Raw genomic sequence first — 287273 nt, 5'->3', positions numbered from 1 at the left:
ACCCTCCCCACTCTGTCTGTAGCTTCTCTCTCTCTCTCTCCCTCCTTTTCTTCCTCACTCCCTCCCTTTGCAATATAATATACATAAAGTCAGTCCAGACAGGGACTTGACACCTCTTTGCTCAGGAAATCCCCACGGTGAGGGGAGAATGAATTGCACCTGGTCCAGGATAATCTTTCACAGAATTAGGATGGAAGCATGTTCATGGGAAAACACAAGTAAAACAAATAAACAAAAAGACCTCAATCTCCTTTCAAAACATGCTTCATGAAGATTATCCCCAAGATCAACATCTCGATCCAATTAAAATTGATCCTAAAGTTGCCTCCAAAGTGTCCTCTGTGACTCCCTTTATGTTTGTTCAGTTTCAGATACAAAGTCTTATACCCATGGCAGAAAGGGTGAGAAAACCCCACTTTCTTGGCAAGTCAAGTCCTAAGAAATAGACTTGGAGGTAAGAAAGTTTACATTGGAAGAATCAGAAAAATTGGGAAGCAAGAAAGGAAAGGTATGTATGTATATATGATATATAATATGTGATATATGATATGTGATATGTTACTTAAGGTGTACTCAACCCTCTGCTGCGACTGCGTTTCCATGTGGCTCTCCCACCCATCGCATAACCCATGTTGTCTGTGATCCAGGGAGTCCAAGGGACTCTCCAAAGGCCAAAGGGGCAATAAAAGGCAGTTTTACGGTATGTATCTATTGATTTTAGGGCCAGTCTATTCTGTGTCTGGGATGGACCTCAGATCTGGAAATTGGGGGGTGGGCGGCAGGAAAAGGAGGTTTGACTTGAAGGAACAGCAGGACGTGCCTGCTGCTGCCTCTTTGTGACAGAAGGAAGAGGGATTCTCCCTACAGACAGGCCTCTGGGATCTCTTTCCTTCACTTTGTCCCCTTTAGCAGCCCCTGGCCTGTCAGTCTGTAGGGGATATGTCAGCCAGCAATCCAGGAAAAACAAAACTGGAGCCTTGCCCCCAAACACTCTGCAGGACAGGTCCCCCAGACGTCAGCAGTCCCGCAGGAATCTGCTTGTTCAGGTCGGTCATAAACAGCAACAGCCTGCTCTGCCATGTGATTCAAGAGCAGGGCTCACATTTTGTGGAAAGTTGGAGGAGGTGATCATTCACGGGAACTCTGGCTTTGACCAGGCCAAGGCTACGGAGAGCATCTCTTCCCAAGATTACATGGATGTCTCTTACTTTCATTCGCATCCTGTCTTTGGTCTGTGGGTTAAAGGAAGGTTGGAACCAGTAGAAGCCTCCTACAGGAAGCCTTTCTCTTCTTTGGGGTTTAAAGGATTGCTGACCCCACCAAAAACAGATGATTCAGGGCTGTCTCCAACCTTCCCATGGAGGCAAAGGAAATGGAAAGTCTCCATAGACCTCGGAATATGGGGTCTGAAAGGAGGGAGGTCATGGCCCCACCTTGGTCACTCTTGGACATCGTGATCCAGGTCCAGCCAGCACCAAGCATGCACTCCTGTAAATGGGTGGCGGGTGACTGTGCACGCAGGAGCGATGCTGCGAAAACGTGTGCTCGCCTCAGCAGTTTCCAAGGTCACGGCTACTGCTTTTGCGACTGTTTATCTAACCCAACATTTCCCCATCCATCTTTCCCTGTGGTTCGTTAATGGGTATCACGCAGAGAGAAAGGAGGTTTCTGGGGTGAGATGAGGTTGAGCAAAAGCTGAATTAAGAAAATTAATTAGGTTTCCTTAACTGAAAGATTGAATAAGGGGGACATCACAGAATGAGGGGAAGGAGCATGGAGAGTGGACACCCCCAGGCTGCTGAGGTTCCTAATGGCCAGGGCAGGAGGGAGATGCTGGGCTCTAACTGCTACTGCTTCTGTTTCCTGGGGTGCCTTTGCCCCAGCCCCTTCTTCTGAGTTGTGTATCATTGTGGATTAGATTTGGCTGCAAATAACAAGACCCTGTAATAGGATGTACAGGGTGGGGTAAAAGAAGGTTTACAGTTGTTTGCATGGACAATAATATCATAATAACACAAGAATAAACTCATTTTATGTATTCAAAGCTGTAAACCTACCTTTGCCTCACCCTGTATTTTTCTCTCACATTAAAATAAATGGGAGGCGGGGGGGGGGGGCAGTTCAAGGCTGGTAGGGCAGAGACATGGTATCAGGGGCCCAGTTTTCATCTAGTGTAGCAGATATCACTGCCAAAATTAAACTTTTCCCCCTCTAATCTAAGAGACAGGTGGCACAGAGTCACCTTTGTCACCCTCAAAAGGTTGACTTCTCTTCAAGGCGGGGAAGTTCTTTGTGCGAAAGTCCCCCTCCCAACACCACTGAAACATTATAAGCCAGCCCCTGGGTGGGTGGGCACTGGGCTTTTGTGTCTGAGGGCAGGAGGGTCCTCAGGATTTGAGCCTCCCCTTAAGCCCCTTTCTGACCCTAGTTGCAGCCCCCAGTTGGTGCTGATAAACAGAAAAAGGAAAGGATGTGTGGCCTGCCCTGTGCAGTAGCCAGAACAGAGGACTCAGCCCGTTCACATCTCAAGATACTCACCAGGGCACCTGGTCCCCACTTAGCACAGCTTCACCCGCCACCCTAGTCTCGTATAGTCATTGGATGGGTCAGGGCATGACCGGTTTGTACTCCAGAGATGACACTCTGGCTATATGGGGACCAGAGGTAATCAGGTGTCCTCTGTATTCCTGAGATGACCCACCAAGACCAAGCCACCAAGTCAGTGTTGCCCTCACTCCACTGCTCACAGCCAGGGGTGCCTCACAATAGTATCTCTGGGCATTATGTGACTTAGGGAACAGGAACTGAGCTCCTCATGCTGGTGATGGGCTGGTGCACACCAGAGAGGCTTCAGTTGGGGGAAAGGAGGACTCTGGATACCCCTGTGCAAGGTTATTTCTTTAATTATTATTCCTCTGTTTCTGTTGTATAATAGACAACCCCTAACACTTAGTGGCTTAAAACTTAGTGGCTCAGAATCCTCATGATTTATTATTGCTTACAATTCTGTGGAGTGGCAATCTGAAGGCTTCTTCTGCAGCACTTTTAATATCTTAACCTAAGTATTTTTTTTTAAATGTTTTAAATCACTCATTTGCATGGCTGCGATCACCCGACAGCTCTCCTGGGACTGGCAGGTCCAGGGTGGCTCACTGACACGCCTGGCAATGGTGCTGGCTGTTGGCTGGGTGCCTCGATTGTCTTTCACACCCTCTCACCCTCCAGTAGGCTACACAGAGCCTCTTCACGACGTGCTGGGCTCGGGGTTCAAGGGCTAAAGTGGAAGCTACAAGGCCTAGGCTTAGAAGCCACAGAATGCCACTTCCACCGCATTCGGTTGGCCAAAGCAAATCACAAGGCCGGCCTCGACCCAAGGGGTGGGAAACAGGCTCTATCTCTTGATAGAAGTGTCAGGGTCACATTGCAGGGGGTGAAGACACAGAGGCATGACTGCGTGGGGGCCATTTTTAATAATCTATCACACTCCCCTTTGAGAAATTCTATTATCTGCAGAAGAATAATAGACCCTAGGTCTTTCTTCCACAATTCTTATCTATCTATTATACCTTAATCTGGCTTTATATTCTCTGGGTTCCAGAAGAATGTATCAAGAGCATATTATATACAGTTTACTCATTCGATTTTCTATGGTGTCCACTCCGACTTTCACTGGCTCTCTTACCTTTTTATTCAGCAATTATGCTTTTCATTTGAAAACAAGTTTGTATTATTTCAGACCAAGTCTTTATATAAGTGCAACGTCTTCCTGAATGTACCTGAAAAATGCAAATTAGAATTTTATCAAAGTTTCCTTCAATTTCTTGCAAATCTAATTCCTCTGATAGAGGCTCTCTCTTTTTTTTTAAACTATTGAATCTCTTCATATCTGATGATCTTTCTCTTTGTTCATCTCAACAGATGGGGAAGTAAGTTTTGTTCAGAATTGAGAGCCGAGGTGGGTTTGATCGCAGACTGTGTGACTCTTCAGTTAAATCTTTAAGTTCCAGATAAGCTAAGAAGGAAAAAAATTGGATTTGCTGTCTATTTACCTTTCCCAGGGTAGAGTTGCCATGGGATTTGAGAGGAACAGTCAGAAGGAGCCACATAGCACCAAATCTTTTATGATTTGTGGGGCCTGGAATACAGGCTTCCTGACTTGCACACCGGCCCTCGCTGGAGGCTGGGGACGGGCTCTCCCCTTTGCTGAGCGGCTGGGCCATGGCCCAACACTCAGTCCTGGCCCCCGCTGACCGCCAGAGGTGCCAGCAGGGTTGGGATGTCAACTCCTCTCCTTTGACGTAGCCTTTCCTCTCCTGGAGAACTTGTCACTGAGTTTGAGGAGGTCAGGGAGACACTTACAGGGCCCTTACTCTTCAGATGAGATTTTGTTTTCTCACAGCTCTGCCCGCTCCAGTTAGCCTCCCCTTTTTATACTTCGTCTCACATAAATGTCTCAGACTCCGGCAAGCGCCAGCTCTGTCAACGGTCGTCCATCATACAGGCTGCTCCCTATTTTACTTCCCTTTGGCCGATGTAATGGGGGTTTGGAGGGTGAGGAAAGGAGTGGGGAGCTCCACCGTGGCTCAGGTGGCCCTCTTGTTCCCCTTGGAGACAGGAAACCGGGGCTGGGTCCCAGGCGGGGTGCAGAATTAGAGCTGTAAGTGCTCCCTTCCCACCTGAGAGGCTCAAAGCCTCCATGAAAGTGAACGAGACAAAATCCACTCAATTCTCACAGAGGAAGTCCGCAGGTAAGCTTATAGTGCAAATTGCCCCCCAAAAGTAATAACCCTCAACGAATGAGGCAGGGAACACAACAAATGCAGAATTAGTCCAGCAAGTGCTTCGGATGATTGAACATCTGATTAAGGTCATAAAGTATTTAATAATAATAAAAGACATTAAAAATACTGAAGACAAATAAAACAAAACAGTATAGATGAGTTAGATGTTTAAAAGAATCGAGTGGGACTTTTAGACCTTAAAATATATTCTTGGCAAATTTAAAACTCAGTGGATAGACTATTAAGCACTGTGAGGAGAAGCAGGGAAATGGTCAATAAATCGGAGGCTACTACCCTGAATGCAATACTGTCAATTAAAGAGACTGAAACTGTCAAATAGAAGTTGAGAAGACAGAATGAGTAGTTTCAACACACTTTTAATAGGCACGTTGTAAGGTTAGAGCTGAGAGGCATTGGCAGAGGCACTGTTAGGAGCATGGCTAAGAATATTTGATAAGTGATCAAAGACATGAAACCTCAAAGTAATGACTTGAGAATATTCAAGAATTGATGAAAAGCAAAAATTGTCAGATTCAGTAAGCACAACCAGGACCCAACAAGAGTCTTTAAAATCCTAAATATATCAGAGTGAAACTACAGAAGACCAAAGACAAGGAGAAGATCTTTAAAGAGACTTCTTGGAAATGACAAGTAAAGGACATCAGACTTCTCAGCGGCACTAATAAAACCCACAAGACAATGAAAAGTAATTACCACCCTAGAATTCTGTGACTCACTCTTCCACTCAAACAAAAAAATTTAAACTAAAACTAATTAGAATTTAAGAGCAGTTGAAATAAAATCATTTTTCAGACAAATGCTTAGAGAGTTTACCACCAACAGACACTTTCTGAAAGATATATGCTATGATATACTCTAGGAAAAAGGCTCACACTCAGAAAGAAAAAATAAGATGTAAGGAACCATGTGGAGGAAAGAAATAGTAAACACAGTTAAATCTAAATATGTATTGAATGTATAAAATACTACTAAAATCTGAAAGATACAAAAATAAGGTGTGAACTAAAATACTGGACAATAACAAGGTAGGCGAGGTATGATAAATTCAAGGTGTGCTAAAGTCCTGAATTTTAGGGGAAGAAAGTGTAGATAGTAATTAACTTGATACTATCCAATATGCATATTTAAGAAAATCAAAAGTAAGCAATAAACAGAAACAGGATGTATCATCTCTTAATGAGTGGAGGGGAAACATGTAATAAAAAAAGATTCGATTATGTTAGATGGGCCAGGTACAGAAGCCCAGGAACAGAAACTAGGGTACAGAAACTCACCAGAGCAGGAAGCCTCGATGCCTAGCAAGGGGTGAAACTGGGAAAAGAGGAACTTTGTCCCCAGGGTAATCTATCCTCTCCTCCAGTGGTTTAGACAGCCCCCCCCCCCCCCCAAGCATTTCCTCCCTAAAGATAAGATCTAGGCCTCAGTTATATTTCAGCTCCAGGCCCAGATAAGCAGGGAAACACAACAAGTGGCCCCTGGCTGCCTCAGGACCAGACACACTGACTAATGACCCGCCCTGGCACCAACCAATCAGTGGAGACCAGGACCCTGAAAGGGCACACCTGGGAGGCTGATGAATAGTCTATTAAAACCCTCCCCTGAGAACTCCCCTAAGATTTCTGCCTGAAAGAAAGAGATAAATATGCTCAGGACAAAGGACCTTGTGTGCCCTCCCCTTCCAATATGAAAGGTTAATGGTCGGTGTTGTGCGGGCAGGCTAAATAGCCATCTCAGACGGGTGAATAAAGAAAAATTAAATTTATTAAAAGAGGGTGGAGATATCCAAAGGGAAGGGCTACACAGCACTGAGCCAAAGGGTACTGGGTCCATGGTGTCAGCAAAAATACACTTAGGACAGTGAAACAAGGAAGAACATAGAAAAAGGAATAGGAGAGCCCAGGCTGGGCTGCTTTGACTCACTGAGAAGTCAGAGAGAAGGGCCTTGGAGACAGGTTCAGGGGGTAAGCCCAGGACGAGCTGCTGCTGCCCATTGCTCCCCTGGTTGCAAGTCTCCTGGGGTCTCCTCGGACAGACGGAAATGGCGCTGTTGGCTCTCCTGGTGGGGAGCATGCACTGGGTCCTTGGTCCTGAGCGTATTTGTCTCTTTCTTGCAGGGAATCTTAGGGGAGTTCTCAGGGGAGGGTTTTAATAGACTATTCATCAGCCTCCCAGGTGTGCCCTTTCAGGGTCCTGGTCTCCACTGATTGGTCAGTGCCAGGGCGGGGGGTCATTAGTCAAGGTGTCTGGTCCTGAGGCAGCCACAGAGCTACTTGTCTGGTTTCCCTGCTTATCTGGGCCTGGAGCTGAAATACAACTGAGGCCTAGATATTATCTTCAGGGAGGAAATGCTCAGGGGTTCTAAACCTCAATATGCTAGAGGAGGGTAGATTACCCTGGGGACAAGGTTCTTATTTCCTAGTTTCACCCCTTGCTAGGCATCCACGGCTTCCTGCTCTGGTGAGTTTCTGTACCCTAGTTTCTGTACCTGGCCCATCTAACAAGATTACACTAACAGAAGGCAAAAAAGCAAGAAAAAGCAAAAATAAATAAATAAATAAATAAATAAATAAATAAAGCACTCAATAGATAAATAAATAAATCCAAGAAAATTGATAGTAACAACTATGTAAATAGACCAAAGTCTCTGATGAAAGAATAAAAATTCTCAGATTAAAATTCTTATCAAAAGCTCTATGCTATATATTCTAGGCAAATATTGACCAAAACAAAAGTGGTATAGATATTTAGACAAATATTTGTTAGTGCCAAAAGGATTGTTAAGGATAAAGATGGTCATTTCATGATAAAAGGAAACAAAACATAAGAAATATATAAAGTCTCAAGTTACATAAAAACTCTAAGGCAGGGGTAAGTTTGGTGAATTAAAGGGACAGAAAGATGGCCAGTGTGGCTCCAAACTGCCCAATCCAAGGGCATCTTCTCCTCTCTCTATAACCTCTCTCATTGTCATCCATCCACTGTCACCTACAAGCAAGGACTTACTTCCAAGAGCCCTTCCCTAGACCGTATGCTGGCCATCTCCAGCAGGGTCCCAGGCGCCTCACACCCAACATGCCCAAAGCTATCCTCCTCACCCTCCCCCTCCTCCACAAATACACTCTTCTTCCTGTGGTCCAAGTCTGTGTGGCGCTGTCATAATCAACGTATCACCCAAGCAGAAAACTAGGAGCCTTCAAGTGGACCATAGCCCAGTGTCCACAGGTCTTTGCACGGCAAGTCAACACTGCAAGCCAAATGGTGTTTGGAAGAAGGCTTGGAGGATAGGAATCAGCAAGAAGAGTTAGAGTATATTCTCTTACATTTTTGTAATTTTTCTAATTATAAATAATCCAAATAAAAAGAAGTGGGTATAGTAAATCTTAAGTCACTCAAGATCCCAGTTCCTCAAAGGCAATCACTGTAAGAATGTGCACCCTATTAAATGCATACAAGCTATAGGTATATCAATATTTACATTTTAGATGTTTACATAATTGTGACTATGTTGTATATATTGTCCAGTTTGTTGCTTTGATCACTTAATATATTTCGATGTCTTTTCATATTAATTCTTTTTTAACATGTGCATAATATTTCATTTTATGACTATACCTTAACTCATTTAACAAATCTAATGGATATAGAAAATGTTCTAAATTTCCCCCTTGAAGAAGCAACTGCAGTGAGCCACTTTGGATGTGTATCTTTGTGCATCTGAGTGAGAAAATATGCAGAATAAATTTCTAGAAGTGGGATGTCTGGGTCAATGGGTATTCGCATTTTAATCTTTGATGGATGCTGCCAGACTGCTTTTAAACTGCTTTCTCAATTTACCCCCTTGCCAGTGGGTATATATTTTCCTACCAGCTCACTAGCATTAAGCATTATCAATCTTTAAATGTTTTGCCAATCTGATAGGTGAAAATATATTTTTGTTGTTTTAATCTAGTTTGAGCACTGTGTTCCTCTATCTCTTGTTAAATGGATTTCTAGTTCAAGTCTTCTGCACATTCATTATTGGGTTGTTTTCTTTTTTACTGAGTCGTAGAAAGTTCTCTATCCGTTCACACTATTAACCTTTAGTGTGTAATAAATGTTGAAAATGTTTTTTCCTCAATTTGTCATTTGTACTTTAGTTTTATTTATGATGTCTTTTGCCACACAGAAATTTTAAATATTTATGCAGTTAAACCTTTTCTCTCGTGATTTCTGGCCTTATTTTTTTCACCACGTGGTTTTTAATGATCTGTTAATGATTTTACTCTCTAGTTAATCACGGCTTCCTCCAGGGCAGAGGCTGCCTCTTCTGAAGGTCTGCAAGATCCCCAGCCAGAAATCACTCACCTCCTCAGCCTTGGCTATGATAAGTGCTCAATAAATAAACACGCTTTAAAATTTTATTGAATCGACAGAGTTCAGTGTGCTATAAAGCAAGCAAGCAGAGAAAATTTAATTCTAAGACGGAGGACGAGGGGAATGCTCTAAGGTAAGTCAGCCTGCAAAATAAAAATGCACGGTGAGTCAGAAAGCCTGATTTCAATCAGTAGGGGGAATAAGCTCAGGGTTAAATTCGGCTGGCAATAAAAAATTATTAAAAAGATCATGAGAAATAGGTTCTACATTTGTTTCATGTTAAAAGCTGTCTTATCACAGACTTATCTGCTTTCAGAATCAGAGTTTAATATGGAAGACTCAGAGTTCAATATGAAAACAGTCATGGCTTAATACAAAAAGTCAGAATTTCATGTAAAAATAAAGCGTGGGGAGCCCCGATGATCACCATATGTCACATGATGACCCACTTTAACGCGGTAACCACCCTGTGCCTGTTGCAGGACACGTGGGAGGAGGGAAGACAGGCCCTCCCGAGAGCCGCACACCCTCGCCCCCAAATGCTCTCGCCGTTTATGCCCTTACTGCTGCCTCATAGCACGGGGAGCCCCATGACTCTGCGGAAGCCCCTTGGCCTCAGTTCGGCTCCTTTAAAACCAAGGGGTCACTGGGTGATCTTGGCTGCAGCTGCTAGGCCGACAGAGGTCAGGGGGCCTGAGAGCCTTCCTGTGAAATGATTTCCAGGGCCCTGCCTTGGTGGGGTTCCCTTGCGATTCGATCGGAGGTGTGAAGGCAAACCCATCACAGCTGTTACCAGCTGTTCCGTGAGGCCGCTCTGGGAGCCCCCGAGAGTGACAACACCGATGTCTGTATGAGTTAAATTAAATTCCAGGGTTGGGTGTGAAGCTGGAACGGGCCCTGATGTGTTTATCTCTCTGCTGCTGGGCTCCTGAGGGGCCTACCGCTCAGCTGAGATAGGAGGGAAGGGGAATGGAGTGGAAGGGGCAGTCTTCTCTCTTTTATTATGTCTGGTTTATAATCATTTTATTATATAAACCATACCCTGGTCACTTCCTAAAAAGACTCAAGATAATTTATTAATTCGCTTGAATAACAGGTACTCTCTGCCCACTCTCTGCCAGACCCTACAGTGGAGATAAAAATGGGGGAAAATGAATCCCGTGTCTTCCGTGGCATTATAGAGGCGCTGGGTGTACAAGGGCTCTGAGGACACAGGGGAGGGAGTCAGCAGCCTTGAGGGTCCAGAGGTGAGCCTGGTGGGGAAGACAGAGGGGAAAGGAAGTGACAATTACTTGAGTGTCTTCTAAGAGGCAATGTGTCATACTGATGAAGAGCAGGAGCTTTGGAGACAGATAAGACCGGGTCCAACTTCTCTCAGCCTCAGTTTCCTAGTATGCAAAGTGCGATAACAGAACTTTCCTTATTGAGTTGTTGGGGAGATGGAATGAAGAATGCCTCGAAAGCACTGAGCGTGCCGTCCAGCAAGTAGCAAGTGCACAATGCGTGGTCACTATTACAATGATCGCGCACTCGATCACCGAGAGGGGCCTTATCATCAAAGATTGCATTGTATTCATTTTACAGATGAGGAAACAAAGGCTCAGAGAGCTTATATCATTTCCCAAGGCTACACAGCTTGGACGGGGCAGAAGCAATATTCTAACTTCAGAGCCCATTTTCTTTCCACTGCTCCGATGCCTCTGAAGGAAGTTTCCCCAGAAGACCTGGTATGGGAGTTGAGTGACAAAGAATGAAAAGAAGTTCCTCTGTGGAGGTGAGGCCCAGTGAGAATGCCAGGCAGAGGGAACAGCATGTGCTAGAGCACAGAGGCAGAGATGGAATGAGGTCTGGGGTGGGGGTGGGGGAGAAGCTCGGGAGGCTCTGGGTTTCTGAAGTTTCTTTTGGCAGAGATGGATGAGGCAGAGGCCGTGGAGGTAGACCAGGTGGGGGACTCCGTGATTCCAACTTGTTCTCTGCTCACCTTGAAGTTGAAACCGCACAACAAACAGGAATTAGAACTACCTTCGTCCCATCTTCTGGGGACTGCCTGATGGCCCTGTGAGTCCCTGGTTCCCATTTGACCAATATTATGTTCATTGCTGGAGCCTCCCTGAGTTTCTTTCTCTGCTATGGTTTCCCCCCAAACCCAAGAGATTTTGTGTGTGTTAGTGGGTGCTTTGTTTTTAAATCAACCGCAGAGAGAATCAAGATAAAGAGGGAAATCTCTCACACCCTGACCTCAAACCACTCACCAGGGTTTGCTGTAGGGGCTCCAGATTAGATAAGATCTGAGTAGCATTAGGCTCTGGCTCCGGAGGAGGAATTTCCTAGCCTGATTGGAAAGATAGCCAAATTCAACATTACCGTCAAGCTGAACTTCAAGTGGGTCAGGGCTTCCATCAGCGGCAGTACCAAGGGGTAGAGGAGGGTTTTAGCACCCTCGGCATCTCCACCAGCCTGTCCCCATTCTTTGGTGGCCGTTCAGTTTTTATAAATTGAGTACAAGTATTTTTTTTGTTAGGTAAAATCATTTGTGGTAGCCAGAATTCTAGGATGACCCTCAATGATCCTCACCCTTGTAAAATCCCCTCATCTTTGAGTGTGGGTAGAGCCTATAAATGCAGTATCACTCCTGTGATTATGTTATATTATACGGCAAAAGGGACATTTTGCTGGGTGGTCCTGACTTCAGCAGGTTATCCCTTTAAAGGCAGAGCATTTTCTCTGGGTGGTCACAGAAGAAACCAGTGAGACCTGCCCCCGCTGGCCTGGAAGAAAGCAGGCTGCTGTGCTGTGAACTGCCAACCCGCAGAGGCGACCTCCAGTTGCTGACAGGGGTCTCCAGCTGACAGCGAGAGAGAAAACAGGGATCTCAGTCTTACAACCTCAAAGAGTCTAATTTGGCCAACAACCTGAACGAGCTGGAAGTGAATCCTTCCCCCAGAGCCTCCAGCAAGGAATGCAGCCTGGCTGACCCTGAGCAGGGAGCCCAGCCCTGCTGTGTATGCTCAGACGTCTGACCTACAGAGCTGTTTGCCAATAAATAGGTCTTGCTTTGAGCTGATAAATTTGCCGCAATTTGTTACATAGCAATAGAAAACTAATACAATGATTCTCATACGGATATAAAAAGAACATGTCGATTGTTGTACTTAACTCATTAATTAATGGGGGATCCATAAGCTGTAACAACCCTTTAGAAAAATGAGCCACAGAACTGCACATGTGGGCGTTCAGGAGTTTTGAAATGGATACAAAAGTAGTCAGTATCCACAAGCAAAAATCATTGCCATTCCAATGGGCAAATTAATTTGCGCTTCTATGGACAGGAATCAACACATTATCAGTTTTCTACAATTAATAAAGCTGTAAGTGGCTCTAAAACAATGAAAGGAGCAGATAACCTGTAAGAAAGGGTTATCTAAAAGGATCAGCTAAGAATTATCTAGAAGTTACTAGAAGGACTTCCAATAATTTTTATTGCGCAGTTTAAAAGACTTTCACAGTTTTTCCTTGTAAGTGGAAATGAAGCTTCAAGATAGACCACCACTGCCACATCCCTCACCCACAGCATTGCCACCACTAAACCCTGTCACATAGGGATTGTGGAGTGGCCACCGGCTGGCATTCAGTGAGGCCAAGGGCTGGAGGGGCTCAACCTCACCTTGGCGGTTTACATCCTTTCACGTCTGTTACCTGGCTCAGGATCTGTCTTCTCACAATACCCCTCTGGATAAAGAGAAACAGGTAACAGTTACCCCCATCATGTTGCTAAGGAAAGTGAACCCAGAGGAGGGGGAACGAGCCCAGGGTCACTCAGGGAATCAATGGCAGGTACAACTCTGGATCCCCTCCCTCCTCATTCAGGGCTTCTTTCCACACCCCTGCTCAGGTGGGCGAACCTTCTGTTCCCCGTCTTCTTCTCTCCTATGTGGTAGGCTGGTCTCCCCTCCACACTGAAGGGGTTATAGATCCTGACTTGGGGACTAGCTAAGGCCTCAGATGCCCCATGTGTGTCCTGTCTGCAGACTGCCATCCCAGGCCTCTGCAGAGCCTCCCAGACCCAGCACCCCCAACCCCCAACGCCCCCTTTGTGCACTGAACACACTCACGCCAGTCTTCTTTTCTTTTGCTCCAGCAGCCTGATAGCCCCAGAACAGCGCCCAGACAGGACTTGCCCAAACCTGCTGTTCCAGGGCCACCTGCTCTGCCTCCCGGGCTGCCCACCCTGGCCACCCGCCTCTGTTGGCTTCCCACTGGCACACGGGCTGGGAAGTCATCTGGGAGGCCAGGCATGCCAGTCTGCCGGAGCCTCTCCCCAAACCCTCCTCCTGACCAGTGCCAACTGCTAGTGTGGGACAAGCCACGGATGCCAGGTCGGGCAGCTGGCTGGCAAACTGGCCACCTGCTCGACTCACAGAGTGTAAAGTTTTTGTCTTGCTTTGCCTTTTGAGTCCTGGAGCTGAGACTCAGCTGAGAGGTTTTGGAGAGAGGCTAGTGCAGCCCTGCCCTGTCCAGGCACCGTCACTGAAGCCCAGAGAGGAGCGAGGCCCTGTGAGGGCTGTGCTCGCCGCCTGGGGGCCTGGGGCTACATTGGCTCTGCCAGGTCAAGCAGCGGTTTAGTCCTGAGCGCCCTAATGGTCTGCTCCGTGGGGACCCCTGTGGGTGCAGATCCCCGGGGAGTGGGTGCAGGCTGATCGAGGCTTTGGATTTGCTGAAGAGGCAGAATGGCTGGAGAATCTGAGTTTGGAACCAAGTGTCAGCTCAGCTGTGTGACATCAGTGCCTGGGTTTCCTCACTCCGTGTCCCCTTCCCTGTCCCTGTGGCTCATGCTCCAGTTCCGTGAAGGAACCACCTGCTGTTTCCCAACCTTCTTCCGCCTCCCCGAGCCCTCCGAGCCCTCGGTCCTCCTGGCCCTGCCGCCTGAGCTGCCCTCTCCCGGCCCCTGCTTGTTCAAGGTTCGGGACATGCTCCTGCGGATCTCTGCTCCCCTCCTGAGTGTGTTCACCGTGGAGCTGCCCTGCCGCTTTCTGCACCCTCTTTTCAGGACCCGGCACCCGGTTCCTCTCTGCATTCCCTGTCTACCTGCCCTTGGCCTGCGCGCCCCTCGGGGACAGCGGCCTCGCCTTCTCTGCCCATCGCTGCCGCCTGGGCAAGGCCGGGCGCTCCTTCGGGGTCTGTGAAACGTTTGCTGAGTGTGGGCTGCACTCAGGAAACAAAGGGCGCAAATATCTTCAGTAAGGTTTACTAAGGCTTTCGAAAGCATCAAATGTATGTAATTATGGAGAAACATATGGAAATAATACAACTAAACTTAGAAATTTACCTTGGTTAAAAATATCATAATATAGAAATGAACTTAAAGGCTGTTTAATGAGTCACTGATCTTAAAATGGAATCTCGTTTTTAAACATTTTAAGTACATCCTGTTTATTGAAATTGTAATAACTTTTTTAAAAGGACCAGATGCTTTGGGCAATTCTTGAGCAGGAATATTTTTGAAATTTGTTAAACCTTTTTTTCAAAGAGAGAGAAAGAAAGAAGGGAAAAAAGAAGGGAGGAAGGAAAGAAGGGGGGAGGGAGGGGAGAGGGGAAGGGAGGGAAGAGGGGAGGGGAGAGGGGGAGGAAAGGGAAGGGGGAAGGGAGGGAAGGGGGAGGGGAGGGAGGGAGGGAGGGAGGGAGGGAGGGAGGGAGGGAGGGAGGGAGGGAGGGAGGGAGGGAGGGAGGGAGGAAGGAAAAAGTTGTCAGAAACAGCCCTCTGATTTCCTCCGTGGGGCTCGTCATACTCATCAGGCCACGGGGCAGTCGGTGCCACCTGCCTGTGTCTTAGCTCCTTCATCAACTCCGGAGCTGGGCGCTGTAATGAGAGGAGTGCTGGGTGTTGGCAAAGGGTCACTGAGTTATCTTTCAATTACCCTGAACCCAGCAGTGGAGAGAAAGCTTTCTCTTTTCGGTTGTCAGCAGGGAGAGAAGTCTGGGACGCGTGCTCGGCGGGCTTTTGATGCCAGGCTGGTCTGCAGCCTCTGGGTACCGACAGGCGAAGCCGAGTCTCTTCCATCTCGAAGCCTCTGTTTCCAAAACGAGGGTGCTGGGCCCGATGAGTCCAAGCTCACTTGCCACTTTCATGGGCTGTGACCCCGCCTCAGGCAGCTGATTGTGAAAAAGCAGAAAGATCACGTCAGGGCTGGAGAACGGCCCAGTGCCCAGGCTCTCTAAGCGACACTTTCCTCTCTCACAACTTCCCCAAAGCTACAGGGCTGGACGACTGGGCCAGCTGCTGGGGACCTCCGAGTACCCCGTCCACAGTTTGGACCCTTTTTGTTCTTCATGCCTGGAAATTATTCAGCTTATCTATGACCTGTCAGCATGTTCCTCACATCTCAAACCAGCTGTTGGAAAGTGAAATGGTTGGACCCAAGCAACTGGGAGGAGTTGTTTACTTTAATGCTGGCGATCCAAGAAACGCACACGACTCCTTTTGTGGGTTATAGCAAAATGTCTCTGCAGGTCTTTGTTATTTCTAATTATAAAGTAGCTTAATAGCGTTTGTGAAGCAAAGGGTGGGTAGTGTGGCCAGAAGCCCGGGAATTACGTTGCAGCACAGCTGGAAGAGGCTAGGATGCTTCTGCCTGAGTATGGGAGTGTTGCAGCTGATGGGCCAGCGAGCCAGGATCCACAGACCCGAGCTTTGAGAATGGCTGTGGGCGGTGCCCCCTCACAGCCCGTGGCTGATTCACAGCCCTCGGCCTCTTGCCTGGGTTTCTGCTCACCTACACCTCACCTCCCCTGTCCTGGGCACTAGTTTTTTGTGAGTGAGCTTGGACGAAGCATGCTAAGTGGGACTGTGACCAACAAGGGTAAGGTTCTCCTGAAAAGCCCTAGGCTCCGGGTGGGTGCCTCACTGCACCCACTGTTTTGCTGCAGGAGTGGGGGCAAGAGAAGCCGGGAGGATGGCTGTGACTCACCCGAATGCACAGGTTGGTGGAGCAGATCAGAGAAACCCCCTGTGACCAGGACTGGTGCCTCTGGACTGGTGAACCACAGGTGTGGCCACTCTCAGCCAGGCAGGGGCAGTGGCCAAGCTGGGTGACAGTGCTCACGGAGAAGCTGGTGGAGCAGGAAGGGAAGGGGAGGGGACAGAGGGGTTGTGATTTGGGGGAAGAGGGTCATTTCTTGGTAGACCTAGGTGACGTGGAAGCTATGGCAAACAGGAAAGAGAGGAAGAAACGTGCCGTCCTTGAGCAGAAAAGCTCAGGTGGCTCTCCCACTCCCACTCCCCAAGGGCAGGGATGAGAAGGGAGAGGGGAGAGAGTTCAGGAAGGCTCCAGAAGGAGGGCTTAGCAGTGCCCATGCCCAGGACCCACCTAGGATTTTCCAGAGGGGCTTTGCGGAGACTCCTTGTGCATCTCCGTGCCCTGGATCCCACAGAGACGACTGGGGATGGAACAGGAGGAGGGGTGGGTCAATGGCACCCACACGAGCTGCCGCCTCTTGCTTGGAGAGGCTCCAGAAGGACTTAGACCAGAGATGCTGCAGGGTGTTTCCTGACCTGGCTGGCCATGGGGAACAGCAAGCAGAGGACAGGAAAACAAATCTTCCAGAACTCATGGAAGTGCATCAGATGGGCAGCACCCACTTCACATCCACAACTCTTGCCACAGAGGGCCTGGGAGACAGGCTCTTACGGGGTCCAATCTCTCCCACTGGAAGGAGGGCTCCATAGTGTTCGCTGAGTGAGCCACTCCACGGGCTGCTCCAGGGAAGTTTGGGGAGGCATGGAAAGCTCTAGGAGTTCACGCACAGAGAAGTGAGGCCACAATGACTAGGGTCCTGTCTGAGAGCACATGGCAATCAGAGGAAAGGTGAGGAAGCCCTGACAGCCAGGGCTGCCTTCCCAGGTGCAGGGCACAAAAGCTCCCAGCTGCTTGGAGAAAGAAATGTGCTCTGCTCGTCAAGTGGGAGGTGGAGAGCATTAGAGGGAAATGGGGAATTTCACTCCAAATGCAGTTGAGATCATATCTTGGCTTTGTTCCCCACGAATGCACAGTTATTTGTATTTCAGCATAAAATTCTAACTCCGGGGACCTGGTTAACAAAGGCAGTGCTCAACGCATTCCCCCAGAGGCCAGCCAGATGGAAAGCCCAACGGAATTTCACTTTGAAGTGTTCTGTGTCATCTGACTCATTTGCAAAAGAAATGAGCTTTATGGGATGTTCAAATGTTTCCAGACATAAGCAGTTGCCCCCAAGCGAGAATAAAGTTATAATCTCTCCTTCACCTTGTGCACACACAGGCGGGCACGGATGTACACAGGCTGTTAGAACCAAAATCTGCCTCCTCCCCCCGGCTCTGCAGGGGGCAGGCGGGAGGAGGAATCAAAATAAAACACCTCGGATCTAGAAATGATAGATTTGTTTTTCCCCCACTTTGACAGTGGAGTCAGAACAGCTGTATGGCTGGTCTAATGCATTACACATTCGTCACTAGGATGATGCAAAATAGGTGACTAGATATGCCCAGTGGTACAACCTCAACGGCTCTGGGGTGTCGGGATGGACGGGCATACAGATAGAGTTGGGTTCTAATCTTAGCCCTGCTGATTTCCAGCTGTCTGACCCTAGATAGTAACTTCTGCCCCAAGCCTCAGTTTCCTTTTCTGTAAACTAAGCATAAAAATGTTGATCTCACAGTGTGGTCATGAGGAAAGTGTGAAAGGGCTACCGAAACCACAAATGCATGCACACACATGAAGATCCCCCCTCGACAAACCTGGTGATCCCATCACCCCAGGCTACCTTGCCAGCCCTTGAGCACAAGGAGTAATTTCCCAGTTGTGCCTCACGTGTTCCCTCTGCTTAGAAAGCCTTCCCCACCTATTTCCCCCCATCCTTCCCGATGGCTACTGTCATCCTTCTTGAGGGGTGGGGGCCGAGCGGACACTGCCCACTGCTGGTCTGGGAGGTGGAAGGTGATGCGGAGGCCTGGTTCTCTTCAGTTCTCACTAACTCAGCCTCTCAGGCATCCGGTACATTAGCACTGAAAGGGCCTCAAGGATCACCCAGTCCAACTGCTCACTGATGTCATAGAAAAATGAGGTCCTGAGACACCAAGGTGCCAGGCACTTCAGCAGGGTGGGTTGAGGAGCTCTGGGGCAGCCAGGCCACTTGGCAGTGCCCACGCTGGCAGTTCTTGGGCCTCTTCCGTTTTTCTCCTGGCGTTGATCAGTGTTCTCCAGAAAAACAGAACCAATAGGATAAATATTATGGAGACTGGCAAGACTGAAATCCTGGCTTTTGTTTGTTTTTGTTTTTTCTCTTGCCTGTTTAAGCCTGGTAAAGACCCCACAGCCACCACTGTGGAACCCCAGGTGTGCCACTTGTGCAGGTGGCATTAGGCTTTGGCTGCTGCTGCTGACCCTAGAAACTCAGTGTTGCCACTGTCTGTGTCCAGAAGTGTTCAAGGCTCCTACTTCATCTCAGTAGATCCCGTCCAAGGCAGCTGCATCAACTCTGAGCCCAGGCCCTAGTGGCAAAGGAGGCTGGAAAAGCGGGTGTTACGCACACTCAATGCCAAACACATGAAGGGGGTTCAGACACTGAGCAGCCAAAGAAAAACGTCTATCACACTGGGCTATGTCAGGCCATGAAGGAAGCCCAAAAATGTTCCAGAAAGTTGGACGTGTACAGGCTACTTTCTCTTATCATAATCTAATAAACCAGAGCTGTTTTGTTGAACAGGCTAGATTCAATAGGCTACAAGCAGAAAAGAAGTTTATTCTTTCTCCCTCTCGTCCCTTCAAATTGGTTCTGTATAGGTTATTTTTTCTCCAATCCTTAGATTAAATCTCAGGTGTGTCCCACAATGTTTCCTTTCACATTTGGATAAAACAAACCAAAAAAAACCTCCACCTTTAGTGACAAAAACGGTCTTGTCTTTTTCAGTAATTTTCCCTAGCCGGTTTGGCTCAGTGGTTCAATTGAAATGTACCCTATCTTCCATTAAAGCTTCTCCCTTCCCTTGTTCTGGCCAGTTGGGACTGGGAAGCCAGCAGTGGAGGAGGTGGCACGGGCGCCTCTGTCCCACTTCTCCTAACTCTGCTCCTCCTGGCCTCTCAGTCTATGGCTCCTGACCCCCTCAGGTGGGGGCCAGAGGCAGCCAGTGTCAGGGCTATGGCCCAGTCTGATGTGGCTGGTACTGCTTGAGTCGCCGTTGGTGTTCTATGGACTTCGTGGCATTTTTGTGGTTTCACAGAGATCTCCCCAACTGGGACCCTGCAATTATAATCTCCAGGACAAAATACAGCTCGTCTCTGGACGGCAGCTTCCATCTCCAACTGACTCCAATCCTGAGCCCTGGGCTAGCTAGTGGTCTGTTTCCCTCACATTATCTTTGTTGGGTCCATCAACCCTCTAAGGGAACTTTTGGGCCAAAGTCCTTTTTAAGATGGCCCCAGGTCAAGTCTCCTCCGCTTGGCCAACAGCAGGTCCATGAGAAAATGCATGGCCCCGTCTGTTGGTAGAAGTGCAACTCATTCCCAATGCAGCCTTTTTCCTTCCTGCCCTCGCAGGTGGACAGCCTCAGCCTTATGCCTTTGAATCTTCCAGGTGTCAGGCTGGCTTCAGACTCTGGGGGACGCATGTGGGGATGAGGGGGGAGCATTCAGAGGCCCCTCCAGGCGAGGGAAGGGTAGATGCCTCCCACAACCTTCTCAGAGAAATGTTCTCTCCCAGGCTGTTAACTCTCAACCCTTTTATATACTCGAGGTGCCTGTTGGGTGAAGGTGGCAAAACTCAGTTTCCAGATGCTTCCTTTGCGAGACCTATAGAGATGGTCCGGCTTCTCCCTTCAGAACGTGAGGGTTTTTATTCCCAAACTCTGGAACTTCAGCCAAACTGAGAGGGAGTCCCTATTCCAAAGGATTTATCTTAGTAATAAAATGTTAAATAGGAAAAAAGGATGGAAGTTAAAATATATTCCATACAAAGAAATAAGAAAATGAAAATATTATATATTAACGCTACTTGACAGTTAATGTTGTCCTTGGAGAAAATTTATAGTGTATTTTTAAAAGAAGCTATAAGTTAGTCATCTAATCATTTAACTCAAAAAGTTAGGGGGAAAAAACCAACAAAATAAATCTGTGGAAAAAAAGAGAAAGTAATGAAGATTAAAACAAAAATGAACACATTCAATAACAAAAATCTTGTATTTGTAAAACCAAGAGCAATTTCTTCAAAAGTCCAATAAATTATACACACTTCAGAAAAAGGTAATCAAAATAAAAAGGAAAAACAGAAAATATGGCATTAAAATAGAGGGACCTGGAGAGTATTATGCTAAGCGAAATAAGCCAGCCAGAGAAAGACAAACATCACGTGATCTCACTTATATGTGGAATCTAGTGAACAAAGTAAACTGACGAACAAAATGGAACCAGAAGCATAGAGACATGGAACAGAGCGGAGGGTGCCAGAGGGCAGTGGGGGAGAATCAGCTAAAGAACATATATGCTTACCCCGAGGACACCGACAGTGTGACCAAGGCCCAGAGAGGGGAGGTGGCGGTGGATGCAAGTGCGCAAAGGGGGTAGAAACTGGGGGACAGCTGCAATAGTGTCAACATTAAAAATTTTAATAAAATTAAATGAATAGAGAAAGATGATAGAACCAAAGGTACTGACGAGATTTTTATAGTTATAAGAGGACACTATGTATATCTCTATACCAAATATCTTTAACATTGGGGGAAATGGATAATCTTGTTAGAAAATACAAATTGGTGAAATTAACTGAATAAAGAAAATAAGAAACTATGGAAGAAAACCACACAATTATTGAAGAACCATTACCAAATAAGGCAAAGAGGTACACTGCTTTATGAGCAAATTTCTCTAAACCTTCAAGCAACAAAGAATTTCCATGCCATTTAAACAGTTCCAGACCAAAAAAAATATGGAAATCTTTTCAATTCCTTCTATAAACCCAGCATATCCCTGATTACCGAGCCTAACAGAGATGTCAGATAGAGTATGCTTGCCTACAGACTTTTTAAAATTCCAAATAAAGCAATAGCAAATAAAATTCAGAAGCACATTAAAATAGTATGTCATGTCAAATAAGGTTTATTTCAAGAAGTCTAGAATATTTTGTACAGTAGTATCTGGCTATTAGTATTTTACAGGAACCATAGTTCTTGGTGACTACATATGCATATTTTGGGTGTGTGACTTTTTTGTAAACTAAGTGGCATTTGAACGTTACAATCATTTTTAGAGTTATGGTAATCAATGTGAAAATCATGTTTTTTCAAATCTGTTCTGAGCCTATAGTGTTTGCTTTGTGAAGACATGTGTATTGTATATATTCTGTATAGTCATGTTGTACTGAAATATTAGCTTGTTTGATATAAGAAAAATATGTATCGAGTACCTGTTTGCTAGGTTGGTTGTTTAATCTTTTTAAAAAACGTTTAAACTTAAAAAAATCTTTAAACTGGCCTTTATTACATGGCCACAAGTAAAGTTACAGTTAGCAGGGATGGGCAGGGAAAAACTAGTTTTGAGTGTCTTTGAATGGAGACATAAGACTAAGATATGGTTTTGTTTTTTCTCATTAAAATATCTTAATGTTTTATAGAGTAGAGAAAAGAAAGACTAGAAAGGTTTGATGCAAGCCTATTGATATGATCCATTACATTCATAGGTTAAACGAGAAATACGATTATCTTGAAAATGCAACAAAAGAACACAATTCAACCTCTCTTCCAAATTTAAAATACTCTTAGTAAACCCGGGATAGAAAGAGATTTCCTTCACTGAAATGAATCTCTCTCTGCTACCGATGGCCCACATCACGCTCCACGTGAAAGGCGCCACTGTGGCAGGAAGGGGACACGAGTGCCTGTGACCCCACCCTCACTTCAGAGGACAGGGATGGACTGTTAAACAAGGAGCAGGACTAGCACGGAGAAGGAACCAAAGGTGTTATTTGCAGATGATATCATTTTTAGCTTGAAAATCCAAAGGCATCAACTCAAAAACGATGCTAGAAAGAATGTGAATAATCAGGAAGTTGGTCAGTTACCACATAAAAAAGCAAAAACCAATCAGGTTCAATACAGTAGCAATAACATGGGGGGATCCAGAGGATAAAAGGTCCCCCTTTCACAATAGTAGCAGAAATATGAGGGACCCAGAAATTAATATAACAAGAAGTGTACGGGATTTACATGACAAAAGCTGTAACGCTTTGCTGCGAGATGTAAAGGCAATTTGAGCAAGTGGGAAAATGTATCTATGGCCCTTGTCTGTAGCCACACAGGCTGAAGGCTCCGCAACCCCAACATGAATGGCGCCCCCTGGAGTTGTGTGATGTGGTGGCCTGGGACATATCGTGTTCCGGTTAGAAAATTTCAGTAATAAGAAGTTATCAATTTCCCAAAATGAATTTGTAAGTTTAATAAAATATCAGTCGAAATCTAGCAGGATACTTGAGAACTTGGAAAAATTACTTTGAAGTTCATAAATGTACAAGGATAGCACAGAACATTTTAAAAAGAAATAGTAAATAAAAAAACTTACACTGCTAGGCATTAAAACATATTATATGGTAGCAATAAAGAAAATAGGGATGTACAGGTAAAGAAATTTGGTACACTCAGCTCAATGAAACACAGTCCATAAACAGACACAAATTTAGGTGCAAATTTAGTATATGATAAAGGTAACTATTCAAATATATATGTTGGGGGTCAAGGGGGAATGTATTATGTTATGAGTGGTGTCAGGACTATTATTAGCTAACCATTTAGAAAATAAGAATAACATTTTTAAATAGCATAGACCCCAAATTTTTTCATTTATAGACAAGATCTAAATGGAAAACAAGAAACAAGAAAATATGAGTGGATATTATATTTTCCTGGGGTAGTTTAGCACTTTTATTTTGGACATTATTTTTATTTGTTTAGGCATGGACAAATCATCAGTCGTTGTTGCTTGTGTTAAGGAAAAACACACAAAACTCCTAAATATTCCTAATCCATAATTTTCCATACAAATGGAGCAAAAGCCTCATTGAAGCCCTCATGAATGAGCAAATTATAAAGGGAAACATAACTTTGTTTTAGAGGGTCCTGCAGAACTTTTCAAACATCTGTTTCATTGAGGAATAATTGACATACAATAAAATGTAGCCGTTTTACTTGCATATTTTTAATGGAAGTCTTTCTTGTGATATTGTAGATTCGAATGTAGCTGTAAGAAATACTGCAGAGAAATCTCGTGTACCCTTTACCCCGTTTCCTCCAATGGCAGCGTTTTGTAGGCCACAGTACAATATCGCAACCTAGATACGGACACTGATGGCATCCCCTGGTCCTATTCAGGTTTCCCCATTTTTACGTGTCCTGGTTTGTACGTGTGTATTTAGTTTTATACAAGGTCATGCCATGTGTAGGCTGGGGTACCAACCACCACAGTCAGGATACTGAGCGGCTCTGTCACCACAGAGATCCCTCCTGTCGCCCTCTTATGACCACACCCATATCAACACACACAGACACACACAATTTCGTAAGTTTTCACCTAGGTACAGAGTTATGTAGTCATCTCAAAAATTTTGATAGAAAACATTTCCATCACCCCAGAAAGTTCTCTCCTGCCTCTTTGCAGTCAGTTCCCTCCCCTCGCTCCTTGCCCTGAGCAAGCACGGATCCGTTTTTAAGGTAGTTTTCCTTTTTAGAGAACTTCATATACATGTCATCAACATAATGTTTTTGAGATTTACCCGTGTTATTGCAGGTATCAGTTCATTCCTTTTATTGCTGAGTAGCAGCCCATCAGATGAATACGTCGCGTGTTTTTTTATCCCTTCCTCAGCCCATAGACATTTGGGTTGTTTCCAGCTCTTTATTATTTTGAACAAAGCTCTGAATGTTCGAGTCTTCATGTAAGTATGTTTTCATTTCTCTTGGGTGGGTATCTAAGGGTGTGATTACTGGGTCATATGGCAAGCATATGTTTCATTTTGGAGAGTTTCTAAAGCTATAGCTTCAAATTCACTGATTTTTCCTTCTTCAAAGTCTAATCTGTTATTAATACCACCCAATGTCTTTTTTTACTTCTGATATTACATGTCCCATTTCTAGAAATTCCATTTGGATCTAAACCTTTCAAAACTTTCATTTCTCTCTTCATCGTGGTCACATTTTCCTCTACCTTCTCAAACATATGGCACATAATAGCTGTTTTAATGTTCTGTGCTAAAGCCATCAACTCTATCATTTTTTGGTTTGTTTCTAGCGATTAGTGTTTCTGTCTGGTGATAGGCCATATTTTCCCAGTTCTTTGCTTGCTTTGAAATTTTTTATTGGATGGTGGGCATTGTAAATTTTGTATTGTCAATTGCTGAATTTTGTAGCATTCCTTTAAATACCATTGGGTTTCATTCTGGAGCACAAATCACCTGGATCCTTTCAAGATTCGGAGTGTGCAGGCTTTAGTCTAGGGTTAATTTGGCCTCACTCTTAAGGCAATACCCTTCTGAGAACCCTGCTCAATGCCTCATGTGTAAGGAGGGGTCTTTCCACTCTGGTTGGTGGGAACATGAAGAATTCCAGCCCCTGTACATGAGCTCCAGGGACTATTCTGCCTAGTCCTTGGCTGGAAACAGATATCTTTGCTTAGGACTTTAAAGCATAAATGAAACTGTAAATAAAAAGAGTGACAGGTTTGACAACAGAAAAAATTTAAGTCTCTCTCTTTGGTTTTCTCTTAAATGCACTTCGTTTCAGCTGTTGTTTCTCATTGATTTGAGTGCCAGTTGGTAGAGGGAGATTATCAGTGGGCCGTGGGTCTGGAGCCAGCTCTGCCTCTCACTGTGTGACCAGAGGGGAATTTCTCTCTGGGCTTCAGTCTTCTGATCTGGAAAAGAGGGGGCTGGCTAACGTGGCTCTAAGGCATTTCCAGCCCTAACCCCCTGCCCCTTGGCCAGTAGCACCAGTTTCTTCCTCATCTCTTTGCCTCCATGCTGAGTCTCTCAGGACTCCAGCTCCACTTCTAAGCAGCCTTCTTATTCCTATTTCCCTTTTTAAATATAATTTAGTTTTTATTTGATTTATGGACTCGGTCCCAGTCACTGAACTTCATTCGGCTTGGGCGGCTTATTGATTTTCAATAACGGTGGAGCAGAATAAAGAGATGACAGCAGCACTTGGCTGCAGACCCAGGGCCGGCCGAGAGAGGCAGGAATTAATCATCTCTGGGGCCATCACTCAGGCTGTCCCCGGCAGGACAGTGGCCCCGGGAGCTCAGCCAGCCTGAATGGCCCAGCAAGCCACACAACGATACCATGAGCTACAGGCGGCCCCACCTGGGCTCCAGCTCCAGCATCATCGGACGCGAGTCAGTTTCCCACGCGGCTTCCTCACCCCTGAAGAGGCGGCTCCGACAGAGCTTCCAAGGCTAGCTAGAGGGAGGCTGCGCCACTTGGGCCAACAGGGAGGAGGAGATGACCGTGTGTAAAGGTGCAGGCATTAAATAAATTAACGCAAAGATAAATAGGTGATGAAAGGTGCAGGGGTGCAGGGGTGCAGGGGTGCAGGGGTGCTGGTATGCTTGTTGATTTCAGCCTGGCTCCTCTTGGCTTTCTTTTGCCTCCGGACCTTTGCATATGCTGCTCTCTGCACAATGTTCCAGCCTTCTCTTTGCCTGACCAAGTCTTGCTTTCTCTTCAGGGTTCAGTTTAATTGCCGCCTCTTCTGGGAAGCCTTTCCCGATTCCCCTCATCCCACCCCACCCCACCCCACCCCACCCTTGCTTAGGTGCCCCACCCCATGCTCCCCCAGGTGACTGTGCTGACTCTGGTAGGGCATCCATCACACTGTATTACAACAGTTACAGCAACGATGTAATCGCTCATCGTTACAGCTATAACAATGGTCTGTGTTTTTAATTCTATCTCCGACCTAACTCCCAGCTCTCCGAGAGCAGGGGCTGTGCCTGCTCTATTCCTGGAATACAAGAGATAATAAGTATTTACTGAATGAATGAAAACATAGCTGAGAAGAATGATTTTCAAAGTTCCTTAGTGACTCAAAGAATATTTACTGACAGTCAATTATATACTTATATTGTGGGTAGATATTGAAGTGCATTAATTCCTTTATTTAATCCTCTCTACAAACCCTTAATTGCATGTGTGGTAAAACACTTGGAGATGTGAGGCGACCAGTCCAAGGTCACACAGCAAGGATCTGGCCATGACCTTGGGTCTCCTAATTCCTAACTCAATGGGTCTCTTCTCTTCCAAGGACTCCTCAGTTTTCCCCTCTGTATGATGAGTGGGTTGAACCAGACCAGTGGTTCTTAATCTCTGAGAACTGATGAAAGCGATGAACTGTAACCCCAGGGAAATGCACACATGCACTGAAAGAATTACACACAATTTCATAGGTTCACGGACCCTCGTAAAGCAGCCCCCGAGCTCACTGATCATGAAGGCCCCTCCAGCTCTCACAGGCCCTGCGTGGTCTATGATTCACCCACTGACATCGGTTTTATGAAGTGGCCAAATTCTTCCATTCATTTTTCAAAGCCTTAACCTCACCTCTCCTCCCCAGCCTGGCTGGCAGCAGCTCCTCCCTGCTGTGAGACCCCATTAGCCCCAAACCCCAGGGCCCTGCCAGGCTGCAGCCGTCACACAGAGCGCTGGTCCTGATTTATTCTCCATGGTGTCTCGCTGGATGAGAAGTTGTACGTAACAGCAGGACTCAGCCTGACAGAAGAAATGGCCAAGTTCAATCCTTAACAAATAAAACCAGCGCTGCTCAGTAATTCCCATGGTTCATGAAAAATGTGATTTTCTTGCTGCAGCAAATGCGGAGGGCAGGACATGCACAGACTCCCACTTTGGTCTATGGAAGAAACTGTAACAATATAAATCAGTGAGATAGATAACCCTCTCCTGGGTTCATTATCTGGGCAGGCCAGAGCTAATGGGTTTGTTTTTTAATTCCTCTGTCATCAGCCACCCTTCCCCCTCAAGGATGGCTGCACTTGTCTGAAGCCTACTGGGAACACTGTGGCAAAGAACATCCAGCTTCCAGAGATAATGCCAGTTACTTCAGGATCTTGAATGCCAGGCCAGGAATTTTACCTTCCAGGCCTGTGAGTCTTAGCCAGGGGCACCCAGCATGGGGCAGAGCCCTGGTGAAGCTGCTGGTGAGGGTGATGGGACGGAGAGTCATGTCAGAACCATCATTCGGGGTGTGGGTGAGGGTTCATCAGGACTGAGAGAGATGGGGGTGCAAATGGGGTGCAAACGGGGAGCTGTGGGGAGAAGCCTGATTCGGGCAGGTAAGGGTCCCTCTTGCTCCTTACCCCGCCTCTTGTTCCCACAGCGGGGGTGGCAGCCTGCGCACTAAACCTGTACTTGGCTAGGACACTGCCGCCCTGCTCGAGGGAGTGTCTGGAAGATGGGAGTGGAAGCTGTTGGGGGGAGTGGAGTTTCTTTGAAGACTCTTCTTGGGGCCCTCATGCCCTCCTCCATGTTTTCCTCCTTCCTGTCTAGAATGCAGATGGGGTGGCTGGCGCAACCGCTGCCTTCATGCAACCAGAAGGGAAAGGCCAAGAGAACCTTCTGAAATGCTTAGCTGCCGAATCAATGCTAGACACTGCCTGCTTCTGGACTCTCTGTGTGAGAAAAATCCCTGCAGGTGGATGGATAAGTCTGGAGCTCTGGAGCATCAGGGTTACATACGTGGGGGTGATGGAAGCCATGGGGGTGGGTGAGGTGACTCAGGGAATAGACAGAAAAATGATAGATGATTGATTGATAGATAGATAGATGATGATAGATAGATGATAGATAGATAGATAGATAGATAGATATAGATAGATAGATAGATAGATAGATAGATAGATAGATAGATAGATAGATAGATGATAGATAGATAGATGATAGATAGACAGATGATAGATGATAGATAGATGATAGATAGATAGATAGATAGATAGATAGATAGATAGAGATAGATAGATAGATGATAGATAGATAGATGATAGATGATAGATAGATAGATAGATAGATAGATAGATAGATAGATAGATAGATAGATAGATAGATAGGGATAGATGATAGATAGATGATTGATAGATAGATAGATAGATAGATAGATAGATAGATAGATAGATAGATAGATAGATAGATAGATAGATAGATAGATAGATAGGGATAGATGATAGATAGATGATAGATAGATAGATAGATAGATAGATAGATAGATAGATAGATAGATAGATAGATAGATAGGGATAGATGATAGATAGATGATAGATAGATGATAGATAGATAGATAGATAGATAGATAGATAGATAGATGATAGATAGATAGATAGATAGATAGATAGATAGATAGATAGATAGATATAGATCGATCGTTCTGGAGAACACCAACCTTCAAGGAATAGGAACAGGCTGGGGGAAAGGTAACTGCAGAGAGGAAACAGTCAGAGAGAGGGGGGCTACACCTGGAGAGTGTGGGGTCCTGGGAACCAAGGAAGGACAGGGACTCTGGAAGTGGTGACTGGTCAGTAGTACACATGACAGAGGGCCGGTGGCCTGCACTAGGGAAGGGTCTTTGTTGGGGCTCCTGACAAGGGCAGAAGAGACAGCACTGACGACTCCATCCTGAAATGTCAATGCCAGTCTGCGTGAGGACCCCACTGTGCCCTCCAGACCCTTCCTGTAGGGTTGTGGGCACCTCAGAGACTGGCGTCTCCTAAGAGTCCGTACAGAAAACACCACCATGGAAAGGGAATGCGTCCTTCCTTGACACCATGACCAGGAGATATTTTGGCCATGTGTACTGCGCACAAGCTTCCTCCCTGTTCCCAGCCTGTTTTCAGACGTGCTTGTCGATCTTGTTAGATATGGTGCCTCTTTGCTTAAAGGGCATGTGGCTGGGCATCCGGCACCAGCTCTGTCTCATGCTCTGTGGACCTCGGGCAGCTCACGTGCTCTATGGACCTCGGGCAACTCACTCGCCAAGCTAAAGGCAGAGCAGAGGCTAGAGCTCAGGCTTTTCCATTCCAAATTTATCAGGCCTCAAAACCCACGCACGGAACATTTCCCAGGTTTGGCTTTTAACAAAAGCATTGGAGGTTGGCATGCTGCCCACGTTTTGCTGGCTTGCGGTGGGTACCAGGATATTTTTCGCAAATTGGGTACTCCATCATGTAGAAAAACAGATCTTTTTAGGGGGTAAAACATCTGGAGTTACATAGCATAAAAAGAGACTAAAGACCAGGTTACACACTCAACACACAGCTCTCTGGATTTTAATGATGCTCAAAGATTCGAATGTTCAGCAAATCTGTTTGCTGTTGTTCTGACTTTCACTGTTTCCCTGGGGAGCTGCCGCTCATTTTGTTTTCTTTCTTTCTTACTTTTGTGTGTGTGTGTGTGTGTGTGTGTGTGTGTCTTGTTTAACCCACTAGGATTCCTAGAGATAGAAGTATCTCCCAGAGCTTGACTGAACTTCCCAGGAAAGCTCCAGGTCTCACAGATTCTAAGTCACAAAAATATGCTTCTAAAAATAGAGATTGCCTGGCAAGAACACAGGTCTTGGCCCACTCAACCCAGCCCCACAGGCAGCCTTTGTCTTGATACCAGGCCAGAAGGTCTCTGGAAAGAGCAGCCCACATTGAAGAGTATTTGGGGACTTCTGCTCAATGGCCTAACTGCAGTCAGGAAATCCAGCAATGAGTAGAAGACTGGGCACAGAACAGGGACATGATAAAGGGGGAGTTCTGCAAGGCTCTGAAAGCTTGGGCAGAGTTTGCCCAGAGATTTACAAAGTGCTGGTCTTGTAGTCAAAACCCAAACTCCATTTTCAACTCACCACTGATTGTCTGGATGCCCTTAGCAAGCTCCTTCCCATTTCTGGGCTTCAGTTTTCACGTCTATAAAATAGGGGTGGTAAATTCCAGCACCCTCCTCCTTCCAGAATTGCTGTTGAAAGCTGTACAGCACCTGAAGTTATAGGGGGAACCAGCCCTTTACCTTATCTCATCACAGAACTGAGCCTCTGAAACCCAAATGTGGAAGGGAGATGCCTGGCTTTCTTCAGCTGCAGAGACTGCAGCTGATGGCCTGTGTTTGGTGTGATTAAATAAGCCAAAGTGAGAAGAGATTCTGTGGTGGGCTTGTGTCCAGAGTTACAGAAATTGACCTCATCTTGACAGTCACCCAGTAAGTCATCTCAGGTGCTTGTGTGTGCACGCGGACAAACCAGTCTTTTGTGTTTAGAAAACACCGTGTCCCTTGGGAACTTCTGAACCTTGGATGTGAGTGCGCTCATGTGTGCACATGTATGTGTCCATGAATTTGCAGCTGTGGGGCTGAGCATTACAGATCTATGTGCATGTTTATGCATGCATGAGTGCATGCTATATGGGTGTGCATTTGTGTATATGTGTTTGTGTGTCCACACACATGTGCACTTGTGTGTTTGTGTGTGTGTGCATGTGTGTATATCTTCACCCTCTCTCACAAAGAGGAGAATTTGTCCAGTTGTGCCAGGGCCAGGGAATGATTTAATAAGCCCTGGGTCTCCTTGGCCAACTTGCTGAGCTATGGAAATGGCAAAGCCCTTCCAAACCAGCAAGACAGATACGTTCATTTTCAGGTTTTGCCGCCAGTCGGTATTTCTGGGAATGGCTAATGTCTCAGAGAGGCAGCATTTGCATCCAGCAGTGTCAGAGTGGCTGTGGGATTCATGGCGAGGGGGTAATTTAAGAGAGCTATTTGGAAACATCTACCACTTTCCAATAACGCTTGAAAAATTGCCTCTCCTGAGAAATTTCAAGAGGGTCCTAGAACAGTGATGGAGGAGGCTGGGGAAATGCAGATTCCTCTTGTCTGAGCAGCAAGGCTGCAGGTGGCAAGAAAACCTGCCAGTGCAGATACCTCCAGGCAGACTGGCTGCATTGATTGCGCTGTTGCCCCCCCCCCCCCGTGCACGTGCTCAGCTCCCTGCACCTCCTGGGTTACCCCCCAACATCTATCTGATGAAATTAGTATTTGAAATACAATAAAGTGATTAGTTCACTTGACTGTGACAAACATATTTAATCTTGACCGATCGATAGTGTCGGAAGACCAGTGCCATTAGTTAAATTATCCCTTGGACTCGGAGAGGCAAGCGGCCTAACTGAAGAAGGCAGACTCTCAAGGCCTCCTTTCAGCCCAGGCACTTCCAGTGTTGTGGGTTCGAAGGGCTCTGATTCGAAGTTTAGCCTTAACCTGCTTTCTCTCTAGCCACCACCGCCTGGACCCACTCTGGGCCTCAGTTTCCCCATCTTCCATTACAGTGCAGAGATGAAGAGGAGAGACTCTAGAGCTATGCACAGTTCAAATCAGCACCACTGACCAGCTGACCACAGGCAAGCACTTAATGTCTCTGCGCCTCGCTTTCTTTATCTGTAAAGTGGGGATGCTGATGCCAGCATCTGGGTCCTTGGGAGGGGCAGGGAAAGAGGCCTGGCTTGGGTTCCCCTCCTTGCCCTAAAGGGCCCCAATTTGACCATTTTAGCTCCTTCCCTCTCTCAGCCTCAGTCTCCCCATCGGTAAAGGAGGAAGTGAGATGGGTCGACTGTAGAGGCTCCTGCAACCCTGGTGTTCCATGAGCCTGGGAGCTTGACATCCTTGTGATACACATGGGAGTTACGAGAAGTGAGCCGGGCAGCAAGGCTAAGCGATCTCATAGCGGCAAAGACTTGGAAGCGGGAACCGGTGCCCTATGTTTGGAGAACACCATGGCTGGAAATAAGCAGCTGAGACCGGAATGAGAGGCAGAGGCCAGAATGAGGAAGATTGTATTTTGGTGATGGGGAACCAGAGAGGGGTTCTAGGCAGGGAGCAGTCAGATCAGACTTGAATTTTATAAAGATTATTCTGGCTACAGAGGGGGGATTGACAGCAGGGGGGAAACCAAAGTCAAGGACAGCAACAAGGAGGCTGCTGTGGAAATTCTGATAAGATGAGGCCTGGGCTAAGATACTGGCGGGGATAGAGTCTCAGGGGTGGGAGGCTGGTGCCAGCACCTGGGTAGAGGATGGGAAGGAAAGGAACCGGCCCAGACAGCTCCCGGGACTCTGTTTGCGTGACTGGGTAGAGCAGGGGCCTTAACTAAGAGAGGCATCTCATCCTTTCTTCAGGATGGCCACGGTCTCAGGGCCGCCGGGGGCTGCCCACATGCATGCTCACATGCCACTGTCCCCACAGGGCCTGCTGCCCCACTCCAGACCTGGCTGTGGCTCCCCCGAGGGAGAGAACACCACTGCTCAGCACTGAGGCCCACGAGGCCTCTGAGGGGAGTAAAATGTATGCTCTCCAGAGCTGATGGTGGTGGAGGGAAATCCACCTGTTTCCAATTACTCTGTGGGTCAGGCTGATAAAACCTGGGATTGAAGGTCATTTCCAATGAATAAAATGTGTCAGGGTGTTATTAAGGAACAGCAATGCCCTGACAAACACTTTCTCTGGGGAAGCCCAGGGTGAGAGGGACTCAGCCCCCAACCCTGGTCTGGTTCCCCAAGCTGTCTGATTTGCAGAACTCAATGGAAAGGACTGCAGGGGTCACCTGAGCTAGATCCCTCCCTTCAATCCATTTGACCAGAAAGAGGACATCAGGGTGGTCAAACCACAAACTTTGGGGTCTCATAGCCCTGGTTTCGAAGTCCCAGCTCTACCACTGACCAGCTAGGAGACCTCAGCAGGTTCTCAGGATTGCCCAGCAACATTACCCTCTTCACAGAACCAGAGGGAAGCCTGAAACCTTTGCTGTTTTCATCATTGGGGCCTCTCCTGGACATCTGTAAACTCAGAGCTCCCACCCTAACAGGGATCCACCTGCAGGAGGGGAAGAGCAATTAACACCTTTCCATTCCCTGGGGGACTGGCTCTGCCCCCTGCCAATTACTGTATCAGGACCCACCTGCTCTTGAAAGGGGTGACCAATTATCAGGAATAAGTGTGAAGGCGAGGCTGCAGCCCAGAGCCTCATTACCTGCCCCTATCCGCTGGAGGGAGGAGAGTCCTGTCCCTGCTCACACCAAGGGAGCCCACTCCGCACTGTCACTGGGAGAGGCAGAGGCTTGTGCGTTTTAGTTTTTTAAAAATTACACATGCATTGTTTCTGGCAGATAATGTGTTTAGATATTTGCCTGTGTTTTCTTCTGTCTCTTCCCTCCGGGTTCCGAGAAGAGCCCAACCTTTGCTCCCTCTTGCCGCCAGGGGAGCTGCTTGCAGGCATCAGTTCCTTCTTGACCTTTGTTTTCGGAAAACCTGAGCTGCTTGAGGGGGTTGTCAAGGGAGGAAGGGAGAGAGGAGCTGGCCTGTGAGAGGGGAATGGGCCCAGGCCTGACCCACCTCAGGGGGAATGGCCTGGTGCTCACGGGAGGCTGAGCTCTGCCGCAGGCAGCTGGCAGTGACGGGGCCAGTGGAGACAGCCGTTCTCCCCCTCTCCCTGCATCTTGGGGGGCCAGGGAGGTGAGGTGCTCCCTCACTCCCCTAATTGCCTGAACCCGAATGTCCCAGCATCCTGGCAGGGTGGGGAAGGGGTGGAGGCTGAGGCTGAGGCTGGGTTAGAGAAAGAAACACCTTAGGAACTGAATCTCGAAAGCCTGCCTCAGGAAGGAACTTGCAGCGCTGATTCAGGCTTTTGAAAGAAGACCCAGCGTAAGAATAGGCCGTCCAGGGCTCCAGCCTGGGTGACTGGTGCCTACGGGAAAATAACCAGAGAGAATTCACAAGCGTTCACAGTGGTTTTCTCTGGGTGAGGAATTATGGGTGATTGCTATTCTGTTCTTTTTGTAACAGATCTTTTATAAATGTTCTCAATAGGATGTTTTACTTCGGTAATAAGATAAATAATAGGATTCATGTTACCCACCCCCCCCTTCCACTTCAGGGCACTCATTACCTGCAGGCTGAAGGTAAAACCCTTTAGCATAGTTTTCGAGGGTTTCCTGCTCCCCGAATCCACCCCCTCTCTTTATGCCATGGTGCCCTCCTGTGCTCTGCCTCCCCTCTCCCGACCTGGCCATTTGTCCTTCAAGACTCAGCTCTGAAATGCCCCCCTCCTCATCTGCTTCTGCCATGGCCCTAGGACGCCCCGCTGCAGTGCCAGTCTCCATTTTCCATCCCCCCAGACAGCCTCAGAGTGCCACAGGGCCGGGCCCAAGTCTGATCAGTCTCCACCCACAGCCCCCGGCTCAGGCCCGGGCACACAGGCAGTGCTCATGAAATGCTTGCCCAGTGAACTGTGGAGGAGCTGGGGTCCCTTCCTCTTTGCACACAGGCTCTTTCTGTCCTCAGGGATGAGGTAAGCGGTGCCTCCCAACACATGCCCACAGATGGTAGCATCAGAGTGGGGACACACGGCAGGCCACCTCATCTCTGGGGTATTGTCACGCCTGATGCTCCCTGCGCTGATGGGCAGATGGTGGTGGGCAGCCCCACGAGCCTGGCTGCGATGGCCTGCAGCAGATTCTCCAGGTTCCTCAGAGAGGGCTGGCCGCTGTCACCAACCCCTTAGCAGGCAAGTCAGTTCCAAGGCACTCAGCTTCCCACGCTCAGCTTTCCTTCCTTTTGAATCCCATCCCTGCACACCTGGTGTACCCCAGGTGGGTGGGTCTAGGGGTGAGGGGGCCCATGGTGCATGCCACACAGAGTCACCCAAAACAGCCTGAAAAGAACTAGAAGTGCAAGGAGCTCCTCCCACCCAGAGCACACCTCTTCTCAACAGTGGCCCAGTCCCTCGACCTCTTCTGTACATGGCCCTATGGGGAGACAATTCTCCATGGATTTCTCATGTTTCTGCACATCTTATGAACAGGGGCACTGACAGCTATCATTCCAGACTCTCTTTTCATGGATGTTTGTACAGGGAACAGCCTTGGAAGCAAGAGATCATTTCTTTACAGGACGCGTTTCTTGTCCAGTGAAATGAAGATGATGTCTTCCTCTGGGATGAAGATAGGTTTGCTTGTAGGCCACTGGGTTACCTAAACTTGGGGTTCGTCAGTTTTGTCACATACCCATTATGCATGCAACATCCACCTGGGCTGCTATGATCACCCCCATGGGACCTGGGAGCAAGGGGAACTGATGCAGGCATGAAGCTCAGGCTGCTTGCTACACCACAGCTCATGAAGACTTTTGTCTCTCACTCAGGAGTCTCCTGTCTTCTGCCAGCATCCATGTAACTGTGGCAGGCTAGCTTGCAAGCAGGGCAAAACCTCGGACCCATCACAATTTTTGGCAGGACTAAATTCAAAAGAATTATTGAATTTTATAAAATCAATCTCCAGTTTTCCTGAAGTTTTATAAAACCAAGAATGGGCATGGAATTTGTTGAACAGCTACTGGGTGTCCACCCATTATGTACATTACCTCACAGCATCATCCCCACAGCCCTGCAAAGTATGTGATGATTTTACAGATGAGGAAACTGGGGCTCAGAGAGGTGAGGCATCTCGCCCAAGTTAGACTGACTCAGAAGCCCAATCTATTCCCACTCTGCCCTGGTGCCTCTCTCTCAGATCCCAGCAGAGCAGAGAGCTCAAAGCAGCCATGGAAGCCCACTCGGTGGCAGGAATCTGGGAAGCAGTATGTGTTTCTGTAGCAACCAGCTCCTTCGGGTCCACATTAATGCAACAAGCCTCAACCCTGACCCTGAGGTCCCTAGGCTGCAGTCTTGGGGGTCATCCCCAGGGAAGCATTCTGCTGGCCTCTCCTTGATGGAATCAATTTGGAGGACATCAATTCGGGGAGCCACTGGAGTTGAGAAGTGGTGGAACATGTATATACTCCTGAAATGGCTGGACATTGCCATGACGAAGTCAAGCATCAAATACACGTGGAAGACCTGGCGTGTGCCAGATTGTTCCAGGTACAACGCATTGAGCAGTAAAGAAGATAGAAACAGTCTCTGCTCTTTATAGTACTTCATTTTTTAAAAATGAATGTATAATTTAGTAAGAGCTGGTGATAAGTGCTACTAGCAATAACAAACAAAGCAAAAATAACAATAAAACAAAACAGGGTTAGGGCATAGACAATGAAGACGGGGTGGTGGTCAAGAGAAGTTTCTCTAAAGAGAGGTTTGAGCTGACATCTGACAGAAAGAGGACATAAGCCAGATAAACATGTAGGGGAAGAGTGTTCCGCACAGAGGAGACAGCAAGTGCAAGGGCCCTGGGGCAGAAGTGTGCAAGTATGTTCGAGGGGCATTGAGATGGCTGGGTGGCTAAAGGGGGGTGAGCAAGAGTGAGCCTGGTAGGAGATGAGGTTGGACTGGGTAAGACGAGAAGAGCATAAGCCAGTGACGCCTTCCCTGGTGAGATAACATATCTAAAGCATGATGTCCTGTACTCAGTGGTGGCCACTATCATTATCATGGCTTTATGACTGTGTAATCTCAGTGTCTTCTCCTCACTGCCCCCATTCCTGCACCACTAGAACTGGATGCTGCCGCTACAGCGACTTTGGGCCTAGGAGCTGGGGCACCGGTGGGGTGGAGGGTTGAGCCTCTACCAGTAATTACTGCTCCCGGGAAGCCCTCTTGGCTCAGCTCCACACTCAGCATGGAGAAGACGACAGCCACTTGTCAGAAGCCTCCCAGAGAGACCACCTGGAAATGAGAGCAGCCCAGACTGGGGAGCCATGCTGAAGGGGGAAGGGCGTGCAGGCCCCTTTGTCATTAGGCAGCCGGAGCTGGAGGGATCGCTCTGGTTTAAATTAAGGATTTAATGAGATGAGGCCAAATTAGATGCAATTAAAAAGACACTTTAGAGCTGGCAGACGACCAAGAGAGGCAGTAATGACTTTCCTAGAAGGGAATCCCACAGGCTGGGGGTGGGGGGACCAAGAAGGCTTGGTTTCCTACTTTTGGAAAGATGCAGGGTGGGGGATGGGAGAGTAAAACAGCATCGATCACTGACAATGCTGGTGCCCAGTGAGGCCTGGATGGCCCTTGGGATGTCAGCCCAAGAAGGTCCCTGAGAGATGGCCTGGGCTTATGGTTTCCAAATTGAAATTTTTGGAGCCCCCAAGGATCCAAAGAAGACCTTCAGTAACTTCACCAAGTATTGTCTAAATATGTGTTTTTAATTATCTTAAATCTTGAAGCAAAAATGCTTTACATACTCCCAAATTACAGCCCATGGGCACTTGCTCATGTGCCGCAAAGACCTTGGCATAAAGCTGCTGCGGTGGGTCTGGGCCTCTGGATCCTGAGAGGACACACCGCTGCGCCCGTGCTGCCCACCTTGGACATGCATTCACATGTCACTCGGTCCTGTGCGCCCGCTCCTGGGTGTCTTGTGTGTGGCCTCAAATGTCCGGCACCATTAGAGGCCTGCACCCGACACCACAGAAGGGCTGGGCAATAGCGGGTAAGTGGGTAAATGCGCCAGAAGTTTTGATGCCATAATATCAGGAAAACCCTTTTTTACTGCTCGGTGTTAGTTTGGGCCCTTCTTGTCTGACTTCCAATGGGCTCGGCTTGGCAATGTAGGATCCCACTGTTACCCTGCTTAAAATTCTAGGAAATGTGTTTAGAATCAAACTGAATCCTTAAAACTCGGACTTAACATGCAAAACAAAATAAATTTGACTATTCAGAAAGTTTGAGTGAGGAGCTGTCAGAGACAGGTGCTGAGGCGTGTCATTTTCTTAAATGACAACCCTGAACATCCTTCGAGCTACATTGGAAACATATTTTTCTGCCAAACAATGAATATTTAAACTAAGAAACCTAGTCATCATCTTCCTCCAAGTTTAATACTCACTGTGTAAGGAATGGGAGCAGGGCCTAGGCATTATTAATAATTCAACCCTGAAACAAAATAATGGCCTAGGATCCTTCTTGAAGTTCCCGGATCTGTTTAATTGGAGAATTCTGAGATGGGAAGTTAAGTGTTTTGAAAATCCATTGCCATTTGCAACTACTTTTCAGGGCGGATCAGGATTTTAATAATGCAGTGAAGCCAAATCTAAATACTGAAATAAATTGGATATCGGTGCTGATGCTGGATTGCAACTATTATTTATAATGCCCACTTTCAAATTATTTGGGTCACTCTCATTATTGTCGTCGGTTGACTTTGTAGGAAGTAGTGCTCATACACTTAAACGGAAACAGTTGTAATAATGTCACTCTTGTCAGAAGCGGTTGGAAACGGCCAACTTGGTCCCACCCTGTGGCGGTGCATCCGGGAAACAGACCCCAGAGAGGGACAGGGGCTTGCTCGTTCAGGACCAGAGTCAGCGCCAGGGCTGGGCCTAGAAGCCGGATCCCCTGGCTCCAGCTGGAAAGGGGGGGCAGGACCCTGTCTCCTGCCCCTGCCTGGGCCCGGGATGGGGGGTGGGGGTGCAGGGCTCCCTCTCCCGTCCGTCCCCTGTCCCCTCCACGCAGTGCTGGACGGTGACTAAGTTCCCGCCTTCAAAATCCTGGGGCTGATCAGAGCAGCGGTTTCAATCCCTTCTCCGTGGAGCCATCGTGTCCCATGGGGGAGCCTGGTGGCCCACTGTGGGAGGAACAGGGGCTGGGCACTCCAAACAAAGGCAGTGAGCGGGATGCCGCAGCACAGTGCGTGGCACAGCGGGCGGACACGGGTTCAAAGCCCACCTCCCTGCCTTACCGAGTGTAAACTGCCTGCCGAGGAGGGTGCTGTGAGAATCCAGGGAATTCACCATGTAAGGCACGCAGAAAGTAGCCGATAACTCGTAGCCATTATTCTCTGTTTTATAATAAGAAATTGATGTAAGGTGTCCTTTTTCAAAAGGATTTGGCTGCTAAGGAAGGTAGGGCAAAAACTGGCTTAGGACAAATTTAAAACATTTGACCCTGGCCTGTGTTTCTTCAGCCTTTTCCCAGCCTCTTCAAACGCCCATGTGCCAGCCAGTGGCCCATCTTCTCACTGTGCCCCCACCGGGCGTGCCCGCCCGCACAGGCCTCCCAGCCTTTGCTCACGCCGCCCCGTTTGCCTCAAGACCACCGCTTCCCAGAAGCAGCAACTCCAGAATTTCTACAGGAAGACTTCAGGGCAACGCTGTATTTGGGGGAAAGAGGGAAGATGGTACTAGGAGGCTTGTCTGGAGGCTGTGTTTTTGCACAACGTGCTCACTGTTTTTACTTAGACTGTGTGTTTATTTAGGGTGGCTTTGTGGGCTGATGGAAATCATAGGGGAGCTAAAACGTCTCCAGCCCCCTGGAATGCAGTTCTGCTTCTCCCAGGTGCTCCTAGCACAGGGCTTGTCCTGGTCTTGTGGCAGAGCTGGTGTTTGGGCCCCACATTCTCCTGCTGTGTCCCTCCCCTGCCCTCTGCCCTCCACTTTGGGCTCTCCCCTCGCCAGCCAGGAGGGATGACTAGTTCGTAAGTCCCCTAAAAACAGTCACCAGCACCCAGAACAAATATTCAAGCTCATGCACTCCAACTCCCCCAGCTCAGTTCACAGGTGGGAAAACTGAGGCAGTAAAGGGTAAGGACCTTGCCTCGGCTGATATTAGATGTTCAAAACACCTTATGTTTGGAGCCAGGTGGAGAGGTGTGCTATGAGACCAGAAGTCAATAATAGTTGGACCAATAAATCAAGCAGTGGATAGTAAAATACAACAAACCCCAGAATCCATTGAACTAATCAATAACACCTGATTGCCTAATGCAAACTGCAAATACCAAATACTGATTACCAAATCCTCAAGCCAGTAGACAATTGTCTAATGCAGTGGTTTTCAAACTCTACCAGGAATCAGAGTCACCTGCAGGGCTTGTAAAAGCCCAGAATGTTGGGCTCAACCTCCAAAGCCTCTGTGTGTCGGTGGGGGGGAAGGGTGGGGGCTGGGAATGAATATGCATTTCTTTTTTTTTTTTTTAATATATCTTTATTGATTTCAGAGAGAGGAAAGGAGGGGGAGAGAGAGAGATAGAAACATCAATGATGAGAGAGTCATTGATCAAGCCCACAACCCGGGCATGTGCCCTGACTGGGAATCGAACCCCGATCGCCTGGATCCCAGGTCGATGCTCAACTGCTGAGCCACGCCCGGCCGGGCTGAATATGCATTTCTAACAAGTCCCAGGTAATGATGATACTGCTGGCCTGGGGACCACACTCTGAGAACCACTGATCTAATGTTTCATCTTCTCCAACCTAAAGCCCACTGGGTGGCTGGTGGCTGCCACAGAGGGACTCAAGATTTCATTGGAAACTAAAGTATGGTGGTTCCACAATCTCACATCCCCATCACCAATGGTACCTACTTAAAACAAGTCTGGGTAGCCCTCCTTTCATCCCAGAACCCAGCCTACCGCATCATATTGAACTGCACCATTTCTGGTCTGTCTCCCCCTTGGCAGAGGAGTCCCTCCCAGGTAGGAATTGGGCCTTGTTCCTCTTCAGATTCCAGAGCCTGGAACAGGGCCTGAGATCCAGGATTAAGGAGCATTCGCTGACCGAGATTTGACACTCATAGAAGCACAGGGATGTCCTCAAGCTCACACAGGTGGTCAGTGATGGAACTGGGGCCAGAACACCTGGCTCCCTACTCTGAACCCAAATTCCAGGGACCTGTTCTGGCTCATGCCCTTCCCCAGCACCCTGAATGAAGCCTGATATGGGTAAATGCTGTGGAATTAATGACCTTCATCATAACGATGGGTTAAGAGGGCCCCTCCAGCCTCCTAGCCTGCTCTTTGCCACCACTCACCAACTTGCTCTATTCTCTCAGCCAACAGGCTCCAAAGCCAAATGGATAGCCCTGCAGTGACCACACCCAGGGGGGCAGTACATTTGTGGAAAAAGCACCCTCTTGGTCAGAAACAGATTAGGTGGGGCCAGGGAAAAGGGCACAAACCTGGCGGGTTCCTCCATGCCGGGCTCTACAAAATTGTCCCTATCACCTGTTTCACTGAGCTGCTAACAACTCTAGGTCAGAAGAAAAAATTTAAAACTAGGTAGTTTGCTTATCTATTATTAAAAAAAAAAAAAAAAGTAGTATTATTAAAAAATACATACAATACTACTCATGATTCTGTGGGTTGGCTGAGCCCAGCTGGGTGATTCTTCTACCTCCTGTGGCACCAGCTGAGGTTATCCACTTGGCTGCACTCAGCTGATGGTCAGACTGGGCTGCAAATTCCGGGAAGACTCAGTCGGGTGTCCTCCACAGGGCCTCTCCACAGGGCGAGTTTGGGCTTCCTCACCACATGGTGGTCTCAGAGTAACTGGACTTCTTACATGACAACTGGATTCCAAGAGGGAGAGAGGAAGCTTCTCGTCCTCTTAAGCCTGGGTTTGGAAGTCTCAAAACATCACTCCTGCCATATTCATTGGTCGAAGTAAATCACAAGGTCCAGTCCAGATTCAAGGGGAGGGAAAACAGAATACCTCCTGGTGTTCAGAGCAGCACACACATACAAGCAAGGAAAGGATTCATGGAAACTATCCGCTTCACTGGGGGAGATATTAGAAACATTTTTCAGCTCAGGACGTCCCCAGGAATGTGTGCAGCACATACAGCTGTGGAAACTTCTGAACTTATGTAACTCATAGATGTGGAGGTGGGGGGTCCAAAACTAAAGAGGTCTTCAAGGTCAGCTACAACAATCTGAGTGCAAAACGAAAGGACCCTGGCCTGGGAGATAGGATTTCTGGGTCCTCCCACAGCCTTGGCCCTAATTTGATGTGAGAAGCTAAGTGAGACCCTGCCTCTCTCTGAGCCACCAATCAATCTACTTCTGCCCATGGGTCATCTGTCCATAACCCTCCATCAGAACTTTGCTATTGCCCTTTGCTATTTTCTAGACTCCTTAAGGGCAAGGGTCTCTCTTCTCCTCTGGTTTCCATAGCTTAACAGCCCCTTGCCCATGGATTTATATCCAGGAAACTCAGTATTACTGAATTTAGACCAATGTTGGACTGTTTTTAAAAGATTCTTGAGAACTACAGCTAAAATACAGAGCAAATCACTGGAACTGAATGCCAGAGAGGGCTGCGAAGTTGTTCTTAGTTTATGCTCCTATTATACAGATTAATATACTGAGGTAGCCTGGTGTGGAGAGAAGAGCAGGGTTATAGAGAATTGATTTAGCCAAGCTCCTTCTTCCTTCTGGGAGCCCTGCCAGTCTTCTCCCCAATGTCGCACTCACTAGGCTCAGGTCTAGCCCAGACGTCTCTGGGTGCTCAGAAATTCCAGCCCCCTGTGAGGCCACCGGTGCCCAGAGCCTTCTCATTCAGACTTTGCAATAGTAGGGACAATCCCAGGAAGAAACTAGGGAAGCAGGGCACCTCTGGGGATGGGGCTTCCTCTTAATCCTTTAGGACCCAGTGCTTGTCTGTGGAGATGCTGGAAAGGTAGGAGGAGCCCCCCATATCATAGGAGGAGCCCCCCATATCACCCTTCCCAGTGTTCGGCACTCATTCCATTGGTTGGCTATGATGGTAACAGAACACTTTACATTGGAATGTCCCCTCAGACCTCAGCTGTTAAGCATCTCTGATTAACTCACACTTCTCTGCTCCCCAAACATAACCTACACTCTGCAGCTGCTTCTCCTTGGCTCATGCAGTTCCCTCTGCCAGGAATGCCATCACCCCATCTAACCCCGACTTACTGCTCATTCTTCCAGGCCCAGCTCAAGTGCTCCCTCCTCCAAGAAGCCCTACCCTACCCCCTCCTCCCCACGTTGGCAGAGATATTTCCCATCCTTAAGCCCTCACCGCACTTTGCCTTCCCCTCGCAAGGCTCTGAACACGCTGCCTTAGTTATAGCAGGATTGCTGGGGAGAGGCAGCTCAGCTGTGGGGCTGCCCCCAGAGTTCCTACGTCAGCCCCTGTCCTAGGTGCTGGGGACTCAGCAGGAGTCTGAGACAGGATTCATGTGCAAGTGATTTATTAAGAAGGAGATCCCACGGGATGCTCTGGAGTATAAGTCACACCTCAGAGTTGTCCTGTTCTAAAACTGGGGAGCTGGGCTCCACACTCCTGCACCTGCAAGTCATTAGCTAAGGAGAAGCTGAGTTCCCAGTCACTGCAGTCTGTCTGCGATGGTGGGAAGTTGCCAGTAGCCTGGGGCATGCCGCTGAAGAAGAGTCACAGGTGTAGACCACTGGAAGCAAAAGAACGCAGGAGGCAGGGAGGAGAGGGGGCGCAGAACCAGCAAAAGGCCTCTGATGGAGCCCCACCGCCCCCAGCATCCACCTCAGCGATGCACCGTCCCTGATTCAAAGAGCTCAACGAGGGGAAAACGTATATGCCAACAGGCGAATTCAGATTCACAGGCGATCTGAGGTAGCTAAGTGTCTCCACTTTTCTGAAGATCGCCGGCCAAATGGGGAGTTATAAGCCAGGCGCTGAAGCATGCACCCGGGGGCGCTGAGCTTGCAGTGTCAGCCTGATCGGCATCTCCCACTCCCCACCCCCAAGTTGGGCTGCTGTCTGCGCTGTTGCCGGCATGGTTAAGACAACTCAGGAATCACAGGCTCGGCTCTCCACAGACTAATTGCAAACTCAGGATATCAAATTGGACTGATTTCCCCAAGGACACGGACATGTTTTCATAATTCTGACGGTCCCCTTTCATCCTACAGCCCTGAAAGAGCCCTGTTGTTAATCAAGCCCTTTCCTTTGCAAACCTAGACCCCCACCTTTGGTTTGGGGGTAAAGGAGGTAGGGATGGGGCAGGAACAGGGGCCAGGGCCCTGAGAGGGCTGCCTCTAGGTGACAAAATCAAGACTCTGTGAAGAGGGGGCTCTGTCTCTGCAGTTGATCTGGAACCCGATCCTAATGCTGTGGAAAGCTCATGGGCTGCCAAAGCTCAAGGACCCTCAGTCTCCAAGCTTCCATAATACCGTGCCCCTCTAACCCCCACTTTGCAAGAAGGGACCACCAAGTTCCCCGGGGAAGGAAGGCAGAAGCAATTCTGCCCTAGTCCCCAGATATACCTTCCAAGTAAGAGGCCACCTGAAAAAGCATCTGTAACTGAAGAGAATCCCAGATGCACTGGCCCAGCCACACCTTCAGAGCATGAGGCCTGAAAGGGACCCAGTGCAAATGTCCTGCCATCAGAAACTGGGTGGTCTCACAGCAATGCTCGTCCAGCCTGAGCTTGGACCCGCCCAGCCACGGCGAGCTCACTGCCTCCCGGGCAGCCCCTCCTGTCTTTGGACAGCTCTGTTACAAAAGTCTCCCTCCTACTGCCCCAAACTGTTGCCGCCCCACTTTCTCACTGCCTCTGGGGCTCCACAAGAGGATGCCAACAATAGCAACCACAACCATGGCTGCACCTTACTCCTTAGAAAAGATTTCTATTAGCCGGTCCCAATTCAACTTCTACCTTATGGACCCTCAGTAGTAACAGACCAGATCCCTCCCTGCTGTGCTGGCCATGGTACCTCCTCCTTCACTGTGGCTCTCGTTCCTCATGAGAACACTGTCCAACATGCACAGTAAGGAGCCCGTCAGTCCATTTAACAGCAGCGGCCAACAGAAGGGCCGGGATTTGCTCAAGATCCCAGAGCTCAGCTGGATCCCATTTTCCCTTGAAGAAGGCTTGGGGTTCGGTCTCTGTGGCTGTGGCCCTCATTCGCTCATCTAGCAGGCGTCCCAGTGCTTCCCTCTAGGGCCCATCCTACCTTGCCAGCCCCCTAATTGGGGTGACATTGAAACGTGTGTCTGGCTCCTGTGGCTGTGATATTTAAATTATCCGAGGCCCACATGGGAGGGTGGGGAGGTGGCTACAGGGCTCTGAGCACCCAGGATCCTGAGTCTGTGCGTATCCCGTCTCCTTCCTCTGCCTGCCTGCCTGCAGTCATGTGGGCCCCACTGGTTAAATTCCACATGGGGAGCTCCGGCTCTGATGTCTGACCTTCAAATATAGGGCAGCTCTGGCGGCGGGAGGCAGCTGGGAGCTTCCTCGGAACGCCAGCTGACTGATTTTTTCATTCACTCGGCCAGTTGGTGAGTGAATTAAGTGATGCAGCCAGAATGAGCAGCTACAGGCTTCACTTTGCCGGCCTTAGCATCTTCCTCGGAACTCCTTTTAGATGGATGGACGGGGTGGTTTGGGACTTGAGGTGAACTGGGTTTACACCCCAATTTAGCTCAGCAGCTTGGTTGTATTGCTTCGGACAGGTCCCTCTCTCGACAAATGACGAGGACAGATACGGAGATGATAAGCGGGTGGCCTGAGGGCTGCATGTCCCATGGCCATGCTTTATTTAACAAGCGCACCCCTCTGCAGGGGTATGTATTTATTTTGAATGTGTCTGGATGGGAAGTGCGTGTTTCGGTTTGGCCCAGCCTCCAGCATTCCCTGTTTTCCCACACCTGGGCCCTTTTGGCACGAGTCTGGCCTCCGAAGGCATTTGAGTTTGCAACCCTGTGCTGGCGGAATCATTTTCTGTTGACAGGGTAATAAGAGTGAAGACAATAACAGCCACACGTGTTTCGTGCTTTCGGTTTAACCAAACCACTCTCCACCCACTGAAGTATTTGGCTTGATGCTGGAGTCTCTGTGAATTTCACAGTCTCAGTTTCCTTCTTTTTCCATCCACATGGAACCGTGGCGAGGATCTAGCTGACGTCTATGGTAGGGATTAAGTTTATTATTCTCAAATCTGCTGGCCAGAGTCATTGCATTTCAGAGATGAAAGCTAAATTCACCTTAGTGGATGATTGCTTTGTTTTGGGAAAACACACCAATGGGCCTTTGTTTTCTAAAGGCAAGGCCTGGGACTTGGTTTGGGGGAGTGGGAGACAGTGGTGGAGGTTGTGATGGATGAGTGGAAACAAAATTGCTCTACATAATACAGTAAAATTAGGTCATACTTGGGTAGAGAATTTATGAAGTTAACTGATTCCAGATTTCTTGAAAGCTCAAAAAACAAGATTGGGGAGGGGGGGGTCCTTAAGTCATGGGAGAGAAGTAACAAGAAAAGGCTTTTGTCCCCAAGCAGGAGTGAACTTGAGCAGCATGGACCAAGGGAGACACAGTCAATCAATCACTCTTCAAAATATTATAGTTTCTTTGACAGTAATACTATTTTTTTTATAATTAAAAATCTTAGATTGACAAGTGTTAACACACTAGAACGGGAGTCACCCAAATACAGCCTGTGAGTCGTTCCTGTACTACCTGCAAGCAAAAATGGTGTTTATATTTTTAAATAGTTGGAAAAATCAAAAGAATATTTTGTGACATGTGACAATGATATAAAATTCAAATTTGTGCCATAGAGAGCCACACCCACTTGTTACACACTGTTTACAGCTGCTTTCACACTACGATGGCAGATCCAGTGGTTGTGACAGACCGTGTATGGTGCTCCCCCATTTACCATCACCTGTGTCAGTGGGCACAGTGCCCTTGAAGGAGGCCTGGGGGCATCCTCACCATGAAAACTTGCTGTCGTGCTTTGGGATCGTTCCTCCTGGGGACCAGCCTCCGCTTCAGTCCCGGGTTCCAGTACGGCGACTGCCTCTGCGAGCTGAGGAGGAAGCAGAGCACGCCTTGTCCCTAGGCCGCCCTCCGGGCCCCTGCCTCTTCACTCTCCTCTCCTCCTGACTGTAGACGTTAAGGACCTCCTCCCTTATCACACTCAGCATGTCCCAGACCAGGTCATGCTGGGCTTGAACCCTGGCTATCAACCTGGCAGCCAGCTGAGGACGTGGAGGCAGCTCCTGAAGGGAGGGCTCCTGTCTCCTTGGGGGATCAGGAGCTGGGGGGAATGCAAGTTTTCCCCTGAAAGAAAAAAATGCCAGCTCCTATGTCAGAGGAGTGAGCCACCTCTGTAACTCTAGCAGGTCATGGGATCAGCAGAGTCAAAAATTCTTGGAGACACCACCCAGAAGTCTCCACCTATGTTTCCAGGTTTCCCTAGCCAAGACCCAGAGCATAACAGACCTACCTTGGCTGAGCATTTAAATATCTATGGTCCTCGGCAACTCTATCATGTCCCGAGTGGGCTGTTCTTGCAAAGATAAGAATTTCTTTGTAATCTACCAAAAAGAGCTCTGGCTCTCACATTTTATTTGTTAACTGCCCCCAGTTTCTCCTACCGCTGGGGTGGGGACATGACCCCTCAGTAAAACCAGCCAATTCCACTGTCCTTGTTGGCACTATTTTCTCTCTGTTCTTCAAACGCAGGAATCACTATACCAAGGGGACATTTCCCCAGGTCACCGCCTGTGAAGCCTTCACCCACTGGGCCATCACCTTGTGCTGAGAACTATCAGCGCCCCACATTCCACTTGGGACAGCGCCTTTCTTGAAACAGCCGGCCCGCGAGTGAGCCAGGCCCCGCACCCCACCACCTTACAGCCTGTTTCTCATATCCCACCTCGGCTGGAGTCCTCCGAGCAGCAGACACCAGGGGAGGGTCGGACAGACGGATGGACGTGAGATTTGTTAGGAGAAACATGGGTGCAGGGCAAAGGCGGGGATGGAGCAGAGAAGAGGCAGAGGCTCCAGACAATGGTGCGGGTCTGACTCCTGTGGAAGGAGGGAAAGAAAGACTGACAGCAAGCAGGAGTGCCAGACGCCAGCGCCCGTCTCAGGCCTTGGCCAAGCGAAGGCCAGAGCGGCCCGTGGTGAGCAGGAAGCGCCAGCACCCGTCCCCTGGCTGTGCTCTGCCCTGGGGAAGGGTGGCCTCAGCATGATGTTGGGGTGGATTCAAAGGTGAGATGACGGAGGCTGTCAGTCAACTGTGTCCCCTCAGAGTTTGCTTAAAGGAACCTCCCTGGCCATCGCAACATCTCCGTTGGTTTATCCCACCTTCAATACAATGCCACGAAGATTAATTTAGTTTACCGCCCATAGCGCCAGGCAAAGGAATCAGATGAAATCCAATTGGGCAATTATTTTAAATTTTATTATAAGAGGTGTCCCTGTCAGAAAGGAAAAATGGGAAAAGAATAATTCAGTTAGGTGTTGAACAAAGCGATTCACTGGATGAAACGAGGTGCAGGGGTAAGGGAGGGGTGTTGCAGACTCATCTCAGATAAATGATTTTAGGTGATGGTATGACTTCCACGTAAGGGGCCTGGGTTATGAGTTCAACTGCATTTCAATAATATGGGCTTGGGATTCCCTGATGTCACGTTGAGAAGTACCTGAGAGGAACCACCCAGGATAATTATACTTTTCAGTCTCCAGTGCCAGCCACCACCTCTGGGGCAAGAAGCAACTGCTGCCCTCTGAGATAGTAACTAGAGCGTGGCCATGAATGTGGGACCAGGCACCTCCACTCGCATGAAATGAGGGCGGACCTCAGTTCACTTAGGATGAGAAAATCATTCCCTTAGTGAAAAGGGGTCTTTTTAGCCCCTGGAGGGTATAAATTAAATACAGAAATAATGAAGCCAATTAAACCCATAATATTAATGTTTGTATTAAGTTTAGGAATGATCTGTACAGAGCTGATATTTGCAGGATTTGTGATGTGTTAAGAGAATTTGGCAAATCTGTGATTACATTGTAAATATATAATTGAGTAATTGAGTTTAGACTTGTGATTTTAAATTAAAAGTTGTAAGAGAATTTGATTAGTTTTATAAACAGTATTAGAATGCTTCTGAGAACTTGAGATTCACCATACCTATAATTTTTATTTATTAAATTTACAAGAGTAATTTAAGTGCTTGGAAAGTAAAAACTTGTTAGGCCAGGCACGTGAAGTGCTCTGAACGAAAACAGGATGCATCCAATTTATAAATACACTTCAAAGTGCTTAAAGAAAGCTAATAAATTGTAAATGACACTGTTTAAGGGAATTTGGATTTACAATTAGGCTAATAAAATTTGAAATTAAATTTAGAGGCTTAATTTGTTACCTTTTTCTACACCAAAAAAATTCTTCTCAGTCATCAAGAACTCCCTCTGACACTCATGTCTAAAAAGGAATCCACCATGGTTCTCCATCCCAAACGTTGGTTCCAGAAGGTAAAGAGCATTGACATACATGCAGGTGTCCAGGGGAGGGTCCTGGGGGCACCTTGGCCCTCCTTTTCCTCCTCTGTACATCTAAATAGTTTCCTGTTAATAACACCCCGTCATGTCATAAGATTTGCCCTCCTGTCTCCTCCCCTCCTGCCCCTTGGCAAGCCTCCCCCCTCCCCCAGGTTACCCATCCGCCTTGTGGGGGCCTACCTGCCTCTGGTCTTCTCTCCTCTTTCTTTTCTTCTGTTATGAGAACTGCAAAGACACTGCTAAGATTAGAGGGGAGCCCCAGCCTGCCTGGCTCTGGCTGCCTTTTTACATCTGCTGCCCTCCTGGCAGCCTCAGAAGTCTGTGGAGAGACATTCGCTAAGCACCTTGCCCCTGGGTAGCAGATGGTCCTTCCAAACTTCTGAGTCACAGCATCCTGCCTAGAATGGCAGTGTCATCTCCATGAGCCCAGTTACTAGAGACTTACTGTTGGTAGTCACTGGCCAGGAGTGTGTGTTAAGAAAGGGGCAGCCTCCTCTCTCTGCCCACCTGCTTCTCCTGCTATGCCTCTGATTTGGTGTGGAGGCCCTGATGAGGCTGAAGGTGACAGCAGCCACCTCTGGGCCTTCCCCTTGCTGATCACTGTCCTCCAAGGGTCGCATCACCTGACCTAACTCTGAACTCTTGGAAGGCAGAGCCCCATCTCTGCCATTTCTGTCCCCTTTAAGGCAGAAACGGGCATTGATGGGACGCCAAGGGAGCAAGGTAAGGACCCTACCTTTTGTAGCAAGAGCATGGGAACAGGAGCACAGGTCCAGCTCCACTGTGGGCTTCCTGCGTGAGCCAGAGCAAATCATCACCCTCTCCGGGCCTGGTTTCCCCTGGCCCCTTATAAAGTGTTAGAGACCCTTTCACCCAGCAAAGCCACTTCTAGGTGTTTGTCTGAGGAATACACTCTTCCATGTGCCCAAAGAGGTACAAGTAAGAATAGCAACCTTGCTAGCAACAATGAACAGTGTTAGTCTAAGTGCCAATCAATGGAAGAATCCTTGAATAAATTACAGTACACACATATAGGCTGTGTCAATCCAGGTCCAGTCAAGAAACAGAATTTACACCAGTTATTTCCCCCCACAACATTCTGTTATGGAAAATTTCAAACACACAGGAAAATTGAAAAAATGGTAAAGCGAACACCTATATACCCACCAAAATGAACATTTGGCCTTAGTTGCTTTATCATATATCTATCCATGTATCCATCTGTTTATTCATCTTATTTTGGGGATGCATTGCAAAATAAGGTACAGACAGCAATATGCTTTACCCAGAAACACTTCAACATGTATATCATTAACTAGAGTTCCATATTTGCTTACAGTTCTTTTTTAAGGTAAATTTTCATATAATCGAATACACTACTATTCAATGGGCTTTGCCAAATTGATCCACCTGCGTGATCCAAACCCCCATCAAAATACAGACATTACTTCCACACCAGAACCTTCCCTCATGACCTTTCTCTGCCTCCACCTCCACCTGCAAATACTGCTCTGATTTTTTTCCACCAGAACTTAGTTTTGTCTGCTCTGGAACATCACAGAAGTTGAGTCATCCTGTGGCGACACGTCTTTCAGCCAGCCCCAGTGTCTTCCAGGTCCACCACGTTGCATGTGTTAGCAGTTTGTTCTCTTTTTGCTGAGTACCTCACATTACATGGATGTGCCACCATCTGCTTGTCCATTCTCATGAGGATGGACATTTGGGATGTTTCTAGTTTTTGTCTATTTGTGAATAAAGCCGCTGTACAATTTTTTAAAGCAATTCTTTCTGAGGTCATGTTTTCATTTGTATTGGGTAAATACCTAACTCTGGACTTGCTGGTTTATAAGGCAGGTTAATGTTTAGAGTTATAAGAAAGACCCAGCATGGCCCATGCCCAGACCCTACCATGACCTGGCCCATGTCCTCTGCCATCCTTTGTCCCATGGAGCCTGCTGGTGCCATCACCCTCCCTTCCTGGTGAGTTCTCTCTCAGGGGCCCCCTCCCCATTCATTCTCGTCATCTGGCCTTGGTCAGGACCTCTCTAAGCCACCAGCTATGCTTCGGTCATTGTAATCCTCATCAGAAAGGGCTGAAGTCTCCATGCCTTTTGTTCCAGGAGCCCCTGTTTTCTTGTAAATGTTCCTTTCTCTGCCCAGGAACCTCTAGGTTCCCCACACCAATTAATGGGATCAAAATTGGGCAATAACATTGGCCTCTGAGCTGATTCTAGGCCCTGAGTGAGCCCAAATATTCCACAAGATCTGAACATCCATGGCCACCAGCCTGCGTTCTTCTTGGGCCCATTCAGTGCCTGGGGAAGGGCTGTGAGGCAGGGGTTAGACAGCTGGAGTCCCTGTGGCCTGGTCCCAAGCCCCTGGCCTGTCCAGGCGTGACACCTCCCATCTCCCCATGATGTCTGCAATGGGCCACCAAGGAGTCACCTGTACTCTCAGCCTTCACCCAAACATATTATAGTATCGTTTAGAGTGCTATAGAGTGTTTAGAGCTTATAGACTCCACTATATAAAGGTTAAGAGTGTAGACACCAAGCACAGACACCCAGGTTCCAGTCCTGACTCTGTCTCTCTCCAGGCATTTCTCGTTGCTTCTATAACGAGGGAATCCCAAATACATTGTAAAATAGAGAGGATCCTCTGCTGTCTCTGGCTGCTTCTGCCCCTCTGCTGAGCCCCTTCTCTGCTAGACAACCTGAGCCTCACAGCCTGGGTGAGATACCTGAGCCTCAGATTCCTCTTCTGTATAGAGCCACACAAACGGCAGGTGGTGGGACTGTCACAGCTTGGGGAAGCCAGGGGAGCCCAAGTAAATGAAAGCCTCTCTCCCACCTAGGGCAGCCCCCTGGCTCTTGAATTTGTGCCTAATTCACAGCCATCACCCACACAGTCCTCACCATAGCCTTGGGAGGGAGGACGGCCACACAGGAATTATTAACCCCCTTTACAGAGGAGGAAATTAAGGCAGACAGCAGGAAGTCAACCTGCCACATCCCCAGGTGGGGAGCCTGGGTTGCTGACTCTGTTCTTGTCCAGCTGTTTAGCATATTAATTCACCGTGTGCTCTCACCTGCAGAGAAGGGGGGGCGAGCTTGGTGGCTAAAATCCCAGGATCAGAGCCAGACCACCTGGATCCTGATCCTGACTGGCATCTAATAGGGCAAGTTACCTAACCTCTTTATGCCATGGTTCCCTCATCTGTAAATGAGTACTCTGAGAAGACTTATACTGTCAATAATAAAGCATTATTATTATTACGCACTGTGAGAATGAAATGAGTGACCACAGGTGAAACAGAATGACACCTAGCACATAACAGGTGTGTCCTAAACAATAGCTGTTATTGTAAGGATCCCTCTTAGTCTAGAGGGCAGGACCTGTGTCCCTGTATCCAGTTCCTCTCTGTAACCACCCTCCCACCCCCCACCCCATAGCTGATCCAAGTCTGCAAGTTGCTCAGGGACTGTTAGCTGAATGAGTGAGTGTTAGCATTTAGGTCACTGGAAGCCTTGTGTCCAGCGAATGCAGAACTTGAGAAGAGGTGAGTCTGGGTGGCACATACTAGAGCTATGCCAGTACATCCCAAACCCCTTCCCGGTTGCCCTGAACCCTGGCGGGGTGAGCTGCAGCCCCCGCAGAGCTGTGGTTTCCCACAGAAATCCCTCTCTTTGTTAAGGCTTTGTCTCCAAAGTCAGACCTTCTCAGCCAGGACACTCTGCTGCTAATGATGTCCGTGGAGACAGTTGAGGCTGCGATGCACGGCCTCGCCCCAGGAGCCGCCCTGGGAGAGAGCTTAGCCAGAGGCACTGCAGCCTGGAGTGGAGCCAGGCTGGCGAGCACATGCCCAGTCCTGAGTCAGGGCTGGAGGAGCCTTTGTAGATGCCGGCCACAGCCGCCTCTCCTCCTGTGGAGAGGGGGGCAGGCCCACAGGCTCCTGTCTCGTGGGGTCAGGGCAGAGCCAGGCCTGGAATCTAGAGCTGTTGACCTCTCTCTCTCTCTCTCTCTCTCTCTCTCTCTCTCTCTCTCTCTCTCTCTCTCACACACACACACACACACACACACACACACACACACACACATGGGTCTCACACTTGAGTGAGCATCAGAATGGCCTGAGAGTTTGCATTTTAACAAATTCCCAGATGATGCTAATGATGCTGGTTAGGAATCACACTTTGAAACCATTGTTTTAGGAAATGACCTGAACCTAGGAATGGGGACTGGAACCCAAGAACATTTAGGTCACATATCCTCAAGTTTGCCCTTGAGATATCCTAAGACCTCTGGGCCTCAATTTCTCACCTTGTACAATTAGAGATTGGACCACTAGGGGCCTCTCCCCAATACACTGTGCATGTTCCTTTCTTTGCACAATGGCTCCTTCTGGCCACAATACCTGCCCCTTCCTTCTCAGTTGAGTGCCTCTGCCTCTCCAACTAAGCATAGCTCAGAGTTGTCTCTCCTCCCTGCACCTCCCACTACCACCTCCTTGAACGTGAGGTTTCAGCTCAGAGTTTACTTCCTACAGGGAGCCTTCCTGACTACCTCCTCCCAAGTCCAGGTTAGGGACGCTGCAGTCACTTGGACTTCTCCACCTCCTCCTGTCCTTTACACAGGATACTGTCATTGTCTAAATGTTTGTCTGATCCCCAGCTAGATTGTGACAGCCCTGTAGGCACTCTGCATGTTTAGCTCCAATCCCCAGTAGGTGATCACCAAGTCTGCGCCTTAAGGTAGAATGAATGACAGCGGGAAGTTGTGATCAACAGACCTCACTGCTAATTCTGGCTCCAAGTTTGGGACCTTTACCAATCTGATTCAACTCAATGTTTAGAACGGAAGTGAAGCATGAAGAAAACCTCATTAATTTATGTTTCTTCCCTCCTGACATTAACCTCGATTATCTCACTGCTGGAGGAACACGGTTTCCTGCATGGCTAAAGATCAGCCGAGTTACAGGCCCAGGTGGATCTTGACCACAGCCTCTCCCCGTGCAGCACAGTTTACACGGCACTTTCCCACCTGCTGGGAGGATGGCAGGGCGGGAATTATGGCCATCACTCGAGAATAGTAACTGCCCGAGGGCAGGCATCTTGTCTGTTTTGTTCACTAAGGTTTCGTCGGCACCTGGTTGGCACCAATAAATACTTGTTCAGTGAAGGGATCTTACCTTACAGATAAAGGAAAGGGTTACTCAGGAGGGCTGAGTGGTTCTCCAGGTTCCCAGAGCTGGAGTGTCAGAACTGAGGGGTCTCGACCTCCTGTGCAAGGCCCCTTCTCACCGTCCTGGGCCTGCAATGTCTATCCCAGTGCAGAAATTATCCTCCCCAATGTGCCAACCTTTTATGCCCCTCTGCTCACATATATCTCTTTGAAGGCTGGGGTGATGGTGCCCAACATCCACGCCTTGCATAGGGCCTGGGTGCACATCTCCCACAGCCCAGTGTCTTCTCTGCCTTCGCCTCTGTTGGCTTGCCAATCTGTAGGCATCGCTGAGTGGGCCCAGTCACAATTCGCTGTTCTCTATATCCGAGCAGAGTCATAGTTTCCCCTCCCTTTGTAGGCGTAGAGAAAAATGGTCTCCTCATCCCATCCCAATCCAGCCCTCCTCTCTGCATCTGACAGGGATACTTAGGGCTCAAAGAGAAGAGCAAAGAGAGGCCAAAGCAGGCATTTCACGCAGGGACAGTGGTGGCCGCAACACAGCAAATGATGGGGGAACCACACACATGCACAGAGAAGTCAACGACCAACTCCTGATTGCATTTTCTAGTTTCTTTTATCACTGGCTGTAACAGGACAGCTAATGGGCCATAAGACTTTAGTCTTAGCTTCACCACTGACTTAAGTGTGTGACCTTGAGTAGGTCGCCCATGCCACCCAGAACATTCAGGAAGAGCTGCCCGCCTTTAAAAACTGGAAATAAGCAATAGCAGTAACTACCATTCTTTTGTACTCACAGTTTCCAAAGCACTCTCAAATACATCATTGCATTTAGCCTTCAGAGCAGGTCTATGTGCCTATTTTACAAAGAGCAGTAGACAGAGGGGTTAAAGACTTGCCTTTGGTCAATCACACTGGCATTACGAGGTAGGGCAGGGGCTTGAATCTGTTTCCTAACAAAAACCTTAGTTTTTTCTCTCTTTGTTTCCAGTCAATTGACTTCAACAAGCATTTTTCTGATCACATTCTGCACCAAGGCCAATGGACAGTCCAACAAATCAAAGCAACAATGCCTGCCCTCTAGAAGCCCAGAGTCCAGTGGCAGAGTCACACGTGTACTTTATAAACATCGCCAGGGGGAAGAAGAGGAGGTGACTCTGTAGGTGGGTGGATAATGCTTCATGACAGGGCTGGCATTTAACTGCCCTGGAAGTGAGTAGAGCCTTAGCAGAAAAGAGAGAGGGTGGAAGAGGTAGAGACATGACACCGCCAAACGCCCAGAGTCTGCAGAGGGGTGGGATGCAGGGTCCCAAGTGTTCAAAGATACAGAGAAGCCCGGCTGGTGTGGCTCAGCAGTTGGGCATCAACCTATGATCCAGGAGATCGCGGTTTGATTCCCGGTCAGGCCACATGCCCGAGTTTTGGGCTCAATCCCCAGTGGGGGGCGTGCAGGAGGCAGCTGATCAATGACTCTCTCATCATTGATGTTTCTATCTCTCTCTCTCCCTCTCCCTTCCTCTCTCTGAAATCAATAAAGATATACTTAAAAAAAAAAAAATACAGAGAAGACAAGGCTGGAGAGCAGCTGACCCAGGGCAGAAAGGGCCAGGGTCACAGACTAAAGAGTGACTTCTCTGTGCATGTGTGTGGTTCCCCCATCATTTGCTGAGGTGCAGCCGCCACTGTCCCTGCGTGAAATGCCTGCTTTGGCCTCTCTTTGCTCTTCTCTTTGAGCCCTAAGTATCCCTGTCAGATGCAGAGCTGAGGGCTGGATTGGGATGGGTGAGGAGAACATTTTTCATAAACTTTGAAAGGCTTTATGTACTGTCCACCAGCTCAGATCTACTTTAAAAACTAACTAAAATAATAACCTTCTTGCTATAAATGCTCCTTATAGAAATAGAGACAAGCAAAGGAAAGAAAAGAAAAATCACCTTTAATCACATTGCACAGAGGTAAGCAATGTTTTCTATGAATATAAACATTTTTCTAGAATGTCACTGTATAGTTAATGTTCCTTTGTAGTATTTTCCCCCCACTTACTATTTCGTGAACAGCTTCCATGTCATTCAATAAATTCTTCTTCAACAGTGGTTCTAATTTTTGGAGGGGTCAGGGACCCCTGTGAAGATCTGCTGGAAGCACAGACCCTCCCCCAAGAAAATGCACATTCCCAAATACATGCCAGTCGTGTTGCCAAGTAGAAATGCAGGCCCAGGGGCACCAGGTCTTTGGATGTTTCCAACGAGCTGGAAACCCATTTCTTATATGAAATCCTCTGTTTTTTAAAGGCTGACTGCTAACTTGAAATATTAAAAAATGAAAACACGGAGGGAACCAAACAAAGTTGTCAGAGGCCTCAGCCTGCTCTAGGGCAGCCGGTTTATAACTTCTGGGCAAGGCCAAGGTCTCAGGTGTTTAACGCTTATGATCAGACCCAACTCATGCTTCCAACTGCGACTTGCCTTCTTACACAGCCAACCCTGCTCTTCAATTCCCACTTCCACGCCTCGGTCCATGCCACCTCCATACATGAAGCGCCTGCCCCGTGCCCACCCCCGCCACCACATTGTCCAAATCCCACCAGGATCTTTCCAGGGCTTTACCAGTCTGCACCTTGAACCCCTGTCACGCTCTCTCTGTGACTAGCTATTTGTGGCCCCATCTCCAGTCCTCTGCTCCGCTGGGAACTCTGGGGACAGTGCCATTTGATTCATCTCTGTGCCCCGCCCCAGTGCAGGACCCCCGGTAGTGAGCCCAGAGCGGGGGCTCAGACAGCACTGGCGGGGGAGGGGCCGGCAGCGCGCTCCCGGGGCGAGTGCCCAGCGCCGTCCTCACTGGAGCAGAAGGAAGCGTCATTACAGCCCGGCTCCAGCAACCTGCCAGGCAGCCACCCCTCGGGGGTGCGAACTGCTGTGAGATTCTCAGAAAGGGGAAAGCAGAAAGTGACTCTTGAAAGGAGAGCTCAAAAAAGGAGGAGACGGGAAGAAAAGCCCTCGTAAGTCCCGGAGCCAGGCCTGTGCTGCCCTTTGAGCCACGGCTATGAGGAGGCAGGACCAGGCTGGAGCCTTCAGGAGGCCCAGGTCAGGCCCCAGCCCTGCCCTGTGTGACTTTGGGCAGGTGTCTTCCCCTCTCTGAACAGCAAGGGGCAGAACCAGATCACCTCCTAGGGCCGTTTTTTCTAAAGGAATAAAACTCTATGTGGCAGTCAAGGGGACCTCTCATGTCCCTTTAAGAAGCTAGAACTGCTGCGGCCTCTTGCTCCCTTGTCTCCATCTCTCGGTCTCCCCCCCTCTGGTTGTCACGATCCTTCCTTACGTCCCTCCTCCCCGCTCCCCTATTGTCTGCCTCTAGTTCATAAACTTGCTCACATTGTTTTTCATGGGTTAGCTTAGAATTAAGATAAGCTCTCAGTCACTTACCCAATGTCTGACCAAGGTGACTGGTGACAAGAGCATAACACACGGTTGACAAGGGCTAAACCCCACACGGCGGAAATTTTCATTGACTAAATATTGACTAAAAAATCAACTCTTCTTGACATTGATTTGCTAAATATGACCCAGGAAACTTGGGCTTGCTCAAAATAGTGGCCAAGAAAAGAAAAGCCACAATGGCAGATGTTATCATGAATCAATTAAGGAAAAAATAATTGATAGAAATAACTTCAGTAAGATTAAGAAAAGAGAAACTAAACTGAAAAGTAACCAAAGGAATCAATTAACTTTATGGTGGGGCTTTGAAAAATAATTTTTCCATAAAAATTAATCAGTGTTGATATAATTCTTATTAAAATATTGGTAACAGAGTCAAACGGCCAGACCTGGAGTGCAGTGGGGAGGCATGGGTGTGAGGGCTTGGTTAACCTGCCTGTGGTCTCTTACCACTCCCTCTGCACCCCCCCACCCCCACACACACCCCCCACACCCCACCCCCCACCCCTGCCTGTGACAAGCTGGCTGGTTCCTTCTTACTTGTAATCATCACTGTCTTACCAGTGGTTTTTGTACTTCCAAAAGACTTGAATTTTTACACTAATCACTGCCTCCTTAATCAATTAATGAGACTTAAAAGGTCATTTATCATTGGAAATTGCAACTGGAATCACCAGAGCACTACATTGGCCCGCAGATGCTAAGGAATTGCATCCTACGTTGATAATTGTAACCCAGCTTTAATGAGATTCTTATTAACATATACATTATTAATTAGACCATTAATGCAGATGTCATTTTGAGTCACACCAGGATTCCCAATAGCTCACATGGTTATTAAACCTCGCTAATTTTCACAAGGAATTAATATTATATTAAAGGTTCTCTCCACTGTGTATTCTAAATTAAACGCTTACTTTCGACATCTCACCCACAGCATCCGCTCAGAGTTGTTCAAGAGAGAAGTAAGAGGGAAGCGTTTTCATTCTCAGACCTGAGAGCTCCCTACGTTGCAAGTAACTAGTGTCTGTAAGCAGCCAGGGAAGGAAAGGCTGAGAGAGGAAGGGCCTCCCTCCCCACTCCCCATGTCTCCGGAGGAGCCTACTCTCCTTTAATTAGTAAGGGTTCCTAATGCATCTAAAATAGAATATTTAAGTGTTTTCTTATTACAAAGGATCACTTATTCACTGTAAATAATTTAGGAAATACACATAAGCAAAAAGGAGACAATTTTCATCACCCATTCCCTCAGCACTTGGTAATTACCACTCTGAGCATCCTCATGTGCTCTTTTAGTCCATTTTCTCTGTGCTTAAATAGACATCCTTTCACACAAATAGAATATTTTACATGTTGTTTTAAACCTTCCTTTTGAACTTACTATTTCATGAACACTTTTCTGTATTAGCAGATGTTCTAGAGCATCATTAATTATCACGGTATACATATCAATCTCCTTCATTCTTTTATATGGCTCTGGGATGATGAAGGTGGCCAAAAGTTTTGCCTTTTGGGATATTGATTTTAATCTGGTTATTAAGAAACAAAAGGCTCAGAAAGAACCTTGGAGCCTCCCCCTTTCCTGCCCGAGAGATTCATATAGAAAAACCTGCTTCAGGAAGGGGAGCTTAGGGTGTTCCCCTTAGCCTAATTTGAATTGAGTGTGGTAAATGGGAGGGCTTCAGGCAGGAGCCTGTTAGCGAGATACCCCCCCACCCACATGTCCCATTATTTCTGAGTTACCTAACAAAAACTTACCTGCCAGGTGTGTTTGGCTCTTTCTCAATTACCAGCAAATCTCCCATTCTCACTTCTAAAATCTAAGGCCCCATTCCCACCCCCTTTCTCCTTTGTTTAAAATGTCATAGACACCTAGTGTTGCCCCACTGCCTTTGGAATTTTCATGCTTATGTGAATTCCCCACGCACATGTATTAAAATTTTGATTTTCTCCTGTTAATCTGCCTCCGTTAATTTGATTTTTAGCCCAGCTAGAAGAACTTAGAGGAAAAGTATTTTTTTTCAGTCCCCACAATGGTCATCTTGATACATCAACTTGGTTGGACTACAGCCTCCAATAATTCAGTCAAACACTAATCTAGGTATTGCCAGAAATGAACTTTGTAGCTGTGATTAAAGTCCATAATCAGTTGGCTGTAAGGGAGATTGTCCGAAATAATCTTTCCTAGATTGTCCTGGAAAATCTGCATTCCTAAACAAGCCACCTGGAGACCTGAAGAGCAGAGTCGAGGCCTCCCTGCAGAAGCCCGCGCCTGAGAGCTGCAGCCACCCCTGCCCGACGGCCTGCCCGCTGGCTCTCAGGCTCACCTAGCGGCCCCATAATTCTGCAAGTCAGTCCCTTGCCATTACTCTCTCAATACATTCATATCTCTCCTACTGGTTCTAGTTCCCCGGTTGAACGTGACTGATAGGGGGTGCACAGGATTCTGTTATGTGGCTACATAACCTACTTAACCAGCCCCCATTGCTGGGCGGTGCACTGGCTCGTCCCGCTGCCAACTTAGCAGTCACTCCTGTTTCAGGCTGGAACTGCACTTCCCAGTGCACTGCCTCCCGCATGAGTCTGGAATTGTGCAGATTGCCGGTGAAAGGAGCCCATGCAAAATTTGGAAGGGAGAAGCTAAAGGGAAGCCATTATTATTGGGAGGGCGTGGCAGTTACCCAGGGTGGCAGCGTCCCTAGGCAGTTTCAACAGATGCAGGGGCTTTGCGGACCTCCCCATGAGCTCCCACTCCCTCGACTCACTTTGGTGGCCGGTTGAATGCAGTTTCTCAGACTCTCGCACAAGCCTGTCTTTCTCGCCTGTGCCACCTGGCCACCTGCGCTGCAGGCGGGACTGGTTAGCAATGCTCCTTGAACGCTTCAGCTTCCCCTCTAGAATCTCACTCCCACAGCTGCTCCCAGATTTGCACAAGCCCTAACTCCTACGTGAAACCCCTGTTCCTGTAATGCTTGTAATGGAAATGTGAAGTCCTTTCACTAATGTTAGAAGCAGAGGCATTAATGACACTATGGCTAGATCATGGTAGCTTAAGGTGCAAAGGGGCAAAACATTTGCTTAAATTATTATTACTTGTAGTCATCTGAAGTCTGGTATTTGCAGAAACAAAGTCAGGTGACAAATTAGCTGCCGCAATAGAACATTGTAGTGGAAATAAAGATTATAAGGACTGCGGGGTTAGTCGACTAGTTTTAACTGTGCTGAAGAATTTGAAAAGGGAAAATAGTGAATTCAGGCTTTAAGTTCCTGACTCAAGGCTCCAGTAAGGAAAGGTAAAGCTCTGGGGATTGCCCTGAAATAATCTTCAAGTTCACAGAATTTGCTGATATGGCCACGTCCCCAATCACTCTGAAACAGCAGGCCTAATAGAACAGTGGAATGGCCTAATTGAAGACTCATTTATGGCACCAGCTGGGTGACAAACCTTTGCAAGGCTGGGGTAATGGCCTACAGAATGGGCCGTATGCTCTAACTCAGTACCCAATGGATAGTACTGTTTCTCCCACAGCCAGGACCCCAGGGTCCAGGAACCAAAGTGAGGAAGGAGCAGTGACTCATATCCCTATCACCCCTAATAATGCACTAGCATCATTTTTGTTTCCACCCCTGTGCCTTTGGGCTCTCTGGCGTAGAAGTCTTAGTTCCCAATGGAAGACTACTTTCATGAACAGTCAGAACAGTGGTCCATTCTGTACTCACTGGAGTTATTAATTCCGATCACCAAAGAGAAATTAAGTTGCTATTTCACAATGGGGGCTGTTGTAGATTAAGTGTCTGGTATCCTCCAGATTCATACTTTGAAATTCATCACTCAAGGTGATGGTATTAGGAGGCGGGACCTTTGGGGGTAGATTAAGTCATGACAAATTAGTCCTGAATGGGATTAGTGCTCTTATAAAATAGACCCCAGAGAGCTCCCTGGACTCGCCCACCACGTGAGGTTACAGTGAGAAGATAGCCATCACGAAGGAACTGGGTCCTCACCAGACACTGAATGTGCCTGCACCATGATCTTGGGCTTGCCAGCCTCCAAGCACTGTGAGAAATAACTGTTTGTTGTTTATAAGCTACCCAATCTCTGGTATTTCAATACAGTAGCCCAGAAGGACTAAGACAGGAGCAAACAGGAGTTTTCCTGGGGCATACCAGATTTTCTGGGTGTTTCCTATACTCCCGTGTCCTGTGGTAAAAATTCATGGAAAACATCAGACATGGACTCTTCAGGAATGAAGGTCTGAGTTATCCCACTGGGCAAGGAACCATAACAAGCCAACAGGCTTGCTAAGGGCAAAAAAGATTAAGGAATAGATAGTAGAAGAAAGAAGTCAAAGTGCAGCTACAAGCGCCTGACCAGTTGCCAAAATGAGCACTGCTTGCTTCCTAGTTCCCTGGCCTTGATGAGCATATATCTGTGTTAGCCACAGCTTTTTCTATTCCTCCCTTCCCATTCTCTTGCTGTCTATTAGGAAGTGTATTAATACGATTACATACACATATTAGATACGAAGTGTACCAATAGGACTAACTCCATTTTTAAGTTACAGGGCATGAAAGGGGAGGGAGACCCAGCTAGATGAGGAAACATCATCCAGAAATGGATAAAGTGGCCCAGGGACTTGACCCTTCTTTGGAGGAACAGCTGGTCAGCAGGGGTTCAGTTGTGTGAAGGAGCCTGCGTCGCAGGTGGGAGCGTGCTGTTAGTGTCTTTACTCAGAAGTCAGTCTTAGTGACAGCCATGTGCATGGCTGTCAAGTTGACAAAGGGATGGAAGCTTCTGGATCTTCGTGGAACCACTGCTCCTATCTAAGGCTTGCCGCTGCATTTCCCAGCATCTTCTTCCTGTGTGGTTCGCAGGATTGGCGTGTCAAGGAGAGGGACTCCCATAAAATTTGGGAGACACGAGTGAAGCAGAAGCCGTGTTTCTCAGGACGTCACAGCGGTGGCCACGGTGGCAGTGAGACGTAGCTATTCTCTCCATGTGAAGTGGTTCGTGCTGCGTCTCCTGACACCCCTTCCAGGTCCTCGCTCCCCAGCTCCGATGGCCAGAAACTGGGCATTTCTCAGGCAATAACCTGCTCACCTCGTCTTTCAGGCTCCTGATCGCTGATCGCCCTTCTGTTCCCCAGAGAGAATCTGTTCAGAAACAAAAATCTAGGTTGTGTCAAATTTCCTGCTGTTATAATTTATACTGTAATGAACATTCATTAACACCTGACTTTTGAGTAGTAAAAATAGAAGTTTAATGTTTTGTTTTATGTCCAGTCATGTCTGTTGAATTCTCTGCTACAGAAACATTGATTCCAGGGTCAGAAGGGGTGTGCTGAGATCCTGGCGTCATTATTTCCTTCTTGTCTGATCTTCCCTGTCTCCAAGCATGTTTCCTTTTGAGGAAATTAGGTGGATCAGTCCCACACTTTCCAGCCTCCTTGGTCGTCTGTGGGGATCAGCTGGGCGAGTAGATGTGAAAGAACTTGGACAATTATAAAGCGACACTGACCTGGAGATTCAGGGCATTGTTTGAGCCCACACTGAGTGCTGGGCACTGAGCCAGGCACTTTCACCCACGTGGGCAAAAGAGATCACTGTGTCCCAGGCCTGAAGGGCCAGGTACTGCCTCTGGTTTGTGGTTCAGCTCCGAGCAGCCTGGCCCTTCGCTGCACAATTTCATACTGTCCCTGTCCAGCTGTATACTTCTGTAACAGGGTGACACAGCCTCATCTGGACACTCGCCCGCCTCTGAACTGGTCCCCACCACACATGCGCTGGGCCCGCTGCGGATCAGAACAGAAACCTTCTTGTGGTAGGAGGACCCGATCCAGCACCCAGAGCTGGACACTCAGGCACTGGCCTCGCCACCTCATCATGCAGGTCCCTGTGTTGTGATTTTCACTGAGTCCTCCCTCGGGACTAGGAAAATATTAGACCATCTGGATTTTTAAAAAGAAGAGTATAGAAGACCAGAGCTTACGGAACAGAAGTATTGGAGAGAAGTAATTAGCTGTGCAAATAAATTCTTCACCCTCTAAAGCAGTGGTTTTCAAGGGGGGGCTCTTTTGCTCCCCAAGGACATTCAGCAATGTCTGGAGACATATTTGGTTATCACGTGGGGTAGGGGGTGGGTGGGTTGCTACTGGCATCTAGTGGGTAGAGGCCAGCAATGAGCTAAACTTCTTGCCATGCACAGGACTGCGCTCCCCACGCCCAGCAAAGGACTGCCTGGCCCGTGTCCACCCTACCCAGGCTGAGAGACCCAGCTTTAATACATGCTTTCATTTTAGTCTAGACCCTGCAATTTCAAGTGTTCTCTAATAAGAACACCTTCAAGGAGGTCGAGGGGGGAGAAGGAAAATTTAAATGTTCCAAAATCTAAGCGTATGTGCTCCCCTACTCCAAAGAGGTCCCCTTATTTCTGTAAGGACCTTTAGAATAGCAAATTCTCCTAGTTAAGTTTTCAAAACTATTCAGATTATAAAAAGTTAATTTGGCTACACTTTTTCCGAGCCTCCCCCGCTGGGTGAAGTAGTGTCCATCTCCACTCTGCGGGAACACACGGCGTTCTCCCTCTCCACCCTGCTGGGATGCAAGGCGCTGTCCTCTCTACCCTGACACACCGCACTGTTGCTCCGAGGCCCCGCTGCGGGGCCATATGGCATCTTCATGCAAATTAGAACAAGCTGCTCCTCTCCCAAGTAAAGTTTATATTATTTACTTCTTAATAATAATAACAAAGTCATTTTGTATAAAATAAACCAATCAATTGTAGAATATAAAAGAACATTAAAATTGGTGCACCACACGTATATTAAACGAAAATAAAATGTTTTAAATAAAGTAGAAAATTTGAGCTTTTACTCACAAGAATTCGAACTAGAATATAATTATTGGTTTTAAAATTGTTATATGTTGTATGGGACACCTCTTGTGCCCCACCTCCCAGCCTCTCGGCCACTTTTTTACTCCAGGTGTTTTTGAGGCAACCAGCTGTGCAAGTGTAACCTGATGGCAGCTCACCTCGGCTGTTCCCCAGATCTCTTGCTTTCTCTTTTGGGGCTTTTACTGCTGTGGTCACGTAGAACATTCTGACAAATGAGCAAACTTTGAAGGACAAGGGGGTTAAATCCTCAGAGAGCAACAACCCTTGCCCCCTGCAAGATGGAACCAGTAGGGAAACGCTCCCTTCTTCTGCTCCAAGGGCTGACAGTCTGAGGTGCATTCCACATGGCTCCTCGGGGGCCACCAGATGGAGCCCAGGTGCTCACAGAGGTGGCCAGCTGCAGACTGATGCCTCGGATTAACTTTCCGATTTCACCCTTCCCAGTATCTGGGCGCTGATTTCCTAAAATAACCACCTTCAGGCAAACCCTCGTCTCAGCCTTTGCTTTTTAGAGAAACCTAGTCTCAGATATGCGTCTCGCTGTCATGGAAACAAAATGTATATGATCATTTTACTGCTTACTTGCTCCAATATCTTATTTCCTCTAGAAATGATTGCTAGAGTTGACTGATTATAAATCTTAAGTAATTTTAAATACATTTAAATGTCAAGAAGCTATGTTCTCCATTGGCAACCAATGATATCAAAGTTAAATATATTGAGAGCTACAGAAATATGCAGAAATGTGTCCAGTAAATTATTGGTACAAGTGTATTGCTAACGTCAAAAGGAGAGTTAAGAAAACAGCTTAAGGTTTTGCTCCTCACAGATCAATGCCCCATCAATAGCACAGTGGTTAATTTCAGTTGTAAATTTTCATACAGTTACAGTTGTCAAAGTTCATCACAATTCTTCAAATTACATATGTAATTTAGAAGAGTGAAAAACCATGTACTATTTCAGCTTTCCAAAACTTTCTTTGAAAAATAATATTGTAGAATCCAGTATTTTAAAAAAGAAATAGATTCTGAAATTTTTATATGGGTCATAAATGGGCTGATCATAGACTTCACAGTAAAATGAGTCTTCTTCTGACTTTTTTTCCTCATATTTCCTTTTTTAGAGAAGTTGGCATCATTGATCTCCAACTTGGTTAGCATTAAGAAAAATGTTCTTGCCCTGGCCAGTGTGGCTCGATTGGTTGAGTATCATCCCGTGCACCAAAATGTTGCAGGTTCAATTCTGGTCAGGGCACAGGCCCGGGTTGAGGGCTTGATCTCTGGTAGGGGCATGCAGGAGGCAGATGATCCATGTTTCACTCTCACATCAATGTTTCTCGTTCTCTCTCTCCCTCTCCCTTCCCCTCTCTCTAAAAGCCAACATAAATATATTTTTTAAAAGAATCATTTCTTTTCAAGGGAGAGAGCCTAAGGTTGGAATTCCAGGCAGAGGAAATAGCACATACAAATGCGTGGAGGTATGAGACATATCTCCTGTTGGGAGAATTCTGAGTCACTTCGTGTGACTGGGACATTCAGATATGAGTCAAGCAATAGGCCCTAGAGACTAGTTCAAGCCAGACGGTGATGCCTGAGAGGTTAGGCTTTCCCCCAAAGGCAACAGGGACCCTTTGAAAGGAAGTGGGCATCAGAGTGACCTAGTCAGGTTGGAGTTTTAGGAAGGTCATTCTGGCATGATCCACATACTCTGGAGGCTGAGCCAAGCACCATGACTGAGGGCTCATAAAAAGCAAATAAAGGGCATATGGGTCAGCCGGGGATCTTGTTAAAACATAGCTTCTGATTCGGTAGGTTTGGAGTGGGGCCTGTGATTTTGCACATCCCAAAAAATTCCCAGGGGATGCTGATACTACTGGTCCATAGACCCTTTGAACAGCAAGAGGATGAAACCTACTTGCTAACGCAGTCACTAATGAATGCTGTGAATTTATAGACCACCTTCTGTATTCTCACATTTCCACTCACATGGGATTGAAACCATTTTCACTGGACCCTTCCTGTCCCACCCCTCCCCCAGGTACACAGAGAACTCAGGAGGTGCCTATGTCCTGAAATGGAAGCAAGGGATCATTAGTAGAAGGGCAGTGGGTCACAAGGTCATTTGTCTCAGATGATATACAGGCAGCTCCTGGTCCTACAATAAGCATTAAAAGGACACATTCATCACAGGCTATGTCCAGCCCACAGTTCTGGAGTGCTGTGCTCAGGTCTGCGTCAAAAACAATGGTGAACCATAATGCACCAGGAGCGAGGAGATGGGATGCAGAGAGGACCCAATGGCTGAGGGACCTGGAGCACTCAACTTGGAGAAGACAGGCTCAATGGGACATGTGACCTCCAAGTCTCTGAGTATCTGTCATAGGACAAAGGGGGCAGACATGATCTGTGGTACCCAGAGGCTGAACTACAACAAATCAATGGATCGGAACCACAACAGGGAAACTCTTGCTTCATTGTAAAAAGCAAATTCCAGCAGTCAGGGCTGCCCAAGTAAAGGATGATCTACCTTGGATAGTAGTGAGCTCCTCGTCACCAGAGGTGTGCAAGACCATTCCAAATAGAAGATTGAATGGGATGACCCCTGAGTCCTGAGATTCTCTTGTCCATTCATCCAGCTCAAGAGACCCTAATCACTGCAGTGAGCCCAGAATCCCTGGGGTGCCCTCAATAAAATTCCAGAGCCAACCAAGTTACAAATCCTCTTTGCACATAATCCAGTGCTAATCATATTCCAGTGCTGTCCATTCATATCCTACCACTTTTTCCTGGCTGTACGTGCTTGAGAGAAATCCTCCACACCAGGCTGGGAGAGAGAAACTATAGCCTAGTTCTCTTTCATTATTTTGCTCTGTGACCTTGGGGATGTTGTCTCCTCTCTCTGGACTTCAGGCCTGATATCAAACATCACATCTTGACCCACTGCCAAATATGACAAGTGGACGTCCACTCAGGATGGGGACCATCTCAGGTCCCCTGGCGAGCTCCGGGCCCTAAAACATAGTAGGTGCTCAATAAATAGTTGATGAATTGAAATGTGCTCAGCACAGTCACTGGGACTGTTGAATTAAATTGAGTTAAACTTAACCAAATTAAATCGAATTCACAAATGTTTATGGCACAGAACAGCAGAATGTTGGTGCCAGATGAAATTTATAAATTGTTGAATCCCTGCCTCTTGCCACTCACCCTTCCTTCTCTCCTCTCCCCCGATTTTCTACAGAAGGGCAAAGGGGCTGATGAGGGCTGTCCTCCCTCCTCACAAAAAAACACTGTCTCTTAGCTCGTCTGGGCTAAAATGTTCTGACTTTTTACTTTCAAACCAAACCTGTCCCCTAAGCTCCAGACCTCTTTGGCCTCTGCCCACCAATATTCCTATGATGATTCCACATGCACCACAAAATCTACCTGTCCCACTTCCCCCAAACCTGCCCCTCTAAGTTCCCATCTCATCCCCCTAGTCTCTTAGTCAAGAAGCCTGGGGTCATCCTAGACTTTCCTGACTTTTTACAAAACTCAGCTGACTCCTGAGGGTAGAGAGTAATGAATGATTCCTGAGTTTATTATTTTTACATCAGTAATAAACTCAATTTTGCAAGCTTAGAATAATAATTTGAAAAAGAGGCAGTGCAGAATTGATCTGAAAGTGCACCTTTCAGCAAAGCACACCAATATTTGCTGAAATTGCCAGATTATAAATTCCATGCTCATCACAGTGTTTTTCCAGAAGCAACATCTCCTCCCCACCAGGTTGGCCTTGTTGGCAGCCAACCTGGATCACTCTTTTTTGCCTACAAAGGGTTATCCACTTGGAGGGCTGCAGAGGGGGCTACTGAGTGCCTGAGGGTCGGAGACCTGAGCTTTCCTTTCTCCATCTGTGTAATGGAGTCAGGGAGTTGGTTGAGAGCATCAGAATGCAGATCCCTGGGCCTCACCCATTCAGTAGGTGGGACCCTGGAATGTGCAGTTTCAGTAGGTTTTCCAAGTGATATTGATGCATTTGGTTTGCCAGCACCATTCTGAAAAGCACCCGACTAAACCATCTCAAGGAGTCCTCCTGGGACTGACACCTGTGAAGCTGGGACAAACGCCCCCTCCTGTCCAATGTGCAGAATGAGAATTGGCTCTTACCATGTGCGACTGGAACCGCTGCAAGGCACAGTTATGGGACACCCCAACACGCCTTCCTCCTGAGGAAGGCCAGCTGCTTGGAACCAGGTTAAGAAGCGGACCGGCAGGACTGCTGTCTGGGTGGTAATTTGGCTTTTTATTGATTTTAGAGCGAGAGGAAGGGAGAGAGAGAGAGAGAAACATGGATTTGTTGTTCCACTTATTTATGCATTCATTGGCTGCTTCTTATTTGTGCCCTGACCCAGTATCGAACCCACAACCTTCGTGTATCAGGACAACGCTCCAACCAACTGAGCTACCTGGCCAGGGCCAGCGTGGGTGGTAATATTTAAGAGGTACTAAAATATTCCGGGAAATATAACAAAATGTATTTCCCAGAACGCTCCTCAGACAGAACCATGCACGACTGGAAAGAATCGCCTGACAACCTGCTTGGTCCGGGACCAAGATGCTGACGCCCCTCACGCGGGTGGTGTCGCCGTCGGCGCTCCCCCTGGTGAGCGGCAGGAACGGACTGTCGCTGACAAGAAGCAGAAAGTGAATGTAGCGAAGGCACAGCGAGCGACTCACAGCCCGGTCGGGACAGACGCAGAGTCAGGACTGAAAGTGGGCAGGAGCTGGGACCAAGCCAAAATGCCACCACTGAGCCAGAGTACCAAGGACACCACTACCGGCCCCAGATCCTGCTGGCCACAGCTCCCGTGGCCCTGCTGCTGCCACCGGCCACTGGATGCCACACCAGCCCCACTGCCACCGGGGCCCCAGAGGCTGGGCGCTGGGCTGCACCAGGACAGAGCCGCCGCTGCCTCTTCGTGTCACTGGAGCAGGGGGCTGAGTGCCCGCGGCCTGCTGCTCGGAGGCCTGGAAAGTGAGTGTCCAGCCTTTTCTGCTTCTCTGAGGAGCCAGGATGTTCAGATGCCAGGATGCTTCCCAAAAGACAAGTGTCGCGCTGGCCTCACAGAATGGAGTGACCAAGTTTGGGACCAGAAGTAAATATCTCAGGACAGCAGAAAGAGGATTCGTGTTGCCATGTGCTCTCCCCTCTCCCTAAACAAATGCCAAGGCTTTCATTCTGCAGTTGAACTGTCCGCCCACCTGGGGCACCTTCGTGCCTCAATTAGAGCCTGGCCATTCCCCATGGTGAGTTCTGTTGGGTCGGGTCAGGAAGGAGGGACTTAGACCCTGATACGCAGGGAGGTCTAAGCTCGCATCCCTGGAATGGGCCGTGGGGCTGCGCTCTAATTGTGGGGACCTGCTGTGGCGGGAGAGTGGCCCTCGTGCCTGGCCCTGGCAATTGCAGCGCTGAGATCTGTAAGATCAGGATAGTCGTTCAGCTGAGAGCATGAAGACCACTTTCACTGGCCCCCAATACCTGTCTACCCCGAGAGGGTCCCTTCCCTTGCTGACTTTCAATTGCCCACAACCCGATCATTCTGCAGAAACAACTGATGAGGCCCAGAGATGGGCGCAGAGGGCACCCCGTCTGGCAAAACCAGAGCTTGCGGGAACGCAGGCGGGGGCGGGCTGCAGGCCTTTTCCAAGATGCAGGTGGGGGCAGCGAGGCCTGAAGGGGCCTGACCCAGCCAGCCTCCGCCAATGGCCCCGAGTGTCCGTCGCTCACAGCGAGCACTTGTTTCTGGCTCCCAGCCAGATCCGCTGGGGCTCAGCTGGGGCCCTGCTCCGCTCTGTCTCCCTTCTGAGGCCTGAACCCCATATTTCGGTCCCGCGGAAAAAGGGAAAGAATGAGAACAGGAATACGTGCCAGCTCTTAAAGCTTCTGCTCAGGCCGGCATATGGAGCTTTCTCGCACGTTCACGGGCCAAAGCAAGTCATATGGCCAAACCCGATGTCAGTGAGGTGAGGGGAGTTTATTCTTTCTCACAAGGAGGGCAGAAAACACTGGAAACAGCAGCAGGGAGCCGTCCCACCAGAAGCCACAGCGATGGCTCCTTTCCATGTCTCCTGCTCCTCTGACCCTGTCCTCCAGGGTTGCCCCGTTACTCCTGCTCCTTCCACTTTCTCGAGGATTTGGCCCCACAGTCCTACTTAGTTCCATTTTAGAGATGCGGAGACTGAGGCCCATGGAGGAGACCCAGGTCACTAACTCCTCCCTGATGACCTTCCGGGACAAGCGGTGCCCTGCCCACTCCACCCTCCTTTGCCTCCCAAGGCCCCTCAAAAATGCCTGCTCTCTAGGGAGCACCTGCTGCACACCTGCTATCAATGTACATGCTCCTCACTGAGTCCCAAACACATCTCAGGGCTGTGTGAGGCAGAGGTGGAATGGGGGCGCCCTTCCCAAGCCCCGGGTCCTGGGCAGCACGCTGGGCTGCAACCCAGTTTTGCCCAACTCCAAAGCCAGTGTCCTGCCCCTGTCCTTCACAGGGGCTCAAGCCCCTTCCTTCTCAGCCCCACCCACGTTCACTGCCACCTGTGGTGCCACTCAGGATCTGGATGTCACAGCCACGGAACAGCTCCCCTCCTCAGCAGCCCTAACTAATCTTTAATCCAGACCCAGGAAGCCAGCCTTCAGCTCCCCTTGCCAGCCACAGCAGTGAGGATAAATGCGGCTGTCAGCAGCTTCCTGCCTCTTTGTTTTTTAATTTACTTAGAGTTGGGCAGCAGAGATAGCAGGAGAGGAAGCAGATGGCTCAGCGTGACAGATGGGATCTTATCCAGTGACACAAGGACAAGGTGAGAGAAAGCGTGTTCAAGAGAAAATGCAGGCTGCGTGTGTGCGCGTGGCTCCTGTGCCAGGACGGCTACGCTCTGGCCAGCTCGCCGGGCGCCAGGACGCTGGGCTGGGCACACTCAGGGCTGGGGCTTCGGTGCCAGGGCTGCTTCACTGTGGACAGTGAGGACACAGGCCCACCCAGAGAGGGACTGCAGCCTGCCCAGCGTCATCCTGTCAGCCACTTGGAAGACGCCTGACCCCACGCAGCCACAGTCCCACTCTGTTGTCAACGTGGTAGGTGATGCCTATGACTGGCTCCTCGGGGCTGTCCCACCCTCACCAGATGTTTTTGCAGAATTCTACCTATAGCCTTGGCTTGCTTGTGGTAAAGACTCTCAAGGCAGCTTTCAAAAGTGTTTTATGCCTAGAACATCCCCAGGTCCCTAGCACATGAGTGGCAGCACCAGGACCCCAACCCAGGACTGGGGGCTTGGACAGGGCAGCTCCTATCCTCTTCTACCCCAGCCCTCTGAGAAGGAAGCCGCGTGGGAGAAAGCGTAGCTGGTGGCAGAGCCTTGGGCTTCTCTCAGTGCCCCCTCCCCCGTTATGTCAGGGAGGGAACTGTGCTGTTTACAGGGGCGCCTGGGTTCAAAGGGGAGAGGAGGTGGAGGGGAAAGACCCTTTTGTTTCCTGGGTACTTGAGAGGTTTGGGCAGACACCAGTGGCCTGGTGGCCTGCAGCAGAATTGGGGAGCAGGGGCTGGACCACCCTGCAGAGCTCAGAATGACAGAGAATTTGGAGTTCCCAGGGCAATCTGGAGGGAGGGGAGAAGAGAGGAGGTGGGGTGGGGGGAGGTGGCCTAGAGCCAGCTGTGGCAAAGGCAAGTTTTGTTCTGTGCTTGGGAGGTTGGCTTGTTCTTGCAAAAATTGTGAAAAGGGCTGCATTTTATATCTCATTCAAGTTTAGGAAAGAAACAGCATTGGTGTAGTGAAAAGATGATCCAGGAATGAAACTAACTCAGAGGCAAAGCTGGCCATGGGAAAAGGGTGTCCTCAGAATTTACAGACACCTTGGGGAGTGCTAGATTTTCCTCAGATAGGGGTTGGAGTTTCAGCCTATCTCATTTTAGTGTAAAAGGCTGCATTTGGTACACAGTATTTCGAAGGCCATTTTGTAGGAGAGAGAGAAAGGTGGAGAGAGGGAAGCTGCTTTCTTCACGAGCACCCTACTCAAGAGTGGGGAGGCTCCGAGGATGAGCAGGTGCGGGGCACAGGACCGGCCCACATCCCAGCCCTTCCCGTCCATCCAGGTGCACCTCCCGTATCCTTGGAGCGGCAGACCATCAATACTTCCATTTTACAAGTGAAGAAAGGGACTCGGAGAGGAGGGTCCAGCATTCAAACTCGGATCTACCCAACCCTAAAAGTTAGCTGTTTCTCTCCCACGAAGCCTGGTTCCGCTTGGACGTGCCAAGCCTGAAGGTAGGACGAGTTCTTTCTCCCCAGTGACAGTGGTTTTCCTCCCCTGCCCCATGTGAGCCACAGGGTCTGCTTGTCATCTCTATAGACCTTGGGCTGGCCTCCCGGGGGCGAAACACAGAGGCGCTGCTCATTCTGACAAGCAGGAGGGCGGAGGTGTGAGTATCTCATGCCCTGATGTGCCCGGCTCCCTGTCATGGAGAAGCCCAGGAGGGCCATCCTACCAGGCTGAGGGATGAGCAAAAAGGAGGGGACAGAGATTCCCTCCAACCGTGTGGACTCCTGGAGGATGCTTAATGGATCTATTTCCTGAGGGTTCTACAGCCAGGCTCTGCAATCAGACCAGGGGAGTCAGAGGCAAACAAGGCAGGAGCCCTGATCTCCAGCTGAAATCTCCTCTGAGTCAGGATCTTGGCAGGAAATATAAATTTATCCCATGAAGGGATTATTTGCAGAGGGCTGAGCAGGATGCTGAGGCACCTGGAGGCCAGCCACGGCGGGAGCCATTCCACCCCAAGAGCAAAGGGAACACAAGGTGTTTGTGAGCCCTGCAAAGAGCTGAAGCTGCAGAGGAGTGGCTGCCTGGCTCACTGTGGTCACAGAGGGCCCCAGACCCTGCCAGAAACAAGATGCCAGAGCAGGAGAGGAGCAGGAAAGAAGCACCCAGGCCTCTCCCCGTCCCACCCTTCAACCTCCTGTGCTGCCTCCCATGGGCTGAACCAAACCAGATACTCGAGGGCAGAGGAGATGGTACAGTCCATGGTGTCAGCCCTGAGGCACAGAGCAGGGCAGAGGAAGTCAGAGACTGGAATGGAAACACATGACAATGGAGAAGAACCAGCCAACCCTAGAATGTGACCATCCGATGTCCCCAACAAACCCCTCCTGACCAGGGCTTAACAAATCCACTGTGGTTCTGAAGTTACATGTTGGAATGAGAATTCAATAGTTAGGAACAGGCAGATTTGCTTAACCGCTCCCACCCTTTTATGAAGTTGACTTTCACGTTGATCCTGAGCCCGCCAGGCCGTTTGTCCCAGACCACAGATGTGAGGATCGTACGTAGTTCAAGGTTGGAGATGAGGCCATGTTCTCCATCCCTTCCAGCTCAGGGAGGGTGGTTGAGGGGCTCCTCCTGGGTAGCACCAGAGAGCCTAGACCCTCCCTTCAGACTGGGAGATGTGCTCCCTCCAACAGTGTCCTGAGGGCTCAAAGTACACAGTCAGCATGAAAGCCATCTTCGTAGATTTTCATTGCACCCTGAAAATTACACGAATCTCCAATTAAATACAGATCTTTTCCCTCCCTGTTAAGTGTTCTCCTCTCCCGGAATCCTGCTCTAATCTGGGACTAGCCACTAGCATTCAAAATCATTCGTGGAGAGAGAAACAAATTTGGAACCTCTGTGTCACTGAAGAGGCGCAGAGGCCCTGGAAGCAATGCTCCTGGTGACTTTGAGAGAAGGGGATGCTCATGAAAGAGAGACCCGACTGTCACCCTCTATGAGATAATGCTGGAAAGATTTGTTGGATTTCAATAGATTAGCAAACCACATTGTTAAAGTCAGCCAGAGCCTGTCTGTACTCAGCATGAATTCAGCAAACCCAACATTATTGCAATTTTGATATCCTACAATTTGCAGGGTCCATTATCCTGGTCAGTGATTACCAACACCTGCTCTCCTCCAAATCCCCCCAAATTCTTTAGAGCCTTCGAGTCCTATCTCGTCATTTATTCATTTATTCAACAGATATTTTTGCAACCTGCTTTGTGTCGAGCATATTGCTGGGCACTGGCGCTCCAATGGTGCTCGAGACAGACTTGCCCCCTGCCCTGGGAGGTTCTCTTCAACCTGCAGTCCCTTCCATCTTTGACCTCTCTCCGAGAGCCTAACCGAATGATCCCATCACCCTTGACCTTCCAGAACGGTCTCTCCGGTCTGGCCAAACCCTCCCCACCAGAACACAAGCTCCTGAAAGACCGAGCCCGTGTCTTCCTCTACATTAACCGGGGCAGCACCAAGCACACAGGAGGTCGGAACCCAACAACAAACTTCCTAACAGATGGGCCCAGTCGCTTAACCTCAGCTTCTTCATCTGTGTAACGAGAGACATTATCTCAGGGCTTCCTGAGTTGAATTTTCTGTTTCTGCACGTGAAAGCACTTTGCAAACGGAGTGTCAGTAGGTTACATGCCTTTATTCACCACTCTGACCACTCAAAGCCGTTAATGAAAAGGAGCTGCGTCCAGCTTTTCTGCAGACCAGGGGCTGCCGTGTGCTCCTGAGTGACTCTCAGCCAAATTGGAGACACAAAGCAAGTGCTGACGAATCTGCCACCGCCACCACGGCCACCAGCTCATTCCTCCCTGCAGTTAAAAGGTGGGTCAATTACCAGTGGCTCATTTGTAATCATTACAGTTGTCTGAGTTTTCTCTGCTGATTGCTCCAGTTAGGAAGCCCCTAATCAGTGGAAGGGGTGTGGGCGCTTGAGAGCGCCTTTTGTCTGCCACCCATCCAGGCCCACCTCCCGTCCGAGCTGGGGGAAAGGGTGTCAGGAACGGGTGCCTCAGCCCTCAGGATCCAGAGGCTCACAGAAGCCTCAGAGGTTTTTCTGGGCTGACCTCTGATGGAGGAGCCTGGGAGGTAATCCCATTATGGAAAGGGACCCCTGGACATTTTCATTATGTTGATGCATCCCATCCATATTTCATCATCAACAAGGCGGGTTTTCTCACTCTTTTGACACAAAAACAGACAGGTGGAGTCGTTTTGATTTGGGCTGCCTAGTTTCTTCCCCGGGGAAGCTGCTTTCCTCTGGCTTGCATGATAATTGAATTTCACGGATGGAATCTTCCACATACTTCTCAATTAGGGCTGTATACAGGCAGCAAGATTTTTCAGGTGTTGATCTATGATTGTCACTCTCTTTTTGCCTTTAAATTAATCTTCTTAATTTCTGCCAGCTCTAAATCCAGCTTTTCTATATAGCATTATTCTGACTTAAATGGTCTAATCTGTTTGTCGTAAACTGGGTACAGCTGAAAATCATGTATGCAGGAGCCTTCCTCATTAATCACAGCTGACAAGGAGTCAGAAATCAAGAGGCAAAATTGTCTCTGAAGGCAAAGTGGGGGAAGATTGGGAAAAGCAGCCAACTAGGTGTGATGGCCAAGCTAGGGGGGCCGGGGCAATCCCACCTGGGGCTGTGCGGCCCTGGCTGAGTCCTCACCCTCTCTGGGCTGCAGTTCAGCAGGCACGGGGGGGGGGGGGGGGTTAGGTCAGTTGAGTCCTCAGGAACCTTTTCAGCTTACCATTCTTGAGCCTGTATATGACCTCTCAGAAAAACAGCACAAAAACGGCATCTTGGCATTTAACTGCACAGCTGTTGATTCTTGAGAACACCAAGAGAGCCCATAGTCTCGGTGCTTTACCACACACAGCAGTTTCTAAAATGAGGGCAAGAGTGCGTTAGGTAGCAAAGGAGCACAGAATTCAGTAACCCAGGACGGCTCTGCCCCCCTTCAAGCCTCCACCACCCTGAGCAGCCCAAGGACTAGGCTGGCCCCGCTCCCAGGTTCACTGAAAAGGAGCAACCTCGGGCAAGGCTCCTTCGTCAGGCAACAGGCCCAGTTAGAACCCACACCTGTTTCGGGGTCGTGTGTGGTTTCTTTGATTTTTCTCCATATAGGATGGAGATTGTTTTCTTTTAAGACATATCTATTAAGGAGCTGATTTTAAGGAATATTAAGTTGATGTAGAAGCTGTATGGCTATGGCAAAAATTTAAAGCAGCATGTAAATATTTGGTTTTGCAGTCTCTGAAAAAATATTTAGTGCCTCAGAAGGCCAGGTACTATTCAGGCACCTGGGGGCAGGTGAGTAACACCTTTAGGTCTTTTAACTTCCCTCCCAACCCTCCACTTCCATATCCTGAGTGTCTGGACCCCCCATCCTGGTGCTGACCACAGGAACCAGCTTTCTCCTAGCCCTTCGATCCCTGGATTGTCACTCTTCTGCCCAGTTGGATGGTTAACCGTCCTAAGGGGGGTTCCCAGACATGGGACTTTGTTCTAAAACCTGGGTAGTCCCAGGCAAACGGAGACCAGTCGGTGCTCCTACAAGTGCGCTAGCCCAATCCTGAGGCAATGCTACCCCCACGGTCACCACCCCCACCCCGGCGGCTGCAGCTGCAGGTAAATCCATGTCCCTTCCCCCTCCCCCTCCCCACAAACTGGCTCCCTTCCAAATTCTGGTCTCTGCTTAGAAGGCCTGTCAGTCCTTTATAACCCTCCCCCACTCCCTCAAGAGCCACTTCACACTTCCCCCTACACCCCCCCCCCCCCCACAGATGAATTTGCTCGGCCGAGAACATGGAATTCCCTCCCCCCCTCCCTCCCTCCCTGCCTGCCCACTTCTCGCCTCCGGCTGCACCTACACGCACGCAGTCCCTTCCTGTCTCTGTCCTTCTGTCCTCCCTCTCTCCTGTACCGAGGTCACTCCCATCCTACTGGCACCTTCATCGTTAACACTTGGTCTCTCAGAACCCTGCACATGCACACACACACACACACACCCCCCCGCTCCTCCTGTTTCCATCTAAATAGCTCTAAGGGGCGGTCTCCACGCCCCTTGCTCACTTTCTGAGTCATTCCCTTCTTTCTGTCTGCACTTGGCTTCTGCCTCCTCTAAACCAGCGCTCTCCAGGCCTCGGATGCCCTGCTAATTGCCAACTCCTGTGGATATTCAACGTCCTTTGTTTTGAGTGTTTTACAGGTATCAGCTGATTTGAGCAAAACTATCCATGTGTTGTTAAAGTAAAATAAAATGACACATCAACCAAGTGAGACGGGCATTCTTTTACCTCATTGTACAGCTGAGGAAACTGGGGAACTGAGAGGTTAAGGTGCTTGCCCAGAGTCGCACAGCCACCTGTGACAGAGCCATGGCTCAGAAGTCTGCTCCTCATATTCTCCTCTCTGCTGCCTTCACCGCTGATGTCTAGTCCCTTCCTCCTAATCTTTGTGTCCCCAGTGTTTGGGAGAGGGTTGGACACCCAGGGAGTGCTCAACAAATGTTTGTGGGCTGAGCTAACTGAATGCCTGTGGCACACTCAGGCAAGTCACAGCCTAGGGGAGGAAGACTGACAGCGGCCACCAGTGTGTTGGATGGTGTGCAGGATGTGCTCTGACAGTGATGAGAAATAATAACAGTAAGAGCCACAATGACAGTGTCACCCACCATTTGTTGAATTCTAATATGTACCAAGAACTGTACTAAGTATTTTTATCTGTTATCCCATTGAATCTTCAAAACAATCTTCCCAGGTAACTATTATTTTTAACCTCACTTTACAGATCAGGAAACCAAAGCTCAAAGAGTTCCCCAGGGAAAGGAAGCCGCAGAGGGAGCACAGGGTATCTGGGAAGGCTTCCCAGAGGAGGTGCCAGCTGAGCAGGGTACTGAAGCACAAGTAGGAATTAGTCAGCTAGAGAGGAGCTCAGGGAAAGGGCACAGTGTCTGCAAAGGTCAAAGAGCATGTACCTGTCAGGGAAGCACAGACAGCCTGGGCTGCCAGGAGGTCAGAGAATGAAATGGGGAGAAGAGGTGAGGCTTTCAAGGGAAGCATGGAGAGAAGCGGAGCTTCCTAGGCCACAGGAAGGAATTTCAAGGTCCCGGGGCTGTGGCTCTCAAACTGTGGTGTCATCAGAACTGCAAAACTGTGATCGGAGGTCTCCCACACACACAGTCTCAATCAGCGGACCTAGGGCAGGGCTAAGTGTGTGTGTGTGTGTGTGTGTGTGCGCGCCCGCCTTATCAAAGCTCAAATACACTTAAACAGCTTTATGAAATATAATTGACATAAACTGTACATATTTAAACAATTTGATAAGGTTTTTCATAGGTATATGCCCATGAAAACATAACCACAATCAGGGTGATGGGTTAGGAAATATTCCCTTTCCCCTGTTCCTTAAAACTGTGTGGAAGAATCTGGGTTGACTTGGTATTATGTCTTCCTTAAATGTTTCGTAGAATTCATCAGTGTGGGAAAGTTTTTGTAACTTACAAATTCAATTTCTTTAATAAATAAAGGATTATTCAGGTTAACTTACCCTTGAATAAACTTTAGTAATATGTGTTCTTCAAGGAATTTGCCCAATTCACCTAAGTTGTTAGATTTATTGGCATAAAGATGTTCATAATTTTCCCTTAACCTTCCATTATCTGGAGAAGGTATAGTGATATCACCTATTTTATTCCTGATATTGGAAACTTGTGTCTTCTCTCTTTTTCCCTGGTCAATCAAACTGGAGGTTTATCATTCTTACTGATCTTTGCAAAGAACCAGCTTTGTTTCCATTGATTCTCTCTACTGTTTTTCAATATTCTATTTCATAGATTTTTCACTTTGATCTTTATTGTTTCCTTTCTTCAGAGTATTTGGGTTTTCTCTCCCCTTTCTAGTTTCTTAAGGTGGGAGCTGAGGTCACTGATTTGAGACTTCTTCTAACACACCCATTCAGTGCTACGAACCTCCCCATAAGTAACTGCTTTAGCAGCACCCCACAAGTTCTGATGTTGTATTTTCATTTCATTGTGTTGAAATGAAATATCTTCTGATTTCATTTTTCACTTTTTTCAACCCATGGGTTACTTAGAAGTAAAGTGTTATTTAGTTCCTAAACACTTGAAGATTTTATAATTTAATTCCAGTGTGACCTGAGAATACTTTGTATGAAGTGAATTGTTTTAAATTTATTGAGGCCCCAAATACAGTCGTCTCTTAGTAAATGTGCCATATGCACTTGGCAAGAATGTATATTTTGCTGTTAGGAAGGGTGTTCAATAAACGCAGCTGGGCCCAGTTGCTTGACAGCATTGTTCTAGCGTTGGATAGCCTCACTGATTCTGTCCACTCATTCTATCCATTTGCAATTAAACGGACAGGAGTTCTTGTCCTGATGGGGTGGTAAATATTAAATAACCTCACAGATATACCTATAACTGTTAGTGGTTTTCCTGCCAGACATTTGCTCTGGCAGGAATTGGAAAACAGGGTTAAATGTGTCTTCTAGCTCTGAGACTAAACAGCCAAGACTCGCAGGAAGCCCTATTTAAGTGCTGGCTTCTATTATATTATTAGTAACATTCTTATAATTATTATTTATTCTATCAGTTATTCATTTCACATTACCTGAGCACCCACTTTGGGCTGTGCAAGGAGGCAAAGCTGCAGGAGATGGGTCTTTGTTCTACAAGTGCACAGACCTTCCAACGCAGCGGGGAAAGTGCTGTAATTAGAAACCAGGAGCCCAGAGAAACAGTCTGCCCAGGGAGCAGGAGGGGGGCTCCCGGGCTGGGCGTGGAGGTGGCGGTGCCTCCTGGAGGCAGTGGAAGCACCTAGGAACTGGAAGGGCAGGTAGGAAGAGAGTCAAAGGGTTGAAAGCTAGCAAAACTGCTGTGTTGATTCCCCCATTCTCCTCTGCAGACCTCCTGGAAACCTGAAAATGTGAGGTGTGCTCTCCTCTTCTAACCTCTCCCCATCTCCCAACCCTCCCCACCCTCACCCCACTCCCACCCCCACCCGGTGCACTGTTGGTGGTGGAAGGTTCTGCTCAGCTGGGTCCTTTAGCCAATTAACACTCTTTGCATCTGAAAAGCTCAATCAGCTCCTCGGAGGTGTTAGAGATCAGAGTAATTAAGGTCTCTTTCTAATGCAAATCTAAACCAGAAATTGAATGTTTGTCTCCTCCGAAAATTAGGGTCCCGAGTTTTACAAGGAGGCTGTGAAATTCAGAATGGAGAGGTGATGGCTTCAAGAGCTAGAAGCCAATTTATTTGGATGCTCTCCAGAAATATTTGTTTCAATTAAATAAAAATTTATTCCCCATGGCAGCAGAAGTGATATTTTTAAAACGCCAATCATATCCCATTTCTCCCCTGGTGTCCGATGCACTTGCACTAAAACCCAAAGCCCTTCCGTAGTCATCTTGCCCTGCCTCCCCACGACCTTCATCTCAGGCCCCTTTAAAAGTGCTTGTCACACTTTGCAATTATTTTATTTATAGGCTGGCCTCCCCCACATCATTAAGTAAATACATCCGCGATACTGCTCACCCTGGAGCACAATATATAAAGTTGTCCGAGTGAAAAACGGCTCGGTTGCAAATTAGCACTCGCGATTTGGAACGTGCCCTAGAGCCATTCAGGAGAGAGCTCCTCCTGAAGAGGCCACTGCTTCCCCTCAACACCAGGGCGCTTCCCTGCGCGGGGTCCTGGCCGGCCGGTGGGAGCAGCCGGCTCTGACCTCTAGTTGTATCAGAGTTCAGCCTTCTGGAGAGCTACTCTCCCTTTGAGATGCTCCTCGGCTTCCTGGGCACTTTTCACAAATGTCTTTTTTAAGTCAGACACAAACACAACCTCCAAAAGCAAAGAAAATTCTCCAGCCATGGAACAAACAGAAACATTTTCTTTAACTGAGTAGTTACTCTTCATTTTCCTGTCTCCCCACTAGGGATGCATGCTCCGGGGGGGGGGGACACGGACCCAGGTCTATCTCGGTGGCCACCTATCCGAAGCTCCCAGAGCAGTGCCTGCCACTTGAGGGATGTTCCAGAAACATAAATATTTTGAATAAATGTATTCTCTGAAACTGCCTTGTATAGGCTTGGTGCCAGCACCATGGACGTAGAGGGGGACAATCCCAGACTCAGCCTTGGAGGAGCTCATAGCCCAGCGGGGAGATCCAAAGGGCCAAGGAATCATTTGTTCACTAAGCACTTGAGCGCCCCCCTACAGTGGAGTCAGGCCATAAGAGCAAGGACAGGTCACAAACAAATTCCACCACATGAGTTTGGGGAATGGGGGGTGGGGGAGAAATGAAGCAGGAAATGACCATCTTCCCATTGTTGGCAATTCCCCAGCTAGAAGGGATCCTAGCACCTCATTTATTCACCAAGCACTGTTGGAGCCAGGCATTGCTCTGGGCACTGAGAATACATTGATGAATTAAGGCTGTCCTTTGTCCTTAAGTGAATCAGTCTGATAGAAGACAAAGATGGACAAAAATAAAATAAAAATAACCCATATCATAATACCATGTCACATGGTAACAGCAGACATAAATATGAGTCCTGACCTCTCACAGAAGTGGGCATGATTTACCACAGGGGAGAGGAGAGTACAGTGAGACTTCTTGGAAGAGATGATGCCTGACAAATAGGAGTTTTCCAGGCAGAAGAGATGAGAATGGCCTTCCAGGCCAAGGGCACACCAGGTGCAAAGGCATAGAAATGCGAACCAGCATGATGTGTTAGTAGAACTGCATTCGGGGTCATTGTCAAAGTGTAAAGTGAAAAGGTCGAGATCTGGAGGATACAAAACAGGAGAAGTAGCAGGGCCCAGATGCTGGAAGCTTTTACCTGGACTTTATGCCTCAAGCTACAAGAGACCAGCACTGGGGTTTAAGCACAACAATCATGAATCAACTTTTGACTTGTGATAAAACATCCCAAATCTCAGTGGCTTAAAACAATAATCAGTGTTGTTGACATACATCTGGGTCAGCTGGATGTTGGCTGGTCTTGGCTGAGGTGGCTTGGCTCTTGTTCCTTCTGGGACCACCAGGCCAGCCTGGGCACGTCTTGCTCATGGCAGAGGCCCAAGCGTGCAAAAGGAGACATGCAAGGTGTCTTGAGGACTGGGCTCAGAAGTGCCATGTCACCGCCTCCACCTCATTCTGTTGACCACGTGAAGTCACGTGGCCAGATTCAAGGGCGTGCACCTGCAGAGTCATATGACAAACGCCGTGAGTATAGGAAGAATGAAGAACTGGGTCCAGCAACCCTCTCCATCACGAGTGAGGTGATCAGATCTCTGCGTTAGGTCTCTGAGCAGCAATGTGGAGGGTGGATTAGGGGGAATAAGGCAGGCTCAGAGATTCAGGCCTGAGCTAAACGAATGCCCCAGGATCCCACAGTTCGCTCTTTCCTCTGTTTCGAGTACTGGGATTTAGCCAGATCAGGCAAAGGGGGGCTTATCCTTTGTTCGATTCTAAGAGCTCAGCCTGAGCACTTTGGTCCTTGCAGCCATGAATAAAGAAACTTTGAAATAAGCAGATAAAGGCTAATATTCAATAAACTAGTGAACAAGGGTTTTCTTTAACTCTCTTGGAAAAGACATCTCTGAGACAAAAACAAAGCTGAGCTGCAATATTGGATAAGCCCCACTGATCACAAGAAAACCTAACATAGGTAATTGACTATTGGCAAACGCAACAGAACCAAATAAAGCAAGTAATTAACAATTATTGTGCTCCGAGGTAATGGAACTACAAATTCAGGCTATCTAGGCCTGTCCCAGGCATCAGATAAGAACAAAGTGTTTGTTAGTGGGTGAGTAACCCAGGTGTGAAATTCATTTTATTAGACTAAATCTCAAAATAGGCTTGAACCAGACAGTGGAAAAGAACAGAATTCATCGAGGCTTGCTCACTGGGGCACACAGGAAATAAACTCATGGCTCTGGGTCTTGTTTAAAAAGGGGGAATTGTGGTAGATTGTTTCCAAAACTGGCCCCAATTATTTATCTTCCTGTATCAATGCTGCTCTGTAGATGAGACTTCGTAGCTCTTACCATCAAGGTGGAGTCTATCTCCCCACCCCTTAAGACTGTGACCAGCTTTGACCACTACACTGTGGCAGAGATGACATTACGCGGGTTTCAAGTGTAAGCCTCAAGAGTCTTGCACCCTGCCATTTGCTCTCTTGGGACCCTTGTTCCACCATATGAACAAGCCCACAGGAGCCTACAAGAGATGAGTTAATGAGTCACCCCAGTTATCCTGGCAGCGGCCCCAAATGTAGAAAGTTCAGCCAAAATCAGCAAAGCCAAGCTGACTCACAGCTGACCACAAGAACAAGAGGAGTCCCAGCTGAGTCCAGAAAACCTGCCCGCTGAGCCCAACCTAAACAGTCAACCAACAGAATCTGGAGGTTAATATAGGATTGTGATTTTAAACCAGTAAGTTTTAAAGTGATTTGTCACACACTAATAGATAATAGATGGAGGAATGGTCTACATCCAAACACCTGGAAATAAACTAGCACTTGGATAAAATGATATCACCGCTACTGTCTACCAGGAACTTTGTGTATCTAAAACTTTGCTGGGTACTTCATGTACATCACCTTATCTCATCACTGAAACTCTGCAAGGCGAGTTATTTTCACCATTTTTCAAATGGGGCACATGAAGAAACTGAGGCTGCGGAAACAGTTTAAGCAACTTGCCCAAGGTCACACACCTACTGTGTAGGATTATATACAAACACACTCCTAGACAAGCGGAGCCTCTCAGAGGGAGGCCTGGGCTACTTCTGATTTTCAAGGTGCTTGCTATACTAATAAATGAAGATAACAGTTACCCAAATTGTGATATGTTTTAATTCTTGTTCATCTTCACCCAAAGATATTTTTCCATTGATTTTTTTTTTTTTTTAGAGAGAGAGTGGAAGGTAGGGGGAGAGTCAGAGAGAGAGAAACATCAATGTGAGAGAGACACACTGATTGGTTGCCTCCCTCACGAGCCCAGACTGGGGCCAGGGATTGAGCAACAAAGTACATGCCCTTGACCTGAATCGAACCCGTGACCCTTTAGTCTGTGGGCCAATGCTTTAACCACTGAGCCAACCGGGTAGGGCTGTTTTAATTCTTTACATTTATTAAGTGACCATTTTCAATATCAAAGAAAAAGGCAAAGCAATAAAATTGCTAATCACAAGATCACAGCATTTATTTAAAAGCATATTAATTTATAGTGCACTAAAAGTGATGTGCTCGGTAATGGGATGCAAATGCTACTTTGTCAGCTGAGCATTTTCCGCTTTCATCCAGTCAGTATACCCATGTGATGGAACATCCAACCCATATAACCTTTCATGAGGTCAGGCCCAGCAGCAGGGCCCTCCGGTCCATCCCCACACCCTACCCCAGCCCCCCAAGAGGGGCCTGTGCATGGACCGAAGGAATCCATTCTAGATGCTCAAGCAGTCCTCACTGAGAGTTGAGCTCCCAGGGAGGGCTCTTATGGAAATTAAATTTCTCACTCTCATCAGAAAACTAAGCCATCTTGATGAAGACACAAAGAACATCCCAGGTGCCCAGGGAGTTAAAATTTCCAAATCCGACATTCTGCTTAGCCAGGGGAAAGGTGAGAGCTGGTCTCACAAGCAGGCTCAGATCAACTCCCCCTACCCCAGGACTGAAAGGAGCCCGGAGATTCCACATATACCACCCCTCACCCCATTCTCTGTGCAATCCTCTCCAGAGCCCCCTGACGGGACCCCTTCACACACTTCCAGGGAGATCACTACCTCCCGAGGCTGCCCATTACATCTTCAGATGGCTCTGCCTGCTACACATTCTTCCTTTTGCTGAAAGCAAATGAGCCTCCCCATGACTTCCATGGACTGGTCCTGCCTTTGGCCTGTAAGGAACTAACTTTCTGGGGACTTAGGAGGGGATGTTGAGGAGAAGTGTCCAGTGAAAGAGAGAAAAAGAAAAGGGTAGAGGGAAGGCGCTAAAACTGTCTTTCCCACTTTACGATGTGGCAAAACCATCTCATGTCCCTGCTCATAATTCTTACTGATATGGGTCGCACATCATTTGCCCAATCTGCCAGTGTAGACGCTGAGGTCCTTGTAAACCCCAGCTCCTTCAGAAGGCCCAAAACGCATTTTCTAAGGGATCCTGTGCAGAGAGCTCGTTGCTATGGTAACAATTGGATGTAAATTTCCCAGAACCCCTAACTAAACTATTAATCAGAAAGATGAGGAAAGGGCCAGGCGTTGAATAAATCAGTTAAGAAATCGATGCCTACTGGGAAGGACCGGGAACAGGGCCACCCCACCCCACCCCACCGAGGTGACAACTCATTCCTCTTTTTGAGCCTCTGAAGTGAAAGGAGGGGCAGCTGGCACCCTAGGGGACACTGCCTCACTCCCTTCCCCGACTGTTTTGTCCCTCATCCTTGCGCAGTCAGGGAGGCTTGACAGCGGGAACTGCACCTGGAGCGTGAGGCCAGGGACATCATGGCCTTAGCAGGAACATCAAAGGTGAAAGTGCTGGACCCTGAACACAATGTCTGGCAGGCTTGAAAGAAGCGCTCCACTGAAGTGTGGAGATAAGAGGGGGATTAGACTCAGCACTGGCGGCTAACAGGAGAATTAGAGTGAAGGGGCCACATTTCAACTAGAAGTTGCAGAGTTGTTCCATTGATTGTATGTGTCCCCCCCCCCCCCCCCCCGCCAGAGAATTTTATCTTGCTTTTTAAAATGCTTATATTCGGCTGTCTTAATGAACGCCATGGGAAGGCTGGCTAAGCCTCCTCAACTGAAATAGACCCACCAGGAACCTGGCGGTCCCACCACGCAAGCCGTGGCTGCTGTGAAGAATTGTGGCACTTGCTCTGATTGTAGAAAACTCTCCTTGGAGGGAAGGAACAAAGGCTGCCCTCCCACCCTCACTCCCCTACGCACAGAATCCGGCAAAGGAGTGTCCATGGGACTGGGATGTTTATCAGTCCCCAAGACTGGGAGAGGGGCATTGAAGGTGAGTGTGGTGGGCTCCAATGAGGACTGGACTGTGTCCCCTAATCACCAGGCCTGGTGGTGCCCCATCCCTGACCTAGGCTGGCAGGGCTGGGGCGAGGGGGTAAGGGAGGAGTCCATCAGAGGGGCCCAGCCCTGGCTCCACTAAAAACTCACGCTGGGATCTTGGGCAAAGTCCCTCCTATGTCTGGGCCTCAGTTTCCCAAACTGTACACGGAAGGGCCTGGGCCAACTGAGGTCAAAGTCACGGGGTAACTTGCAGTAATGGGCCTTGATGCAAAGTCTAACACACGATCCTCCCACCATTCCTTGCTTCTCCGAGGGGAAAGGTTAACTTAATCTAGGGAGATATTTTACCAGAGAAGAGAGGGGGATGCCTCCAGGACTCCAACACAGGGCCCCCGCCGGCCTCTTTGGGGCTATCTGGCTCCAAAGTATAAGTCTCTCAAGTGTGGAAAGAAGGGGGAAGCAAATAGAAAATAAAAAGGGGCTTTCCAGCCCAGAGGCGGGAGCCGGAGGTTGAATTAAAATCACAAAGAGAAAATCCTGATGGCTCCCTGCCCCGCAGAGCGGCCACCCCGGCCCCTTTGCCCGCTGCCTCCCAAAGCGGCCTCTGCGCGGGGAGCAGGCCTGAGGGGGGGACCTCGCCAGGCCTCCCAGCCGGCAGGCGGGGGACACAGGAGGCCTGGGGCTGCACCCACTGCCCCGTGGCCGAGCAGCCTGTCTTCCTCGGGCTCCGCTAAAATTCACACACAGTCTGCAGTGAAAGCGGCAGGGAGAGAGCCTGCAGAGGTTGGTAATTTTTCACCACGGGGGACACTGAGGCTTCCCCGTTCCCCAGAGGAGGGAAATGAAGGGCTGATTAAGTACTTAAAACACTCCAGCCTGTGGACCATTTAATAAGTGGCTCGTCCATCTCTGAGGCATTGGGTTAGACGTTTGGTTCGCTAATCCAATCGGCAGGCCTCTCCCGGCCGCCGGCCGCTGGGCGCCATTTCGCAGGATGTGTCAGGAATGAGTCGATGTGCGCGCCCCATGCTCGCTCTCGCTGCTGCTTGATTCATCACAAACGAGCCCTGGCCCCCCGCACTGATGTTCCAACGCGGCAGAGCAGCCCCCAACGCTGCAAGAAGCTCTGAGGATCTGGTGATGACCTGGCCGTTCCCTGGATCCTGATTCCTGGATCTGAATAAATCAGCAGAAAGCGGGTGTGGGGCCTTTAATCCCTGAACTGTGATCTATGCTATGCTGTCCGCTTAGCTGGAGGAGATCTATAAGGAGGAGCCACAGAGGAGCATTCCAGCATCTTGCATAAAAAATTAACAACCGTGTACACTGTCATTTTGTTATGCCATGTCCCTTATTGGGGTGCTCAGTGCATCTGTTTCTCTCAAGCCAACAAGATCTCTGAGAGTTACTGGGGTTTCTCTTTGCCTTGGCCACCAGGAAGCTACGGACAATACGTAAAAGAATGAGCATGACTGCGTGTCAATAAAACTTTATTTATAAAAACAGGCAGTGGGCCTGCAGGTCAGTTTGCTAACCCCTACTTTTAGATCATTACTGTCAATATGGTACAAATTTGTGGAAATCTTGATGATAACATGATTACTGAATTTTGCTGAGATGAAAGTGTTACAGGCAGTTAAACTGACATGAGCAGAGCAAGGACGATGGGCCAGGTACAGAAACTCACCAGGGCAGAAAGTCCTGGATGCCTGTGGCAAGGGGCAAAACTGGAAAACAAGAACCTCACCCCCAGGGTAAGTTTCCTTTCCTCCCCTAGCATATTGCTGGTCCTTCGGTTTTGATCCCCTGACTAGTCATGGGGTTTAGACCCCTTCACTTTTCCCTCCCTAGAAATAACATCTAGGCCTCAGCCGTATTTCAGCTCCAGGCCCAGAAAAGCAGCAAAACCAGACAAATGACGCTGTTAAGAAAAATAAATTTTATGTGAGAAAAATTATGTATATCTTGATTTTATTATTCATTTAGACATTGCCAGCTCATCAGCAAAATACCCAGATATATTCGGTTACGTGGTAACTGGGTTTCCCTTTATATTCTTGTTCAGGCCTTGCAAATATCAGTGTCCTGAGACCTCTGGGAGGGGACAGTCTTGGCTGGCTCTCCTTTTCACCATTTTGACCTTCCTGCTTCCCTAGAACACAGACTTGATAGTCAGAGTTTGGCTACCATGTTGTGACCATGAGGAAGAGGCCAAGTGGATGATGGAAACTTAGGCCTGACACCACTGAACCACCAAACCCAACTCAGAAACCACCTACCCCCCAGATTCTCACCATGTGAAAACAAATCACTATATAGTTAAGTCTTTGTTACTTGGGTTTTCTGTTATGAGCAGCCAAATACAAATTCCTAGACATAAATTCCAACTGGGAGTCAGCTCTCCCTCCACAGCTCTTCTGATACATCTATCACAGCTCCCACCACAGGCTGGTTTGCCTCAGAGTACATTCATTCATTCATTCAGTAAACATTCACAAGCGCCCAGGGCCCAGGGCAGTTTGGGGCCAACCATGAGGAACTAGAGAGAAATATGGGGAGAGATTGTCAGAAGGAGCTCACAGAGACGAGCATGGAAACAATTACAATGGATCCTCGACTTATCTACAGTGTTAGTTAATACAGAGGTCCAGATACATGCATCAGAAATCCAGACTTTCAGTGGCTTAAACAAAAGAGAAGTTCATTTCTGTTGTATATAGAAGTCTGGGCTGGTGCAGCAATTCTGGCTGGCAAGTGGTCAGGGGCCGAGGCTTCATCTTTGTGGTTGCTCTGCCATTCTGGGGTTCCCTCGTCTGCCTGGCTCAAGGTGCCTCACCAAGAGGCTACATTCCCGCCAGGGGGAAGGGGCGTTAAGGGCGCAGCCGCCAAGTTGCGCACATCACTTACATCCCATTGGACGGAGCATTATGACACAGCCGAAACGAGCTGCAGGGAAGTCTGGGAAATGTAGTCCTTCTTTCTGAGCAGCCATGTGCTCAGAAAAAAACTCAGGTTTTCATTATATAAAAGAAAGAGAAATCAGCCATTCCTGCCATACTTTACAAAACATTTCCGAACTATCAAAATAACAAAGTCAGATATGTAGATTCACGCTCTGGAATCACATTCCCAACAAGACACTGGTATTTCCTATACTCTGCCCCCCACTGCCTTTGAAGATTTCATCAAAATACTATCTCCACTTATTACACACATGTGCACACACACGACAAACAAAAATAAAACATTTTTTAAAAATTACTTAAGTGCCATTCTCTAAGTGATTAATTGAGAACACCAAAACTTCAGTGGAAATTGGATGCCAGGCAGTCTGCTAGTACGCTCAGTACTGTGGTTCAGCACACTGGCCGCACAACTCAGGGCCAAAACTCTGGGCTATGTCTGTGAATGCCACACATATTTTGAATTGGGGTGACTGTTGTGACAGACTTATGAGTGAAGCAGTCCATTTTGATGTGGCTATTTTATTTTTTTTTAAATATATCTTTAATGATTTCAGAGAGAGGAAAGGAGAGGGAGAGAGAGAGAAATATCAATGATGAGAGAGTCATTGATCGAGCCCACAACCCGGGCATGTGCCCTGACCGGGAATCGAACCCCGATCGCCTGGATCCTAGGTCGATGCTCAACCTCTGAGCCACGCCCGGCTGGGCTGATGTGGCTATTTTCATTCAACGGGCATTTTAATGGTGGCACTTTTTTTCCAGATCATTTTGAACTATCTCAAAATGTACAAGCTGTTTGTTTTCTGTGCCAGCCCACTGTTAATCCCACCCTATTTCTCAGGCTCAACCCACTTCTTGCTCTTCTCCTGTTCACTTGTTGTCATTCAACTGCAAAATTTATGACCACAGCAAATGGCCCATAATAAATGGGCCCTAGTAAAATATCTGTAAATCCACCATTCTTCTCCCAAGGGAGATTTAATAAAAATGAACTCAGATAAAAAAAACTCATTAAGAATTGAAACAGAGACTAATAGTGCTTAATTTATAATTAATACATGAGAAAATTATGGTCTCTTTCTCAAGGGTATTTGAAAACATTTTAGTCTCATAATTTTTGACCAGTATAAAAACTGTTACATCAATTCTCATATTTTAATAATGCCCATGGCGGGTTTCTTCTTTATACAAAGAGATTGTATTCTAGGTCTCCTTTGGGCTGGTCCCTGTGTTGGCATATTTCCAAGTGGCTTTGACGGGGTTGACATTTTTAGTCATTACCTTTCATTCCTTTCATGACCTGACCTAACAGGGGTAGAAATAATGAGGTTTAGTGGGGTTTATTTTTGACAACTTTAGTGACTTTAAATAAGTATCTTTGACCCAATTTTAAAACGGTTGCAGATTTTTAAATGTGTATTATCTACTAATGCATCAAATGGAACCTCTGGTCATTAGTTGCCAGAAACAGAATCACTTGAGCTGCAAAGGAAAAACTCAAAGCACTTCTGTTTGGTGCTTTTAACTCTGCCTTGGCTACTATCTTTTATAGGGTTTTTAGCACTATATCAGGGGTGGGGAACCTTTTTTCTACCAAGGGCCATTTGGATATTTATAACATCATTCGAGGGCCATACAAAATTATCAACTTAAAAATTAGCTATGAGAAAAGCTCCTAGATTTATTGAATTTTGAATTCCACCTGCAGTTGCCTTGGCAGAACCAGACCAAATGGTTTCACTGGCCCATGCGGGCTGGATGTTCCCCACCCCTGCACTAAATAGAAAAAAAAAAAAAAAAATAGTATTCAAGAAGACGAATAGGTGGCATCTAATGTGTCCTGCTCCAAAACCATCACCACAGATCCTCAGTTTCCTCATTTATAAAATGGAAAAACAGTGGTACCTAAGGCGCAGCATTTGAGGATTGAATTATGGTATGTCAAGTGCTTCTCATGGTGCTAGGCACACAGTAAACACCCATTAGATGATGCTTTTGTTATAGTGTTGTTACTCTTTAGCACAGTTAAATCATAAATGCTTTACTTCCTCAAAAGGGCACCTGTGAATATAGCATAGTCTCAGAATTTGTCCCCAAGTTACAAAAGGGAAAATGGGGCCCTTACAGTGGAGAAAGGTGTCAGACAGCGATGTAACCAGGTGATTAAAATTAAAGCAGCAGTGGTGCGAGGGACTGACATCGTGTGCTCCCTGTGGCCATGTGCTGGAAAAGCCCAGCATCATTTTTGTGTAATTCCTGTCAAAAAAGCATGGCCTGAGTTTGGACCCAAGGAAACATGTACAGACCCAGACTGAGGTACCTGCCCTGGAATGAAAGGCCTGTATCCTTTAACCCTGTCCAGGATGTGCGTGAGCAGGACAGACTGGGGTACTGCTCCAAACTGAAGGAGTCCAAGGAGACATGATTACTAAGTGCAACATATTGGCCTGCATTGGATCCTGGGCCCGAGAGGGAATGGAAGCTTTGTTGGGACAGTCGACAATAATGAGAGTTCTTTAACTGGTCCTGCAACTTTTCACTGAATTTGAAATTATTTCAAAATGAATTCTTATTAAACGATGTCAGTGTATTTCTTTATGCCTTGAGGAGGCAAGGGGTTCCTAACTGAAAACATAATTGTTTCATTTTGGTTGAAACTGGACACCTGCCTCCAGGGAGTGGCCAGCAGCCTGAATGCACCTGAAGTGCTTTCTTCTGGAGAGTCCAGGTAACATGAGATCTTCAGGCAAATAGCAAAGTATGAGTCAGAGCGCTTCCACTTCTACTTAGAAAGGATCAATGGCTGTAGAAATTGCCCTCCTAGCACAAACCATTAAAAACCAAACGGAATGAGTACAATCTCTCTTACAGGTACGGGGCCCACAATACAGGGCTGTGATTATGAGAAGAGCCACAGGTGAGGCCTATGTCTGTCCCACCCGACTGCCTGGAGGGGGTTCCCAGGCCACAGCACAGGGAGGGGGGCCAATCCGAGCCCCGCACAGGCAGCTAGAATCTGCAGGAAAGAATGTCAAAGACGAGGGAGAGGCTCAGAGCTCCAGAGACCTCAGGAGACGCGACGTGAAGGCAGATCAGTGGTCGCCTGAGAAGGAGGGTGTGCGGAGGGAACTGGCTGTAAAGAAACAGGGAAGCTTCTGGGGTGACAGAAATGTATTACATCCTGATTGTGGTGGCAGTTACATGACTGGAAACATTTGTCAAAACCCCTTGAATTGCACACTTAAAATTGGTGATATTGCATGTAAATTATATCTCAGTAGAACTGTTTAAAAATAATACATGACTGAGAGCCACCTTGAAGACTCAAACAGCAAAATCGCTGTGGTCTTGGGATAGTTAGAAGCTGTGCCCAATGGTTGCCCCGATTCCCTGAGAATCTCTGGCCTGCCTTCACTGGATTACATTTTTTGCCACTCCAGTGTTTTAGCAATTTCCCTTTTGTGGTCCTCAGAGCACTTTGATAAGCCCCATTGAGAATTCCAGGTGGAGCCTGAAGAGTTTCTCAAATGCAAGTCTTGTCACCTTGAACTTCGAGAGTCTCTTCCACACTCAAGAAACCCTTGACCTGTGGCTAACCTTCCTCTGTTCTCACAGAATGACGCAGCCTGGCGTTTAGTCACGTGAAGCACACTTTTTGCCACCCCAAAATCAAACGGCTTCTTTGAGGATAAGTCTCTTGAAGCCGCCTAAATAGCTATCACTTTTGTCCTACTGGCTTCTGTTTGACACCTGTGCGAGGGGAATAAAAATACCTTGTGTGAACAGGTTTCCGAACTCCTGCCAAAATGTTTCTGTTGCCCTGTTGCTGTGATAAACCGCATTAATGCACTGAGTCATCTTTACATTCCTGGCATAAAACCAATTAGGTGAAACGTATGGTTCTTTTAACATAGTACTGGATTGAACGCTATTTCTTTTGGGATTTCTGCCTCTACGTTCTGAAGTGTGTAACCAGTTTATTGAACAGTCTAAAGTCAGCAGGGCATAAACATAAAATAGTTTTGTTTTTTTTGTCCAATTACTTACCTTCAAACAAATTCTGTGAAATCTCTCCTTCCTGCCCCATAATGACCTTTAGCGGATCACATGGCTTTCTGGTCACTATTAAAAAGTACAAGCCGACCTATTACCTGTTTCAAACTCCAGGTACAGTTACAGCATGAGCTCCAAGCGTGTCAAGAATGTTACTTACTCAAGACTGCTGAGAAAAGTTTAGACGGAACCCACAGAAGAGCTTCAGAAATGTGCAGACCCCTGCAAACGCCTTTGGCCCTCTCCACGGCCAGCAGGAGTGACGGCAGGCTGAGGGCATCCGGAGCACCTGGAAGCAGCAGATGCCCCTTGGCAGGAGCAAGGTGTGGACGGTGACCTTGGGCACAAGGCCTGTCTGTAGAGCGCAAAGACAATCCACACCAGGCCGGCAAGAAGTTCCATCTCCAGCCCACCAACTGCCTGAGGAGGACAGGAAAGCGATGATCTGTAACGAGCCACGGGAAACAAAGCAGCACTCACCCTGAGTCTGCCCTTGGGGGTCTCTGGAGCTACTCCCCCACTCCGTGGAGCTACACTTGGCTGCTTACAACCTCCAAGAGAAGTGCTGAAGAAATGAAGTACAGTAGAGGGTTATGTTCCAAGACCCCCAGTGGACGCCTGAAACCACACAGAGTACCAAATTCTATATATTCTGTACCATTTTTCCTATACATATATATCTCTGATCAAGTTTAATTTATAAATTAGGCACAGTACGAGATTAACAACAACTAATAATAAAATAGAACAATTATAACAATGTACTGTAATAAGGTTGTGTGAATGTGGTCTCTCTGTCTGTCTTACTGTACTGTATGTCTAGTGTGGATCCGATGGACAAAGGGATGATTCACGTCCTGGGCCAGATGGAGCGAAACTGCAAGAGATTTCATTGCAATACTGAGAACAGTGTGTAATTTAAAGTTTACGAATTGGTTATTTATCGAATTTTCTACTTAATACTTTTTGGACCGTGGTAGACTGCGGGTAACTAAAACTACAGAAAGCAAAACCAGGATAAGGGAGGAAGAATGTATCAGTCAAGAGTAAATCACTACTGCCTGAGTTTTCTTTACCTCTTTGAGAATATTTTTAACTTTTCATTAAGTTTTGTACCACTTTTACAGCTCCTTAGATTTTTCCCTGTTTAACAGGACTCCCCCCATCCTTTTGTACCAGGGCTTCTCCACTCTCAGTTCTTAATCTCTTGATGACAGTCTTGAATACTTCTCCAAGTTCCTTCTTTAAAAGGGTACAGGGCAATATGTTTTTTAAAATCCTTACATATTTCAGGGTATCTTTCTTGAGACTTCAAACATGAAATGTTCCTTGGTGGGACATCAAATAATTGGACATCAAATAATTGTCTGAAAACTCTGTAGATGTTCTCCATTGGAATTGAAGGCAGCAAGAGTTTGAAGCCAGTCTGATTTCTTTCTTTTGTAGGTTTTTCCTTTATTCTGAGTATACACTTACAGAATTTTAAAAATCCTGATTCTTCAAGCATTTTTGTGAGGTGTCTAGACATAGGCCCATCTTCAGCGATTTTTGCTGGCACGTATTGATCCCTTTCAAACTGTACTCTCGGGATTCGTGTGGCCTTCTCTCATCTCACGGCTGATTGCTTCCTCTGGTCTCACCCTCAGAAGCATCAAGTATCTGCTCAGCACTTCTTAATTCTCTGGTCTCCATACTTACAAACTTCCCTCTTGTCATTTTAATGTCTTTATCTTTTCTCCGTATTTTTTGATGAGATTTATCAACCTTGACCTCTACAGCACTGATTTAATATTTTACAGCACCAATTCTGTGCTTTAATCTCACCAAGGGATTAATGGAGACTTTTAATTCTGTGATTACATTTTTAGTTTCTCTTACAGTGTTTCCTTTTCTCATTAATTCCATTTCCTTTTTTTTTTTTTAGCTCATTCTGTGGCTTTTGAAAGAATGTCTGTCCCTCTTCTCCTTGTGATTTTCTGCCTTTATTTCATAGAGGCCGGGTCTTTGACGAATGTAACAGAATGGTTTTCCCTATTGATCCAGCATTGATGCGAAGACCCAAAATAAAGACAAAGGGTTTGGTGCCACATTCTAGTTCAAGGGATGCAGCCATGTAGATCCTGTACTTGATCCAATGAATTCCACTCCTTGGGGGCTACAGGCCACTCTTGGGGCTCCTGAGCAGACAGCAGGGTCTGCATTCTGAGAATGTTCTTGCAGAGGGGTGACAAAGCCCCTCCTCCCAGCTTCCCCTTCCCTTGAAGCTGGCAAAGGCAGACCTTCCAGAACCCAGGAGGCTTTTTTTTTTTGCAGAAAAGAGCTCTAGGGCTTCAGCTAGTCAACATTGCCCCTGCAGGGGAACTCAGTCTTATGCCAGCTTCAAACTCCTTCAGTCTCCTCCTTAGCACTTCCTCCTTGCCTTGGAACAAAGACATTCGAAAAATCCACAGGAACATGCTAATTGGCAAACAACTCAGACTCCCATTGCCCTGGAGGGGGCCATCGGCCTGTTGGGCACTGCCAGGGGAAGAAGAAAAATGAACACCTTAGCAATAACAACAGCTCCTATAGTTAAGGTATTCAAATATGTCCCCTCGAGGAGTTTGCAGGCCCTCAGGGATACAGGGAGTCTGAGCAGAAACAATTTCTCCTAATTACCCAAACAGAGTCCCGGATTTGAGATTCCCATATGAAGATCGGATCACTCTGGTTACAGGACCCGTGAAGACCACTTTCTAAACCAGAGTCTGCCCTATTTTCATGGAATGTTAATAGGTGTTTCTGAAAATGGGCTACCAGTGAAAGTAAATTTGAGATATGCATAGTAAACAGAGTGGCAGGTTTCTTTCTGCAGGACTTCTTGGCATCTTGCAAACTAATTGCCTATTATTCAGTCAGTCATCCTGCATACACTGAGCATATATTGTGTGCCAAGCGTTGTGGAAACAGATATGCCTGCAAGTAGCTCACAGCGAACATTCCAACAGATTAGTCTCAAATCCTGGCCTGGGCCAGTAGCTGCAACAACTTTTCCATGAGCGTCCGGTTTTACTACATTTTGCACACATAGAATTGTTAGATGGGCCAGGTACAGAAACTAGGGTATAAAGACTCACCCGGGCAGGAAGCCCCAGGTGCTTAGCAAGGGGTGAAACTAGGAAACAAGAACCTTGTCCCCAGGGTAATCTACCCTCCTCTAGCATATTGAGGTTTAGACCCCCTGAGCATTTCCTCCCTGAAGATAATATCTAGGCCTCAGTTTTATTTCAGCTCCAGGCCCAGATAAGCAGGGAAACCAGATAAGTGGCCCCTGGCTGCCTCAGGACCAGACACCTTGACTAATGACCCCCCCCCCCCCCCGCCCTGGCACTGACCAATCAGTGGAGACCAGGGCCCTGAAAGGGCACACCCGGAAGGCTGATGAATAGTCTATTAAAACCCTCCCCTGAGAACTCCCCTAAGATTCCCTGCAAGAAAGAGACAAATACCCTCAGGACCAAGGACCCAGTGCATGCTCCCCACCAGGAGAGCCAACAGTGCCATCTCCATCAGTCCAAGGAGACCCCAGGAGACTTGCAACCAGGGGAGCAATGGGCAGCAGCAGCTCGTCCTGGGCTTACACCCTGAACCTGTCTCTAGGGTCCCCAAACTTGTCCCCTTCTCTCTCTCTCTCTCTGACTCCTCAGGGAACAACAGCAGCCCAGCCTGGGTCCCAGGAGCACTCTGGTGGTCCTCAGGGCTGAACTTGGTCCAAAGTCAGCCTCATCACAGGCTTCCAGAAAGAAACACACTAAGGAAGAGTACGGTCAGTTCCCTCCTAGTACCAAAGGAGAAACTGAGGCCCAGGGAGAGGTGGATATTCACCGAAGGTAACACTGCTGGCAGAGCAGTGCAAATGCCAGAACCTCAGCCCCAACGAAGGATCTGATTATCAGGTCAAATCATTCCTCGATGCTTTCAAGTTCTGCCCATAGGCAAGAGTAGTAAGAATACAGGGTTGGGGAGCGGCTATATATTTTAGGAAATGGCCTGCTGACGGCAGAGATGGGAGTCTTCAAGGGACCTGAAGTTGACAGGTGTTAGTTTCCACAAGGACTTATAGCCCAGGCAGTACATGACCAGGTGGGAGTGGGTGCTTTGAATGACCAGCATCTTCAAGAACATTGTGCCCCTGGAGTAACACATTACCCAGGGGCAGCTCCAGTAGGACGTCCCCTCTGGCCTGCCCCCCCTTGCACAGTGAAGGACTGGGGAAGGGGGGCTGGGGAAGGCCCTGAGTCCGCAGAAGCCTCTGGAGACAGAACAAGCAGTTCCAGGTCCTGTTTGTTGCTGAGTGCGTACTTGGTCAGGAGAGTTATCTCAGGAGAGAGGAAGCAATTATATTTAGTATTTTCTGCCCCATACACAATTCAGTTGAAAAAAGAATGTCACCTTCCTTGTAAAAATCAATTATAATAAGGGAAATGTTCTACAGTCAACAAAATTCTCAGCCTCGGGACACACAAGCATTAACTAACAGTGCTGCTGCTCCACCTTTTCCAGAACCCCAACCCCAACAGGAGGACGCTGGAAGGGACAGGGACTACCCCTTGTGGAGGGAGTCCTGTGCTCTAGTAACAAACCACCCCTAACCTCCTGGGCAGTACCAGCCGGGGCACATGAGGGAGGAAGGGAGCAGAGGGCCCATGCCAAGGCCCAGGCAAAGCCATCAGCTACCCAGTTTAGCAGAGGTATCAGCAAGGCGGCCCAACACATACCTCTGCCCTCTGGGACTCAGTTTCCCTATCTGTATAATAATGAAGGAGCTGACCGTTCCAGATATCTAGCCCTTTACAGAAAGTTTGCTGATCCCTGCTCTAGATAATGTATCCGTACTCCTGCTCCATTCCGGTTCATAGAACTCTCTGGAACATTGTGGGTAAGTAGGATTTCTCGCCAGCTGCGCAATCATTGTTTAACTCTCTCTCCTTCGCTGTCCTACAACTCCAGGAAGGCATACTCTTGGAACCTAGCGTGGAACCGATCTTCACACCGAAAGGGTGAGGTCTGCGCTTCCAGCATCCCTGCAGCCTGTATGCAGCGCCCCGCAGGCTGAACAATTACTCGTGCGTAATGCATACTGTAGCCAAACGCTTCTTTCTCCAATTAACCATCACGAGGGCTTTACTAGGCCAAGGCTCCAGGCTAGGCTGCTGCCCAGCCCTGGCTCGGTCCACCAGAAGCTCAGAATCCGATAAGAATGATCAGACACAGACACAAATAACTACGATGCAAGCTAGACCATGATCCGTGCCCCCAAAGAAAGGTAGAGACAGTGAAATGCACACACAAAAGGAAGAGGCAATTACATCTGAACGGGAATTAACACCGCACTACGTAAGTGGGCGAGACCAGGAAAAGGCAATTCACAAGGGGGAATATATGCTAATAAAACAAATATATGGGAAAACCTTCAGCCTTGCTAGTAGTCAGACAAATGCTAATAAAAATTACAGTGAGATATCTTTTTACGATTATTAAAATATTTAAAAATCTATTTCAGGTCATCACGGCCAGTGTTCTCAATGGTGCCATGAAATGCCTCTCTCACACGCTGCTGCTGGGCGAGAATGAAATTGAATAACTCTTTGAAATCAATCTAGTAATAATATTAAATATAAAAATGTACCAACTTTACGACCCTGTCATCTCACTTCAAAGAATTGAACCAAAGAAAATAATTCAAAATAAGGAAAAGTGTATATGTTAATACACGGGACTAATGCCGTAGCAGTTATTCTGAAGCCGTGGAAAATCTCACTGCGGAATGCTCTGCCCAGGACCCCTTTTCCAGCCCAGCTACCTGGGGATTTAAGGAGGACCCACAGTAGAAGGGACCCTGCTCCTGAGAAAGAGGGACCAGTGGCTGTAGGGCAGCAGGATTGTCACGTGTACAGCGTGGGCATGGGCAGTGAGTGGGCAGGAACAGCAGAGGAAGCTGGTCCGCTGCGGGAGGGACGGAAGAGTGAAGTCAATACAGACACAGGACGTACCGCATGGCATCTGCGTCCCTGTTCCGGGGGCCCCAAGCCCCAGTCGCATGGCTGTCCTTGGCTCCTTTCTGTCAGATGCACCAGTAGCCTCTGCACAAAGATCCCTTTTCTGTTTAAGCTCTTTTAGGTGAGTTTCTGTCACTTAGAATCAAAAGATTACTAATACACAATGAACAGCGTGTGACGAGTAAAAATTGCGATGAAGACAATGGAAGCAACATGGGGAGAGGGGGCTTTTGACCCAATAAGGGTGTAAAAAAAAAATCAGATACAACATTCCAAGTGTGCTACATATTCAAAACACATGGACAGAAAAACTAGAAAGGAATACATTAAAATGATAAAAGTTGCTCCGGCAGTGGGATAAAAGTGATTGCTTTCTCTTCATATTGTTGCGTTGCTTTTCTTAAACTTGAGAAAAATTCTGAGTGAAGAGATGAGTCATAGACCCAAACAACTGTGATGCTGAGCGAACAGCGTTTGTTGCCCAGACAGAGGGCAGATACGGGGCCCTGGAAGCCAAGGAAAGGCCGCTTTCGTTACCTCCCCGGGGAGATCAGAGGAAACGCGGCGAAGAAGCAGCGTCTGAAGCAGGCCTCCAGTGACGAGAAGGGCTGGGCAGGGAGTGAGGCAGCCGGCCAGGAGCGGAATGCTTTGGGGATCCCGACTGAGTCAGGGTTATCTCTGCCCCCCAGCCTGGTCCCTGCCTTGACTCCCAGTGACTCTGCTGGGGGCTTCTCCCTCCACCCTGGGCACCAGCACCGCACTGGCCCTGCTCATGCAGAGGAATCCAGCCGGGCCCTGACCTCCGGAGGCCCAGCCTGGCCAAGCAGACAGATCTGGAAGCTGATAATCGAAGCTCTGTATGCTATGGTCTAGGGTCACCTAGACAAACCCCGCTTTACACTGGGAGAAAAAAATGAGATCACACGAAGCCTGCCTGTGACCCTCATGGCCAGGCCCTCCCCTCCGGACCTGAAGCCCTCAGGGATTTCACAGGCCAGCGGGCACAGGGCGCTGCAGACACATAACCGTCCCACCAACGCGAAGGACTCAGACACAGGCAAAGCACCCCCAAGTAGCAGGGGAGAGAGGCAGATTCGTGGATCACAACTGCTAAGCCGGCACTCAACCAAACCTTGACTTTACAGGGCCAGAAACTGCAGGCCAGAGTGGGGAGGGGGCTTGTCCACGGTCACACAGAGGTCAGTGGCACACCCAGGATAGGAGCGCGAGCATTTTCCCCCTCTTCACACCCCATCCTTTCCCCAGCTTGGAAAGTAGAAATCTCAAAGATATATATCTGCTCTCCCCAGCAGTTGCTGAGATTTGGGGAACAAAGGACAAAAGAACTCCATGCTCCCATTCCTGATGCCCACCCCCAGGCCCACTGGGACAGTGGCCACAGTCCTGGTGCAGCCACTGTTCTCACAGCCAGCTAAGACCGGGGCTTACCTGGGGACCAGGCCCCCCATCCTCACAGCTGCTCCCAGAGCCCCAGGGGCTTGTCGCCTGCTCAGGTGCTGACTGTCCCCAACTCATGCTGTTTGCCCAAACCTCTGGGCCAAGGTTTAAACCTCTGGAGTGGACCCAGAGAGCTGGGGCTGTCAGGCACTTCTGGCTGGACAGGAAACTCAGGCTGAGGAGGGAGAGGAGGGGGAGAAGGGACTCCCACTCGCTGAGCAGAGCCTGGGGCAATTCACCGAATGCAGGGCCCGCCCTAACAAGCACATATATAATGAATGTGATGCAAAAGTAGGTGCTGGATGGTGTCAATCAGCAATGGTGTCAGTCAGCAATGTCCCATGGCACCCCACCCCTCCCCATGCTGAATATTTTTATTTGTACTCTACCCCAGCACCTAGCACAACCAGCCACAGAGTAGACCCCCAATAATTTTTATTGGATAAAAGAAGTCACACTGTGCACCAGGGCTCTGATCTGAGTCAAAGGGGCTCCTCCTTTCTTTCCTGTTTTACATAATAGGCTTCTATGTAGATTTTCCTTGGAACAAAAAGGGGTTTAAAAAAATAAAATTGAACTGTATTGCTAAGTGTCAAAGAGAAAAAAAGCAAGCACTGTGTACTGCTATCTTGAGTGATTTATTTTTAGATGAGGTGCACGTCTAAGGATCTGGATGTCTTTCCTGAACTTTTCCTCTGGCAGGTTGTTCTCACAGTACCTGAAGATTTACCAGTGTTCTGATGTATTATGAAGCTGTTAGTCGTTACTATGCGCAAACCCAGTATTTTTCAGTATTACAAAATTTTAGGTAAATGTTTTCTTCTATGGCTTTTCTCTTTCCTTCAAAATGTTACTGCTTGACATATGCCACGCATACATTTTTGTTTAAAATATGATTTATGAGATCCTTCATATTACCCAACAAACTTGTATGTACTAATATATATAGTAATCAAATAAATCACCAAGTATGAAAAAATAAATAAAATTGAAATCCAATAGCCTAGTTCATGCTCCTCCTTTTACAGACGGGGAATGAGGCACAGAAGTCAGAGGGACCTGCCCAGGGCCACGGTGCAGCCAGTGAGTTCCCGCAGACTCGGGCTTTCTCCTTCATGGCTGGGTCCTTCTCGAGGATGTTGCGGCTGCCGGGCCATGAGCAGGGCTGGGGCCTCTGGGGCTGGGGCCTCTGGGGTGCCTGCTGCCAGAGGTGCAGGGAGGGGAGGATTCCCCGATTGCTGCTGCTGGGAACAGAACTTGAGTGTAGGCAGAGGTGGCGCCCAAGATTTATGCACCAGGATGTTTATCATCGTATTATTTATACCGTTGAAAGATTGGAAATGACTAGAAACAGGTTGATAAATCATGCCCCAACCTTTTAATGGAATATAACGCAGCTACCTAAATTCATCTCTTTGGAGACTATTAAATATTATGTTAGAATCAAGGCAAAATACAAACCTCTAAATAAGACTGACATCAATTTGAAAAAATAAACATACATGCTAAAGGAAAAAGGCTGGTCGGAAATATATCTTAATGTTAAGAATGGTTCTTATCTGGGAGGCTGGAGTAAGTAGTATGTGTTTTTCCTTCTACATATATATATTTTTTGTACTCTCCAGATTTTCTACAATAAACATGTATTACCTTTAGAATCAGAAAGGGGAAAAAATGAACACTTCCTGTCCAAGGCCAGGGCCCGCTGAGAGAGCCAGGCTCGTTCATCCTGTGGTTCAGTGAACATCCGCTCAGCAAACTGTTTCAGGCCCTTGTGTTTCCAGATGCTGGGAGCATGTCAGCTTAAAGGCACACAGATGCCATTTTTAATCCATTTCATGAGCCAGTCACCACATATTAATGGGCTCCCTCTTAATGGCAGAGCCAACCATTAGAGATTCTGATAATGCTGTAATACATATTTTGCAGTTAGGGAAGCAATTTAAATGTTCAAACTTTCAAACCCCTAAAGATACTATTTGCATCTTTTGCACCCCATAGATTGCCCTTCGTCTTCGAAGGAATCATGCCAGCTCTTTCCCCCGCATAGACTTCAACAGTTCTTCTTTTCTCCAGCTGATCTGATCACTGATGTTAATGGTCCCGGGTGGACTCTGTGACTTTGAACAAGTCACATGACCTCTCTAGGCTTCAGCTTCTCCCTCTGTAAGGCCCTTTCCAGCATGAGATTCTTAGCTTCTCTCAGTTTCCTGGTGGTAGCCAGGTGACAGTGTCAAGATGAAGAGTTTTTGGCCTCTGGACTCTTTGGCCAGGTCCTTACATGGTGTCCCTCAAATGCTGGGTCATTGATTTTCCCATCCAGACTTCCAAGCATTTCAGAGAAGTGGCATCCTTCAGGGGCGGTGCTAAGATAGATTCAGCATCCTAAATGGGCAAATCATTCTGATCTAAATCTTTATGGGTTCCCAGTGCCTCATTAAACATCCAAGCCCTGGAGGCTCTGAATCACAGCTCGTCTTCCCTCGCAGCCCTTCAGGAGGAGTTCTGATTACCCCATAAATTACACGGTGTCGGAGGGTATCTGCAGGCCCTTCATCTTGCAATCCAGCCGCCAACATTTTTATGGGATATGGATCCTGCTCGGCTCCCACTCTCCTCCATCCCCATGGTTACTAGGGAGGGCCCAGCGAAATGGCTTCCTTGGAGCACTAGTTCAATCTCCACCAATATTTCTCCCCTCCCAGGAATGCATTAAATTCTCCTGGAAGGAGAGTTCCTTCGACCAGAAGCCTTTGTTCTCAGCTCTCCTGCCAAAATGAAGTCTAGGTGGCCTGTGGATCCCGCCGTCTCACTGAATTACTCTCACTCCTCCCAGGAGCAGCCAGAACCACTATGAGGACCCACATCTCAGGGCCAGACCCCAGGGAGCAGCCACCATGACCAGCAAGCCAAGCAGAAGGGATGGTCAGGGGAAGCATAAAAACACAAGGGGTAAAGAAGGCCCAGATCCTCTCAGCTCACACCCCAGGCCCCAAACCTCTGTCCCTCAGCTCCGTGGGGCCTGCCGTTGATCCCCACGCCTTCATCTCACTTGCTGCCCATTTAGGTCCACTGCCTACTGTCTCATTTGGCTTTTCCCACCTGTTGACCACTGGACTAGGATTCAGGTTTACATATATACTTGGGAGGTGACCCCAGGAAACATCTCTTGGAGATTGGGGTGTAAGGCAGGGGAGGGAAGGCAGCTAACGAAGGGGTATGGTCAAGCTTCGACCCGCTGGGGAACTCTGGGGGTCAGAGCTCTCCACCCCCTCTGCCTGGGGCGAGGTGGCTGGGCTGGGCTGTGCACACACAGGCCTCAGCTGGTCATTGGCTGGAGGCTGCTGGGGACGCCACTTTTCATTCTCTGGTACTTTGGCCTACCCTGGGCTCTGGCCAGCAGGATAAACCCTTGGGCAAAGAGATGCAGACATGATACCTGGAAGGCAGGCATTCACTGCAATCAGAAGGCTAAAGGGATCCTTCGCTAAGCTGCTTAGACCTTTGGGAGGACACTGCCCGCTTCTGGGAAGCTATTCCGGCCACCATGTCCTGTTCAGAGTTAGGCCAGCTTTAGCCCCTCTTGTAACCTTGCTTCCCTCCAAGGCAGTGGGGAATGTGGGGACACTGGGCTCCAGGGATGGAAGTGAGTGTCCTCTCAACAAGTGGCTGCAGAGACAGGACCCACCTGCTGACATCAGAGGGTCTGATGGTCTTTCTCCGCCCTGGTTCCCCTCTATTCCCAGCACTGAGGGGATGCATTTGCTTTCTTGAGAAGCTGGGGAACCCTGAGGCGAAATTCTTTGTTAGCTGCCTTCCCTTCCCTACCTCACTTCCTCAGTCTTCTGTCTGTGTTTCCTGGGATCACCTTCCAAATAAAAGGCTTATGCTCAAACCCTTGCCTCAGGTCTACCTCTGGGGAACCCAAACTAAGACACCAGGCAACAGGGAGAAGTGTCAGAGAGGTGGGAGGGGGCACTCTCCTGGAAAAGTCTAGATAGCAAGACAGTAATATAAAAATGTCAGTCTTTCCCAAATTAAGTTCTCTGCTAATACAATCCAATCAAAAAGCACAGAGGGACAACATTTAGAACTTAGTTTTTTAAAATAATTTTTAAGTCAGTATATCACTTTCCTATGGCTGTTGTAATAAATTACCATGAACTTGTGACTTAAAACAACACAAATTTATTCTCTTATAGTTCCAAGGGGTCAGAAGTCTGAGGAGAGTCTTAAGGAGCTAAAATCAGGGCTTGTTCCTTCTGAAGACTCCAGGAGATCGCTTGTTCCTTGCCTTCTCCAGCTTCTACAAGCTGCCGGCACTTCTTGGCTTGTGGCCCCTTGACTCCAGTCTCTGCTTCCATCCTCTCTCTGCTACACCTGCCTCCCTCTTCTAAGGACCCTTGTGATTACCTGTGGCCCACAGGATAATGCAGGATAATCTCCCCATCTCAAGATCCTTAGCTCAATCACATCTGCAAAATCCCTTTTGCCATGTGAGGGAACATTCACATGTTCCAGGGATTAGGACGTGGATGTCTTTGAAGGATATTTCTCAGCCTGCCACAGTTCGATGAGACAAATAAATACATGGAATTGCTAAGACATTTTTTAAGAAATAAAAAGTAATGAAGGGAGAGCATTTCGGATCCTGTTCCCCCGCATATGTTGTCAATTGGGCTCAAATAAACTCTTATAAACATTAGAGAGAGAGAAAAACGTGTAACAAAGGCAAACTCGCTTACTTGATAAACTCTACAACTCTAAGTATTGAAACAGTGTACTCTTGGTAGAAAAACCAACAGTTATACAGTGGCATGGAAATAGATTCAATTACATGTTAAAGGCTGATTTAAGATAAATGTAGTAAATCAAATAAGTGGGGAAAGAAGTGATTATTCAATATATAGCTCAGTTGGTTAATTATGTGCAGACAGTTTCCTTACAACAAAAAACAAAATAAACTACAGGTAGATTAAAGACTGTAATGTTTAAGGGTTGAACCAATAGAGTAATAGAAGAAAAATATTTACTAACTTTGGTATTAATAAGAGTTTTTCAGTATAAAAGCAATAAAATTCATAATTGAAAAGATTAACGAATTTGATCACATAAAATTTAAAATCTCTAAGTCAGATATACTATTATATGAATGAGAGTAAGCACATGAAAAAGTGTTTGGTATCCAAGTCATCAGGGAAATGAAAAGTTATTATTACAATGAGATAACACTACAACCCTAAAAGTTTTAAGTGAATAAAGTTTTATTTTATTTTTTTATTTTTTGAATAAAGCTTTTAATGACTAAAAATTTTAAAACTTACATCAAATGACTAAACTTACACTAGAGTGACTAAAAAGTTTAGAACTTACATAAAATGTTGGCAAGGATATGGAGAAACTAGAACCTCACACACAGCCAGTAGGAATGCAAAATGGTACGATCATTTTGGAAAGCAGTTTGGCAGTTTCTAAAAAAGTTAAATAGACATTGAGTATATAATACAGCAATTCCATTCCTAGATATTTATCCAATAAAAATAAAAAACATATGTCTCCAGAAAGACTGGTACAGAAATGTTCATTGGCGAATTGTTCATAATAGCTACCTACTGGAAACAACCCAAATGCCAAGGGACAGGCAGATGACTGAATGAACTGCTGTAGTCACGCTCGCAGTGCTAGTGACCAACAGACAGGACCGCGGCTACCCACAGCCACAGCCCGGCCAGGTCTCAGACACGCGAGGCTGAGTGAACGACGCGAGACACAGAAAGTACGTATCTCATGATCCGTTTCCACAAAACGCTGGAACAAGCAAGACTGACCCGCGGTGACAGAAATCAGAGCAGCGATTGCCTCTGGCGGGCAGACGGGATGAAGACTGGCTGGGCAGGGACACAGGGAAACTTTCGGGGCTAACACAAATGTAGGTTACGCAGGCATATGCATGTGTCAAAACGCATGAAACTTAGCACATTCGGTGCATGTCAAGAAAAAGTGAAAAAATAAGCAAAATTAGAAGACAAATGCCAAATTAGAAATAACGTTTGTGAAAAATATGACAGCCTCATAACTTTAATATAGAAAGATTACTTGGAAAAATATAAACATCCCAAAGGGGAGAAAAAGTGAGCACAAACACTTCTTCCCCCCAAAGAAGACTATACACATATGCGCACACACACACACACACAGATACAAAAAGTAGTAATAAAATGGTATGGATATCTATTATTCATGCATATGTACATATATGTAAATATATACTTATCTAAATATGAAAAATGATGAGATATTTCTATATATGGAAAGCAGTAGTAATAAAAGAAATACAAATTAAAACAATAACTCTAGGTATCAAATTAATTAGCAAAGACTGTCCAATAATGATGACACTGAATGGCCATCTGGAGAAAGAAAGGGGACTGTGCTCAATAATCGCTCGCCCAGGGTGAGACAAACTCCTCCCTCATCCCAACCACCTTTTTCTCCTCTGCAGCCCTGGCCCTGGGAGAAAGCCTCCTCCGGCAGAAAGGACCACACCCAGGTTGGAATTCCCAAATACAGCCACGGTCACCAGGGTGCCAGGTGGAAGCTCAGGGACCGAGGGAACTAAGAGCCCAGCACAGATGCTATGCTGTCCATGAATTTTCATCATGACTCAGAAATTCCTTCCCACTCCTCTCGTCCTAACCTAGAGTCCTATTCATTCAGCTCTCCCGTCTGCATTACTCTAAGTCTTTTCAGCCACTGCCACCCACCTTCTCCTGTAAGAGGTTGACTTTGATAATCTGATATCAGCCAACAATGTCCCAGAAAGTCACAGGGCCCGAGGAAATAGGGGTTTCCCCAGATAAGAGACATCATCTTATTTCCTTTGTAAAAAAAATGTGCTATCAGTCAAGGAACAGGCAGTTCAGAGAGGTGAAAAATGCAGCTAATTAACAAATGTATATAAAAACATTCAACCTCACTGGTATTAAAAATATATACAAGTAAAATGTTCATAAAATTAGCAAATTTTTTATATATAAATTATTTTTTACCTATAAAATTAGCAAAAAATTTAATTTTTATTATGGATATCCAATGTGGATAAGAGAATAATGAAATTGGGGATACTATATATTGTACTGTCCTTTGAGAAAGCAATTTGACAGTATATATTGAGTCATAAAAATGTCCACACTATTGACACAGCAATTCATCTTTTGAAATGGAACACTAAAGAAAAAAGCCTAAAAGAAAAGAGAAAACAAAGCTTTATGTACAAAGATGTTCACAGTCATTTGGAAACAGCATAAATAACCCACAAAAATATAGTTAAGTAAATGAGAACACATACATAGAATGAAATATTCTGTAGGCATTCAAGAAATGTGACTCAAGAGAAAATGCAATTCACTGAAAAAATCATCAGCCATCCCCATAATTAAATAAATGAAATTAAAGCAATAGGAATATACTATGTCTCCCCCTTCAGATTGGCAAAGGTTTAAAATTTTGTTAATGTCTTATTGGCAAAGTGGGGGGTGGGGCCATGCTCATTTACAGTTCATGGGTGTGTACATATTGTAACCTGTTACGTGTTGTGTGACCTATGCAAGCATACATAAAAATAAGGGCGATAATATGATTAACATCTGTGTATCTCCTGCCCAAGTTTTGAAATGTTAATATTTATGGCACTTCTTTGAAGAACAATGTATCATTAGCTATCACACTTGTAAATGTATATGCTCTTATATAGTCCAACAATTCCTTGTAATAATATATGTCCTCTTTAAATGTATATACTTTAAATGTATAATCCAATAATTGCATTCCTAGGAATTTAATGCCCAAAAATAGTTCCTCCTGGCACAACGATGAATGGACTAAAAGGTCCATTGAAGTATTATTCCTAATGGCAATAGATGGGAAACAGCACCAAGTCAGCGCAGTAGAGAGCTGGTTAAACAAACCCTGCTCCATCTCCACAACCCCCTCCTGCTCTTGAAACAGAAGTGCTCAGAGTGCTCTCTCGTATGCTAATGAGGAAGCATCTCCAAGACAGCAGCGAGTGAAAAAGCAAGGTGCAGAACAGAACACTGCAGGATGCCACTTGTCTATTTAAAAATATATGCATATATACACATATATGCATTAAAAGTTTTGGAAAGAATTCCCAAGAAAACCATAAAAAGCAGTTACATTGAGGAAAGCAGGCTGCAGGAAAATGGAGAAGCCCTTTACTTTCATCTTTTACCCCTTTCTGAATTGTTTGCATTTTGTTTTACCGTATACATGTGTTACTTTTGTAATCTGAAAACTAATTTTAAAGATAAGTATGAATGCTGTACAGCAAATGGGAAATGCATATGGTATAATCTTAAGTGACCAAAACAAAAAGAAGAGATGGAGCGTGCGCTCTGCAGGCGGCATGGATGTGCCCAGAGGGTCTTTGGGGACAAAGGTAATCCTGCCACCGCTGGCCTTCATTCCTGCCCCGGCCCATCTTCTCCAGGGTCACTGTCCTCTCCCGGAACTTCAGCCTCTGCCTTAAGCACTAACACAGGAATGGGTGTCTCCTCGTTAAGACAAACCAAAAACTCAACAACCCCCTGGCTCCTAGGCTCCCTTCGTCCTTTCACAGCCCTTCCAAGCTGACTCCATCCCACCCCTCTGTGGCTAAAGCACAGATTTCCACTGCCGGTTCGCTGGAGCTCTCTATGGGCATCACATCACCATTTCCTCCTTGATATGTCTCCTCCCGGGGTGTGGCTTAGCCTGGACCCTTCCTGCCTCTTCTGGCTCCTGGAAAACTTTCGGGCCTGTCCTCATGCCCTGAACTTGGGGCGCCTCATCTCTCTAAAGAGTTTCCCTAGGTGACCTCATCCATTTCTCTTGAAATGACAGCCTTTCTACCTTGTTTGAGATTTTCCAATTCAATTTTTAAAGCATCAAATATTCAATTGTACAAGCCCCAGGAAACTAAGTTAAAATGACATCTTTAGAAAGATTGAGGATCAGCTGAGCAGGAGCTGGGCATCGATGCCTCAAGCAACTGCTTTAAAAGGTTAGACTTGCTCCAGCTTTGCTGACCCAGAAATCACTTAATGAGTCCATACAGATTGGATTTCACTTTTCCCAAACCTAATACTTCTAGCTAATGGCCATGCCAATCACTGCCCACCTCCCATCCTAGCACTCCACTCCTCGAGGATCTTCTGTGACTCCCCATCACCAAAAGGCTCCAGCCACCCCAGACCCGCGCCATTCCCCAGACACAGTGCACAGGTGCCCGCCTGGGGGCGCCACTCACCCTCATCCCTCGCCCTTCGATTGCTCCTTCATCCCCGCTTCCACCCTCCCAGAGTGTGGCTCAAACTCTGCTTCATCCGGGAAGTCTCCGTGCCAACTTCATCTTCAAGTAGGAAAGAATGTCCTATTCCTTCAATACCTAAAGCACATGTTTGTATCTCTGATGCCTCTGGGAATGTGTTGCTCTGGGCCCATGTTTTCATCTCCCTGGCGAGGCTGTCAAGGGACTGAGGCTGCCTCTCCCACTTCTGGCTCTCCTCTTGGAGTGCAGGGGCCAGGCAGGCTCATCTCTGTCTCCATCACAAGGCCACATGCAAGAAGGGCCCCTGACACCTTTGCTGAAGCCATCAGGTACTGTCCCCTTACCTAAATGCCCAGGTGCCTTTGGGACCTTGAATCAATTACACTCATCCGGAAAGGAGCAGTTGCTGCTTTATCTAGGGCAAGGGGAGTGAGAGGACAGAGGGGGACTCCTCTTGGGGCACCAGCGATCAAGGCTGACAGCCCCTTCCCTGGGATCCAGATGGCAAGTTTGCAGGAAAACATCAAGCCGAAAGCTGCCAGGGCTTCTCCCTGAGAAACACTCAGGAGCTGAAGGAAGAATCAGAGAAGACAGGAGGAACCGTCTAAGAAGAGGGGGAAAATCAGTAGAGGCAGGTGCCAAGGAGTCAAGGAAAGAGTTTGGAGGAAAAGCAGTAGTTTGCAGTGCCAACTGCGACGTCAGAGAAGTCTGGAGAAGGAGCCAGAAGACACTGGCTCAGCTGGCCTACGGGAGGTGCAACTGGGCTGGTGGGTTGAGGAGAGGGGCGCTAAGTCCTGAGCCACTGGAGTCCCTCAGACCTGCTCTTGTACTAATAAGAGGAGATATTATTCAGCCTTAAAAGGGAAGGAAATTCTGTCACACGGTACAACATGAACCGTGGAGGACATTATGCTAAGTGAAACGAGAGAGACATAAGAAGTCAAGTCCCATAGGACCCCACTTATATGGAATACCTAGAGCAGTCACATTCAGAGGGACAGGAAACAGAATGGGGGTACCAGGGGCTAGAAGGAGGGAAGGTGAGGCGTTACTGTTTCATGGGTACAGAGTTTGTTTTGCAAGGTGAAAAGACTTCTGGATTTTTGTTGCACAACAATGTGAATATAGTTAACACTACTGAACCGAACACCTAAAAATGGTTAAGATGATAAATTTCATGTTAGGTGTATTTTACAAACAATTTTTAAGTATGCAAAATGTGGGTTCTACTCCATAATATATCCATCCATCTTATTTTAATATAAAAATGACACATGATTTTTCTCTTCCAAAATCGTTGATAACAACGGATACTTCCGGAAGATGCTCTGTGTTTATCCTGACCCCAGGAGGGAGGGCCAGACACCAGAATCCCCACGAGGGGAGGCCGTATGTCTGACCCTTCTCTGCCTTTCTCTCCCAGGGACTCAGGTGGTCTGTCACCAGCCACGATGCCAAGCCAAGAGCTTCCTCCTCACCACGGTGGCTGGCCAAAGCTTCAGAAGATCTCAACTGAGCTGATGGTGGAGCAGCCTGCTCCGAGGACCAGAAGCAGGAAAGGAAAGCTAAGCGAGGTGTTAGAATTCAACCAAAAGCAGCTCCTGCAGCTGATGAGCTAAGTTTTCACAGAGAAATCTCTTTTCCCTTTGCTCAGAGTAGTGCTGTCTCTCCCCCGGCTCCCATGGAGAAATAGCACAAGAACAAAGGAGCTCAATTATGCTAATAATAGCTTTCCCATAATTGTGTCTGTGGTGCTGAGGCCACCCTAGAATAAGCTTCACCCCCACCGGTCTTCTGACTTCAATCTCAGCTCCTCCTCTCCACGCATCACTGACAGGGAGTCCTAAACGAGAGCCACTCAGCAACCCCACGCCAGGCACAGCACAAGTCTGACCGCATCTCTTCCCTGCCCTCCTGGCCCCACAGTGCCCCCAGCACAAATCTGAAGCTCATAGCCTTGTTCGTAAGCCCCAGCACCCACTACTTGCCCCATGCATAGAGGTTCCCGCTTCCCTCCAGGCTTTTGCAGGTTCTGCTCTCTCTGGCTGATTCTAAAACCACTCTCATCCCAGAGCACCATCTCTGTCTCTCTTTTGGGCCTGGAGCCCTTCCTGCCATGTGCTTAGCTTCTATGATCATCCTAAAGTCAAGGCTGCTCACAGCTCAGCCCCGACAGAGCGTGGCATATAAGAGACATCAACAAGCAACCTGAGGAAATCCACCCGAGTAGGCTGCTGGAAGGAGGCTCCCTGGCTCCCTGTGGTTGTCTGTTCTTTGGAGATAGTTTCCAACACCCTGTGGTTCAGGTCATGGGTGGGCATCCGACCCAACCCAGGATGGTTTAAGTCCTTCCAGAGACTCCACCAACTGGACCTGGGGGAAGAGGAACCATTTGTCTCTTGGGGCAAAGCTCTGAGCTGTGGGACGCTGCAGACTGGTCAGGCCTGTGTCCCTTAATATGGATGACGCCATTAGAAGATGGGGCTGACACATGATAAGCAGAAGTGGCTGCATTTGGGTTCCTATGCCCGTGAAGGAGACAGAAACATGATTTGTTGGTGTTTGAAAGGACTTTCCATGATTTAGTGACATGGGAAAGCCCAGTGTCTTCCCAATAACTTCCTCTCCCCCATGGCCTAACATGTGAGTTTAGTTTCTGTGATAACCAAAAGCATTCTGACCGAGTGAGCCAAGTGCTCTCTGAGTTTTGCCTTTGTTGCAAGGAATCCTGAAATCAAGCTTGGAAGACTCCCTATAGGAAGAGGCCCCTTATACTCCCTCATCTGCCTGGGACAATCAGAGGCCTCAGCCATTGCCTTGCCACTTCTTCACCTGCTCCAGTCTCCCTCTACCTTCCCTTCTAGAGAATTCCATTAAATCCCAAACAGGGTAGGGCCTGTCCATTTTCCTCGGTGGACTCCTTTTCTGTCCAGACTTTGTCCTAGGACTCCAGAGACAGCCTGGCCAGCAGAGGGGTGACTGGGAGGGAGGCCTGGGCTGGTTTCCAGTCCCAGGCTCAGGTGAGGGGCAGGGGAACTGGGAAGGGTTTGTCTCAAATAATACACTGTACAAGCCAAGAGTATTCTAACGTCGATTTGAAGATCCCATCTCAGGGCTGCCTCTCCAGCCCCTAATCCCTAATGGGATGAGACAAGATGAAACAAGATAAGATAACAGGCAAGAGACAGCCTGAAGCCCTGGAAAACCCCGGCTGCTTCCTGAAGCTCTGGGCTCTAGTTCCAGCTCTGCCCCTACCGGCCGCATGGCCAAGTGCAAGCCCCTTCCCGTCTCCAGATCTCTCTCCCGCTGTAAAATGAGGGGGTTGGATGATTTCTAAGGGCCCTTCCAACTCTGGTGTTGGTAGATCCCTGCTAGATGAAAAGGGAGAGGGAACAGGGAATTCCCAGGGGTAGGAGGAGAGAGTGCAGCACATATAGCAGGGGTGTGGAGCCAAATGGCAGTCCGGGGCCCCAGCCCCACCCACAGCCTGAGACCAGTGCTTGCCACCCTACCTAAGCCCCCTCACCTAGATAGCAGGGTGACATGGGGATCCCACGCCCAGAAAAGGGGACCTCACAAATAAAGGTCCCTGTAGCCTACAAAGGCATCTCTTTGAATCCCACAACTTCTTTCAGTTCATTTTGGCCCCTTTGATGGCAGGGAAAAGGGCAGGAGGACCAAGGGCAAGTCCAAAGAACAAGCACCTTTGAAGGAGGCTTTGGGGTAATCCTTAACAGTCAGGGGACCCTGGTTCAAGGCCCAGCTCTGCCACTATCTGCCGTGTGCTCCAAGCAGCCCCTTCTCCTCTCCATGCCCAGGTCTGTCCTCTGCACAAGGGGTGAGACACCAGGATCTAAGAGGCAGCTGCGTGGTCTTAGGCTGCCAAAGGGTAGAGGAATGGAGGGGTCAGGCATAAAGAAGGGGGTCTGGCCTCAGGGTCTCCTGACTCCTGTGCACCCAGATAATCAGAGCATCCTGGTGGACCCCATGCAAACACTCCCACTGTTTCAATGTAGGCCCCAACGCAGCTCAAATACATAGAAAAATGCTCTATTGACTATCTCAACTGTCCCTCCACTCTATCTAAATAGACAAAGACTTGGATCTACCCCTCTAGATCCTGTCCTCTAAGGCCAGGGCCCTGTCCTGGGAACTTGCTATGTTCAACCGCTGAGACTGCAGGACTGTTTGTTACTGCAGGTCATCTACTCTAATACATTATCCAAAGTAAGTAACTAGGTCTCCCTTTCCCTAACTGTGGGGTACCTGAGTTCTCCCTGGTAAGCTGAGGGTTCCCCAGAAGCACTCGCGTTCCTCGGGGAGTCCTCGTCCGCCCTGGCTCTGTCGGCCCCAGCTCGATCCTTCCACGCCCCAGCACTTCATCTTCCAGGCTCGGCCCTCTCCCCACAGCCCTTCACCCACCACACCAGAACCATCAGCCAGGGCCACACATGTGCACCGCAGGCCTGAGCTTCACAGCAGGGAATTACTCTACAGGACAGGAACCATGTCACATGGGACATCCGCGTCATTCCTGCTAACGCTCATCAGCCAGACTCACCATTGGCGTGGCCGCTGGGAAGACCCCAGCCTCCTTGCGCTTCTGTGTTCACTCAACAGCCCCTTCTAAGGGCTGGGGACATGCAGAGAACGATACAAAGACCCTGCTATGGCAAAGCTTACTTTCTAATTGGGACCAAAGACAACAGACAAAGATATAATATGATGCCAGTTCAGAAAAATTATTCAAAACATTAAAAAAAGGCCCTTTCAACCACAGCATTGTCCAACAAGCTGCCTAATTGTCACCGGACTTCCTGGGACTGTGCTGTCCAGTAGGGTAGCCACTAGCCACATACGGCCCTTTAAATTTAACCTCTTAACTTTATATTAAATTAATGGAATACATTTAATACAATAAATTATGTATTTACTTAGCATTTATATTTGTATTATGTTAAATCATTTACATTACATTATATTTAGATATTAAATTACATATACTAGTATATACATAAGTATAATATGTTTAATATATCAACTAAATTTACTGACATTTAATTTCATGTAAATAATTAAATATTAAAATTCTGTTTCTCGGTCACACCAACCGCATTTCAAGAGCTAAAGATTAGGGGCTATCATATTGGAGGGAGCAGATCTAGCACATTCCTTCATTGCAGAACGTTCTCTTGGACAACGCCGTTCTAGGAGAGTAGCTTTCATTTGACCTACTATTTGCTATTGATTAGGGCCCAGACTCTAAGTGAAATGTTAACTTAAAGAAGATTGATAGGCTGCAAATGATTTTTGTCCAGGAGAGATGCAAATGATTTCTGTCTGGAAGAAAAGATAACCCCGAAGGCTGCAGTTTTATTGGGCTATAGGACATTAACCAATTTAGTATCTAACTTTGGGATCTTACTCCAGCACCCTTGTTCCATTGACTACATAGACGGGTTTCTCATGCCCCCTTGACCAGCCGTGTCATTCTGCTGATTCCCACACTGATGAGCTAAATAAAGCACTGACATATCCCCTGAATGCTTGTGTGAGAGTCATGCTTTTGACTCTGGAAATTATACTTTGCCATCAGGTAGTGATCAGTGCTATGAAGGAAATTTTATCAGAGTGAGGAGACAGAGAGAATGTGTGCAATTTGAGCTAGGCAGGTCAGGGGAGGCCTTTCTGAGGAGGTGACATCTGAGCAGAGACTAGCGAAATGAAGGAGCGGGCTGTTTGGGCGTCTAGGGGTGCACGGGCCAGCCGGAGGACACAGGTGCAAAGGCGGGTGTTGAGGTCGGATTGTGCTTGGAGTTTTAGCAGAGCTGGGAAGCTAGTGTGGGTGGAGTGGTGCTATCCTGATGGGTAAAGAGCTATGGGAGAGTCAGGGCCTGGTTGCCTAGGGCTTTGAGTCCAAGGTAAGGACTGTGGATTGCATTTTACATGTGGGTGGGGATTTTAAGGTAGGAGCATAACTCTCCCTTGCATTCTCCAGGGAGAGAGCCATGCTGAGGGTCTCCCTGGGCAGGAGGGGACACAACACACCGAGTCCCAGAGGCCGTGTTCACATAGAAGCAGTGTGGGTGGGCCCCCAGGGGTGCGTGAGGCTGGGACCTGGAGGTAACCTCCCCTGATGGCTTCTTCTCGCCCACTCTAGCCTCACCCATTCCCTGTGTCTCATTTAAACGTTCTTGAAGGAGCTTCCCCAAACAAAGGGGTATTTTTCTCCAGGAGAAGACTTTGGCAGGCCTTCCAGAAGTTTCCAAAGCAGCCAGCTTCAAACAAGTTTTTCTTCTCATTCCAAATAGGGAAAGCTGGGTTCTCACCAGACAGGGGAGCAGGACTGGGGCTTCAGAGAGGTGGTGAGGTGGTGAGGTGGACAAGTCCAAGGATGGGGCTAAGAGACTGAGTGAAAATGGGGGACATACAAAAAGGGCTGAGAAGTCTCTCTGTAAGGTGGAAGAGCAGGGGCAGAGAGAAGCTGTGGCCAGGGAGTGGGATGTGGCAGCTGAGATCTCAAGGATGCGCCCTGACTGAGAATTGAACTGGGATCTCCTGGGTCATAGGTCGATGCTCAACTGCTGAGCCATGCCAGCTGGGCAACCTTTAGTCTTAACAGGACCCAAAGAGGTCTTTCCCCCAAGGTCATTGCCCAGTTTACTCCTTTGGCCTCACACAGATTCACTAATAAGCAAAAATGCTGGGGATTCTGAGAGGCAGAGAAAGGGAGGGCTGGTGCCAGAGGGAGACGAGGAAAGGGACATGATCTTGTTCCTTTCCAGGTCTCTCTTGCTCATTGAGATTCTGCTGCAGGGTGCATCGATGCACTTCAATACACTGGCCGGGAGTGACGCACAGAACACGATGATCCGAAGCTTTCTGCTCGCCCAGGTGGGTCACAGGACAAAGGGCAGGCAGAGGGAGGGCCCATTCTCTGCCACCCCACCTTACTCCTGTTCAACTCTGAACAGTGTGTCCACTTACCACCCCATATGCCTCTTCCCTTCCTCCCAGAGAGGGCAAGGCCCTCACCTCTGCTGATGGGCACAGCTGTTCTGGATCAGTCCCTACCATCCGACACCTCCATTTCATCGCTCACACTGCTTCCTCCATCTGGAAGGGAATGTCTTCCTGAGTCAGGAAATGCCCAACCTCCATCTCTGAGTGTAAAAATGACCTCCCTCCCCCATCTTTATGTTTAGGAAGTGAGATTTTGGTTAATTAAAATTTTTTCTTTCTTGTAATTTTCTGTACTTTTTGGTTCTATTTAGCAGGAATTACAAATATTAAAGTATTAAAACCATTAATTTTATATCGGTCTGTTTTCTTTTGGCTCTCTGCACTTCAGGGTCCAGGAAGAGCTTCCCAATCCCCAGGCAGAGAGAACCTTTACCTCTTCGAATTCCCCAAGCTCTTCACTTTCCCTCTCCCACATCCCTGAGCAGTGCACATCTGCAGGTACAGCTTGTGTCCAGGTCTTACCTCCACAACAGCCCAAACTCACCAATGCCACTCAACAAAAACTAATTCCTACCACTACCTCCACCACCAGTGCCACCCACCTCCATGCCCATGACTGCCCCTGAGCATTGCACCATGGATGGTTGGCTGGTTGTTGGTTGGTTGGTTGGTTGGTTACATGAGTGAATGAACAGGTGTATGAATGAACAAGTAAAGGAATGAAGAAAAAGACAACTCAGAATGTCCATGAAAGAAAGTCAGCTCCATCGTTTGGTGCTTTGCGTGTGTCATATAGATAGATTTATATGTTTGAGCTTCACCTTTTTAATATTTCTTTCATCTTCCAAACTTATACCCATCTGCAGCCTTCTCTAGCTATTGTCCAGCACCCCCAAAAGCCCCATCGTGGAGCAACCCCCTCTAAGGTAGCACTCAGGTGCTGTCAAGGAGACAGAGGAGCTGAGAGTCCGAGTTTCTGGTGAACGAAGGGGAAGCTTGTGGCCAGCTGCCTCCCCGCACCTGGGGTAATGAGGCGGGGCTGTCCAGGGAGCTCTATGGAACAGCCTAATTTGAAGTGGGAAAAGGAGAAGCAGTGCCACTCAACCCCAAATTCTGTGGGTGTTTCTGGGATCCTAATCATTCTCACTGGCTAAGAAACCCCAGTCTTGTCTTCCCAACTTCCCTCCCTGCCACTCAGCCTGCAGCCTGATGCCCCAGGTATGGCTGGGAGCTGGCAGGTCTAAGTTCTAACTTAGAGCTCCTGCCCTGACAATGACTTCCTGGGTCTCTGTCTCCCCTTCTGAGCAATTAGAAAATTAGGAAAGATTTGTCCGGTGCTCCTCCAGCTCTCAAGGTCTGTGCCTTAGCATTTCCACTAAGAAGATTTCTTTGCTGGAGGAATCAATAGGTGGAGTTAGAATGGATGATCCCTCTCTGTTCACATCCTTGATGGCAGACATGAACCCAAAGTAGTAGTTGGCTTGAGCATCCAAGGAGAAGGGATGGAAGGAACCCTTTCTCTTTAGATCCGGACGCTCAGTCAGTCATGAAATTTAAAGCTGGAAGGGCCTCAGGGATCAGCTGGTCCAAACCCTGGGGTGAAACCCCCCTAAGACCCCCAGCCAGGCACTCCCAAACCAGGGCCAGAGCTCCTGATGTCCCTGCCTTGATGAGTTCTTTCCGCAGCCTCAGGAAATCTAAAAGAAGATACTGGATAAACCTCAACACCCCATCTCATACCCACAACACTGCTATGGCTCACGCACTGCCTGAAAAGCTAAAGCTCCAGCCCCAAATAAAGAAGTCTTAGGACACAGCCCTCTGGGGCTCTGCCATCCCTTGAGCTTCGTGCCCAAAGGGAGCAGCAGCTGCATGACCTCTGAAGCGTCTCCCAGGGCTGGAGCAGGAGGCGGGAATAGAGAGAGAGGGTCTGTACTTGCAGCCTGCCTCCATCTCTGCGCCCTGGCTCTTACACACTGCCTGCCTCCTCCTGACTCTCTTTTGGTCTCTTTGCTTATTTGTTGGTCTTTGAAATTTTTTCATCTCTCTCTTTGTCCGTCTGTTGCTTTCTTTGTTCCTATTTTATTCGCTCTTTGTTTCCCTGTCCCCATCTTCTTTTCTCTTCCTCTCCTCCCCCTTCCTATCCCCTCTCATTCTCTATCCATTAGTGGTGTTGCTCTTCGAATTTAAAAAAATAGGTACCCATTTCAAGGTCTTATTAATTCAGCTCTAAGAAAATCAGTGTTCATGCAATAAGACATCCAGAAATTACAATAATTCTTATAAAACTCCAGAGCCTGGTGGAGAGGGAAGAGCCCAGGCTTGGGAGTGAGAGCCCTGGGTTTCTTCCCCAGCCCTGCCTTGACTTGCTGGGTGATTTTAGGAAGGCTTTTTGCATCTATAAAATGAGGCCGTTGGGACACACTGATTGATCTTGAGCCCCAGTTCCAGCTTTGATGACCCAGGATATGAAAGGATCCAGATATTCCCATTTTGCAGCTCAGCCAGCATGAATAGTAGCTGTGGACACCAACAGCCGCTTGCATTTGTAGACACTGGCTGGAAATTCCGCCCAAGGTCCCCTTGCCAGCAGGCATCTTTGTGCTCAGTAACTAGGATCTTGCACTAATCTTTATTTCCTCCTGCTCCTTTGTTTAAATGTGGATGAACATGAATTGGGTTTGGCAGTAAATGAATCCAGCCACCCTTCAGGAAGATCAACCTATGATAGGTGAATTGGAGGGGATCTCGCAAGTAACCTGGTGAGGGAGGGAGTCTGAAGCCAGAAACCCAGAGAGAGAAGTCGTTCCCTTTTCAACAAATGTTTACTGAGCACCACCTATGTGCCAAGCATCTGACCTAAATCAGACACTGTCTTTGCCTTTATTATAATATGAAGAAGAAAGAAAATGATTCTTCTCTGCTGAACAAGTAATACTCTGTGGAAATGCAGAAGCAGCAGAGTTTTGCTCTTTATGAAGAGATCAAGAAAGACTTCTCAAGAAGGTGATGGTTGATCTGGGGCCTGGGTGAGTAGGATTTCAATGGCCAGAGAAGTGTGGGGAAAGTGCAACTCCAAGCAGAGGAAACAGTATAAACAAGAGAATGGAAGGATCATACCTTCAGAAACAGCTGAGTACGGAAACTAAGTTGTTGAGATCAGACTATAGAGGGGTGTGGGAGCCTACAAACAGAGGCTAAGGAAACAACCTTTATCATGGGGAGCCACTGGAAGATTTTCATCAGGGGAGTGACAGGCTCAGATTTATGCTTTAGAAAGGTCCTACTGGTCACCAATGTAGATGCTGGGATGGAATAGGACAGGCAGAAGGCAGACTCTCTGGAAAAACCAAGGGAACACAGAAGTAGAAGCTGTTCCAACAATGAGAGTAAAATTTGTACATCAGCACACATACCCTAGGCTACAGGGTAGGGGAAGAAGCCACGTGGAGTGAGTCAGAGACAGGAAATTGGGTCTGAGTAGGACTTGGCAAAATTACCTTAGAAGACAAATCTGTCGAGGCAGGGAGAGAGAAAAAGAACAATATCTCAGAAGCCCCATGAATGAGCCTTGTATTTGAAAGAAACCACAAGTGATAAATCACCATACATCAGAGCTGGCAGGGTCCTCCAAGGCTGTTCAGTTCTTTATCCCCACTGCATGGATGGGGAAATCAAGGTCCAAAGGACATGAAGGGCTTGCCTGGGTCTAGAATCAAGGACTTCTGCCTCCAACTCCCACAGTTTACCATCTTCTCCACATTTTTCCTGGCTAGTATGTGACTCTACCTTGCCAGGAAAAAAACCAAAAAAACACAACAAAAAAACAAAAGCCATAGGAACCACTGGAAGGTGTTTTAATCCTAGTTCCTGTGAGGTAGGCATGCAGTTGTGGTATCAGGGGCTGTCACTCCACTCAGAGTTCGGTGAGAACAGTCAGTGTAGGTAGAAAGAAAGGGTGGGAAAAGAGATATTTTGAGAGAAAAGTTAGAATGATCAAGAGAATGATGCTCCAAGATAAAATAAAACAACAATCTGGGCATTTAGAATCTCTGGTGGTGTTGGATCCATGTGAGATGTCATCATCATTAGTGATCAAGACCAGGTCAGAGGTGACTCCCCAAAGTAAGGAAGCTGGAGGGCTAGAGGAAGCAGAAGATAGAAGGGTTTGTTTGGAGTAAAATTATGAGCTTGGTTTGAATAGACTGAGTTTAATGTGATGGTGGAACCCCAACACTAATCTTTTTGAGCACTTACTCTATCACAGGCATAGAGTATCTGTGTTATCTCATTTAAGCCTCACAAGAACTCCTTGAGAGTGCACTATTGTTATCTTTATTGGGTAGACGAGAAACTGAGGAATGGAGCTATAAATAAATACGTCCAAGGTTCTCCAACTTGTATATTTCTAAACCAGATGTCAAACCCAGGTCCTCCTAACTCCAAAGCCCACTCTGCTGTTCCATCACCAAGCTGCTACAAAGAGGAGACAGTTGAAGAAGTAAGAATAGATAAACTCTGCAAAGTAGAGAGGAAAGAGGGAAATGAGAGTATGGCAAACCCTGAGCAAAATGATGAGCCCAGTAAGGAGTCAGAGAGGAGCAGATGGTGCCAGAGAGAGAATAGAGTCTTTGTCATAGAAGCCAAAGTTGGAGAAAGTTTCAAGCCAAATGTCAAGAAGAGTCTTGAAGTGAATCCAAAGTGTCTTGTATTGTGAAGATATGCTGATCATAGTAACAGAAGAACCTTCAGTAACAAGAAATCCCAGTGTTTGGAGGTTCCCAGGTTGCCTGGAAGACTTAGAAGGGAGAGTCAGAGGACAGATGAGAGCTCTAGTTGGGCTGGGTTAGAACAATCAGATCTATGAGGGCATGTCAGGAAAGATGTCCCAACACACTCCAGGGACAGCAACAACAAACTCTGGGGAAGGGAGAAAATATGATTTCCAGAGTTGCTTTTTATATTATTAAATATGTCTAGTTTTCAACAATAACAAAAAAAATACAACACATGTAAAGGGAAAAAAAGAATGTATCATACACAGGGGAAAGAAGCAATCAATGGAAACTGTACTTGAGAAAACCCATATATTTTAAATCAGCAATTTCAAATCTGTTCAAAGAACTCAAGTAAAACATATCTAAAAGCTAAAGAAAAGTATGAGAATGGTGTTGTAGTAAATAAAGAATAACAATGAAGAGACAGAAATTATAAAGATAAGCCAAGTAGAAATTCTGGAGTTGAAAAGTACTATAGCAGAAATAAAAAATTCACTAGAGGGGCTCAGCAGCAGAACTGAGTAGGCAGAAGAGAGAATCAGCAAACCTGCAGATAGGTCAGTGGAGATCATCCAACTGAGGAAGGGAAATTTTAAAAGAATGAAGAAAAATGAACAGACCCTCAGAGACTTGTAGGACACTATCAAGCATATCAGCATTCACATAATTAGAGTCCCAAGAAGAGAAGAGAGAGATAAAAAGCAGAAAGAATATTTGAAGAAACAGGGTCAAAAACTTCCCACATTTGATGAAAAACATGGATCTACCCAGCCAAGAAGCTCAGCAACTCTACCAGAACATAAGTTGCCAATAAACACATGAAAATTTACTTAACATTATTAGTCATTAAGGAAATGCAAATCAAAACCACAGTAAAACAACACTTCACACCCACTAGGATGGCTATAATATAAATATCCTAATTAAAAAGTAAGCAAGGGACAGACAATAACAAGTGTTGTCGAGGATGTGGAACAAGCAAAACGCTTACACATAACTAGTGGGGATGTAAAATGGTGTGGCTGCTTTGGGAAAGAGTTTAGTAGTTCCTTAAAAAGTTAAGCATAGAGTTCCCATATGACCCATATATTCCACTTCTGGTCATATAACCAAGAGAAGTGAAAACACATGTTCAGGTAAAAACTTTTACAGAAACGTTCACAGAGAAGCAGTATTCATAATAAGCAAAAAGCGGACATGACCCAAATATCCATCAACTGATGAATGGATGAACAAAATATGGTATATCCATACTCTGTCATATTCAGCCATAAAAAAGAATGAAGCACTGACACATGCTACAACATGATGAACCTTCAAAACATTTTGCCGAGTGAAAGAAGCCAGACACAAAAGGCACCATAGCATATGATTTCATTTATATGAATTGTCCAAAATAGGCAAAGCCAGAGAGTCAGACAGTAGATTAGTGGTTGCCAAGAGTTAAGGGTAGAGAGGAATGGAGACTGCCTACTTAATCGCTACAGGATTTCTTTTTTTTTTTGGGGGGGGGGGTTGAAAATGTTCTGGAATTAGAGCACGGTGATAGGTGTACAATCTGCAAATATACTAAAAACCACTGAGTCAACTTTAAAAGGGTGAATTTAATGGTAGGTAAATCATATCTGAGAGAGAGAGAACATGCAGACACTGAGTGGTCGTTGAATCCCTCAGGGAACATCAAGAACTCCTTTAGATTATCTAGGGGGAAGAGCAGATTTTATTCAACTGTTAAATTCTTTTGAACATATTACTCTGAAGGCCAGCTTATGTTGCATTTTGGGCTGCCTTCTTAGTTATAGTTGGATTTATAGAGAAGTGTCTGGGAGGTTGTTATCTGACATGGTAACTGTTGCCTCTAGGAGCTGGAGACTACCTTGTGTGGTTTTAGATTTATTCTTAGGCTTTTATGTACCAACTACAGTTTCTATATGCATACCTAACAACTGTATAATCAGTAAAATCCATAAAGCTCTTTTTGTTTTGGGGGGAAAAAAACACAGAAAAAAAAAACTCAGCTATGTTGAAAAAATGTTGAGAGATAATTTTTAAAATTCTTTCTACCTACATGAAACCAATATCATTTCACTAGTTGTTCCCAAGGGGGGAAAAGCATCCAATTAGCTGAGTGATCACAATTCAACAATTATTATTTGAACACTGAACACGGCCCTATACTGAGTGCGGCTGTGTGAGAGAGAAGGACATTTAGGGCACGGTTCCCGCATTCAAGCGCCGATTGAAGTAGTAAAGGACCTCAGATGTGTGAATAAATAACTGAAAGCAAAGCAGAACAGAAGTCTAGCGTCGAGACACCTGACAGGCGCTGCAGAGTCCCCGAGGAAGCTGAGACTGGCAACCCGATTCAAAAAGACAGGGCAGCTTTCGAGTTGGTCTGGAGGCTGAGTTGCATTTCACTCTGCGGAAAGCAGGAGGGAGGGGCCCGGGCGAAGGCAGGGGCGTTGGGGAGCCCTGCCCACCCCTCCTGCCCCTCTCCACCTCCGTCAGGGCCCCCGCCCGGCTGCTCCTGCTTCTGGGCACAGACCTGCAGCCTCACACCTTCACGCTGTTGTTCACCTGGAACGCCTCTCCCCCCCTCATCCCCTCGCTCGCTCCTGCTGTTCTTTGAGACTCAGGTTCCTGTCACTCTTCCAAGAATTCTCCTTTGCTGAGCGGATTGAGTTCAAGGCCTCCTGCCTGCGCCCTGACAGCATTCCGAGTCTGTCTCCACTGTCACACTCTACACCCTGCATTGTAATGATCTGTTGGGTATTTGTCTCCTCCGCCAGATTGTGAGCTCAGGTGAAGGAGGGGCTGGCAGCCCGGCCCAGAGAGCTGGTGTTGATAAGCCTTTAACTGAAGGAACACCCCCTTTGGCTAGTCTGGGGAGTAGGGATGGTAGCCACAGCCTTGTGTGCCCAGCACACTCCCCTGCTTCTAGGAGCCCACCCTTCCCTCCTAGCCACAGAGTTGGGCCAGCGACGCCAGCTGGGCCAGTCATGGCTCCCGACGCCCCAAATACAGTGACTGCTCCAGGGATGCAAGTTACCCAAGCCAGGACAATCACAGCCCCTCCTCTGGTGCAGCTGGGGGGGGGGGGCAGGCTTTCCATGGAGGAGATACGCTGACAGTGGCCACATTCCTCACCATGCAGAGAAAACCTGTCTGCAGGCGAGAATGAAGTCATCACACAAGACAGGCAGAAATGAGAGGAAAGCAGAAATGGAGGGATGGGAACTACTGATGGTTTTGGAGCATCTGGTTCCAGTCCTTGAGGTCCCCAGAGCTGTACCGATACAGGCAGGTCTTTCTTCATTACGTGTCATAAGCTGGGACCTTTCAATAAATAGCCTTGTGGGTATAAGCTGGTCAGGTTGGGTTTCTGTGGCTTAAAATAATCTCCCTGTCCAGAGGTGGGGTCCTCGGTAAGACATACAGCTGGAAAGATCTGCAGAGACCAGATTGGAGGGGATTGGAAATGGCATTCCAGGGGGCTTGGAGTTTACATTGTAGGTGCAGCAATGGGGAGTCAGAGCCTCATGAGAGAAACCAGCAACATGCAAGTTTTGAATCAGAGGGAGAGATGAGAAGGGAGGCCAGATGGAAATGCAAAATAAAACCACCCCCATATCTCACAGAGGTCAAGGAGAAAGAAGATTGAATAAAACCCTGATTTTGTTATGTAGGAAAGAGCAGCAAGGCTTGTGATAAATGGGGAATTAAAGGAGAAAGGTGGTCATATCGAATAAATAGTCATTTCTGAAACACTGCAAACAGCCCCGTGTGCAAACATTAGTCACTGTTACAAATGGGATCTCAGGGGTTTTATAAACAAGCGAGCCATTGCCAACACTCACATCTGGCAGATGATACATTCATCATGTGTAATTACTTCACGTAGCATCGATTACCCTGATCAATTTTAGGCATCTATCATTTTCCAGGCCTGCAACCCAGCACAGGGAAATTACAAAGAAACAGAATGTTCTGATCATTCCAAGGCTACAGCTGGCTCATAGGAAAACAGTGAACAAATCCGTGGAAAACTCAGGTGGCATTCAAGGCATAAAGAAAACAATTGTTCATTTGTTTTTTCATAAAATTATTTCTTAAAATAGATGAAGAAACCATCATTTTTTAAATTTGTCATTAAAATCTTGGCGGGGGGGGAGATCAATAATAATACCCAGAAATCTGGAAAACAAAACTGGGAGCTGCGGTCATCAGATCTGATACTGCAGCATAACACCCGCTTAGAGGAAGGGACAGTGAGGCTGGAAAGGTGGAAGGTCATAAGGGGTTTAGGTTTTACCTTGTAGGCAAAGGGGAGTCGTCATAGGTTTTTTAAACAGGAAAATGACATGGTCAGAATGGTTCGGAAAGAGCCTTTTCTAGGCAAGTGTGGAAGGTAATAAAGTCCCTGTAAGTGGGGGGAAAACCACGGACTCTTGACAGTCAGTCAAGAGAGATGATGGGGGTTGGATGCAGATGTGAGAAGCTGGGGTCCTGCAGTGGGGCAGGAGAGAGTGACTGGCACATACTAAGAAGGAGAGAGAAAGGAACCGAAGATCATTGAGCCCTTACTGCGTGCCAGGCACAACTGTGGGCACTTTCTACACATTATCTCATTTAGTCCCTTAAATACAATCCTGGAGGGTAGCTGTTATTATTTCAAAATTTACAAATGACAGACAGGAGCCCCAGAGAGGTTAAGTAGCGTGACTGAACCCTCACAGGTCTTTTGGACACAAAGTCTGTGCCCTTTTCACTATGAGACACTACCTCCTAGTGTACATTATTTATCCCTCTCAGCTTCATCAGGTAGGAGCTGAGGCCAAGATTAAACATTTTTTGGAACACTGAACACTCCCAGCTGGGAAGTAAGTGCCCAATTCCGGACGTGAACCCGAGCCTGACCGGCTGTCCTTGCCCTTCGCCTCCCTCCCCAGCTGATCTGTTCAATGCACCTTTGTTCCGCTGCCTTGTGTAGCCCTCTTCAAGTTCATTGTTAAACCAGAAGTCTTACTGGGTATGTTTTAAAAGGAACCAGAGGAAGGGCCTGGGGGAGGATGTGGGGTGGAGATGGCTCTCCTCCCGCCAGGACCTTTGAAAATAATTCCCTCGAAGTCTCCTAAAACCCCAGATCTCTATTCAGCAGCCCCGGCCTGTGTGGTAATTTCCAAAGCCCCAGCCTCGAAGGCTCACAAATCCTCCGTTCATGCTCAGACATATAAATTGCATTAGCGGAGAGAACTGTGCGTCTGGTGGTGTGATCTCCGAAAAAGAGGGGGCACTGGAGCTCAAGAGCACACACGCGCGCGCACTCGGGCCTGGCCCACCCCCAGCAGAATCCAGCGGGAAGTTGGGGCCTCTCCAGCCCTCTCCGGGCTGAGATGGAAGGAGCCCATTTCCCCTCTTAAGAGTGAACTAGATGTGGGGGAGGGGTCTCCTGCACCAGCAGACACTATGCTCCCATGCACGGGCATGTGTGCACACACACACACATACTCACACTCTCTCCAGGTCACTGTCACTGGAATTAACAAGTTCGCTCCAGGGGCTATGCCCAGAGGCTCCGCTGGAGTGTATGGAACAAATACCTTTTTCTGTAGAGAACCCAAAGAATCCTGGTTTGTTTTCAGCCCTTCCAAATAGTAGTTTACTAGAATTCTAATGAACAAAAATTTGCGCTGGGTTCTAAGGACCCAGAGGTGAATTGGAAATGGTCCCAATCTCAAGTTCTTATTCTAGAAGGCAAAGAATACAGTGAATGAGGTCAAGGACCTAACAAAAAGGGCCCTGGACAGGTTGGGAGGCGGAAAGACCTGGGTTCACCCTCAGTCCTCACACTTGCTAATTGTGTGGCCTTAAGCAAGTCATTGGAATAAATGAATCCTGTTTTTTTTCATCTGTACGTTCAAGTCTATCCAACAGAGTTGGTATGTGAAAGAGAGAGAGGATTGGCATCGTACCCAGGACGGAATAGGTATGCCATACATGCTATTGATTATTAAGAGAACAGAGTAAATATTTTCAACTTAAAGAAGCAATGAGGGCTTCCTGGGGGAAGTAGCATCTACAAAGGGTCCTAAAGGATCGCTAGATTTTGACATATAAAAAGCCAGGAAAAGTGGTTGTGAGGGGTTAAAGGGAGGGATATACTGGAAGGAGTACAGGGGCTTTTTAGGGCAGTGAAATTCTTCTGTATGACACTGTAATAGTAGACACATGTCATTATGCATTTGTCAAAGCCCATAGAAATGTACAACGCAAAGAGTGAACTCTAATGTAAACTATGGATTTAATAATAATGTATTAACATTGGTTCATTGGTTGTAACACACATACCACACTAATACAAGATATAAATAATAGGGGAAACTGGAGAGGGGAGGCATATGTGGGAACTTTATTTTCTAATCATTTTTTTCTGTAAACCTAAAACTGTTCTTTAAAAAAAAAGAGAGAGAGAGAGAGCCAGGAAAGAACATTAGACAAAAAGATCAGCATAAACAAAGGCCGGGCTGGCGGTGAGGTGTGGCTGGAGCAGGGAGTACCTGGGAAAACAGTGAGCCGGGGGGTGGGTTTAATATCATGTCAAGGTGTCTATGCTTTATCCCGAGGCTGTGGAGGGATGGCAAATATTTCAAAAAGGTGACAACAGGATCTGTCTGCATTTAAGGATGATCAGTGAAAATGGCCCCTGGACAGACCTGAAGCTGTAACAAAGGCCAGGACAAGAAATGGTGAAGATCTGAGTTAAGACAGCAGCGGTGGCTTGGAGAAAAGGGGCCAGATGCGAGAGGTATTTTGAGGCTGTCTGGGACAGGACCTGGTGACTGATGATTGATTGGCATGCACGGGAAAAGGGGAGGCATCTAGGAGAGTGCCTGGGTTCCGGCTTATGCTAGATGGGGGCCAGGGCCTTCCCTAGAGATGTGGAATGAAGGAGAGAGAGAAGCGAAGACACCATGATCAGGCCAGTTCCAGCCGTGTTTTTGAGAGAACATTATTTTGACTGTTGTGCAAAACACTTTCTAGAATTCTACCAACCTGGCCCCTTAGGCGTGACCGGGGACTCACTACCTACAGACGTGGGCCCCAGCGAGGCTGCATAGACACAGCCCAATACAGAGGTCTTTCCAACACCAAGCTAAGGCTACCTCCCTGTAGCTTCCCCCCACAGGGCCCCAACTCTGCCCTTGGGGGCCTCACAGACCTGCTTTCTCTGCCCCAGAACAGCCCATGAGAGATCTGCAAACAATGCCCAGGTCCCTTGAGTCTGTCCTTCAGTTGACCAGCCTCAAATCCTCCACTTGTTCTAACACAATACAATTTTCAGGCCGCCCTCCCCACCCTAGATATACTCCAAGACAGAAAATCCCGGGAGTGCCTGGTGCTGCCCAGAGTGCACAGAATACTCATCTCCCTCCTTCTAGACATTATTTCACCACTAGTGCAGCCGGAGAGCCTCTCAGGCCCCGAGGGTGGCCCCTCATACTTCCCACCCATCTCCATCAACCCTGTCACTTGAGCTGTTCTCTCATTTACCTCTGTTGAGCTAGAATTCTGCAATTGGATTTTTAGCTCTGAGGGTAGGACTTGATATGGATCCTGGATAAATTCCATCCTGCTATGGGGCTGTCTACAGGACAAGCCAGTTGGAAACTGAAACACAAAGAGCTCCACCAAACTCTTTAGAGGACTTAGAAGTGGGTGAAGGGAAGCTGAGATGGTCCTGACCCTGCTCTGGCCTCAGTTCCTCCATCTGCCATATGGGCATGAATAATCTCTGCTTTCTGCCAATCTAGGAGAAGTGAACATATACCCAGGTGCTCATGCCCCATCCCCCAGGAGCAACAGACTCTGAGAGATCAGCTCATACCTCTCTCTGCTGCTGGACACCAACCTCAATCTATCAGAACAGAAAACAGTGCAGAAGCTGTGATATGCGGAATCATGTGCAAGCTTCTCCATCACACAGCCTTCCTAAGACAGGGTACCCTGGAGGCTGCTGGGGATCCCTGGCCATAATGAATTATAAAGCTGGGCATTCAAGACCTGGAAGAGGTTCCCATAGTCAGTCAGGGCCACAAGCCTGCCTCCTCCCACCAGCTGAGGGCTCTCAACATCTCACAGTCATCCCCATCCCAGCAGTTTTTCTGTGGAACCCCTGCTATCTTTCCAAAACACCACAGTTGTGCTGTTCCCAACCCTGAGGCCTATCCAGAGGCCGATTAAAGGTCTGACTTGCTTAGCTGGCCCTTTATTTCATTCAACATTTGGCCCATTGGAAACAAGTTTAAAAAACAGAGGCAGATGATGTTGCTGACCGCAGCAATGATCTAAAAGACAAACCTCAGGGTCACTTACCTTTAAAATTCAATTCATTTTGATTCATCAAATACTAATACAGGATTTAAAATGAAGTGATCAAGAGTGACATTGGCAAAATGACAGAGTAAGGATCTCCAAAATTCTTCTCCATACAAGCAATGAAAACTGTGACAAAAATTGTCAGTATCAACTTTTCCTGAACTCTGGAAACTAACCAAAGGCCTGCAGCGATCCAGGGAGCTTTATTCATGAAAGCATATGTCCCTTAAAAGACTAGTCCATAAGTGCTCATAGCATTCTTCATAATTGCCCAAATGTGGAAACAATCTAAATGTCCATCAGCTGGGGAAAGGATAAATAAAATGTGGTAAATCCATACACTGGAACATTATTTGGCCATAAAAAGGAATGAAATACTGATATGTGCTTTCAACATGGATGAACTTGAAAACACGTTAAGTGGAAGAAACCGGTCACAAAGGCCACACAGTGCATGATTCCATTTCACGGGGACAAAAAGGCGGATTAGTGGTTGCGAGGGGGAAGCAGGCAGTGATGCAGGTGGATATGGAGTTTCTTTTTAGGGTGATGAAATGTGCTAGAAATAGATAATGGTGATGGCTTCACAAACTTGTGAATATAAAAGACTGACTTGAATGCTTTTAAAGGGTGAGTTTTACAGTATATCAATTTTATCAAATACCCAGTAAATTAAGAATACAAACAACAGTACAACATAGGGAATATAGTAAAAAATATTGTAATAACTATGCATGGTGCCAGGTGGGTACTAGACTTATGGGGGAGATCACTTCATAAATTATATAAATGTCTAACCAGTATGCTGTATACCGGAAACTAATATAAAATAATATTAAATATCTACTTTAATTGAAAATATAAAAATTTAAAAAATAGTTTTAAAAGTACAAATTAAAAAAGCAATAATAGCAAAAACATAAACTATATGCATTCCTCTCCTGTTTAAAACCCTTCAATAATTCCTAATAGTTATTAGATTGAAGCAGACCCTGTGGGGACCTCAGCCCACGTCAGTCTCCCTGCTGGGCACTGAAGCCACACTCGCCCCTATTCGGTTCTGGTGCTTGTGCCCACCGCCTGGAGCGCCCGTCCCCGCAGGGCCGCACATTCTCAGTCATCAGGTCTCAGTCATCAGGTCTCAGCTCACAGTCCCCTCCTCCAAGAGACCTTCGCCCTGCATCACTGCCTCAGCTGTCCACTCACCCCCTCCTCGGCCCTCGGCTCAATCCGCATGCACCGTTTATTATTTGCTCCTGTGTGTTATCTCTCTCCCCACCCTGGAAGATAAACACCATGACCACAGGGACTTTTCCTGCCTCGTTCACCATAGCACAGGGTAGGCACTCACTACATGTTTTTTATAATGAATAGGTGACACGCCCTCTCAAAGCCTGTTGTCATTTGAAATTAAATATTTTCTAATATTTTCTTCTATTCCCTGCAATATGTCATTTAGTCTGACTGGTCCCCTGATGAGGACTTTTTGAATCCCATGAAAGATATATGATGATGCTAGGGGCTGGGGATATAATATTGCCTGATCATGGGATATTCGAATTCCCTCTTGGAAGGTCTCAGGCCAAGATGAAATATCTGCTGTCCTGCTGGCCACTTGATTAGCTTGTGAGGCACCAGGAGGGGCTGCTGCCTGACAGGCCCTCACCTCCCTGCCTCAATGACTTATTTTCTGTTTGGGCTGCAGGCTGAAGTGAGCCCGTCTCCCCTGACTGTTCAACTGCCCACGTTAGGCACAGCCATGCTTTACCTAACACAAGCCGGTCAGGGGATATTTCCAGATAGTCTTCAGAAAGTTTTTTCTTAGCTGCTATCAGCCCCTTCCTCAAACCAGATTTCTACACAATTTCTCAGAAAGTGTCTCTGTTTCTCAGGCATGTGGAAGACACCCGCTTAAATTGCTTCCATTTTTTCCCACTAATACCAACAATACTTTCTTCTATTCACGTCCCTGTGCACATAGTTGAATTCTTATCTGTTTATTTCCTCACACACATTCTTAAAAGTAAAATTACTGAGTTTAAGAGTATTCATAACTTACAATTGGAGCCATATTACCCCACTGCCCTTAAAAAAGACTGAACCCATGTATGCTTCCTCCAGTGGTATATAAAGTCCTGCATTCTGAAGGCATTTCCCAGGAATTTCTTATTCCCAAATTCCACCTCGCCCTAGTTCACATCTCACGAAGACTGAAAGCAGGCCTCCTCTCTCGCTAAGGAAATGAGGGGGCCCGGGGTCTGTGCTGTAGGAGAGCAGAGTGGGTGAGGCTGAGAAGGACTCTCTCCTCCTGGGCACATCCTGGGCCAAACCGAGCCTCGGGTGGCCACCCACCCTCCAAGTGGAAGTGTCCAGAGTCGTGGCTGCTCCAAGTGCCCAAGACAACAGAGGCGAAGTTACTAAAGACACGAGTCAGCCTTTGAGCAATTCCCTTCAACATTCCAGACGCTTGCACAGAGCTACGTGGTGAGGAGCCGCACCAGGCCTTCCCTGAAACTATTCCGTGTCCTTCCCAACTTCCCTGTCCCCCCAGCCCGTCCCCAGCTCTGCTGGTTAAAGTCAGGTTCATCCTTAATCAAAGAAAGGCGGACTTAAGCAACGAGAGAGCTCTGCTCTTCCCCTTCCAAATGGTAAAGATTTTCAAAAGAAAATAGTGCTGGCAAGTGCGCAGTGAGATAGGAGCACCTGTGTTGCTGGTGGAAGCGTGTTGAGTCCATAGGTGTCCAAAGCCATAGTGATGTTCACACCGTTTCCCCCCACGAATTCTCTTCTGAGTCTGCCCCAAGGGAGCACCCAGAAGCAGACACAGGCTTTATGTACAAAAATGCTCACTTGAGCAATAGCAGCAACAAAATTGGAAGCTACCAAAATATCCGATGATCATGAAGAGGTTACACAGATCCAAAGAACGGAATGCTGAATAGCCATTCTATCCCATGTTTTTGAAGAATATTTAACAACATGGGGAAAGACTCTCGGCATATGAAATGCAAAAAGACAGTGCTGCCGAACTGTATCTGTAGAATGATCCCACTGTTGCTGAACAGAGGTACGCCGTCTGGAAGGTTACTCATGAAAATGTTTACAGTGGTTTCTCTGGATTCTGCATAGTTATAATTCTCTTCTTTACCCTTTTCTGAATTTCCCGGATTTTCTTTTAGGAGCATATGTTATTTTTAAATTGGAAAAAATATATTTAGACTAAAAAGTCTTATCATTGTCCATGGCTCAGCTGAAATTACACTTTTTCCTGGAAACCCTCACCATGGATGTGACAAGCATTTCAAAGATGTGGCCATTAATGTGACAAGTTCCTGTAACTGTCAGATCTGGTCGTTGAACCTTAGCCTTTGCATTTTATGTGGCACTCATCTCAGTCTGTCTTGCTTTAGAGTTACTTAATAAAGTGCCCACCCACTGCCCTCTCCCCAGCCTGTCCTCCAGATGGGGACCAGAGGGGCAGGGACAAAATCTCTCTCTTTTTTTTGTTTTGGTCCTGTTTTGTCTAGGGTTGACTACAGTGAATTTTCATTGAATTAGTCAAATGTGATCAATCAGATTGTCCAGAAAATAAGAAATTCTAATTGTATCCAGAAGGTCTAGGTCAGTGAAGCTCATAGTCTAAGATAAAAAGATGTCAAGATTAGAATCAAGACCTCTACTGCTGACCATGACCTGCCAGAAAGGGTTCAGCCAGCCTCTGGGCATCACCTGGACAATGGTCTGCCCCTGGCTCACCTCTCCTTATACACACTTGCCGTCTCCCTCTGTCACTGGGCCATGCTCTTCTCCTTTAAACCTCAGGCTTCCCACCTGTTCCCTTTGCATGGAAGGTCTGTCCCCTTCTACCTGGCCATGTCCTTGGTATCTGTCGAATTCAACTCCATAATAGGCTGGGTCGGTCTGCCCTCCCCCACCTGCCAATGGCTCCTTCTTCTTTGCTGTCTTACCCTTTCCCACAATTGCCATTCTGTGTTTGTGGGATCACTTGCTTTATGCCTGTCTCTCCTGCTTCTCTGGAGTCACAGAAAGCCACGCTTGTCTATTATGCTGATCCTAGCATCTGGCACAGAGCTTGGCGCAATCATGAGCTGACTGAATGAAAGGAGATAGACGACATGGAAAGGACCTGGCACTTAGTAGGCAGATTTTCCCATTTCCCTCCTTCCCCAGATCCCAGGGCTGATCCAACTCCCTTCACTCAAGCTGCTGATGTGGCATCAGAATTTTTGAGCCAGCCAAGGTACAGAGAGGCCAAGAGGTGTCCAGGGCACACAGCTCGTTTGTGGTAGGGTGGGGTCTGGCACCCAGGCCCCTGACTCCTGGCATGGCATTCCAAAGAGCCAACATGAGGGGGGAGATTGGAAGCAACTCCAGGCTGGGCTCTGTTTTCCCAGTGCGCAAGTCCTTCCCAGGGAATGAGCCTCGATATGGTAAAAGGATGCGAATAAAGTCTTTCACGCCTCCATTTATCACCAGGACAGCGACCAAGAGCTGCTGCCTGTTCAGATCTGACTCAGTGCAACAACAGTCACCCTTTGCACTGTCATTTCCAAAGCACTTTTGCTTATGTTCTCTTATTTTAACCTCACTGAAGTCCCGTGAGGCTAGGCAAGCAGCTGATTAACCTATGTAACACACATGAGAAACAAGAGGCCCAGAGACGTGTGTCAACTTGCCCAAGGCCACACAGCTGAACAGTGGAAGAGCCTCGCCTGGAAGCCAGGCCTCCTGATTCCAGTCCAGAGCTCTTTCAGTATCTCCAACATCCAACCATGACACTCAAATCTTTGTTTCTTATAGCACTTTTTAGCCATGGCATCTCAGCATCGTTAGTGATATGAAAAATGGCTGAGGGAGGAGCTGGTGGGGTGATGGGTGTGGCTCCCCATGACTCAGGCTGTGGCCAGGTCCTGGTTTCCATCACCCCCATCACGTGCCTCGGTTTCGTGGTCTGAATCTCATGGCTCACGTTCCTCTCCTAGCCGCTCTGCCCTGATCCTGACACTGATGAAGAGCAAAACGGATCCTGTCTTCTCTCTCCATGCACAGCCCCTGCAGAGGAGGCAAGACAGGAACTGGGGAGCCCGGGAGAGTTTCTGATAGAATCAGAATGCAGGATCACTTGTACTGGAGAGACAAGTGCAAGCACCTTCTGGTTGAGAAGAGTCTGGGCTGTGAAACGGAGAGAGAAAGAGAGCTGGGATTCAGAGCTCTAGGAGTCTGCTAGAGTTTACTCAGAACGAAGAATGATATATTGGGGAAAGCCCAGCTTGGGTGTTAAGTGCTGACTTCCAGACAGTTTTTCACGATGTAACCTTAGGGAACATCTTTGGGCTTTAATTTTCTCATTTATAATATTGCACAGGGTGAAGGGAAGGGTCAAGATGTCTTCCCAATTTGTTTTAACTGACCCCCAAACTGTCACTGTGACAGTTCCCACAAATACTTTACATGAACAGTCATCTGGTAAAATATCCAAAGAAATTAAATCCTCATTATCTGGGGGCACCTTAAAACACAGTGCTTAAGAGCACAGTCTTGGAAGCCAAACTCCCTGGGTTCAAACCCAAGCTTGCCACTTACTAGCTGTGTGACTTTAGGTAAGTTACTAAACCCCTCTGTGTTTAAGTTTCCTCATCTGTAAAACAAGAATACTGGTACCAGTGCATAGGGTTATTATATGGATCAACGGAGTTAATACAAATAAAGCACTTAGAATCAGACCTGAAATATGGTAAACATTCATTAAATGTGATTCTTATTATTACCCAGAAAAATCTGGTACTCTCTATCCCACTTAAATAAAATTTACTGAGAGCTGAACCTTTCCCTTGGCCACAATGTTAAAAACTATAATTACTTTGGATATAAATTAAAAACTGCAATCATTTTGAATATAAATCTTTCTAAAACACACTATAAAATATCTTGCTTTCTTAAGCAGTATCTATTCATTATAGTTCACCTCCTTTCCTGACTCAGGCTCAATAAGAATAGGAGATCATTGTAGACGAGATCATTTCTAAAAAGCTTTCTAGTCTAACTTCTAAGATCTCACTGGTAAAACACCTGAAGAAAGCTCACTCTATCCTGGGATGGCTTGTGACACTCCCCTGTCACAGCCCAGGCCCCTGGAGTTAGAGAGGACAACACGTTCCCCCAGAGAGGGCCGAGTCCCCGGGACCCCGGTGCCCACGCCCATCCCCTTCCAGCTGCTGCCATGCCTGACTCTGCAGCGTCTGCTATGGCCCAGCTTCAGGGTTGAAAGCAAAGTGATGCTCCCAGCCTCCTGTGCTCTCCCAATGTGTTGAAACTCAAGCCTGTTTGGCAAGAAATTTGGCCCCAGTCGTGCCAAGGATGGCAGCCTGCCCACTGGCCCACTGCGCATCAGGCTTGGCCTGCAGGTTGGGGCTTGCTTCCCGTCTACGCAGGGCTTGGGTCAGACCAGACAGGAGCCATGGGGCCTCCCGGTTCCCGCGTGGCCTGGGAGACCGTTCCTGACACGCCTGTGCCAACACCTTCAGGACGCCCCTCTCAGCCCTTTTGAGGAGAGGCCCTGACTGGCGAATGGGAACCGGTGATGGTGCAGCTCCTTGTTCCCGACAGAAAACCCCTTAATACCCAAAAGGGAGAGTCTCAGGTTCTTCACGAATTGGGGAAATTCTGCCTCTTAAGACCTTACCTGAGCCAAGGTTAGACTTGAACTCTTGAAACTTGATGGAAACAAATCTCTCTAGGTTCATAGAAAATGAAGGGAATGGCTCTGCTCAGGCTTTAGGGTCAGGCAAGCAAGCCTGGTCCAAACGTTTAGTCCAGTTAGCTAATCTCTCTCGGAAGAATTTTTTTTAATGCTTAGTATGGTGTCTGGTATATAACAGGCACTTAATAAATATTAGTTCCGTTCCTCCTTCCTGAGCCTTCCCCACTCTATATGTCCCAACACACACACGCACACACATGCACACACACACCCCACGCCATGCTCACACACCCCCTGGAAGTCTAGATTAAGGAGGAATAGAAAGTAGATAAAGGGACCAATCACCTCCCCACCTTTGCCCCCTTTCCAAGTGCGACTCTCTCCCACCCCCGCCACACTGCCACAAAGACCCAGAATCCAGCTTCCTCCCCACCCCAGATAATAGCAATTATTACCTAACAATTACGAGCACTTCCTGCGTGCCAGGTGCCATGCCAAACACCTTTCATGCATTCATTATTCCACCAGGTCAGGCCATTCGCAGGGGTCCCTGCCAAGCTGGGAGACACACACAAAACCTGGGTGTCCATCAGCAGCAAAGCCCAATCCCTTTGGCGACCCTACCCAGCCCAAAGCATCCCCAAGCATCATTTCCCGAGCCCAGAAATTCTTGAGAGGCTGCCTTTTCTGCTAAGAGCTCTCCACCTGTAAATCTTCAGATTCTCATGTAGATTTTTTGTCCCCTGAAGTGATATAGCAGTGTTCTTTTAAAAACATTTTACATTACCTTTACCAAAGTCTTTTTTTCTCTCCTAGTTTCTCAACTTTTCTTTTCAGTAGAATTTTACTGATCTTGACAAATTAGAACTACAGTAATAGCTTTCTAGTCCTTTCAGAAATATAGTGACCCTCAACTCTGAAACTTGAAAGGAAAGGAAATTATCCATTTAAATAGACTGGTTGTTTTGCCCATAGGCTCCCTTTCCCCTTCCTTTCTTTCTCTCAATACATATTAACATAATTTCATAAGCTGTCTCCAAGCAGCGTTCCCACTGTAATTAATTGCTTTTCACTCAAAGTGACACATCTGAGGAGTGAACAGCACAAAGAAAGATATATTTAAGAAATTGAGAGCTCAGTTAACTTTGTTACTGATGGCTGTGAAAAAGAGCAGCTCTTCTTTGGAAACAGAGGGACTCTCAAGGATTAAAAAAGTTTGCCTCGCTTCAAAAAACAAAACCTACAAGAAACAGACCAAAATGTTATCAGTGGTTGTCTCTGGGTGACAAAATGATTAATACTTCCTTGCTTCTAATGCTTTTGTGAGTTTTCTTATTTTTTCAAAATAAGCATGAATGGTTCTTATAACAGAAAGAAAAAACTAGACGCTCGGGGTGATGGCTGCTGAGATTAAGACGCTTACCTAACAAGTCATTTCCCATCTCTGGCTTCCCGTCTTTTCCAGGAGGAAACATCGGGGCAGAGGAGGGAGGAGATGGTCACGAAGGAGGCCTGGGCCCAGGGAGCAGATGGGAACTCGGAGCTTGTGCAACTTGCGCAGAGTGACAGAGGCATCGGGAGAATGAGGGTAGCTCTCAGCCTAGGTTATCGGGTTACCTGCCCGAAGCACGGTGCTGTGCTTTCCTCGTTGCTCAATTCCAGTGGCTAATTAGAGATCGCGCTAAGCCACTCCAGAAACACAACCTCCTGATAAAGAACAGGTTCGAGGCAACTTCACACTCGTAGGATGGCTACTATAAAAACACAAAACAAAACAGAAGACAAGTGTCGACATGGCTGTGGAGAAACTGGAGCCCCTGTGCACTGTCGGTGGGAATGTAAAATGGTGCAGTGCTGTGGAAAACGGCATGGAGGTGCCTCGGAAAATGAACAGCAGAATCACCGCATGATCCAGCCATCCCACTTCTGGGTCTCTAACCAAAAGAACTGAAAGCAAGGACTTGAAGAGACAGCTGTACACCCATGTTCCTGGCAGCACCGTTCACAAAAGCCAAAATATGGAAACAGCCTGTCCGTCGACCGGTGACCGGACAAGCAAAATGTGGCATATACATGCAGCCAAATATTCTTCAGCCTTGAAGAGGAAGTTCTGGCGAATGCTAGCACATCGATGAACTTTGAAGGTATTAGGTTAAGTAAAATAAGCCAGTCACAAAAAGACTCATACTGGATGATTCCACTGATACGAGATACCTGGAGGAGTCAAACTCAGACGCAGAAAGTAGAGTGGTGGTTCCCGGGGGCCGGGAGTGGTGGAAAGGAGAACCGTTGTCTCATGGGTACAGGGTTTTAGTTTTACAAGATGCGAAAGTTCTGGAGATCTGTTTCCCAGCCATGCGAATATACTTAACGCGACTGAACTGTAACTAAAAGTGGCTAAGGTGGTAAATTTTATGTTACGTGTGGGTTGGGTTTTTTAACCATAATTTTTAAGAAGTGAAAAGGCCTGGGTGGAAGGCACGCGCAGGCCTCTGTCCACTATTTCCAGGCTTGAAGGGGAAGGGCTGTGACATCACTGTCATGACCATACGGTGCTCTGTCTGGGGTCCATGGTCACCCTCCGTGGACCACACGGGTTCCTTTGTGTAACACCCATGGCGAGAGCCAGGCAGAGACGCATGAGACCCGGAGGGACTGAAGCCCAAGGAAAAGAGGGTGCTGGCACCTAACCTGTTAACTCCTAGCTGAGATCCAGGGAAGAGACAGGATCAGCCTCGAAGCTTCGCTGGCCTGAGCCTCTTGAGACGGGGGAGGGCGGGTTCTGCTCTCGGAAGAGGGGGTTTGGGGGGCAGGAAGCCAGGAAGAAAAATAGAGGCAGGCCCCAGTAGAGATGTAGGGGGTGGGGACCCAAGGACTGACTTCCAAAGCAGAAGCAAGACCAGTCCTTCTGTGGCTGAGCTGCCTTTCCTGTTCCAGTCACGGATTCAACCTGGTTCATCCGAGCTTGTCTTCTTGACCTCTCCCTGCCTCCTCCAGTCTCTGCTCTCCTAACCCTACCTGGGCTCCACCTCTCGTGTCCTGATCTGAATACCTGTTTACTGCCACTGTTCACAAATTCCTTCATTTGTTCTTTTGTCCATCCAGTCATTCAAGATATTACAGAGCTGAGAACACACACTCTGGAGCCATACTGCCTGGGTTCAAATCCCAGCTTTGTTCCTTACTAGCTGTGTGACCATGGGCAATTTACTGAGCTTCTCTGTGCCTCTATTTCGCCATCTCTAAAATGGAAATAAAATTGTGCCTAGCTCAAAGAGTTCCTCGAAGATTAAAGGACTTAAATTCATGTATAGTGCTTAGAACCATGCCTGGCACATGGTCATGATTCAAAGTACATTAGCTATGATCATTCATTCACTCGCAAACATTCATAGCACCTACTACACATCAGGCGCAGGTGAAGCTGTAGTGGGGACAATGGAAAAAAGAATCTAGATAGAGTACAGACTTACCAACAACTAAATATAAATGAAAATAGGAAAATAAAATACTATGATGGGAGAGGACAGAGAGAGAAGAGGGATATGATTAAGGGGGAAGTCTTCACAAAAAATATGGCATTTGAGCTGTGCCTGTAAGACAATGTAAGATTTTAGAAACTGAGACTGGAGGGAGCCTCCTCCAGGTGGAGTCTGAACCTTGAAATGTGTGAGTCCTTGGGAAATGAAGACAAGAGTTATGGTTCTAGGTAATACAGCACACCCCGTTGAATTTGAATTTCAAATAAACAACATAAACATTTTCAGTACAAGTATGTCCCCAATAAACTAAAAACTTAGTCATTGCTTAGAGATCAAATACAGTTGTTCTTGAGCAACCCAGGAGTTAGGGACACCGACCCCCAGGGAAGTAAAAAATCCGAGCATAACTATGGATTCTACAGTGGGCTCTTCACAGCCACAGATTTGACCAACTTCTATGGGAAACAGTATTTTCCATCTGCAGTCGGGAATTTGTGGTTGGGAATTCAAAAATATTGTTTTCGACATGAGGTTGGTTGAATCCCTGTTTATGAAACCTACAAATACGGAGGGGCCGACTGTATTTATTTTTTTTAAATCTGCCTATAAGTGGACCTGTACAGTTCAAACCTGTATTGTTCAACAATCAGCTGTATCGCTGGGCATCCTATATTTTTGTTTGCTGCTGTGGCCTGGACCTGAACTTGTGCCCTACCTCCCGGTTTGTGATTTGCCACCTTCATGAGTCACTTGGTGTTGTTGACTCTGGGCTTTAGAGGGACCCTGATGAACTGTCCGCAGATTATTCGGTGCCACTTTGTTATTAATAATCACCCTCCCTTCCCCCAGTGAGAGATGAATGGAAAGAGCCCACATGTGTTCATTTTGTGGAAGGTCACTGTGCCTGCCCTCTTTATGTTAGCTTCTTTATTTTTCTGAGATCACATCTCTTTTTTTTTTTCCCTTTGAGATTCATTAACACCATGATGGGAAGGAACTCATTCCCTTTGTTGCTGTTATAAACAGAGGGAGAGGGAAATAAAAATATATATATACCAGCACAATGAAGTATCTGAAGACTGTGACACTGGCTTTGAAATGCAGGGAGGGGACCTAGGACTTCACGGTGGCCCCAGAGTGTTGCAGCTGGTGCTATTTTGCACCAACTCTCTGGGAGTCTCTCTGTAAAGCTTCAGGTGAGCAGCAGTGAGTGAAGCCCAACTGTCAGTCACATGCAGAAAAGGAACCTGGGGACCTGCAGCCAGTCAGAGGTGGTCCTGGGGACCCTCCTCTCATACATAAAACATGCCGCGCAAAGTCATTTCACGCCCCAGCATCTGCCCGCCGTTCCAGAAAGGTACACCTATTCATCTCTCTCCAAAAATGTTTATGGAGAGAAATTATCAGCAGGAGAAAACAAATTCTCTGGTGAGATATTGCCCTTTGTGCGATATCTATTTCTGTGGAAACGTCAACAATGGGGATGGTGTTGGCTTGAACGTGGTGTGCCTGCGAGAACTGGGAGGAATCTGTCTTTACAAAAAGCCCAGCACAGGGAGACTCTGCCACCTGGGCGCCTGCCTATAGGGCTGGGCTGGGAGACAGGCTTCCAGTGAAGTTTCTGAGATTAAAGGGAAGTGGGAGGGGGGCTCCTTCTCTTGTTGATGCACTCAAAGCTTGCTCTGGCTCCCGGGCCAGAAACATGAGACAAAATATAATAACTGAGAGAAAGGACCCCCCTAACCCTATAAAATCCTGCCTTGGGAGGATTTTACTCATCAGGTGCCATAGACACAGGACTGAGGACATATCAGCTTTTCAAGGGTCTCAGAAAATGCACACCACAAACATGCTTGTTGACGCCAAGATACAAAATGAAAATTCCAAAATCAAAATTTAACTAAATGTCTACAAAATACAGTATTATATCAACTCCCTAAATTATTCAATTTGATATCCATAAAAAATTTATCATATTTGAAAACAATTAGTGGATCCCTTTACTTTAAGGAATTCCTAACTATGCATGATGCTTTCTGAGAAATCCTAGCCACTGAAAATTAAATAAGCAAAATAATCTTGAAAGCAAAATTATAAAAATGCCCTCAAGAGTATTTTAAAGAAAAATAATTGCATTTACAGTGGTATGTGGGAGCATTTTGATGTGTGCTATGACATGGGCCAATGCATCTAGAAGTTAGGCTGCTTAACTTCAACCCTGTCGCATGGGTCAGGGCCCATCAAAAGTTTTAAAGAGAGCAGGTATAGACAGTTAGGGGTAGTGAAATGTCTCTGTAGCCAACTGAACTGCTTTGTTCACATAACCCCAGAGGCTATTTAAGCTAGAAGGTTCCCTGGCCATCATGGACCCCAGGGCAAAGATAGGGCTGGTCTCTGAGTCTCCAGGCACCAATCTTCTCTGTATAGGATGAGACACATGAGGTTCAGAGAGGGGAAGGTCATCCCCTAGGTCACACAGCAAAAGCATTCATCAGGCAAAGGGCTGAGAACCTATAAGCTTAGGAATGGGACTTCGAGACTCCCGCCTCCCAGACTTTGCCCTGGCCACTGTACCATGCCCGAACATCCTACTTCCTTCACCAAGACACTGAAGCACCCCTGGTTCTTAGCAGAATATCTAGATCTCTTGAAGTTCACTCACTGCTCTGATTTTAGAGGACTCGGCTCATCTTCTTAGATGCCTGTTGATGTCCACCGTCCACATGTTTATCCTTTGGCTTTCTCAACCTTGGTCCAGACACCCTACTTTCCAGGCCTTCTAATTGGAGACCCACCGTATCCTGTGCAAATCACCTGTCCCCAGGATCTCCTTTCTAGCTGGGCGTAGCTAGCTGACTGGCTCACCCAGCCCTCATGTGGACAACTGGGTACCTGGACCATGCCAGCTGCCGCCCCCTGGTGGCCACTAGGAGAGGTGCATGCTTGGGACTTGGTCCCCCCTTTGCCAAGCACAGTTGAGCCAGCTTAATGACTCTTTCTGGAAAGGCTTCCTTATTCCGGATGGCTTGGTATCTGGACAGCACCCCTCTCCTTCACTCCTACCCCTCCAGTTAATTGCCCAGGGCAACTTCAGCCTCCCCATCGAGCAGTCAGTCCATCAACTCTCAAGTATTCATTGAGCACGGGTCAATAGTGATAAATCTGGCAACCACGGGTGAAGGGAGGAGTGCAGAGAGATGTAAATGTAGTCCATGACCTTGAGGAGTTCATAGTCCATAGTGAGAGTCCAAACACACCCAAAAATTAAAAAATGATTTGACGTTTAACTGTTCTGTGCTAGGAACTTCAAGAATTTAGAAATGGGGTGAAGTAGTGAGGGAGGCCCCTGGAGAAAGAGATTCGAACTGGTGTTTGGAAGACAGGAAGTATTTTGAGAACAGAAGCAAAGGAAAAAGATGCCTATGTGTCCCCTTTACTGTCACACTACTACCACACTGCTTGTGACGTCAGAGGTGGGGGCTTTCCACACATCAAGCAACTCTGCCACCCCAGCTGCGTATCCTTCAATTCAACTCCGTTCTGACACTGTCTACCTGGAGATAGCATCAGATCCCGCAGGGTAAGGGCTCGGTCCCACCGGACTGCACCCCCTTCAGATGGCAATTGCAAGTCCAAGTTACCCGGGCTTCTGACCAATTACAACTTGGAGCTTCTCAGCCTCCCCTCCTCTGGTTTCCAGAGAACTCAGGAAAACTTAATTTACTAGAATACAGGCTTATTATAAAAATAATATCTCAGGAATGGCCAGGTAGAAGACATGCACAGGGCAAAGTATGTGGGAAGGGGCACAGAGCTTCCATGTCCTTTCCAGGTGGGTCACTCTCCCCACATCTCTACGTGTTCCCCAACCTGGACGTACTCTGAACTCGGTCTTTTGGGGTTTTGTAGAGGCTTCATTATGTAGACATGATTGATTAAGTCATTGGCCACTGGTGATTAGTCAGACTCCAGCCCCTTTCCCCTTCTTGGAGAGGGAAGGGTGAGGGGTGCCTGAAAGTTTCAACTCTCTAATCACATGGTCAGTTTCCCTGACAGCCAGTCCCCACCCTTAGGAGCTTCCCAAAAGTCACCTCATCAACATAAACTCAGGTGTGGTGAAAGGGGCCTGTTCTGAATAACCAAAGAAACCCATTTCACTTTTATGTTCTTATAACTTAAGAAATTCCAGGGTTTTAGGAGCTCTGTACAAGGAACAGGATGGAGACCAAATCTATATCTATTATAAATCACAATATCACAAGAGGGAAAGAAAGAAGTATATTCTGTTGGGGTTATTTAAAGTGTATTTTTATTAATTTCAGAGAGAGGAAGGAAGAGGGAGAGAGAGAGAAACATCAATGATGAGAGCAAGTCACTGATCGGCTGCCTCCTGCACGCCCCTGACTGAGGATTGAGCCCGCAACCTGGGCATGTGCCCTGACTGGGAATCGAACCCTGATCGCCTCGATCCGAGGTCAATACTCAACTGCTGAGCTACGCAGGCCAGGCAAGAGTATTCTGAAAGGCAGCAAAGGCCATGAGAAATAACAAGTAAGATAAAGTTATAGCTCAAATAACACTTTCAAGATAAAATGGAACTGAACTCCTTTATTATCTTCTCCGGGGGCTCACACCACTTCGTTAGTCCTCTTGCTCAGCACATAACACACTCCGACTCTGCAATGTATGTGAGTCTCCCTTCTGCTATTCATTAGGACCCTTTTGGTTGCAATTAACAGAAATCCTACTTAAATTCGCTTAGACAAAAAATAAATTTATGGGTTGAAATAATAGAGAAGGACATGGATTGCACTGCTAAAGATGTGACCGAATCCAGGGCTGGCACAATGTCACATGGTATTCCCTCTCCCTCTCTCTCTCTCTCCTTCTCCAGCTCTGTTTTTCACTGTTTTCACCCTTCAAGGGCCTCATTGTGTCTGCCTCAGCTGAGCTTCCCCCAGGAGTCAGGGAAGGTGGCCAGGTAACCAGTTTTATGTACTTCTAGCTGTGACTCCAGGAGCCAAAGACCGTTGGGAATTCCCCACTAGTTCCATCAGAAGAGTCCCGGGGAAAGACCTTCAGTGGCTCAGCACCCCTTCTATGCTTTCCCCGTGTCACAGGGGCTGGAAACCTGAAAAGTGCCTGCCCCAAACCCTTGTCTGCAGATCCTAGAATAGAATACATGAATGAGAAGCACTTGCCAAGACGTGGTAGTCAGAGGAAGGGCAGAAGCCAGGTTTGTGCTGCCCTGGCAGTGTCAAGCTTTAGGCTTAGGCAGGGACATTTTGCAGTCTAAGTATTTTCCTGAAAGCCTTGGGCCTCAGGATTGGAGGCAGCTGTGATCATCCCTACTGGTTTCCAAGTCCCTTCAAATACCTGTCTATGAAAGCTGGTAGTCTTCCTTGACCTTTGTCTGTCCAGAAGTCCCAACAAATTTTGTAAGCACCTAATTCCCTTTATTAAATTCCTTCCTACTGGAAAGACCTCAGGCAGCCCCTGTCTGTGACCATACCCCAACTGATATAGGCAAACCCCCTGGTGGTGGGGGAAGAATCTGTCCCTCTAGCGAGGGGAAAGGAGGAAGGATGTGCTGGCAGCCAAGTCAAGAGCAATCACAGGACCCCGTGGGAAATGGTGGGAGGTAAATCCAGGTAGGTGGGATGAGGTGAGACTGTGGAAGGTGTTGAATGCCAGGCATTCAGACGTGATATCCTGAGGAAGAAGGCAGCCAGGTAAATATGATGGCAAGGACCACATTTTAGGGCAACCAGTGGTGGTACATAAGGGACAGATTAGTGTGTGGGCAAGAGAAAGGAAGCAGCAACAACAGAGGTGCCCGAGAACGGGAGAGATGTGAAAACACAGAACTAGGTGCATTTAAGAGATTTGTTAGAAGAAGAAATAGGATATTTTGGTATATTGTAATTAAAGACAATAATAATAGCTACTGCCATTTATGAAGTTACAATTAATTATATATCCGATAATCTGCTGGGTTCTTTACTGATGTTAGTTATAATCCTGCAAAGGAGAAATCATCTACATTTACAAATTGGAAAACCAGGGTTTAGGGATGTTAATTGATATGCTCAAGGTCAATCAGCTGGCGATCGGAGCCAGTACTTGAACTTGATTAGGTTGCTCTTCAAGGCCTGCATCCATTCCTCCAAGCTATGCTGTTTTTCTTACTATCACTGGTCCTTTTAACAATTCCAAGGGTCAAACTTGATCCTCACTTGGCAAGAGCCAGTGGAGTACAATCAAAAGGGCAAAGCCTTTGTCCTCTGACATGAAGCTCTAAGAATACAATCAAGAGGAAATAATTGGAAAAATGCAAATTGAAGGATATTCCCCAAAACAACTGGCCTGGTCTTTTTCAAAATGTCAATGTTATGAAAGAAAAAAAAAACCATTCTAGATGAAAAATTACTAAAAAGATATGATTGGATTCTGAATCAAACAATGCTATCAAGGGCATTTTATAAACAATTGGTAAAGTAAACCAGATATTAATAGTAATGTATGAATGTTACACTTCCCAAGAGTGACGATTTTATTGTGGTTTTGTGGAAGAATGCCCCTGTTCTTTGGAGATGTGCTGAAATATTTAGGAGTAAATCAACACAATGTTTCTAAGTAATTCTCAGATGGATTAGCAAAATTATGATAAGGAGAGTGCAGATGCAGCAAAATGCTAACAATTAAAGGGTCTGTGAGATTGACTGTATTATTCTAGCAATTTTTCTGTAATTTGAAATTTTTCAAAATAAAAAGTTGAGGGGAAAATTTTATGTGCATCCACTCCCCCCACCCCCCAAAAAAAGAAAAGGGAAGGGTTCAAGTTGAATACACCTGAGTCTACCACTTACTAGCCGTGATCTCTGAGCCCTCATTTCCTCAGCTGGAAAGTGGGGGTGTTAATACCCACCGTGAGCGCCTCTGGGGGACAATGGCAGACACCATTGGTGTGATGCCTGGAGCATGTTAGCCAGCACAGTGTTCTCTGTCTTCTCAGTGTTCACATTTGCTCTCCTAGCTTCCTCCTGCCTCGTCCCGTTTCATCTCAGAATCCATTAAACTGGCCTTTGAGGGAGATTTGCTTGGATAAAGAACAACCATGTGTCCTGTAGAGTGCACAGTTGAAGCAATATGACACCCTGCAGGGACACTGGCATGCAGGCTGGCTGACCCTCTGACTGTCGGACCACAGGGACAAAAGTCCGAAATGCATCCACCCACGGCTTGCTGGCTTGTGCCATGGATTGGAGCTCAGAGACCAGGCAGAGCTTCTCAAAGTGGGGTCACCGGCCCATCCGAGCAGAATCAGCTGTGGTTCATGTAAAATTGCAGACTCCCAGGCCCCACGAGGATCTGAGTGGGCTTCTCGGCAGTGGTGTCAGGAGTGTACATTCTAAGTCTTTAGGCGACTCTGAGGCGTGCTCAAGTCTGAGCGCTCCTGACCCTCACTGTGGCCATTGTGGATGTGATACTTTATAGCAAAACTGGTTCACTGGAAAAGTGAATTCCTGTGCTTAGAGCCTAATAATAACATAAAAAGGTTATAGCCACCACAAAAACATCCACAAATGGGAGCAAACGGAAATACGCATCGAGTTGTACACAGAGATAAAAGCAGAAGATTTAAGGAGAAAGCAATGCTTCTCTCTAGGCTTCCCTAGCTCCAGACTCAAAGCGTGTGAATGAAATGCTGTCCCAGCCGTGGGGGTGAAGGGAGCCGCAGCCTAGAGCCCCCAAATCCACCACTATCTGCACATTAGTACTAAAGGGATCGGAGTGGGCTCTGAGCCCCTCCACTTATGAAGCTGCATAACCCAAATAGTTCCCTCCTCTGAACACATGCAGTAAGTGGTGCTTCTACAGCGTCTCCAGAAATTCTAACGACCAAGAGGCTCACTTAGATTCTGCCAGAACGCAGTGTCTCTCCAAGCCATGCCCACTGTCCTTAAGGATCCTCTCTGGAGAAGGTCACTTTGTCAGATGCCACCTGGGTGAAAGAAGCCACAGCAGTCACTTGGTTTCCTTGCAGCCCATTAAGGGCTTGTTAGTGAACGTTTGGCCTAGAAGGTGGCTGAGCTCCTCTTTGGAGCCCAGGAGATCAGATCATTTGGCCACACGAGTTTGCCTCTGATCCTGAGAATCCTCTATTCCAAACCAACTCCCAGCAGGCATTTACCCACAGGGTCTGAGTTATTTTGGGAGGCTCTACATCCTGCACTCAGCCCTAGGGAGGGGGAGAGAAGGACAGACAATTGGGCAGCCTCCACCCCCAATCCACCCTCAAACTGAGACAGCTGACAGGGAGCCATTTGCAACTTTAACTCTTCCCTAGCTCTGGCAAGGACCAACGCATCCCACTTAGAAAAGCCTCAAATGGCAGCGTGATAACCATTTTAATTGAAGGAGGGAAAAAAGTATATCAGGAGAAAATTATGCCTGGAAAGTGACTTTTAAAAATCGTCTTTAAATATTACGGCCAAAGTGAACGGATGGAAATTGCATCATCGGAAAAGCATTTGTGTGTGTGTGGTTTAACACTGAAGAAATAAACCATTTTCCCAACTGTACGACTTAAAGTAATATCTCACCTTTTCAGGAACTCCAAAGTTTATTTTGAAGAGGGGAATTGAATTAAACTCTTTAGATTTATAGTTTCACACACCAGCACACAAAGTCATTCACATTGGAACCCAGGTAAGTGTAATCTCCTAGGTGTCCCTGTTTGCTGCCTTTATCCCTTGTGTTTCAATTGTCCCCTCTAGCGTGCAAAGCCCCCAGGGTGGAGCTGGGCCGGTCTGGTCTAACATCTGGCCTTGCACAGTGCCTCGTGCAAGGAAGGGAGAAAGGGAGGCAGCGAGGAGAAAGTCTGCAATGATTCTCCAAGGGTGACAAGGGCCCTTTTGCATGGGGAATGTCTGTGGTTTCTCGGCGGTGTGGTTCATTAAGGCTTGAGGTGATAACTCATATTTAAGAGCCATGATTTGTTAGATCTCTCCTGGATTCAATTCCACGCACAGTCACTCAAGGCCTAGCATTTGGCAAGAACTGAGTGCATCCTGGGGGTAGACGGAAATGAATAATGCACAGCCCCTACTGTCTGCCCTTCAGATGTCTCTCAAGGACAGGAGAGTCACACATCCTGGGCACCTGGCATTCCTGAAACCAATCAACCTGTGACTGTGAGACCCCCATAGAAAGAAAGCCGATGGTGCTAGTGGGCTTATATTTAAGTCCTCCTCAGCTGCAGAAAAACATTGCTCCGCCCTTGATCACCACTTGCTTCTTAACACAAAACAAAGCAAAAAAAACTAGCACCTGCCTCCTCCAGTCTGCAGGCCTCACAGAAGCAGCGGCCGACTCCATCTAAGCAGCCCTGAAATATCCCTGGTTCTCACCGCCCCAGCCTCCTGGGGACCTGGGCTGACGACTGCCCCCTGACCTTGTTTCCTTTCTGCCACACTTTCTGCTTCCTCCTTGCCCACATGCTTCAAGCCCCTTCTGCTGGGCCTTCAGACTGCCTGATGCCTGACCTGAGGGAACTTTATGTCCTTAGACCCCTATGGTCCATTTCTGGCTCTTCTGGCCTAACTAGTTCTACTGCCAATAAGCTCCAGGTACCAATAGTGGCCTTCAAGAGTGCTGTCAGACTGATGTTTGGGACTGAAAAGCCATAATTTACACTGCAATTGCCAGAGGACAGGTAGTTTGACCATTGAGATGCATCACTGCAAAGCAATTCAACTAATTTGCTTTCCTAGCACCCATTTGTAGATCAGGCCCCAAAGGACAGAGACCTGTTCTCAGCAAAGGGATTTTCAAACTGGCTGTCAGACTTTAGCTACAGCAGAATCACCTGGAGGGCTTGCTGAGCCACAGACTCCAGCCCGTCCTGTCCCTCCCCTCCCCCCCCTTTCTGGTTCTGAAGAGCTGAAGGTCAAAAGGACAATTTGTATTTCTAACAGGCTCTCAGGTGAAGCGGATGCTCTGGCCTAGGGACATCACTTTTGAAAACCCTTGCTCCAGTCCAGTGATTTTCAAACTGGGCTCCACATTGGACTCACCTAGGGAGATTCTGACAAAAAGAAAAACAGAAACACAAATGCTTGACTCTACCCCAGAGATTCTGATTTAATTGGTCTGGAATACAGACTGGTCACTGGGCATTGTATAAGCTCTGCAGGTGATTCTAATGTTCAGCAGGGTGTCGAGAGTATCTGCTCTTGTCCATTTCATCAGCAGAGGCTGGGCTAAGGGTGGGGAGCCCTCTTTATCCCCTACATGGACACTTGAGTGAAATCCCCAGATTAAATACAGGACACCCAGTTAAATTTGAATTTCCATAAACAACTAATAATATTTTCTTATAAGCATGTCCCAAATATAGCATGGATGTCCTTTAATGTTATTGTTTCCCAACCCCCTACCCTTAGACATGTCCATAACACAGAATGAGAAACAATGATCTGCCAGGTCCCATTTTATAAATAGTAACACCAAGGGCCCCAGAGGACACTGAGGAAGTCTTGACCTCCATCCAGAACTCTTTTCCTTCCATCACACTTAACTGTGCTAAAGATACTTGTAAACTCTTCTTGTTAGGAGGTTGTTGTCAGTTGCCTGGAGGTGACTTCAAAGGGGTCAGTATGATCTATGTCTTCTCTGCTCCCTTCCCAATTCTCACCTCCACCCACCTTTCTACTGTTGCAGGTATCACAGAGGCTGTCCTGGGGATATGGCCACTCTCAGGGCCATATTCTTAAGGCCACCTCAGGGAGGAAGTGGGCTGGAAGTGGTACCAGCCAGAAACAGCTGTGAGCAAGAGCCCATAATTGGGTAACACAAGGACAAGTGGGATTTGGCACAGGCAAACTACAGGCAAAGCATGTTGGGAGAGGCCCACTTAATTCGTAGAGACACTTGGAATTAGTTGTAAATTCTCTGGGAAGAGATCAAGGCAGCGACATAAACAGCTCAATTAAACTGTCGGCTCAATGCTCAATGCGCTGTAATGGTCAAAACACAGCCTTTAATCTAGATACAGAAGATTATCTTTCGACCAGTAATGAGATTCCTAAGATTAGTTGTACCTGAGCTGGAGCTGGAGAGAACAGCAGCTGGCTCAGCGACACCACAGACAGGCCTGCACATCAGCATGACTGGGACTTGTGTGGAAGGGGCTGCCTGGATGCCACAACCTTCCTGGAGCCCCCTCTGGATGCTGAAAAGACGGAAAGAATCTCTCATTCTGCTTTCTCTGCTTAAGAGACACGTGGTCTATGCTTTTTGCGACAGCATGGCTGGACATGGAGATTATAATGTTAAGAGAAATTTGTCAGAGAAAGACAAATACCATATGACCTCACTTATATATGGAATCTTATGAACAAAATAAACTGATGAACAAAACAGAACCAGAGGCATGGATACATGGTACAGGCTGACCGATGTCAAAGGGGAGGTAGGTGGGGCGGACGGGTCGAAAGAAAGTGAAGAGAATTGCCAAAGAACATATATGCACAGCACATGGACACAGACAACCATGTGGTTAGGGCCAGAGGGAAGGGTGGGTGGGGTCTGAGTGGAGGGGGGCAAAGAGAGGGGGGAAATTGGGGACATCTGTAATAATGTCAACAATAAAAAATAAATAAATAAGAGAGAGACACGGCCTGGGAACAGAACCCAGAACACAGCAAGTCTGACATCTCCCACCTCCAGACCAAAGCTAATAGCCACTAGCACCAGTTCCGAGGCAGACAGAAATGTCAAGCTTTAGCCCTCTGCCATGCTACCCTTCATGATCAACCACTCATATTCACTCATTCATTCAACAAATATTTATCATGTGCTTACTAGGTGTCAGCCACTGGTCCTGATGCTGGAGATATGCAGTCAACAAATAGGAAAGATCTCTTTCCCATCATGGGGCAAGACAAAGAATGAACAAGAAAAGTCAGTAAAACATGCTGTGTGTGAAATGGGAATGAGTGGATACTGATTGTTGAGTGAGGGCAATTCTAGATAGTCGTCCAGGGGAGGCCTCACTGAGTTGTGAAGGGTGAGTCATGGAGACAGCTGGGGGAAAGCATTTCGGGCTAGGAGATCTAGTGCAAAGGCCAAACCCCCAAGGTGAGAGAGTGTTCAGGGAACAGGAAGAGGAAGCCTGGTTGGAGCAGGAGAAAAGACAGGACAAGATGAGCTCAGGAGTTTAAGGGGACTAGATCATGTAAGAACTCAAGAGCCACTGAGAGGATTTGGGCATGTATGATTAGGGAAATGGGGATTGAATGGGGAATTTGTGCAGTGCGCCATAAACAGATTCTTTTTAATAGGATCACTGGCTGCTGAGACAGAAGCAGAAAAATGGGTAAGAGACTCCTTCAATGATGCAGGCAAAAGTTACGGACAGGTGGAAGCAGCTGAGGTGTGAGGCGTGGTAGGGTTCTGCATACTCCTCGCTGATGGATAGGATGGAGCAGTCATGAACGAAGGTGTCAATGATGAGTGATGGCTTTGCTTCAGATCTTCACCGAGCACTGATGACTTCCAAATCTGTGCTCCTGACCCAGACTCCTGCCCTGGGGCCTGGCACACAGCAGGGGGACTTAACATTACATTTGATGGACTGAAATGAAAGAAGTAGATGAGTCTGTTTGGTTGGTGGCACAATTTTTCCAGGCCTCTATCAATGTATAGTCTACCTCCAGATACTGGGAGTTACAGAGAAAAGAGCTGCCATGTCCCCAACTTGGTCTAAAGTGAGAAGCTGAGAGACGGCAGAAACAGAAACAGGGCCATACCTAATCCTTTTAATAAGAAAATCTCGGAGAGGAAGATAGGAGGTGGGAAGGGGACACACAAAAAAAAAATGCCAAAAATGATGGGCACAGTGTTGGGTCTGTGAAGTCAAGGGATTGGATGCCAATCCAAGCTATGCTTCTTGATTCAATCTTGTCCCTTCACTGCTCCCAATTTTCCTTCTGGAAACGGGAAGGCTGGGTCTCTGAAAAAGAGAGTCTGTCCAGCTGTAACCCTCACAGTCCTCTGATCCTTCTCCTGCAAGGTCCTGTCTCCTCTAATGAATTGACACACTACTTCTCCAACGTCATCCTTAGGAAACTTTTTTGTTTCCTTTCACAATGATTACTCTGATTGAGTCTTGTAAGATGTGTCTCTACTAGTTCCCAAAGGTAAATACTCATGTGTTTTTTGCCTGCTTAAAGTAAATACCACCTTAGGCCAGCTACCCCATCTCTAAACTGGGAAAAACACCAGATCGCTGGGATGCTGTTAATTAAATACAGACTGTGTAGGAGTTGAGCAGATACACAAGTGTGCTGGAAGTTCTTGGCATAATACTATAGCATTACAATAATTTTGGCTTGCAAATTACACCCCAGCAGAGGTATCACATGGAAAAGTGGGTCTGATCCCATGGCCTGCTGAAAGTGAAATGAAAAAAATAAGTTGTGAAATATAACTTTTCTTCCTAAACCTTTGAAAAAGGCAAAGACAACTCTACCATGTGCAACCCACATGCAGGGAACAAATTTCCAGATCCCGAAGAGGACTTTCTTGTCCCAGGTCACCTGGCCTGTTGCCAGGATCTGCTGATCTTCCTCCCTGATCCTAGAAGCAGAGATGGGAAGGGAGGGAACTGGAGAAGATTTGTTGTTGGTTGAAAGATGGGGTTTAAATGAGGATGTCCTTCAGTTTTTCTATTTGGGCCTCCCTTACTTGCAGGATAATTAAGTGCTTACAGAGCAGCAGAATGACTTAAAGTGTAATTTGAGATATTTTAGTCTAGGGATACCCAAAATAAACATCTTAGCCCAGGTCAACTTCTGGGTCCTCCCACCATCCCCTAGGCACATCTCTCTCTCTCTCTCTCTCTCTCTCTCTCTCTCACACACACACACACACACACACACACACAGGACAGTGAAGGGGTTGTGTAGTTGGTGATGGTGTCTATAATTGTGTGGGTCTGAAACATTTAACTGGCTCATAGAAGAGTTGGTCTCTGGATTGCTACCTGATCAAAGAGGGAAAGAGCAAATAACTTGATCCTGAAGGGACAATTTGCAGTCAATTCTATGGTATCATTGTGTGTGGCTGAGTGGACAGAGCACAGGCTTCAGAGTAAGACCCAAGTTTGAGTCCGGATTATGCTACTTTGCAACTGTGGCCTCAGACAGAGGAAGAGTCAACAGCTGTTGACCCCTCCCTATCCAAGAGTCTCAGGCTGAGAGTTTGACCTCCTGGCCAAAAAAGCCTCTGGCCTTGCTTCTTATTTTTCTCATAGGACACAGGGGAAAAAATAGTCTCTTCCAAAGCGCAGCTATATATAATATACAGGTAGCAAGCGGAGATTATTAAAAATTTGGGCTGTCAGATTTCTTAGAAAAATTTTCAGGTTTCAGTTCTCACACGTTAAGGTAAGTCACATTCTGGGTCTTGCTCAACCAAATACAAAGGAACACCAGCTCTAGTGGCAGTTACCTCATTTCCAGGCAGTTCTTGTCTCTTGGAGCATGTCGCTGCCCTGGATAGCAAGATGGGCCCTTCCGTCGCCTCAGTTTCCTCATTTTTGCTTAAAAATCAAAGGATCTTAAGTTGCAAAGTAGAGACCAGTGTACATGACATCATTTTGAAGCCATCAGACGGGAGAACTGGAGCCCTGGTGTACCTGGGTGACCTTCTCTGGGCCTAAGTTTCTCCACCTGCAAAATGAGGGCCCTGGATTAAAGGGAGTCTTGTCAGCTCCTGCAATCTTGAGCATTACACATTCCCACAGCTCAAACCACCAGGTTGGCCGTGAACAGGGTTAAACCAGGACTCCCTCGGAGGTGAAAAGGTAAGCAAACATCCCGACCTCTCCTTAGGACCTCTCCTTAGCCTGGCTCCGGGACTGACTGGTGCAGGGCAGTGCCCAGCCGTCCATCCCGGCTGCATCCGTCACCTGGATTGCTTATACCCTCATTAGCATAAACGTGACTCCGAAGGGCCGGCACACCGGGGTCTCCGTCCCTTTAAGAAGGGCAGAGGCACTTTGTCCCTAAGGGTCTCTGCACCGCATCTCCTCCGCGCGGGTCACGCGGTAAACTAGAAATGTTTCCGTTGATCCACCTTTGCACTCCACCCAACAGTGGGGATCCCTGGGGTGCCCTGCGCGAGGGTCCCTGGGGATGCGGTCGGGTTCGGTCTCCGAGCGCTGCAGGCTCGGGCTGGCTACCTCTCGCCTTCGGCGGCGGCGGGCAGAGAACGAGGCGGGGCTGGCAGCGCCGCGGGACCCCGGCGCCCTAGGGCACGACCCGCGCGCTGGCGCCGAGGCGACCGCGGGAGGTGGCGCGTGCGGAGGGGGAGAGGTGCGCGGGCGGATGACCCCGGCGCAAGGAGGGCGGGGCTTGGGCCGAGGTCTGGAGCCCGGGCTCCCGGGCTGGGAGGGGCGGGGCCTGCGGGGCCGGCTGAGGGCGGGGCTCGCGCGGACCCGGAGGGGGCGGGGCAGCGGCGCGGGGCGGGCTCTGGCGGCCCGAGTGTCACACACGCGGCGGTTCGGGAGGCGGCGGCAGCGGTAGCGGCAGGCGCCGCCGGGACGGGCACGGGCGCGCGGGCTCGGGCGGGCGCCGGCTGCCTCCCTCCGTTGCTTGCTTTCCGGCTGCGGGGCTCGGATCGCCCCAGCGCTCTCGGGAAGAAAGAAGGGGGCCCGAGAACGCCGACAAGTTCGCTTAGCAGCCGGGGATCCCAGCTAAGGCGGAGGCTGCGCCTCCGACGGGGCAGCAGCGCGCCCCGCAGCGCAGCGCACGGCCAGAGCGTCCGAGGCGGGGAGCGCCCGGGCCTTTCGCTCTCGGCGGGGCCGTGGGCCGGGATCCCATGAGACGCTCCCGCGAGGGGCGCGAGATCCGAAGCCCCGGCGGCGCGCGGCGGAGGCGGAGGGTGGTGCTGCAGCTGCTGGAGCCCGGGAGCGGCCGGCAGGAGGCGGCGGAGAGAACTTGAACTTGGCGTCGGGAGCGGGCGCCCCGGACGCCCCCCGCCGGGGCCGGGGCGCCGAGGGACCTGGGCGGCAGCGCTGCCCCCCGAATGGCCGCGGCGGTGGACCTGGCTCCCGCGCGGCGGCCCTAGGCGGCCTCTCGCCATGGCCAAGTGGCTGAACAAGTACTTCAGCTTGGGCAACAGCAAGACCAAGAGCCCCCCGCAGCCGCCGCGGCCCGACTACCGCGAGCAGCGGCGCCGGGGCGAGCGGCCCTCGCAGCCCCCCCAGGCCGTGCCGCAGGCCCCCGCGGCCTCCTCGGCGTCCTGCGGTCCCGCGGCCGCCTCCTGTTTCTCGGCCTTGTCGGGGTCGCTGCCCGACGACAGCGGCAGCACGAGTGACCTTATCCGCGCCTACCGCGCACAGAAGGAGCGCGACTTCGAGGACCCCTACAACGGGCCCGGCTCGTCGCTGCGCAAACTGCGCGCTATGTGCCGCCTGGACTATTGCGGCGGCGGCGGCGGGGAGCCGGGCGGCGGCCAGCGCGCCTTCTCCGCCTCGTCCGCGTCGGGCGCCGCGGGCTGCTGCTGCGCCTCCTCGGGCGCGGGCGTCGCCGCGTCCTCCTCCTCGTCCTCCGGCTCCCCGCACCTCTACCGCAGCAGCAGCGAGCGGCGCCCGGCCACGCCGGCCGAGGTGCGCTACATCTCCCCCAAGCACCGCCTCATCAAGGTGGAGAGCGCCGTGGGCGGCGCCGGAGACCCCGCGGGGGGCGCCTGCTCGGGCGGCCGCACCTGGAGCCCGACCGCCTGCGGAGCCAAGAAACTGCTCAACAAGTGCGCTGCCCCGGCGGCGGAGGAGGGCGCGCCCGGCAGGAAGGAGAAGGTAAGGCGCCCCTGGCCGCGCCCGCGGGGAAACTGAGGCGCCGCCGCGGGTCGAGGCCCTGTGTCAACTTCTCGCCGGGACCCTGGGCTCAGCGCCCCATTCTCCCTCCCGCTTCTGCCCCTCGCCCGCGCTTCCCCCCCTGGTCGCCGGCATCCCCGCATACTGTCTTCCGCAGCTGCTCCCCGAAGTCCCCTCAGTGAGCCCACAGTCAGGTGCCCGCTTCGGAAGTTGCCTGACGAGAAAGCCCCGCCCGGCCTTGCCCAGGAAAGACACCCAGCCGGCCCTCGCGGCCCCAGGGGTCCAGTCGGAGTCAGGCTGCCCTCCCCCGCGCCCCCAGCGCGCCGGTGGGCAGCGGGCCGGGCTGGAGCGGACCCGCCGCGTGACCCCGCATCCCCGGGCCGGGCCGCCCGCCGGCTCTGAGAGCGCGACGTCGGCCCCACCGCGCCCGCGCCGCCCCACCCCGCCAGGCTTCCATCCCCGCCGCCTTTCGGGCGAGCCGCCCCTGACACCTTCACGGGAGCTTTTCCTGGAGGGGTCCGCCCTGCGCCTTGGCTCCAGCCCTCGCTTTCCTTCCTGACCCTAGTACCCCTGCCCCGTGCTGTCCCCGGGCTGAGGGGGCGGCTCTGCGACCACCCTCTGCCTTACATATCAGGCCATCTCGACTCTTTTTTTTTTTTAATTTTATTTTTGTTTAAAATATTCCAGGTGTCCCTTTTTCTCCCCAATGACCCATTCCATCCCGTCCTGTCACCCTCCCCGCCATTGTTTTTGAAGCAGGCCAGTTAATTACAGCCAGACTGGGCCCTCTCCTCCCCCTTCACACTCCTGTGAGCCCTCCCTTTCCCCACAAAATAATACTTGTTCCCTCTTCTGGTGGAAGACAGTGTTGTGATTACATCTGAGGCCCAGTGTCCTGCTATGGCTGGCTGGCTGCTGTCCCTCTTGTGCCCCCACCCCCAAAGGTAAACTTTTGCCCAGGCTGGGCTGTGGCAGGGGAGGGACTGATAGAGTCTGAGTTCCTTTTAGGACTAGATGTCCAGACAGGTGGGAGACAGGCTCCTACCTGCCAGCTGGTGCTTGGAAAGGGATCTTTTTTATTTTCCTGTGAGGAGGAGTAAGGGGATGCCTCCCCCCTGTAATTTTCCTGCCTGGCATCCTCTCTCTGATATCCCTTCCCCAATGGCATAGGCAGTCGGTGGTGGATCCCACCTCCCCCTGGGGTCAGTTTGGGGACACACCTCGAAAGCATGGAGTCTCGGCTTCCTAAGCACCCAGGATGCCTCATCTAGATGACAAGAAGCTAGTAGCCAGCCAGGTGGCCACCAGGTGCTGCTTTGGAGAAGGGGAGATTTCTCTGTGAGGATCCGGGATCATGGGCTTGTGGTTGAGCTGTGGGAACACCAAAGAAGCTCCCTGCCACCTTATGCATGGCCCAGGCTTGACTAGGTGCTGGCCTGGGAGAACCTAAAGTTTCTGGGGATGGAAAGGCCCAGCCTAGCTGTCAGGAGACAGTCACAATCAAAGGTGCTGGACTCCCGGCATCCCCCTTGTTACTCTATGGCCACCTCTAAGGTGGGTAAATCTTTCTCTCGAGCTGCTTGTCATTCTGGCTGCTCACTAAAGTCTTCTTGTATGGCTTTCAAAACTTTAGTAAACATTTCCTAATTACAATTAAGACTTTCAAATACTGAGGAATATGTTAGGAACATGTTTTATAGCTGGACTGTCAAGTGTGTTTAAGACTTAGCATCGTTCCGCCATCAGTTATTTCTCGTGAGTTGTCTTGTGCCCTTCGCTGCTCCGTGCTGGAGTGGGCCACTCTAGGCGAATGCTGTGTCCCGGGCCAAAGCGTGCATGATGACTGCTGTGATGGGGCTTTGTGTGACCTGGGACTGAAGAGGGGCTGGTCAGGGAGGGCCATTACCGTGGGGGAGGGGTGCTGACCTTGGCTGCTGAAGAGAGCTTGGTGCTCCAGGGAGCTGCAGGTGAGGTCCCTGTGGCTGGAATTGAGAGGTAAGAGTTAGGCAGGGCCCATAGGGACAGCAGGGCTGGGGTCAGGGAGAACCTTGTAAGTTAAACACAGTGAGGGCCAAGGAAGGGATTTAGCTGCTAAGTGATGTGAGCAGATACAGTTTTGTGTGTTGTTGTTTTTTTAAACATCTCTGGGCTGCATTTCTCCTACTGGGTTGTGACTTCGAGCCCTTTTGTCTTTTGAGAAGTTATTCCTCTGGATACTGAGGAATTGGGGCTACCAGATGTTCTGTCTAATGAGGAGGGGGACAGCCAGGGAGGGTGACACTAGGCAGTGGTTCTCAAACCATCACTTGGAGGGCTGGTCAAAACACAGATTGCTGGGATCCACTCCCAAACAGAGCCTGGTGCCCCAAGCCTGGTGTGGGGCCTGAGAGTGTGCATTTCTAGCAAGTGGGATTTTGCTGCTGATCCTGGGACCACACTTCGAGAACCATTAATACAATAGTGGCCTCTCCTTAACCCTCCCTCTGGGTCTTCTGGTGGGAGCTGTTTGGGGGATGCAGAGGCTCTGGATGCCCTCTGTGTGGGACTGCTTCTTAATCCAGGGCCAGTGTACAGCCCCCATTCTTGGTCAGGCAGCCGGGAGGCAGCCTGGTTTTCACATTATTTTTAGCCAGACAGCTTTTGGAGGCCAGGAATGCTGTAGATCCAGCCCTGAACACACCAGAGCCTTCCATCTGCCCCTCATCCATGAATCCAGGAACACCTATTCTAGCGCCCTGTTTAGTCTCAGGCCTAGCTTCCTTTTATCAGCTGGACAAGAACCCATAGGGCTGTTGAATGCCCCCGTGTCTGCCAGGCCTGGTGTTTGTTTTTAACATTGGGCCTGAGTCAAGAGTGACTGTGTGTAGCATAGTATAGAAGCCACTGGTCCACAGATCCTCCTTTCAATGCCTCCAGTGCCGCCCTCGCCATGGTTTATCTTTGGGCCCCCCTCCTGCCTCCCTCTGTCACACACTTAGGCATCCTCCTATTCTCCCAGTTGAGTCCCGGGGGACGCACATACCTGGTCACCACCACCACCACCCCCCTGCCCACCACCACTGCTACCACTAGCATCCTGTTGTGGGCATTTTCTCTTTTAGAATTATGTGGAAGAGGGACCGTGTTTTCAATGTAACCAGCTTTTACCCAGCACTTATATTGTGTTCAGAGATCTCCCAGTACCAGGATGAGTTAGGAGGGAAGGGAAGAAAGGCTGCAAAAGACTTGTCAGTAATCTCTGGCCTAAGCCTCTGGAGGAGACTGACACATTGTCTTTTCATCATTTGTCTCCCAGTGTTTTTGTCTTGGGAAATTTAACGATGTCTTCACCTAGGAGGCGGCTTTGAGCTGGATCTAGAGATGGGAGCAGAATTTCAGTGCAAAGAAAGAGGTGACTGCAGCCTGCAGGAACACTTACGTGTCAGTGCTGTGTGTACATGTTTATATGAAAGTGTGTTCCTGTGTATATGTGTGATTATATATGTGTGTGTACATGTAAAACCTCAATGAGGCGTGTCTTCTTGGAAACCAGAGCTTTCTTGCAGCGTTCCTTACTTGGGGAATGAAAGATGACACGAGAGAGGTGGGCGTCTGAGTTTGGACTCACCTAGGAGAGTCCTTGAAGACTTTTGAGCCAAGAAAGTGATGGACTCAGACAGAGCCATGGTTGGGGAGCATCCCAGGCTATTAATAGCTGCCATAATCTGGGGGAGTTGGGGTCAGAGTTAGGGAACAATTGCAGTATAGTCCAGGGAAGAGACAGTGAGAGCCTGAGCTCTTAGGAAGAGAGAACAAAACTTAAGTATGTGGAAACATTACTCCTTCAGGTTGTCTTTATTAAAAAATGATGACAAAAGAGGCCAGTAACTTGGTAGTTCTTTTGGGCAGCCAAGCAGTTCTCATCCAGTTGTTTTCTGCTGAAGTCTTGTTTCTTTTTTCATTAAGTAAATGTTTCCACCACAGCTGAGAAAGTCAAGACTCATCATGACATCAGTTTGCCAAGTTTTAAATACTGATGCATACCAACACTTTATATTTTGTCGGCATCCACAGAGTTGAGTTAAATAACATGTTTCCTAAGGAATAAATAATATGTCAAACCTTTTTTTTTTTACTTAAAAAAAAGAAAAGAAAACATTTAGCAAACAGTTTCTGAGCAGCCTGCTAGACAGGGGGAAGTCAGAAAATAAGTGTTGGCCAGCTTTCCAAGAAGGAAGCTTCTCAGTTTGTAGTTGAAGATGCTCAGTTTGTAGTTTCTTTTTTTTAAATATATCTTTATTGATTTCAGAGAGGGGGAGGGAGAGAGAGAGAGACAGAAACATCAATGATGAGAGAGAGCCATTGATCGAGCCCACAACCCGGGCATGTGCCCTGACCGGGAATCGAACCCCGATCTCCTGGATCCTAGGTTGATGCTCAACCGCTGAGCCATGCCCAGCTGGGCTGTTTATAGTTTCTTAAGGTCTAGTCTGGGAGAGAGATACGGGTAATGAGACAATACCGTGACCCAAGGAACGCGAGAACAGAAGTGTGTGCAAAGGGCAGGGAGAGCTCAGCTCTGTCTGGGAAGTCAAAGAAGCCTTTCAGGAGGAGGTGCCATTTGAGCTGACTCTGGAAGGATGAGTGGGAATTTCCCAGGCAGGGAAGTGGGGAGGAGGGCTCTCCATGCAGAAGGGATAGAACAGCTGTGCCCAAGCCTGGAGGCTTGGGAGAGAGTGGTTGGAGGCTCAGCAGGACAGATGTGGTCGGGGATGACAGAGGGAGGTTGGATGCACAGAGGGAAGAGAGTGTCTCATGTGCCTTACTGGGAAGCTGTGACTTGTGTTTTGGTCCTTTGCATAAAATCATTGCTCTGTGGCTTGATTGACACCAGGGTCAAACATGAATTGTCAAGTAATTTCCGTTTGGTTAATGGTCACATTCTCCAGTTCTAAGAAAGTAATTGATTGAAAAGGTAAGAGCTACACTTGGTAGCTGTGGTTTGGCTTGGAATACTTTTCCTTTGAAGTCCCAGACCTTAAAAGTAATGTGAGAGAAATGCCTGCATTTCAAGTCCAGTTTTTCTCATTGATTTCCGAGAAGAGAAATATATTCTCTGTGTTTCATGCTAAACATTAATTGATCATTTATTTAGGTTTTATAAAGAATCGATTTTAGAGAGAGCAAGAAAGAGAGAAACATCAGTTTGTTGCTCCATTTATTTATGCATTCATTGGTTGATCTTGTGTGTGCCAACTAGGCATCAAACCTACAACCTTGGTATATTGGGACAATGCTCCAGCCAGGGCTCTAACTGATCATTTAATCCTCATGAACACCCTAGAAGAGGTTCGGGTACTATTGCTGCATAACAAATCACCCTAAACTAGGTGGTTTTAAACTAAGGGTTAGCAAACTTTTCATAAAGGGCCAGATAGTAAATATTTTTAGGTTTGCAGATCAGTCTCCAACACAACTATTCAACTGTGTTATTGTAGCTTGAAAGCAGCCATCAACAATATATAAATGAAAGGGCATAGATGTGTTCCAATAAAACTTTATTTACAAAAACAGGCAGTCGACCTATGGTCTGTAGTTTCCAACCCCTGCTTTCAACTATAATAAGCCTTAATTATTGTTTGTGAGCCCACATGTCAACTGAGTAGGGTTCCTGGTCTTAGCTAGGCTCACTCAGGCATCTGTGGTCAGTGTGGGGTGGATGTGCCGCCCTGCTGATCCCAGCTGGGCTCTCTTCCATGTTTGAGGGTCAGATGGTTTTGGATGGCCTTGGCTGTGACAGTTAGGCTCTATTCCATGTGGTCTCTCATCCTCCAGCAGGCTAGCCTTGTTCATATGATGGTAGTTCCAAGAAAGAACAGAAGTCCATAAGGTTTCTTGAGGTTGGAAACTGGCACACTGTCCCCTCTGCATTCTGTTGACCAAAGCAAGTCACAGAGCCAGGATTTGAGGAGAGAGGAGGAGCTGCAAAATCCATGGCACAGGTCAGGGATGCAGGCAGGCCATCAGGGCCTACAGTGCCATCCATCTACCACGGGTAGTATTACCCTCCCTTTATGGATAAAGAAACTAAGGCTTAGAGGTTAATGACTTGCTTTATGTCATGAAGCTACCAAGTGACAGAGCCAAGATCACACCTTTGCTGTCTGAATTCCAAGCCAATATGCTTTTTATCAATTTGTTCCACCATTGTCCACAATTTAAGTGGAGATACTAAGCCTGATACTTAATGAAATGTGTTATGTGTCTCTTCCTCCCCTTAACGCTCCTCTTTTTGTGCCCCTCGCCCTAATTCCCCTCCCTTTCAGACTGGGCTTTGGTGATCCCTGGAAGAGGCCCCAGAGCTGGTTTTTCTCTCTTCCTCCCCCATCTACCTCTGAGTTTCATACATGAGATGTTAATGCAGCACTTGGCTTATTTTATTTATTTATTTTTAATAAAGAGTAGTATTTAATAAAGATTGTGGGGTTTTTTAAAGTTTTTTAAATTGGTTTTTAGAGAGAGGAAGAAAGATATGTAGAGAAACATCTATGTGAGAATGAAACATCGATTGGCTGCCTACTGCACGACCCCCCTACTGGGGATGGAACCCAAAACCCAGGCATGTGCCCAGACCTGGAATCCAACTGGCAACCTTTCAGTGCACAGGACGACATCCAACCAACTGAGCCACACCGGTCAGGGCCACTTGACTTATTTTATAGAGAAATTCTGTACACAGAGTTGGTGCTTCTCAAAGGACACCCGCACAAAATGTGTCTTGTAACTGTCATGTCTTCTCATTCCAGCACGAAGTGCTCCCTCCCCAAGGAATGGTGAGGTTGTATGTGCTGTTCTAACACAAAAACTAGTGGGACCGCAGCTCTTAACAAAAAGGAACTTAAGTTTCCTTAAAGGAGTTCAGGTGACTGTCCTCTAATCTGACAATCTCAGAACGAGATTGATATTCCTGGATTTAACCCCCAAGGCTAGATCCCATCTTCTCCCCACCTCCAAAGCATTTCTGACCCATAAAATTAGGAGTTAAACAACAAATCTGAAACAGGTGTGGCTTCCTCTGGTCATTTAGCAAAGCTGATCTTGTCTGTGGTCAAGAGCTCCCCTGGGCAGTTTAGCTGGGAACTGACTTTCATATCTTGTGCTGAGATAGCCAAGAGATAGTGGCCTGTGGGGAAGGGGTAGGTCAGGCTTGGCCATGGAAAACAAATTGGAATTTGTGGCTTTGAAGCAGAGAGCTGGATGCTTGCTTTCTGAGGCTGGGTGGAGGTGGTGGTGGGTTTCCTGCAGGATAGGGGCAGAGGCTGTAGTGGTCTCTGCCACTCTGATTTCATAACTCCTGTTTGGCTTGTGGTGACTGAGGAATCGCCATATACAGGCCACTGTCAGGAGCTGTGTGGATACAAGGATGAGCTAGGGGGTAGGTAGTACCTCCCCACAAGAAACTTATCTTCTGGTGAGGACACAGGAACCAGGGTCGGAACACAGATCTGAATGGCAGAATTTATCAATAAACAAAGTAGCCTGGGTGAGCTCAGAGCCATCCTGGGCTGAGCCTTGAGTCCATGGAGCCAAAGGAGAAGCAGGGTGAGGAGGAGATTCATTTCAGTTGAGGGAAGCAGGGAAGGCTTCTTGGAAGAAGCATTTGTGTAAAAAAAGAGTAGTCACTTGAATTGAGGGAGCTTTCCACGGTAGTAATATTAGCCAGTACTTCCATGACACATACTGTGAATGAGGCACTGTCCTACATGCGTTATATACATTAACTCTTTTTTTTTTTAATATATCTTTATTGATTTCAGAGAGGAAAGGAGAGGGAGAGAGAGAGATAGAAACATCATTGATGAGAGGGTCATTGATCAGCTGCCTCCTGCACGCCCCAACTGGGGATCGAGCCTGTAATCCGGGCATGTGCCCTGACCGGGAATCAAACCTCGATCGCCTGGATCCTAGGTTGACGCTCAACCGCTGCGCCACACCTGGCCGGGCTGCATTAACTCTTTTACCCTTTAATGTCCTTTGAGGTTGGTGTTACGGTCACTCCCGTTTTACATATGAGAAAACTGAGGCACAGAGGCTATGTAAATTGTCTGAGGTCATACCGCCAGTAAGTGGCAGAGATGAGAGTTGAGCCCAGATCCAGAATCTTTGTTTTTAATCACCGTGCCACTCCACCTCAGGCTGCGCAACCTCATGCCTTATTTGTGGCAATACTGACTGATTCTCACATGTATGTGAGCATTCCACAGCTTAAAGGGCACTTTCACACCCATAATTAGTTTGAGTCTCAGAGTCACTCCGTGAGGAAGATGCTGTAACCCCTCCCCCCATGTTACAGATGGAGAAACTGAGGCCCCAAAGAGGCATGGAGCCTGCCCTGTACGCAGCAGGTACTGGCTGAGCCAGTGGCCAGGCTGTTGACCTTGTGTTCTGAGCCCAGTGCTCCTTGTGCCAAGGCCATGATGTGGAGGTGGCTTGGCCAGAGCTCCAGTCCACAGGAAGGGTGACAGCCTGATTGATTTCCGGCCCTTTCCATGTTTTCATTCTGAAATGCTTTACCAAGACCATTAAGGAAGATCGACGGTGGACCTTGCTTCCACAATGGAATTTTCCTCCTCTTCCTGTTTGGTATTTTCCAGTAATATCTCTATTATTGTTTCACTTTCAGAGGCACTAGCTTCCTTAGCTTCCTGAGAGTTTGCGCCTTCTCTACTGCTGCACCAGGAGGAATTGAATTTTCCTTTAAATCATTCAGCTCCTTTCCATTTTCTCCATGGGGAGGTCTCTCTGGATTTCCCATTATGCCGTAGAGGAAGGATCTCGGAGGTGGGTCTAAGGGATGGAGAGAGAATTAGTCAGGGCCCTGGGGAATGACTCAGGCCCCGTGTTTTCCAAGCAGCACTTAAGAGTGATGGTCAGAAAGGGGCTTCCTGAGGAGTCCACTGAGGGGAAAGTGACGTGACAGGTGGGTAGGGGGGCGGACACCACTGGCCCATTACGGGGCCTGCACTTATGGGCTGGATCCAGAGTCCTCAGTTGGGCCACAAGAACCCATACCAAGTCCTTCCTCCTCACTCATTCATTCATTCATTCAACAGACATTGCTGAGTGCCTACTATGTGCTGGATATTGTTCTATTTAGGTGCTGGGGATACAACAGTGAACAAAACAGATAAAACTGTGCTCCCCTGAGTTTGCCCTATCAGGAGGGGAGTCAAGCAAATATAGTATGTCAGGTAGAGAGTGTGGAGAAGAGTAAAGTGGATACAGAGGCTAGGGTGAGCCAGAGTTTGGCATGGGGTGCTGTTTTAGATGGGTGCTCAGAGAGGGCTTTGCTGAAGGATATGGTAGCATGATTCACAGTTCTTCCAGAAAAGAGCATTCCAGGCAGAGGAAACAGTGCAAAAGCCCGAGGCAGGAGCATGCCTGGGTCCTTCGGAGAGATCAGCATGACTAAGGGGAGCAGGTGGGGAAGAGGGGGCAGATGAGGTCTGAGGTGGGCTGGGCAGGCCAAGTGTGCCTGGCCTTGGAGGCACTGAAATAGTCTCTGGCTTTAACTCTGGGTGAGATGCGACGTCTGGAGGAATCTGAGCAGTGGAATGACGTGATCTGACTTGGGTTTTGAGAGGATGGTTCTGGCTGCCTAGTGGAGAATAGACCAGAGGGGACAAGCCCGGAGACCAGCTAGGGGACCTGCAGCCACTGGAACTGGGGCGCTAGCAGTGGGTAACGAGGAGACCAGGTTCAGAACGTGTCGTGAAGGTGTAGAGCTCCAGGATTTCCTGACAGATGAAATCTGAGAAGGGGAAGAGAGTCAAGGATGACTCCAGGACTTTGACCTCAAATACCTGGAGGATGAGTGTTCATTAGCTGAGGTGGGGAAGATGCCAGAGGAGCAGTCACAGTTCTTCGAATGGAATTGATCCAGCAACTGCGTCCTGGGTCTGGGAGCAAGCCATGCTTGGCCCTTCAGGGCAGGGAGGCTCCTGAGAACCCAGAAAAGGCATGGGTGGCCTTTGTCTGGAGCCGGGGGAGATAAACCATATGGGAGGTGGGTCCAGAAGAAAGTGGATATATGGCATCCCAGACAGAAAGGATCCTACTCACAGTTACTGAGATCAAGATGGGAAGGGGAGTGCTGCTCCCTGTGCAGGTGTGACCAGAACCTGTGATTGCTTTGGTGTAACTGCTGGTGATGGGGGGGGGGGGGGCAGTACTGGGTGTGAAGGGCCACCCCTGCTACTGGTCTGAAATTACCCCAATTCTCCAAATTCAAAAGAGGTCACCTGTTGATTTGCATGCAGTGTTGTGAGCCTGGGCACCACAGGGGGGTCAAGATGAGTGCCAGGTTAAGTCTCTATGGACCGGGCTGGGGCCTGCCTCCTCTGCTAAGCAGAGCATTTCATTGCTGAGCACTTGTGATTGTTGGGAAAGTTCTCCCTTATATGGGGCTCACTGGACCTTGGGCTAGGGGGGTGGAGGCATAAAGAAATAGGAGGAATGGAACTTTCCTGCTTTCTCCAGGCCCTGGCTAAATTTTAAAAATGAAATGACCAGAAAGTTACAGTGAAGCTTCACTGTTTTGTTGGGTGGGCACTCCCAGAAAGCCAGACAGCCCCATAATCCCTCTGGTGCATTCCAAAGCCACACATGTGATTTGGGGCCAGCCCGGCATTCGTGGAATGGTGCAGCCCCTACCTGCCCTTCCGTGGGGGGCAGTTGCCAGTTGGCAGTTCCTCAGAACTGCAAGCTTGGATTTTTTAATCTATTTCAGTGTTTCTCTCTTGTGTTAACTTTTTTCTTCCCCTTTTAACAAAACTAAGACAAGTTGGTATAGAAAATGCAGATAACCAAAACTTAAATAGAAACCAAGTCTAATTCTGTAGTTGAAAGAAACCTCTGTTTCACTGTCTACCTAGCGTTTTTTCAATGCTTATATAACACATTTTTCCTCCACCAACATTCAGTAATACTGTATCTATCTTCTTTTTGCTTAGAGACATGGAAAGATGTCTACATTATTTTAAACATTCAACAATGGTAATTTAATGTCTGTATAGCACTCCGTGTGCATATTTAGACTCTCCCTAGCTTTCTCTAATTGAACAGGGCTGTGATAAACATCTCTGTAACTTAATTCTTTGCCTAAGTCTGTGATGATTTCCCTCGGATTGGTTCCCAGAAGGAGAATTGCTGGGTAAGAAGGTAAAAATTTTGATACATGCTTTCAAATTGTATTCTAGAAATACTTTACAAGTTTACGCCTGTTACTCTAGTGCAATTTAGTTTAATTTGCAAATTCTTGGATTACTAGTGCATAAGTGCTTAACCATTTGTGTTTCTCTTCTAAAATTGTGTACTTTTATCTTCTGTCCATCCTTTCTGCTGTAGGGCTTATTTTTTGTTAATTTGTAAGAGCTCTTTGTGGATTAAGGACGACTGCCCCTTTGTCTGTCATTTGGATAGCAAAATATTTTTTGCAAGTTTGTAATTTGCCTTTAGGTTTTGTGTCTAGTGACTGTTGTTGCTTACATTGAATTGTTTTCTGTTGTTAAATCATTCTCAATGTTCTTCATGATTTCTTGAATGTGCTGCTTAAAAAAGTCTTCCTTTCTGCAATATTTACCAGTATTTTCTTCTAATAGTTTGATGGGCTGGGTTTTTTTAACATTAAAATTTTAATCTGCCTGGAGTTTGATTTCAGGGTATGAAGTGGGGTTTTAGTTTTATTTTTCTGGATGACCGTCTGTGTGGACATCCTCTCCTTGTTGCTTGTTCTATGATCCCTCTGTATTTCTTACAGTGCCCTTTTAGACTTAAACATTTTGACTTGGTCTCGCCCTGACTGTGTTTAGGTCTCATCAGCTATTATGAAAATGATGATTTTGCCTTTTCTTTATAAAATGAAACCTTTCGCATGCGCTTATTACACATTCAGCATCCGACACCTGAGGGAAGTAACTGGGTATTAGAGCTTCATCTTTGGATGCCACACCTGTCGCTGTGGGTGGGATGAGGCTGGGGAAGCCTCTGCTCACCTCTAATGGGGTTGGCTTCTCCCTCCCAGACTGGGGGGGGGGGGGGCAGCTGTCTAGGTAGGTCTATTTGGGACAGACCACTAATGTGGTCTCTTCCTGCCTGTGTGGCCTTATCTGGGTGTGTCTGTTTCAGCTTTTACTCCAGGACTTTGTGGAGAAAGGGGTGCAACGTTCAGTCATCCACGCAGCAGTTTTTCGATACCTACAGTGTTCCCGCACTGGGCGAGTCCCGCGGAGAATAGCCCGCGCCCTGCCTCGGCACTCAGGAGGGAATATTGGAAAGGTCCAGGAGTAAGTGCGTCCTCGCTTAACGTCTGTGATAGGCTCTCCGACTTTAATCGAAATGACATGTAACAAAACCAATGTTGCCATAGGCTGATTGATTAAAAATGAGTTAAATTCCTGTGGCAACTCATCAACCTTTAACGAAAGGACAGTGAGTGAAAGATGTTTGAGGATCTGCTGCATCTCTAATACAGCACAGAGGTGGGCGTGGGCAGCAGCGAGCAGACGGTGGGTGGGACAGTTCAGACCTGAAGGATGAATAAGGCTTGAAGGTGTGGCACGTGGGGCTACATTATTTTGGTCACTTAAATTTTTTTCACACCCACCAAAGTCCCATTCAAGCGATATGAATTCACAGAGTTCTTCCCTTGTTCCTAACCTTTTCTGTCCCCCTCAGCCCAGGTGTCCCGTGTCTTTAAGGAGAGACCTCTTGTGAACGCTGCTGTGTTTTCCTCTTTTTCTAGCCCGGGCCAGTGTCAGGATAATCCATCCTGCGGTATCCGCTGTGAGGTTTGTGACATTAATGAATTGGTGGTGTTAGAACAGATTAAGTCCAGGAGTATTCAAGGGGCATAAATCAAGAAAAAAAAATGCAGATTTTTGAATACTTGTGAGCATTTCTGTGGTTCTCAGAGACTGAGTGTGTCTACTTAATTCACTATACTGTATGTCACACCACATCACTGAATGTTTTTATATTCTTTTGGCCGCAGTCTTTCCTGGGCCTCAGTCCAACCTAGTGCTGTGGCTGGGGCTGCCCTTTCTGACCTGGTGGGGTCATCCTCAAAAAGTGACTGTGCTTATCTTGACCATCAGCTCGCGATTCACCGTGAGTCCCTGCAACTGGAGAGCAGAAGTAAAATCTCCGCCTGGATCACCACTCTTCCAAGTGCTTTATGAATATTAACTCACTGAACCCCATAACACTCCCTGGGATGTATGTTCTATTAAGAGTCCCATTTTACAGGTGGGGAAGCTGAGGCAAACAGGTTTTTTGTTTGTTTGTTTGTTTGTTTGTTTAGTACCTAGTTGTAGGTGACACGGCTAAGTAATGGATAGAATTGCAGATAGGGGAGTCAAGACCAGGCAGCCAGTCTGGCTTCTGTCTACCCTTACCCTTTGTGCTACACAGCTGTAAGGAACAGTGACAGGGGTCAGTTCTGTATCACCTGGTACTCCCCAAACCATGAGGCCAGAGCCATTTAAAAACCATAGTTCTCTCCTGTTGAGAAAGCATCTGATTTGAGCCAGACACTCTTCATATTTGTTTCTAGGATAATGCTGCCAAAGGAGTATCTATCAGGAAGGCTTCATTCATGCAGGAGGTAGTGCTGGAACTGGGCCTTCACAGATAGTGAAGATTTGGATATTTTAGAGATTAGCGGATATGAAGAGGGCACCCCAGGAAGGGACCCTTTGAATGGTCCCAAGTGACTGAAAAAGAGGCTGTGAAAAGCTAACAGGAATTGATGCTAGAATGGGAGATGAGGCAAGGTGTCTGGAGGCCAGAAGGGCCAGGCCACAGAGTGTGGTCTTCTGTGGATAATGGAAGATGGTGGAGCAAGGGAGCCATAGGGTCAGGTCTGTGCTTTAGGAAAACCTGTCTGTCTGCAGCTTAAGAGAATGGGTTAGAGCTGATGGGGAGGGGTGACCTAAGCTGAGCCTGAAGGTGGGGACCCCAGTTAGAATAGCAAATGCTTTAGATAGACAGCAAGGGCCTGACCCCAGTCTGCACCCTTAAGCAGTAAAATACTGCCACTGACTGCTCAAGCAGCTCTCAGATGGCACTGGTCAATGGAAGGAAATTGACCAAGCACTTGTCAAGGGGATAGATTTTTCTGGATGGCTGTTAATAGCTGAGATGCTCTCTTTGGGAGTTTGTCAGTTACCCAGTCCAGAGCGTTTGTCCACATTCTGTCAGAGTCGGGTGGATAGTGCACCAGGGGTCCCAGGCCTGGGTCGGGAATGGAGATATGTTTTCACCTGTGGTCCTTCTCATTGGAGAGCTGGAGGAACACAGAGCAGGAAAGGGCAAAGCCACCAACCAGCTCATCCACGAGGAAAGCTATGTGGGAGGAAGGAGATGGAGGAGCAGGCAGTGTTTGTTCTGGGGGCCAGCAGAGCTACTCACCTAACCTTGAGAGCAATGCTTAGCCCTCCTATCTGATGGCTGCAGCTCATGGAGCTGGAAGCATTCCAGGATGTCCAGGCAGGTAGATATCCACAGAGGTAGAAGGACACTATGATAAAGCTGCTGGTGGTGCAGCTGGAGCCTTTAGAAGGGAACACAGAAAGGAGAAGGGACACTGGCTGCGGCCGATGCTGGGATGCTGACCTTTAGAGGACGTTCCTACACAAAGGCAAGCTCCGTTAGAAGCAGTAAGTGCTCAGGAGCCTTCAGGTCCCCAGAGGGGAAGAAACATTAGCCTTGATGAAGAGATGTTTGCTGGGCTCAATCGAAGGGCCCCCTGAGGATCCTTGGCCAATTTCTTCCACATTCACTGCTGAATCAGACTGGCCCCTCTGGCCATCAGAGTGCATTCCAAGTCCAGAAGAGATGCTTTGTAAATAAAGATCCAGGAATAATATGCCTGCTCAGGGCCTCTTGCCTCACACATGGGACACAAGCTCGGGGAATTCAGCTGTCAGTCCGTTTCTGCTTGCCTAGCTGCTGCGGGGCTCAGGATTCATCTGAAAGCCATCTCTGGTGTGACTGCAAAGTGACAAGATGGTGGGAATTGGTGTCATCACTTCCTAGTCACCCACAGGACGGCTGAGAACACCATTAAGGCCCCGGTTTCACGGGCCTTGGCCCGAATGTTGTCAAAGTGCAGACACCAAACTTGGGTATGCGCCTGGGATCTTCCCTTCCTTCTCTGTGTCCCACCCATCCTTGAATTTCATCTGCAGCTTTGATTCTGACTCTTTATCACCTGCAGACTGGGGCAGAAGTGGGCCTGGTTTTACAAAAGCAAAGGAAGTTTCTCCATCCAGGCAAACCAGATGTTTTAAGGAGTCCTTGAAGGTTATTAGACATGAAGCCTCCAGAGGAAGCAGAGATTGCTGGTAGTGGCAGCTCACAGAGGGATGCTGATGAAACAGTTTGGAAGTACAGTGGAGTGGGGGTAGGGCACATTCTTGACTTTTTTTTGTACTATTCGATTTCTTTCCCCCTAAATTAGAAATGCCTTTTTTAATACCTGTCTGATCCTTTGGGGAATGGTTATCCTAGAAAATATCATACTCTTTTGCTTTTGAAGGTTTCTGCTGGTTTCACCTATTTCTCTAAACCCAGCAAGCACTTCATAGTATTGGATTTCTTAAAGTTCAGCGGCTTGTAGTTCTGTTGTGCTCAAACATTTCTTACTCTGAAAGTAAATTTCAATTGCACACTTTCATTCAGAGAGCCATTTTATCTTGGACATTTCTGATGGCCACCTTATACTTATGGATGGGAAAGGGACTTCAGTTCTGTGAAGGGTACTGAAACAAACAAGAAGTTCATGTGTTCTTGTCTTACCCAAACTTTTCTTTAAAAAAATTCAAAATGGGAAATTAGGGCTTCCCTTATAGGAAGAGGCCTGGCTTCCTTAGAAGAATTGAATTTCAAAAGCTGGTTCAAATGTGAAATCTAAGGTCATCTTGTATTCACAATCTAAAAATCAGAGACAAATGAGTTAGATTGTCTATTATAAAGTCTATTTCTCTAGCTATTCGGGGCATGACCTTTTCTGTGCCTTCATTCTTTAGTGGTAAAAGAGAACCTTCCCCATTGCTGAAAGAAAGAAAGACCACTGGAGCCCTTTTGCTGTAGGACTGTGGCTTTTCCCTGCATTGGTCTGCAGTTGGATGGTCAAAATATTAACAAGCATTAACAGGTGCGCCCAGAATCACAGGGTGTGTCTTGGGGATTTCTAGCAAGCTGTGTGTGTTTAGGTCATCCTGTACTCGATTTTAAGATACCTCCACGGTACCTGCTCAAATTCTGGCCTGGGGGCCTGTGAGAGAGGCAGTGTGGGGCAATGAAGGAGCACTGTCCAGGCTTAGTCTAGGTTCAAGTTCTGTGTCCTTAGGTGAGTCACTTGACCTCTCTGAGCCCTTTTTCCTTGTTTACAACGGGAGTGTTCATCATAGCTGGCCTGTCATGAGATCAGCTGATAAGGCCACTGTGAAAGGACTTTATAAATCAGAGTTGCCCTAAAAAATGTTGCAGACCTGGTTCCATCTCAGGAAGAGTGACAGGAAACAGTAAGGGGACAACACGGAGAAGCTTAAAAGTTGCTGCTCTGAGACCCAGTGGTTCCCCTCCTAGGAATTTATTTTAAGGATAGAGGGAAGAGAGTCACAGTGATTTAGTTATGTGTAACCCACAGCATTGGAAAAACAAAAAACTGGAAATCACCTAAATATCCAGCCTTGGGAAATGGCTATTGTGTGGCACTTCATAGAGCGAAAACAAGCGGCTTCCCAAAGCTGAGTTGAGTAACTCAGCGCAGAGTAGTCAAGACAGAGAAGGCTTACTACAGACTTTTTTAAAGTAGGATATAAAAAACTGAATATTCATATTTTCCCCTTACCGCATGTCCACGTCCACATATATATGTAGAAAAAAGGCCAGAAGTAAATAGATCCCATGTGAACAGTGGTTGTCACTGGAAAGTTGGATATTTTTCAGTTTTTAAAAACCATATTTTAATTTAAAAGGTGCATTTTAAAATTTTTTATTTTTTAAGCAAACTAATAATAAATCAAGCGCAAAGGGGAATGAGGTGAGCCAGTGCAGGCACTCTGCCTCCCAGCTGAGCTCTTGAACTTCAAAGCCAGAGCTGAGGGAGTGTCTCATTGTGCTGGAATGTGGGCGATGAGGATCACAGGAAGTGGTGACAAGCCCTTTGTTATATAAGCTCACCAGGCTTGCTCTTGGTGCCAGTGCTGGCCCTGGGTACTTGATCAGGACATCATCTGTCTGTGTCACAGCCTCAGCTTGGGCAGGGATCTGTTATCGGAACTGCACAGCCACGCACAGGAAGCTGCAACTCACACCCTTTCTTGCTAAACCCACTGGCATGCTGGGCTATTCCATGAAAGGAGAAAGGCCTTATTTCCAGGAAGGTGTGGGGATTTTCCCTTGCCCCTTTGGAAGAAATTTATCGTTGCTGCCTCCAGAAGCCAGACCAACCTGCTTTTCAAAATCTGCTTCTGTTTCTCAGTTCTTATTGGTCTGTGCTGTGTTTACAACTGCCTTGCTAAAGGAATTTAGCTGGGAGAAGGGACTGTTCCCTCCTCAACTGGGGATGTTGCTGCTCCAAAAGCAGCTTCCAGTTTTTCCCCTCTGTTAACTTCCCAGGAGGAGGCAGGCAGAGCGTGCCTCGCACATGACAGGTGTCCAGCGAAGTCTTGCTGTCCTAAAGAGCCTCCTGTACGGAAGGGTGTGTGTGCATGCATGCGCGTGTGGGTAACAGTCGTGGAATATTGCTACTATAAACTACCTCACCCTAATGCCTGAGATTATGAGCTACTTTTTATTGAGCACCCATCATATGCTATACTCCATGGGGTACCTCAGGTACATCACCTCACTGTAATCCTCTCAGGAACCCTGCAAGGAGGATATTGTTCATTTTTAATAGAAGAAACAGACTCAGGTCAGGAGACATGGCCACGGCCTGTCAAACCTGCATGTTTTTAGGACACCCCTGTCCTTTTGTATAGCAGGGACTCAGCTCCTTGAGAACACTTTTGATTTACCCCCACAGCTCCCAGCTCAGAACCTGGAACTCTGTAGCCACTCTGGATGACTTGAACCTTGAGGTTCCATGGCTGGGTAACTTCGGACAAGTCCCATCTCCTCTCTGGGCCATAGTGTCTCCATTTGTAAAATGGCCAGGGGTTCTTCTCTAACTTCCCAGGACAGCCAGCCCCTAATAACAAACCCTAGACCACTGGTTCCTGTGAAATGTGGTTGGTCTTGCACAACTGAAGTTTTTTGTTTTGTTTTTTACCATCAGGCCGAGGCTTAAACGTCAGATGACTGTTGTCCCCAATTAATGAGACGCAGGAAATAAAGTTGCGCAAGTTTATAACGAAACCACATTTCTCAGTGCAATTTCAATTCATCCAGTGTTTAAGGCACGCGTCCTGCCCCTGGCAAGCTTGCATGTTTCATTCCTTGGCACCATCACCCACCTTTTTACCTGCATTGGGTTGGAAAAGCCTTGGACAGTTTCCAGAAATTAAATCCACTCTAGAGGATGGAAGGCTTACTACCCCAAGATGTTCAAAGAAGTGTGTGGCCTCCCCTGGGGGCCCTCCTCACAGGGAAACACAGAGGGGCTTTGGGAATAAGTAGGTTGCCTCCCAGGGTGGCCACTTGTTTGCATGTGGGAGTTCACATGTGTGTAACACAGGGGTCAGTGAACTTTTTGTAAAGGCCAGGTGGTATTTTAGGCTTTGTGGGTAACACGGTTTCTGTTGCAGCTACTCCATTCTGCCTTTGGAGTGCGAAAGTGATCATAGACATCAAGAATAGGTGTTGCTGTGTGCCAATAAAACTTTATTTAAAAATATAAAACTTTGCAGACCCCTGGTCTAAAACGTTAGACACATCTCTTCTTAAACACAGACCATGTTGACTTGTTCTCTCTGTTTTATGCTTACCTGTTTTGACCTCCCTCGCCTCCACCCCTTAATTTCTTGCAAACTGTCTTTGACCTAGACATGCTATAAAATCTTTGGTCAACAGTTAGTTGCACAGGAGTTGCCCATATTTTCATGTCAAAAAGCACAAGTCTTTTAAAAGTGCACTGTTTTTTCCTACAATCGTGTTGTCCTGTGTAGGATTTCTTGATGTATTCTGGCTCATTATAAAGTTGTAGGAAATTGATATATTACCCCATCACTTACTGTAATGTCTTTCTCAAGTGCTACAGAAGAAAAGCCCCATAGCCTGACATCCCGTAGTGCTCGAGTCTTGACTCTTCTGGTCCGTCCTTCATCTCTACTTTCACACGTGACTTTGGACATGTCATTACTTAAACACTCCTCATGGCTTCTATCATGTCTAGACTCGTAGCATGATATTCACGCTGACCCTTCCCCCCCGAAAGGCTTCCTGTGGCCTCATGTTTCACAGCCAGCCCATTGGAAACCTCTCGCCTACCACCAGGATTTTACCTATAGCCTGTGTGTCTTTCCATGTATTGGACCTTTATCCTTTGTCCTTCCCTGTCCCGCTCAGCTGTCATGCCCTTCAGGAAGCTTCCTGATCTCCCCCCTCCTTTTCTTCCTTTCTCCATGTACATGTACCCATGCATCTATGGCAGGAGTGGTCACACATGTCACAGCTCCTGTCCCTAACAGGCTCCTGGAGAGCTGCAAGAGAGCTCCTCACACAGGATCTGTCCCAGAGTGGGCCCAGGAATGCTTGTCAGATGAGTGGCCTCAGAGGGGTTGATTGAGGGCCCGAGGTGCTCTGTAACCCCCAGAATCCCCAAACCTCCAGTAACTCCAGTACCGAGACACTGGTGCCCTAGTGCCCCCTTGAGCAGCTAGCACACTCTAAATCAGGCCCGTGGGTAGGCGGGCCTCCAACAGGTGGAGTGGCTTTGGTGCCCACCTTTCTGGTGTGGTGGTGAGATTTATGGGTGAGAAGGCAGGCGGACTCAGGGAAGAGCAGCTTCGGCCCTCCTCGGGCAGGTGGGAGTGATGGGAATGGCACTTAGCAAGTATTGAGCCCCTCTGGAATCACAGCTTTAAGCTGGGGACTTGAGTATGATCTGCACAGTCTTCAGGGCAGTGGGACTTAGGGATCCTTCAGCTCCTTCAGCATCATGCCTAGCACATAGGAGATGATCAACAAATACTTTTTGAATGAATAAATGAATTACACTAGAGGAGATTTTTCTGGATAGATTTGTTGTGGCTAGATTGAAGGGCTGCAAATGCCATACTAAGGAGTTAATTGGGCCTTTGCCCCATAGACAGTGGGGACTTAAGGACAGGTTTGTGCAGGGAGGGACGTCTGTGCAACATGTGTCGCACTCACCCCATTATTTGCCCTTTCCGGTGTGGCTGCGGTGCCAGGTAATGAGATATTGGGCTATACAAAGCGCTTCCTTGTGTCAGAGAGGCAGGGCCAGCCTTGAAGCAAGTTGGCCACCAGCCTCCTCCCTGTAATTTATGTGCAGTGGCAGGTTGGAGTGGGCTGCCCGGCAGAGCCAGGGCTTGCCCGCTTCTCCAGGTCGCCGCCTGAGCTTGCTGGCCCTATCCTAGGGACCTTGGCCCTGACACGAGGCCTGCCCCTTGAAGCTCTCCCTGCCAGCATCTAGAAGGATTAATGGCAGCTGGCCCAGCTCTTCCTAAGACTTGCTGACTCAGTTCAGGGTTCCTGTTCCAGGGGAGGGGAGAGTACCACTGACCCTTGATATCTCTCCCCCCACCACCCCCACTCCAGCTCCATGTTCCCAGGCTCAGTCAGTCACCTTGGGCTTTTACAATCTAAAGGCAGCTAGACCCACAGCTAAGTGGTTTGGCCCCTTCTTCCCCCAGAGACCACTTTTCCAGGGAGGATGCAACTCAGTGTTTTCATATTGAGAAATGCAGTTAAGATGTCAGTCGCTGGAACCCATGCAGAGCAGTTACCCTGTTCAAAGCCTGGATCGGGGGTTGTTTTAGCGGTTCAGTTCCCTACATGTGTACTGGATGAGCCCCCTTGCCCGGGCGGAGTGGAGAATGCAGGACAGGAGAGAGTGGAAACACTGGGGTGCAGGGCAGTGGACATAAGGCATTCCACTGCACAGCAAAATAGCCAGGGTTACAGGGCCCTCTGATCAGTTGATTCTGGGAGGGGATTCTGGGCAGGCTCCTTGGAGGACGTGGGAGTAGGTTTCAGCCTGGCCCTGAAAAATGCCTGGGGAAGAATGAAAAGTACCCTGGGCAGAGGGCACAGCTTTGCTGAAATCAGGGAAGTTGGCAAGGACAGGTAGGGTCTGGAGGGAAAGATGTGGGGCTGAAGCTCATAGTGGGAACAGGTGAAGCTGTGGGTGATCTGGCGGAGCAGACGTGGGGGCATTTGAGTGCCTCCAAATGCCAGTGTTAGCCATGCAGTTTTATAAGGTGGCAGTGGGTCTGAGGGGCCCCTGGTTGGCCTCTGTCACTGCAGTGACCCAGGGAAAACCCAGGGCCTGGCCCATGGTGGGAATTGACAGGAATTTGACTTCTAGGCTGGGCTGGGTTGCCCCAGGAAAGCCCATGCTTGACCAGGCTGGAAATGAGCCCCTGCTGATCTGGCTGTGGCATCTGCTTCCTTGGGCTGGCCTTCGAAGAACCAGTCACAATGGTTTCTGCAGGGAGCCAACAGATTGGCAGGATGGAAATGCCTCTCAAATGCCTCTCCTGCAGGCACAGACCCTTCTTATACTCCCAGCTGAAGGTGGAGGCAGGAGACCACTTACCCCTCACATGGGTACTTTATAGTTTGCCCTGGGCCCTCACTTTGGTATTGTCTCAGCTGCCCCAGGAGGCAGAGAGAGTGGAGATTTCCATTTCTCATTTTAGCGATGGAGAAGCGAATTGCTTGCAGTCACCCCAAAGTCAGGGAGCCCTGGAGCAGGGCTGGGCCTCCCCATTTCCAGCTCAGGGTATTAGTCACCACATAGCACAGTCCCTCAGCAATGAAAGGGCATAGGCACAGTTTGGAGGTAAGGTTTGCGGTTAAATGACAACGGAAGATGGTAGGTGATTTCTGGCCTCACTAAGACATATTACGCTCCTACTGTGTGCTGGTTGCTGTGTGAAGCTCTTTGCTTCATTCTTTTGACAACACTTTTTGGTAGATACTTTTATTGTCCCCAGTGAGGGGACCAGGGCACGGGAGTAACTTACAAAACAACCCAGCACCATATAGACTTGGCATTTGTGTCCAGGTGGTTCCACCCCAGGGCCTGCTCTGAATTCAGTGCTCTGGTGCCTATGAGGCCAGACATGGGCACCATCCCCTCATCTGCCTTGGTACTCCCAGCATGCTGTGTGGTTAGAACTGACTGCTGCTCCTGCTAATGACTTCCTCATGAGAGCCATACTCAGAAACTCAGGAGAAAATTGGAGAACAAGAAAGGAAGTAGGTAGAGAATGAGGTTGTTTCCACTAAGGCCCAAAGCACTGCTCATGAAAAGTGCATTTGAAAGCCGGCTTCCTCTGGCTAGATTTTGGCAATTGGCAGGCTCCCGCCGTAACTCTGTCCTCTGCTGTTCTTTGTGCATCCAGCACTGGCCCCACCTACCGCCCCACTATGGAGGGTGGAGGACAGCCAACATCACATCCCTGTCACTCTGCTTCTAAGAACCTGCAGCGGGTTTAACCTGGCATTCCAGCCCCCCCCCCCCCCCCCGCCCCAGTGGCCCTGTCTCCTTTTCTTGCCGTGTGGAGAACATCCTTCCCTAAACTCACTAGATTTTTACCCCTTTGCCCATGACCATTCCCGAAGCTGGCATGCCCACCCTGCCTCTCGCCGCCCCATCCTGCCTAATAGATGCAGGTTTGGCTCTGATCCTGCCCCTGGCAAAATTCTGATAGCCTCTCCCTTCTGCCCCCCACCTTTGGGTCATGCCCTGGGCCGTGTTGTGACTACCTGGCCTGCCTCGTGTGTGGCTGTGCAGTGTCATAACTGCCCCACCCCCATACAGAGCCCCTTGCTGGGTGGTAGATTAGCCCACGTGTGTGTGGCGATGGGAAAGGCGGCTGACATGCGGCCTTTGTGGGCAAAGGGAAAACAAGGGTCCTGATGAGTGAAAGGGATTTCTGGGTATAGACATGGAGGGGCTATTTCCAGTTGTGTGGAAAAAGAACAAAAGACCTGGTGGTGACTGTACTTTCACACTTCATCGATAGCTGAAGAGACTAAACTGTGGCTTTTTAGCCTGCAGAAGAGAGGACTTGAGTGAGGATAACTGTCCTAAGACCTCATCTGTTCCAGTCCTGCCAGGTACCAGGTGCTCTGGAAGTTAAATTGCCTATAAACATCTCTGGGGCAGATGTGCATTCCTGGACTACCCTCCACTCCTCATCTTGCTGAGTACTTGTTTCTCCTTCACAGTGTTGACACAGTCTCTGTTTATAGTAAATCCCCAAAGCAGAGCCCTCGAAATCCACCCCCAAACTCCATTTCTACACGTCTTTGCCATACACCCACCACATAAGCCCTCTAACATTGTAGCCAGGTCTCTTCATTGCTCCTCTCACCTCAAATGCAGTCACTTCTGCCTGGGCCCAAGGGAGATGCGCCACCTCCTCCAGGAGGATTGCCCGCTCTCAGTAGTGTGGAGCACTGGTCTCATCTCCTTTAGCAGGGTGGCCAAAGCCGGTGAGCTGGTCCTGTCCCTTCTCTGCCTCACACTGCCCAGGTGCTAATGCACGTTTGAGGAGGCCACCTGACTTCAGTGACGAAAGCTATGGGGGTGGTTTGTGAATTTCTGGGTACAAATAACCAGTCTTGTCCTCTGCAAATAACCACACTTCAAGGATCAGGGTGCTATCAACACCCCTGTCTGTGGCGCGGCTCTAGAATGTGGCCTGAGAACCCGAACCAACAATTCTGGCTCAAAATAAAACTGTGGCCTAGGGATTTGTGGAGAGCAGGGCACAGGCTGCCAGATTCCTGTCAAGAGCCGCCTGTCAGGATTCTTCTTTCTCACCCCTCTTTCTTTAGCTGTGAACCACCCTGGAGAGGGCTTGGCCTGTCAGACCCAAGCCACTGGGCATAGCCATCACCAAGGCGGGCGGTCGATAGCAGGCCCCGGGCCAGGGGTGTCTTAGACTTCCGAGGCCGCTGAGCTTCCCTGAGGTGTTGCTTACATCAGATCTGTTTCTGGATGGCTGTGGGTTGTGCGGTGAAGTTAAAGAGCTTGTTCAAAAAGCCAGACTGGCATCTACAGGAAGTAGGATTACAAGGGGACCTTGTGGCTTTGTGACCTCTGCTCTGTAGATAGGGGAGGGCATGGGTGGGAAGAGGCAGAAGGTTGTAAAATCAGAGTACTTGAGCCAAGAATCATGGAATCCATTCATTCCCGTAGTCCTTTGCCACAAAGTAGGATGGCGTTCTGGGCCCCAGGGCATGGCCCCCTCTTTGGATCTGCAGTAACACAAGCAGGCTAGTGACAGTAATCCCTGTACTGCAGTAAAGTCTTGCACTCGGCTTTCTCTTAGGCTTATTCAAAGTGCACTTTTTTGTAAACCCATTTTGTCAGTTTTCTTCTGATTTAGATGGAATGACAAATTAGAATAGAGTTCCGATTTTCTTTAGGACTCCAGTTACCTGGTTTGGAGATGATATTGGAGGCATCAAGGCCGACAGCAGCATTTGACAGCACTTTATCCCAAGAATGCTCTTCATCATTCTAACAACAGATTATCCACATTTCTTCAAGGGAAGAAAACGGTCTGTTGGGAACCTTTCCCTGTGCTGTGTTGTCCTGGGCTGTCGCACCCGCCACGCCCGCCTGCCTGATAAGCTTCAGGAGTTCAAAAACATTTCTTCACAGCTGACAGTCTGTCTCAAACGTGTCTCTCTCCTCACTTCCTCTGGCCCCTCTCCAGTCTGCTCCCTGTGCCTGTCTTTGTTTTCTCTTGGTCAGACACTCCCTCCCTGGGGCTTCTTCTGCCTTTTCCCACTCTTCTTGTCACCTCCTCCTCAGCAGCCCCAGCCCCAGCTTCTCCTTGTCCCCAGGCAGACCTGCTGTTTTCCTTTACTGTGTGATTGTGGGCAAGTTTCTTAACCTCTCTGAGCCAGTTTTCTCTCTTATAAAATTCATTTTTTTCACTTACTAAACACCTTATTGTGCTCTAGGCCCTGCATTAGATGCAAGTACCAGAAAGATGAGTGGACATCGGCCCTGCTCTAGAGCCCCGAGTTTAGGAGGTCTTAATAAACGTGGCAAGGTGACTTCATGGGTGTTTGCGGGGAGCAGTGACCCTGACTTGGAGGGGTTTCAGAAACTGTAAAGCACAGTGCACATGCGAAGAGTGTGGGTTCCTGGGGCTCCTGGGTCCATTGCTTTTGTGATAGAGACCTGAGTCTGGAGGTCCCTTCATGCCTGGTTCCTGTGTGCCCACCCTGTTCTGTGGCTTCTGAGCTCTGGCATACATGGAGTGCTCAGGCTAAGGCACGTGTGGGGGGGTAGAGTGGAGGATGGGGGGAGCTGGACAGCAAACCCAGACTAACGTAAGGGAGGGAGAAAATTCTGGAAGCCGTTTAGAGTTCTCCAAATGTGGTTTGACCTGATTTTTTTTTTAAAAGCTCTTATACAACTTGTCTAGAGTTAGCAAAAGTGCCTTAAGTCAATGGGAAGACGGCCAGATTTTTTTAAAAATCTTGTTAGATTATGACAGGATGTAAAATGTCACTTGGCCACTCACAGCTATTTGTGAGCCTGTGTCTGTTCCCCTGACTAGCCTGGGGACTCGTCCTGGACTGCAATAGTGTCTTGTTCTCTGGGTCCCAGAGCCCAGCACAGAACCTGGCCGAAAGTCAGCCCAGGTAGGCCGAGTGGAGGTGCAGATAGAACTATGGGGCTCAGGGGAGGGAGAGCTCACTTCTTGCTGGGGTGAGGGGCTCAGAGGACAGTCCATGGGAGTTGAGTCAGTGATGGTGATAATACTGTGGAATCCCTACTGTTGCCAGGCACTGAGGTGGGCTCTGTTAGTCTACCTACTTTATAGATGAAGAAACTGAGACTCAGGGAGGTTGAGCAAGCTTCCCAAGGTGACTTAATCAGAATTTGAACTCAGATCTAGCTCAGGAGCTCATGTTGTCATGCATTGTGCTTTGCATACTAAGTAGAATTTGACTGTGCAGTGATTAGAGAAGGAACTGCCCTACGAGGGCACAGATGGGCAAAAACCGAGGCAGGGTGTAAGCTGGGGGCTGATGACTCCTTCCTGTGAGTGTGGGGAAGTAGGGAATGGCTGACCTTGGAAACAAGCATAAAGGCCTCTCTACCAGGAAGGTGGGGCAGGAAGTTCCTGAATGACATGGGGTCTCCTAGCAGGCAAGAGCCCTGTGAGCTGCTCTTTCTAGTTAAGCAGACCCTCCGCACCTTTTGTGAGCTCATGCTGTGTCCTAGGAGCTGACAGGACTCTTCTCCATGAAAAGACAGGGTTCTCCCAAGGACAGCATATGGACTTGATTTTGCCCCACCCCCTGTGTGTGTGGCCCACACCAGCCCCTCACTCTTGCTGAGTCTGTTTCACCGTCTCTGAAGGGAGAATTTGCTCAGCAGAGTCACTTTAAAGTCCTTTGAGTAAAGCATTAGGAGCCAGAATCTGGGACAGAGCAGCTTTGCTTGAATCCTGACTTTGTAACTCACTGCCTTGGTGACCTTGGGCAAGTGACCTAGTCATCCTGTGCTGCAGTTTTCTTATCTGCAGAATGGGGACAATGTAAGAGTCTACTCCACAGGGTTGTTGGGAGCATTCAAAGAACTGCCCCTGGTAGCTGCTCTCAGTATTTACTGTATTATCATTGTGCTGGCCCATCCTTGCTCTCTCAAGCTGCTGACCATCTCTGTGGCTCAGTGGAGAGGAGGGAGAGTCTGGGGCTCAGAGGCTCTCTGGCCACCCGCAGAGCTCCTGCAAGGCCAGCGATGCCTGGGTTTGCCCTGTCTGCTGAGCACGTTTGCTCTGTAGACATTGAGATCATTGCTGCCAGTGGCCGCCCAGCCTCAGCCAAGCTCTTGCAACATTCCCCAGGGCTCTGGTGGTTCCTTGTGTCCAAGTCCTGCGTGGGCAGAGCTCCGAGCAGGCAGCACGTTTTGGCAGGTCCTTAGTGGTGTCATTGGTAAAGAGTTTCCTGTGGTTGTGCTTGTTAGGACTGAGGAAATACAGTTTTTACAGTCCTCTTTTGTTCCTCCCAGATGCTAATAAACTGTTTCAAATTTGCTGAAAATGCTGCTTCTCAAAAGAAAGGGAGATGTGTTGGGTAGTCTGTTCCCATGTTAGTTTGAGGTCATTGAGGTTTGATCTGGGGAGAGGGCCAGGTCGCAAGGGTTAGAGTAGTTAGAGAGAATGTGGTTGGTATTTATTTCTCTAAGATCCTTATCTTCCTGGAACAGTGGGGCAGGGGCTAGAAGGCACCTGTATCCCATGCTCCAGGAGGAGAGTGAGCTGAGGAAAGCTCATGGACTGGGATTCCTTGTCTCATGACTCATTGTATGACCTTCAGCGAGTCACTTCCCCTGGGCTGGGTTTGTGAAACCCTTTGGATTATTGCAAGATAATAGTGGGATTACACGTGCCTATCTTCTGGTAGAGATGAGTGATTCTGTCTTGGCTGCACAGTACAGTCACCTGGAGGAGCTTTTAGAAACCACTAATCCCAGGCCCCAACTGGGACCACTTAAATTGGAATTTTGGGTGGAGCTCAGGCATTCGTGCTTTATGGGAGCTCCCCAGGGGATTTCAGTGTGCAGCCTGTTGAGAACCATTGGACTAGACCGAGATAGACAAACCACAGCCCTTGGGTCGAAATCTAGCTGCTGCCTGTTTTTGTAAATAAAGTTTTATTGGCACACAGCCGCACCCATTCATTGAGTTGTGTGTATGGCTGCTTTCACATTATCATGCAGTGGCAGTTGAGTTGAGTGGTTTCCACAGGGACTCTGTGGCCTGTAAACAAAATATTCACTATTTGGCTCTTTACAGAACAAATTTGCTGACCCCCCTTGTTAGACTCCCTCTTCCTTTAGGGCAGATGCTGAGCTATAGTTGCCCTTCTGTCCTCAGGACCTAGCCCACCATGGGCATTGCTGAATTCCAAAACCAAAGTGTTTTGGGTCTGATTCTGTGCTTTTCCCACAGCACCCAACCTATCAGATGCCGTTGAGGAAAGAGGGCAAATCTTAGCTTAGGCCAATACACACACACACACACACACACACACACACGCCCACCCACCTCCAGTGGCCTGAATACCACCCTGGAGCCATCTGGAGATGCTGAGCTCACGCGTACCTTCTGCGTGTCTCATCTTCACCTGGCTGGTGATGCCACCTCTCTGAGGGCAGGCATGGCTGGCCTCCTACCCTCACATGCTTTTGAGCCAGTCATACTGCAGAGCAGCACCCTTTGGGCCCTAAAACCAGGAAGGCTTGGGGCTTCTTGTGGAAAGTGAGAGAGGTACTTTTAAAAGGTTTGACCAACCCCTCCCCTACCCTCAGTCCCATGCTTTGGGTACCATAAAAATCCTATGAGGAGCATAGGGTATCTAATGACAAAGGATCTCAGTGTAGGTCCTTCTGCTGGCCAGGTGTTCACCCAGCTTCTGCATGGACATCCCTGAGGCAGGGAATTCACTACCTCCCAAACTATCCTGCTCTATTTTGAACAGCTCTGTCTGATCAAACATTCTTCCTAAAACTGAGTTGAAATATTTTCCATAACCTCTACTAATTAGTCCTCATTGTACTCTCTCTTACCCAGCAGAACATGTCTGCTTCCTGTTACAGGGATTAACCAGCGTCCTGCACTGCGCACACACCCCTGAATCTTCTCTAGAACATACAGACTCCTTGATCTCTTTAATTATGCTCATGAGACTTGGAGCCCAGGCTCTTTATCATCCTGGTGGCAGCTCTTAACTAAAGTGCAGGGCCCAGAGCTGAACGTGATTCTCCACTGACCCTCAGATTTATGCAGATTGGAGGGAGATGGTCTCCTTCCCAGTGGTGAGAGTCTTAAGGTTATACCATTGTCAACACAGCCACTGGGCAGGTTGGCTTTTGGGAAGTCACATTAGACCATGTGAGCATAACATCACTTTAATCAAGGTCCCAGGCAGCTGAGACCCCTGAGTTCTTGCATACCTATGGCAAGTAATGGATTATTTCTCCCACCTGTCAACCTGCAGCTGCCTCTGTGTAGGGTCAGCGATATTCCCAAATGGCTCTGTCCCTTTCTGGCTTGTCCCCAGGACAAGAGGCATACACCTAGCCCCCTCACCTGGCAGATGAGAAGTGTGGTTGTGAGAGAGTTTCGTGGGCCCTGGGTTTATGACATCACTGGGCCAGGAACGAGGTTAATATTTTTAATAACGAAGGGTGAGCCCCATTATTACCCCAGCTCATTAATCAATGGCAGAACCCGTTTTACCTGTTAGGTGCCCTTGGTGTGGGGAGTTCATGAATGGGAATCTTGTTTTCTCTTTAAAACCCAAGCCACCTCTCCCCTTCTTAAATCCAGGAGGCTGTTCTGGGGAGGGTGTCAGTATTTTTCAGCAGATTTTTCTTGGCTGGAAAAGGCTGGGGACAGCCTTTGATTAAACCTCCCTGCTTTACTCTCCAAGCAGACTCGCCTGGCCAGGGTATGGTGAAGGTGCCAGGACCTGTATAGCCTGCCTAAGCCAGTCTGTAAGCCCGAGACTCCAGTTATGCGACCCAGGACAGATGGGGAGCTTGGGACCATCTGTGTAGACCTGTTGCCCACGGATCACAGGATGGGCGTGACAGAAATGTGGGGAGAGGGGAGTGTAGCCAGACCACTCAGGTGGACCCAGTCCAAGCCCTCTCCAGGTGGCTGGTAAGCTGGGGCATTGGTTTAAATGTCTCCAGGGAGTGCATTCTTGTGGGGTCTGTGGGTTGAACGGACCTCCCTTGCCCCAGTCAGGTGGCCCAAATCACCCTGTGTTATCCCTAAGAAAGGAACATGATGGGGCACCTGTAGGGGTGATGAAGTGCTCATTTTTATCTTAGGAAAACATTGTTTTGAGTTTCTCCTGGCCCCTCTCTCAGACATCACCACCACCTCTGGGCTTGAAGGCCCAGGGATTTCAAGCTGGCCCTCTGACCCTGGGGCCTTCTCTACAGACGAGCATCTCTAATTCCTCCAGTCCACACTGTATGTGTGGACATTTGGTTTTTCTGAATGCAGCTGGGCTTACCCTAGCAAGATGAAAAATGAACTAATTCTACCATAAAATTCCTTCCCACTTTACAATGAGAAAAATGAGGCTGACTTTACAGTCAACTTTGAAAATAACAATAACTTACTGCATGCTGGGCACTGTCCAAGTATTAACTCTTGTTAATGAAGCAGGGGGCCAAGGTTCAGTTTCATCTTTCAGCTCTCATTCCCCTCCTGTGCTGAGTGATGTTTCCATGTGCAGAGGTTTGGGGATGTAGCGGGGTTGGCCCCACGCCTCTCCACGGCTTCCTGCCTGCTGTGAATCTTCCTTCTAATGTAGGGGCACAGCCTGCGTGCTATCCTGTGCTCTCTGTTGTGGTAGGTTGTGGGGAGTAGGAGGAGGTGAGACCCCCCAGGCAGGAAGGATGAGGCAGGAGGGGATGGAGGGAGGTAACTGCTGGAAGCCGAGCACGGGGCACACAAGGCTGCAGGCGGAAGTGCCTGCTTCCCAGGTGTGGCCCAGGCAGGTTGCAGGTGTGCTCCAGTCACAGGGAGGCTGTCATGGGAAGAGGAAGGGCGACTTCCAGCACCCAGCTGACTGAGGGAGTGTCAGGGGTGGCCCTTGCCTGGGGTTGGTGCATCTGAGCCAAGTTGGCAGAGCTTCCTCTTCTTCCTGTGAAACCTCCCTTCAGAGATTTCCTCCTGCTGTCGGGAAGGGACCCAGAATATTAGAAACTCATGCAACAGGCCGTGGGTGGCATGGAGGAGCCAAAGTTTTGGAGTGAGGCGGGCCAGGGTTGAAACCTGCACTGTCTTGTGTGCTCTGAGGCCTTGGGGAAGCTACTAAACCTCTCTGGGTTTTGATTTTCTCATCTGAAAATGATGTAGTCAGAAAGATGAACTAAGACGATGTATGTACAAGCACACAGTCTAGTGCCTGGCACATAGTAGGTGCTTCTTCCATCCTCAGCATCACCTCTAAACCTCTTGCTAGTTCTGATCTTCTAGCATGCTCAGGCTACTGGAGGTTCTGGCCTAATGATCTCAGACCCTGGCACCAGAAGACCCTTATCTCCAGTCTCACATGACCTGAGGTCTGAGCAAAGAAGTGTGTGAAGAGAAGAAGCTGGTGGGGGGTTGGTGATGTCTTGTGATAGCTGTGTTATCAGCGAGGGGCTGGGCCGCCTCAGTCACTTGATTAACACAGCAGCAGTGGATCAAAGTTTGCTCCTTTGAAATGGCTAAGTCTGGCATTTAGTTTAGGATACCTTGGCCTCCCTTTAAAGATAGAATGTTTCCGGTGGCTGGTGATTTATGACCTCCCATTTTATAAGGGGACTTTACAATGTGCATTAATAAATTAGGGCCACTTCATGCCTGATTCATGAGGCTACTGTCAAGCACTATGTTGGTGTTTCATGGAGACCAACACTCGGTAGTGGTGAATGTGCCCCTAGAGTGAGAGACACCAGGAGGGGAGAGGGGCAGGAAAACCAGGTCCCTTTCATGGTGGATGTACACCAGGCCGTTGAAACCAAAAAGAGGGCATGGTTTTTAAAATAATGTCAGAAGGACTGACATACCCATGGGGGTCTCATGCTCTAAGAGCATAGTGATCTCTGGTGGAATTAGGAAAATGAAAAGTTAGGGAGGTTTTTATGAAGCTAAATCCATTCATTTTAAAAGGACTGTGCTTTATTCTGTTTCCTTTGTAATGTTTCTTGTTATTGTTCTTTCCTTGAGAAAATGTTGGTGAGGAAAGATGGTAATTGGGTTTCTTTTCATGTTGTGATCCCATGTCTCTTCCCCTCCTCTTTTTCGTAAGACCCACTCTACCCTTCCCATCTTACAGATGGGGAAACTGAGGCCCTGGCAGGGAGTGTGACTCAGCTAACGGTGCCCAGCTGGAGAGAGGAGGGGAACAGTGTCTGGACCTCCAGCTTCATGGAAACCTCTGGACGTGTGCTGTCTTGTACTGTACACCTTCCAGTTCCTTTTCTATGAACATAAAAGACATTTCTTCTTTTCTTGTGTATGATATATTTTAGAAAAATTGAAACCTTTAAGTACTGTTTTGAAACCTAATTTTTGTCAATGGCTGAGGTGCCAAGAACTTTTTTTTTTAAATCAGTAAAGATTTTGTAACCTCTTCTATTGACTTCATAGCGGGTATCCTCAGGTAACTCACCTCACAGGCCTGCACATAGCTGCAATTCAGGGCAAAGGATAAATGAACTTCACCTGTGCCCTCACTCCTCTGCTTGGCACGTAACAGCTGAGTAACTCCCGTCCTGGACCATGCCTGCCCTCCCCAGGATGGTCAGCTGTCCTCCCAGGAGACCAGAAGCTCCACAAGGGCAGGGGAACAGCCCTGCCTTTGTTCCCCGCTGCATTGCAGCTCAGAGCCCATCGCCTGGCACAGTACATGAGAAGGTGCCAAGTACATAGGAGAAAAAGTACTTTGGGGTTCAGAGACAGGTTCTTAGCCTGGAGGACTGCCCATAAGAGTTCATCGAGCTTGGTTACTGAAGATGGCATTATTTTAAAAAGTGAATCACCATTCACTATTGAGCTGAACATAATTGGGCACCCCCTCACATACAGTGGTGGTAGTTATGCCCCATCCTCAATACAAAGGCAGCTTTCGTGTTGGAAATACGCACGAATCATCCTAATGGGCCCCATTCATAAGAGAAATGACCCCTCACTTAGTCCGGGTCCTGTGTCACTATTGCTGATGAAACGTGCTGTGCGGGCCCAGATCACATGGGCTGCACCAGGCTGGAGTGCCTTCTCCCCCTAATCTCAGCTCTGAGCTCTGAGCACACAGCACATGGCAGGAGACGCCCCCTCGCTCCATGACTTCTGCTCACTCCCAGGCCCTGCGTGGGGCATGCACGCCTGGTTATTAAAAGTACCACAGCTCTCAGAAAAGGCCTTTGGCTTCTAGGCGCTGCCGTTTTTCTTTTACATACCGTTCCTGTGAGTACACTGCCCAAGTTGTCCTTGGTGCTCGGAGCCTTCTGTTACTGTGAGAAAGCCCCGGGCGTTCCCCAGCCTTTCTTGGGAAGGAGCAGTGGCTGAGCCGGAAAGATGACTTGAATACAGCTGTCTAAAACCCATTTTGGAAGCAGGCAGGCTATAAATACATAGGTCGCCAAGTGGCTTAGGTTCTCCTGCAGTTGGGATGTGGTGGGAGTCTGGTTTTATCACCCTGCTAATCCTATTAATGGGTATCCAGGTGGCTGTGCAAGACCCTTCCCCTCTCCAGCACTCGGTTTCCTCCTCCGCAATACAGGGAATCTGTGTTGAGATCAACACAGGGACTCTGTGTTGAGATGACAAGTGCACCTGACATTTCTTGAGCACTCTGTGTGTGCCCAGCCCTGGTCTAGGTACATCGCGTATATTGGCTCATTTAGCCCTCACCCCATTGTCATTTTGTAGATGAGGAAGCTGAGGCACAGAACGATCCTGTGTCCCTCTCCTGATGACACATTCTCTGACCCTTCCAGCCCTAAGTGCCCTGCCAGGGAAAGAAGAAAATCCTGACCTTACCCTTCTTGACCCCAGGGCTGGTCTGAGAGCATTTTCTAGGAGGAACACTTGTAGGCCCTTGAGCAGGAAGCCTGGGAAGAAAGGGTTGTCTGGAAAGGTGGGTGGAGGTTGACGGGGTCGCTGGAGGGCTGAGCAGTGCTGAGCCAGAGCTCTGGGGAAGAGAGGGAGGCTCAGTAGGTGACCCAAGTGGACCAAGGCTGGCTTGAGGACGGCCTCCCACAGGGAGCTGTCTGCAGGGATGGGTGGTAGTCTTTGCAAGAGGTGCTAGTGAGCTTTCCCTGGGGAATGATTATGGTGGATATACCCTGAAAATTTTAGGAATGACTAAGAGAAAAATGAGACAGCCATACAGGTGTTGCAGACACAGTCTGGACCTGGGAGTTAGGAAATATTTGGTTACCTGTTTCTAGCATTGACCTTCACCCTCCCCTCTGGGCCTCCTGATCCCCAATGGATTCATGCTTTTCAGACTACGGATAGTGGTGCATGTTGGGGTTTCCTGTGAGATTTCCTTGGCATGAATTGCACACATAATTTGTTGAAACCCACCAGGCTAGACCATCTCCCTTTCAGCTCTGACTTCACCTGTAATTACTCTGCAGACCCCGGGATGTGTCTGTTCTTAGGAGGGATGCACGGAATTCTCCATCCACAGGCCCTAACTGAACGCAGTTAAGAAATTCTGGGATTGAGCTGTTTCAGAATTAATAGAACCTCCCACTGCTTGAGAGATGCTGAAAAGCTAGTCCCTACCACTTAATAGTGAGGTTTCAGGATAAACAGAGGGAAGGGCCAGGATCCACTCCAGCAGGCTTCCACCCAGGACCTGTAGCAGTCTCCACGGGGTTAAACTGAAGGAGAGTGGGGTGTGAGTGAGGCGGGGATTGGGAGGGGAAGCAGAGAGGAGCTGGCAGAGGCTGTAATTTGGAATGGATTTTTCCTAACAAGTTGGAACCTGCAGGTGTCTTAGGCAAGCATCTGTGGCTCTGGGAGGGGGAGGACTGGAAAGACCAGTGGAGACCACTGGCAACACCCCTCTCCTCCTGCCGTGTGCCTGGTCTGTAAAGAAGCATTTACAGTACAGCACCCAAGCAAGGTCTGTAAGAGTGGATGTCGGCTGCCAGATGAAGACCACTTTAATAGTGATGACTGTCCCAGATGACAGCATTATGAAGTTGTGGGCTCCCCACCAGTGGGATTTTGAGGTCAGAGCACTTGACATCCATGCATGAAAGAGGGACTTAGGACTTCGAGGTGATTCTGCATGGGCGAGTCAGACCTTAAGAGACAAGGAACCAGCCAGACCTCGGTTGCTGTGGATAATAAGTTCCCTCCCCACCATCTGATTTCCAGGAATTGCAGCTGAATGTGTGAATGTAGCTAATTAATCTTCCCCAAATTAACTTCCTTACCATGTCAGAAATGATTTATTGGCACGCCCGTAAGGAGAGTTGGTCTGTGATGGTCAGAGCTGGGACAGAGAAAGGAAAGGATAGGTGGGGGGTGGGGGAGTGCTTGTTTGTATCTCTGAATGGAGTGTTCCCCAGCAAGGTTACAGTCGGTCCTGCAGACCCCTTGGAGCCTCGGACACATGCCGTAGACCAGGAGCACCCTAGCCAGCACACAGGCAGGGTGGCCCTGAGGGTCCTGAGAGGTTCTCTACCTCTTTGCCAGGGGCCCTAACTAGGAGGTGCATCCTGCCCAGAACCTAAAAGGGGAAAAACAGATCATTCATAAACTCTTTTGTTTCTGTGGTTGATTGACAGTTGTTGTCATGCCTGATTGCAGCCAGTTTTCTCTGTGTGGTCACTGGGGCCTTCTTCTCAGATCTTTGGTTTGTCTTCCCCACTAAGTTTTCAGTGGGCAGAGACCCAGTACTTAGTTTGATCCCCAGTGACCAGGAGGTGCACCAGAGCCTTTCTTTTTAAACTGGTGACACATCCCCAAATCATCTCATCATTTGCTCTCCACAACATTCCTGTGAAGCTGAGGCTGCAAACAGTTTTGCCCCATTTCACGGAATTGCCTAAGCTCGAAGAGATAAAGCAATTTGCCCAGAGTGAACCAGCGAGGGTGCAGTAGAGCCAGCTCTACTCTAGAGCTCTGCTTGGCTGGGTCCTTTCTGTGAATTTGCAAAGCCCCAGGCAGCTGCTGCAGCCCCGCTGCCATTGGTCAGCCTTGGGGCTTCAGAAACACCACCCACCTCGGCCACACTGGGGGTTCTGCAAACAGCCACCTACTAGGCATTCCTTGCAACTGGGGTGTTGCTTTGGGGCCATTGAATCTGTGCTGAGAAAACACAGAGCACGGACAGCTGGTAGCTAATAGCTAGTAGTCTGATCTCTACCCAAAGCAGAGCCTCTGCTCGGATACCCGAATGGCAGGAGTTCTGGTACCCAGGGAGCATGTCCCGTGACCCTTTATTGGCTTAGATGTTCTCCCTGACTTGCTGAGCTTGTGTCTGTATAGTTTCTGGATCTGTGCAGAATATCTGTCCGCTGCTCTTTCTGGGCAGCCCCTTGGTCATTTGGAATTCTTCCAGATCCACAATCCCTATTTCATTCATGCCATATCTTGGTTGGCATGGCAACAGAGTCTCTGTTGTAGGGACATCGGGCCTGCCAGGGCCTGTGTCATGGTGGGTCCCAAAGGAGAACCAGAACTCCAGCCTGCCCAGCCCCCTGATGGGGAACAGAGGCATGGAGCCTCCTGGCTGCACACCGTTTGCTCCCCTTCAAGGAGCCCTCCTGATCCCCAGAGTGCGGAAGAGGGCCAGGTTGCCTCTGCTCTGGAGGGCTGTGGCTATTGGGTTTCTAACTGGCAAGCCAAGACATAGGGACCTGACCGTCCTTCTCACATTCCCCCTCCTTCCCCAGCCTAATGGCAGGCCAGTCACACATTGTACCGTCTTTTTAGCCAGGTGAGTAACGTGTGTTGAATTACAACAGTCAGCACCTGCCACTGTGCTAAGGCAGAGTGTTCTCGTGCGCCGACTGGGTGGCTCAGTTGGAGCATCATCCCGTACACCAAAAGGTTTCAATTCCCCATCAGGGCACAACCTAGGCTGCGGGTTCCATCTGAAGTCAGGTCATATATGGGAGGCAAACTGATTGGTTTCTTTCTCACATTGATGTCGTGCCGTCCCCCCAATCTCCTCTCGTTCCCCTTTCTCTCAAATCAATTTAAAAACACATACATATCTTCAGGTGAGGATTAGAAAAGAGTGTATCTCGTTTTAGCTGTTCTTTAAAGTGACTCGAATGCAAGGGGGCTTGGCCTTAACCTGGAGCTCCTGACCTTTCTGAAATGTGCCCAACACTTTGCAAGCGTATATAAAGGTGATGGAGGGAGCCACACCTTCATCAGTTATCAGATTCCCAAAGAGATCCATGCCCCCCAAACTGTTGGGGAAAGTAATGTACACTCTTAATGGCAAATTGATAAGGAAATGGTCCAGCTGGGATGGTATAGAACATTCCCAGGTGTGTTCCTATGTTCCTCTGCAGTTTTCTTTGGCATAGAGCAGACAGAAGTCATGGGCCTGGAATGGACCCAGAACCTCATGAGGTGCTGCCCCCTCACTTTCCAGCTAAAGGAGAGCAGCACAGAGAGGGGGTGACTTAGCTTGCCTCGTCCAGCCAAGGCCAATCTGGGTCCCCAAGCTGCCAGTTCCCACAGACAGCAGAGCACATGAAGGTGACTGTATAGTTCAGAAGAGGTGCCTTTGGGGTAGTGGGGACAGCACAGGTCACCACTCCTGGAAGGTGATGGTTGTTCCACCTCTCTGGTCCTTGCTTTTACCAGGTTTGAGTGATTTTTAGCTGTGCCTCCTCTACAGTCCCACTAGCCCTTTCTAGAGCCAGGGATCTTCCTGGAGGGTTTGCTGAGAGCCACAGAGAGTTGGCCTGAAAGGGTCTATGCCTTAGAACAGACAGCTTTGCACATCCTCATGGCCAGGATTAGCACGGGGCCCAGGCTCCCCTCACTGGGCAGGGCAGGGTCTTGCATGGCCTCTCCCCCCGCACAGCTCTGTTGCTCAATCCAGGGCCAGCCCTCAGGATTGCACAGAGGATGCCATTACCTCTACGTCTTGGATTCTGGAGATGGACCAAGGCATGTTGGGTCATCTCTTACTCCTGTCAACTCCCAGGGAAGGAAAGCAAGAGAGAGCTGCATTTAACACCCACTTCTTGCTTCACTTTAATGAACAGGACTGAGACATATCTGGGAAAAGTGAAAATCCAGAGTCATATCTGGAGGCTTTGTATTAGAGTAGTGGGGAGGGGTCTGGCTCTAGCTTAACATTTCCCACACTTTCCTGATAAGAATCACCTGGGTTGCTTATTAAATATACACATTATTAGGGGGTAGGTATCTGGTTTTTTTAAGCAGCGTTCCAAGCCATTCCTATCTTCAGGCAAGTTTGGGAAACAGTTTATCTACTGTAGCAAAAGTAGCCTGTGAAGAAGAGTGCTTTTTTAAAAGTTTGGTTTTACATATAATACATTAATAGGTTTTCCTTGTTTGAAGATGTGCTAACATTACAGACAAGTCTCCTTTGATTTCCTGTAAACATCCCAATCCCAGTCCCGTCCCCCTGACAGGAGGTGTCAGTGTGAAGTATGTATCTCCCCAGGCCTTTTCTTTACATTAGAGACACAGGTTTCTGTTTTATTTTTCCTAAATAGGTGTCAGGTTGTATTTATCATTCCACAGCCTGCTTTCCTTTTATTTCAAGCTATGTCGTGGAGAACTATGTTCGTGCTTTTTTTTTTTAACCTGCTACGTAATATTCCATAGCATGGACCTAGCATGATTTAGCGATCCCCTATGGGTGGATGTAGCAGGTGCTTGCAACTTATTATTACTTGCTCCAGCGAGCATCTTTGCCCATACTTCCTTGTGTACATTTGGAAATAAATACTGAGAAGTGAAGTTGCTGAGTTAATCCATGTATCTTTCTGGATTTTAATGGGTTCTGTCGAGAGTTCTCTTTCAAAGTGGCTCTACCAATTTACCTTTCCACCAAGAACACATGCATGGAAAGGGCCCAGTTCTCCACCCAGGTGCTGCTGTCTTGCAAAAGCGTATGGATATGTGGCCAAGTAGCAACACTCATCTTCCTCTAGTACTTCCCTTCGGGGATGAACTTCCTATCACAGCTAAATTCCCATGATAAAAACACCCTGGCTCCAGACCAATGGAAGGGAGTGAGCAGTGTGTGCAAAACAGAAGGGAGGCATTCGGAGCTGATTCTCAGAGCCCTATCAGAGAGATGGAGTGCAGGGTGGGATTGTCAAACCCTCTGGGCTGCCTTGGGCCATATTATAATACAAGGGGATTGTGGAGCAGGTCTCCCAAGCACCCCCAGTTTCGCTGCTTTATGAGCCTGTGAAAGTCCTTTAAGTGCACTGGGTTGACCTGGGGTCTCCAGTTTTGTTTGAAAGCAAGAAGGCTTCCCTGGGGTTTAGTGATAACTCTTGTCTTTTTAAAAATTGATTTGAGAGAGAGAGAGGCATCAATTTGTTTGACTTATTTATGGATTCATTGGTTGATTCTTGTATGTGCCCTGACCAGGGATCAAACCCGCAACCTTGGCGTATGGGGACAACACTCTAACCAACTGGGCTACCCGGCCAGGGCCATAGCCTTTGTCTTTCTGCTGCTGCTCAGCTCCATAGTGAAGTTGTGAGGCCAGTAGCCTGGTTCCCCTTTCAGCTCTGCACCTGCCAGTTGGAACCATGTGAAGGGGTCTGATGCCCTGTCAGGCCTCTGCCAATTCAAGATCAAAATCAAGGAAAGCTTCTCACATGCCCAGGTGGTTTAATCTGCAGAGAAGTCCCCGCTGGCTCCCTTTTAGTTGAACTGTTCAATTAGATTTGAGGGACTTGTCTGATAACTGAGGCAAAAGCAACCCCAGCAGGAATCCAAGCTCACATCTGGGGAAACTTATTCTCTCTCTCTCTTTTTTTTTTTAAACTGAGAAAATCAGCAGTCTTTACTCAAGCCTCTTGCCAGCCATCCAGACTTACAGTCTGCCCTGGACAGCTTAGACAGTGATCACAGTGCCCAGTGCATGTGGCTGGGGCCTGTGGCACAGCACACATCACTCTGGCTAACTCTCCTAACACCTGGTTAAATTTTTACTTCCAAAAACCAGGACATGATTTTGCAAAAGGTCAGACAGCTCAGTGAGTATTTGCCTAGTTTCAGGTTGCTCAAACCTCAAATTCCCTCCCCTCCACCCACTTCACTTTGAAGTTCTAAGGCAAGTTGATTAAATATACATTTTAGGAACCTTCCGATTTGCTTCTTAAACTAACAGAATTCTAAACTTTTTTTTTTAAACGGAAGGATTTTCAACTGTCAGCAGGTATAACTGGAACCATATGTCAGCAGAGACTAGGGGCTTTTCCTGGTTTTAGGATTTGTAAATTCTTATTGAAACGGAAGTAAGCAGGGCAGGCAGCTGGGGGCCCGTGACAGCCCAAGCTCAGATCTCATTTTAATTAGAAAGTACAGATAGTGCCTGCTGCACCAAAGGCCTCCCAGAGATCCGTCCCAAGGCGAACAAAGATTTGGTTTATACCCTGCAAGCCTCCGTGTTTGTAAATTACAGAGCACTTCCGAGAGGAGCTGGGATGTTGATTTCTAGATTACAGAGACTGCAGCCCAGCTCCTTCCCCTGTGCTCCTCCCCAGCTAATCCCCCCAAATGATTTTGTTTTGTTGGGGAAATAGGTGCTCCCTTCCTCACTGCAGAATAGATGGAGGATGTTCACGTTGAAAGGAGACAGTAAGGAAGGCTGGAGCGGGAGACATAAAATTAGATGTCAGCCACAGCAGGTTCATCATTTTCTCCTTTTGGACTTCTGGTCTCTTGAACTCTAAGACACAAAATCCTACACCAGATCAGCGTCTGAGCTGTTCTGTTTGACAGTGGCTCACATGTATAATTTTCTCCCTGGTATGTTCTACAAAGGGTAGAATAGAAATATCAAATGAAAGACATTGCCTGGCCCAGCTTTCCCCCAGCCCCCATCTTTCCCCTGCCTGGTGTCATTTGAGCTCAGTGAGTCTCAAAAGAGGCCACGATTACTATGTCAGCATCTGGAAGGGCCCCCGCTGGGACTCAGAGCTTGACCCGGGGAGGAGTGGCAGGGAAGGCAGCAGGGGGCAGGCAGAGGAGTGCACATGCTCAGATGGTGGGCGCTCCAGCCCTGAGTCTTTCACTGATAAGCTTGACCGCTGTGTGCTGTGCTTCCCATTGGCCCCTGGCTACATGCCAGTGACAGGGCTGCTGCCCGCTGTCCCTCCTCGGGCATCACATTCCCGGCAGCTGGAGGTCACTTGTTCACCCTGCCAGGGCTGCTGCCACAAGCTGCCATTCACCGGGCAGACAAAGGGGGATTTTCCCTTCCCCTGGGTCTACAGGCCCCTCAAATGCCTTACATTCCAGGAGCTGGGAGAGAGAGAAAGCTCCTGTGGTTTCTAATTAAACCCACAATTTAAATAACAATTCATGTAACCCCAAGGGTTGAGAGAAATGCTAACCTACCCCATCACTAGAGAGGCAGCTGGGTGGCCCTGGCTGGGAGGCTGAGGACTTGCCCTTTGCCAGATGTGTGACCAAAGGGGCAGATAATGATAGAAGTCACAGTGGGTTTGTGGTGGAGCTAGAATGTGTTAAAAGGGAACAGGTTTGGTGGGTTCCTGTCCTTTCCCCTTTGATAAGTGTGCCCCTCACAAAGGTTAGGAAGGAGGAAATGGGAGGGGAAGTTGTCGTGTTTACACTTAGCCTCCAACTGAGAACGGGAAAATACGGAGCTTGGTTTCTGAAGTGTTCAAATCCCAGATTCTCACGTTCTCATGGGACCCCCATCTCTGCCGCCACTGTCTACCCACAGGTGATTCTCTCTATCCATTTGTTGTAAAACTTTGCTGTTTTCTGAAATACAGACAAGTGAGGAGGCCAGGAAGGGCCCTGGGAGCAGACAATCTGGTCAAGGGTCTGGTCTAGCCCCTTCCTCCTCAGGACCTCAGCTTCCCCATCTGTTACAGAAAGGTCTTTCGATTTGTTGCTTCCAAGACCCTTTCTGGCCCGGCAGTCTATCCGTCCATCCCTGAGCTGCTTTTGTGTTTTCATTAAGCCTGTCTGGGGCCACAGTCATCTTTGCAGTGCGTTGATCTCACCAAATTGTTGTCTGATTACCCAAGGCGTGGTTGTGCTCCAGATTTGGGGGAAAATGGAACGCTGAACATAATTATCTCTAGACAAGCTCTTCTATGCCTCAGCCAGCACCAGGAGCTTGTCAGCGTTTCCAGGCTTTCCACAATCTCCTTTCCAACTTTCCTCCATTTCCATTCCATTACATTGAGCAATTTACATTCCCAAAGACACCCTCCAGGTTCTTGCCTCTGCGCTTTCAACCCAGTAGCCCCTCTGTTCTCACTTCACAGTGCCCAGAGCAGGCCATGCTACATGTATGGGCTCAGAGGCCCCTCTCTTGCAATAGAGCACCGCCAGTGTGGGTCCCTTTGTTACCCCTGCAAGAATTGGAGCTTCCTGAGGTCGAGCACCAGCCCTGGTTCCTGCCTCCCCCTCTGCCTTCTTGCTGCTGTGGCGCAGGCTCAGTTTGTGTGTGTTGGAGCAAAGCCTGGCTGTGAAGCAGAAAGCCAAAGGTGGACTCACCCTTCCATCTTCCTCCCTGCAGGTGATTATCGCTGACGACTACTCAGATCCCTTTGATGCCAAGAATGATCTCAAGAGTAAAGCAGGAAAGGGGGAGAGTGCTGGCTACATGGAGCCCTACGAGGCCCAGAGGATCATGACAGGTAAGCAGAGCGGTTGGCACAGGGACTTGCAACTCAGCAGGGAGCCCATTCCTGGACACACATGGATGGTCCCCAGCAAGCCTCAGCCAGGGAAAGTTTGTGTTTTCAAGGTGGTGGTTGGGAGGCCACACTGCATTGAGTCTTCACCATAGTTTACCAGTTCACGGTTCTCCCACATCAGCAAAAACCTGGCAGGGCACAGTGAAAGTCTGGACAACAGGATACCAAGTATGGTAACGAAGACAGGGACAGAGAAGTAACTAGGGAGAAGTGGGGGAGAGGTTCTATCGGGAATTTCTGACTAAAGAAAGACATAGCATTTGAGATAGAAAACTTAACTTGGAGCTTCCTAGCAGCCAGGGCAATAAAAGAAGCAAGCTGGGTCACCTTCTTTCATTACCTAGTAGAAGGGCGCAGATTAGATCATTGGAGACAAAATTACTCCTGTCCAAATATGAGGAAATCTTAGTGTTGGGGCTGGAAGCAGCCTAAATCTAGCTGGTAGGTTTATAGGAAACAGAGACTTTCCCCCTGTGGCTGTTTTTATATTGGCCCTTAATGACAAAACCTTTTCAAAGCAATTGCAGTGGGGCCCAAAAGAATGTGGTCAGGTGTCCAGTATCCCGAGGGCCTCTTGTCACCAGGATAATGCCTAGAGCATCCATTATTAGCCACCACAGGCAGATGGTTATCAGCCACGCAGACTTGACTAGTGGGAAGATCTCAAGCAGAGGAGAAACCCCCGTATGGGTCCTCCTGGCCCAGGCGGGCAGTCCAGAGAAGCAAGAGCACTTGTGTGGGTTGGGAGCCACCCCTAATTTTGAGGCCTAGCGAATTGGTGCCCTGTATGTCTGGGACTTGGGGTACAGATGCCTCCCTCTGCGGCCCTCTCTTCAGTCTGTTTGGTGTTCATGATGCCTTTGAGCTCTTTCTCTTTATCTCTCCTGAATTAGAAGGAAGGGAAAGGAAGCGACATTTACAGAGCACCTAGTGTATGCAGGGCCCATGCGGAATAGAAACTCGTAGCGCTGTGGAGACCGAGTAGGACACTGTTGAAGGATGTGGGTGCGAGCCCAGGCCCTGCTTCCAGGACTGTGCCTCATGCTTTTCCTGTTCATGGAAAGTGATTCTCTGGCCCCCAGTGTGTCCTCCGGAATGCCCGGCCACCCTGGGAAGGGCCAGGAGTGATTGACCAGAGGGACTTAAGCCACACTCCTAGAACACCACCCCTCGCCCTCACTCCCATCTTCCTAATCCCTCCTGGCAAAGTGGCCTCTGTGGGAAGGAGGCAGAGAGCTGAGTGTATGTTTGGGGCCAGGGTCCTGAGGGAAGGGCAGCCTGCTCTTCTCCAGTGACTCAGGGAACCAGGTCTGCTGGTGGAGTCTTCACCTCAGAACTGTAACAACTGCTCCTACCGTCACATCCCATCACCTCCCACATCCCATCACCTCCACTGGGCTCAGTGAAACAACAGCTCTGTGGCAGGACCTCAGGCCCAGCTGTGGGGAGCTTTGGCCCTGCAGCTCCAGCCATTCTTGCATTCAGCAGGCATCAGCCTAGGCCTAAAGGAGTGGCAGTTACAGGAGTGACTTTGGGACACTGGCATATTCATATGTTAAAGCAGCAAAGGATCTTTAGGGTCATCCATACCCAACAGCCTCGTTTAAAAACAGGGAAACTGAGTCTAAGGAAGAAGAGAAACTTGCCCAAGGACACAGTAAGTTGGAGGCAGACTGCCAAATGTGCCTGTGCTTGGCAGGGCAGTCTTTAGGGTGGAGTACCAAAGGAAGTGTAGTGTTTGTGTTTGGCGCTGTGGTATCCGGGACACAAGGAAATGGCAGGAGCCATCGGAAGCTGGCTCCCAGGCTCTGTCCTGGGCCCTTTAACACACATGCCTCACCATGTCCCTGCAAAGAAGGTGCTGTCTTGTTTTACAGGTGAGGGAAACAGGACAAGTCACTTCCCTGGGGTCACATAAGTAGAAGTGAGGGGGTCAGACTTACATCTACAGAACATGGGGGCAGGATGCTGAAGGGGGGAGGGGACATTTGCTGAGAGCCGTTGTAGAGGACCCACCACTGCCTGGCATCTTTGGAATGGAGCTGGGTTCCTCCTGGTGCTGCTGTGGACCTCAGCGTTGAGTAGCCATTTAGCTGGGTAGAATTGTCATGTGAGACTTGGGCTTTTGGATGAGGCACATCCACAGGGGTCAGGTCCAAGGCAGTTTGAGTTCACCAGGAACCTGTTAATCTCTCATGTATTCTCTCTCCAAAGAAACATCCTTGTATTTGCCGCTCCGGGCTTTCTTCCTCCCTTGGAGACGATGCCCATATTTACCCACATTCTTTGTTTTTAAGGAAATAGGTGATTAAACAGTACGTTTTCTGGTTGTAATAACCTTGCTCCCTTTGACTTGGAATTCTTTGTGTTACAAATGTTACCAGTGACTGATGGCAGGGACAGAGGCTGGGGCCATAAATGTTCCAGGAAGCAGCTCACTGAGCTGACAGGGGAGGTGGGGGCAGAGGTGGGTGCTGGTGGCTGCAGTGGAGCAGGGAGTGGCAGAAGAACCTTTTAGGGTGACAGGTTTTGGATGCTGAACGTTTATGTGCGTGTGTGCATGTAACTTCTAGTAATGGGGTAGTAATGGAGCAGGTACCTTTGGCGCATAAGAACACTGCTGCCACGTAGAGTGTGCTCTCCCTGCCTGAGACTGTGCGCCTCTGTGCCATGCAGAAGGAGCCCAGGCTGGAGTCAAGCAGTTCTGGGAGGGCCACTTGCCACTTGAATGATCCCTGGGCCTCAGTTTGCCTCTGGGAAGCAGGAGCCTTAGAGTGGGCAGTTAGGGCGAACTGGCTGTTTGACCTTGGGCAGCACGTTCCCTGCCTCTGTTTATACCTATTTATGAAATGACAGGTTAGTCAATAATAATAGCAAGGGCAATGGAGGTGGTTGCTAAGTTCTCTTGTCCTTGTTTACAGCATTAGATGCGAATTCTTCCTGGCACCTCCTCATCTCCCTTTGATGTGTAGGCGCCCATTATACCAATGAAGAAACTGAGTTCCAGAGAGGTTAATTAACCAGCCCAAGGCAACCAGCTGGCTAGTCAGTTGTCGGACTTATGGCCGAGGCCCTGTTTTAACCACTGTGCAGGACATCCTCTCCAGAGTCCATTCAGCCATGATTTGCTTCAGCTTGATTTTCAGACTCCCCAGCACAGCCGACCTGGCCTGTGATTAACCAGTGAGGTTTTGTGCATCTTTGGCTCCATGAAGCAGGTTGTGGCAGCTTTTGGGAGGTGTGCTTTTGTAAACAGTGAATTTGGCCAAGCCCCCTGTGCTGTGGCTGGGATGAAGGGCTTGGAGAGTTAAACCTGTTTCCCTAGGGGCGCCTCTTACCCCCTCCCCTTTGTCTGCCTCAACTTTCCTCTTCATGGACTCCCCTTGGTGTCACCCACAGGAGTTAGGTTCTGGCTCCAAGATTGAGGCTCAGGTCTCCACAAAACCTCACAACCCAGATGCCCGTGGATTGCCTGGGCCTCAACTTTCTGCCCTCATTGCCTCTCTCCGACAGCAGCTCTGGAGGTACCTCCTTTAAACCCGAGGCCTCTGTGGAACCCAGTTGGAAAGCTAGTGACCCAGTCCAATCTTTCCTTTTCATAGGGAGAGAAACAGGCTCAACAAAGTCATAATCCTTTTGAGATTTTTTTTTAACCCACTGAATAAATGTGAAGCTGTCTAATGAGACAGCGAGTTGCCCATCCTAGAGATATCCAAGCAGAGGCAAGACGGCCAGCATTGGGAGGTGATGTAAAAATAGTAAAGTCTCATATGGGTGGCTAGCTCAAGTGGCCTCTGAGGTCTGTGTCAACCTTGAGCTCAAGATACCATGAATCATTGTGTGCTGCCTCATCATTGGACACCTGGGTCCAGCCCTCGAAGGATGCACCTGAGACCAACTCCAAATAGGCGAGGATCTGGTTAGGGCTGGCAGCTTCCCTTCTCAGTGCCAGCCTGGCTCGTGCTGCTCAGTCCTAGTGCCCCTTTTTGTTTTGCTTGGCCCATCTCTTGAGGTCAGATTCTGGTCTTGGTCTTTTTTCTTCCCATCTGGGCCTCAGTGTCCTCCTGTGTAAGCTGAAGAGGAAGAATCAGATCGCTTCTGGGTTTCCTTCCTGACCTAGTGTCTATGTATGTGGTGTCCCCAGGCCAAGCCTCCCAGTGAACCAGTAGAATCAGGCCACCTCCCTCCAAAGCTGTGCCTTGCAGGCCATTCTTCCCCTCTTCATCCCAGATTTGAGGGCCCCAGGTACATGGAGACCTGCTGATGTGTGGGAAGGGTGCTGGGTTCTGAGTTAGGACAACTTGGGCACCTGGGTGGGTCAGGATGCTTAGCCTACTGAGGGCCGCAGCGTCCTCATTATAAAGTAGGACACGCAACCATGACGTAGCCTCGGATGGAAAGAGCAAACTTTGCACGTGTGCGTGAGATTGTTGTTATTGGGGAGCAGAGGCCCTGTTTGTCCTTCACTTGCTATTTGGTTCTGTTGAATTCTCTGACCAAGCCCTGGCCACCTAGAGGTGGGTGGCCAAAGCAACAGGATGGCAGAACAGGTGGTCCTTTACGCCCTCAGCAGTGGACTTGGTCAGCTTGGCCTGGAGCCCTTGCTGCACCCTGTTGTTTTAGAGACTAGACCATGTAACCTGGGCAGATCCTGCCACTGCCCACAGGAATTTCCATAAAGCAGGGAGACAGGCATGGATCCAGGTGCACGGAGGTGAGCATGTGAATCTCCAGAAATTCACAGAGTTTGGGTGATCCAAATGGGGTGGGGGTGGGGTGGGAGGCGGTGGTGATGAGAGCTGGATCTGGTAACCCAGGCAGAGGGAAGAGTTTGAGCAAAGGCATGGAGGTGTGGGATCTTTTTGCTGGAGAGGAAAGGCTGGAGATGAGGCTTTTGATAGGAGAGGATAATGATAGGAAGAACATAATGATAATGATGGAGCAAGAGCTTCTAAAGATTGACTGGGTCATGAAGTCCTAGTTCACCTAAAAGCACAGAATATCTCTCAGTGGGGATCCTTTCTCCTGAGGCCTTCAGCCCCTGGAATTCTTAGAGGTACCTGAGATAGTGGTGGGGAAGGGGATGGTGGTCAGTGTTTTCTGCAGAGGGCTTCTCTGTGTGCCAGGCACTGCTCCAAGCACATTTCATGATTAGCTCATGTAACCCTCACAAGGAATCTGGGAGGTATAGGTACTTCTATCACCCCCATTTTACAGATGGGAGTACTGAGACTCAGAAAGGTTAAGTAAGCAGCAAAACCAGGAAAAGCACACCTCTGGAGCCTACAGCTAAAACACTCTCACATTTGTCCTGTACTCCCAGAAGGTCTGCAGAAATAACTGGCAGTTTTATGGTTACTTAGACCCCCTTTTTATGTGTGACCCCCACCAACAACCCTTATAAAATCGTTCAAAGTGTCATCTCACCAGATGATTCACATATATATTAATTGAAAACATTTTCTCATAATTTTTAATATTATAAGCAATTACACATTAAAAAGTTCTTAGCATGTTTTTATTATTAAATCAGGTTTATAGCATAATAAGAGGAAATTAAAGGAAAGTCATTTCACACAGAACCTGCTATCCTGACATGGCTGTTTTCCTTGCTCACAACTTTCCTTCTGCCCTTTTTAACCCTTTGTGGTAGTAGGCACACTCAGGTAAAGGCAGTCATCAATTTGGGGGGAGCGTCTTTTTGTATCTTCATGTTTTCTGTCATAGGCTCTTCTAGCAGCAATAGGTTTTCTGAGAGAATGGTAGTGTGTATCTTGTTCAAGCCTCTATGTTACAATTGTGGCCTGTTTCAGGAGGAAGGAGGCAAGAAATGTGGGTCTAGCTCTGGCTCTGCCCTGGTTTGCTGTGTGTCCTGAGGCAGATTGCTTTTCCTCTCTGGGCCTCATTTTCCTCATTTGAAAAGTCAGATTTTGCCTTCTTCCCTGGGCGCCATGACAGTCTTTATAAATCCTCAGGTTCCCTGTTTCTCCAGTTGTCAGAGTCAGGCCTGCACCTCTTCCTGCCCCACCCCCACCACCTCCGCATGGTGCCAGCCCAGGTCTTGCCAGGTTGTGAGGAAGAGCTGGCCCTGGCACCCTCCCAGGAGCATGCATGCTTCCCTCTCTTGCACGACAGATAGGACTGGGAGCTGCAGGTTTGCACCTTTCTGGATATGCAGGCTCCAGCAGCCCTTCCTGGAGCTGCTATTTTTTAATTTTGGAATAAAGCCCCCAAAGACCAGCAAATGCTTCTCAGGGGGGAGATGTCTTTGAGTCTTGACTGGGTGTCAGAGAGGCCATCTCTGACCATCCTACCTGAGATTTCTATTTTCCTCTGGTGTTTGCCACCATCTCTGCCCCCTGCTTCGAGGCTGTGCTGTTCTCCTGTCCCAGTAGCTGGGAAAGTAAAGGACCTTTTTGTCTGGGCCCTGAGTTCAGGCCCTTCCCAGCACTGTACTGTCCATGGACTCTGCTCCCAGAATGTCCTGCACTTGCCTCTTGCACACCTCTGCACAGCTCTGCTCCCTGAACCATCCTTCCCGGTGCCCCTTCACTCCCTCCCTCCAGGCTACCTCTGTCACCCTCTGCAGGCCCCGTGCTTCTTCCTGGTCTGCCCTCTCCCCAAGTTGCCTCAGGCTTCAGCCTGTCCTGGTGGTCACAGCTCTCCCCTGGCTAGGGGATGTCAGGATGGAACTATCCTTGAAGAGCAATCTTTTCCACCTGGCATTCTCTTTGTGCTTGAGGTCCAGAGGGGCCAATATGAACTGGCCTAGGTCACAGAGCAACAAGCTGCAGAGCCGGTCTCCTGACTTCTAATCTAGGACTCCTGGGCCTTGTTTTGAAATGTTTTGAAACCTGCCCTTACACCCTCCTGGCAGATAGAAGGCTTGGCCATGGACTGTGCAGAGTTCCCTGTCTGGTCTATCATTTACCAGAATGACTTACCTACCGGACAGGAAGAAGATAATCAGTGTAAATAGATTTTGTATTAGTCACCTGATGACTTTCCTGATCTTGAGAAATAGCATGGCTCACACACCCAGCCTGCTGGTGCTCCTGGCCAAGGGAGGCCTGGTGAGAGGGGAACCGAGGGGAGAGGAGCATGGAGTCTTGGTTTCCATGGTGACCCGTGGCCCCACACTGGCTGTCACTTCCTATTCTCTAACCCCATGTGCCCCTCTCCCTTTTGATCCTGGACACTGAGCTTGCCCAGCTTTTCAGGAAGGCTGCAACAGGACTGGACCAGGCCACAGAAAGCTGGCAGTCATTGAGGACACACCTGCCATGTGCCAGACTTCCCCATTCCTGCCCCTTGCCTTTCAGAATCCCGGAAAGACCTGAAAAGATCTGACAGCATAGAAACTGGTGGAAATGCCTGTCTAGAAATTGACTCAGGTGGATTGGTAGCAAAGCTCCTGGCATCCTTCACCTACCCACCAGTCCCCTGTATGTGGGGAAGCACCTCCTGTTCCTAAGCAGGTGTGTGACACAGTTAGGAAGTTGTTTAGGAAGTTGCGCCTGCCTGGGTGTGTAGGATGGATTAGAGCAAAGAGAAGCAAGAGACAGGGAGACTGGTTCTGTGGGTCTGTGGCTACGACAGCCATCTAGGCCAGGGGCTGAGGCCGGAGCCAGGGCTGTGGCTTTAGGGTGCTGCAGGCAGGAGCCAGAGTGGGTGGCTGGGGTGGAAGAGCTTACCAGCCTTGAAGTGTAGGGGGTAAAAATAGGAGGAGAAGCTGGGATCCTGGGGAATGGGAGGATGAGAGTGTTGGTTACCTGATGGAGACTGCCCTATCTGGAAGGTTCTCAGGGGAGGAGCCAGTGGCTTCAGATGTGGGCACCTTTGCATTTGTGTGTCAGAGGAGGGCCTACATGCTCCAGTGGCCTGGGGGCCACACTGGAGGGATCTGGGGAGAGAAGTTGTTTTGCAAGACTCTCCAAGGTAACTGCCTGCCAAAGTTCCTGCTCCTCCAGAAGCCTAAAGGAGATTCAGTGATTTGCCCCACACCCTATTATTTGACTAATTAATTAGTACCCTCCTCTAACAAGGGCTCAGTCTGGCTTTCTGGAAGTTTATACCCATGGCAGAAGGCTGTATTTAAAGGGTGCCTTTTATAGATTATGCCGGGAATCTCCCTGAGGCTCTGGGAGAAAGCAGTGGGATCATTTCCATTCTGCAGATAAGAAAGCTGAGTCATATAGGCTGACCAGAACTGTGCCCCATCCCAGGCCCCCCTGTCTCTGTGGGGCCTCTGCCTGGCTGTTCTGGACGCTGAGTAACCATAGGTTTGCATTTTCTTTGATGCAAAGTCTTTCCACCTATGGGGCAACTTGGCAGGTGCTTCAGGTTTAGTCGTGCACCCCCCCGTCCCCCCAGTCCTGCCTTTCAGCTCTCTTTCAGCTGGCTTGGCCCATGTGTTTTGATGTGGTACACTGCCTCTGGTCCTTTTCCAAAACAGACAGCATGAGCATAAATAAATAAAATGCCACTTCTTCTTTCTCCCTTCCAGAACGCAGGCCTGTAATTGTACCTGGCAATCTGAAAAATGACGCACTGGAAAAGAGTCATCCCCAGGGCCCGAGCTTCCTTGTTGGTTCCCCCATTCCAGCTGCTACAGTCCCTCGTGGTGCCGCCGTGCTGATACAGCACTTACACACTGTGTCGTAATTTATCTGCTGCCCTGGGGGCCCCTGGCGGGCAAGGACCACAGGGCTGGGAACCCTTGCCCTCGGACTGTCAGAGCCCAGCATTTGAGATGTTGGCTTAGAACTTTCTGGTCAAGAAGGTCCCCGGGTCAGAAGTTGCTGGTTTTGGTGCAGTATTGTGCAAGTGATCAGTAAACTCTTCCCCAAGGATTAAAGGCTCTGATCCCAGGCTCCCGCCCTCTGGCCTGTGCCTCTGCAGGTTCACTTCCACTGCTAGGTCTCATAGGGACTGGCACACACACTCATGCCCCAACCACGACACCCTCCAGGAAGCCACCCTCTCCAGCATCCCATCACTAGATTGGGGTCCTTGCAAGTCTGCACTGTCCTTGTCACCCTTCCTTGGCCTCTGGTGCTGCCACCTTCCCCACCCTCTCCCCATCTAGCTGGTGCCTGAGTGCCTGAGCCCTCATCTTCCTCACATGACCAACCTCATCATGCCACACTCAGCACCAGCGTCTTGCTGGGACAACCTCTGGCCTGACCCCACTTGACCTTTCCAATCCCCCAACCCCCAATTTGCCAGCACAGTCCTGGCACAGGGAGGGGTGGAGGGAGAGTCTTGTCTTCTGTCAATTTCTCCCTCCCTTGGCTCCATCTCTGTCCCTTTGCTCGTGCTGTACCCTTCCCTTCTAAACCCAGCAGAGCCAGCTCAGGGGCGCCTTCCCTTAAGCCCTTCTGCTTCTCTCCCCAACTCCCACAGTTCTTCACATCAGAACCAGACCAGGTAGCATTCCATCAGGAACCCTGCCCTTCAGAGCCTCCTTCCTCAGCCTCCCTAAGTCCCAGGGAGGCCGTGCATGGGATTGTCTCCATTTTACTGATGACAAAGCAGGAGGAGAGGCTCAAGCAACTGCCCAGGGCCATCAGGGAGGATTTCTGCCATCCTGGGAGCAGTGTATTCCCAAGGCCAAGCAGGAGCAGGTCAGGTGGTCATTGTGGTAGGGAGAGGATCCCAGGCTGAGGGGACCCCATGGGTCTGAGGATGATAGAGGCAGCCCTGGGGTTAGAATGGACGGATCTTTGGGGAAGGGGTGGTCCCAGCAACAACTTCACAACCCAGCAGAACTAAAAACAACCAGGGGTGACAGCATCCCTCCCACATACTTTCCTTGGCCTTTTCTAGGGCTTTTATTTCTCCTTTCTGTACTGTTTTAGCATTCCCTTGCTCAGAGCTGCTTCTGCTGAGACTTTGCTAAGAAAAGAGTTAATCCTGAGCCCAGCTGCCTTTGGGGGTTTGCGGGGGAGACAGTATAGAGCCAGGTAAGGTGGAGGAGGGGGCTTTGCCAGCATCTGTTGAGCCCCTGCTGTGCTGGGAGGTGGCGTCCACTTGGACTTGCCCCCAGGAGGGCCATTGTAGTGGGGGGTGGCCATATAACTGTAGTCAGTCCTCAAGATACGTCAGGTGTAGGCATAGAAGCTTGTATCTGGGGGCTGCTGGGGAGGGTTCGGTCTGTCTGGTTTGCTTGGGTGGGGGTTGTGGGTTAGAACAGACTTTTCCACCTGGTGACTGGGCTGGGAAGGGTGGTGGGAGCAGAAGCATCCAGGGACGTCACCCAGCCCTATGCTCTAAGGGTAGACCTGGAAGGAGGAGCTGGAGGACTGGCCCCACAAACCCCAAGCGTTTTGCTGAAGAGAACCTTAGAATTAAGCCCTTGATTTGCCCATCCCTGCTCCCCCAGCCTCACTCCCACCTCTGGCTCAGCCCAGGCCACAGCTCAGAGGAGCCCTGTCGAACTGAGCCTCAGAGGAAACTAGGCGATGTTTTCATTATTTTTATAATTTACACCCAGAAATTAGGAGGAAGGGTTTGTTTGTTATTAATCCACTCAGCCTGTTTACCTCCTAGACTTGAAACTAATTTTCAGCTGGACCAAGACTTACGATAAATTCCCAGGGCTCCTCATGCTCATGAAAAGCTCTGGGTTGCCTTTCAGGCTCCAGCCCTGTGCCCCACACTGGGCTCCCCAGCAGTAGGGCAGAATCTCTGGAGGTGGGATCATCTTTGGTTCATTAAACCCTCAGGCTTCGCAGCCTCTGTGACAGACTCGGTGCAGAGTCCTGGAGTCCAGAATGAACTGCTGACTTTCACATGAACAGTGTGTGGTGCTGTTTGAAGCTCAAACTTGGTGTTAAAACCATTCCCCTTGCTGGAAACCTTCCTTTACAAAGTGGGGATTTTGGAGCCGCACTAAATCTGGTTGTCCCCTTGTTTTATAGGTGAAGAAACAGAAGGCCAGGGGGCAATGTGGGAGCTGCCCCTTGAGTGGTTCGAGGGAAATCCTAGCAGAAGGCTCCTCCCGGTAAACGTGTGTGGTTCAGTGATTGTTGCCAGGCAAGGCCACCTGCAACTAGTGTTCCCTTGTTTCTGGGAGCTCATTACCAATTAACAACCCATCTTCTCTCCTTAGTGCATGCATGTGGCTGGCACCCCTGGGAGTTGTCACCTCTGTCTAGTCCAGGGAGGGAATGAAGAAGGCCCTCGCCCTGCCTGCCTTCCCTGCTGGAGCCCCACCTGTGTGTCCATGGCTCTGCCTCCAGGGCCCTGTCTTCAGGGAGTGATGTCTTTTCTCTCTCTGGGGCTTAAGAGTCTGCAAGGAAAACATCTTTGTTTCAGGAAATCTCTGGACCTGTGGAAATTTCTAATTAATATTGTCAAATTAGTTGGCCTTTCTCTAGTTTTTTTCCAGAACTTTGGCTCTCAGTTATATGTGTGGGGTTATTGAAATAACAGTTTATATTTACTTCTCCTTTTGTTAACTACAAAGCACATTCTTAGACATTATCTCATTTCATCCTCAGAACAAGCCTGGAGGCAACCCTGTTATTCTTGGTTTTATGATAGAGAAACTGAAAAAGAGAGAATGGAGGCAGCCTGCCCAGGGTCACCCAGCAAGCAGTGCCGGGCAAGACCTTGGGTCTTGAGACTCCAAGTCCAGCACTCGTTCTTCTATCGCCCAAAGCCAGTGCTCTGAGCCAGGTCCTGCAGGGAGGGGTCCCTGGGGTTAAAGACAGTCACAGGAGCTCCTGCCCTCCAGAGCTCACAGGCTGGAAGGCAAAGGGATCCCTTATCTACAGAGGCCTCAGTGGGTTAAGTGGGTAAACAGCTGAGCATTTGTGTCAGGGTTCTGGCCCCTTGGTGGACTCCAGGAGAGAGAGCCTTGTGTGCCTGTGAGCATGTGACTTCCAGGGGAACTAACCTAACCCTTTGGAGCCAGCTGGCCCTCTTTCCCCCTCTTTTGGGGGATACCTGTCACCCAGTGTTGGAGGCGCGACTGCAGAGGACCCAGCTCGGGAGTGTCTGACCCGCTCTCCTGAATAAGGCTTACTTGTCAAACCATCCAAAGGGCTTGGCCCACAGAAGCCGCCCTTAGCTGCAGGATGGAGCTGCCCGGCTCTTCCCATCCACAGTGGACTTGTGTGTTTTTGCATACAGGGCGAGAAAGGTGCAATCTTTCATGTCTGGAAAGAGCCCTGGGTTTGACACTAGACGTGGACCTATAATTATCGTCTTTAATTACACACAGTGCCTCTGCCAGGGAGACTGCTTGGCGATTATCTCCTCTCCTGACAAGGGTAGTTCCGTCTCCCTCTCTAAGTACCGACATAAACATACACGCTCACTTGAGATTTCAAAATTGTGAAAGGGCCATTCAGAGATGCCTACCAAGGACCCTTGCTTCTTTTCCAGGAGAAATGGGTGAGCCAGGTATCAGCCATGCAAGTGCTTTCTTGTCTGCTGCTGAAAAATAATGTCCATTTACTTCCTGATCTCTAAAACTGGAAGAAAAGAACTAACCTTTTCCTGATCCCACCTCCTTCCCCAAAGAGCAAAATTCCATGTAACAATGCCTGTGTTTGTGTTGATATACCGAGACCATCCATGCTCTTTATATTCTCTCACCACCCCAGGGTGGTAAATACCCCAATTATGTAGGTGGGGAGATGAAGGCTCAGAGAGGTTAGGAGACTTTCCTGATGTCACACAGGAAACCAGGACTAGAGGACAGCACCCTGACTGCAAGCCATACTTCTGCCCTGGAAGGGCAATTTTTGTGGTAATTTTTTGAGTTCCTTCTGTTCTGTGGGGTTCACATTGTGGCAAGTAAAGCCACTCAGTCCCAAGCTTTTGAGGGCCAGGGTGCATTGCACTTTACAGGGCTGTGATGAGGGCAGTCCTGGAGATTTGGGAGGGTGAAATTACGCTGGAGTCCCCAGATGAACTATGCAACCTAGCCCTGTGTTGCAGAGAATCAGCCTACCTAGCTTCTGAACAGGCCCACCAGGGCAGGAGCCCGCAGTGCAGGGGATGTGGGGCTCAGTGGGATGCCTGCCTGTGCTCTCTGCCCCCAGACTGCTCTCTAAGCAGGCCAGGTGGCCCCTCACCCAGCCGTGGGGAGTGAGGGCGATGTGGGTGAGTGAGGTGAGAATGCAGATTTCTACACCCATTACAGACTCTCACTGGAGCTCCAGAATCTGCTTTTTAATACCTGGCTTTATGATTCTGAGACAGATGTCCCATGGGTTGAGAGGCCCTGGTTTAGCCTGAGGTCTCCTTCAGTTCCTGACTTCTTGCCCCATTCTCTTCCTGCCTCCATCGCAGCAGGGGGGACATCCATTCTGGTGCCTCCTTGACATTCCCGATGCAATTCCAGAGCACCTGGGGCTGCAGAGAGGAGCAGAAGCCCCCACTCTGGGAATGGACAGCATGAAGGCCCAGACTTGCAAGCTCTTTTCCTTAACTTCACAGAGCTGGGATGGAGCGTGCTGTCTGTGGTTAGGGGGAAGAATCGAGCTGAGAGACTTAGGAGTTCAGCCCAGCTCCACTGATTCCTGGTGTGACCTTGGGCAAGGCACTGCCCCTCTGGGGCCTCAGTTTTCCCATCTCTAAGGCAGGGCTTCAGCCCAATCCTGAGGTGACTTTAGTGCTCACCTACTCTGATGCTCTGATTGATGGTGGCATTCACAGCAATAAGGCACACTGGGTGCACACAGTTCCCACCAGGCTCAGGGACACGATCTCCCACAAACCAAAAGCCTACATCTGCTGGCCACCAGGTTTGGCTGAGGCTTTGGGTGCTTCTGTCCGCTTGTCTCCAGTTGCAATCAGACTTCCTCACACCATGTGACACTTGGTGCCTGCAGCTCCCACTCGGCACCCTGAAAACCTGTTTTCAAGCTGAAGTCACACCACTCCCTGGGGGATCTTTCCACAGAAGCCTGCTTCCAAATGGAGCATAATTTCACCATACCCACTTTTAAGAAAAATTTTTTAAATGTATTTTAAAGGGCTGTCATTGTGCACATGCATCATCTGAGCAAAGAGGAGCAGCTGTTTGAGCTCCTGGTGCCCGATATGCACAGTGCACTGCCCTTCACCCTTGCAGAGGAGCTTGAGCACCCAGGGAGGGCCCACATGCCAGCCCCCCACTTACCCTTCCCGGATCCCTCCCTCTCACTATCGCCAGGTGGTTTTCCCAATGTCCAATCATATTACTCCCTGCTCAGAGTCCAAGTCGACTTTCCGGGCCCTCCTCAAGCCACACCTCCCTCTGCATCCCCCTTAGAGGACTCCAGGCTCTAGGCAATGCCTCCAGGACCTCCTTGCTCTCTCCTGTGTTAATTCTCACTGTCACTCCCTCCAATGAGCCTTCCCCAGGCTCCTTGATCCCACAGGTCTTAATACTTCTCTCCCCTCTCTCTTCTTGCTTTGAGTCCTGAGCAAGCCTGTCTCCTCCAGCATCCTGGGCAGGGCCCGAGTGACTCCTTCTGAGGCTGTCGGAGCACATGCTCTCCTGAATTTGAAAACAAGCAATGCAGAGACCATTTGTCTCGCACCAGGGGGAGATGTTGTGAGTCTCTGGGGTGTCTGAAGTTTTGGGAAATTTACAGTTTATGGAGCCATTTGTGGCAGGAAGCCTAGGACAGCGGGTAACTGTGTGGTGTGACCCTGGGCCTGGGGCTTCCCTCCTTCCTCCCTCTGAGCTGCTGGTTCCTGTGCCTTGGAATCATAACTCTGAGGCCCCAGAACAACAGGAATGCCATAAATCCTTGTCTTGTTTTCTTTTACAAGAAGGCAGGTGAGCAGCCTGTCCCTTTACAAGGGAAAGAAGCTCTGCCATAGCAAAATGCAGCGAGTCTGTGTCACCTGGCTTTCGTGCCTCCTCTCTGTCATACACTCAGTGGTCACAGTGAGCCAGGAAGAAACGCCTTGTGTTTGTGCCCACCCCCATCTCAGGGCCCTCTGTCCATCAGCAGGGTCTCCTGCACTGACTTTATGTCCCCAAGGTCCTGTTGTCCTTGTCGCAGAATGAGATACTCCTGCCTACCCTGGGCAGACTGACTGTCAGCCTTGGGGTAAAGGCGCAGGCACAGTGATGCTGCAGCTTCCGTCCCTTTGTGTTGTGAAAGGCGCAGGACTCCCAGCGTGGGTAGCAGGCCTCAGGGGTGACAGGACGATAGTGTTGGACATCACTGCTGGGCCTCTCAGATCAGCCACAAAGATAAGATGATTTGGGGGAGAAGGGGCAGTGCCCCAGAAGAGCTTGTCTATTCAGCAGTCATTTTGTGGCCCCTTACCAGTTCTGGGAGGCAGCTGTGGACCCAGGTCAGGCACCGAAGTATCTCGGACTTTACTTCATGGGGTGGAGGTCCCACAGAGACCGCGTGGTCACCTGGGTTCCCAGGGAACAGGGGGCAGAAACAGCCTCCCAGGAGCTGAAGCTTGTCCCATGTCTTGAAAGTTGAGCAGCCTTGAAGGAGGGGACCAGCATAGTGGCCCTGGGGACCCACCAGTGGTTTCACAGGTGCTGGATTGGATCCTGAGGAAACTCAGTGGTCGCACTGTGCAGGCGAGAGGGGAGGGTGCCTTGCAGGGGGAGAGACAGCCTGTGCCATCCCCAGAAGGGAGGAAAGCAGCCCTGAAATTTGCGGAGGGCTCGTGGGAAGGTGTGCGGCTATAGGGGGTGTGGTGGCCAGTTCTGAGCCCCTAGAAGGGGTTTGCACTTTACCTGGAGGACTGTTGGGAGTTACTGAACTATAACTTGCCCTCCACCCACTTCCCATCCATCAGCTATTCTTTTCCCTGAATCAAATCATAGAGCTCAATGAAAACCTGCTGGTGCCAGGCAGGAACTGGGCCACTTGGGCATATAGATTGATCCCATAGAGCCTCTGCTCTCAGAAACCTAGGTCAAGTTGGAAAATTAGCCCAGGATAAGAAGTTGAGAACAGAGTCACAGGGCAGTTACAGCCAGCACTGGAAGAAATGTCTTGAGGCCTTGGTGATTGATGGACATAAGAATGGGACAGATAATCAGTGCAAGAGTAAACAGCAAAAGGACAGAATGCCTCCCCAGAGTGGGTTAGGGACAGCACTTGAGTGAGGTGAGACTAAGCCCAGGCTTTGAAGGGTGTTGAAAGGAAAGGTCATCACTGGGCGTGGGGGAGTGGGGAGCAGACTCTGGTCTTGGCCCAGGGCCTGGCATGGAGTGGAAGCAATGACATTCGTGGTTCTGTTGGGGAGCCAGCTGGTGTTGTCGAGATGAGGGTTTTAGATTCTCATCTAAGTTAGTTGACCTCCCAAATATTTTTAAAGAACTGTTGTGCTGTTTAAAGCAGTCCTGTACAGTCTGGGCACCTAAATGCCACATCACAGATCCTGCACATGCCCCAGCCAAGGGACCTAGGTTACTGAGCCTCTGTCCAGGGCTGGGCCAGGCTGCTTCTCCCTGCTGAGCAGGCTCCCAGTGGGCACCGCAGCTGACCTTGAAGGTTGTGATGCAGGTAAGGACCTGGAAAGCTCTTAGTGGTGAGGGCAGAGGTGGGCTTCAGATCCTCCTGAAAATTGAGACCATCGATCAAGCCTATGGACAGGAGAGCTCCCTGCATCTGCTCCCGCCTGCGGACCACGGCTGGTGGTGGGCACACAGAATGGCTGCAGTCATTCCCTCTTGGGGATTTTTCAAAACAGCCATTTCTGGGTTGTCCACCACATAGAGAAATCTCCACAAAGCAACCCAGCACATCTCATTTTAAACAGCGGGAGCTTCCTGGTAAACTCTGTAAGAGCGATTAGTTGCAAATTAAACCCCCAGGAAACAGAATGATTTGACCTATTGTATAGAATTGTTGGATGTGAGCCAATTGGATGTTGAAAGACATCTGCCTAAAATGATGATTTGGCTCTTAGAGTAATTGATCTTAAGCCATTCCTTCTGGCAGATAGAAGGGAGTGCATGCAATTGAGGATTCTAACGACCGTGTTTCCATGGAGTAGATAAGAATGACCGGAACTAGGCGGCTCCCTTTGGGCATATAACTAGGGTCCCTGCAGGTGCTGGTGAGTTTTCTCCATACGTTTGTTCTAGCTTTGAGCACCCGTCTTCTCTCTGCTGCCCCTGACCCCCACAATAGTACTCCCACTATTAATGTACAGATTGTCAGTGAGGAAAGCAAGCTAAGCAGAGGGAGGCATCCTCCGAGTGGTGGATGAATGAGATTTTAATGGACTTTGGTGACAGGTCCTCAGCAGGACCCCTGAGGTCTCGTCCTCCCTCATGCTTGGAGCACACTGTGACCACCACCTGCGGAGGAACAGTTTTACAGACTGGCAGCCAGCGGTCAGGGGCTGCTGAAGGACTCGGTGGGCCAGCCCCTCTGAGTTGGCAGTAAGACTCGGAACAGCAGAGCCTTCTCCAGGTCAGCGGTGGGGAGGCGGTGGAGATATCAGGCCCAGAGACCAACAGGTTTAAACACCAGAGGAAAGCTCGCACCAGAGGGGGCGTTGAGAGAGATTCCTTGGGAGAATAGGACATCCTCAGGGAGTCTCAGCCTCTTTGTCTTACCAGGATGAGCACAGAGCCCTCAGTCATGTGGCCTGTGGCTGGTGCCTCCATCAGGGGGACGTGAGTGAAATCTGAAGCGCGTGCGTGTCTGCGTGGTGGCAGCTGTAACATGACAGCTGCTGCCCTCCCTTCCCTCCTCCTCCCTGGCTCCCACTACCCCCACCTCGTTTGCGAGCGAGGAAGCTTGTCTGGCAGCACCGACTCAGCTGTCATACCACATCAGTTTTTGTAGGTTCCCAGCTAGTGGAAAAGTGCCAAATGCAAGCAGATGATGTACTTAATGAAACGCTCAGGACGAGAGCTTCGGTTCCAGTTATTAGGGAGTGTACATATAACATAAAGGCACTCCTCTTCCCAGAGCAGTTCCAAGTTCTTCAGGGGTAGGTGTCATACACCAAAAAAAAAAAAAGTTATGTTTCTGAACCCTGGAATCAGATCATGCCTTCTGGGAACCTTGGTGCACATTGCAGGGTCCTTCTTTTCGGGGGTAAATATCGAAACAGTTGAAAAACGAGCCAGAAGTCAATTCTGTTTGTTCAGCATCAGTGGAAAGCCCTGTACAGACTGATATTACAAAATAAAAATGAAATGAGATGTCTTCTCTTTGTGGACATAAACTGATCGAATGGCGAGTCATTTATACCAGATGTCAGCTAGGAGTACAGTTGTGTCTCTATCTGTGCACATGGATGTATATGCCGCCCTAATCTGTAACATCTGCGTAGGGTTTTATGGTTTACAAGGCTCTTTTATATCCTCTGTCTGGTTTTATTTTATCACAGCCCCATGAAGTTGATATTAGTATTCTCCCCACTCCACAGCAGAGGATGCCGAGGCTCTGCTGGGACAAGTCGCTCTCCATGGGGCCAGAGCTGGTAAATGCCAGGGCCAGGGCTTGAACCTGTCTCCTGAGTCCAGTTCCAAGTTGTACATACTGTTATATAGAGCTGCCAACATATTCTGTGCCTGGGATTGAAGCACTACATTATCAGGGGAGGAGAGAGGTCAATCATTTGAATGATGTTTGCATGTAGTCCAAGATGGGCAAGGTCTGAAACACACTTGAGTGAGGGGTGGGGCAGAGGACAATGTTATTCACATGCACAGAGCTCCTCATTGAGGAGCCCATTGAGATCTAGTGACATCATTTGGCTGTTGAGCTGGATGGAGGCCCAGAGAGGTTAGAGGGCTCTCCAGGGTCACTCAGCTCACAAGTGGCCAGCTGAGAGTCCAATCTCTTGGACTCTTGCATCTCTTGGACACGTTCTACTCTCCCTTGCTACTGGGCTACAGACATATGTAATTATGAAATGAGAAAATGAAAAGCATGAAAAGGGTGATTCGGTAAATAAATGAACAACTCAGATCAATCAGCTGCCTAACGTTTGATCACTTTGCAGATGGGGAGGTGGTAAGGAGGGGCCTTCCTGTGGTGTGCTGGTGGTGAGCTTGGACCAGGCTCTTGACCCCCAGTCAGAGTTCTGCCCATCACCCCATCCCCAGCCCCGTCTCTGCTTTAGACACACCATCCCGTTCTGAGTTTTCTGTAGGCCGTGCAGCTGACCGATCAGAATACTCTCAGGGTTGATCTCATTCCTGTTCTGCCAGCTTATAGTTGGAAGAGAACCTTAAATTCCAGACTGCGGGCAACCCCTCCCTACCAAGTAAGACCGCAATCTTGGGCTCGTATCAGAAATTCCACATTTCTCATCGGTGAGTCCACATTAGTACTTCAGTTATTTTTAGGTGGGAACTTTACATTTTCTGTTTTGTACCACTTTGGATTCCCTGCTTAGCTGGGGTTATATTTTCTGTCTAGCACAACGTTGGAGCTGCCTTATTTTTAGCTTGGTTCATTTTTCTTCCTGTGATTTCCTTTTTCTTCTAAGTTAATACACACTCAAATAGGCTTCCTTTTCCACCCCACCCTCCCCCAGTCCTCATTCACTGGGTCACAAGATTTAATCCAAAAGCCACTTACTAAGCCCCATCTTGTTTCAGGGAAAAGGAAGGAGAGTCCTCAGCAGGCATTGAGTATTATCTGCTGATTGTCATTTTATTAGAGTCTCTTCCCGTCACTTACCCCGTGTGCCCCCTGACTCCTGGCTGAGACACGCACATGTACAAACCTGATAAGAAATGCTTCCGACCCCTGCACCCACACTCACCCCGCCTCTACAGAGCAAACCTGCTGACCAGGGTGGGGTCGGTGCTCTAAAGGACTCAAGCAAGGCATTAATTAGGCTGCTAGAGGGCCTGTTGTGTGTGTGTGTGACTCTACATGTGTATGTATATATACGTGTTTGTACATATAAGTACACACACGTACTCTGGTACTCCCCAGACCCTGTTTTCATCTCTGGCATCCTTAGCATTTGATGCTGACTCACAGACATGCCACAGATAACATTAGCCCTAAACGTGGGGTTGATAACATTGTGTTCATTTACTCTGCCCTGTGTGGGGGGGAGGCAATAAGAATCCAGTCTAAAATTTGGGGAAACAGGCCTGGGGGACCTGACTAGCCCAGCCTCCCGACACAGGATAAAACAGGATAAAGTGAAGTGGGCAGACCAGGGCCCCTGCTCACCCCTTGGCCTCATCAGAAGCTTTTGATGGCTCCCCGTTGCCTAGTCATTAAAGCATGAGCCTCTTAGCCCAGAGGTACTTGAGCAGATGACACACTTAACTAAATAGCCCCAGAGAAGACTATGTTTAGACTGTGGGCCTCTCTAGGGCAGGGGCTGGGTTTGATTGATCAGCGTTTCCCCATAAACCAGCAGCACGGGTGCTGAGTAGCGGAGCGAGAGGGTGAAAGAATGAACTAGGGAAGCTAGTTGGTGTCCAGACCTCCTCCTTCACCTCTTCTAGCCACGTGGATTTCCAGAGTGAGGCTCTTGGTTCATTTCCTGAAGCACATTCACTGTTGGAGCCTGAAATCTTCTGTCAGTCCTATGGGTAAGAACTTGTGCTGTTTGTAATCCCTTCTGATCCCCTCAGCAAGGGGCCACCTTTCAGGAGGCAGCCTGTTTTGTAACGGACTTCGAGATCTAGACCTGTGTAATCCTGAGCACGCCCCTCCCCAAAGGGCGGCCTGTTTGCTCTCCACCATCTTAGGTTGATTTTTGATTCACAGCTTGCTGATCAACACTGGTTGATGGGAATGACTTTGCCTTGTGACTTAGAAGAAAGGGTATCAAGTCCCTGTGAGAGCGGGGCCCTTTGCAGGTCCCGGAAAGTGATTGGGCCCGTTCTTGTAGCTGTGTGTCTTGGGAAAGCTTTTGTCATCTGTGGTTTAGACTCTAACTGCAGTTCTTTTGTGTGTGTATATGAATTGAGCGCCTCCATGATGACCAGGGGCATGTTTTGGGGCCATGTTATAATTAAAATGTACATCTTAGAGTTAAAAACCCAAATATAATTTCCTCTGAATTCTATTTCCTAAACTGAAACTGTGTCATCGTGGCAAGAAACGGAAATTGTCAGGAAACAGTCACAAAAGCAGAAGCTGTTGATCTAAAGTCCATTCCACCAGAATGTTAAATAGCAGATGAAGGGATTCTACAGCCACGATGCTTCCCAAAGGCAGCAGGGAGCCACAGGACTCCAGCTCCTCCTCTGACCTCAGTCACCTACTCTCCCTGTCCCAACCTCAGTCTCCTCATATGTCCTGGGGCTAATATAATACTTCTAGTACAGTGCCTGGTTCAAAGTAGACACTCAACAAGTGCTGTCACAACAACAATAATTAATAATAATAATAATAAAGGGGATAGTTTCATGTGCCACATCTGCACATGACACTTTTAAAATTTTTTTAAATTATTACATTAAAAAATACGTGCTCTGGGCAAGAAAATTTGACATACAGGGTATAGGAAATAAAACATTAACTCTCCAAAGACAAGCATGGTCATTAATAATTCATGTCATTTAGCGTTTTCCCCATTTGCTTACAAAAATATACATCTCTACATATTACATTGTTTTCTACGTAAATGCTGTCCTACTAAACATTGTTTTGCATCACAAATCTTGCTGGAGGCCATTAGTTCTGTTGAATGTTTCTATGCGACTGCAGCACAGTGTGATCAGTCATTTCCCTAGTCACAGACTTTTAACTTGGTTCCAGTTTTCCTTTGTTACTTTTGTAGCAAACATCCATCCATGAACATTTATTCCTATGTGGGGGTCTGGGTGTTTCTGTAGATTCAATTTCCAGAAGTAGAACTTCAGGCCACAGGGTATTTAATTTTTGTTAGATCCACCATTTTTTCTCTCTGAAAAGGCTGTCTCCACAGTTTATACTCCTTCCACCAGTCTATGCATACAGTTCTCTTCCTAAGGTGGACACACATTTTAAAAATATGTTTTTCTGTGCTAAATTTGCAAAAGACTCTTTATGTTGTCCCCTTGGCCCATATTTACAGAGCATCTGCGGAGCCATGTTCTGTGCTTGCAATCAGAGAGAGTGTGTCAAGATGGGCTGGACTTGAACTTGGCCCTCAGCAGCTGGGGTGGGGGTGGGAACTGAGCATACAAATGTCTAGAATCATAGTAAGAGAGTCTCGGTTTCCCTAGGCTGAGGAACTCTCACCAGTAACAATGAGAGTTTGGAGGGGTGATAAGAGATGTCAGGACAACCTCCCAGCTTCTTCAAGGGAAGTGCTAGTGACAATGTCAGATTCATTTTTGAGCTGCTGAACCACCTCTAGCGTGCTATGGGGTTCAGTATATGGTGTCCCAAACCAAACAGAAACCCGGGCTTGGAGCTCTGGGGCAGCAGCGTTCCAGGCTGGGCACCCTGGAGAGGAGCCAGTTGGAAGAGGCTGCCAGTGGCGAGATGGCTGTCTCCACTCAGAATCTCAAGGCGCCTCTGCTCTCGTGTCCCAGGTGTCAATGACATCTTTCACACAGTATGGAGTCTCTTCAGGACACCTTTTTAGGGCCCTGAGGAGGGGCTGTTTTTGCATTTTCCAGCATAAAGGCATTCATTATCCAGATGTTTCCTTCTAAATAATTCTTGAGATGGTTGTGTGGATGGTGTAATCTGTGATCGCTATTGACAGGAAAAGGCTGCTTGAAAGTAGTTCTGAACAGTGGTAGCTTTCAGGTCCCTAATTCTCGTGTAACACGCCTCCCCCCCCCCCCCCCCCCCCACACACACACATACCTTCCCCACTCCTCTTTCAAACAAAACAAAAAACATAGTATTTTGTGACACCAAAAATATAAGATGTGACAGTAATGTTGGACAGACCAGAAGGGTAGGAATTGTGCCGATTTTCACTCTGTGACTTAGCAAGTCCCTTCTATTCTGGGCTTCCCATTTGCCCTATTACATGATGAAGCTGCTGTGCCTACCAGGATCTATCTACAGTCTGATGGCTGTCAGTACCAAGTAATGCAGAGGGCCTGTGGACCAGAAAGTGCTATATAAAATGAGGGACTCTTGCTGTTGGTTGTTGTTGTTTTTGTTAAGTATGGGTGGGCCTGTGGCAGGTAGTCATTCCTGGGCCAGGTAGGGATCTCCCCACCCCGAGATTCTGATCTTGCAGTGGCTCTGCTATTGTTAGGTCTTTTGAGGGTAGAATTTCTGGTCCCTCTTAGGGAGCTGATGCTTGGCTGCATTCCTGTTTTGGGGGTCAGGAAATGTGGGAGATCTCCTCTGCTTTGGGATAAAGAGGTTTTATACACCCAGCTGTCTGTGTTGGTGCACAGTCTTTGCAAGAACTATTTCTTGAAAGGGGAATGGACAGGCAGCCCAATCTACGACCATGTGCTAGGCATGCAGGAAGGACTCTTCATAGAGGCATTTATTAGGGTTCTCCAGAGAAACAGAGCCAATAAGAGAGATTTATGATAAGGAGTTGGCTCACACAGTTATGGAAGCTGGCAAGTCCTAAGACCTGCAGGGTGAGTCAGAAAGTTGGAAAACCAGGAGAGCCCATAGTTTTGTTCCTGTCCAAGTCCAAAGGCCTGACAACCAAGAGAGCTGATGGCGTAGTTTCAGTCCAAAGGCTAGCAGGCTCGAGTCCCAGGAAGAGCCAGTGTTTCACTTCGAGTCCAAAAGCAGGAAAAAAGCCAGTGTCCCAGTTCAAATACTGTCAGGTAAGAATTGTTGTTGTATTCAGGCCTTCAACTGATTGGACAAGGCCCACCACATTAGGGAGAGCAATCTGCTTTACTCAGTATTCTGATTTAAATGTTAATCTCGTTCAAAAACACCCTCATAGAAACACTCAGAATATATTTTGACACAAAATTAATTATCACAGGCAGGAAAGCACAACTGTGTATTGGAGTAGAGCTCACTGGGCAGGGCTCTCATTGCATATTGAGGTTGAACTTTGGAGGAGTTTGCTGGAAGGTGGTTGGGATGCTGAGGTCAGGGACCCCACACGCTGGTAGGATGGGTGCTCTCCTCCTTCACATGCTGGAGCCAGTGCTGGACCAAGAAGCATGTGAGAACATCCATTGTTTGTAGAATCGGACTGAGGGACTCTGGAGCTAGAAAGGCCTCTGAGACCATCTGCTATGCCCCTTCCTGCCTCACCTGCAAGGAATCTTAGCCCCATGAATCAAGCGACTGTCCAGGGTCACACAGCTGGTGAGCGTGGGGCCAGGCTTGTACCAGGCTGGCAGCCTTGTCACCATCATCCAGAAGGCTGAGGTTGTCCAAGTCCCCAGGGGGATAAGTTCCTCTCTTGAAGCCGTTCCAAAGCAAGGAAGGCTGAGGCAGAGAGCTTGCCAGAGCTCAGCAAGTTGCTTCCGGCCAGACAGCTGTGCTGGGCACAGGGCACAATGCCAACAACACCCCTCAGCATGAGTCAGTGGCGTTGTGACCAGCAGCAGCCACCACCAATTGGGTACAGGTGGGTTTGACCAATTTGGCTGCAAACCTGGCATGTGGCAAGGGGTAACCTCCTTAGGTGGAGGGAGGGGTCATGCCCAGAAGAGGCCCTGGCTCTGTCCTGGGATGCTGGCACTCTGCTCTCAATGCCAGTTTGTAATCACGTGCTTAGGGCCAGCACATGTGGTGGGACAGCAGCATGTGTTAGCTGCCCCTCTGAAGTTTTAGAGTGTGCTTGAATTCCCCCTTGACAGGCAGCTCTTTTTCTCATGATATTACCCTTGGCTTTCCTCTCAGACTGCCTGACCATGATTCCTGTAGGGACCCGTGTATGGCCCTAGTCAGATACACCTCAGATGACCCCGTTACCTGCCTAACAAGAAAACTGATGACCAGAGGTGGAAGAGACCTGCCTGGCATGGTGGGGCTAGAGACCCGGCTCTTCCAGTGCTTGCTTCTCCTGCTGACCTGAGCACATTGGTGTTATTTGGACCTGGTGGAGTACAGGGAGCACCAACTTGATTTGGAAAGATGGTATAGACAGCTGCAGAGTTAGGAATTGAGCTGTATGGGATTTAGAGCCAGGTTGCCTCTATCACTGGCTCACTGTATGACCACCTTTACAGTGGCAATGTCACCAGTACCCCCCACAGAGGTGTCGTGAGAATGAAATGAAGGACTAGATACAGTGCTCTTAGCACAGACCCTGCACAGCATGCACTTGGCACTCAGTAATTCTTAGAGTGTTATCGAGAGTTGGGCCTTCAAGACATGGGCTGCAACACTGAGCTTGTCTGAGCTGCAGGTGGGACAGGGACTTGGGTGTGGTCATGGATCCTCCAAGGCTCATTCTGTGGGGCACCATGAGAACAGGCAGATGTGACTAGTCTGGCATGAAAGCCTGTCCCCCACTGCTTTATCACATTAGAATGTGGCCTGAGGCCTCTCTGGACTCAGACCTCATCATGCCCAGCAGACTGGAAGATTGCACCAGTGGGCGGCTGGCCCTCTTTATAAATACGACTGTCAAAACTCAGATGGCATAGGCTGGGCTCACATCTGGCTCATTTGCCAAGGCCCCAGCCAGTCCCTGCTGGGCGTCGGGGGACATCTGCCCCTCTGAGAGTTGACCTGAGGATGTTGGTGCCATTTCAACCTCTGCCCCTCATCCTAGTGGGAATCCTCGTTTCCACATTTAGGTCTGTTTGCAAGAGCGTGTTTTCTTTCTGGAGCCTGGGCATCCTCTGTCCACTTCTTGAAAGGGTGGAGCCCTAATTGTTTGCCCAGTTGGACTTTCAGGTCATCAGTAGCTGATTGCTACACCCTGATGTTTCCTGCCAGTTTCTAAAAAGGCTTGTCCTGTGTGTGTGAAAATGCAAATCTGATTAAGGCTCCTGGTCCATTTTCCAGTTTCCAACCCTTTTGAGTCTGCAACCCTCCTCCTGGCACTCAAGGCCCTCCATAGCACAGCTCTAATTTGCTTTCCTAGCCACTTCCTACCTCTTCTTCCTCATGAACCCTGGGCCCAAAGCAACTCAAACTATGGCTTTCTCTCTCAATCCCTGGAGCTTTCCTCTGTCCTTGACTTTATCTGTGCTTGTCCAGCCTTGGTCACCCTTTCTCCTGGTGCCCTTGCCTTCACCTCCCTGAATCCTCCTTCCCTTGAGTGCATTCTACACTGGGCCTGCCGTGTGCTGCCTGTGACACCAAGCAGGTCCCTAAGCTTCCCTGACCTGAGGGACCTCCTTGCACTAAGACCTGAAATTCTGTGAAATGCCACCTCTTCCCTGAAGTTTTCAAACTCCCAAGGACTGTACTTCCTTTCTGCCTCCACCCAGCTGCCACTGTCTTGTGCCACCTTAGGGTCCTTGGGGCCAGAACTGGTGAACCCACCCGAGCCTCCGAACTTGCCTGAGCCTCAGTTTCTGCATTGTAAAACCCAGTAGCACTTTCCTCTCAGGAATGGTGCACAGCCAGTGCCCAGGATGGGCCTACAGGTTTCAGTAACTCGTAATTGTTATTAACTCAGTGCTTATAGATGTTGGGGTCCTGATTCTCCTGCTAAACCAGGAAGCCTTTGCCGGGTGGGAGCCTTGTCTAACACCATAGATGTGCTCAGCACTCTAGCGCACAGTAGGGGCTCAGTGGATGTTTGAGAAAGCAAAGCAGAGCAGGCTCCCCCTCTGGATCTCGCAGTCAATACGGAATTGGAGGGCTGTCTGCTGAGGAAGTGGCTGCTCTAAATGCAGACTCATGTATGCACTGCCTCGAGGCCTGGAGCAGCCATTTCGCCTCAGTGAGTCTCCACAGGGGATGGCGACAGAACTCGGGCCTGTAGCCACTCAGGGGCCCTGCACACAAAGGCAGTCACTGGAAGAGTGCGGAGTGACGGGCAGGGCTGTAATCACGGAGAGCACCCAAAGCTCTGTGAAGAGGCCTGCGTGGCCTCTTAGATCCTGAGGAAAACATATTTAGTGTTATCAGGTGTGCAGACTTGTTTCTCCTCTGGTGCTGCAAAACTGGGGGTCTCAGGGGATGACAATGTCACTGTGTAGATGACCAAGAGAAGGGACCACACCAGGCTCCCTGACTCAGACCTGGGCCTTTCCCTCACCCTTGGACTGAGGGGAAAAGAGCAGTGGTGCAGGTTCCGCCGGCCAGTGCCATGTCCGCTTTGCCCCGCCTATGTGACCAGTGTTCTTGTTCCACGCCCGCTTCCGCAGAGCTCACCCTCTGTGCCTTGGGTGTTTCTGTGCACGCCTGGAAAAGAGATGGTAAGTGAACTCCAATTAGTCAGTCTCTTGGCTTCTAGACAGCTCCGGAAACCAGACTAGATAGAGGAGGAGGTGGGGCCTTCTGCCTCGTTGTGTTGGGTTTGCCTCTAGGCGTTGATTCCCAGCCGTCCTGCCCTGCCCAGCCCTGCCCTTGCTGGCCTGCAGCCTCCACCTGGGAGGACTCCTGGTGCCCCATGCTGTCACCTCAGCCTCCGAGGACACCTGCACCCAGGCATCTGTTGGAGCACCCTGGTTCAGAGAGTCTTTCTCCAGCAGCTTTTTAACAGTTTGGATGGGGAGAATGTCCCCTGTCTCCTCTTTGATGTGGTGCCTGGAACTTGGTGGGGTGTCAGCTGCATGTCTAATTAGAAACAGCCGTCCGCCACCCCCATGGAGCCCCTCACTCAGTCTGGGGTGCCGGGGGTGCTCTTTTACAACCCCGACCCGCCTGAATTAGGTGCCCCTGCCTCCAGAAGACTGAAAACTAGAGGGTCTGATAAAATGTCAGGAAGCATCTAGGAACAGCAGGAGGAACAGCCCTCGCCCAGCAGTTAGAGGGCCTTGTCCCTGCTACTTTCTTCCCATCCCTAGGCCTCAGTTTGCCCATCTGTAAAATTAGACTCCTGGTCACTGAGGCCTCCCCTGTGTGTTTCGTGATGCGCACAAGAGTTGATCCAGGGCAGGGCTCCCACGTGGAGGTGTGAGATTACCAAAGCAGCAGCTAACATGGAAGCTGTGGATCCAGAAACGAAGTAGTTCAGGGGCTGGTGCTGAAACCCTTCCATTTCCAACATGGGACTGGCCTGTCAGGTTTATGGAAGCAGGCCTTCTCGGCTCTGGGGACGAAGGGCTATCTCAGAGGAGGAGGGGTCTTGGAATGGTGTCCAAGGAAGCCCCAGTAGTAACTGAGATAGTCAAAATACTCCTGGAGTGCTTTTGGTGTCACATGCACTGTCCTCAGCACTGAACGCATATGTATAACTCATAACATCCTTCCAAGGTGGGCCTCCCCCTCCAGCGATAAGGAGACTGGGGCAGCTTGGCCCGGTCCCTGCTGGAGCCCGGATTCAGGCCCAAGCAATCTGGCAGGATCCGCGTTTTCAGCCACCACACTTGCCGTTGAACCTGTTGCTCACCTGCCTCAGGGCTCTGCCTCCCTCCAGGCTGCTGGTGCAGGGCAGACCCAGTCAGTGGTGGGTGCATTGCTCTAGTAATGTCACCCTAGACCTCTGAGTCTAGGCCACTCCCATCCCTGGCATCTTGGGGACAGGTCCCAGGAGCTTCAAAGCCATGTGGGAGAGGTCCGATGGCACAGCCAGCACGCCCACCCTGGCCGAGGAAAGGTTTCATAGGCTGAGAGGTGCTGGCCTCCTTGGGCCACACGTCTCTCCCCAGCTCTGCCACCCTGTGATTTGGGATCTGGTGTGGATTCCCAGACAAGCCCAGCTGGGAAAATTAGAGGTGAGGGGCCTGCAGGCCAGCGTCTGTCATTTCCAGCTCGGCTCCTACACGTCTGTGCCAGCCTCTCCCCATCCAGCTCCACCCTGCCCAGAGGTTCTAGGGCACCTCTCCTTAGACACTCCTGGAGGTGCCATCCTGCGGCAGTCAGGGCTATCAGAACCTACTTCCACCTGCCTCCCTTTCCCTGGGCCCCCTGGATGGCCCTCCTTCCCCGGGTACACCTGTGTTCCCATCCCCCGTACCTCCATCAAATGCTGTTTTCTATGCCACTACCTCATGTCCAAATTCTTCAAGGCTCTCCCCAGTTTCCCCAGCTGAATTGTAACGTCGTGTCTGCCCCCTGTTGAGGAAACTTAGCTGTCTTTCTGTCAGGGGCTCCCTGGAGGCCAGCACTGCGTCTCTTTCTTCTCCATCCAGCTCTATTTCCTCAGCCTCGGCCTCCCAGAGACCGAAGCCAAGCCCCCCCCTCCTCAATCTGTTCCTGAAGGGGAGGTAAAGAGGTAAAGAAAAGCTTTCTTTTCTTCCAGTCTTCTTACTAGTAAAGGTGTTTACTATAAAGTGTTCATCTGCTTTCAAAATACAGATTTGAGGCTGTCCATAAAAAGAAAGTGTATATTGAGGCTATTAAAATAGTAATCAAAATCCATGTAGAAGGAAGGGTGAGAGAACCTATGCAATATCTAAGCTAATATAACTATTGAATTTAAGCATCAAAATTAACTATGAGCTTCCTGGCAGCCAAAGAAATAAAAATAAAGAGGAGGGGTGGGGAGGCACAGAGTTGACGAATGCTAGAGTGAAATGTAGCATATAGCTTATTGCTTGTGGGCTTGGGGAACTCTAAACCTTCATCAAGCCCAGCTGGTGTGGCTCAGCAGTTGAGCATTGACCTATGATCCAGGAGATCGCTGTTCTATTCCCACTTGGGGTGCATGACCAGGGTGTGGGCTCCATCCCCATTAGTGGGTGTGCAGGAGCCAGCCGATCAATGACTCTCTCATCATTGTTGTTTCTGTCTCTCCCTCTCCTTTCCTCTCTCTGAAATCAATAAAAATATATTTTAAAAATAAAATAAACCTTTGTCAAATCCACTCAGGAGGCTCCTGGTTTGTGCCAAGCTGTGTCTTGACCCCTTGCTCAGATAGTCCCCTGGCCCTTGCTTCTGCATGACTGCAGCCCTCGGTCAGCGCACCTGCCTCACCTCCTGACTCTGTGCCCTTGGTGAATGTGCCCAGGGTCTCTTCCAGTTCTAACATTCTCTGATTCCAAAGAAAGTGCTCTTTTTTTGTTGTTCTTTCTCCATATGTAGTTCCACTTGAAAACCTTTCTATTCCAGAGGTCAAGAGAAATCCCCACCCTGTCAATTTAATGTTTCTACTTCTTGCCTAAGAGGCATGAAATCACAGCCTGCCACCCAATATTAAAGGTCATTTTCCATGAATTTATAGATGGTGATGTCCAGATAACTTGTGACTTAAAACATATGGTCACCAGCTTCCCTATTAGATCAGCCTGTGTATCGTCACAGCTTGGTCTAGGTAATAAGGAGGATAGTCATTAAGCAGGAGACTGGTGTCTGGTGAGTTGGCCTGGCTTGATGGCCCTTGACTTCCCAGGTCTCTTGACGAATCTCTCCTGGGAGAGAAGATGCTCCCTAAATGGGCCTTTTCTCAGAGAAAGGCAGCTGCTTCCAAAACACACAGCTACTGAAGCCCAACCTGCTTAAAATTATATTTACTTTCATGTGTTCCTGTCTTAATTACATTTTTTCTTTACTAGCATTTTTATTATTTAGAACAACTTACAAAAATAATTATGCAATCATTCCTTCCTCTGTACACAGTCGCCGTTTACCTTCCTGTGTCAGGTTTTCAGCCCCTCATTCATGTGTATCTGTACTTACAGCGCCGCTGTCCTCAGAGTTTAGATATTATGGGATGCTGGTATTCAGCAATTCCTAAGCAAGGAGTAGAAGTCCCCCTGGGGCATTGTTCACGTTGTCCAGGACTTGTTTAGAAAGCACATATTATGCGGTTTGCTCTCAACACATAAACAGTCTTGTATTTTACGTTTTAACTTAGCATAATTTCATGCACGCTTTTCCATGTAGCTACATAATCTTCAGATTTATCATTTTAATGGCTGCTTAATATTCCATCCAGTTAGCATGCCATAATTTACTTAACTGTTCTCTATTGTTGGAGCCTTAATGAAAATTTGAATTCACCATGTAAAACGGGGGAAGCTTGTTTTAATGATTGCCATTATAACATCCCCTGCCCTAACTGCATGCCATTACTAACCCAGCTTTGTAAGGCGCAGATGCTTTGGGAACAATAAATCCTGTGTGAGAGGTGCACACACGAGGCCCTCTGATTTAATAGCTAATCTGTTCCCTGGCACATGTTTTCCTTTTAGGTTGGTATTTATGTAGAATGTCCGCCTCTCCTGAATATTGCATAATACTAAACTGTACGCATTTGGCATATCGTTCCAGGTACTTTACCACTGCTGCCGGGGACTTTCATAAATTAACTGGAATTGGGGGTAAATCTGGCTGTCAGTTGTCATTCATTTATCCCGACCAGATTCATTGAGTATCTGTTTAGAGCCAGATGCTGAGAGAGAGTGAGGGCGCTCCTGATTATTGGGGGCCCACAGAAGTGCATCTGTGAATTGCTTTGTGATACCCAAGATGAAATGGTGATTCGCATGCAAAGCGCTGTGTAAACTGTATTACCCAGTAGTGGTTGCCGGTCGTGCTTCTGAAATAGGGGGAAGAGGAAAGTGGTTTTCCAGGCCAATGCCTACCAACTACGATCTGGTGTCCTCAGCCCTCGGAATTCTCCAAAGATAGGAGGCAAGACTGTGCTGAAAGACCAGGGCGAGAGTGACATGGATGACTATGACCTTACAAAGCAGGTCAGGTAGTTCACCTACCGTATTTTTCGGCTGTTCTTCACCTTCAAATGACCGAGTCCTGCCTTTTATAGCTCTTTTCTTTTCTTCTCCCTCCCCCCTAGAAAGGGAAGCATCATCCTCAGAACTAGCCAATGATTCCATTTTACTCACGGGACCTAGTAAAGCTTGCTTTGCCGAAGTATGGCACACCCTCTCAGAGGAGGCAGGGTTTTAGGGGGCCTGAGAACCATGTTGTGAGAAGGATTTTTCCTTTCCATTCTCTCTTTGAGAAAGTTACTCTTATTTGCCAAAGAAACTGTCTGTCTGGTGCTCGCATCCCTGACAGCTCTCCAGTACCTGCTCATCTCCTTTTCAGCCGAGGGAAAGGCAAGCCTTGGGCCAGCCTCCCAGTGGCAATGGTACCTACCTGGTTGGTTTAGCCTTTCTTCATTCTTTTTATGTTTATCAGCTGTGTAGATGATGGCTTTTGGGAGGGTGATAGAAAGCTTACTTTTTAAATGATAATATTTTCTCTAAAAAGTGAGTAAGTAAATACGGTAAATAATAACTTAGTTGGTACTCAAAAAAATGGCAAACTCATGAAGTCAGTACGTGACTGAATGAAGTTTGGGAAATACTACCCTAACGTTAGTTAATGTCCACACTGACAACCACCGGCATAGCCTCAGTGGGCTTCTGTTGTATCAGGGCATGTGCACGGGATAGGACATCTTTCATCCCCATGAGCTGGCCTTGGATCGTGAGGCCCAGCCTGAAAGCAACACTCTTGGTTGCGAGGGCTGTGTGTTTTGTTCAGTTGCTCTTCAAGGCACATGGGATTCTACCATATCTCTCTGCCACTGGAACCCTGATTTGGAGGATGCCTCGAGTTTGAGCAGCTGTTTAAACAGCTCACTCAGGGCTTGCACCCTTTTGTTTCAAGCCCCACCTCCACTCTCTCACCTCCTTGGACCCAGTACTCCAGCAAAAGTGGACAGTGAATAGACATACACAATGGGATATTATTCAGCCTTAAAAAGAAATGAAATTCTGAAACATGCTACAACATGGAAGAATCTTAAAAGCATTATGCTAAGCGAAATAAGCAAGGCCAGAAGGACAAATATCATAAGATTCTCATCATGTGAGGTACCCAAAGTATCAAATTTATAGAGACAGAAATAGCATCGTGGTTTCCAGGGGCTGGGAGAGGGAGAAATAGGGAGTTATTGTTTAATGGGTACAAAGCTTCAGTTGGGGAAGATGATAAAGTTTTGGAAATGGATGGTAACGATGGTTGAATAAATATACTTAATACCACTGAACTGCACACTCAAAATGGTCAAAATGGCAAGTGTTATATGTTGTACCACAGTAAAACAGGAAAGCAGGCAGTGAACACGTTCTCCCCAGCCCTGTGGTCTTGGCTTGCCCTGGTCCTACCATAGGAAATTCTGCCCTCTCCTGTTCCCACCTGTCAGAGCTGTCAGTTCAAATGCCATCTCTCCTCATGACTCATCCCTCACAGGCCCTGCATTGAATCCCTTTGCCGTAGAGTGTTATGGTGATTTAGGTTGTATCTCTTCTGAAAATGGTGGGCTTCCCGAGAGCAGCCTCTACAGTGAGCTCTCCCTTCCCCATGTCCCCATCCGGGCCCTGCACACAGTGGGTGTTTATGATCAAAGCAGGGAAAATGTCTCTGTTTGACTCAGAAGCACCCGACTCTAGCATCCTTGCATCCCTCTTTTAGCCCCCACCGTCCTCTCGAGAATGAGCAGCAGCTGAAATGGAGTTCACTCCTCAGCCCACATAGGAGCCGGACCTTGGCATCATCTCCAGATGATTAAGAGCTTTCCTTCCTTACTCGGAAGTGGAACTAGACTCCTGCTCTCACATCCCTCAGATGTGCTCCGGGTGTTAGGAGACAGGCAGGCTGTGGGGGAGATAGAAATGCCGGGAAGAAGTCACTTTATAGGGGTGAAAACGGTGACCCCAGGTCCCCTGGGGAGGCTTGTTAGTTAGTTCTTTTGAAATGGCTGCAAGCTGGGTGAAAACCTGAGGATCGTTGGGCACGGTCTCCTCACTCAATATTCAGATGGGGAATGAAAGTCCTGAGGATGAAGAACGACCCTAGTGGGGAAGATTCCACTTGTCTGTGAAGCGAGGGGGTGGGAGCTCTGTGTGCCCTGGGCTGGTGTCGGAACACACCTGGGACATCGTGTGCATGTCAGGCCTTGCCCTTGAGACTGCAGTGAACCAGCGGATGGAGGCAGTGGGCCTTCTGCCTCTCTCAGTACCCAGAGCCTGAGATCTTTGTGAGGAAGCCTTGCCTGGTGAGAGCAGAGATGCCGTCTCCAAGGGCTAGGAGGAGAGATTGAGCACAGAAAGGGGGACTGTTCCTATACAGTCCTCACCTCCTTGGCTGGCAGCTCAGAACTCCTGTGGGTGTGTCACCTGGCAGATCCCAGGTGAGGAAATGCTGTTTCAATTCTGTGACACCTCTGCTTCCTTTTTTTGCCTGCAGAATTTCAGAGGCAGGAAAGTGTCCGGTCCCAGCACAAAGGCATCCAGTTATATGATACCCCTTACGAACCCGAGGGCCAAAGCTTCGATTCGGACTCAGAGAGTGCAGTCAGCCCCCGACTGCGGGAGAGCAAGCTGCCCCAGGATGACGACAGGCCCGCCGATGAGTACGACCAGCCGTGGGAGTGGAACCGGGTCACCATCCCAGCTCTGGCAGGTAAGGAGCCAGTGGCCCTGCTCAGAGGCAGCCACTGACCCACCTTGGACACTCACCTTCGGCAATGGTTGGTCCCTGTCTGCTCAGGTAAACCAAGGGCTGCATTGGATAATCCAGTCCTTTCTTCTAGTACAGCTGAGTCCCTCAAAAATGAGGGTCCTGGAAAGAAAGGAGGCCAGGTCAAGGGGAAATCCTGGGTCTCAGTTCCAGTCTCCCCAGTCTTCATAGACGGCCCAGATAATCTCATTGTCTGACTGTCTTGGTCCTGTTGGTAATGCTCTAGCTCACTGAAGCCAAGATTTCAGACTTCAGAAGGAACTTTCTTAGAAACTAAAACAAAACCAATCTGCATTGCATCTCCTGTTGGGCCCGAGGGAGCCCAATGCCTCCACCTAGTTGTGTGGCTGCCCTAGGCCTGTATGCATCCAGGGCTGTTCTGTGTCCTGTTCCAGCTTTAGCATGAACCTGTTCACAGAGCAAAACCACGGGCATATCCTGACCTCAGGGGCTGGCCCTTGCCCTGGCAAGAGCCCCCTGAGTGACTCAGGTGCCTCCCCTCCACCCCACTCCAAGACTGGCTTTCTAGAATCCAGTACCTGTCACGGTACTAAACTGTTCCATAGCCTTTTGGAATACAGTCTGACACATGCGCCAAGGTCCTGAGCTTGTTCACACCATTTGATTCTAATTGCAGTCCCTAGGATTCATGCCTAGGTTATGATCTAAAATTCAGAAAAGGCATCACTCAGGATCATCAAAGATAAGGAACAACCTGAATACCTAGCAGATAGAGACTGACTAAATGGAATATTGTGCAGCCACTAAAAAGTGCTGTTGACAAAGTCTAGAACAACCTAAGGAAATGTTTTTGTTTAATGTTAAGAGGTGAGAAGCCAGACACAAAAAAATATTTTATGCATTTAAAAACTTAGGCATGTGAAACAAAGACATCAAATGACTAATTTAATTCTTACCACATTAAAGGTCATAAAGGGAGTGTTTACATTTTTAATTTCCTTAAAATTCCTATTGCCTGAAATCTCTCTTTTTCATGCACAACTAGACCTTTCCTCCCTTTCTGGCCCCGAACAGTGGGGCCTCTGCCTTACCCACAATTCCGATCCCCTCAATTGATGTTCTGGTTGTTCCAGCACATACTACTCACAGTTCCCTGGATGTAGTGCTCTGTGCACATCCCATTCCTTCTACCTATATGCCTTTCCCTCCTGTATCTTACCTGGAAAAATCCTGAGCCTCCGTTGGGGTCCAGCTCAAATGTCGCCATCTCTGTGAGCCTTTCCTGGCACAGCCATGTACCCCGTGGGCTTCTTTACTGCCTCTCTGGGCCTGGCGAGCTTCCTGCACTTATCCCTGGTGAACATTTCTCTCACTATGTAGAGTTCATTGTGTGGGTTCTGGTCTCGCCTGCCAGGCTGTGAGCGCTTGGCTGAGAGCCAGTAGTGAGAGTAGTCATGTGGCTGGAGGTCCTTGGTCATCTCAGGTTCTCCCATGCATTTTGCGGCCTCTTCCCTTGGCACAAGGGAATCCGAGGACTGTCCCTGTCCCCTAGCATAGCTAATAAGGGGCAAGACTCCTCCTGGATGTGAGAGGAGCCAGAATGGAGCCAGTGCTGTCCAAGAACTTGCTCTTTACAAACACCAGTTTGATTAAAGGGCTAAAGGAGCTCATGTGACAACTCTGCCAGATACCAAGGGCCCGTGGCATGAGTTAGCATTGCAGACAGGTGTAGGGTCTTACCTCCACCCCTCTCCTGGACTGAGCACCTGCAGGTCACTCAAGGGCTATCCTGCTTTTGATGCTCTAGTCTAGCCTGGCACCGTGCTGCCCAAAATGTGGTCCCCGGACCAGCTACTGGTGAGAAACATAGGGTCTTGGGTCCCATCCCAGACCTGCAGAGTTAGAATCTGTTTTAACAAGACCACCAGGTGATTCGTGTGCACATTCAAGTGAAAAGCGCTTGCCCTACTGGACACACACCATCTCTTCAGAAGGCTCTCAGGCCAGCATGTGCCCACTTCTGCCCAAAGATGGTTTCAGGACTTATGTACATTTGGTTTTTCACAAAGGATCACAAGGCCTCTGAATAAGTTTCTTTGAGTCACAAGTATCCATTCTGGACTTGGTTGTGTGTCACCGAGTTGTATCACAAGTGTTATTATAGGTCAATAGAAGACAGACTCAGAACCACAGCCCCGTCTGTGTCCATGGAGTCACTTATCTCTCTGTGAATTGCTCCGGAGCATGTCTGGTTGTACTTTTCCCAAGAAGCTTTTGGCTCAGGTCTGATTTCTGGGGCACAGAAGGAAGCTGTTTCCCTCGGGCTGGAGGGATGCCGTGAGTACTGCCTTTAGTCATGTCTGGGTCCTTCCCCAAGTGTGTGGACAGAGCCTGTCCAGTGCAGCCTTGGTAGGTGAAGAGCAACTCCTATTTTCAGCCCAGAATGGAGATGGAGTGAGAGGAGATAGGCCACCTGTCGAGTAATGAGGATGAGTTGCAACAGCTCGACTGGCTTGATTGCTAAAGTGCTGCCACGGTCCCATTTGTAAACCCAGAAGTGTGGCTGCTCCCGAGTGAAGGATGTTCCCGGCTGGGTGAGCAGAGTGGGGGGGGGGGGGGGGAGCAAGTCATTGGTGTTGTCAGGGAGCAAGGCAAGTGCTTGGCTAGGCCCTGTCCCCCTTATTACAAAACCTACTCAAAACACCCCACACAGATTTTCTGAACTCTCGGGAGCTCTGTGATGGGTTGTGGCAACCTGGGGTGCAGGATCCTTAGCTGGGGAACATCTGTGAGGGATAAAGTTGCCTGGACAAAATCATTACCGCCTCTTTCCAAGCCTTGTATTCTTTGATTCTGCATGTTTAGCCTGAATGAGGGAACCTGATTAGTGTTGTCAAATCTCCAAAAGGTGTGGAGTATGAGGGACCCCCAAAGGACAGAGCTGGGCCCACCAAGGAGGAGACAGGGATTTAGGGTCCAGGAGAGTAGTAAGAATTTTAGTTACACCTGAAAGTATATAACGAGCTTCCCCTCACTGGGAACTTGCAAGCAGAAGTTTACCTGAGTCAGGGTGGATGCCGAGGGCTTTGCCAGCAGCAGGAGGCCAGCCTGTGTCACCTCCAGGGATGCTGCTGAGCTGCGTCCATCAGAGACACCCCCTCTCCCCTGCATGCTGGTCAGAGATCCAGAGAAGGCAAGGCCTCTGAATTATCTCCATGATTCAGTCTGTGAAGCAGAAGTGCTTCCCGCCCTTCTGTCCTGCTTTGCATTTGTGAAAAGAGACCCTTCTCAAAGGGGCTTTGGCAGTCTCCACAGATGTAGTCCTCTGGGCCAGCAGCTCCAGACCAGCCTTTATGGAAGCAGAGCCATTCGGTCTCGGCCAGACTCTGGTGGCTGCAGCCTTGGGAAGGCTCCATTATCACTCCCTGTTCTCGTGAAAACAGCTATTGCAGGGTGTGAGGCAGCCTTAGCTTCACGAACACAAGTGGTCCCAGGTGTTGCTGATGCTGTTGATCTGGGGACCTTACTTTGAAAGGTCTTTCCTGCCGGCCCTGAAAGTCTTCCTTTTTCTCGGAGTTCTGTGGCCAGCTGAGTGAGAAACACCACAAGCTCTCACAAAATTCTGAGCCTTCATTGCCTGCTCTCTCCCTCCAGGAAGCTGAGTGTGGCCTCAGCCAGAACACCCACCCCCACTATAACCCGCCCAGTGGGCCCCATTCCACTTGCGCGACCTTTGTTGATCCCAACCCCCAGGACAGATGCCCGGTCAGGTTTTCACCCACAGGCTGCCACCTCACCATCCACAGAGGTGGTGTGGCTTCCATCAACCTGACAACCCCCTTCCCACCTGGCAGAGACACCTCACTCCAGAGCTGGCTAGACTCAGTTCCTACCCTGCTTCACTCACCCACTGAGAGTCTTTACGGCAGCAAATTGTGAGACTGGCCAGGTGGGTCTAGAAATGGCTTTCCTGCGGGCCCACAGCCCCAGGCCCCCAAGGGCTCTGTGGAGCTCCCTGCCCAGTGTGGGGCAGGAGAAGCAGCCTCAGGTAATTCTACATTGTCTCAGGGTGGTGCTGGCTGGTGTGAGGGTCTGCCTCTCGGCAAAGATAGAAGATAGACCTATTACTCGGTGCTGAACATAGTTATTTGGGATACTTGTCTGTCTTCCCCACTAGCTCCTTTGTTGGGTTCCTCTGCCCTAGAAAACTCAGGACAGTGTCTTGCATCTCAGGAGTCAATGGGACAGTAAGAATCAGACAATCCCATGTTCACACACAGGTTCACCACTCACCACCTGTGGGACCTCAAACAGGTTCTGCAATCTCCTGAGTCTTAGTTTCCCCATCTGTAAAATGGGGATAGTCACAACCCTTGCCACACTGGATCTCTGTGATGATCAAGGGAAAAGATCTGAATGAAAAGACTTTGTAAGCCCTAAAGGGTCACACTTGAGAGAATGGTTATTGGTGTTCAGGGAAGGCTTGCTGTATTAAATAAAATTTAATTTAATATTAAAACAGTACTACTGCATAAAGAGGTACTTAGAGGGCACAGAGGACCCATTTACAAAGCTCATTCCATTATGCCTGGCAATGAGATGCATAGATGGTGTGGAAAGCAACGTTACTGTAGGAAATCCTAAATCTCAATTCCAGCAATACTTCCAACCACGAGCCACCTGGGTCTTCCATTCTTTATTCACTGGTCCCTGGGTGTAACAGGGTCCTCTGCCCCTTCCCCATTCAGCTGTAACTCAGTTATGGATCAGTTAGTTTGCCCAGAGCGTTTGTTAGAATCACTTGGAAGAAGTATTAACCAGATTTCTGGGTCCCACCCCCAGAGTTCCTGGTTCAGTAGGTTCCAGGGATGAGGCATGAGAATTTGCTAGTCTAACAAAGGTCCCAGGTGTTGCTGATGCTGCTGATCTGGGGACCTTACTTTGAGAACCTAGAACATACTCAAGTACGTACTGTGTTAGGTGCTGGGGTCAGGGTGAAGTTAGGGAGGGGAGGTCACAGCTTGGGTTGGCTGGTATCAATGTCACCTCCTCCAAGAAGTCTCCCCTGACATGACCAGTCCCTTTCCCACCCCTCATTCCATGTTGGGCTGTGACCCTTCTGTGCTGCTACCACATCCTGTATGGGTATGCATTGTTTTATTCTGGAACAGTCAGATACACCCTTGTCATTGTCAGCTTAGGGGCTGGGGTGCTCATGCTGTTGTTCCCCCCTTAGCCAGGCACCCTCTTGAGTTTTGACACCTTCCCAGCCTCATCAAGTGAGGCTAAAAGGGTAAAGAAAAGGAAAGTAAGAACCCAGGTATGTCTATTTCCTAAATAATTGTGAGTCATCTCTGAGCCAGCTCAGTTGGCTAATTTAAATTTATGCTATTAAGGTAAGGGGGGGATGAGGGGAGGGCAGAGTATTAACACTAAGTGAACACCAATTATGAAGCTGGCATGGGTTAACCCTAGGAAGCCCTTTAACGTGGGTGTGGTTTCATTGTCATGACACAGATGACAATACTCTGGCTCAGAAAGGGTGAGCAGCTGGCCCACAGCCACACAGCCAATGAACTTGGTCAGTCTGACTGCAAAGGCTTCCTCTCCACTGCTGCATCGACACCTCGAGTGTGGAAAGGGCAGGTCTGAACAGTCCCTTTACCTTGTGCTGGTGTGAGGTGGCTTGGCTTGTTGAGGCAGAAGCAGTTGTACCCACTCCGTGACTTGTCACTATCACAGTCAAACACAAGTGCTCCAAAGCCGGTTGTGCTGACGTGTGCAGCGGGCACTGCTCCAGGCTCGCTGTTCCCACTGAGCCTGTGACTCATCCCCTGGCACTCAGAAGAAATAGGCTCAGCCTCTGCAGAAGGTTCCTCAGGGAATCGTAGACCTGCCACCCTCACCTGGTGCACCCGGCGAATACCACCTCCTCCACCATTGGCCCCACTTGGGCTCCCATGATGCTTCCTGCCTCCTGCACAACTTCCCAGAGTGCCTTGGGCCTGCAAGGAAATTAACAATTGTGTTTGTACCAGGAGCTTTTTGCTATGTACTAATCAGTAACAGTTGTAATTAATATTTAACACGTGTGAACAGCAGGTCTGCAGAGAAAAGCAGGGTTTAAATGGGAGAGCTGGGATCACTTGTTTCCTTTGGCTAATATGTTACTGAGGGACAGGTTTTTCCAGTTGGCTTTTCTGTTTGACTTATGAATGAATTCATTTAGTAACCAAAAAAAAAGAAAGAAAGAAAAGAGAAACACTAGCGTTTAATAGCTTTGATTCATCTGCTAATTATACTGATAGATAGAAATGTTCCTTTAAGTGCCTTTGTCTCCTTTGTGGGGGAAAAAACAAAGATTTGATAGAATGTCTTTGCTCTTCTGTTTGGCAGATCAGAGATCTTCATGTGGATAGAGATTTTTAAGCTCCATGAGGTCAGAAACTCTGCCTCCTTGTTCACATCTGGGTCCCCACCTAGATCAATGCCTGGCACTCACTGAACACGCGCTTATTTGTTAAGTTATTGAATAATTCAGGTCTCAGGGAAAAACAACCCCAAGTTCTCTTGAGGATGCTATAATCATAATGACGTGGTCTGCTCACATAGAGATGGTTTGTTTTCATATCATTCTTTTATGCTGTATATCTGTCTTCTCTCAAAACAAGGCTGGGGGACTTGCACTTGGACGGGCATTTTTGAGTGGCTGTTGACTGCTGAGGTTGCTGCCCCTGGTCTGCACTCCCAGGGAGAGAGGATGTCCCTGCCTGTCTGAGGATTGCCTACGCATCCGGATGCCACATTGGGGATGGGGAGACTGGTGTGCCAGTGGATGGCAGGCAGAGAGCCATGCACCTGGCTTGTCCCCTCCTGTCTCTCCTGCCTTCCCTCGCTGCCATCTGTGGAGGGGCAACAGCAGAAACATATAAACAGATGGGCTGGGGCTTTGGGGCTCCTTGACAGGGAAATTCGTTTCCACAAATGCCCACCCTGCTCCCTGCAGGTCCTCTGAGGCTTGTGGGTAGGGGAAAAGCCCCTTTCTCAGGCCCCAGAATTCTAAGTGTCTGTGGGTGAGTGCAGATGGAAGTGTCGGGGGACAGCATCAGTCGCTAGCAGGCTATCTCTGTCTGAAGGTGAGCCCGACACAGAACTGGCAGTGTACACACGATTTCAAGTGCCAGGGGGTCTAGATTTTAAGCCCTGTGTTGCCACTTGCTAGTGGGGTGACCTGAGCAGGTTGCTTCTGTTTCCTCATGTGTAAAATGGAGTGACAATAAGTGCCGAGTCCAGGGGCACAGCAAGTGCCCAGTGATGCTGGCTTTTGGTATCACTGTTGTTCCTCTGTTGTTTTGAGAATGTTATGCTGCAGACAGGATTTGAGCTCATTAGAGGCCTCTGGCATTCAAAAGACCTGGGTTCAAGTCCAAGTTCAAGTCAAGCTGTTGACTTGGGGAAGTCAGTCCCTTTTCCAGCCCTCCTTTTCTCATCTTTAAAGTGAGTTATGACCATAAGAATTGCTTGCTTCAGCAGGTAGAGGCCTCTGTGTTGGGTCATTTAATCATTTTCATCAGGATTTTTCTTTACATTTCCCGTAGCCAAGCAGCTGCCTTTGGGACGGGATCTTTTCACCAGGCAGTGGGTCCATGTTTCCTATGGGGGCACAGAATAAGAGGATGAGGGCATGGCTCCTTGTGCCAGACCCCCCTTCCCCAGCCCAGGCTTGGCTCTACTTGCATGGACTGTGTTCTTGGAACCAGGGCGGCGTCCTGGCACCTGCCCCACAGCCTTCCTGATGCCCTGCTTTGTGGAGAGTCACCGCTCCCTCCCCTCACAATGAGGACCTCTGTTCTTGGGCACCGCCCACAAGATGTGGCAGCGTGGTGCCCTGGGGCCTGCATGTGTCTGCGAGGTGAACACAGAAGTCTCTTGTTGGCAACCCTGGAAATGCAAACTGAACATTTGCTAAGCCACATGTTGTCTTACAGCCTACCTGGCAATACAACTGTCACTCACGGGGCGGGTGGGGGAGATGGGAAAGGGGAGCTGCACCTCTCTGGGCCTTAGTTTCTCCATCTGCAAACTGGGAATTCTAATACTTGTAGATGATGTAGAGCATATGTGTAGCAAGTTGAAGCAGCAGAGGACCATTGTCACAGGAACAGCCTTAGACAACTGCAAGTGCTTTGTGCAGTGTTGTGAAAGCTTATGGTGTTTCCATAGACTTTGGGGCTGGCTCAGGTGGCCTAGCTCACCTCTCCACACCAAAGCACTGTCTCCCTTCTTGCCTCCTCTGTACCTCTCCACCCCTGCCCTCCCCACTTTCCCCCCACACAGACACACCAGGACTGTGGCCTGGCTGTCAGCAGTGTGGAGGAACTGGCACCAAGGATTGTGCAGAAGGGGTGGCCTTGGGCACTCAGACTGTTGTCTTTGTCCTTGTGTTCTCAGAATAATAGGACGTCCATGAACAGACACAGGCTGGAACGCTATCCAGGCCCCTCCTGTCAGTCCCATATGGTTTGCAAACATGGCCCGTATTAATTTCCGTCTCATCCACAGAGGGCCTAAGGAAACCTCCTCAGTGGACTGAGAGCTCCTTTCAGGTTGCTCTTGCATAATGTCTTGTTTCCAATCATTCTCAGTCTTCACTGCCTCTGCATCAGGGACTCTGTCCTGTACTGGAGGCCTGGGAGAGTCGGAGACTCCAGGCCAGCCAGGAAGAAGCAGCCACTGAACTTAGAGCACCTTGTAGGCTTCACCTGGGGCCCACGACCCTGGCCCCACTGTGCTTCCTTCTAGTTCCCTTCGAAAGGCCCTTCTTCCCACAGGCCACCATCCACACCCTTGGTCAGCCGGGAATACTGGAGGACATTTGGCAGAATGTGGACTCTCCTCTACCTGCCCCTCCCTAGGGAAAAGCACTTCTGGGGCACCCTCAGGTGAAGGAAGGCCGCCCAGGTCTTCAATCCCAAAGCAGAGGGGTCAAGGGCTGGGGTCCAGGGCCCACTCCCTTGCGTGACACCTGCTCCTGACAGCTTGGGCAGATTGCTTGTAAAAGGCCTCATTTGTAAAAACATGGACAAAGTGGCACCTGCCCACCTGGGTTCACTGTGAGAGTCAGAGGAGAATGCCATATCAGGTCCTCACATGTGCCTGCCCATGCACAGAAAGCACTCAGTAAAGGTTAGGCCGTTTTTCAAAACTTTTAAAGTAATTTGAGGCTGGATGGAGGTTTTATGGTCCTGCTGACCTGGGTGGAGATTCATTCACTCAGCAGATATTGAGCATCTACGGTATATACATCAGGTACTGTTCTAGGCATTGGGGATTCAGCTGTGAACAAAACAGATCACATTCTGTCCTCTTGGAGCTTCCCCTTAGATAGGAATTCCAGCAGAGGTTGAGGGAGGGTGACTTCCAATACAAGGTCTCTTATCCTCTTGCGCACATGAAGGGGAGCTGTTCTGAGCATGGGTGCAGCTATGGGGAGGGGGACCACCATGTACAGGGAGCCTGCCTGGGCTTTGGGGCATTGTCTGTTACTAACCACCTCCACAATCCTTTATGCTCTGGGTATTGTCGGCCCTATTTTACAAAACAGGCAGCTTTGGCTCAAGAGAGTTTTAGAAACTTGCCCCAAGTCACAGTAATTAATGGCAAGGCAAGATTCAAACCTGGGTCTTCCTAACTCTAAAGCTCGCACCCTTTCCATGATGCTGAGCCACTGCATTTCTTCCAGTGCCTGGCCTTTCTTTGGAGCTGTCTGTGTGATGGGTGTGGGGAGGTTCAGAGGAGCTGAGGCACGACGCCCCATCTCCGTTGGGTTCTGAGAAGACACCTCCATACTGCACTGTCCTAGAGACGGGTGGGATCAGACCAAAGCAGGGCCCAAAAGAGGAGAAAGGAATTCCATGCGGGGGTCTAGGGCAGTACTTGCCCCACGAGGCAGCGTTGGAGCAGAACTTGGAAGAATGCTGGGACTTTTTTACACAGATAGTGAAGAAACGTTTCTAGAGGGCAGGGACAGACAATGCCTAGAGGCAGAAAGGCTGGTAATGGATTTGGGGACTGGCCATTCCTGTGACTGGAGCTTTGGGCTAGATGTGAAGCCCAGAGGGGTTTTGTAGGAGAAAATGTATCCGAGTCAAGTTGGCATCAAGTCACTGAGGACCTCGAGCACCAGAGTGAGGAGTCTGCCCTCCATCCTGAGCACTGGGAGCCAGCGAGGGTCGGTGAGCCCAGCAGAGCTGTGCTTTAGAGGCCCATCAGCTTTTTGGAACTTGTCCTCTGGCCAGCCCTAAACCATAAACAGAAAGGACCTGGACCCGGAAGGACACATTTGCTTCATCTAAGCAAACATTTACTAAACACTGTCTGCATGCCAAGCCCTGCGTTAGGTTTAGGGACAGACAAGGCAGGAGAGGGAAAGAAGTAAAATGAGTGCCAGGTGCTCCCCCCCAGCACCTGCGCTGTGTCGTGGACACACCTTGCTGACCCGCTATTTCAAGCCAGGACTCGCCCGTGCCGCCAGCTACTTTGGTCAGCAAGGTGTTTAAAATTACTTAAATTAATGTAAGTGCAGACACAAGTTATCTATCTCATGACCAGTCAGCAAGGTGTTAATGGATGAGGTCTGTTATCAGACTAGAACTTTTGGAAGAACATTTCAGGCATCACAGAGGGGCCTTTTCACCTGCCCTGGAGAAAAAGGCTGGTGGAGCCTGTCACCGAGGCTTCTGCCACCGCCGAGGGGGTCTGGTCCTGCCCATCTCAGTCTCCCCACCCTCCCAGAGAACTCTGACTTCCACTTGTAATTGCCTAAAGGTGGAATTAATTAGGTCCTGTCATTCTAAGGGCTCTGCAGGGGTGGCATATTTTTTTCTCTAAATGCACATATTCTTTTGAGGGCTGTGTCTTCCTTTATCTTTTGCAGAAAATCACTAAATTAAAAGAATTGCCATTTCAAATTGCAGATTAAAGAGAAACTTAATTAGAAGGAATGAAGGCAGTTTGGAGCTTTTGTTCTTAACATGTGGGGTTTTTTTTCTTTTGCTCCTGAATCGCTGCACTTGGAGTTTGTATATTTTTATTTTAGGTGAAATGATTTCCCTAATTAAGCCTGTCGTTCATCACCACCTGTTCTCTCTAAAATATATGGCTATGTTATTAAGCGTGCAAGTGAATGTATAAATTAATTCAGCAGGGAATTAGTGTTGACTGGGATGTTATTAGGTTTCATCCAATTTATCTGGTAAGAAAACTGATATTTTTCCCCAATAAAGTGAAACAGCAGCTTATTAAGTTTTTTCAGTCTTTTGTTGAGCACTTGTTTTGTTGCAGGCAAGTGCTAGGCAGGGGGGTAGGGGCAAATGTGGTACAGCCCCTGCCCTTGAGGGGCTCATGGGGAGCCAGGCAGGGAAGCCAGCAGGGAAACTGGCAATTAGGATACCATAGGCTGAAATCAAGGTTAGTCTCGAGAGGGGCTGAGGTCAGGGGATACTTCCTAGAAGAGGTGACCCCTGAAGGGCAGGTAGACTCAGTCTGTGGAGAGGTTGGCAGAGTGGGCTAGAGGGGTATGCCATGATAATTCAGACAGAGGATAGGGCCTGGAGGAGGCACGGTAAGATCCTAGGCTGGACAGTTAGCTAGGTTGCTGGCGGTTCTGAAGAGCTTGGGTTTCTTCCCCAATCCATGCTTCATGCTTCATGCCTCTCTTCTCACCTTCTGTGCCAGGAGATGTGTAGGGGGAATTTATATTGGCAGAAATACTTAAGTTCTGATTTTAGCCAGTGGAGCCCCAGGTTGTCAGAGGTGAAATGCCTTACAATTCATATGGTCTCTCCCCCTCCTCCACTTGTGGGAAAACTAAGCCTCCAACCTTATTCTCACCTAGACCCTCCCCACACCATGCCCCTTAGCTTGCTGCCTCCTCTCTGTTCCTGACAACCAGAAATTGAGCAGAGGGAAGGGGAGGCATTGTGGAGGAGCACAGGACAGTCCCATGCCCCATGCTCCCATCTCCTGCTGTGCCCAGGTCTCCATCTCAATGGGGCATCACACAGAGTTCTTCCCTGTTGTCACCTCCTACATTCCTCCCATCATTGAGGGATCTGGCCTTCATCGCCTTCCCTAATTGGTCTCCCTGTCTCCAGGGTTGCCCCAAACCTCCAGGGTTGCCCCAAACCCACCCTCTATCAGTAGTCAGAGAGGACTCTAAAACCCAGTCTGAGAATGGAATTTCTTGATTCAATCCATCCATAGGATCAAGTCCTAGCTGTTTAGAAAGGGGCTCTCTGACGAGGCACTTACTTGTCTACCTGGTCCCAGTGCTCTCCCCTGCCCACTGTCAGCCTTCCAGGGCTCTGCAAGGTAGGTGGCTCAGGTCAGAACCTGCTTCACCTCTTCCTAACCCCCTCCTCTGCCTCAAAAAAAAAAATACCTCATTTCATGCTGGTGTGTTTCAGCAGGAGCCCTGGTGGGAAAGCCTGGCTGCTGGGAAGCCAGGGAGAAGCCCATGGTGACATGTGTGCCAAGGCGCTAGCTCTGGGCTTCACCCCCTCACACCCTCTATGAAAGCCCAGCTCATGAGCCAGATGGAAGAGGGCTTTCTCATACACGCAACCCCAGGACTTGTTCCTTAGAAGGGCCTTGAGGTCATTGCTGTCTTATATGTCCCTATTGTTGGACACCGGACAGAACTGTGGCCAGAGAGGAGGGCAGGCGTCCCAGCACTCCTCACTCTGTCCCTGCTCCATGCTGCCAGTCCTGACATCCAGGCTGCTCACGAAGACTGGAGTTTTCTGGGGGTTTTCCCATCCTGGTTAGTCCAATGCTCAGGCCAGAAGCCTGTTGTCTCCTCTTTTTCTCACGCTCCATACTGAATACAGGGACAGGTCCTGTGTCCCTGCCTGCATCTGACCACTCACTGTCATGTCCATGCACAGCTCCAAGGCCAGCCCTTTCTGCAATACCTTCCTCTCCCTGTGCTCCCCTCCATCTCTCTCTCTTTTTTTTAAATAAACTCTTTTAAAGAACAATTTTAGGTTCAGAGCAAAATTGAACAGAAAGTACAGAGAGTTCCCATAAACCCTTGCCCTCTATCTCTTTTCAGTATTGCAATCCTGTTATAAAAGGTGCCAGGTTAAAACCTTCTCCATCATAACATCAGAATGGCTCTCCTTTCCTCTCAGAATAAAACCAAAGTCCTTCCCAAGGCCCACAAAGCCCAGCTTCCTCCCACTCACCTCCTCCCACCCCCACTACCCTCCAGTCGCCCCAGGCTGTGTTGTTTCTCCAACACCCCAGGCGTGTTCCCACCTCAGGGCCCTTGAACTTGCTCTTCCCTCTGCCTGGAATGTCCTTTCTTCCGGCAGATGTCCACATGGCTCGTCCCTCCTTTCCTTCAGGAATTTATTCAGGTGTCACCTTTCGAGAGGCCTTCCCTGCCCCGCTTTCATTTCTCCACAGCACTTACCACCAGCTGGTGTGCTGTGGCTCTGACTGTTTACTCTCTGTCTCTCCTCACTTGGGCTCTGAGCTCCACAGGCAGGGATGGCTCTGTTTTGCTCACTGCTTTTTTCCCAGCCCCGAACTGTGTTTGGCCCGTGTGCATGAGTGTTTAGAAGTGAGATAGGTGAATGGATGGCCTGCTGGGCCCCACTGCAGTCTGAAGGTGACCACATACACGTGGGTCCGACATGTCTGGCAGGAATCTCCCTGCCGTTTTCCTTAGTGGCTGATAGAGTGTTTGGAGGGATAGAGGTGCTCGCAGACCTGATGCAGGGTTTTGTCTCAGTCATAGAACAGGTTCATTCCCATCCTCAGTCCTCATAGACAGCAGTCACCACAGACAGGCTGGGTTTTCCCACCACCTTCTGTGAATGTGAGGTTGATGGCTGTATGTCCGGCTGGGGTCAGAGGACGGCTCGCCACATCTGTGCTTGGAGGGGAGGGAGATGTGTCGCTTGGCCGAAGATGTGTGTGTTGGCCGGCAGCTGGACATGGCTTTGGGAGCCTTATTTTGCAGGCCCCGGCCCGGTTTACTCAGCATCTGCATGTACCGGGCCCTTAGGATGGATTCCCTCATCGGGTGGTCACAGCAGCCTGGTGACCGAGGAAATGGGGCCTCAGAGAGGTTAACTAACTTAGCCAAGGCTCCCAGCCAGCTAGGGCAGGCTTAGGAGAGGAGAGGAGCTCAGGTTGGTTCAGTAGCTACATGAGGTGACTAGTACCGTGTCCACATTGAGCAGACATGGTATGAAAAGTAAGTATAATAACACTGAGCACGGACTACACCCAGGCACGCTGCTGAGAGCTCTGTGTGCATCACGTGATGGCAGCCTCACAACAACCCCACGAGGTGGGTGCAGTTCTCATCCCTGGTTTTCAGAGGAGGAAACTGGGGCCCAGAGAGAAACTTGCAAGGTAGACTCTCTGGTCTCCGGGAATATTCCAGCAGCTCCGGTTTCAGCTCAGTGTTTTCTGATCTTTGTGCATTATCTCCAGGGTCCTGCCCTCAAGTGGCATCTTCCCCAAGCCCATGGGAGTGAACGATGTTCCCACAGGCCCAGCAAGGGACAAAAGCATGTGGGAGAGCCTGTCTTCCTATGACGGACATTGTCCGGCCTCACCTGGGGGCTGGTTCCAGGGCAGGGCTGTGTAGGACCCACACAGGGCACACTGAGTGATTTGGGGGATGCCAAATGACCCTGACTGGAACTGTATAGGGTTGTCCCAGGAGAAGGGGGACCAGTGTGGCCGGTGCAACCCTAGTTGGGATAGGAAAATGGGAGGAGGAGAGAAGCCACTTGGAGGCAGGTTTCTGGCACAAAATTAGAACTGTCCAGGGGACTGAGCCTCCGCTGCAGTGCCATCCCCACCCACCCACCCCTTGCTGGAGGTTGCAGGGGCCTTCCTGTGGGGATAAGGCTGGGCTCAATGCCTCTGCAGATTTTACCAGCCCACTGAAAGTACCGCCTGGCTTTATTTTAGCAGCAGCTTCATGCCCTGTGTTAAGTTCACATCTTTTGAGCCATGTTTGTTCATTGTTTGGAACTCTTCCTCCTACAAATTATAAAGCTCCAATGAGAACAGTCCATCGACTCTTACCCCTCTGTGCCACCCAGGAACTCCTCAGGCTGAGCTCAGGTAACCATGCACTCTCTCTCTGTCCCCCACAGCCCAGTTCAACGGCAACGAGAAACGACAGTCATCCCCCTCTCCTTCCCGGGACCGGCGGCGCCAGCTTCGAGCTCCTGGAGGGGGCTTCAAGCCCATCAAACATGGGAGCCCCGAGTTCTGTGGGATCCTGGGAGAAAGAGTGGATCCTGCTGTCCCTCTGGAGAAGCAAATGTAAGTTCTCAGGTGCAAAGCCCAACCTCCGCTCCTGGTTCATGGCATCACTGCTCTTCCCTTTATTTTTCTGTATCTTGTTTTAAAAATTCACAGACTAAGAAATGTTAGGGCCACAGAGCTCTTTTAGTCTATGCCCTTCCCTACCCTGCCCCTGTGTACAGATGGGCAGGTTGAGGCTCATGGAAGGTCAAGGCCACCATGAGGCCAGTGGCAGAACAGGGTTGGAGCGCGTGTCTCACTCCCAGCCAGGTGCCGCCTCCGTCCACACTGCCTCACCTCCCTTACCTCTGATGACTAGCAAGAGGGACACAGTTCACCCCTTCCTCTTACATCCCAGTGTCTGTTTTCATCATGCAGTAAATGAGGTTTTTGTAGCTATATGTATACTAAGTCCTGTCCCCTGATTGTAAATTAGATTTATTTTCTAGCTTGTGACATTTTTGCCCCACATCTGCTTGGTATTAATTGGGCAAGGCCTCAACACTCTTGATTTGAGTTTTTTCAGCCCTCTTCCTCCTCACTTCTCCCCAGCACTGCCGGTCGGGCCCGTTTCTGCCCCCCCCTTGACAGTGATGACCATCTCCCTTCTCTGCCAGGGTCTGAATGTGTGCAGGTCCCTGCTCTTCTCTGAAACCTTCAGTGTCTCCCCATCACCTCCTGGACAGAGTCCCATATCCCAAGCCTGCTGCTCACTCGGTGAATTGCCCCGGATCGCTTTTGCATTTTCTCAGTGTTCCACACACCTGAACTATAGTGAGCTCCAGGAACATGATAAAGCAGATCCCGAGTGTTGTGCTGGTACCTTCAGGTGTATCCTTCTCTTAACAAGCAAATGTGTGATAAATGGCTTATCATCCCTATTGCACAGATGAGAAAATCGGGGTTCTAAGAGGGGCAGAGCCTTTGCTAGACTCTCAGGGTTCCAGTGCAGAGGTAGGATTTGAACTCCAGCCCTGTGACTCTCCCCTCACTTCCCTCTCCTCATGCACATTCTTGCCTCCACCCGTAGCACATGCCTGGCACAGAGCAGGCACTCAATCCTCCAAGAGATTAGCTGACACTAAGCTGGTTCTTCGTAAGACTGTTTCATGTGGATCATGAACTATATCAGTCTCCACCCTAGGGATTCTGGTCTCAGCACGGCTGACAGTGCATCCCTCGCAGGAAATGCTGGCCCGGTGAGCAGGATGCAGGGTTTTCCGATGATGTCATGTGCTCGTGTGCCTTTTTAAAGCATGTGCTATCCGCTGGGGAGGCTGCAGCCTGCTCTGTGCCTGCCCTGTGCCTGCTGTACTGAGCACATGGGTGGGGGGATAGCTCACAGCAGGCGTTGTGTTCATCATTTCTCATAGCCACGCAGATTGGGTGGCAGGTTTTGCTTATATCTGATCAAACTGTGTACTTTTTAATCAACAAACAATGTGATCCAGAGATGCCAGGAGCTGTTCAGTGTGCATCCTGACCCAGGTCTGCCTGGGGTCAGCAGCCCAGCCTACCCTCCTCCCACCCTCTGGCAGAGCTTTCGCCAGGCTGGGGCCCTCAAAGGCAGTTCTGCTCGCTTTCCTGTTCCCGCCTGACAAGGCCCTTGGCCAAGTCCAGAGTCATGGCTGGCTTTCCCTCCCCGTCATCTCTTCTTCCCAGGATTATTCTGGCCTATGAAGTTCCTGACTCATCACCAAGAGGTGCGCTCAAGTAAAATCCCACTTCCATCACAGCCGGTGACCCAGACAGAGAGGATCACCTAATCCCCACCTGGCTGATGATGCCTCAGAGTTTAAGAGGCTCCTCCAAGTCCCAGCCTCTCCTCCGCCCTAGCACAGGGGAGAAGGGGGATGGGGGCTAACACACTGAGGGCTGTTGAGGATGGGCACTCACACATCTGCCTGGGCACCCACACTGCCTGCTGTCCTTCCTGGGACGGTGGAAAAGCTGCTCAGGTGCTCAAGGAACAGCCCCATCCCCCGCCGCCTGGAGACAGCCCACAGCCCCTCCATCCTGCGTCATGATTATCATCAGTATATAAACATGTTCTAGTCACAGTTGTTTTTTTTGAATTCTCACATATTGATCTTTAGAGAGAGTGGAAGGGAGGGAGGAGTGGGAGAGAAAGAGTAAGACACCTCGATGTGAGAGACACATCGACCAGTTGCCTCCCCCACACACCCCACCGGGGCTGGGGATCAAACCTGCAACCGAGGTATGTGCCCTTGACCGGGAAGCGAACTCTCGACCCTTTGGTCCATGGGCCGACGCTCTAACCACTGAGCAAAACCAGCCAGGGCACAAACTTTAAAAAAAACCACAACTTCTTAAAAGTAAATAAATAAATGAAATATAGCTCCCGCTCCTGTTGGGACCATAAGTTCCCTGAGGGTAGAAATTTGTTTGGGTCACCACTGTTTCCTCAGTGTGTAGAACACTGCCTGGCACAAAATAGGTGCCCAATAAATAGCTGTCTGATGAATGGACAAAGTCCCCATAGAGCTGCCGGCACTTTCTCTCTCCTTTTCATCACCTCCCCTTCTCTCTCACCCACTACAGTTTGCTTCCCTTTCCTGCCCAGGTCACCAGGTGACCTCCTGTCCTCCATGGCAGTCAGCAGAGTAGACGGCTCCCTCCTTCACACACACACTGCTCTGGGTTTTTCTCCTGCCTCCCTGGCTGCTGGCTCCTCACCTCAGCTTGGCCTGAAGGATGGACTGTCTCGGGCTCAGTTTCCAACCACATACTCTCCCTGGGCTGTCTCCTTAGAATCCTGGTGGTGATTCACCGGTGCACGTCCCCAGCCCACACTTCTCCCAGAACACCCAACTCCCACATCTAGCTGCCTTCTTGGCATCTCCACATGGCTGACGAATGGGCATCTCAAATTTAACGTGTTCAGATCTGGGCTCCTAATCTGCTCCTAGACACTCAGCTCTTCCCCCAGCTTCCCCACCTCGGTAAACAGCACTACGTCTACCTTGTTGCTCAAGCCACAAACTTGGAGTCATCTTCAGTCCTCTTTTTTTGCCTTACATCTAAACCATTAGTAAGTTCTGCCAATTATCCATCCACAATACAGCCCAAATCTGTTCATTCCTCTCACCTCTGTGTCTGGACCACTGTGGAAGCTTCCTAACTTGTATCCTGCTTCATTTCCCCTCTGGCCCCTCTTCAGGGCAGTCCGGTTGACCTTTTGTAAGATCATCCAGAGCGAGTGACATGTCGTTTTAAAACTCTCATTGCCCTCCACTATGCTTAGAATGAAATCAGACTTCTTCCCTTGGCCCACAAGGCCTCAGGGAACCGGGCCCTACCTCCCACTCTACCCTGGTCTAGCACCACTTCCCAGGCTCACAGTGCCCGACCTTCCTTGCTGCGTCTCTGCTCCATGAGCACCCTGAGTTCATTCCTACTTCAGGACCTTTGCATTTGCTGGTTCCTCTGCAGAGTATGTTTTCTTTAGCTCTTCACCTGATTGGCTCCTACTCACCATGCGGAGTCTCGGGTCAGAAGTCATCTTCTTGGAAGCCTCCTGCATTCTAAAGTAGGCTTGGCCACCCCACCCCCACCCCCAGGTCATTACCTTATCACAAACCCAGTATTCCTGCATAGCACTTGTTATCTGAAATCATTTCCTGAATCTGTTTGCTGGTTCTCCATCTCCCTGTATAGGCCCTATGAGATCAAGAATGGAGTCAGTAGTGAGTAAATATTGGACAAGCTAATGGCTATTGGATGGGCTGGATGGCGATGGTTGAATCTTAGTCCCCATGTTGGACCTGATGGGCCAGCTCCACTGAGTCCAGCACATCCCTGCGATGTCCTCCTGCCTAGATTCGCTTTTGGGTCCAGGCAGAGTCTGCTCGGGGCCAGCATTTGGCTCCAGCTCCCACAAGATCACCCAGGCCCATCCTCTCTCCTGGCCAGTGGCTTCCCCCTCAGTGTCCTTTGGCCCTTCTCTCCTTTGATAATCCACTGTGGTCACTGCCTTTCTCTCATTTGGAGGAGCTGGAGCAGCCCAGGGGGAACTAGCAGCTTATCCTGTTGACCCCCCCGTGATTGCCCTTAACGAGGACCCAGAAGCCCCCGGGAGGCCCGACTGCCACCACCTTCCTAGAGCCCACTTGCTCCTGTGCTCAAGGGTGGGCAAGAGGCAGCCCTTCCCTGAAGGCCACTTCCAGGCCTTTCCCTAAGGACACCTCTGCTTCAAATGGCTGGAACTCGTTCTCCTAATAAAACAGTGATTTTTGTCAGCTCACTGGGGTATCTTACACAGGTGAAATCTCCCAGAAAACAATCTTACCCGATCTGTTAACTGTTGTTTCTAGTCAGCGCCATCCTTTCTGTTTCTCCCAATTACAGTCCTGTGTCCTTTCTGAAGCTCACCTGAGCCTTCACGCCTCTGGAAGTGTTTTAATTACAGCAGCCCCTGCAGCCCCCAACTTCACGTCCCTCTTCATTTCTGTGCAGGTTTAGAAAGAAAGGCGGGTCTGTGGTCCGCATGCTTCCCTACTTTTTCCCTTGGCCAGTCTCCCCTCCAGGTGTTCAGCCCCAGGGCTGACCTGTGAGAGGTCACTTCCTGGGTGGGCGGTCAGCGACTCGGTCACCTACTCGTTGGACAGGAACACTCACACCTACTCTCCAGCCCTTGCTTTCCTGAAGCTGGTTGGGTTTTTCTTGTCTATAACCACATCACCACCCCCACTGCTAGCTGTCGAGAGCACTGCCTTGCGAATGGCAGGAAGTGAAATGGTGAAAGGCAGTGAGTGTGAGTGCAGTGTGTTTCTCTAAGAGAATGTCCATAACTGAACTCTCAGGGCTGCCGACAGGGCAGGACCGGGAGGCAGCATCCCCGCTCACACCTGGGAATTTAAAATGCAGCCTCCGGCACAGGCAACAGCCTGAAATATGATCGTTGGGGAAGTTGGCCATGTGGAAGTTCAGCCTCGTTTTGCTAATGCTCGTAGCTGCCATTCATTGAAACTCACCCCCTCCCAGACTCTGCATAAGCCCTTTTATGCATCACCCCATTTAATCTTCAACCCCAAAACGGGTGGAAGGGATCCTAATTTGATAGAGAACCAAGGCTCAGCCAGGTTAAGCCACTTGTCCCAGACCACCTGGCTGGACAGTGACCGAACCCCATGATCCAGCCTCTGGTTCCCTTCCTCACCCCGTCTCTCACCACCTGCCTTCAGAGACTGTAATGTAAACAGAAATGTGTCCTGAGTGTACCCATCTTAGGATCTTCGCTCTTCCACTGGATTTTTACCTTCCATTCTCAACAATCACTCTTCCCCTTTTGTTCTGCATTTGGGGGCCTTAGGCCATCAGCCACTGCACCCCTCCTCCTGATCCTGCCGCTCCTTCTGATTCTGTCCCAAAGCAGTGATGCTGGATTCCCACATGCCCAGTCGATGCCAGATTCACTCCACAGGAGCATTGGGGTGACCACCCTTTTGAGTGACAAGCACTGCTCACTTGTCCTACAGATGTCACAGAGTCAACACACATCATTCTTGTCAATACCCTCTGATGGCTTCGGTGTCACTCAGACGGAGAAAGTCAGAATCCTCACATTGCACACTAGGCCCCCAGACCCGGCCCTGACTCATGACCTCTTGGGCCTCACTGCCGACCCCTGCCCCTTGCCTCACTCCACAACGACCTCCTTGCTGTTTCCAAAACTCAGCAGACACTCCTGCCTCGGGCCTCTGCCTTTGCTGCCTGTCCCTCCGCCAGGATGCTCTTTTCCAGCCGATGTCCTTCAGGGCTTCCTCCATCACCTCCTTCAGGTCCACACTGAAATGTCACTCTCTCCTGGAAGGCTTCCCCGGCCACTGCTTAAATTAGCAGCCTCGACTGAGGGCTCCAGACCCCGAAGCCCGAAGCCCAGCGTCATCTCCTCTGTAGCCCCTGACTAGAATGTCAGCTTCATGAGGGAGGCGACTGTGGGTTTGTTCACTGTTCTCTCCCCAGGATCTGGCAGGCAGCAGGCACTCTGTAAATACCTACTGAATGGCTGGACGTGCGTGCACACACTCATCTGCTTCATACCAAGGAGGCCTAGGGCGTGACAGCTGCCCTTCAAGGGGGCTGAGCCTCCTCAGAGAGGAGATTTCACGGTGTCAGCTGTGGGGGTCCTGTCCTAGAGTTCTGACCCTCTCTCTTCTCCCCAGATGGTATCATGGAGCCATCACCAGAGGGGATGCGGAGAACCTGCTGCGACTGTGCAAGGAGTGCAGCTACCTTGTCCGGAACAGTCAGACCAGCAAGCATGACTACTCCCTGTCCCTGAAGTGAGTACAGCCCCATCACCCCCAAGCCCTCCTCAGCAGCCGCAAGCACAGCTCGAATGTCTGGCAGAAAGACCCTCCGGCGTCCCCCCGGGAAACTTGCCAGCACGAGTTATTTCAAGCCTGGGTTTTTCAATTTGATCTTACTCTCCTGGGATACAGAGGGGTCTTTATGTTGTGTTTCTGCCTCCCCAGAAGAGGAGGGGCCTCTTCCTAGGATTTATATTAAATAACCAAGAATAGCTTTCACATCTGCTGTGAGCCAGAGACTGTATAAAGCTCATAAGATACGTAGTCTCTCTCAAACCTCACCACAACCCTTTGATGAAAAACATATTGTCCCCATTTTGCAGGTAAGGAAATTGAGGCACAGAAAGGGGCCATGGCTGGCCTAAAGGGTAGGGTCAGGACTCAGACCAGCTGTTTGGCTCTTCAGTACACCCCACTGCTGCTGTGAGAATGACCTTTTCTTATGTCTGTGTCGCTCTTGGTACAGGTCTGATTTCTAGGTATTTCACAAAGGTTGTGTGGAACGCTGGGAAGAGCTGGGAAGAATTCTGCTGGTGGTGGCATCTGTGGCTGCTTTGTAAACTGTCAGGTCTTTGTGTAAAACTGTCAGTGCCCACAAGGCATTGTTGTCAGTTTAGGCAGCCCCAACATAAACAAGAGTTTTTTGGTTGAGTGATTCATCAGTCAGTGCTATCATTAGATGAGACCCAACAGATTGTATAAAACCCATTGTACAGATAGGAAAACTGAGGCCCAGAGATAGGGGGAATTTCCTAAGGACACATAGAGAGTTAGTAACAGAACTGGGGTATAAAAACCCAGGTTCTTCAGCCAGCACAGACCACCAGGAACAGTGAAGTCCTCTCTGCTTCCCTCCTGCTCTCTTCACCAGTATTGGAGGCCGTGTGGTGGAGAGAGGGCTGCTGGCTATGTGCAGGCCAACCATGTAGACACCCTAAGATCAGTGAAGCCAAGGAAGGAGAGACTGGTCTATGCTCTCTGCTCAGAACCAACCCCACCTGGTCTGCTGGGCTCTGCTCTGTGAGGGAGAGTGACACACTGCAGAGCCGTTTGGGCAGGATACAGAGGCACTCCCTGGAATTCCATCTGGAGAAGGGAAGATGTGTTGAGACATGGTGGGAACCATAGATCTTTCAAGGACCATCAGGACGCAGAAGGAGCAGATGTGGTCTGGGTCCCCACATGGGGGGTTATGGGCGGGCAGATTCTAGCTCAGTGAGAAGAAACGTTTTCTAACAGTCAGAGCTGATCAAGAATTAGACCAATCTAACGCTGACTTAATAGGTAGTGAGCGTCTCATCATGGAGATGTGCACCAGGTGTTGGATGGCCACCTTTCAGGAAGGACATGGAGGGGATTTCTAACCAGCTGGGAAAGTGCTCAGGACAAATGGCACCTGTATACTTCATTGTCCACCCTCAGACCCAGCAGCTTAAAGAATCCATTCAGTGATCACAGCTGAGGAAAATTCAATAAGCTAAACAGCAACTGGGCTGGGATGCTGGGCTGTAGGCTGCCAAAGCCAGGAGAGGGTGGTCAGTGGAGGGACAAGAGCCAGGTACACACCACTGGCCATGTTGGTCATAGTTGGTCCTCAACTATTCACTGTTCCATGCATCCCCTCTCCCTCCCTCACTGTCGTGGTAACCTAGCAACCCTGGTGTCCATGAGTGATGCTTTCAGATCTCCACAGTCCCATCTCAAGGTGAATTGTGCTCTTCTGGGGTAGGAGAGATAAAGGAAGCCAGTAATATCAAAGGTGTGGCCTCCTTGGGGCCACCCTTCTCTGCTGACCCAGGGCTTCCTGCCCACCCCTTGGGCTTCCTCTGTGAAGCAGCCATCACCCTGGGAGCCTCTGAGCTCCTCAGGGGATCTCATTCCTCCTCTTATCCCATTGTCTGGGGCCTGGCGAGAGGGGCCTTCCCAAGAGGACTGAGTGAATGCACCAGAGAGGAGGGGATGGCATGCCCCATGCTAGGCCTACCTGTTCCTCCGTGAGGGCCAGGTAGTAGGACCCGTCTCGAGGGATGGACAGCACCTTGACTTTTCCTTGCAGTAACAAGCTTGTAGTCCATGGGCTGGGCTGGGTGCAGGGAGAAAGCGGGGGACAAGCTGCCCCACTCCCTGGCCTTGTGGGCTTGGCAGTCATGTCACCTTTCTGAGCCTCAGTATCCTCATCTGTGCCTGGGTAGAGGGGGCTAGCAATATTTTCACAGACAGAAAGCACCTCCAGCCCAACCAGTGCAGTGTAAACATTATTTACTTTATCCCCACCCTGCCCCTGCTTTCCCAGGTCAGCCCTGCAGTTTCTTTGAAGGCCATTCTCAAGAGCCACAGAAGGGACCTATTGCCCAGCATCCTGGACAGCAGTCCTGTCCTGCCACTTATTGTTCACTGTGTGACCTTGGTTGAGTTCCTTCCCTCTGGGGCACAGGATCCACGTCTGCCCAGAGTGAGACAGACTTTGATGGTTGCTGAGACACCTTCACCTCTGACGCTGAGGTGTCTCTGACTCCCCAGATTTCCCCTGTGTGTGGGCTGAGCCACTGGCCAGGGGAAGAGGGGGAGGAGGTTGAGGGCCTGAGATAAGAACACTCTGCGTCAGGCCCAGTTTGGATGACTGGTCTCTGTCCACAGATGCTGGGAGAGGAGGGTTTAGTTTTGCATGTTTGCCTAGAGCTATTAGATCCCAAAGGCCAGAGGGGTAGTCTCGCCTGCTCAGCTTTCCCTTGAGGAAGCCCAAAATTGGGGAAGTGAGCAAGGCCATCCCAGGGCTGGGTGGGCAGCTGGTTAAGGGAAGGGGGGCTTGCTTCCTAAAGAAGCCGCAATTCCCGATGACCAGTTTGTCTGCCAGCCAGTGAGCAACACCTGGCCTTAACCACCTGGACCACCAGTGGAACTGGGACTAAACATCCCGGCTGCCGGAGGCAAGTGCCAGCTTTGGCAGGCACAGTGAGGCATGAGGGCTGTCAGATTCCCAAGGCCTGCCTGGCCGGTGCAGGGTGGGGAGTGGCATTCCATGCACAGTGTTGGCAGGAGTGTGATGCAAATTCACATCGGAATTCCAGCTGTTTTCTTATAAACCTTAGGTCCTGCCATGAGAGTATTCTAGAGTGGAGAAACGACTTGGGGGAGTCTAGCCTCAGAGGACAGGGCCTCCACCCTTTCCGTCCTCTCGGCAGATGGTTATGAGAACCTTTTGTACCAGGCTCTGGACAAGGCCGCAGAGTAAGAGCTGAGGTGAGAACGGCCCTGCCCAGGCTGCAGAGCTCACAGTCTGGCCTGTGCATCCCAGGCCATGATGCACACAGTTCTGCACAGAGGGCCTTGCATGGGGGTAGCTTTCCCTGCCACAGAGGGTCAGGAGGAAGCTACAGGGAGGAGGTGCGCTTGAACCTTAAGAGAGGGCAGGTATTCCCCAGGTGGTGGGGACAGCGCAGGCAAAGCCCCAGATGTGCAGAAGAGCCTTGTGAGGAGTTGAGACTCGATTCTTAGTGATGAGGCCACTGAAGAGCAGGGTCCACTCTCAGGCACTTGCCCTGGGCTTAAACCCTACTTCTGCCCGACCCAGCCTCCCTGCATGTCTGCGGCACCTTACATGGTAGAGGCCTGTGCTTTTGCTCTGGGATGGGCCCACAGGATGGCCCCCCAGGCTGGTGAGGGCCAAGGTCACAGCCTCTTCCTCACCACAGGGTAGAGGCAGTGGAACGACCTTGCTAAGGCTGGAGCAGAGGCAGCAGATTCCCACCCCCTTCTAAGCATTCCTTATACCAGGTCAGAGGTCATCAGATGTCAAACTTGGAAGTGACCTGAGAGGCCCACCTAGTCCAATCCCTTTGCTTCCTGGGTGGGGAGACTGAAACCCATAGAGGTCTCACGATTGACCGAAGCCTTCCCAGCTGGCAGTTGAACACACTGACAAGTAGAGATGGCAACTGCTTCCCACTGGGGACTGGACAGATCCCTGCACCAGCCCAAGACGGCACCTGCATTGCCCACCCATTGCCTCTCGGTTCTCTCTGTGGCGGACACCCCTCCTCCACCCCGACCTGTGGAGCAACCTTACTGAGATCCTGACTAATGGCCTTTGAGCACTGCATTTATCCCCTCCCCTCTGCAAAACTCTCCCTCTTCCCCATCTACAGCCTGGCTTGACCAAGCGCAGGCCCTTAGGGCGCCCTCTCAGCTACCGACAGACACAGTGGCCCCGACACCAACCACTGACCCCCTGCGTATACTCAACACAGCCTCTGGAAGCAAAGGATTGAGCCTTTAGAAATTGGCACGAAAACATCACACTCTAACAGTTTCCTGTCTGGAAAGGCAGGCAGTGGGAAAAAGAGATGAAAAGTCTTGAAAAATCTCATTAAAAGAGTTCTTTAGGCATTTTGGACTATGAATGGCTTTTTGCAAGTTCTAGTTCCATGAGTTTTTGCAAAGGAATCTGGACAAGATGAGGGAAACAGGACTTCAAAGCTGGAGGGCTTGCAGCTGGGGGGCAGGGAGCAGGATGAGTGCCAGGGCCTCCCTCCCTGTGTGCGGGGCGGCTTCTGCCTGCGTTGGGCCCCTGCCTGGGAGACAGAGCAGCACTTCTTAGGCTTCTGCAGGATGCTACTTCTCCTTTGACAGGAGCCCAGCCTCACCTCTCTTTAGGCAGTGAGAGTCCCAACCCCAGTGGGGGAAATGGCCCTCAATAGAAGGGCCATCTGCTTTCAAATCCCCAAAAATAAAGTGCACAACATTCTTGCAAATGTGGCCCAGATTCTAACCTCAGGAGGTGGCTTCTGGGGTCTGGCCTGTTTCCATCAGGGTGCAACTCAGACTTGACTATTCCAGAACCTTCCTCAGTCCCCATAAGCTCTGCCCCATTCAGTGTCACTTATTTCCTGAGCTCCAACCCTCTGGGAGTTCATAGCCGGAGGGGAGAAGATATTTACACCTGTAACTCATATACAGACAGTCTCTGACTTAGAAAGGTTTGACTTACCGTTTTTTGATTTTACGATCCTGTGAAAGCGATTTACATTCAGTAGAAACCATACCTCAGATTCTGAGTTTTTATCTCTTCTCAGGCCAGCAATACGTGGTACGATACTGTCTTGTGCTGGACAGCAGCTGTGAGCTGCAGCTCCTAGTCAGGCCCTCAGCCACAAGGGTCAAGCACTGATACTCACAGTGCATTATTAAATGCATTTCCAACCTAACATACTTTCAACTTAACGATGGGTTATCAGGACATAACTTCATCGTAAGTCAAGGAGCAACGTGTTTAGAGCTACCCAAGGCTGTAGGTGCTCAGGGCCGTGACAGAGGGAAGGACCCGAAGAGGGGGTATGGGAAGGATGAACAGGGCTTAGACCTGGGGACAGGGCAGAGTGGGCAGCCTGGGCAGAGGGAATGGCACAGAGGCAGGGAAGTACAGAGCTTGTGCAAAAGCAACAAATAACACTTCAGTGGGAGCCAAGGAAAGGTACAGTCCCAGTCACCAGGCTGAGGAATTGGGGCTCTAACCAGTAGGGCAGGGGCCATCCTGAAGGTTTTGAGCAGGGTGTAGTCATGTCCTCTGAGCTGTATTCTAGAACCTTCAGTGACCCTGGGTGCACCATGAGTCCCGTTGAGGAAGGGGCATCGCTTCTGCCCCCATGTGTGCACAAATATGCCAAGAGGCTGGGAGGCGGGCAGGCATTCCAGGGGGAGATCCAGGGCAGCCCGTTTCAAGATGTAGAGGTAAAAAGTTTGGGCTCTGCATTCAGAGATACCTGGGTTCAAATCCTGGCCTCATCTTTGACCTGCTGTGTAATGTTGGGCAAGTGACTATACCTCCCTGATCATCACCTGGAAAACTGTGTAGGCCACTCTCCTAAAGCTGTTGTAAGAAGTATAGTCGGCCCTCCGTATCTGTGGGTTCCACATCCATGGATTCAACCAACTACAGGTAGAAAATATTCGGGGCGGGGGAGATGTTACATTGCTGCCGACGTACACTGTGTAGTCAGGCCTAAGCTGATGTCTGTACTGATCGTGTAGACTTTCTTTTCTTATCATTACTCCCTAAACAATATGGTATAACAACTATTTACATAGCATTACATTGTATTAGGTAGTATAAGTAATTTAGAGATGATTTAAAGTATATGGGAGGATGTGGGTAGGCTATATGCAAATACTATACTGTTGTATTTTGCTATCCAAGGGGAGTCCTGGAACCAGTCCCCCACAGATACCTAGGGATGGATGACCTAGAGATAATGCAGCTCGGCAGGTATGTCCTGCCCATGGCCCACAGCAGGTGCTCAGTATATACTGATCTCTGCTTCTGCCAACTTTCCCAGAGCCGTTAGAAATTGCTGTGGAGGTGGCAGAGTGCAGAGAGTGCTAGGCCTGGTCAGAAGCTCTGGGGGTGCCTCCAGGCTGCATCTGCACCTGGATGACTGCAAGTGTCTTCTCCCCGTGCCCATAGAATAACAGTCTGGGGTTCAATAAGTACATTTGCTGGTAGGTTAAGGGCTCCACGGTTAGGGGGAGGTGCTTTTCCCCTAGGTCCCAAGGATGATGAGAAGGCCCCATCTCCTTCTCCAAGGAGGGGAGGAGGGGTTGGGACAATTTATCGGACTTGATTAAAGACACCTGGCTGGTTCTTGCTTGGAGCTACTGGCTTGTGCTGACTGCTGGGCAGTCAGTCTTTACCAAAAAATGCCTCCTGGGACTGCAGTGGAGGGTGGTGGGTATAGCTGGGGTCGGGTGGAGCTGAGGGCTGCACGCTGGGGGCACATTTCTGTTAAAGCTGTTTTTCTTTCTCTCCCCTCATTGATTTATATAGTAAAGGAGAGAGTTTTCAAACAGTAGGCATGTCTGGGTCTGGGCAGGCAGGCAAGTGATTAATCTTAGTTTGTTGCTGCTGACAGCCAGGAGCAAGGCATAATAAAGGTTTACAGGGTGGGGAGGGGGTGGGGAGCGAGGAAAGGCTGCTCACCCTTCGTCCATCAGCAGGGAGCACAGACTTAGCTTCCCTCTGCCATCTAAGTACCTGCGTTGGGTCAACATCCAAGGCTGCACACACTTGGCTTCATGGTGGCTGCCCACTCCTATAGGTGAGCCCCCAGGTGGTCCCTCAGACCAAACAGGGCCTCCCAGCTGCTGTGGGGTTCCCTGCACCGGATGACCTCCAGCCCCAGAATGCCTGGACTTCCATCATCGGTCATCCTTTCCCTGGCTCTACCCCTGAGACCAAGGCTTCTAGGAAGGCAGGGGTGTGCAGCCAGGGCAGGGCCTCGCTCTGAGGAGAGGGGGCCCTGGGCTCCTGGTCGACTGTCCCCCTGACCCTCTGACTCTGTGCCTCTCTGAGCTGCCAGGTGGGTATGAGGACTGGAGGAGGAGGAAATTCCAAAAAAGTAAAGAGAGCTCTGATGGCTCAGGTAGACTGGCACAGGGATAGTTGACTTTGACCCCAAGCAGACAGTAATAGCAGGAGGTGGGAGGAGACTTACTGGTGAGAGTGGTCAGCCCTGCATGTGGGGGGAGAGGGGCTTTGACATGGTGCTTAGAGAACGAGGAGAATTGAGGCAGTAGGGGGTGGGCATAGTGAGGAGCTGCCCACGCTGAGGAAACAGCAGCCCAAGAGGAGAGAAAGCATCCTACTTTCACATGTATCCTGCCACCAGCATCCTCCCCTTCCCCCATCCCTGGGCTAGAGGCAGCTCTGTGCAGCAGAAGACACGGGCTCTGAATCAGTCTGGCTTGGGCTCTTGAACCCTAGCTCTGCCACTTACTAGTAGAGTGGTCTTGGACAAAGGGAGTTAATATCTCTGAGCCTCAGTTTATCATCTATAAAATGGGTTTTACAGATGTACCGATGAAGGGGCAGTGTATGTGAAGTGCTTAACATGTGCCTGGCATGCAGTAAGTGTTCAATCAGTGAGTGAGTGGTAGCTCACTGTCTGTTATAGACTTTGGAGAGCCACAGCTTGAGGAGAGAGCTCTGTGTGCTCCAGAGCCTTGCAGATTGTGTAGGTCTGACCTAGAGTCTCCTTGCCCACATCCACTCCCCGTTGTGGTGATGGGATTTTGGAGTTTATGCAGGCTGCAACTCGAGAAAATCCTACATCACTGTGACTAAGAGTCTGAGTGATGCAGAGCTAGAGTCAAATCCAGGCTGCCCTCTTCCTGGCTTTGTGACCTTGAGTAAGTCACTTAACCTCTCTGATCTCCCAATTCCTCATGAGTAGCTGGAGAGGATGACCACCTCAGCAGGCATTCCTTGTTGTCCTTCTCACTGTCCTGCTGCCCCTCTAGCTCTGCCTCCGTGTCTTCAGACATGAGTTGAATACTCATTCTCACGAGAATTTGACGTGGTCTCCTCCTTAGCTGATGGGGAAGCTTTTTTTTTTTTTGCAAGCCAGAGTAACAGCTCTGATACACTGATTTGAGGAACAGAAAGGGACCTTTTAGATCACCTAGTTCAGTGCTCTGTGCAGGTGGAGAAACTGAGGCCCAAAAAGGGGAGGAAGCTTGCCCACCTCCTGGCTTCCCAGCCAGGCCCTGTTTTCTGGCAGCATTTGAGTCAGCCTGATGAGACAAGGGGGCAAGGGTCCACATCTTTGTTGTCACTGCATGGAGGGTTTCACGTCCTTTTGGGGCTGATGGAGGAAAAATGAACTTTCTGTTCAATGAGTGTGCGGCGTGTTTTCTCCTTCTAAAGGGTTTAAAGGAAATGCTGAAATTAGGAGCTGCAGCTGTAGGCAAAACAGAGGCTGCTCGAACACTCTTTGCAAGGGACTCAACAGAAACAGTGAACTTCAGAAGGTGCAGGATCCTGCCTTGCAGGATGAAAGGGCTCGCCACCGAGAGATGCCGTGAGGAATAATAGATGACTTTCCCTGTAGTCACAATTACTGAGAAATATCCCTGCCAGTGGTAAAGCGTTTTCAAGGATGGTGCCCTCGCCATTAACGCGAGGACTCCGTGCCCAGTGCTTTTGTGATTCTGGAGTGGTGGGCGGGGGAGTGTGGAAAGAGATCAGGGTTCAAATCCTGGCTCCACCTCTGACTGGCTGTGGGGCCCCAGACCAGTCATAGGCCCCTTCCTTTCTGAGGGGCAGCCACGATTTGGGGGGGAATGCCCCACTGTAGTTGCAGTTTGCAGAGCTGTGGGAGCCTGGGTTCAGGCTGCTGAGATGTTTAGTGAGATGACTCACATCAGGGCATCTGGCATAGTTGCTGGTGCTTATAAATAGCAAGCTCTCCCACTGTAATAGGATGTGGTGAGAAGGGTGGGAACTATACCTTATTTTCACAGTTATGGAATCTGGGGCTCACACTGTCACAGCAAGTGAGTGCAGAGCTGGGATTTTAACGCAGCCCAGTGCCCTCCTTCTGTCCTCTGGAGCCCCTCCGAGCAGAACCACTCCCACCCTTCCTCTCCACAGAGTCTGAGAAGCCCGGTCAGGGCCCAAGCAGATACCTGGATGGTGGGGTCCCAGGGCCGAAGCCAGGTGTTCTGAGCAGAACCTGGGCCACAAGCCCATCGCCAGGCATTTCTCTGTCACCTGTCCCAGGGCAGTGGTGACATGTAAAAGGCCAGAGATCCTAAAGCCCCTTCCCTCAGCTTGTTGGAGTCTGAAAACATGGAGCTCTCTGTGTCTGGCTCTGAAGTGACCATGTTGGGATGAGTGACCCAACTGCGGGTGTCACTTTCCTCTGTGGGCCCTGCCTTCAAGCAGCAGAAGCTGAGAGCATCTCAGGATCTGGTGGCAGAACGAGAGGCTGAAGCAACTCAGGAGGGACAGCAGTGACCTCCACAGCTGGCCAGACAGAGGTTTTCAGAAGCCCCGTCTGACTGTGGGTCAGGAGGGAAGGGCTGGCTGCCGAGGAGGGTGTTCCAGTTCCTTGAAGGGCCAGGCAGTGGCAGTAGAAAGAACATGTCGTGGTAGGACTGGTTAGGATGAGAAAGCGAGGACCCTGTCCAGATTTCTGGGTCAGCGGCAGTGTTGCCAGCTACAGCATGGACCTGAATGGTCAGTTCTGAAAAGACCCAGAAAAACACGTTCCCCTAGCTCAGCTGCCCTCCCACCCCTGCCCCAAGTCCAGAGGCAAAAGGCGCCCGCTCTCCAGAGCACCCGCCGCCCAGCAGTGCCAAGTGGGCCTGTGCAGGTGGACGGGAGTCTCCCTGTCCAACCCGCGGGGTCTCTTCCCTTCCCCCCTCCAAGCCAGGCATTCAGTGTTGACTTTCGCTCCCCCGAGAGCTCCTGGGTCCCCTCCAGTGGCTGAGCCACCCTGATTACATTTCCAGCTGGTTTTTAATCATCTCCTATCAGCCGGCATAAATCTGCCTGTGTGGCTCGCCCGCCAGGAGCGGCATTCCAACTGCCCGTCCGTCGCCAGGAAACCTCTTGTGCCCTGGGACAGCTTCCTTTCCGAGGCACTGGGTGGTCTGTCCAAATGAGAAAAACATTTCTTTCCAATCACATTCCTAACATCTTGTTAATATGACTTATTTAATAATATTTTTGCAAAAGCCATCTGGGAATGGCTTGGTTGGGGACTTGGAGAGGGCATATGGGGTACTTCAGGGACAGGCCATGGTGACAGACACAGACCTTGTATCTGCCATCAGTGAAGGGGCAGCCACGTAGAGAAGGACTGGGGGGAACCAGAGCCTGAGTCCTGCTTCCACCGTCTGTGAGGGTCACCCAGCGAGTAGCTTCATGTCTCTGAGCCTCTCAGCCCCAAGGCTCAGGGACACTGTGGAAGTGAAAGTTCTTTGTAAACTCAGAGGCTCTAGGAATGCAGGTGGAGTTATTTGCAGAGCCTGTGTGCTTACCCCAGGAAAGCATCTGTCGTCTTATCTTGCTTAGTTAGAGCTGGGTAAATAACGCAAAGGCCCCCAGAGGAAACAGGATCAGCCCCCACCTAGAGGCATTTGGCAGGACTCCAAGCAACAGCTTCATCCAGCAAAATCCCCAGATGCAGGGTCGTTGTTCCCCTTTGGGCCCTAACAGCCAGAGGAGTCTTGAATCATCAGGGTTCAGACCCTGACTTTCAGGTGGAGAAACAGGCACAGGCAGGGTAAATGACCTTCCCAAGGTCCCTCGGCGAGTTGCTGGTGTAGCCCAGCTGCCTGGACTCTCATCCCAGGGTTATTACCTTTCTGAGACCTATAAGCACTGTATGTTTTGTCCCTCTTTATCCATAAACGTTCTTGATATTTGAGGCAGATTTAGAAAATTGGATATCAGATTTTATAGCTCTTGTCTTTGTTCCCACAGTTGAGATGCTAAAGCTGTAAGAACGTTTTGCTATGTGTGTGTAACACTCACTCGTGCACACGCTTCAGCTTGGCTGGAGCAGAGACCTCTCTGCTCTGGTTCTTAGTGACTCAGATCTGCCCAGTGAGCAGCCACCGTCTTCCTTCCAGCTGTGGGTGCTTTCTGCTGATTTTAATGATTTTTTTTTTTTTAAAGATTACTTTCCCCAAGAGATATCAGAAACAATTGGGTTTGGCAAAGCCGGCTTATTATAAATGCTTTAATTAGAACCTTTTTCTTTTTTCCCCACTATTTTCCTTTTGAAAACCCACATGCTGCTCACAGCCCAGGCAGCTTGGGGACCAGCCTGCCACATTCTTAGCCCAGACTTTCAGGGCAGGGCTGAAAAACAAGTCCGCAGCATAGCTATCAGTGCTGGGTCCCTGTCATGCACCAGGCCTTCAGCCCAGTGGGGAGATGAAGGCAGATCAGACTTTCTTAGTCTGGGTGAGAGAAGTGCAGGTAGGTGAGTGCTGTGATGGAGGGAGGAAGCAAGTAAGTCTGTCTAGGGGTATCTTAGAAGGCTTCCTGAAGGAGGTGGCATTTTCATGGGGCCTTGGAGGATAGTAGTAATTTGGGGGTAAGTAACAGCAAGGTAGGATGGTTAAGTTTGGGTCAGAGGAGAGGTCTCTGCAATGTCCCCTCTCCCTATGGTCCCAACTTGAGTTTTTAGTTGTCCGCTCCACGTAAGCCCCCCATTGGCCCAGGTGACCAGTAATATTGTAGACAGAGACATGCCTTGTAAACTTCAAAGTCCCAGTCAGCTTTCTCCAGCTCCACATAGCACCCTCACTTTGTCCTCATGGAAAAGGGCTCAGAGAGGCAGGGAGACTTACCTGTAGTCTTGCTTACACTCTGCAGTCCCAGTCCTTCCTTTCCACAATTTCCTCCCACCGCCTGACTTGCCATAGAGCAGGCTGTGTGCCCATGATCTCCACCTGACACTAAAGGTGTATATCACACCCAGGCTGAACATAGCCTCCTAGGGAGACGCACATTTGCATGGTGCCAGGTGGGCTCTTTGCAGTCCCCGGTACCTGGTGTTAGAAAGTGATTTGAACAGGCTTTTGCAGTGTGTGTCCTCTGAGGCAGGCAGAATTATGCCAGTGGTAATGATTAAAAACTCAGAGCAGTTCTGAGTTCTGACACAAATGGTGGTAAAACCACCAAGGCAGCAAATGCATGAGATGGCATGATCTGGGCACACCCAAATTTCCAGTTCACAGTCTCCAACTAATCCCATTTTGAGTTCAGATTTTCAGGCTAGAAAAATACTTTTCCTGTCCTGAATTGTTTCCATCTTAAACAAAGAAAAATCATCCATGAAAAATCTAGGGTTGACTGTTGGACTTCTGTGGGAGCTGCGCTTTTAAAAAGCAATCAGTTCCGAGAGTAACTTTTTGGAACTCAATTACTTGCAGCCACCCTGGAAAAAAACGATAATTAATGTGGTCAAACCCTAGCCAGATAATAAAATGAAAGCTTTGTTGTGTATCAAGCCAGAAATCAATTTCATTAGGGAGCAAAGAGCCAGAGATTTAATTTTGAGAAAATTCTCCACCCTGTGGACAGAGATTGTCAAGAAGCTGCCAGAATGAATGCCCAGCATGAGAAGATGCACCCTCCAGAACCTAGATTACTAAACGTTGAAGTGACCTTTCAAAATTGCATTTGCAGACCTTCCAAGTGTGGCCAAAGCCAGTGGGCTTTTGCTTCTTAATGTTCTCGGAATGGTGACCCCTTTGGTTTTGATCAAGAGGCGAGTGTTATCTTTACCAGGTGACACTTGGACATCAATAAGATCCTGTCCTTTGGTACTTGGGAGGATGTGGAAGGGAAGGGTGGACTCAGGAGGTCAGCAGGCACCAGAAAGGAGTTGAGCGAAGATTTGAGGTGTCCACATTGATGGTGGAGTCCTGTCCAGACGGGTGCTGATGGCCAAGCGGGACAGACCCACCAGGACGCTGTCCTCAGTGTGTGAGAGAGAGTGAGCAGCGGGAGCAACCAGGAAGGGAAGGGACAAGAGAGTCTGCCCTGTGAGGACCGCTGCAGAGAGAGCAGCAGCCTCAGGTCTGCTCCCCCTTCCATCTGCCAGTCTCTAAGGGGCCTTCCGGGGGAAGGAGCATCTGTGGCCTGCAGGGTCCAGAGCTCGGAGCTGGAGCTACCATCACGAAGCTGCATAAGTCACATTTCAGCTCAGAACGAGGAAGGGCTTTCCCATGGACAGAGCCACCCAAGGTTGGAAATGGTTGTGCTAGTGGAGAGTAAGCTCCCCAACGCTGGGAATAAGCAATAAAAGCCGGACACAATGTTGTGAATGTTACAGAGGAGTTTCCATCAGATAGAATCCAAATGGTGGTTCTCAAATGTGAATGTCCATCAGAATCTCTTGGAGAGCATAGTAAGAACAGTTTCTGGTTCCAAAAAGGCCTAGGAGCCGCAGGCTTGACAAGTCCCCACAGACTCTGATGTGAGTATCTGGGGCACATTTGAAGAGACTATTTTTGAGTTACCTGCACTCTTCTTCCAGCCCTGGGACTAGGGGATGTCTGTAATGAAGGTGTGTCCTTCTGTGTAACATCTGTAGTCAGTAATTCCTTCCTCATCATGTGGTATGAGTATCTTCTATGTGCCAAGCTTCAAAGGTTTGAGGTTTGTGGGACATTGATGGTCATCTCCTGTCCCTTCATTGTATACATGAGGACACAGGCCCAAGAGGGCAGGAGCCAGGGTGGGGCTAGGTTCCCAATGTCCTGTTCAGAGCTATTTTCCCTTGCTTTCCATAGACTTTAGAGAACATCATAAACTGCTCCCCATTTCCTAGTGAAGAAACTGAGGCCCAGTCCCCAAAGACTGTTGGGAGTTTTTCCACTGAGAACCACCGTCATTCATGCGATTTGCAAAAGACGCTCAGCCAGGGTGTCTGGGTGGCTTACAGTCAACTGTATGCCTTTGAAATACCAGGGAGAACAGTATCCTCAGGTTAAATGCAGGGCCACTGAGCAGGGAGATGTGCTGTAACACAGTTTGTAAAGGCCCCTCTGGATGTCCCTTTTTTATTTACTTATTTATTTATTTATTTTCTAAGTAAAACTGTAAGTTGGATCAGGTGCTTTGTGCTTGAGCCCCCTACCTTGCTGTGCTAATATATGCCCTGGGTCAGTTAGCAGGGAAGCCCCCTCTGGGGCAGGAGCTGGCAGGTAGGATAGTAAGGTGCTTGCACACCGTGCTTTAAGGATCAGGATGGTAATTGAGGGGATTGCTGCTTCCTTCCCCCTCCCTGCACACCTACCCTCATCCCAGCCTCCACCTTGTCACACCCGTCCTGCTGACTGGGAGCACAGCAGTGAGGTGGGGGCACTCTGGCCCCTGATTCACTGGGGAATTGGAGCAGACTCCACCCCCTGGGCCTCAGTGTCACCTGTAAAATGAGGACAGGGAACCAGATAGTCTCCAAAGCCTCTGCTTAGTGTCTTGCCTCCCTCAGAAATGTTGAATACAGAGCAATACACACAGTAGGCCCTTAATAAACGCCACAGACCATCTGTGACCAGTATATTTTAGGCCAACAACCTCTTCCCTCCTCCTTTCCGATCTGTTCTCGTGTAGACCCCCTTGTGTAACAGTGTGCTCCCGAGTGTCTGCAGTACTCTGCTTGATCACAGGGAGCAAATGATCGCAGGGAGTAAACACCTTGCCCACTGTCCCCCGGCAACAGAGCTGGGGCCAGACCCCAGGCCTCCCGCTCCAGCCAGGCAGGCCGCCCAGCTGGAGGTGGTGGTCCTGCAGCCAGGAGGCTGCCTGGCCATTCGTGGCTTCTGGGCTGCCAACAAGGCCCTGAACAACAGACCAGACAGATGGGCAGATACGCCCGGTGCTCAGCCTGGGCAGCAAAGCCAGAAAGACAAACCAGATGGGCAGCAACTTGTATGCAGGCTCCTGCAGAGCGGCAGAGTGGGGAGGGGACGAAGCCATGTCAGAGCCCCGAGCCTCGGCACCTGCCCGACATGCTCAGATACCCACCACCCCAGACCTCAGGACAGCCCTTATGGGCAGGTGGTGAACACTTACACAATGAGGAAACTGAGGCACAGCTCACAAGTGGCAAGGTATCAGACTGGACCTGGGTCACCCTGGGGGTGGTTCCTTTACCTTCATGTCCTTTGGAGCTGTCCTGCCTTCCTTGCCCAGGAGTGCCCCTGTTATCTCACTCCCAGCCTCGTCAGGGTTCACCTCAGGTTTCAGCTCCCCTTTGCCTGTAAAAGCCATTGTGCCCTCCAAGTCCTCTTCTTGGCAGCTGGTGCTCACCCCCACGGCATGTTCCCCCCATCTGCTGGTTGGGGGTGGGGTGGGGTGTTGGTCCTTGGGAACAGCCTGGAACACTTTGCAACCAAGCTGTTTGGCAAATTCTGTGTTGGGTCATAAGCCCTGAAATAAGTAGCTGGGTGACCCAGCCTTTTTCGAGTGTTTGCACTTCCTTCACATGGAAGGTCTCACCCCTCACAGCTACTGTGAGGGTGGACTCTTGTCATTCCCATTTCATAGATAGAGTTGAGGCACTGGCAACTGGTGAGGGGTGTGGCTTTATTCTTGGCACTACTGGAATGGGGGCTGGGTTCCTCTTTGCTCTGGGGGCTGTGTATGCATAGTAGCTGTTTAGCAGCATCCCTGGCTTCCAGACATTGCCCAGTATCCCCAGGAGAGGGGTAAACTTGCCCTGGTTGAGAACCACTGCTCCCAGGAGAGTATGGGCTGAGAGGGACTTGCCCTATAAAAGGAGGACCACCTTGGGCCTGAATGCATTCTGTCCATCCCATTGGCACATGCCTTAGGAAGCCTGCTTTTGTAATCATGCCATTCCCAAACTTGGGATCCACTGTGCCCAGTGCTATCCTGCCTTGGTCCTCCTGGCTGGTGCTTGGGTGGTCCCCGCCCTCTTGGGATGTCTGTCATTGGCTTGAGGACTTCCGTGCTGGAGGGGACCCCCTTCACCTTTCCAAGAAGGGGACTCTGAGGACCCAGGGAGGGGGGACTTGCCCAGCCAATGACATCAGTGGGATCAGAGTTTGAACCCAGGTATCTGACTCAGTCCAGCCACCACCACCAACCCCACCTAACCCAGACACAAAAGGGCCTTGGTGTTCCTAGAAAAGTCCTCCATTAGAGTTAAAAATGGGGGAGGGGATCACACTAGACCCTCTTTCCCCTTCCTAAAGTTCTGACAACATTTCTCATATCACCACCTACCATGCTGCACCTCTCCCCTTATGGTTTTCATGTGCAGTTGGCTGACCTCCAAGCATCATTACCCACCTGCTTACATACCTCCAGTGATGGGAGGCTCACTCCCTATACTGTCAGCCTTGATCATTAAAATCCTCCTGCCCAACACTTCGTTAGCCTTCTCCTAAGAAAATTGCCCCAAATGGGTTCATTTTGACCCACCTGCTGCTTTGTGTGGCACAAAGCAAGCCTTACACCACCCCGTGTTTGCCAGAGAGGCACCTGTCAGCTCTCCTGCCTGGAGACAGCTTTTCATCATGATTTACTGAAGGCCCTCACCCTGCACCGCCAGCTTGGAGCTTGAGAAATGCCCTGGTGTTTCAGGAAGGCTAATTGCTGTTGGTACATTTATTGAAATCTAATTATTTGGTTATAAATCAAGTTGTTTGGCTCAGTGCATTTACATTTAGACCTTTGTTTGCAATAACCTGGCTTATGTGTCTTTGGCTTGTCACTGACAAGGCTGTTTTGAAAGGCTGAGGGCCATGTGTAGATAGTTGCTGTGTGACCTCATGAGCCTCTCCCCCCAGCTCCCTGGACTCTTACAATCTCTCTGCTGGAAGGGGCCTCCTTGCCCCCACTCCACACAGTTGGAGAGAACCTCGACACACAGCCAGCACTACTCCACGCTGGTCCCTGACCCTGATGTCCTCTCACTGTGACCCAGGCAAGTTACTTCTCCTTTTGGCCCATGGTCTTCTCACCTGTGCAGTGGGCACCTTGCAGATAATGCCACAGGTTGGTCCAGGGTGGACCAAGGCTGCAGTGTCTGTCAGTGTACACCTTCAGATTTTGGGCTTCCAGGCCTTGTGCTGGAAGTTGACAGTATGTGCACATGCTAGCCTGCACACAGTAGGCCCTCAAGATATGCCGACCAGGCATCTGTCCCCTGAAGGCCCCCATCACTTGAGATCTGGGTATTTCTCTCCCACAGCAGGCCCAGGGCTCTCCTCACAGCAGGCATCTCTGCAGGCACAGTGTTTCTGGAGTGGCTGCACCCTGCTCACAGGAAAGTTTCTCTACAGACTCAGGGAAATATCCCGTCTCCCTGGAGGTCAGAGGGCAGTAGACTGAATCCAGAGCCATCTGCTTGCAGAGGCAGCATTGCCCATCGCTGGGTGGTTTGGCAGGAACTACCTGTTTTGCAGACCCCTAACATGACCACAGAGGTAGGAGGTGTCTTCCATGGTCCTCCAGACCATCTCCCTCTGGAAGCTCTCTTGCCCAAGGTCACAGCAGATGAGCTTTAGAGCCAGGCCTAGAACATCCCCCTCTCTCCACTGATTCAATTTACGTCCATACTCACCACAACTTGAGTATACGCCTGCGGGGACAGAAGGCCCATTGGGCTGGTCTTATGCCCTCCGTGATGGGAACAGGGCGGTGTCCCAGGGCTCTGAAAGTGAGCACTGGTTGCTGTTGTGCTCATGGAGGTCAGGAGACCTGTGACAGCTCTCTCCCCTAAGAATTATCCTGCAACCAATTGAGTGCATTTCAGATGTACAGACTCTTTCAATCTCTGCTCTCACGGGTCTGGCCTCAAGAATCTTTGAACAATGTAAAATTCATATGTTTAATTAAAATGACTCCACAAGAGGAGGTCCATTTAGACCCAAAAATGCATCTATTTAGAGATCTGCTGGGCCCCAGAGTGGGCAGGGCCTGGGCCCGGGCCCACAAGAAAACCATGGCTTTTGGAGGGAACTTGTCTCACATTTGTCTTTTGTTTGTTTAGGCCTGGGCAGAGGGCACTGGCCAGCCCAGTGGCCCCAGGAATGATTTCTTTTAGAACCCCAAGAAAAGAGAAAGGTTTCGCCCATTCTCCCCTGTGGCCTCCTTCAGGCAAGACCTCTCTGATTTAAGAGGCACCTGCCTTTGTAACTCCTACAGGTGTGACCCTCTGGGCACCCCTGATGGCTGTCCCTCACTAAGCTTTGCTCTGCAGAACCTTGCTGACCAGGTAAAGCAGCCACTATCTCTGGGCTTGGAGGAGGCAGCCACACTAGGGGACAGGGTAGAGTGGACACCAGCCTGCCCTTGGGAGCTTACAGTCCAGATGACCTCATTTCCATGGCTCAGGGTAGACTCATTAGATAGCTGCTGGGTGGATAGATGGACAAACAGACTGTGTGCCAGGCATGTGCTGAGGGCCCAGAGAGGGGTATGGCTTGGCCTGCTGAGAAATATCACAATGAACAGACAGGGTTCTTGACCTCAGGAGCTGACAGAGCTGCAGGAAAGCCATGTCTCAAGACACCTGGACCCATCTAGTTGGGTGACTGAGCAAGGAAGATGAGGCTGCAGTGGCTTAGCCCCTGAATGCTTACCATGGGCTAAAAAGAGAAACCAGCTTCTGGGTCAGACAGATATAGTGAAATCCTGGCCCCACCATGTCCCATGGGACAGCATACAGCCCCCCCCCCAGCCTTGATTTCCCCATCTGTAAACAGTGGTAGTTACACCAACTTAGCAGCATTGCTGTGAGCTTAAATGAGATAACATGTGGCAACAGCTCAGCTTGGTGCCTGGCCCACAGTGGGCACTCGAGCAGTTCAGTGTCATTCATCCTGCAGTGGCAGTGGGGAGCTGGGGACAATGTTCTGGGGATTCTCGGTCAAGAGGGCATCTCCATCGAGAGAGTAGCTCCCCAACTGCCTTTCAACAGAGATCACCCCTGTGTGGATTCCTGGCACTGGGGCCTACATGCTAGTCCCAGAGGGCAATTTCCTTGCCTTCTCCCACATAAATATTATATGCAAGTATTTTTAAGTCATTTCATCATGAAAAGAAGCGGTTTAACATAACTATTACCCAGGATTCTTCATGAAATATGCATCAAGCAATTAGGTCTAAAAGCGAGAGGTGAGGCCTCATGCCCTGCTCCTGTCGGCAGCTGCGGCTGAGTGATGTTTTATTAAAGCCCGTGATTATGAGACGAGGCGGGGCCTGTTATTAGGCTGGCGCGCCGGGCGTGTTTGATGATCCTGGTGATGAGGAGGTGCTTTTTGTGATGATAATGAGCGATCTGAAGGCCGTGACAGCCCCGGCACCCCCAGCCTCAGAGAGCCTTACAAGACTCATTAGACAGGTCACCCACCAGAAACATCCCTAACTGTGACTTAGCTCTTGCAAGATGTCCTATCAGAGGAGACAGGGCTGATGCGGGAGCTGGGCAGGAGGTGGCGGCCTGTCTGAACTCCCCAGGCACCGTTGCCTTTCCAGAAGCCAGGATGGGGAGGTGGGGTGGCCGGGACACAAGGGCCCTGGGTTCTGCTGTGGCCAAAGCCCACCTTGCTGTGTGCATTGGGCCAGAGTGTTGCTCTCTCTGAGCTCAGTTTCCATCAAAGTACCCAGAAAGGTGAGAGGATTCGGTCCCCAGGCCGCGTCTGGATCCAGAAGCGCTGTCTGGAGCAGCATAGCATCCCTGTGCATGTTCATTACGTAATACACCCTCTGTCCTCCCTGGAAATTTTAACTTTCTCTCTTTTTATGCTTAATGTCTTCTGTGTAGATTTTGAAGTCATTAAAGCTGTCTCTGGCAGCTGTTTTTAAATATTCAGCTATTAGGTGGCATCTCATAGCGACCTGGTGACCGATTGGGATATGTTGCTACAACACATCTCTCGGGTGTGTTTGACAAGGCCTTGCCTGACCTTTGCATGAGTCGGGGTTTGACAGATGGTCTCATAAAGAAAGCCTGCTCACCTCTCAGAGCCTGCCAGCCCCACATGATGGGTCACCACCCTGCCTCCGTGGCTGGGGCTTCCTAGTCCCTGGGATGGCCTCTCTCTGCCAGCCCTTGCTATCTTTGACCCACCATCAGCCCTGTGGCGTAGATGCCTCAGGGACTGAGGCTCTGGGTGGTGCAGTCACTAGGTCAGGATCTGATTCGTCTGGCTCACACCCTGCCTGGCCTCATGCGCAGCACTGAGGGCTGAGTATGGGGCCCTCTCCTGGAGCAGATGGAGCAGAGGTCAGGAACGTGGGCTCTGGGAAAGGCCTGCCGGGGGGGAAGCAGCAGCAGCACCACTGCTGGGTCAGCCACCTCCCACTGAGCTTCTGTGCTCAGAACACGGCCTGGCTCACAGCAGGTACCCAGGAAACATCAGCCCTGAAGGCCATCTGCACAGATGTCCAATGAGAGCAAGACAGGGGCACATGGGCAGCAGTGGAGGGGCTATGAGGCTGCCTCTAGGCCCCTTCCTGCAAGAAGCCCTCAACGAGCAGACAAGAATGGTGTTTACACACGCAGAACCCAGGACCTTAGGCCAGGAAGCACCCTAAGAGGCCATCCAGTTAGGCTCCCCAGGGATCCAGTGAGGATGGGGACAGAGCTCGGCACTATCCGTGGTCCAGAGGACCACAGGGCTCAGTGCTTGAGCCCAGGAGAGCGGCCATCCTGCATTGGGAGAGCCAGCCTTTGGCCTTTCTGCCTCTGCCAGGGAATGGTCAGGCCACGGGGTCAGACTGGGGCCACAGGGCCTGGGTCCTCTGCCTTGGTCTCTGAACTTCATGACTGGCCTGCCCCATTGGTACAGCCTGGCTGGGTTATAAACTAGCATGTACTGAAATACAAGCGTCAGAGGAACAAACATTAGGCTGGAGTGCCCTTGTCTGTTGAGGTGAGGACATCAGTGTGGCATTTCTAACACCTGCTGGCCATTTCAATTTCAAGCCTATGGCCTGGGAACAGAGGGGCTTCTGCTTCTACCTCTAGCTCTGTCAGCTGTTGCCACCATCTGAGCCCACTGCCCTTGCTGGATGTTTTAATAACAACCTGTGTGAAGATGTCCTGTTAACCCATATGGGTTACTTTCCATAACCTCCTTAAGAATTAAACCAGCTCTCCCTGCAGCTTCGTCCCTGTGGCTCAGCGGAGCCGTGGCGTTCAGACTCCACTCGCGGCTAGCTGCTGTGATTCTGTCTTACATATCCTATGCGTGTACCCCCAGCTGTAGATCTGTGAGAATCATGGTCTGGCACCCCAAAACCGACTCCACTCTATTCACAAAGGGGCGTGATGTGCCCGAGGCCCCGGCCCTCCCTGCCTGTGCCCAAATTCACCTGCAGCTCCAGCCCCTGCTCTCCCCACACCCACCCCAAGTGGCCTCTGGGAGTGCAGAGCTCTTTTAACTATTCCCAGTTTCCTTAGCCTCATTCAGGCAAGTATGGCCCTTTCCCGGCTGGCAGAGTGATCTCCCCAGTGCCGTAGGTGGCCAGGTCGTCACTCAAATGGGGCTGTACATTTTTCATTGCATGCACACACCATTTCCTTTCTAACAGCTTCAGCAAGTGCGCCTCCTGCTTCTCAGATGTGTCGAGGAAATTCTCCAATGAAATGACCCTTCACTGAGGAGCGGAACTTGCCACAGGCTCTGTAATTAGAACATTGTCAGCCTTAAAAAATCTTGATTTAAATTTCAGTTCTTTACAGGAATTATTCTCTCTTGAAACATAATTGCTCTCCAAACGATTTCCTTTAAGCCGAGGGTGACATCTCTAAATACATTATTATGAGCAGATGTATTGCTCAGTGCCTGCACTTCATTAAGCATTTGCTCTGCCCATTTGAAAATGGTTCCAGAATCCAAATTGATGTGTTAATAGGACAGACGCTCGTAAGCAAGGGGAGCCCAATCCTGACTGGGAGAAGTGTGCAAGCCCTCCAGGGCCCCCGTGAGAGCAGCCAGACCTAGAAGAGCCGGAGCTTAGAAAGGAAACCTGTGTCCACACGGAGCTCTCAGCCTCACGAGGGGTGGGCCTTGGCTTCCTGGAAACCAGACCCATAGGAGCCTGGACACAAGTTATCAGTGTCCAGGGATGATAACTTGGAGAAGGCAGCAGAGGTTGGAGCCCCAGCTTTCTCACTAAGTGAAAATACTTAGTATATTGGACTGTGCTTGGGAAACCACAGCATCTACAGGTGTGGCAGCCAAATCATAAGGGCCAGGCTTGGAACCAAGTGGGCAGGAAAAGAGCAACCTGGGCAAAGGCAGATTGATGGAGGGGTGAGAGATCCAATGTGGCAGGGGCCCTGGGTGGGAGGTGGGAGAGGTCCCCTCGGGCCGAGCAGAAGCAGCATGGCCTTTGCCGTCCGTGAGCTGCACCCCACCCAGCATGCTGGTGCAGCTGGCAGGCTTCAAGGGTCATGGGGCGTAGGGCTCTGCTCTGATCTCCAAGGAGCCCACCCACTGCCCTTTCAGCAGATGCTGGGCATGGCAGACACAGACATTGCTCCATGGAGCTCTTAGGAATTGGGCAAGTGGATAAGTTATTATAAGAAGACAAGTACTCATAGAGGCATGATCCTCTATCGTGTGCTGAGCCTCAGTGCCCTTAGAGAAAGGAAGGAGCTCTGCCTGTGGGAGCCTGGAAGACTTCCTGGCAGAGGAAACAGTCAGGCTGGGCCTTAGAGAAGGAAGCAGGGTTTGCTGAGCAGCAGAGAGAGGAAGAGGAGAGTGCCCGCCTAGGGGCAGCACTGAGAAGAGCACACCTCCTCCCCTATCCCATCGGCTGAAACTAATCACATGGGTGCTGGGGCTACAGGGAAGCCGGGAAATGAAGTCCCAGCTGGGCAGTCCCTTCCCATGACAGCTCCATATGATGCTGAAGAGCGAGCATCCATTTTTGGAAAGTGGTTCACCTGTCTCGTCCCTGCCACAGTCTGTCTTCGTCTGTAAACTGGGGGTGATGACTCCTGCCCACTTGTCAGGGCTTTGGGGACTCACACTTTGCAGCTTCTAGGCAAGACTTAAGTATTTGACTGCATGAGGGATAGGAAGAGGGGCCAAGGTCTTGAGGTCAGAAGACTCTCCTGCAGCAGTGTTTGCTACCAGTTCCTGGTCGGTGCTGGGACTAGGGGAGCTCCTAGGTGCACTTGCGTTTCGGCTGGGCCTGGGCCTTGGTCCTGCCTTGGAGAGGTGCAGCTCATGGCTGCTTCATGGCTGAGGATCTCTTCTGTCCCAGGCAGCAAGGAAACCTTGCACCTTAGCAGGAATTTAGCCAGAGGGATGGTTCTCTGGGGTAATGCGTGTGAATACATGACATGTCCTTGTTCGCAGCAAAACTGAGTGGCTCTCCGAGAAATTGCTGACCAGGCCTTCAGCCCTCCTGCACCTGTCCCCTCATCCTGAGCGGCATGGCTGCCTTGGTCTTTGTCATCCTGCAGATCCTAATGACCTCTGTGTTTTGTTCACAGGAGCAACCAGGGCTTTATGCACATGAAACTGGCCAAAACCAAAGAGAAATACATTCTGGGTCAGAACAGCCCCCCGTTCGACAGTGTCCCAGAAGTCATCCACTACTACACCACCAGAAAGCTGCCCATCAAGGGGGCCGAGCACTTGTCCCTCCTCTACCCTGTGGCTGTGCGGACCCTGTGAGAGGACCAGCCTCGCCCTGCTGTGCGACAGGGCCCAGACCTGGAGGAGCCGAGCCCCCGCCGGCCGGCCGTGTCCAGTTCGTGCCGTGTGTATGGTACTCGCTCACCACTGCATGTCTCGAGAATGCTGTTGCCACTATGGGGGCTGGGCGAGGCCTGGATAAAGACAGAGGGACGGCCCACAAGCCACCCCAGCCCCCACCCCGCCCCCTCCTTCAGTTCCTGTGAATTAAAATATTTGCAGATCCAAAGAGATGCCTTCCAGGATGAACAAAGGGGAGCAGCTCCAAGGGGCCTGGCGGGAACTGCCTGGGTTGCAGCTCTTTGTTCTCCAGCTGTCAGGAATTCACACCTGTGTGTGGGGCACAGCTTTCCCACCAGGGCCCCGCCGGTGCTGGGAGCCAAATGCTGGTGCTTGGAGAGCCCAGAGGCCCCTGGAGTCCTGCCCCCCTCTGGTGTGCGTGTGTCTGTGTGAGTGTGAGCACTTACGTGAGACAACATTGTCACACACAGATGTGAGTAAGCCCACTAATCCACGTTTAGTCACTCAGCGTAATCATTAGATCTTCAAGGAATCATTGTGTGGTCAAAAAGAGGATTCAATTATTTATGAATAGGGTGTGTAAATAAAATAGTCATTTAATATATAGTCTCATCCCTTTTTTATATATATACCACAGAGGGTCTCGGAGTGGGGCCGTGCTTACCTGCTGGTGTGTCTCCTGGGCACGTGTGGTGGGAGGGAGGGAGGCAGAGCCCAGCTCAGGGCTGAGGCAAGGGGTGGGGCAGAGGAGTTTTCTTTGTCCCCTGAGAGTCAGCTTGCTGGAGGGTGCAGCCAGATCTTGCCTTCAGGCTCCAGCAGTGGTAGCCTCAAATGTTGACCCAACAAGCAGACTCTCCCCATTATTTGGTCCGGGCCACCCTGTGAGGCATTTAACCTGTGGGGAAAGGGAGGCTCAGAGAGGGAAAGTAACTTGCCCAAGGTCACAGAGCTTACAAACAGAGGAGACTCTTGAGCCCAGATTGGCAGACTCCATGGCCAGTGCTTTGGCTCTACGTGGCTTTGCTGTCACCCTGCACATGGGGGAAGGCAAACCCTGACCTCTGATGGGACATGGAGCCCCATGGGTCGTCCACGCTGCTTTCACCCAGATAAAAACACTTTTCCACACTGACTCACCTCTGTCTGGTCCCTGCCCTTGCCGGGAGCAGGGATTCTTCCCACACAGTCCGGGGAGACTCTCACAAGGCTGCTGTTACTCAGTTCCCCTTCCTTTCCTGTCTGCTCACCGCCACACTGTGGTTAAAAAGTGGGTGGAAGAAATAGAAGAGTCCTGCCCAGCAGCCTGGGAGGTACGGCTTCCGTCCACTGAAGGGATCCGGCCACCGTACGAGTTTCTGGTCTCAGCGCCTGCCTGCCCGCGGGTCTGCGAGGAATGGCAGCAGGGTGACTTGTCCCCAGCAGGAGGGGCCTGCTCCAGCACCACCAGGGCTTCAGAGGTGCCTCACTGTTGGGGTGTGGAGGCAGCCCAGGGAAGGACAAGGACTGGCCACGGCCACCTGTCAAGCAGGGGCAGGGTGGGACTAAGAGCCATGTTGCTGGTGGCTGCGGATTTCAGTGGTTTGCGGCCAAAGCTGTGTCCTTGTGACCAGCCTTTCTGCCTAGTCCGCCTCTTGGCTCATTCTGCCAGGTCCTTGTCCAAAAGTCTACGTGGCCTCCAGCCCCTCCCACCTCTGGTCCCACAGACCCCGCCCCCTCGTGGTTACCACGTTGGCTGTGACCTGAGTCTAGTCTCCAAAGACAACCTTGACCTTTCACCTGTTTTGTATTTTCTGAAACATCCTTTGAGGCAAGAAAGTACCTGGAGTGATTCACATTTTCCTCGTGTGTGTGTGTGTGTGTGTGTGTGTGTGTGTGTGTGTGTGTGAGAGAGAGAGAGAGAGAGAGAGAGAGAGTAAGGAGTTGGCACTTGTACCGAAGGAGACCGGGTCCTAGGGTCCACTCAGAGGCTGGGGACAGGGGAGGCAGCCCCCGGAGCCAGGGCTGGACGAGGCTTCGTATTAGCTCCCGTTCCAGCCGCAAACCCCATTTCTACAGAGCCCAGAGCCTCCTGAGGCCGCAGGGTGGGCAGTACAGGAGCCCCGGCCCTTCTGGAGGCAGTTTTCCGAAGCAGGTTTCTCCTCGGAAGAGGCTCCGCGCCTGGTCTCGGGGGCAGTGGGGCTGCCTGCCCTCCGCCAGGCCTCTGTCCTTCCAAGGGCTCCCTGGGCCCTTCGCTCCTCCCGGCCCCCTGGGAGCCCCCCTCCAGCTCCCCTCGGGACCGAGGCCGGAGGAGCCGCTTACAGGATGGGAGCTGCTGAAAGGAATTTTTTTCCTTAATTTTATGAACCTCTCCCTCTTCTTCCTCTAATTGTGGCCGTTTCCTCTGTCAGCGTGGATTCATGTTTTCTTGGACATCTAACAATTGAAACGGCTTTTCCCTTTCAGAAACACTCATATTCAGGTTACTGGCGTTAGTTTGGTTTTTGTTTTGGCTTTTTTTTTTTTTTTTTCCATCTGCTGCCAATTAATGGGGAGGGGAAAAATGAGCTGGATTTCTTTGAGGGAAAAAAATAAAGCTCCCTGCCACACAATATCTCGCCCTTAGCATTTTGTGTCAGAGCACAGCCTCCAGCCACTCACAGGCCTCAGCGCTCAGAGCCATGGGGCTTTTTTTTCCCCCCTTTCTTTCCCTTCTTTGCTGGCTTCATTGTTGACCATAATGACCCCATCACTTCAACGGCTGTGTCCTTGAGCGCTGAGGAGTCAGGGGCCTTTTTGCCGCCTCCCTCCCCCAAGATGCATCCACAGAAAGAAAGGAGGCTTTGTGGGGAGAGAGGACCCACCTGCCTGCCATCAGAATAGTCACCAACACGAACGTCCTCTCCCGGAGAGGGGCTCACAGAGCAGCCCTCGCCGGGGAGCTGGTGACAAGGCTTCTCCCAGGGCATCTCGGCTGGTGCCCTTCGCAGCCAGACTGTGAGCAAATGGCCTCAGCAACAGGTGGAGCCCTTGGCCTGCTCTCTGCTTCCAATGCAGTGACAGGACCCAGAGGGTCTCATTTTAAAGATTTTGAACACCAAGCTCTGGCTGGCTCCCCGGGACACTCTCAGAAGTGGTTGATGTGTCTTGACCAAGGGCCTCATGGAGACAGACGGCCAGGCTCACCATTTGCTCAGACTCCAGGGACAGTGCAGTGCGTGCAGCCCCCAGGCAGATGGGGCAGGCTGGCATTTGGAACTGGGCCGTGGAGAGTCCTGGGGGCTGAGTCCGCCACATCTATCTCCTCACCCTTCCAGGATCTGTTACCAGCAAAGACCAAAGGAGGCAAGTTGTTCGGAGGGAGCCAGCGTGGCCTGGAGCCTTAGATGTGGGAGCATCTTCCAGAAGCCCACAGAGACCCACTCAGAAACCCCCTGACATGGTGGCAGCCCCCAGCCCCTCTCCTTGGAGTTGTGTCACTGCCAGGAGACTTGTGCCAGCCACCTACAGCTAAAAGGTGTCCTATAAAGGGCTAATTCTGCGTGATAAACTGAACAGTGATGTTTAGTTCACGTGAACCTTTTAATTTAGAAGTGTCTTGTTTAGATGCACCTCATTGAGCACACATGGTTTATTTCTTTAAATGCAATCGTGTGCCCCAGGAATCCAGTGTGATTGCCTTCTGCTTGTGGAGGCTGAGGTTCTGCCGTCATTCCCCAAAGGTGGATAGTTACAGGGAAAAAGGAACCTTCCTGCTTTCTAATTAGGAGAAAGAGCCCTAATGAGCTCGTTAAATGGAAATGAATTAACCTGTTCAGCAAACATTTGTTGAGTGCCCACTGGTTCTTGGGCCTTGGTGGATACTGAGGAGAATGGGACCCTGCCCCTACCCTCAGGAAGTTTCCAGTGTGGGGGAAATAAACAGGCAACTATTGGTTATATAGAGGGGGACCCAGGCTGCTGTGGGGGCCCAGAATGAGGGAATTGAATCTGCTTGTGGCCATCAGGAAAAGTTGGGCTCAACCCAGGAAGCGATTCTTGGTCTCCCTGAAGATTTTGAGAGATGCATGACTGGCGCACTACCTCCCATTGTTTGCCCTCACCCCGTCATCATGGCGATGTCTTAGCAGCCTGAGGCTGGGAGGCCCGAGGGTCTGCAGCCCAGCCCCTCCCTCACACAGTTGAGCACCTGCAGGCGCCAGGAAGCCTGCTCTGGAGTGGCCCCCCAACCCCCATCTCACCCCGGAGGAACTCACTGCCTCTCCTGCCTGTCCCTCCCCAGGATGTGGCCCTCTGTCCCCAGCAGGCCCCTTTCTCCTGCAATGCCCCTGGGACTCAGGCTTTGGTTCTCCTCACCTCCCTCCTCTCCCTATTCCAAGGACCCAGAATCCGCACCCCCAACTCCCAAGCCCCTCGGAGCACCCCCTCACACACACACAAAGGCCTTGCCGCAGGATGCCTGTGTTCAAGGGCAATGTCAGTGCTCTGTGGCCAGGAATTTCCTGAAGGGGACCGAGAAAATGCCTCTGGTCATCTCCAAACTCCTATTTCATGTTCTGAGTTCTTTATTTCTGTCTCAGTTCCATTTATCAAACATTGAGCATGCAAGTGGGGCCCGGGATGATCTGGTGACATGGAGCAGGAAGCTGACCGCAGGAAGCATCTTCCTCAACCAGAGTCGGCAGGAAGTGGTGCGTGGCCAGATGCCTGCCCCACTGCCTCTCTGCACAGAGACTCAGCAGTGCAGGAAACTGAGGCTCAGAGAGGTACAGGGCCCGGTTCAAGGCCACACAGCAAGTCCCTCTCCACAAGCCTCAGGGTTTGAGGGTGGCCAGTTCAGAGGGTCGCCTTGGCCAGTACAGCTCTGGCAATACTGGGGTAGGGGGTGGACATTTTTCTCATAGTTTAGAAGCCAATTATTTCTGCCGGCTCCCTCCTGAGTGGGAGCATCCCACTGATTTACTGGACAAGTTTGATGGGGACCAGGTCTGATTGGGCAGCAGGCATCACCAGTGTGGCTCTGGCGCCCTCATGTGGCACTTTTCAGTATTGCATCCAGTCCCAGGGGGAGGGGCAGGCAGCTGCAAGTCATTTGAGGCCAAGGGAAGCGCGAGGCAGACCTGTGAACATTCATGGCAGGACCTGCGGACTGGTGGACGATGGTGCTGAGCCCAGGTACGGACAGCAGGGAAAGGGGCGGGAGAAGGGACATTCCGAGCCGGGCGTCACAGCAGGGAGTAGGGCCATCCCGGGGAGAGTGACCGGTAGAAGCAGGAGCTGGAAGGCTCCCTCTGGCTCCCAGTCCAGGGCTCTCACCTGTTCTATTCTAAAGCCCCTAATTCATGCCGACGAGAAGGAAGGCGAAGGGGAATTAGAACAGCTCGGCAGCACTTGTCACACTGAAAAATGATTAGCGCAGTAAGGTGAGTTAACACATCCATTATCTAACATAATTACAATTTTTTACGGTAAGAACATTTAAGATCTACTCTCTCAGCAACTTTCAGGTATACAATTCAGTATTGTAACTATAGTCCCCACGCTGAATATTAGATCCTAGGAATTTATTCATCTTTTAACTGAGTTTAAAATCTTTGACCAATGTTTCCCCAGTTCCTCCGCCCCCTAACCCCTGGCAACCACCATTCTGCTCTCTGTTTCTATGAGTTTGGCGTTTTTAGATTCCCCTTGTAAGTGACACCTTACAGTATTTGTCTTCCTCTGCCTGATATTTCACGTGTAGCATAGTGCCCTCAAGTCCATCCATGTTGTCACAAATAGTAGAATTTCCTTTTTATGGCTGAATAATATTCCATTGTATATCTATCTTTTTTCTTTATCCCTTTATCCATGTGTGGAAGGACTCTTAGCTTGTATAATTATTTTAAACAAAATTGGGCTCATTTTGTGTTTATATAGTTTTACACCCTCCATTTTCCACTTAACATAGTGCCATCTGCTTTTCCTTAACGTTATTAAATCTTCTGTGGTATGCTCTTTTTTTAAAAAAAGAATAGTTTATTGATTTTGAGAGAGAGAGGAAGGGAGAGGGCAAGAGAAGGAAATATTAATGTGATGTGAGAGGAGCGTCGATCAGCTGCCTCCTTCTCGCCCCAAACCAGGGCCCGAGCCTGCGACCTGGGCCTGGGCCCTGACCGGGAGCTGAGCGGCAGCCTCCTGGTGCTCGGGATGATGCCCACTCGGCCAGGGCTGACCTTTTTTTTCTTAGCAGAATGATATTCTACTTTAATGTAGTCAACTTATTCCAGTTTTTGTATAACCAGCTCTGCAGGGGATGTCTTTGTTCCGAATCATAATCTGCATTTCGGTCTTTTGCTGTCGTTGTTTCTTAGGAGCAGTTCACCGAAGTGGCATTGCTGGCCAGAGCTAGGCCCATCTTTGAGGCTCCCGCCTTCCAGCGAGGCTAGTTTAGCTCCCACGCCCGGGTCTGGGAGCGCCCCCAAACAAAAGCAGCTTGGTTACTTTTGAGGACAGTCAGCCACTTCAACTTTGCTTAAAACAGGAGGCGTGAGTTAAGCAATTTCCTTCCATCAGGGCCAGCCCAGTTTCAGGAGGCGGCGGAGGGGCAGGACTGGACGCCGCCGGGCTGTGCGTGCGGGTTGGTCCAGGACCGAGGCGCCCTCCAGGATGCAGGAGTCTCAGTGCTGACACCGGGGTGGTCACCTTAGCTAGCAGCTCCTGCATGGCCCTGAGCAAGCCCCTTACCCTCTGCCCCTGTGAGGGTGACGCCCTGGGCTGGGGGACCCAGGGAGGGGCAGGAGCCCTGCCCCCCCGGAGTGCGGAAGGCAGGTGAGAAGAGGAACAGCTGTCACCCCTAGGGGAGGACAGGAGGCCCAGGCTCACATCCCAACTCCATCTTTTCCAGCTATGTGATCCGGGGAAGGCGCAAAAAGCTTGTTTCCTTCACTATAAAATGGCACAAGACCTCGAGCGGGGTGATTGCGAAGACTGTGCCCAGTGTGGGATGAATGCCCTTAAC

The 287273-nt window shown here is 49.1% G+C and overlaps 1 protein-coding gene and 1 long non-coding RNA gene across 3 annotated transcripts; one reads left to right on the top strand and one right to left on the bottom strand.

Moving 5' to 3' along the window:
• Nucleotides 1-93955: 93955 nt before the first annotated feature.
• Nucleotides 93956-153081, bottom strand: LOC107545038 (uncharacterized). Its single transcript, XR_001603985.2, has 3 exons — nt 152651-153081; nt 151888-152018; nt 93956-94058 (listed from the first exon to the last, which is right to left on the bottom strand). It is a non-coding gene; the product is annotated as an uncharacterized LOC107545038 (long non-coding RNA).
• Nucleotides 153082-156791: 3710 nt separating this feature from the next.
• SHB (SH2 domain containing adaptor protein B) lies at nt 156792-281624 on the top strand. Of its 2 annotated transcripts, XM_087823212.1 has the most exons (7): nt 156847-157649; nt 200145-200265; nt 234387-234602; nt 246885-246992; nt 249803-249974; nt 256142-256261; nt 280072-281624. In XM_087823212.1, the coding sequence occupies exons 1-7, from the start codon at nt 156933-156935 to the stop codon at nt 280253-280255; spliced, it is 1638 nt and encodes a 545-aa protein (XP_087679338.1). In that variant the 5' UTR covers nt 156847-156932; the 3' UTR covers nt 280256-281624. The 2 variants fall into 2 exon arrangements, with proteins under 2 accessions (XP_087679337.1, XP_087679338.1); XM_087823211.1 differs by lacking the exon at nt 246885-246992 and having other exon boundaries at nt 156792-157649.
• Nucleotides 281625-287273: the final 5649 nt, after the last annotated feature.

Source organism: Miniopterus natalensis, chromosome 12, assembly GCF_054644295.1.
Source record: "Miniopterus natalensis isolate mMinNat1 chromosome 12, mMinNat1.hap1, whole genome shotgun sequence".
Classification (NCBI taxonomy): Eukaryota; Metazoa; Chordata; class Mammalia; order Chiroptera; family Miniopteridae; genus Miniopterus; species Miniopterus natalensis.
The sequence above is the reverse complement of the archived record's forward strand: the minus strand, read 5'-3'. Positions and strand labels throughout refer to the sequence as shown.

Excerpts from the sequence above, each read along its gene's own strand:
- SHB (XM_087823212.1), top strand. The coding sequence starts at position 156,933 with ATGGCCAAGTGGCTGAACAAGTACTTCAGCTTGGGCAACAGCAAGACC. Across the intron at positions 200,266-234,386 it reads GGCCCAGAGGATCATGACAG|AATTTCAGAGGCAGGAAAGT; the intron begins GTAAGCAGAGCG and ends TTTTGCCTGCAG. Across the intron at positions 249,975-256,141 it reads GTCCCTCTGGAGAAGCAAAT|ATGGTATCATGGAGCCATCA; the intron begins GTAAGTTCTCAG and ends TCTTCTCCCCAG.